The following is a 274445-nucleotide window of genomic DNA, read 5'->3' as shown; positions in this document are numbered from 1 at the left end:
CCATCAACTATGAATGACAACCAACGTAAAGTTTTGTTAGCAACCTTCCTTAATTATGGTTTTATGGTTATCACTATTGTATAATATTGTCAGGACATCTTTATTATGTTCTTCATATTGTGTCATTACTTGAAGAATTTCTCCTGGGTTACAGGTTTATTTCATGTGGAGAAGTGCCTGAAAAGAACAGCAACAATAGAGAAGACCACACAACTCCACATCTCTAGAGAAATAGAGAAAAACGTTACGATCTCGACACAATCTCCTACGTGAAGTGCTACAGTCAAAACCTAATGAGCATGTGAAAAGGTAGCACATCCCAGGTTTCTTATAGTCAAGATGGACATAATACCTACATTTCACTTCAAATCTGGGATGTTCTGCCTTTTCAATTATGTTTAACAAGCACATACACATCGTCATAGGTGAACATCTGCTTGATATGGATCGTCATCAAAAAGAGAAATTATAAATAACAGACCGACACATTTCTTTTATGTCTTGCATGAGCTGAACCTGACTCTGAAGTATATAATCGAACCATGAGAGAATGATGAGGAGAGCTTCAAACATATGTACAGTTGCAAGAAAAAGTATGTGAACCCTTTGGAACTACCTGGATTTCTGCATAAATTGGTCATAAAATGTGTTCTGATCTTCATCTAAGTCACAACAATAGACAAACACAGTCTGCTTAAACTAATACCACACAAACAATTATATGTTTTCATGTTTTTATTGAACACACCATGTAAACATTCACAGTGCAGGGTGGAAAAAGTATGTGAACCCTTGGATTTAATAACTGGTTGACCCTCCTTTGGCAGCAATAACCTCAACCAAACGTTTCTCAGTGCTTCTCAAAGTGTGGTCCGCGGACCACTGGTGGTCCGTGAGCGCCCCCTAGTGGTCCGTGAGTATATTGGTAAAATTTCACTTTTGAAAGAAATACATTTATTTAAGTTTTTCGCACTCTCGCGGGAATATCTCCGCAATGGAACGAGCTTAAGTTTCACTTTCGATTGCATGAAATAGCCCAGATAAGCACCTTCATCACACATTTTGCCACTTGTTTGTACCATTTTCAGGCGATTTGTAAAAAACGATGTGTTTTTGGATATTTGTGGAGTTAGGTGGTCCGCGAGTGTTTTTTTATTGGTTAGGTGGTCCTTGGTATGAAAAAGTTTGAGAAACACTGCTATAGTTGCATATCAGACCTGCACAACGGTCAGGAGGAATTTTGGACCATTCCTCTTTACAAAACTGTTTCAGTTCAGCAATATTCTTGGGATGTCTGGTGTGAATCGCTCTCTTGAGGTCATGCCACAGCATCTCAATTGGGTTGAGGTCAGGACTCTGACTGGGCCACTCCAGAAGGCGTATTTTCTTCTGTTGAAGCCATTCAACAGAGTTCAAGTCCCGGCAAGACCAAGTGCTACAGAGGTGTCCCTGAGCAAGGCACCGTTCCCTACACTGCTCCCCGGGCGCCGTTCAAAATGGCAGCACACTGCTCCTAACACTAGGTTGGGTCAAATGCAGAGAAACAATTTCCCCACGGGGATTAATAAAAGTCCATCATTCTGTTGTTGATTTACTTCTGTGCTTTGGGTCGTTGTCCTGTTGCATCACCCATCTTCTTAAGTTCTCCAGCAAAATGTCTTGATAAACTTGAGAATTCATTTTTCCGTTGATGATGGCAATCTTTCCAGGCCCTTGACATAACGTCAACATAGGCCGACCTGGGAGTGAGGATGTGTTGCCTGAGGCAGCAAAGCAGCCCCAAACCATGATGCTCCCTCCACCATACTTCACATTGGGATGAGGTTTTGATGTTGGTGTGCTGTGCCTTTTTTTCTCCACACATAGCATTGTGTGTTCCTTCCAAACAACTCAACTTTGGTTTCATCTGTCCAGAGAATATTTTGCCAGTAGTGCTGGAACATCCAGGTGCTCTTTTGCAAACTTCAAACGTGGACAGCAGTGGCTTCCTCCGACCAACTTATGCAGAAATCCAGGTAATTCCAAAGGGTTCACTACTTTTTCTTGCAACTGTAATTATTGTGCTGGATTTCACACCACATACAAAGACATATTGTTGCTGACAGTGTAAAGTGCTGTGTATGACGTGTGTGTGTGTGTGTGTGTGTGTGTGTGTGCGTGTGTGTGTGTGTGTGTGTGTGTGTGTGTGTGTGTGTGTGTGTGTGTGTGCGTGTGTGTGTGTGTGTGTGTGTGTGTGTGTGTGTGTGTGTGTGTGTGTGTGTGTGTGTGTGTGTGTGTTTGGGTGGTACAGTACATGCTATATGTTTGTGGCAGTGTTGGAGGGATTGATATTTGATTTGTCAGCACATGTGACTGATCATCCAGCATGTGCATGCTGAGGTGTTCCTGTTTGTATTACCTCATGCATGAATTCATAGTTGGGTAAAACCACCTAATCTATTAACTGAAATCTCTCTCCGCTCTCTCTCTCCCTCCATGCAAACACATGATATAGCTCCATACATTCATCACATGCATTTCACTGCGGAGCATCTTGTGACACATCCATGCTTCTTATTCTGGTGCAGCCACAGTGCTGTATGCCAGCCATGTGCTATGCAATAATTAACTCTTCTCTGAGCCGTTCCAGCCATTAAAGCTGTAAGGAGTGAGGCTGAGTAGAAAGGGCTATTTGTCCAAAAGGCCATGAGCAGACAGTCAGGCCTATTGATGAGATACTGGAGCTAATCAGGAATAGTGGCTGCAGTGCCCTCAATAGCAGCGTTGGTGTGTGTTATTTTGTTGGAGAAGGGAAACCAGCGACACAAAAGTCAGGCTACCCCTCGATGCCGCTGACATAGCTTTTATTTTCATCTTCATCATCAGTGCATCCAATAAAACTAGACCCCAGTGTCTAATCTTTGGCTCAGCTTTAAGAGATTACCTGCATCATAAAAGGGCTGGTATTTGTAATGGCCATGACAAAGACTTTGAATAATGTTGCTTTTGTGTTAAAGAGAATGTTAAGCTAAGAGGAGACCTTTACTTGTATTCCTGCTCCTGCCAGACAAACTCATGGGTGTGATTAACGATATGGTTTGCATATCTTAGCACAAATGTTTAGATCAAGTAGCTTGTTTAAAAGTCACTTCAAGATTTCAACAAAGATGGATGTCTGGTCTAATGAAAACACAAATTACAATTTGCATATATATTAAATCACTAGTTTCCCTTTAACAAGGAACAAGCTCATATACTACTTACAATCCACTTTCTGATCACATGCGTTAACAGTCTCAGCACACAAGATGGATAAATGTGCATTACTGAAAAGATAGGGTGGATAAAATAATAGAAACACCTCGAAGTATAACACAATACAGTTTAACAGCACCTTCAAATACATCCTCCAAAAAAAATCACAAGGTTGAATCAAGACCCTCAAACACTTCCAACTATGCCAAATAAAAACTAAACATTATATAGTATAGTAAGTGTTTGATCGTAAAAAGAACAGTTCAATTCCCCCCAAACTCATACCTGCGCAACCTGCCTCTCGCGCAAAGGCCCAGGGGCCAAAGTCTAAGGGTGTTGCTGGCCTCCAACAGCAAAATGTTACTAAGAAACTCACATGACAAAGACATGTAAAATGAGCACGGAGAAACACAAAACAACAACAAGATAAAAGTAAATGACCACAAGAGACACACAGCTACAGGAAAAGGAGGATACAACTATAAAGAGTGTGTGTCTTTCTCCTATGTTGGAGGGGTGGTGGAGACTTTTACGTGTCAGTGCTCAGGAGCCCATTGTCTTATAATTGGCCCCAGCCCAAAATGAAGTCGTTTGCTTGTGTCATATTTGTGAGGCGTCTGTTTGCTACAGTTTGCACGAGACTCTCCTCTGCAGTGTGTCTCTGTTGATCAATTGTTATCTGATGGTGTGACTGTGATGGCTTAAGGGAGAGGTCAGACCCACAGGCTTAAACAAAATATACTGTTTACCTGCGAGCTTAAAGTCATGTGGCAACGCTGTACATTTCAACATGTAATCAGTATCAAACAGCAAACACAGGACATGCACAAGTCCTGCTCTTCAACTGTAGGACTGCATCCAGCAGAACTATATATTTGACTGTACGCAACACATTTTGCCATACTAGCATAACAAATCAATGTTTTATAATGCTCCCCTTGTGAAAAGACTTTGCCAAAACTCTGAAAGGACTTGTCAAGACACACTGGGCCCAACACTTTTTTTTCTCTTCCCTTTCTCTCTGTCTTTTTCTGTCTGTGCCCACGTGTTATACGCTTTTGGTCCGCACTGCTGAATGGGCCCCAGTGTTTGCCCTCTCCTTATCGTGTGATCTTTGATCTGTTTGGACAGTGTGACCAACAGAGGCTGCAAGGAGAAGAACAGCACAATTCAATCGTTAAAGCGCTAAATGGGTGAAAAAAAGGAAAAAGCCTCGACATTTCACATGAATCAAGTGCATATTTATGTGGATTCAATACAATATGTTAAACACACACTGTTTGTAACATTCTTTCAGGGCTCTACTGAGTCTTCCCTCTATATTCACATAAAAAAATAAGTCAACTTCATAAATGCCAGCACCCAACTTATACAGTGAGATCTCAGGATGCACATTTTAGAAAGAAAACTAGGATGTCAACACTTTTTTTAACCTAAATCTCCTTTTCTGTGGAACATCATGGCACCACTTGTTTGCATTTAGATAGCGTGTCTAGTAAAAATAGCATAGTCAGCCTTTGCCCTCTTAACCCTTTGTTGTTTCTCCCTCCCTTATGTCCTGTTGACACACTTTACCAGTGCTGCCTCTTCTGTCCATCACCCCGACACGTATTGAACATCTAATTGTACTTATTGTAACAGTCCAAAGTGGAACATCCAGATCTATATCAGCCATGCTGAATCCTTAAAAAAAAGGATTGTATGGACAGATTTTTCGCACTTTGTTTTTATCTCTCTCTTAATCAGCATCACAACATATTTCAAAAAACATTACGGGTCTTCTCAGTTGACCCACAGTTTACTGGCTGTTACCAGACAGCGGATGAAGACATGCAGTTGTGTGTTTGCCCAGCAGAGGGCTGAAGCTGCACCTGCAGGAACATCAGCACTGACTCAATTAATACAGGACAGATGATCTCCGTATGATATATGCAAAACTTAATGCACGTCTTTTTGTGAGTCCCACTTTCATTTTGAACTAAATGTTCTTTCAAAGCTTTGATCTGAATATTCCATATTTAATAACATCTTAAGATTTATTTTGTGTTTTGACCACATCAATCTGAAAAAGTAAGATTTCTGTCATTTCATACTTCAGTTCTCAAGTCGAACTAAATAAGATTGAATTAAGCTCTTTCCGTGGCAACTAAGCAACAACAAAAAGCCTCTGCCACTCTCTCAACTGCCATGGCCACTGTTGCCACGGAGACCCATTCAGATGCCCGGTGGTGACCTCTGACCTGAGGGGAGGCTGGTGAATGTAGCTGAAAGGGGCGGCTGGGCTGGGGCATCTGGGGTATCATCTGGCGCTGAACAAAGCCCTTCGCCAGCTGGGGAGGAGGGCAGGGAGAGAGAGGGAGCCGAGGAAGGGGCACAGAGGAGAGGGGAGTGGGGAGAAAGAGAGAGCACCCTTTTCTTCTTGCCCTCTTCAGAGAGAGTGGCCATTGACACTGTGCATCTCATTACATTCGGTGCACCCCCCCACGCTCCCCTCCTCTCCTTCTCTCTGTGAGCACCGGGCCCAGGCAGCTGCCTGTCCTGCTCTGGCCATTCAAGCTCAAGTGCAGTCCGCTGCAGGACGAGAGAAAGGAGGCAGACAGAGGGAAGGCTGGGAGTGGGGGGGGGTACGGGGTGGTGGAAGAGGCCTTGGACATATGCCACCACCACTGGGACTGCAGAGGCTGCAGGGAGACGTTGCTTTTATTTCTTCAATGTTCCATTTTTCTTTCTTTTAAAATCTCAAGTTAAGAATAAAAGTGATACAGATGGAAAGGTGGTGTGCATAAATAATATCAACTCTGATCCACCTCTCAAAACACTGCATGTGTACTGTATGATGTCACGAAAATATGTTATGTTTTGGGGGCATTTTAAAAAAAAGATGTAAGTGAGCTCCAGAGTGATGTGATGTCACCAAGGCGCCAGACACAGCCCCATCCCTGTGTAGCTGGACAGCAGATAAAACATGCAAACAGCTGCTGGGTGGCAACACGCGTAATCACAGACCGCAAACAATGACACACGCACCCGCCAACCTCCCAGAGCCCCGCTGGAGTCCCTACGTCCCCGAAGGACATTGTGAATATACACAGGGCCCTCTGAGGGTCATGGTCATGCAGTGCGTCTGTGTGTGTGTGTGTGTGTGTGTGTGTGTGTGTGTGTGTGTGTGTGTGTGTGTGTGTGTGTGTGTGTGTGTGTGTGTGTGTGTGTGTGTGTGTGTGTGTGTGTGTGTGTGTGTGTGTGTGTGTGTGTGTGTGTGTGTGTGTTTGTGACGCTTAGAGAGCACAGCAGGACTGCTGTCAAAACACAACATTTGCCATGGGGTGCAAAAGGTGGGGGATCTGTAATATGGGTGGGGGGGAGACATAGGCTTAAACTGGTGGGTGCTATGTTAATCAAATGGTAACACTGCAGGTAGTGACTAAATCATTATCCAAGCTCACATAAATATATTATGTTTCAATGTGTGCACACACAAACTGACTTTAGGCATGTGATTGTTTAAGGGTTAAGTGCAGGGCTGACGGACGGAAAACAACATGTACCACATGTCTGGAGAAATCAGCTTCAACTCTCCTTCCTGTTTTTCACTCTTCACAAGCCAGTTTGGATTTCTAAATCCAAGGGTACAGCAACAGAGCCCCTTGTCCCCCACGTCTTCTCTCTCTCTTTCTCTGTCATCTCGGCTGATGAATGGGGCTTTGCGTGTGGATTTTAATTACTGCTCTGTCGAGGTGGGAATTGGCCATGCATTAAATTGGAATGAGACACATTTTTCCCCTCAGCAGGGGCAGGAGGAGAATGGAGGGTAAAGGAGAAACTGGTTACTGTATATTATTAATTGAACCATCCAATGGCACAACGTTTGCACATAACACTTTTGCGCAAGGCTGACAAAAAAGGGGAGCATGGAGAGAAATATTTGTAGATACAGAAACAGTAAGGATAGAAACATTGACTATGAGGTGCCTTTGGATTTCCATAATTTAGAAAAAGAACATAACTTGGACAGTTTATACTCAAGAGAGGAATTTGTTCTAAAATATCATTGCATTAAGGTGACATATTCAATTAGGCCTGGTGGCTTCTTAATTTTTGAATTGTGGGAAAGTATTTATCCAGTCTACTGTAAGTGGAGGAAGTGAAAATAGAGGCAGTGCACTGCAGGGCTCCGGCATGGTGGGCAAGGGCATATGCAGTTATGATGAAGGTCTATCTGTGTCAATTACCTCTGATTAAAAAAGACATTACATAGGTCAAATTCCATTTTGCAGTCTGCCGGGGCAGCTTAGCAGCATCAAAGAAATGTGAGCTTTGAATCCATTCACACACGCACACGCACACACACGCACGCACACACACACACACACACACACACACACACACACACACACACACACACACACACACACACACACACACACACACACACACACACACACACACACACACACACACACACACAGAGGAAGGCTCGTATTGCAGGCCTGGTGTTCAGTGGACCAAGGAAAGCACTATATTATTTCCAATATCAGGAAGTGAATAAAGAGCCAGTCTTTTCTTTACCACAAGCAGCACATAAGAAATGGCTGATAAAGTGTGAATAACTTTGGGAACATATATAGCAAGTTCAGCAATGCCAGATTTTAAAGCATTACAAACATATGAGGGATGAATGGCAAATGGTGTCTAGGTTAAACATATCCTAATAACTTATGCAAAGCCATGTGACGGATTCATTTTCATTAGTTCATGTGATACTTTAAGTCATGTCATATTTACCAACGTTACGGGTTTATGAGGATTGCTTGGACACGCCATTGAACAGCTAGTGTTGTGACGTTGTTAGCTGGTCTATCAGGATGCATTACAGTAAAAGAATAACAGTGCTTTTATTGTGGCATCTCGGGGGGAATCTATCATGCTCCTAAATAAAATAGCTCATTCTGTAGTCCATGTTTATTGATATTTCCCATTTATGTTCCACACTTCATAAGGAAATTATTCAAATAGTCCCCGGTGCATGGTGGATCATGGGATTGTGAGGACTGAGAAGTAGCTTAAGGTGTCCCCTTAACCCGGTCATAAAAGCGAGGGATACATTTTATCTTCCGCAATTGCAGCAGTGTTTGAAATGGAAAAATCAGTCAAGAAAAGTTTAATCTGGACCCAGACGCAGTAGTGCACTGTTGTGTCTTTTGTTACATATGTGAGATTGCCTGTGTTGTTCCTCTCTACTATAAAACCCCACACATGCATTAAATTAATTTCCCTCCGGCAAGTGATGTGCTCCGTTCCCCCTGCAGACTCGGTCATGTGTTTGCTGTATCAGTAGCGGTTTGCTTGTGACACAAATACCCTCATGTGAGATTAGATCAGATGTGATGATGGAGGAAAGGGATACATGTACACTTGTTTGCTGCTCCAACAAGCCACTCCATTAAGTTGTGGTAGATCAGTGCAGCTGCAAGACAATACACTAGATTTTGATTTGTATTCCTAATTGGATTTAGTAAACCGTCCAGTGCAACATAAATCATCAAATCAAGCAACTCCCACAGCATCTCCAAAATAACAGACATCCAAAGAAACTGCAGACAAGACATATTACATGTTACTTGTTAGACGCTTTTATCCAAAGCGACTTACATACATTCAGTACTGTGGACAATCCCCACAGGAGCAATTTGGGGTGAAGTGTCTTGCCCAGGGACACAACGACATGCTGACTGCAGTGGGGTTTGAACTTGCTACCCCATGATTCGAAGTCCAGCACACTATTCACTGAGCCACAGTCGCCACATATCATATTGATAAGTGCTGGTCTGCGGTGACTTTATATCAAAATGTACAAGAGGCTAGAGTTACAATTTAACATGATAAAATGTGCTCCGACAATCCCTCATACAGCACTAACCTTTTATTTAATTCGCTCTTCATGATGACACAGCCTCATCGGGGAAGAAGGACATTCCTTCTGCTTTGAGAGTCAGGTTAAAGAAATACAGTTCTATCATAAAAACTAACAGGAAGTAAAGCTGATAAAGATCTTTAAATATGACTGTATGTGTACAAACTGTATTACTCTTTTGAGTTATAGCAATTCAAGTACACAATGTCAAACCCAGTTTATTTAGGAGCTTTTCTATACTATCAACATTGTTTAGGTCATCTTGATGGAAGCTGACTTGAGACTTAATGTGACTCTTGTCAATCGGATATTGGTGGTGTGAAACTAAATACCATCACATTAAAGGGAAATATTTTTGAAATACTTATCTGGGCCCGAAGTAGCCACAAAAGGATAGAGCTGAGTGTAAAACCCAATCATCTCTCACATTTCCTGTCAGTTATTTACTGTCTCTGGATAAGAGCGTGACGTAAAGTGCGAAGTGCCTCCAAGTCAGAGGTCTCATCTTAAGTGCGTTGACATGAGCTCAGCTTTTTTTTTAAAGGATTCATAAAGTCCTCTTCTGTTGGAGATCAGCATGCAGCTCTGGAGCAAATGGAGATGTGATTTGATTGGAGGTCAACACATGGTCATCTGTAGTCAGCTGACAGGCCGAGATAGTCTCTGATAACAGGCCAGACGGGCAAAGGACAGGAAAAGCATGACTCGGTAAACAACACAAGACCTCAAGAGATATCTTTGTCTATTTGTTCTTGTTTGTTCCTTTTATAATTGCTTGCTTTTTCTGACACTCCTCAGATGTGTGTTAAGATCAGCTTTTTCAACCAAGCACTTCTCTGTCAGTGAAGCTAATGCTCCAGAGATTAATTATTGATTTCAAGGGATCTGTATAGCATTGCTTCCTTAAGAGACTTGAGTTTCTAATTCCTGACAACCGGGATGTTTTGATGAATTTTAAACGTGTTTTGGTCCTTATTAATGCTTTGTTACTTGTCTTGACACTATGATTTTCCATTTTTCTTTCGTCTGTCCAATCACAACAAATATTATTGTATGGATTGTTATTATTCTTATTAAATATATTTTATATAAATGAAAAGACAAACACTAGTCAGCGACCATAATGAATAAAATAAAACTCCATTAAACTTCAGTCACCAATCAGATTCAAATTAATGAAGGCAATTTTTCTAAAACATAGTGAATCTGTTGGATTTGTTCATTAACTTTTGGTTAACATTGCTTTAATAATCCATTAAAGTTTTGTTTGAATTACAGACATTTTCTACAGTTTATTTCATTGACAACAATTATACTTCCGCTTCTAATCACTGTCTTTCAACTTAAAAAATATAATTGCATACAATTACAGTTTGAAGACAAGTTTCTAGATTTAATTGAATCTAGTGAGAGTCATTTATTCTATCAACCTTCTTATCCTATCAACCCAGCTCTAATCCTGAGATTATTAAAGGAATCCACTGTCACTGAGTACTTTATTCTTTCCTCCATTTCCCCATACTGTCAACTCTATCCGCTTCCCTTTTCTTCCCCTCCTCCTCTGCTTTTCCCTCCCTTTTTCTTCCTTCCTCCTCTGTCCCTCCTGCTCTCCCTCTCCTCCTCTGCTTGTTAATGGAGTGTTGGCAGGGGTCCAGGGAAGCCTTGCTCTGTAGGTCTTCCCTCCTTGGCAGCGGTCCCAGTGTGTGTGTGTGTGTGTGTGTGTGTGTGTGTGTGTGTGTGTGTGTGTGTGTGTGTGTGTGTGTGTGTGTGTGTGTGTGTGTGTGTGTGTGTGTGTGTGTGTGTGTGTTGAAGCTCTCTCATAATCAGTGCCATTCAGCACCTCGCCGGAGTGTGTCCGTGTTTACATGAGAGGGGTCAGGGAGCAGGCAACAACTTTCTCTCTCTTTCACTTCCAACACACACACACACACACACACACACACACACACACACACACACACGCACACACACACACGATCGAGACAAGGTGTTTTTGTTTTGTTAGACTGCAACCTGAACCATCTCCTTAACTAAATCACACTCATTAAGGAAATTCCATATTATTTTCATGAAACCTTTTGGAGCCCCCCTGGGGAGACCAGTCTTTCACTTTGAAAACCTCTGATGTTATCCATCGTCAGAGTCTAGCTTTCTGCACAGAAAGGTGGCGATAAAGCTGAAAAAGTCTGACGAGGTAGGAAACAAAAGTAGGCACATGATCATTTAGGTTTCACAGAAAGCATCAGGGCAGCCAAACTGTAGAAATGATGACACCAACATCAATCAGAGTTTACTGGCTCAGTTGGTGAAATACGGGATCACTGTCAACATTTGGAGCAATAACTTAAAGTTTTTCTCCAAAAGAGATAACATTTGTTCTAGTAAAAAATGTTAACTCAGAATGTGTTTTTGCATGGCTAAAAGTAATTACAGTTTATAGAAAATTGTGCTGACTTGTAATATTGTTGTGTTGAGCGAATTGGTATTCATATTTTTGAAGACCTTGTTCGGTATATATCCCTTACTCCCATCTCAAACATGGCATAAGAAGAATCTGGAACTTAACGGCTGTCCCTGAATGTGTCGCCAACAAAAAAGTGGATATATTTGATGTTTTTTTAACTGTCCTTGTTTGTTTGAAGGCTGATGGACAAACAGTTATGACACTGCGTGCACATATATTGATTGCAGAAGCATGTTATTGACAGCTCTCAGCAGGGCAACCTGTACCACAGGTTTTAATGTACAGCTTAAAACCTGCTCACATTGACAGGTATTGTAAGAAAGTTATTTTCTTTGCAGCAAATATTCCCCTGACATGGAGGAATGTAGCCTGTTCTCTGTCACGATCAGTCTGTTGTCTCTCTGTAATCTGTTATTCTTTTTTCTTGTCTCTAATTGCTACCCTATGCACTTCCCCCGAGGGCCTGCGGGCCATTCCCTTTATTTGCATACTATTATAGGAGTGGATGTGTGAGCAGTTGAACTGTCTGTTTGAATCTCAAATAGCCCAGGGATACACTACTCATCACTGGATGGCAATTCTGCATCTTGGGAGAAATGATAAAACATCTTCAACTGTGACACTGACTACCTTTTGGGACTGTCCAAACACAATTGCAACTTTACAGCGTTCGGAAGGTATCATTCATGATTGTGGTAACTGACTTTGGTGTGTTTTTATTGACTGCTGCATGACCAGTGGCCCCTCATCTACTGGTTCCTCGCAATATATGTGTGTAAAATACAAAAGGTTTTACTGGTATTTGTATGTGTCTATAAGTGTTTGTGAGCAAACATATGCCGAAATGAGAAGGACATTTACATTGGGTGTGTGAGAGAGACACATAGGCAGAAAGAGTCAGACAGACACATATGGATTAAAAAAAAGAAAATAGAATTACATATTGAAACATACACCTGCACACAGCACCATTACTCTAATTTGACCAGCATGACTTTCTACCCTGGAGGTAAATGTGCAGGCGTAAAACAAGTTACACAATTGTTGTTGTAAATTATATTCAATAGACTGCTGTGAGGTTTTTATTAGTTGTAATGTAATTGAACATAATGTATTCATAACTAATCACATTTATTATGATTTAGTGTCAAACATGTGAGGGGACAGCTCCTGCTGTGACACCTGTGGCTTATTGGCCATGACTCATAGAGGCAACTCAAGTGTTTTCTCAAACTGCATGCCTTATTGTAACTTGTAACCAGAAACATAAAACGTTTTCTATAATCAACATAGGCTAAATGTGTTTTTCTCACTGGTTGCCTTTCTGCTCTACACGTCTTTAAATTATAAGAAATACAAATAATGAAAAAGATGCAAGAACAGTCATGCTCATATTAGCAACATTCAACAATGTTTAATATTTGTATATAATGTTTAATGTATGTTGAAAACAAAGGATGATGGGCGAAAGAAAGAAACCCTTCCTTTATGTGAGGGAAATTCAATTGTTGTTATAATTTTTTACCAATTACATACACACAGGCCGGAAATACACACATAAGTAAAGGCCCACTAAGCACAGATTCAACATGTGTACAGGGAAAACACTGTGCAGCTTCCCATGGTGTCAATATGTTTTACAATATTGGTATAGTGGATCAGAAGAATGCAAACAAATGTGCATACCACAAACTTGGTGAGATACAGAGTTGTGTGTGTGGGGAAAGGTTCCAACCATAAGTTGCCATGGCAGTGAACAGGGGAGTGACAATGTGATAGTAATCAAATAAGGACAAACACCACCGACCTGTGTGAGAAAGATAGTCAACTAGAAGACTGCACACAGCTGAAGAGAGGGCGGAGTGGGCGAGGAGTCAGCCTGCAGTTAGTGAAGGAGTGAGAGGAAGCTTGTAGCTTCATTTCAGAACTTACGTGAATGAAAAGTTAAAACTGGTGTAACAGAGCAGAAAAAAGAATGGATTTAAACTGATCCAAATGTTTAAGTTTGAAATCTTATAAACATTTTTAAGTTTGGCTTGAGTCTTTAGCACACCGTATGTAAGATGTGTTTCAAAGTGGAGTAGGTTTGAACCAAGTTGCATCATGCACTTCCGGTATATAGTCCTGATTTTCTTAAATGATGAACTTCAGTTGAATATAAAAACAGGAGGATCAAACATGTAGAGAATATCAAATTGTTGAACAAAGGAGCAAAAGTGCAATCATTTTGTGGTTGGCCATTATTCTGACTCATATGTTGTCCTTATAAGGCACTGGTGCCATTTAGCTCTCAGAGTGGTCCACACATCGGCAATCTGCTTAAACCAACTGGGTCACTTGCACCTAATGAGATCAAGGAAGGGAACCCAATGCTTTGAGCTTGAGATCCCACCAACCATACATAAATACAACACTATTTCCTGAGCTATTTCTTAGTGTCTTAAATCATACATTTGTTTTTACTTATGATACAATTTTCATTTAATTTCAAACCTTTATTTAACCAGATTGGTCCCATTGAGATCATAGATCTCTTTTTCAAGGGAGACCTGCAATGTGATAAAAGAACCCGTTTAGCTTAAACAAATACTGCTGCTTTGAATAAATGACTGCAAATAGACAATTGGGTTTTAGAAAAGGTCCAAAACACTTGTCCCTTCTTTTTTCCTACGCTGTTTTTCAAGAAACAGCAGTATTGAGCTTAGAGCTGGTTTAGTAATTCTTCAAGCAGATTAGGATGCCTACTGCATGCTTGCAGGGGATTGGGCACACAAGCACACAGGTCCAACAATACAGCGAGACAGATTACCTCTACAGTGGCACATGGCCGAACAGAGCTACAGGAAATACTTAATACTGCTCATTTCTCCCTCTTACATATAAGATAACACAGGCATTCATAAACACACATGATGCAACTATTTCCATATATGCTGCACATGCATGTTGTAAACACACTAAAGCATACATACAAGTACACACACCAACATGAACACACATGTACACATACCATGCACTCAAGCGTTTGAGCCTGATCATCTGGGGCTGATCTCTTCTGTTTGTACAGAGGTCATATTGCATTCTAAACAATACATAGTATTATCAACAAAAACAATGACATGAGCGCTCACATTGCAACTCAGAGATAATCTCCTCTGGTGTGTAATGTTTATTTAAAGAGGGAACATTTGGTTTGAATGGTGCATTCAGTAAGTTGTTTTATATTTGTGTGATGATTTAAAAAAAAAACTGCTTTACGTCTGTTTTATGATTTCCTGTAAGCAATCCTCAGGTGTGTTTACTCAGCTGTAGGTTGTAGAGAGGCGCACACAGAAAGGAGAAAGAGTAATATATAGTTTAGAGTGAGAGAAGTACAGCATATATTCAAACCAAATAGTCCCGTGGCTGCAATGCATGCTGGTCTCTACGCACCTGAGCATATGGCATGTATTATTTCTCAATATGACTTTCGAATACATGTTTAAATGTGTTTTCTTTACAATATATTCGAATGTTTTACATATTGAGTGAATACATATGTGTGTTCCTCTAAGACTCTGAGTCTTAGTTTATAGATAAAATGTACCGGTGGGGCTTACTTAAATATATAAACCTTGTAAAAACAAATACACCAGTCTGCAATAACTGCAATTATTACATCAGGACCTCCTTTAGTTAAACTGATGTTTCTTTACACAGACTGCTGTAGTATCTCTTCTCATAATAACATGCACACAAAAAAACATCATCACAAGGATGTGGTGTCAGAAAATCATACAAATAGAAGCAATAGGAGATTTTAATGTGATATTAGTTTATTTTTATAGCCATAGGTCCAAATGTCTTTCTTTACCCTCTAACCGGTTTAAATGATTTGTAAAGCTTCCTCCACAGTGATTTGAATCCTGGTGAGGAAAAACGTAATCTTTTATTTATCTTTACTGGCTGTAAAATAGTAAACTTCAAATGTATCGAGTCTTAAAATACACATACCATGTGTGAGGTTTTAGCTATAAAAAGTCAACTTCCTAGATGCAAGATTTCCATAAACTCTCACAAAAACCTGCAGCCGTAGCAACATCTCTGTCCATATTATGAGCACAAGTATTCATTTATACTGTGACAGAAAATGTCTCATGTGTTCCACCCCCATCTGCTCTGCTGAGGGAAAAGTAAACACAGAGCTGTTGGCTGTGATTCCCTCTATTATTCCCAAGACTGTTGTCTCCTAGCAGAGCTACAACACTTCAGTTTCCTTTCAAATAAATCAAATTGAAGTGTGCTGAATAACATCGCATTCTGTATATACTGCAACATTGCCTGTTAATGGACTTCAAATCGTTCATATACGCACACATTAAGGGTGCTGGTGCTGTGTTGGTGGAGGCTCTATCTGCATGTGCACACGGAGCAGGTCTGACCCGGTCTAAAGGCCCAGAGTCCCAGAGGGCCAGCAAGGGTCTCGGGGCCCCTATGGCTGGGAATAGGTAGGTGATCTATATTCATTGGCCAGCTTCGTAGAGGCCTGCTGTCACGGCCTCCCCACCCCCCCATGGCCGACCAGACCAGGGACCTGGCTTGTGAGTGTGTGTGTGTGTGTGTGTGTGTGTGTGTGTGTGTGTGTGGTGTGTGTGTGTGTGTGTGTGTGTGTGTGTGTGTGTGTGTGTGTGTGTGTGTGTGTGTGTGTGTGTGTGTGTGTGTGTGTGTGTGTGTGCCACTAATGAAGGCTGACAGAGATGAATGGAGCTGGACCACACGGCTTCCAGCAACGAGGGGTCCAGAGATCAGAGCGCGGAGGGATTTATCTGCATAAAAAGGAGAGAAAGAGAAGGAGAACATGTAGGTGAGGAGAGAAACATGCAGGGAGAGAGGAGAGACTGTAGGGGTGAGGAGAAAAAAGGAGGGAGGGAGGTGAGACTATACCATGAGAAACTAGATGGGGGAGGGTGCAGGTGTTGGACTAGATTGGAGGGAGGCCATCTGCATTGGAGGTGAGGATGGAAGGGATCATCATCATCAGACAAGAGAATGACGTCTGTGAAGCAAGAGAAAATAAAGTGAGAGGAAAGAAAAAGATGCACCTGGACCACGGAGCATGCAGTGATCGGACGGAAATAGAAAAGAGGAGGGAGGAACAACAGGGGAGAGGGCAAGCAGTAAGAACGATTTGAGAAATGGGGGCTGGTCCCATTAATGTTAATCAAACAGCCCTGACAGATCCTAATGAAGGTTTCATAAGAAAGGTTATTCATGATTTCTCCTTGGGCTCTCATTGTAACATTCCCAGAGCCGGACTGGCAAGAGCAAAAGTGTTCATCTTTACCTATACCAAATGAATGTGTCAGCAAATATGTTTTAAAAAAAACATTAAAAAAGAGAGCTTGGTGAAAAGTTAGGGTGATTATGACATGTGGTTGGGCCTTCTGCATTTCAAGTCTGAATTGAACATCTTTGCCAGATATGTGCCCTCTGAATGCATGTGTTTAATTTGCATTGTATTTTGATTGACTGATTGCCAAGGGATGTTTAGAGGCTGCACAATTACACAAGTCAATGTAATTATGCAAGCGGATGCAGATTCACTCTAGTGAATTGATGCAAAGAAATGCCTTTGGGAAGTTATTGAAATATTCTTTGTCTAAACTGATTCATGAACACACTAGATGTGGTTGGTACATGGACAAAGACTGCCTAACAGCTCAAGATGTTGTCAATAATTAGAAGTATTGCACTCTGAATACACCTCTGTGAGAAAGAATACCAATACAACTTTGAAAGGCTTTTTGAATGGCTACTAGTTATTTTGTGTCATTATGATTTCCTAAATAGACTGATACATTGCATATGGGTGGTCTTAGATTTTAGGGTCTGTGAATATTGAGCTTTGTAGAGTGATGGGACCTTGATACCACCATGGCTACAGCATGTATTTGAGGTGATTATCCAACGGGATGTAATGTGTAGCTGACAATGATGTAAGGAAGAGTACCTTTAAGTAAAGACCTGTACCGTTGTGTAGAGTATAATGAGTGTTAGGGAACGTTTTTTCCAGATATCCAGACCAGCTCTTAGTGTGCCACATACCTGTAACGGTCATGATAATGATGTTTTGCAGGCGATGTGCACACAGTACTCCGTTCCCTTTCTGCAGGGCGTCTGAGGTGGCAGCATTGATGTGTTTATGTACCATATGCACCATGCTGGTTCCCATTATGGACCCGGGGCTCTCTCACATCCCTCCTCCGCTCGCCACGATTAACAGCACTCTCCTGTCAGACTAATGAACATGCCAGAAAGCAGAGAAAGAGAAAAGAGCGGGTTGAGTACGAGAGAGGGGGTGGTTATGAGAGAGGCGGAATAAGAGAGAGATTGCAAGATACTAGGAAGGATATTAATAAGGGAATGAAGTGAAGGGGGACAGCAAAAAAGGGGGCGATCAGAGGGGATGTAATTTCACACAGTCAGCCATCAGATCTTATAGCGATCAGGGAGAACAAAGCCACACAATGAAAGGAGATGGCCTGCCCTGCATATAAGGGGGGCACAAATAAGCTAATAATGTAAACAAATATTGACTCTGAAATGTAAGTCTGTGTTGTGGGAGTGGAGATACTCTATAACTGTAGAGTGAATGAAATGATCCTTTTAGTCATCTCAACAATAGAGTGCAATTTGCCCTAATAACTGAATTGGGGCACAACAGTGGATTGATTCTCTATCATGTTTCATTTCTCTATTCTCCTTAGTACAGAGGATTCACTTTTTCTACAACTCTAATCACATGAGAGAGCAACTTCAAAGCATCAAAGATGGTTTTTCAGCATATGTTACAGTGTATTATGAAAAGAGCTTGGAACATATAAGATGAACCACATGCTGAAGTGTGTTTTATATGTATATTTGTATGTTGGAGGACCAACAGGCTTTATGTGTTCCCAATGAGTTTACCTGCTGAGAGTGGAGAGTTATGGTGTATGTTAAGCACAAGATGAAACATATCAATCTACTTTAGGCTACTTTCTCATTTTCTGCGTCAACACTTACTGTTTATAAATTCCCTCTAACAAATCTAGTGTACTTCCTATGTGCACAATGAAACTATTCATGGTCATAATAAAGAGCTGCAGAAATGTTACACTCTGCAGGTGAATGGAGGATGGGAGTGGGTTATTCCATCTTGTGAACAGCCTTGAAGCACACAGACTGAACGGTGAAGCTTTCAACGTCGCTGCAGGCAGCCTGAGTGAAACAATGATGACCCCACGATTATAAACTCTGATAGCGCTGCAGATGTTGTGCTTCTATATTCTGTGTCAAATGAAAGCGAACCAAGGTAAGATGATAATGATGACCCCCGTGAATGGCCAACCAGTAAATGCCTATTTATATTGCAAATTAATGCATGTACAATGTCACAATTGAGCACTTTGACAATTAATGTTCATGAATGATGATCAGAAATAATTCCATCAGCTTGTTAATAAATCATTTACTACCGCTACCATGTATCTGGGCTGTATTAGAGGGGGACATTCATAAAATCAGGAGGGAGGGGGGTGATGGAGGTTGCTGTGGCAACCCTAATGACACCCCCCCACCCCTATCAATGTGTGCTGGTCCTTTCCTGAAGATACTATGTAAGTGCTGCTACTGCTGCATAGGTTGGTAATGCAAACCATTAACCAGGTGTGTATGTGTGGTTGATGTTTCAAGAGACTTGTGTTCTCACAGTTAAGATTTATGATCACTGCCAAACACATAGAATTGTCCATTTTTTAATAGAGCATGTTCTCGTTGTCTGATTGCAGAGGGTGTACAACTATAAAGAGAAAACCATTAGCACACTATATTGGATAACCAATCTTTAAAAAGTCTTACAGAGTGTGTCTGAATGAAACCCAGTTAATGTCAGGTCAACTTCTCTAAACTGAAACGTTCTCATGAGCCGAGTAAATACATTTATTTTTGCTGAATTATCTGTGTTTACGCAGACGTGTCTCACTGTGTGTCTGCCCTGGTGTCAATCTGCAAACACTATGCTGTCGCTATGAGATCTCAGTTTATCTGCGGGCAGGAATACTATGACTAGTCTTTCTGCCATTTAAAAAGTTGATCATTTAGTGGGAATGCTGATAACAGCATTCCAACTGTATGTTATGCTACGCACGAAAAGTTTATTATTATTCCGCCGGTATTTTGCCGCGTTTCTCCTCCCGCATTGAACATCGCAGAAACTCCGTTCAAACATCAAAACGTTCACCTCGGTCGGGAATCGATGGCTATTACTTTTCTCATTCATAACTTTCATAATTCCAGAGATACATCCCATAATACATCACATTTTTAACATTGAAGTCAATGGAGAAAATCTTCAGACTTCAACAAATCTTCATGCGACTTCAACTGCTAACTGTTCATTCATACTTTCACTCAGAAACCTCATTCCAACTTTAAAATGTTACACATCTTTCTGACATTATTCCTGTAAAACAACTTTTAAATCTGATTCTTACTTTTAGAGATATTAAACATTGTTCAGACCTTGTTAAAGAAGTTTTCTTCAGATTTTAACATTAACTAGAGTGCGTGATGTCACAGAGGGTAGAACATCTTGAAATGTGCCTTCATATTTTTTTTTAAAACTGACATAATTCCCAAACCCTACATTCTTGAGACATACTTTTTCATGACAAACGTAGGAAAACATCTCGTAGCTTGAGAAATGACAAATAATTAAGCAAAAATAATTCAACAAAATTCCTCTTGAGGGCATGAAGTGACAAACACTTTCAACATGCCTCCATTAAACCCCATTGTAATTTCAGGCTGATATTTCCTCACGGTAGCAGCCGCACACCTTTAGTTAAACTGCCAAAAAGGCCACATTATTAACCTGAAAGTACACAAAGATTACACTTCAGATACTCAACTTCCTTGACATGCTTCACGTTTTGAAATTTCACAGATATCTGTTACGGTTCTTCCACAAAACGTTCACATGTAACAGGTTTATCTCTCATTCAGAACAATGGAAACCTTTGATCTCTGCACACCTTGTTAGCTCAAATATAAACACCTGTGTAATGGAACACGATGATGTCATTACTCCAACTGACATGCTCAGAGCAGCAGACTTTAGATAGCAGTGTGCTAACAGTCCAGCCGTGAAGACATCTACGGGACAGTTTTGAGATTTCTTCAAATGTCGTTGCCATGGCAACACAATGCTCGCCTTGAAACACGGTTTTCTCATAACTTCAGTGAAAATACTCCAAACAGCCCAAAACTTCACAGGTATGGTAACGATGCAGCCATCAACGCATCTAAGCGTAGTATGGGGTGTCATCAAATGCCGTTGCCATGGCGACAGACCACTCGCCATGAAACACGATGTCGCTGTAAATCCAATGGACACGGTCCAATCGTCCCCCTATCTTCACTTGTATATCACCGGTCCATGCCTCAACTGCTCTACGCCAAATCTGAGATCTCACCATATGCCGTTTCCATGGAAACGCATCCCTTGCCATAAAACATGATGTCGCTATAACTCCTATGAACATTTTCAAAAAGTGCTCAAACTTCACATATGTGCTAACAGTCCAGCCGTGAAGACATCTACGGGACAGTTTTGAGATTTCTTCAAATGCCATTGCCATGGCAACACAATGCTCGCCATGAAACACGGCTTTCTCATAACTTCAGTGAAACTGCTCCAAACGCCCCAAAACTTCACAGGTTTGGTAACGATGCAGCCATCAACGCATCTAAGCGTATTATGGGGTGTCATCAAATGCCGTTGCCATGGCGACAGATCATTCGCCATCAAGTTAGTTCAGAAGTTTGCAGTTCAAATATTCTGCTGCTTTTCCAAGCCTTTTTACTTTATTTTCTTCTCTCATCACACATTCAAGCCCCCAGTGTTCATGTATCATTTCAATCTAAATTCTTCACTTTCTTCTTACACAGTACATTTCAGCATAGCAGTTTAGCGTCAGACTTTCAGCATAAAGCATTCCCACTAGCAATTTCTTCAGGAATTGCATTCTCTAGTTTTATTTGCAATTCTTCACAGCCAATCATTGCAGTTATTTTCCATTGATAAAAAAAAAGACAATAGCTTTTTCCTGTGTGAGCAATAGGAAGGCGTAGGGATGCTACGCTCATATGCCTCTGATTGGGATGTGATGACTGAGGAGCTGTTAGTGTGAGGAGAGGCTTAGACCCATAGGCTGATTACTGATTACCACAGTTTTGCTGAATATGCTAAACCACATAGGCTCAAGGTGGGCTGTGTCACTATGGGAAGGGAAGGGTGGGTGATTTGGATTGGAGAGCAAAGAAGGGGACAGGGCCACTGAGACCCCACCAAGAGAGAGATCTGCTGAGGTGGGCCACGAAAAGCCATTACAGGCAAATAATCTCCCCCCGTTTGCTCCTGCAAAGGAAAACACGTGAGAATATTCTCCTTATAGAGGACACTTACAAGGAAATGACATCATTTGTATGTCACTGTAACATTTGGTGCAGTGGTTGGGAGTTTTAGCGCGTGCACAGTTGATGTTTAAAGTGTCAGATACAGAGCTTGATTCCTTTTGAACACTCGAAGAAAAAGGCCAAACAGGAAGCCTGGAGGAAGTAGCTGTCAGTATGTTTGGGGTTGTGAAGTCTAGTCTTGAGGGGAAGAGACTCAAAAAGGAAACACAAAAAGAAAATGTGCTTTAGTACGGAAAGCACAAAGAAAATGCTGAGTTTACCTTTAGTCCAATGGTTTACTCTGTCTGCGTGTGCGTGTGCGTGCGTGTGTGCGTGTGTGTGTGTGTGCGGTGTGTGTGTGTGTGAAGACCCTGAGTGAAGATTATTAAATCCATTTGTGTGTGTGTTCTTCTGTCCCCTTGAGGTAGTTCATGGTTTTATTGCCCGTCGACTTATTGCCACAGTGTAACCGTCCAATCGCCGGGAGTGAGACCATAATGAAGTGGCCTTTTATTGTTTTAACTGTCAAAGTCAAAAGGCCACTTCCGGGCTGCAGGACACAGCTTTTTATGCATAGGTGTGCGTGTGTTTGTGTGAGTGTTTGTGGATACCACTTTTTTATTTAGCAGAAGGCTTGCATGCAAACAATTGACTTAAAGGACCACACAGGTGTTTTTGCTAATAGGTCTAATCTACCTATATAACTATTATGATTACTTTTCATTTGTGAAGGGTTTTTACATGTTTTTATTATATATGTTCTAGTTAGCCATTGTTTTTCATACACATGAATTCTCAGACAAACAAAACTTGCTTTTATTTTGTAATAATTACAATGAACATCAAATGTGTTCATGTCAAAACTATTGAAAGCGAGTTCTTGGCACGACCTCTCATGTTCAGTTAACGATATATATTTACATTTCTTTATGGATTTTTGTCTATGCTGCACCATAATATAAGTTATTTTCATCGCATTGAAGTGGTGGCCAAAAAGACAAGAATAAAATTAAAATATCTACAGTACTTGTCTAGATACAATAGGGTAAGTGAGATTGGATATTTGGTTGGATAATTGATTTGTAACATTGACAATGGTAATGCAGATTTTAAGTTGATGAAACTAGAAGCTGCATAAGATGTTAGAAATACATACAACAGCATGGTTTAGCTGTTTGATGTAAAATAAATGGTATTTTTTGGAAATAGGCTAAAGTATGCAAAACAAATGTTATGATTTGAAGTGGAATCATTGAGCAAAACTGCATTATCAGATTACTGGAAATATGCTGTATGAAGATCAATGTATGGCAGGAAAAGTATCTGTTGTCCTGAATGAGAGCCATCAGGGGCCTTCAAATAGAAAAGACCGATGAAGACACGACATGAAGAAATGCCACGGTGGAGGCCAGCCTTGTGATCAACAGCCTTACTGCCACACCAAATCAATAACCATCAACACTGTAACTATGTCATGTTAATTACATACGTAACATGTTCAAAGCACAACACAATCACACAGAAGAAAATCTGAAATGTTTTCTGTAATCGATTTCACGGAGGCCTTCTTATGACTCGTTGTATTAATGCGTTTCTAGACATAGATCATCCACACTTCTGTTGTGCTCATCTAGAGAAAATTGATACAGCTGCGGAAGCACAAATGAACATTAAATAGATAAGCTGCTCATCTTTCTCTCATGTGAAATCTGGAATCCACTCCTATGTTGCAAGCCACAGCATATTTACCCTCCTTCCTGCTGCCTGCCACACACACACTCACACACACATATACACACACACGGTATGGCTGCCAGGCAGGGTGGAATTACCAGAGATGTGCTTCAACTTGCCCAACGACATTCCCCAGAAACCATGGCAACCTAGGTATAGTGGGAGTGGGAGTGTGAGTGTGTGTGTGTGTGTGTGTGTGTGTGTGTGTGTGTGTGTGTGTGTGTGTGTGTGTGTGTGTGTGTGTGTGTGTGTGTGTGTGTGTGTGTGTGTGTGTGTGTGTGTGTGTGTGGTGTGTTTATTTGCCTTCAAGGATTTCCAGTGCCCATCAGCCTCACACACTTTCACTAACTGCACCGACCCTCGCTGGACCAACTCCACGTCTTTCAGGAGCTGAATAGGGTCAAGCCTGCATGGCAACAATCTCTTCTTCCTTTGTGGCGCTCTGGGATGCTTAAAAGAAACCAGGAGGGCATAAAACTCATTCACTGCCTCACCCACCCACTCCCACTCTCACTCTCACTCTCACTCTCACACTCACACTCACACTCACACTCACACTCACACTCACACTCACACTCACACTCACACTCACACTCACACTCACACTCACACTCACACTCACACTCACACTCACACTCACACTCACACTCACACACACACACACACACACACACACACACACACACACACACACACACACACACACACACACACACACACACACACACACACACACACACACACACACACACACAGCTGCAGAATGTGGTGGTCTCGTGGGAATGGAGGGTAAGTGCAATGCAACCTCAAACTGACCCTTGGTTGATTGAAGGTGCATGCATTCGTGCACACACACATACACACATGTACACACACGCGCGCACACACTCAACTAAAGACAAATTCAAGCACAAGGCTTCAAAGGGGAATCCAGCATCGCCATTCAACTGGATCTGTCTTTAACCCTTTCCAATAGGTGGCTGGTTGACACCTGGGTTGTGTACAGTTGAACGTGGATTCCTGTGCAAGCCTGGCTATGGGTGAGGAGGACAGCTAAGGGTCAGTTTACACATCTCTCCGTCTCTCTTCCTCTCCTTCCCCTCAATTATTCATACACCATAACATCCTCTCATGCACCCAGCCAATCACCATAAGCCGAGAATGAGGAGAGGAGGCTTGGGGGAGGGCACGGAGAAACTTGGGAGTGAAGAAAGAGCTGATGAATCCTTGGGCTCGGCAAGAAGCTGCCACTCACTCATTCACTGTGGGCTCCATTATCTCCTGGAAGGTATCACACACGGAAGTATCTGATTCCACACACACACACACACACACACACACACACATACACACACACACACACACACACACACACACACACACACACGCACACACGTACACACGTACACTCATTACATATAGCAACTTCCCTCAGCCTATCCCTCTTTAGTGCACATATACGAGCATGCTTGAGGAAGCCATCACTGAACAATACTGCCACAATTGCTGTGCAAGCATTAACATAGTAATGGTGTGTTGAATACAGGGCGAGGAACAGCTCTTAGGTTATTAGACCCACTCCTCGTGCCTTAAATCAAAAGATTATCCTGTTCAACTGTGGCTGCAGGATCATCCTATGGGACATCTTAGGGCTCATTGATATTATTCATGTGATAGATGTAACTGTACGTAAAGCAGGCATACTGTGGCAACACATTTTTGTATGTGCAAAGGTTTTTAGCAGGAACAGATAAGGGTCCTTGTCTGGATTAAAAAATTAAGTGAGCGACAGTAAAATGCCGTCCAACTTCCCAAATGGCTTAAAGCACATTAGAAAATTAAAAAACAATTGGCTAGGAATTTTAGGTCAGGGTGGGTTAAATCAGCATTAGGCGGACCTTATTGAATTTCTGTGTGGGAGGAAGCAGAAAAGCTTCCACGAGGATCAATTTTAAAAGACAATGTACTGTACATGCAAATAAGGACGTAAGGAAGGAACATTCACAAACCTCAGTACACCTTTTCATTCTAAAAGTTGTATATTTTCTACCATGATCAGTATTTTATTATAAAATCATTGGAGAATGTATTTAAAAAGGGTTAGGTTTTTATACATTAAAGTAGGCTATACTTCATGTATATAACTGTTGGAGTGCCCCTTTAAAACAGACTTTAGTGTACAACCCTATTGGTCGATATACCATAAATCAAGAGCTTCATCATAGGCCAACAATATGATATTTAACAACATGGCAACATGTCGTTTTTGTCATTTGGTTCCAGTCACTAGTTGAATTTAATTTAATTGATTTCTTTAAAACAAGGGACAGTGTACATTAATCAGCATATTAAAAACATGTAAATGTACTCGAATTAGCCAAAATGCTATAGTTTTCACCGATCGTCCCTTCCCATGATGGTGATCCTAAAAGCAAGAATAAAAACACCACCACATTGTTATACAAAAAAAAAGTACATATTTACAATAGATGACATCACTGAATACAGGTAAGGAGCAAGTCATAATAATAAAGAAAACACGCACAATACGCACTCATACACACCTACACCCACACATCAGTGCTGACATTGTGCTTGAATGAGTAGTAGGATGAGGACTCTCTTATAGATTGTGGTATTGAATTCCATTGATGGGATGCATTGAATGAAAAGACAGCCTGGCTAAATGCACTTTTCCTAAATGGGATGGTGCAGATTCAATCAATCAATCAATGTTTATTTATATAGCCCATATCACAAATGTTACATTTGTCTCAGTGGTCTTCACAGTGTGTACAGAATATCAGTATGACAATACGACACCCTCTGTCCTTAGACCCTCACATCGTACAAGGAAAAACTTCCGGAGAAACCCACAGATTATTATCAGTCACAGAACAGCCTGATGTCCCTAATACATGGCCGTTTAGATTTCATGCCATTTTGTTGTGAGGAGCTGTGCAAACTGCCTAATCACTGTTCCTCCCTGGGGTGAGGCTGCCTCCCACAATGCACTGTAGTGGCTTCAGGGTAAAGGGTGTAGCTCTGTGCCGCAAGGGAGCTTTCCTCCTGCCAGTTAAAACATAGCCATTACCTTTATTCTATTACACTCTCCTTCTCTTCCCTGGTCTTCCTCTGTCTTTGAACACAAAGTGAAGACACAAAAGAGAGTGGAAGAGGGAAGGGCAAGAGCGAGCAACAGAGATAATTAACAAAGGTTTTTAAATGAATAGACTGAATTATGGGAAAAGAGAGCAAGACAGAGAAGTAACCAAAAAGGGAAAATAAGAAAAAAGACAAAAGAAAGAAAAAGAAAGTGAAGCAGCTCAAATTCTGTCCAATTACAGAAGGAGCTCAGGCGTAAAGTGAAACGGTCAGAGGAAGGAGGAGGTATTCCCTACTAAACTAATGTAACAGGACAGAGGAGAGGAGAGGAGGGTGTTGGACATAAACTGAGTTATTCAGAATTATAAAGAAATAATTATTCAAATGTATCCAACATGAGATCCAATGGGAGAACCGACGTGTCACGTGGCCTGTATTTGCACGCTGAATATAAGGCCAGAGACAAAAAATTAAGCTATAATGTCGTAAATACTAAAAAGAAGGCAGGTCAATTCATTAATAAGCTTCTTTTTATATATATAAAGAAAGTGTATTATGTGCTATTCTGTTCTGTGTAACTAAAAAGATAGGTAAAGAAAGTAAATAAATTAAAAGAAAGAGAAAAATATGCTGCTTTATTTACAAGCACAAGCTTAACACTTGTATGAACTATATGAACATATTGATGTTTTGATGGGCTATAGTGAAAACCGGAACACACACCATCTTGTAACAAACCAACAACTAAAAGCTGATTTTAAAGACCAAAAGTCATGATGTAATAACTCCAAATCAACATGCAAAGTGTATTATGTCTCCTTTTAATCAACAGTATGACTATTATCTTTCCATGTAAAGCCCCTATACAAGCTTCTCATCTGGGCCTGTAATGAGGATCAAAAAGGAAACAAAAGGAATTCTTCTGAAATTGAAACATGTGGCGCTTCACAGACTCACTCACTGATCTTCTAACAGCGACAGATATTCAAAGACTCTTTCATGCCAACACCGTTACTCCATTTAAATTATTCTCCTCTGAAATTACATGTTTTTTTATATATTGTTCACATACACTGCTTTGACTTGTACATTTGGTCAGGAAGGACTGATAATTGGAGAATAAGGAAAGCTTTTAAGCTGACGTGAAATAAAGTAATACATCCTAGTTCTTTTTATAAGAAAACCCTATTGTGAATGCACATATCTGCATTTGAATGATTTTTGTGGTAAAATTCAGCAGCATGTTATAAAAGCCAGTAATTGCATTCTCATGGTCTCCACACAAGCTTATCTGTGTGTGACTGTGTGTGTATTAATATGCACACTGATTAACACAACGTCAGCCAGTGAATGATAAATTAGGCAAGTTTTAATTCACTCAACAACAAAGGGAATTACAATAAAAAACAACCAACCACACACACAGACAAACACACACACACACACACACACACACACACACACACACACACACACACACACACACACACAGGAAAAGAGATAAACAAATTAGTACAAAGGGGAGGAGATTAGAGACCAAATGAGTTTACCCATACGCCATGACGCTGATTACTCCGAGACAAATACCTTTCCCCTCATGATATCCTGCCACTGTTTATGACCTGATTGTTCTACATGGCTCGTTATGGAGGACAAATGAATAAGAAACGGAATTACCTCACATTTAAAAGGACAGGACTTTGTGTTGTGGAGGAGCTGGATGTTTGCCATAAATGTGGCTTTAGTGGCTTTGAAGTCTTTTTTAAAATTAATTTATTAAATGCAAAAATGTCACAATATTCAAAATCTTCGTGTCATAACTTCAATGTAATGGTTGAGTCTAAATAATTTAATTTTTGCATTATATAAAACAGAGAAAAGCAACAAATTCTCACATTTTACAAGCAGGAGCCAGAGCATATTTGGCAGAATTGTTGTTTATTAATTTCCCCCTTGATTTAATAATTAATAGATTTTCAATGTTCATTTGGACCTTCGGAACAGCCAATGGCAAAACAAAAATCCCAACTCAGGTTATGTTAAGCTCTGCTGTTCTGTATTGCTTATATACAACTGATCCTCATCAGCAGAGAAAGATCCTTGTTATAAATGTATTTTCTGAGTACTTGTTTTAAATTGTTTTGTAAACTGCTAAACCAAGGGAAAATAAATAAATCGACAATAATTAAACATCTGTATGCTGCAACAGCTGGGCAAGTTTAACTGCTGAGAAAGCTTGTCAATGTGACAGCATCACTCCCTATTGAATGTAGTACACTTTTACATCAGTTTATTTAAGTATTCGAATTCTGATTGTTTAGATCTATAATCACTAAACTGTGGACCGTTCTTCTCCTCCACATTAGAGAGGCTCCTACACTGTCCGTTTTTACATCTCGTCTTAAAGCCCACCTCTTCTCCTTAGCATTTTGCATTTTGAGAGCGCTGTGTGAATCTGTATTTCTCTGTACAGCACTTTGGTCTGGAGGTTTTAAAGTGCTTTATAAATAATGTTGGATTAGATTGGATTGTGCCCTCAAGAATGCTGAAAAAAGCATTCACTGTGGCATAAACACTACTTTCTACATATGCATGTGTTAAAAATGCAATGATCACTCGGAAATAAAGACGTAAGTATTCATGAATCATAGACCTTTCAATATAGGTGTTGAGAGTAGTCGTTGTACATGTCCTTGGAAATGCATACCTTTTTAAAGCTTACAAAATAGTTTCCTAAAGGAAACCGATTGCTCTTAAAGAAAACCACAGCATCAGCTGACAAAATAAGGGACCTCACTCTGACCAACAAAAAACAAAAGCAGAGACCCCTCCACGAAGCAGGTCAGCCAGTCTCTAATTCTTATTTAGCCCTGAAAATGGGATAATGATGATAATGAGTATGATTACCAAAATGGACGTCTTGGAGCACAATAATCTAAACTGTCCATCACAAAGAGAAAAAAGGATCTGTGCATTTTCAGTGTGTGCCTGTGTGTTACAGCTTACAGTACTACTCTGTAAATGAACTGGCATTAGCATGCTCTGAAAGGAGCAGGGCCGGGGTTGAAGGGAGCAGGTGAAAATCTCACTTTGAATCATTTCCCCTCCCGGTCCTTGCCATTGTTCCTGTCCTCACACATGGCAGAGGCAGAAAGAAAGGATCCTATTATTCTGGCCCAAGCCTGTTCTCCTCGTTTATCGTTTAAAGAGGGGGAAGAGCGGGGAATATTCTGATGGAAAGCAGGGCCTCTGTGGCAGCCTAGCAGTTGTGTGCCAGCTGAAAAGACTTGGCGGGCTGGAGCTGCGGCGGTGCCCACCACCTGCTGAGCTCTTTCTCCTTCATCTCTCCCTTCTCGCTCGGCTCTCTTTCTCTGCCTTTCACCGCCAAGCGCCCGGTGACTCAGCAGTCCAGGCTCAATTCAGGCTGAGGCCTCATGAAATAAAGAAAAAAGAAGGGTACAAAAAGAGAGAAAAAAGATTAATTTCTTGAGTGGGAGAGAGTGAAAGGGGTGAAAGAAGCAGGCAGATACATAGGTACTGTATTTTGTTTGGCGTTGAAAGAGAGGCCTAAGCTGCACCTGGCTCTGGATTTAGAAGTGATTTTCATGGCTTTTGCAGAAAGACAAGGTTTCTGTAACTCTCTTGGAGAAAATAACAATTTCGGGACAGCAAGAATCACGACCTGCAACTTGTAGTTTGTATATCTCGTGCAAGCACTCATCTGAGGCTAGTTTGGCCTTGTCTTGTTACCATACCTGAGGCCTTGGAAATACTCCCCATGCTCCATAAACAGACCCACAGAATTTAAGATCAGGTATTGATGCTGAGAGCGTACTCAGCCCCCATCAATACTGATGGGTTATTGATGAAGGGGTGAGTGAATTCTTGCACTGCACCATCATGAGACCAGTACTGCCTGGGAAACACGTGTAGTGTGTGTGTGTGTGTGTGTGTGTGTGTGTGTGTGTGTGTGTGTGTGTGTGTGTGTGTGTGTGTGTGTGTGTGTGTGTGTGTGTGTGTGTGTGATGATATAATGAGATAGAGCTAAGACAAGGTGTTGTCATATATTTGTGTGCACACTCACACAGCAAAAATCAATGAAATTCCACACAAATGGAGATATATACATTGCCTGCAGCGTTGCACTTTTGTGCCAAGACACACGTCTTCCCAGTGGGATGGACAGGATCCACTGCACTCTCCCCCGGGGGAGAAGAGAGGGAGGAGGGCACGGTTAACTACATGGACAGAGGGAACGGCCCCACAGGCAGAGCCAGGGAGATGAAAAGATGCAACTATGAAGAAAAGACAAAGTGTTAGAATGGGACAGAGCTTTGCGTCAGCCGGGAAAGCAACGTCTCTCTCCTCTGCTCCACCAGGAGCAGCATCTCATAACGGCTGTATATACAATCTGTGGCTCCCAGGCATGAATTCAGCACATGTTAATAATTGATGTGCATCAAAAAATTGAAGATGTATGCACATTGATCAAAATGCATACATTCCACTTGTGGAGGATCCACTCTCTCTTGGTTTTTTCCTGCTTTGTAGGTTTCCTCATTCTTTACAGCAACAGCAACTTCGGACCAATAGAAAGACATTCAGACTCTGCATGAATAACTCTCACCGATATTCACCTTTTTTTCAAACTTCTGCCTAAAAATCAAACAGCAAACAGCATAAACACAGATTCCATTTAGTGGTTAAACTGCTCTTAAACCAAATGTATGTTTATAAAATCCTCTTATTTAGACAAGCCTTCCTTGAATGTACAGAACATAAAGATTTTCTCAAGAATCATAAAGCTACAATAGAGTAAGGAGAGAAACATTCTTTTTAGATCCATTTTTAAATAATAAAGGACACTACAGGGATAAAAGTTATAGTTTGGGAAATACATTATTCATTATGATGGAGAGCACGACATTAGAAGATTGATACCACCCTTTTCTGTGAGAGAGGTATCGATCTTCTCATATAACTATCAGCAAGAAGGCAAAAAAGCGTATTTCCAAAACTGTCAACCCGGGTCCTATCTCTCACACAGAGGTTAAAACAAAGCCAAGACAAGACTAGAGTTATTCTGCCTAATATCAGCATCTAGACAAGAGAGGTCGTCTGGCAGTGGAGATAAAGGTGGGTGTGGGTCCTAACAGACTCTGTCCATCTTCCTCGCCCACCATGGGCAGTCCAGGCATCTCTGCTCCACATTCCTCAGATAATAGAGGGCCATCCCAGACGAGCAGAGGCAAGCCTGGACCCACCTGGGCAGACCCTGGTAAATTCCTCTCATGCTCGCAGACCCACTTGGATAAGAAAAGCTGGAGAGACGTTGGGGCATTTCTAGGAATGTCTCTTTGCTCTCCACCAGATCAAATCGAAAGCAGTATTTGAACCAGCTGAGCTTCATGCTTGTTCTGGAGGAGCCAAAACAGCACTCGACATGGCAAACACTCCAGGTCTCTGCTGTGGGTAACGTCCACCCTGTGCCGACCCACCCACCTACCCCCCTCTGCTCTCACTATTGTGTTTTCTTGGCGCTGATGCTATGGAAGAGAGGGGCTCGGGTGGGGGAGGGCAGTGTAGGGCTACCGACACCAGGGCCATTGTTTCTAAGCGACCCCCATTCAGGGTCATTTAGCATGTGACACCTCTGGGGGCACAGTGCCTTGCTAATGGCACAGAAGAGCAATACATGTGCCAGCTCCCTACACTGTGACCTGAACCAACATGATGAGAAACAAAGTAGGAGAGATAAGGAGGAAGGAAGGTGGATGGCATGAGGAAGGCAAATCTACAGTCTCAATATTAACGACAAGAAAGCAACAGCATGATGGATGGATGGCAGTGAGAGAAACAGACATAAAGCATACCAGACGCTTCAAGGAGCTCATCTACATACCTGAGGAGGGTGTGTGTACCCCAGTATGTGTGATCTATGAGAGTGTGTGTTTACCGTAAGTGATGGGAAGGTCAGCAGCCCTCAGCCATGGGCATTCCTGCCTGGGCATCAAAAGGAATAGGAGAAAGAGACACTGGGGGAGGGTAGAGGTATTGATACAGTGTTTACCACAGCTGGGTCTGTCCCAACTACAGGAGAGGAGGCTTCAGAAGGAAGCCTAGTAGGGTGAAGGCCACTGTGTCCAGTTTTCTGATTTTTTATTTGATCCTTTACGGGAAATAAACTTTTTGACTTATGTCTAGTGTTAGATGTGAACACCAATACCATTTGTGTATTATCCACGAAGCTGTAGCTAGTTAAAAAGGAAGATTGAATGCAGGGTGACTGGAGGGTAACAGACGCAGCAACTTTGTGAAAAATCACGAAAGGTATTTTGTAGTATCTTGTCAGCAGCACATTTCCCCATTAGAATGTAGTTTTGTTAGAGACGTAAATCAAGTCAAAGGATTAAGCATTTTTGGCCAATAATTATATAGTTGGATCAAGGGGAAAAGGTACTTCTTTTTAAGGGGGCTCTCAATGAATCCAAACAGTAAAAATGGTTCTGCTGAGAGCTTGTAATACAGAGTTGAAGATGATTGTCAGTTGTGCAGCTATCATCTTTGGGATAAGAGAATCAGCAGAATAAATACCAGAGCATTTAATGACTGGTTTCTTGGTACAAAACATATGATCCAATAATATGCTAATGATATGTGACAGCTGAAGATGATCAGCTGATGTGAGAGGAATAGCCTAAAATAAGGCTCTGCATTATTTGGCCTATTTTAATGTATCTTGGCAACAAAATCTTTTAGGTGCCCCTCACTGAGTGATGGGAACTTTCTTGTGACCACTGAAAGTAAGTGTAGTACTTACTTTCACTTTTTTCTTAACATAGGTAACATGAAGCTGTCTGTGGCTCTTTCCTGCTGTAACGATGCAAATTTCCCCTCTTTGGGACTAGTAAAGGTATTCTGATTCTGATTCTGACTAGTACCCCCTGTGTTTGGCTTTTTTCCTATCTTTTCAGACTTTCCCTTTTGACACATTACATACTTTTGCATATGCAGCTCCACAGGGGAGTCATAATAACTAAGGCCTCGTCCACACGGAGACGATATCAGTTGAATCCGCTAACGTTCTCCATCGTATGTATAGACCAGGGGTTTTCAAAGTGTGGGAAGGTGAGCCTCCCCTCAGAGAAAATAAGAACAGCCACGCCGCGCCCCCCCTCCCAATTATTATTGCTATTATTATTATTATTATTATTGTTGTTGTTGCTATAATGCAGGGGTATTCAATTGCATTTCAAAGAGGTCCAGTAAGAGAAAATGTCATTAAATGCTCTGTTTTCGCTGTGTACCTTTTTTGAGCACGCCATTTTAAATGACTCCGATTGTTTCTTCTTGTCTCGTCTCTGTGTGTCAATCACTCAATCAATGTTTATTTATATTGCCCAATATCACAAATGTTACATTTGTCTCAGTGGTCTTCACAGTTTGTACAGAATATCAGTATGACAATACGACACCCTCTGTCCTTAGACCCTCACATCGTACAAGGAAAAACTTCCAGAGAAAACCCACAGTTTAAAGGGGAACATGGGAGAAACCTCAGGGAGAGCAACAGAGGAGGGATCCCTCTCCCAGGACGGACAGACGTACAATAGATGCCGTGTGTAAATCGAAAAGATAATAGCATACAGACCGAATGTTAGGAAATGCATGTGTCTATAATAAGAAGATGAATCCACGAGGATGTTAGCAATCTTGTGGGAGCCATCAGGGAAGTAGTATGGTGTGTGTTTGAATCTATCGTGCTGACTCACTGACTGCACCGATTTGATTGGCTGAGTCGCGTAACCTCTTTAAAACATTAAACAACAACCTTTTTATCTTTATGTTTTAAACATGTTTTTTTAACATTTTCAACATCATGGATAAATCCTTATATGCTCCCGGCAACACACTGAATGTCAACTTTGCCTCCTTATTACACTCACCCCTACTTTAGTGGGAACAATGAGTCTGCGTCTTTGATGCGCACAGGCGGATGATGCGGGATGCAATGTAGACAGGAATAAACGCAGATCATCCTCTGGCTGCAGCCTTGACCGGTACTTGCTTTTGATCAAAGTCAATGCGGAAAACCCGCACTCACACAGGTAGGCGGAGGTGAAGGGAATGAGCACTTTTACAGCCTTTTTGGCGAGGTGGGGGAACTCGGTCTCCACAGACAGCCAAAAGTGTGCAAGTGACACATATTTTCTGCCAGACGCTGTCTCCTCTCTCACTTCACTAAAAATCGATCCATGTTGCCACTCGCATAAAGTTAGCTGAAGTTAACTAGCTAGATTTCACTGTTTCTCTTTTTTTCCCTCTGGCGCCCCCCCGGGGAGGCACGCCTCCCACTTTGAAAACCGCTGGTATGGATGGTTCGTCCACACAAGGCCGACACGGAAACGCAGATTCGGAGCCCGAATCCGATACACGTTGATAACGGCTCCCAAAGTGGATAGGTCTGAGGACGAAACGCTTGCGGCTCCGTGTGTACACCCTATACAATCATTCCCTGAAACCGATGACACCATAGCCCCACCTCTCCTGCTTACCTCCGCGTCATTGCTGATGCGTTTCGCCAACAACAATGGCGGATCACAGGGTTGTGTTCGTGCCCAGACGCTACTGACCATTATACACATTTTTGTGCAAAATGTACAGCTCCTCTACTACAACCATCAGCAACAATAATAAAATATAATAATAATAATCGGTCTTATTTGCTGCTTTTGGTGTATTTTGTGGCGGAAGTAAAGCGCCACGGCACTTACAGGCCCGGCATATGTACTACAGCGTCTCCAGCGGTCTCGTGTGGACCATGGATGTATAATAAGAACTGGATACAGCGTGGGAGGCGGGGTCTCGTTCTTTCGTATGAGAGCTGCTCATTGGCGCATGAAGGCAAAATGGCCCAACCTTTGAGAGAGCGAAAAGTCACAGATTACCCGTCATGCCTGGCTGTCAGAGCAGAAGAAGAACCCGTATGTGCAGTCAGAGCATGCCGCGCTCCCACCCTCGGCTCAGTAGAATGAATGGAGAAAATAAATCTAGATTCGGCTTTTAGTGCATTTTACAACATTAAGGACTTAATGAGTCTAATAAGGGCTATAACATAGTTAATACTGGGTAGTTTATTTAGTTTAAAAAAAATGATCCGCTGATTTACTGACGTCTCTTTCCCCATGTTAGTCAATGGGAAAAAGTAATTCTGGGCCCAGTGACGTCACGGACTGATACGGAAATTGTGTTACCGCCGTTTGGACACTACGAATTTTGGGCACAGAGTCCAGTGCACTTCCTGGGGGCTTGGTGTGGACTGGCACGTTTCTTGAGCCGATTCCGTGTGGACGGAAGACTTTTTTGATATCGAATTCGGTTCGTTTTCGTCTCCGTGTGGATAGGGCCTAAGACAATACTATGGAGATACAAATAGGCTAGAGAGTCATCACCATTTAAGTGCTGGTGCATCAGTGGCAAAAAAGTATGATTATGCAATATAGGAAAGGAAATACCCAACACAGAGCATATCAAAGGAAAGCTAGTGTTCACAAGTTGGTCACCTTGTCAACTGCTTAAAATATTCTTGACAGGCGGTTTGCAAATACTAAAAGCTATAGATAAAAAAATAACCACAAAATTAAGTCAATATCTCTTTAAAACAGTGTTTCAGAAAACATATAATTACAGCATGATTGGTTTTCAAGTGTTATTTGTCCCCACCCTGTACATTGTCTATGGAGAAAACCGGATTTCACTTCACACAAATGAATTACTCGTACACAACACGTCACAGGCATGTTCACAGAATGTGCATCAACTAACCCCGAGGCACACTGCACAGGGTAGCAATACCTGAACTATGGCAAGAAATGTGACCTGTGAGTGGGGAGATAGAACCCATTATATATTATCTACAACAAGGATCCCTTACACAAAGGCAGAAGGAGACTTGTTCTCGAGACAGGAACACAAAAGACAGAAACTCAAACATTCTTGGTTTTCAATCAAGCTTTTAATGAAAAGATCATAAAATAACAGTTTATCTTTCCTCACTGCTGTACATTAAGACTGCAAGGTTGTGAGTGCTGAGGTCAGCTGTATTACACTTTTATGACACTTTGAGTTTGCGAGCCCCATCGCTATGCACGGCGGTGGCTCTGACCTGAATACGAGCTCTCTGAGGAGTGGAGATAAAGAGAGAGCCCTGCCTGGGTGCTGCCAAAAGCCACCAAAAAGGGTCACAGAACCTCACCTTTAAATACTGCTGTCTGCATGTTCGGTTGTGTATGAAGTTTAGACGGTGGCATTTGTGTGTGCATGAGTGGGGGTCTATGCGCATACATGCCAGGAAAAAGCACCTGGGTGTGTACACCTTTGCATGTGAAGTGTGTTTGCCAAGGGGGGAGGGCCTCTCGTCCTTTAATTATTCATCAGCAAAGACCCTACATGTCCCTTCCAGAGCCTCTCAGCCTACGGAACCTGATACATTATTGAGAGGATGATCCTGAAGAAAACAGATCAGAGAGGAAGCATGATACACCCACTTCATGGGGAGCTCCACTGATCAACTCTTCAAGTACCATTTTTTTAGCAGCTAATCATGTCTTCCATTAATGTAGTGCACACCAAAGTGACACTGTGCCATGGTAAATTAGAAAAAACAGATGTAAATTAAGGTTATGTATGAAAATAGGCTGCTACAAACTCTATTTCAAAAAGGATTTTTTTTTGGTTACAGTTGGACGGCAACAAAATAAAAATAGTATAAATCTTAGAATGTAATGGCAAGACAGCACATTTCTGTAAACACTGAAAGTTTTGAGGTAATTTGGTGTTTTTCAGTCACTACTGCGCATCGTCACTGGAGGTACAGTAAATACTGACGTGAAATGTCAGCAGGGGCTGAGAATAAAGTCGCCTAGGCAGTAACAGATTACAGAGGGTCAAAGGGCTAAAGCAGGAAGTCAGGTGTATCTGAGATAAAGCAAGGGACAATAAAGCTGAGAAATGCTTCAATGGCACCAGAGGCCATTTTAAAACTGGCTTTGGTTAAGTCTGCCGAGGTAAGTAGGAGCATCTCCATAATAACTGGACAGACCAGCCCCTCTACTACAAAATGCCTGGAGAGGATAGTCACAACCCTACAAGGTGTAACAACGATAATACCATGAAATTAAATGGAAATGTGAATGGGTAGAGCCGAGTACACTCTCTCTGCATTTCCTGCTTTGTATATTCATTTTAAAGCTTTGTAACACTGCATAATGATGAGATTTCAACAAACACACAGGAACAATGATGAGGTAAGAAGAGAAAGACAAAGAGTAAACCGTCAGTTAATGGGAACTGATATGAAAGCGCCTGGGTCTTCCCAGAAGCTTTGAAAAACATACAAAGTGCACTTAGTAAAGCTATCTCACCCAACGTTTCTAAAATCCTCCAATGTAGAACTAATAGACACTAAAAACAGATACATGTAAATAAGAAAGACGAAGTGGCTAGTCGTTTAAGACAAGAAATGTAACAATAGTCATGACAACACTGCGATTCAGCAGAGAGAGTTGTTATGTGCATGTTTGTGAATGTGTGTGTTTTTTTAAATGGCAGCAGCATGGCAACACCCAGGGAGAGCAGGCTAAAAAAGATAAAGTAGCCTCCGTTCTGCACAGGCAGGTCTGTGTCCTGCCTGTGTCCACAGACACACACACACAAGGGGTTACAATTCAACTCCCCTGGTGTGCAGTCATTCAGTGAGAACTCAAGAACACATGGGCAAAAAACACCCATAGTGAATCACATGAAATAAAAACCTTACAGACCGTCAGGTATAACTGAGAAAGAAACCATTTTCTTTGAGTTGGAAAAAAAATCAGTTCTCCCACAAAAAAAGTCAACTTCACATATTGTGGTCTTGTGTCTCACTTTTGATTCTCAGCTTGAAATCCTCAAAACAAAAAAAATAACAAAAAGGGGTCCTGCCTCCACCTCAGTCTCACACACTGAGCACATTCTTTGCAGAGGTGAGGACAGGACCAGAAATAAATACATTCATCACTGACAATAGACATTTGATAAAAAAAAAAGAACACTGTCAATAAGTGTGTGCACCAACTTTGTTTGAGGCCTGGCCAGCCAGAGGTTTGTGCTGCTTTTACTCACAGAACACAGGCAGCTAAGAAAAAAAACATCATAAAGCAGAAAAATGACAATAACATTCACAGTTAAGACTATCAGCTGAGCCTGTTTACATGCAGTGAACAAATCAAAGCTACATTCTCCAAATAGGTTTCGTGAACCGCCAGCATGAGAGATGTACCATGTTACTAAAACCACCCAAAACATTCTAGCATCACCCACCCACTACATCATGGGACCCTCACAGCAGAGGTAGTCCTCGAGTGCATTTGGGCAAACCGAGTCACAAAATATAGCTAAAGACCCTGTCTAACAATGCCTTTTGATTAATACGTCAAGGATGCACTGCCCACCCCCATCGCTGCGCTCCCATCAGAAGACAGGCCAGAGGGCAGGGGGAGCGGGGCGCAGGGTCACCCCAAAGCCAGCTGGCAGAGAAGGGGGAGCCCCTAAACCACTTGCCCCTCCCCATAATTGAATATGTAGCAGTTCACCCCATGTTTGACGCTATGCTTTTGCTTTGGCAGCAACCTCTGTGGAAAAGCATCTTTAAGAATAAAACAAAATACACAAAATCACCTCTCCGTCTGGCCGAGCCTCGATTGAGGTCTGTAAAACTGTAAAAGTTTATGTAAACAATGAGATAAATACATATGTTTCTTTTTAGAGCCACACATGGTTCCATAATCATTCAAATGTGCTTTGGTTTAAAAAATAGTTTGTGGATTTGGGTATGAGCTTTTCTTTTCTTCTTCTTCTGAGTTCTTTATACAACTTTGAAACTATTTCTGAACATACTGTGTTACTAACTAAAATGTAGACTTGTTTCAAGCTGCCTCGCCTTTGTCCAGGCTCTTTGTGTTAGTTGAAAAAGTACCCCGCCCGTTTGTCTTAAATACGAAACTAGTGTTTTGCTTTTCCCATGATTAAAATACAGAGAAATCGATACAATACTATGTCTTACAAATGTAGCTGAGAGTCTGCATTCGCAGATGCAGAACAATCCCTGAAGTATTTGAGTAGTAGTAGTACTAGTAGTAGTAGTAGTAATAGTAGTAGTATTGTCACAGTTTGGAGTTCGTAGTTTTTTTCTTCGTTATGTCAAGCAAGCAAGCATTCAAATGCAGCTGCAAAGTCTTTTGCAGAGATGGCTAGAGATCTTGATGTATAAAAACACCTTTTGCATGACAGACATTATGCTGTACTGCAGTAAGTGCTGACAAGTACAATAACGTTTGAAGGCAATGCATTGTGGACTCCCTCTTAAGCTAGAAGAGGTCACAAGCAACAGTGGATCAGGCGATAAATAACATGTTTGTGGTTGGGTCGGGGAGTGTGAAAAATTCATAGATGTACCATGCAATCACTGAACAGCAACTGCTTAAACAGCAAGACACCAACATCCAACATAACCAAGTAACAGCCCCGGGAGTCCAGGACGCAGGTACCTTTAAACGGTAGTGATGTTTGTGTAACTGTAGCTGCATCCCTATAACAAACATTTCACAGACCATAACATGAGGACGAAAGAGGAATACAAAAAATCAAGAAGACAGTTAAACCAACATAATAGAGGAATGCCTATACCAAAAACTTGTAGTGAAGGTTCATGCTCCACAGTGTAACTGTTAGAGTAGATACACTGGACAGATAACAGAGTGGCCATTCCCATCGCGTGGTTGCTTATGATGAGGTAAAGCTTTAGCGGTCTTAAATCATTTTAAATCATTCTGTGACATAATGAAATACAATCAGAAACAGAAGGATGCCGCAGGAGACCGATGAGTTGTTCAGCTGTCCAGTGCATCTCTGCTTCTCCCTTCTTATTACAAGTTTTCACAAGTCTGGCTCAAAAACTAACAAGCAACTTGAACTTCACATTAAAATTCTGATTATAATTCCTATCTTTTTTGTCTTTTTCTTTTTTTTTTGGTCTGAACAGAACACATACAATGTCATCAAGTCCTGTTTTTAAAGTCAGGGAATATAAAGTGATAAGGACTCTGGATACAAACGAAAAGAAAACATGTTCAGGGAACACGTTTTTAAACTTCACCATTTCGTTAGGTGGTAAAGTTTAATTATACCGGCCCACCAATCAGCACAAGCTTTCCTTGCAAACCACAATAAACTTCCTCAGTCTCAGAGTCATTGGCCAACATTCCATCAAAAGAGTGGATTTCTTTGTCTGGACTTAGAATATAATTCATAATTTGTTTTATACAGCAAAAAGGAAATCAAAAAGTGAAATAATTTAGTATGCTATAAATCTTAAGTACATCTTTTTAAAACTTTGGTTATGAACTTGTCTAGCAATGTTAGTTAGCTCTGTTCTCCTCAACATTCATAAGATCTTTGGAACACTATACATCTACACTAACTAACCACTAATTGCTCCAGGCAGGAAGCTACAGTACACTTTGAGGTGGGGCCACACTGACCAGGGCACCCGAAAAGCTATATTTGACAAGTAAATACAACAGCTAAAAACAATATTAATGTGTAAAACCTATGAGCATCAAAAACCTGTGTTGAGAGATGGGCAGGTTAAAGCATTAGGTGAAAAGTTACCATAATCTACACACTTTTTACAATTAATTACATAGGAACTTTCAACTAATCAACATAGAGTTCGTAAGAATAATCAGAGGTAGCGAGGTCACAAGCCTATATAAATAGACTTTTCTTTTTTCTGAGGGGAGGAAAGCTATACAGACAAAAATAAACGTACCCACTGAACATAACGTTCAGTCTAAAACCCCTTCTCCTTAGCCAGCCCCCCCCCCCCAGCCCAAATCCCTCCCCTCAACAAGAAACATCCCAAGACTTTCCAGTTTAAACATTCACTGACACATTACAAGCTCTTTAAGTAAATCAAGTACCTCAAGGGGTTTCAAACCAGGATTCTCTCCTGGGAGCACTAGCAGGCAAAACCAAAAACATTGAAAATCCTCTCTGTATTACTGTGAACAGCTGTATAGAGGACTTTGAGTTTTCATGGTCTGTGAAAATAAAAACATAATCCAATGTCATTCCACCTTTTTTGAGGTCTTTCAGTTAAAGCATGGAGATGGTCCCAAACCCAGTTATCCCTCCTCTTACATACAGATCCCCATCACCAAAATAACAAAGGATATAAAGCTGTCAGGGTAAAAATAATCTTTTGCTGAATTATTGCCAGTATTGTTTGCGCAGGTTTTTGGTCAAAATAGCACTGGAGTTCAGAGGGGACTTTTGAGTTCATCAGTATGAGGACCAATCTGAAAAACTCAATGCTCAGGTAGAAGAGAGAAAGGCTGCTGAGGGGTATGAGGCGAGGGGGCTTGACTTTATATCAGTACCCACATTCACATTTGACAGACCAGAAGTCTTTGGAGAGAGACAGGAGTAATTGTCCCTCTAGAACTCCTGAGCAGGTGAGTAGACGTTGCTTGGTATTAATGATGACATGATCCTTGCATCAACAGTTCCCACCGTCACCAAGAGCCCACTGTGGCTAACAGCTACATCTTTCACTTAGCCATGGCATCGTAAACTGGAATTAATATGAAGAACTGTGAGTGTTTGCAAGTGAATGTGGACATGTGCGTTTCTTTGCTGTTGAGATGGAAAAAAAGGTAGAGAACTTTTTTCTATTCCCAGAGTTCTTTGGCTTGATGCGTTTCTAAGAGGGTGAGGTGTGCATTCTCAGGTGACTGATGAGGTTGCGCTGCTGGGTGAACTTCCCCCCGCATAGCTGGCATTCATACGGCTTCTCCCCAGAGTGTACACGCATGTGCTCTGTCAGACGGTACTGGCGTGTGAAGCGCATGCCACACTCTTCACACGCAAACGGCTTGAGGCCAAGGTGGCTGCGCATGTGGCGTGTCATGGTGCCCCTCTGGGTGAACATTTTGCCACAGATGTTGCAGGGGAAAGGCCTGGTCAGCCAATGGCTCTTTTCATGTTGTCTCAGAGTTGCGGGGTCTTTGTAGCTCTTACTGCAGACTGTACACTTGAACGGACGCGCTTCAGAGCCAAAGCTAGAGGGACCCACGGGGGCAGAGAGGTCCTCTGCCTCCTCCTCGTCTTCCTCTTTCACAAAGGTCCCTGCCTCTTCTTTGATGTAGAGCTCATCCTCATTGTGAGTCTCCACGTGAGCATTGAGCTGCTCAGAGCTGGGGAAGCCCTTACCACAGGGAATGCACACATAGAGGTTGTCCCCAAACGCTGGCTCAAAACCTTCTTGCCGGTAAACGTAGTTGGCGCTGTGGTTTCCCCCTCCTGTTCCTCCTCCACCTCCTGCACTCTCTCCATCACTTTGCCCGCTTTCATCAGTGTGGTCTTGACCATTTTCCCCTCCTTCGTCCTCATCTTTACATTGGAAGGACTGGTCAGAGGAGCGTCCATCTTTAGCACCCACAATCACCCCGTTAACAAGGGGCCTTTCATGATCCTCAGACTTCAACCCTGATGCCTCTCTCTTAGGCCATTCGTTCTTGCGGGCACCTTGCCGAGTTTTCTTCTGGGGTGGAGGGCCATCTGGCTGGTTTTGGTTGTCCTCTGAGGCTTTGGAGGAGGAGTTGAGCTCCTCTGAGCCGGTGTCGACACCTGGTAGGGTGGTAGAGGAGTCATCCAGTGAGGCACTGTTGGTTGTGGATACTGAGGCAGATTGAGGGGACTCTTGGGATATGCTGTGTGGGCTGAGGGCATCAGTGGCTGTGCCAGCAAAGGGAGGGCTCTTCTTGGAAAGATCTAGTCCAAGGTCTGGTTCCCCAGCACTTCCTCCACTGCTGAGATTTCCATTACTGCTGCCATTCCCCCCATTGCCATTCCTCCCAGAGCTGCCAACAAACATTTCGTCATCTGAGAGCTTGTCCCGAAGGCCTTCATCTGGCTGTGGCTGGTCGACGTCAGATGGGGTCGGAGGATAGTGGTTTTTGGGGCCAGCTGGCGTAGAAGTGGAAAGGCGCTGGTTGTTGAGGCGTGAGCGGCTTTGGGGACCTGGAGTGGAGGGTTTACTTGGCAGGGATTTCCCACCACTGCGCTTAAGCTTCTTTCTGCACAGAGCAGCGAGGTCATGGAGCTGGAGGTAGCTGGCTGCGGTTAAGAGGGCAGTGTAGTTCTGTTCATTGCTCTGCTCTGAGGAGGACATGAGCTTCCCAGTGTAGATGAAGTCCAGAACTTGTCTGAATACAGAAGGGTTAACCATCTCTGTGTCGAGGTTAATGAGGTTATCGTGGAGGACCAAAGACTTGAAGTAGATGCTGCTGGCCGCCAGGATGTTCTTGTGGGCGCGGAAGAGTGCATTCTCCACCACGATGATAACATCACACAGGAAGCCCTTGGCTCTCTGCTGGTTGAGTTGCAGCAGCAGTTGTTTGGCATGATTTGGCAGTTCCATTTCCACCTTCCTGCTTTCCTTGGCTCTCTCTTTCTCTTTCTCTCTCTCTCTCTCTCTCGCTCTCTCTCTCTCTCTTCCTACACGAGCACCACCTGAAGCTGAAAGAAAAAGAAAGAAAAAGGCGGTTAGTTTTACATTATATACATTAAGAATTAGACTGATAAATTATTCTTCAATACAGTTTTAAGAGTGACATGCTCAAGTTCAGAAAAAGCTTGTTTTACCAAGCAATGAGTTGTACGAGATATCAAACAGGGCTTGCATTGTAGAAAATGTTGTGCGTTTGTGCAAGCTTAGTTAAATGTTTTGTTTATTGCAGTGCAGTAAGAAAAAACCATGACAGTGACAGTGGTTGGACGTCTGATATTTATAACTATTAATCTTCATGTGTTATGACTCCAACTGTGAGTATAGCAATCCAAGCTATTAGCTCTCACATAATTAGTCAACTGTTAGCATGGCGTGCCACAAAATGAAACGACTGCTTAGAAACTGGAACCCTTCCCTTCCTCCCAACTTCCCTTTTAAACAAATTGAAACTCTACATGGATCAAGTTCTGATACACCTTGCTACTGTTCTGGCACAAAGGCCAAAGGGGCGTAGAAGAAGAAAGGGCAGAGTGACTACTTTCCTAAGGTGCCTCCCCTCAGCTTCTCATCCCTATCACCGCAGAGTAACTCTAGTTTTGGTGGGATGCCCTCTTTGGAAACCTGCTTCACTCTAGCCTCCATTAGCTCATGGCAATGTCAGCCCTGCCCCATTGTCTAGAGCTGGGGGTCGGTGCCACAGCAGGGCCGGGGGGAGGGATTAGGTGACACCTGAGCAGGTAAAACTACACAGGAGCTAGGGCAGAGACTGGGGGGGGGGGGGGGGGGGGGGGGAGGGTGTGGCTCAAAGAAGAGGACAGCAACACCTGATCCTCCCGAGAGGCCCTCATATGGAAATAGGACAGATGAATCTCAATTACTGTTAAAACCATATATTAATGACCTATTCTGTACCAAACGTCTCTACTTCTAGACACTGAAGAACACATTTGGTTGAAGAGATGTACTGCAATAACAGAGCTACAGCCAGAGCTCAGGAGTGATGTAACTGTAGCAGGGAGTGTCCTTTACTTGTGTTCATGATGTTCCTAAAACCCTGGGCATGCTGGGAGTATGGACACACATCTTTAATGCCCCCGATCGGAGCAGGTTATATCATATTATAGGAGATTACACTGTAATGCAGGGAAATGCTTAACTCAAGCCATAAATACATTTGAAAATGTGCCATTTAAACCAAGTGCCAACCTAGATATTTTCTGAAAATCATGTTTCCTAATGTGCAGCAGAAAAGAAGGGAGGGGTTTCTAAAGTAAGCTAGAGAGACTGGAGCGCAAAGCTTAAATGCAAATACACACCACTAAACTCGTCTTTTCTCAAAACCCCTGCTGGAATAACTCATCTGAATGTCCATCCATCCATCCATCCATCTTCTCCCGCTTATCCGTGGTCGGGTCGCGAGAGGGTCATCTGAATGTATCAGGCTAAAGTTCGTACACTAAACCGAGGGCAGGTAGTACAGCCTTTTTTCCAGTTTCAAATAGGTCTGGTGTATACCATCAAGAATAACTGCACAAAGGTAGAAGGCATGCCATCAGCACAACTACTGTGCTCTTTACCATTCAATTGAGCGTAAATACATTAACCAAGCACGTTTTTAGCTATTCTTTCTCAAAGAATGTGACGTTTCCAGCACAATATTGATGCATCTTGACATTCTGAAACAAAATATTGAATATACTATTAAGGCCCTACAGAAAAGCTCTGCACCAATCATTGTCCACAACCTGATGAGGGAATCATTGCAAACCGCTTTCAAAGGAGGTTGTAAGACAGGACGAGAAAAATCTATAAAGGGAACACTGAAAATCATATAAGAACAACAAGGTGAAGATTGTTAAATGGAGATGGCTGGCTGGTGTATCAGAGCGACTGTTTGAACAGTCATGCTAGCTGATACAATCAGCTGGAGTGATCATTATTCTCAGGTCCAGGCCTGGGCTTGTCTCCTCCGCTTTGACACTTCTACTCATGGTCTTCTTCTTCTTCTTCTTCTTCCCCTCCCCCGTCTTTCCCCTGCTCCTGTCTCTCTCTCTCTCTCTATCTCTCTCTCTCTCTCTCTCTCTCTATTACCTCCCACCCTCACCAGCCTCTCACCGGGCATGCAGACAAATCCCAGGAACAGTTCGCTGTCCCCAACATGAATTATAATGAGCCATTCTGCAACACATCACCAAGATATGCATTAAATTGCAGAATGTGCTAGAGGGGTGTGTGGCGCTCTGCCCTGCAGGCGGAAATGGAGAAGAGGGCTGCTAGAAAGAAGGGCCTCTGCTATGATGCCAGCCAGGAAGCCATATATCAGTCAAGTCTCTCTCCCTACATACACACACCTCTGCAGGCTTTATGGGGGGGTTTCAGGAGGCTTTTCCAGCAGGCCAACATAAAAAGGGGGCTGGGCTCAGAGAAGAGAAGCAAGCTCAGGAGAAAAAGCCCTCCCCCACCCCCTCCTCTTCTCATCCCTCGTTCTCTCTCCTCCTCCTCCTCCTCCCCCCCCCCCCATCACCCACAGCTACCCTCTCCCCCTGGCCCCTCCAGTGCTGTGCTGTGCCGGCTGGATTCCAGGGAGCTGCTAATGGATTACGGCTGATCTATATGCAGCTAGGGTGGGACACGTGTAGGCCCAGCTCCCCTTCAATGGTGCTGCCCAGGAAGGCAGGCTTAATACCACAGGAGACGGATAGGCCTGCACTATGATGGCAGCTCCATCTGTGAGTGCATGGCCCTTCTTGCAGTCTGTAGAAACATTTTCAAGACCAGGTATAGGCTGGTACAGCATTGCCGCCTCACAGTTATCATGTAAGGTCAGTAGCTGGCTTGTGTCCCTGTATTTCGAAGCCCCTTCCTAAAGGCTGGCAAGGAGGTTTAGAGATAGCAAGTTGGCTGCTAGAAGGAATGCTGTTAAAAAACATTACCTGCCATCACCAAATATGGCCCCACATACCAATCAAAACAGCTCTGGGCTTGTACTACAGACCAGGGTATAGACATTGCCCTTCGTGCACAGGATCAGTTTACCTTCTCTGCAGTATTAAAGGTCCCATGTAATGGCCATTTCTACTGATCATAATTCCATTGTTGAGGTATACTAGAATAGATTTATATTTTCCAAAATCGCATTGGTTTCTCATACAGCATTTTTTCTCATTTAATAGTTTATTTGGCAGGGACAATGCACAGTAATGAACACTTAAAACATTAAAATGTATCAAGCGTAACAGTGCCAGATTTAGTTTTGAGCTCATCTCTGTATAGTATGTGTATTCACTCTCTGTCCTAAACGGCTTGTTGGAGCTCCTGCCCCCACCCCCGCCCTATGAGCCCAGTGGCCGTCTGCAAGACAGCGAGACACAGCTGAACCCAGCCCGAACACACACACACACACACCGACTCACAGCCTCGCCGCGTCCCGCCGTCTCAGGGAGGAGAAATCGGCGGAGCTGCAGCTGAGAAAAGATTGAGTGTGTGTGTGAGGAAGTCCGCGGATTGGTCAATTTGGACCAATCCACGGACTTAACGTAACGGCTCCGCGGATGTAACGTAACGGCCCCACGGATTTGTCCATTTGGACCAATGGGTCCATTTGGGTATGGGCACATCAGTGTGCCCAGGAAGAAAAAGAGAAATCTCCAACGAGGCGTTCTGGGGCAGCATAGACAGGTATTTTCTGTGTTAGAGTTTTACTCGCTACAGGGTGTACTTTGAGGTTTACATGCATAAAAACCTTCATAAACACACAAGGAGACGGGTAATAACCGGAAAAGCATGACATGGGACCTTTAAGCTGTTCAAAAAATGACTGTGGCTTAATGATAGAGGGGAGACACCTACATTCTAAAACACAGCACCCTACTGATTAGCCTCCACATTGACTTGTGTCAGTAGTGTGCTGATGAGGAGAAGAACAGACAGAGTTGTATACACAGACTTGACAGGTGTGATCAGGATAACATATCCGTGTGTAGATCCAGGAGGGACAACTCATACTACAACTAATTTTAAGTACCATTTTTTTTAAATTATCTTTTCTTTTTAATTACTGATTTTAAATTCCATTTTCTTAATGTCTTTCGTTTTTTGTAAAGCACTTTGAATGGCCTTGTGTTGAAAGGTGCTATATAAATAAACTTGCCTTGCCATGTGCTTTACTCCATTTAATTCTCCACTATGGACAGTATCCAGGGATATTTTAAAAATGCAATTGCTATTGACAGTACCCGGGCTTTGTGCAGGAGGTCCCTTTAAGTGCTGATTACAATTATCCCCAACCTCTCAGTGGTCTGCACGATTTTGGGAAAAAAAATCGAATTGCGATTTTTCTGACAAATATTGCAATTTGCGATATTTGTTTTTAAACGACCCAACGGAATTTTATTGTGAAATGCGGCCATATCTCCGGCTAGGAAGGTCGCATCAACATGCTCCCGTCTCTAGCACCCCCGCAGCCCGAGCTACAAGTGAAATAACTAAACTTACATGAAACTTCCGTTGGGTTGCTTTAAAGTCAAGCTTCAGTTTAAGATTCACCCTGTAATAGATGTAAAACATGTGATGGAGCATTACTGAGCTGACTCAGATGGTTTGTTTCACCAAACCATCTAGGAAAGCTTCATTGGAAGCCATTTGGAAAGGGCAGGCACTTTCAAAAATAATTGGCAGGTGATTGGATCAATCCGTATTATCACCTTATATCATGGGCCACTTCTGATTGGTTAACAATGGCTGGTACATGTGGAGCACAGCACTTATGATTGGTGTGGATGACTGACACACAAGAAGTAAAAAAAAAATGTTAAAAAAATCGTAGGCTTTGCGATTTGATAATCGCATCATTTCAAATCGCGATTTCAATTTCAAATCGATTAATCGTTCAGCCCTAGTCTGCAGTGTTGCAGATTCAGCTCAGCTCGTTTAGAACCCTTTACGAAATGGTACTAAAAAAAAAGCAGCATGTATAAGGTACAATCTGCAACTTGTCCTTATTTTAAACCAAAGAGGTGCAAATTGAGTTGAGTAGAGGTGTGTTGCATTATGCACTGGAAACATGGCTACAGTGCCCCACGCCGTGAGTTAAGGTGAGTCTGCTCTAAATTAAACTGGTTACACCAGTGATCTGGATGATCTGGTTTTACTTAATTTGCTGGTGGCTGTTATTGCATATTTTTTCCAAGGAGTTTATAGATTAAACAGCAAGCTAGTAAACCTTTCTGAGTTGGTGTTCATGCAGTGGGCTGTGGCACTAATCTCCTGAACAGAGGGTAGAGAGCCAGGAGAGAGGGCAGAGGTGAGGCAAAGTCCTGTGGCGCAATATCAAACACACCCTACTACTAGGAAAGGTAATTTGCTAAACAACCAATAGAAAAGAAGATCTAGGCTTTTAAAAACATATTTAACCCAGGCTTTACTGCAGGGTTATGGTTCACAGCCATTCCTCTCAACAATACATAATAACTTTGTATAACTGTGTACAGGGTCACATAGATCAGAGGGTGGGCCGAGGAGACCAATGTGCAGGTAAAGAGTGTTTGAAACAGACAGAAAGGCAGCCAATCCTGTACATGAGCGCAAGGCCTCCCTGAGTGTGCACACACACAGAGCCTGTTAACACATGCACACGGCACACACACACACACACACACACCCAGAGAGTATGCTGGTGGGCAGGGGGAATGGGGGAGGGGTTAGGGGGATGGTACAAAGCCAGTTTGAAATACAAACACAGAGCAACCACCTCTGAGCCATTCCAACATGGCTGACGCTGCTACATGGGTAAGGCTGATCCACGCAAGACTCGTGGGTACTGGGTTTCAGGTCTGCTGGAGAGAAGGGATGGCTCACCACATAATGATAATATTAAACTTACAGCTGTGCTTTTAGCTACCTGCTCTACATGTTCCTTTACACCTGTGCAATATATGCTGCACCGGAAGAAATGCAATAAACCCATCTCTAACGATTGAGTAATATTTCAGTTTGCAGAAACATTTCAGGTCGACATTTAATATGTTTAAATGCACACAGAAAATATGAGCACAAATCAGGAAATGAATATGTTTCTTTATAGTAACCTGGAAACCGTAAAACCTGCAGTTAAATGCATGTTATCAGTTAGTAATATCTCCCTTGATGATTTTTATTTAACATCATGATGTATAAGTATATTATTAGTGAAAGGGAATTGTTTTCCTTTTTTCAAAGCTTTTGGTTGGGGCGGGGCTGTGCAATGCATCCTGTGTGGATGCTTAACCAATATTATGATGTGGTATTGTGGCTTACTTATTTAAGTTTCTATTGGCTACATGCAGCACTTCTAAGAGTAATGATGTTTCTTTCATCCTGCCACACCGCTGTCACAGCAGTACCTCCACTCTCTGATGTCTTTGTCATGCACACATAGGTAAACAAAAACACTTTAGAAACCCTTTGTAATTTATACGTGTCGAATACATAAAGTTAATTCCAAAAATAAACTATTTCCAATTTTGGGGCAAAGTCAAACTAAACTGGCCGTATAGTCTTGTTTATCTATTTATCTGCAGCAATGTGGTGCCATGAAAAGCAGAATATTCAGGGTGATGCTCGGACCAGAGAAAACAGAGGGTGAAATAAAAAGTGAAATCACCAGCTGTGGCCTTTCCTTGGAATAAAACCTGCTTTTTATTGTGTCTCCATGGCATGTGGTTGAATAGAACTGTTGCAGAGCATCTGCTGGAATTTTGAACACTGATCCATTTCTGGTTATAATCTCTTCAAAAAAGCTGCAGGGGAGACGTCCTGCTATACAAATGCTGAGAAACATGAAGATAAGAAGTTAATGCTAATTTCTACTGTCTTAGAGAAGTGGCTTTCTATACATTTTTTGGATACAAATGCTAGTGAACAGGTGAATGAGCCTAGTAGGCTTAGCTTAAGGGGGGGGGGGCACATGAATTACAGTATCTATTCCGCAGTCTGGGTAGAAACCTTCCAATTAAGACTCCTTGTCTGTCAGGCAGTTCAGCCATGTTACAGACAAATAAGTCCTGCCCAGGGTGCATTGGAAAGAAAGGAGCCCCATCCACTTCTTCACAGGAGGGGGCCAAAGGTTGCTGTGAACCTCATATGTACTAGGGTTGTGCTGCAGAAGAAGAGCATATTCTCTCTCTATGCCACACACATGCATACACAAACATGTGAACCATCTTACATGAATACAAGTCAACCTGTAATCAAACTCATGACTGAATTCATGCACTTTTGTAAAATGAAAATGCCTAGTAGTAAATGACAACTTTTCCTGCAGCAGGGCATTAACACCATCGAAGAAGAAAGACTTGTCTTAAGATTTCCCTCAAAGGATAAAGCAGTCGACTAAGTCTCAAAATGTTTTTCCTACACCACAACAGGTCATTTATTTATGTATTCTGTGGTGTGCATTTCATCCATAGCTAGACAAATAAGCTACAGCCAAATCTAGAGGGCATAACAATATACTTTATCAAGTGTGCAAAAATAGCATGTAGTTGTACAACCTCATACATTTATTGTTTTTGTCAGGTTTGGATGCAGTTGCCTAACCGTGCACAATCTCCATATGGAAAACCCCCATTTAAAAACAACCAAACGTTATTCATCAGCATGTGACAATTTAATGTCATAATTAAATGAATATAATAAAAGTAGGAGCAGGGCAGAATGCTAGATTAAAGGCTGGCTCCAGGTATGGGAGTATTTGCAGGCAGGGGTCAGGGGTCATGTGAATGAAGCTGAAAATACAAAGCTAAAAGATAAAAGTTCTGTACACTAAAGCACAATGTTTTACTAAAATGTATATTCTCTGGAACTGTTTTGTTTGATTTATGGTGGCTTAGGAGATTTCCCTTTATGGTTCTCAGTACTTCTGCAAAAATGTGTGTGATGAGTGTTTCAATATTTTATTGGAAATATGGGTTATTATGGAGGACATTGATATAAGTAATACATTTGAATGATATCTTAAGCAAAACTGTGCCGTGTATATAGATATTCATTTCTTAGAACTGTCAAGAACCAGAAAGCAACAACATGACAGGAGCAGGTTAGAGTCACTGGACTATACCAAATTCTTTCAAATGCCTTAACTAAACTTTTTAGCTTTAGCTTCCAGTAATTTTATCTAACAACATGTATTAATACAATTTCATATCCAAATAATAACAAGACGACAATGTATATTATTTATCAACAAAAGGATAATTTTGTTCGACTGACATTCAGATTCAGATAATAACCGATAGAATTGTCTGACTAAGTGGGCGTTTTTCAAAAACAGTAAAGGGGTAATGCCCTCTCTCTCTCTACGGGTTTATGTATCTATGTTCAGTGTCCTCAATGCTGCATCAAAGTGCCCTCTAGAGTAATTAAATAAAGACCGAAATAAATACTGAGACTTTCAATGAGCCTACCAGCAAATACTCCCGATCGATGGGCACCCACACATTCTGTATCCAACTGCGTACCCTCGCCACAAGTGAAGTAATCATCAGCTCCACTAACAAGTGAACATACTGTATGATTGGTATGATGAAGTGGCCTCTGTCTTGAGATAATCAACTTTGTTGATGAGATAACCTCCCCTGTAAAAAGCAGCAGACCCACATGACCTGGAGCCTAATGCTTTGACTAAGGACAGAGGGCATGTTGGGTAAGGAGAGATCCTGTATGGTCCAAGGTTTTACAGAGCTGCCACCTCCCCCCCCCCCCCCCTCCTCCCCCTCCTCCTCCAGCCTTTAAACACTGCATAACCTTCTGGCTATCAGCACTACATTCCACAGACTGTTTCTTCTTCTTTAAGAACAACAACAACCCTGCCCCGAGGTGCTTCAGTCACTGCATCAACCAAACTGCCCTCAAACAAGCAGCACAGCGCAGAACAGAACAGGCGGATCAGTTTGGATACAACAGCCTAGCACAATCTATAAGTCCTCTGCAATCATGTCAGCAGAACATATAGCCTAAGTAGCCTTACTGCGCTGTGCTGCCCACACACGCCACTGTAAGCCACATTCAAAATGTACACAGGATACCGTGTGTTGTCAGTGAAGAGACATGTAGGGTGAGGCAAGACCAATGGGCTGATCATGAGGATCATGAGGCACACATACACAGGCCTCAAATTACACCCCCCCATGCCCCCCTTTGTAGTCCATAGTAATCAATGAAACTAGTCACACTGATCAGTTGACTTGGTCATTTTAATGCCACTAAATAAACGTGTTTGACAGTTATTACTAGACCATGCATGTAGCAACATGTAATGTATATTGGACAACAGATACAAAATGCTTCCAGCAGGCTTGGTGGAAAGCAGGCAACAGAGTAATTCTCAAACTTTTTAGTCACAATATCCTTCTCATTTCAGTGTTTTAGTTAAGCTATCAGCTTGCTACTTATCTGCCACAGAGCATAAATACAACTTGTTTTAGTGTAACATAATTGTCCACTCTTTAAAAATGCAACACAGTATAATCACTCACACACATTGTTCCTTTCTGAAATGAAGAACGGGTGTTTATGTTCATAAGAGAGACTGTGTTTAAAGTAGTATCAAATTAATTCAGCACTGAGCACTGTCAGTCTTCAAAGCTGATAGCTGTTACAGATGCAAGATTGTCATTATCAAACAAACAATACTGCACAGCCAAGAGCCCTATTCAAACTTCACAAGACTCAACAAATTGGACTATGTGCATTTGGTGTAATATGTATTTTGATGCTGCTCAGAATCTTTTCAACTGTATTGTTGAAACACACACTTGAGCTAACTGCTAAACAACTTTTAAGATTAACAAGCAGAGCAACTGCTCACTTCAACTGTACTTGTGGGAGGGTGTAACCAGCCAAAATACAGTCCTATGATCGTCACATTTTAAATTAGAGCACCTTGTAACCCTGAGGATAACAGGTTGTAAAAATACAAAGATTTATCTTAATATTGCTCTTAAATTGTGACAAAACTTTCCCAAGTCAAGAGTCTAAAAATGCCTCAGCTTTTATAGAAACCAGTGAAATGTTCTGTTTTGAAAAATGCTTCGATAATGCTTACTCAAAACATAAGTATATGACAGAAACTTCCCTGGATGTATCTAATCCAAAGAATATTACAGTTCACTTTGTTTGATTAAGCTACAAACAATACTAAATGCACCTTTATAATAATACAATAATACACTTAAATAAGTTGTTGTTTTTCAGTTTTTGTCATGCATGACGCATGACAAAAACTGAAAAACAACAACTTATTTAAGTGGGGTCTCTTGCTTCAGCTAGGGCAAGACGTATTACTCAAGGAACATAAGTGACATATGTACAGCAATACAAGAATACATTTGAGACAATCATCGGTCTTATCAGAAGTACATAGTGTAATTGTTCTTAGTTGAAACTATGCAAAGCAAAAGAGACCTGAGGTGGAAGTGTTCTAGCAGAATTTCAATTTGGCAATAGAAAAACGGCAGCCAGTCAAAGGAACCGACATTACTGACATTCCTGTACCTCATTATCTTCATGCCCCTTGGTACTTTAACAACACTAATCACCTGAGAAGCCAAGCTGCCTTTGCACCTGAGCAAATACATAGTTTAATAAACTATTGAACGATTTGTTGTTGTCTTGAGTTCAATATTAATTATCAAGTATTCAACATACAGGAGTTTTCTGTTTTATCAGAATACTAATGAACACGGGAATCAATATCATGCAGCACTGTTTCTATAAGGCAGTTTTGGGTCACAATGTAATGTTACACCCACACTGTAGCAGATCACAAAGATGGTCGATGTATAGCAGCATCCCACCTATAGGCTATAAGACAATTCAATGCATCGATACCATTTAACCGAAAACGTTTCAAATCAGAAAACTACCGAGTCTAATTGTACTTTCGACAATCATGTTATATCATTTGTTAATTGACTACCTAAAACTAAGCCTATCTACATAACAATGCAAGCTACACTATAGGTATCGGCTGTAACATATGATTGTAATGAATATTGCGCAACATTTAGTGCGTAAAATCCTCAAAGTTATCCATGTTACTTTACACAATAAGTGCAAGTTACTGCAATTAAAAAAAACTCGATGTTATGATTACACGAGACATATCGTTTGAAATTAGAGCTACAGCTAATTTGTCTGCATTTCGGTAAACAATTCATTTAACATTTTGATTAGAAAACCAGAGAAAACGAGATAAAGTGGGGTTTGTGAGGCGCTGCAGCGAGCCGTTTGTGGACCCTTTCTGTCGCTAATGTGCTTTGCCATCCTGGTGAATATTTGGTCCTCACTTGTCCCGTGGGGCATCTCTTTTATGCCCACGACGTCAAAATAAACGCCACAACATTTGCAAAGCATGTTAGCGGTTTCCAGATGAATCTGCGATAAACTAAAACAAATAGTGTTAGATTTGTCGGCGTGCCAAGGAGGCTGGTAGAGCCATAATAGGCACCACCGGAGACCCTTTTTGTTGGCACGCCGTGGAAAAAACACCACCGTAACGCCGAAAACCCGTGCGATCCTTGGAGCAGCTGGGAGAAGGCGATCCGATCAAAACAAGCACGAAATCAACCCCGTTGCGCATTTACTTCCCACATTAAAGATAAATAATGTCTTTTAAATACCTTATTACATCGGTAGGATCGTTCTCAAGCGTTCTTTACCATCCTCTTGCTCATCTCACAGCCTTCGGGACGCCATGTTGCAAGCTTATGACGTTAGGCTTCCTCACCCCTGACCCACATTTGAATAGAAACCAGCCCAGAGTGCAGCAGAGGAAACATCCCACTGTGGGAGGGTTTGGCCACTTTCTCAGCCCAGGACCCCTGGCAACTTTACCTGCAAGATGGCAGGGAGATGAAGACTGAGGGAGGGATATATTATATGTAGGCCTTCTTCTCCCAGCAGCACGACTCAGCCATACTGCTGACTGCAGCTCTACGCTGCAAAAAATGTCTGACCATTTATATTGTGCAATGTATAGGTCTGCTTCTCTGATTAAAAAAATTATAATTAAACAACCCAATCGTTTTATGGGAGGGTCTTAGCGAAACCTGCAGGTTTCGAGTGCAGTTTCAACAAAATAGTATAAAGGTGTCAGTAGGCCATGACTTGAAATACAGCGGCAACGATGATCAGATCATTATATGGTAAGCAATATGTTTTCTTGTCTGATTGTAACCGGTTAATATACCAAGCTGAAGCTGGTTCCATGGATACGGATTATGTGTAGGCTACTAATGTATTTTTTGCAGTGTGCATTATGTTTCTATACAAACTCACGAGTCTTCAATATTAAACAATGCAGTTTCAATATGCACTTTATTAATTCCTATATTGCAATCATAGAAAACTCAAAGAACCCTGTTCACTTTGAACTTAGAATTATCAGGTGCATTTAAGATAACAAATGCAACTGGAAACTTTAGATTTGAGTTCAGAGCTCGAGATGATTAATGGTCAGATGATTTATGGGTATCAGCAGAAAATAGAGAGAGATGGTTCTGGTTCAAACATTGGCCACCAGATGTGCGGAAGTGTGACGATCTCTTGGCTCCTCCTCTTAGCCCAGAGGACCCCAACCTGCCCTCAGCCAATAGAAACCCGGATACATGATAGGTTTCACCTACATACAGTTACTGGACATTTATCAATGAGATTACTTTGATGATGCCATCTGACTGCCAACAATAATTAATATTCTTGCCCATCGCGTGCACGCTACTGAAGAGGCATAGATTGATCCATATAGTGTGGCACTTTAATCTGCCATGCTTAAAGTTTATGGTTCACATTCCATGGATATCGGAGTTATGGCGCTGTGCCAAAGTGCTCTTCTGACCCGCTGTGGTGGCCACGGAAAGTGCATCCTCTGCGGGGAGCCCTTCACTGAGGTGTGTGATAAAGGTGCTCAGATGGCCTGCATGTGGTTTTGCATAAGCCTGGCCTATAATTGAGTGTCATTCACAAATAATTGCACTGGATGTAAGGCAAACATGTGAAACAAATTCAATAAGATATACCATAAATCAAATATCTAGCCTATGGCAACTTCTATATGAATTCAGTGAACACATGCGACCAATATCTTTACTGTTATTTCACCGTGTGCTACCTTTCAATGACAAACAATCAACATTCACTGCAGCAAAAAATAGCGTATTAATTCAAGGTGACAGCTTGAATTCTTCTTATCAGAAGAATCATTTATAAAGGCGTGGACACACGTTATCTGCATTTTTCAGATGTTATTGTTTCAAAGAAGGAAATTAATGAGTATAAAAAATAGGACAGTAAAGCCTACAAAGTAAACGTTTAAATATTTACAACGTTTAATTTTTAAATATCGTAACTTATGACACACCATTCAAACAGGCAATAGGTAATCTGTTTATTTGCAACTCCTTCGTGTCTTTGTGCAACGTGTTCTGGGACGTTCAAACTATAACTTTGAAACAACGATATCAAAATACGTTCAATTCGATTTGAGGACAACAAAGGAAATTATAAACTTTACACATTGTGCCTTCATGATGAAACAATTTAAACATCTTCCAAGAAACACAAAGCCTGAAAATGTCCTTTAACTATACGTTTGACAGCTTGCATTCATAATAAAAACCCATGAGTAGTCTTTAATAGGCCTACGTTTGGTTGGCATGGATTTAAAACCACGTGAAGTTTGACATCAATCATATTCTGAAACAAACTGCAGGGACTGTTTGTGTCATAAAGCCAAGTGAGGACAACAAGAGAAATACATTCAAGCAAGATTCAACAAAAATGAACATGGGGAAACATGCAAAAAACTAAAATATGCAACAAGTCATAGTTGTGACCATCCATAATGAGCTAGCATGTCAACAAGGCGTAACAAATATGATAAATATTGACTAAATATAAATCACAGCAGCCGATTTAATTCATTCTGGGCTCAAGTGTGTCCCAATAAAATGTTAAGGATTTAACTATCATGTATTGCAACTTTTGCGTACACATTCAGACTCGTCAAACATCACCCTCTTCTTACTCCTGCAGTAGTGTCTCCACACTCTGGTGAGAAGCGTGGCTCTGAGCGCAGAGCAGCCTCTGATGTACAGGATGGGGGTCAGCACAGCGTTAACTCTGGGCAAAATGCGCAGAGGGTCAGTGCCTTCATTTCTAAAGCTATAACAGGTGGAACCAAAGAAGTTACAGACAATAATGTGACTGAATATAGGAAGCCACGTCCCTAAGAAAAACACTGCCACCACCAGTATGAGATACACGGAGGAGCGCTTGCTGTCCCTCTCCTCAGAGGGCGGCTCCCTCCCTAGCTGGAACCTAGCTATAATGAACAGCCTAACATTCAGCCCTATCATTATAATCACCGTGAATATGTTTCCTACAAACGTACCCATGCTCGTGATCCTTTTGGCCACCCCAACTGTGACCAAGTTGTGCGCAGCCACGATGAGGAAAGCGTAGACCCAGTAGGCGAAGATGACCAGCAGGGTCCGGTTTCGGGTCATGAGCTGGGAGTATTTAAAAGGTGATACAACCGCGTGGTACCTGTCGGCCTGCGCGGCCAGGATTGCCATGTAAGACAGCCCAAGGAATGTGGGTACAATGTAAAAAGTTCTCGTAGGTGAGTCGTAGCTATCTCTCACGTCAAGAACACCGGCATAATAATAGGACACACCGGAGCAGATGTCACTGAGGCAGGTGCTCAGCATGTACATGAAGCGGTTCTCGCTGCGCAGAGCCTTGTTCAGCAGGATGGAGAGGGACACAGACACGTTGAGGACAATGATAGATGTAGCCAGAGAAATGCTGAAAAGAAACATCAACACATTGCCAAAGCTTGTGAGGGGCAGTACAGGAGACAACCAATGGCTGCTGTTAGTCATCGGAGCAGAGAGAACATGTGCATGTAGGGTTCTTAGTACAGCAGAGACACATGTGTGTCTGCAGCTGAGGGGCTTCTCATTTGTTCTTATTTATATAGAGAGAGGAGGCCCTGGGTGACTTGAATTTCCATGGACAACAAGTAAACAAGCCCTATATAGTAAAAAAAAACAGAGGTTAACAAGTTGTCGACATATTTAGAAGCTATTCAAATTTGACTAAAGAGTCCTTCAGCTACTTTTTTCGTGCATTGGTTACAAGTTCCAATATGAACCGTTTACAGTCCTGACTTCAGTGATTATAACAAATAAAAGAGCAGCATCCCTCTGCTCTGGGTCTGAGTTCAGGAGCATCAAGAGAGGCCTTTAAGCATGTGCAATAAACAAATCAATGTAACCTTATTTTTACCTTTAATAGTCTATTAGTGCATCTAAATTACCCTCTGATCAGGTATAACCCTTTTTTGATTGAGATTGATCAAAAACGTAAGCCTCAGCTGCTTTTATATAGATAATTGGACACTGTGTCTTTATGAAAGGTGCATGCAAAAACCTGAAAACCAATACAAACTAAGCATGTGTGTGTTTTTCCTATTCTCTTGGAACCTTTCCATCTTAAAATATATTTTTGGTATATTCACAGGGGAGACGGGAGACAGTAAAATATTAACAATGATACTAGTGACAATTGAAAGTTAACCCAAATTAAAAGCCATATTAAAAAGATAGGTTTTTAATTTGCTTTTAAACATTTCAAGGGAGTTTGCTGTTCTAAGATTCACGGGGGGAACACGCACTCAGGTTTCTGCCGTTCTGATTTTGGACCAACAATTAACATTTCTGTTTTCTGCTCATTCTGTTTTAAAAAGTTACTTCTCATCCACATGTTAACATAATTGAGACAGGTTAAAAGTGCATTAAAAGAACTTGGGTTTTCTGGCGAAATGGAGACATACAGTTGCGTATCATCAGCATAACAGTGATATTTGACATCATTCTGATTAATAATGTTGCCTATAGGGAGCATGTACAGAGAGAACAGGATAGGTCCAGGATGCTTCCTTGAGGAACACCATACTGAATGTGGACTGTATCTGACACACAGTCTCCCAACTTTATAAACATTTTTCTGTAATTTTTAGACGATCGAAACCAGCCAAGTACTGTCCCAGAGAGACCCACCCACTTCTCCAGACGACTTATTAAAATGTTGTGATCAATCAAAAAACTGCACTCAGGTCTAACAAAAAGAGAACAGCTACATCGTTGGAGTCAGTGATATCATTAGGTTGTTAACTACTTTCATTAGAGCTGTTTCAGTGCTGTGGTTAGTTCTAAAGCCGGACTGAAATGTATCTAATATATTATGGTTATAGATGAGTGGCAATGGTCGGATCAGAGTAAAAGTCCCTTAAGACACTGGGAGCCAGGTCAGCAAATACTGATGGAACCTGTACATTGTTAAGGTCCTCTTCCAAGAATTGGTGGGACAGAGGCTATGGCAAATGTCATTACTGCTATAAGGGTGAGCATTACTTATATTCTATCAAGTACATTGTCTATATCTAAACGCCAAAGTGATTGAAAGCAAACTTAAAGTCAGTGGTGGAATGTAATGAAGTACATTTACCGATGTTTGCTTAGACCTAAAAAAACATGTAAAGATTGTGAGGGTGAAAATAAAGTCAGATCCATCCAGACTTCAATGACAAGGCTGTGTCCGATGTAATTTTGCAGGAAGTACATTTTTATCTTTAAAATGTCATAACAACATTATGACAAGCTTATTTTTTCTAAAGGCGTGTTTTTATCATCTCTTGCTTAAATAGCTCAAACAAAAGTACCAGGGGCTCGACCTTCGGTGGAGAGTCCTGCCAGATGGTATGATTTTCCAGAAAAAAGAGAAAAATAAAACTAATGAAGAAGAGAAGTGGCTATTGTGAAATGATCTGCAGGTCCGAACAGGACATTACATTTACTCCTGAGCTTCTGTATGGACACCTTAGCTGTGAACTTTAAAAAATACTCTGGCTAGAGTGATTAACAAAGCCTGTAACCTTAACAAGTCAACTTGGCAATCTGTTCTCCTTTTAGAAAAAATACAAAGCCTGAGGTATTTTTTAAATGGCACACATTACTGTTTGAAATGCTTCTTTTTGAAAAGTGCTTTCTGATGCATTTGGCAAATACGAGTTATTTTAAAGGTCCCCTATTATACTCTTTTTCAACATCCTATTACAAGTCTCAGACATATACAAAACATGTCTCTGAAGTGTTTTGCTCAAAATACTACACAGGTCATTGTAGCATGCCGTAAACCCCTCTGTTTCAGCCGTTTCAAAAGTGCTGATTCTGTGTCTTTAGCTTTAAATGCAAACGAGCTGTTGCTGGCCCACCTTTTATAAAATGTAACTTTTTTGATAAGGGTCCCCCCTTATATAAAAACATACACACACACACACACACCAATTTGTCGCATTTCCCGCTCTTATGTGCCCATCCCCCCCACGTGAACCACACGAGGCAGACTAAACAATGTGTCATGTATAATTGTCAACCCGGTATCACGGCAAGACGTGAACACATGTGACGGTTTACCATGCTGGGAGACGTGAACATGTCACGGTTTCGTCCCCTTCAAACGTGACAGCTACACGGTATTGTTAACCCATGTTAACCAGTGGAGAAATAACCGGAAATACCAAGCAAATGCTACCCCGACGTAATGATTTATTTTTTAATAGTCACACTCGATTACAGCGATTTTCTTGTTGCCCCAGCTGGTCGACACCTCTTTTAGCATAAACAAAGGCTACATTAATGTATTAAATCGATGTTAATCCATGCGTGTGGATGTGGAATTAACGGACGTGACGTTGTGCGATTGAGTTGCCAAGCAACAGCTTCGGTTCATGTTAATTTACAAACTATTCAACTACAACCGTAGTTATATTTAAAAACATGTTAGAAGGCCTCACGAAATACTTTAATGCACATTAAAATGTAAATGTGAAGGAATGTGTGTATAACAAAATACATCGGTCATTAAACGAAACCGGAAACAGACGTAGGCAAGATCCTCAGCTCGATGATTGGATGGTTATCCGCAATGCATGCTGGGATTTGGTGTTTATGTGATGTGAAATCTGAAAACGTTTTTTAAAAATACAATAATACTTTATTCCGAGTGTGCTTGCTTTACTCTTTGAAAGTCATCACATAACGGCATTGTAATACACGGTTCGGCTGCATTAAATATTACATATCTGCCGTAGTTCTCTATTTATAGAGCCCTGCTGAGAAGACTTCTGGACAAACAGGAGAACTGCCGCCAAAACTGAATACGTGACGTTGATCATAAATATATAAGCAATTATACAACATCTTACATTTCTTTTCACACAATGCGTCTCCTTGCAGTATCAACACTAATTCGGCTGACTTTTATATTTGATCCAATTGGTAGATAGATGAGAGTAACACCTACGTCACTTCCGGGCAAAAATTATGGCCCCGCCCACTTTTTGGGGAAAACAACGCTGTCATTTGAATGGCGGTCAATACAAATTCTGAAGTTTTTGCCAATCCGATCACATTTTTTTGAAAACCGTGGATTTTTGGATCTTCAAAGAGCTCGATTACGATGGCCAGTCAGGCAAACAATTACATTCGATCATTGGAAATCGACAATCCGTCTCGATATATGGTTAAATGAAAATCAGTAGGCGAGCCTGTAATTAGAGGCGGAACATAATAGTTTTAACATGCCAAAAAGCTGCTGTGTCGTTTATTGCACCTCAAACATAACAAATAATCAAGAGTTCAGTGTTTCTGAACTTCCTCTAAGAACAAAGGACAGTAGCAGAAGAGCTCTGTGGCTTCAGGCTCGATCGCCATTCAAATGACAGCGTTGTTTCCACCAAAAGTGGGCGGGGCCGTAAAGTGACGTAGATGTTACTCTCATCTATGAAAATCGATAGCCTACTGCTATATTTAACCATATATCGAGCCCGATCGTCGATTTATAATGGCTTAATGCAATTGTTTGCCTGTCTGGCCATTGGAATCGGGCTCTTTGAAGATCCAAAAGTCTCCGGTTTTCTTACATTTCTGATCGGATTGGCAAAAACTTCAGAATTTGTATTGACCGCCGTTCAACTGACAGCGTTGTTTTCCCCCAAAAGTGGGCGGAGCCGTTATTTTTGCCCGGAAGTGACGCATTTATTACTCTCATCTGGCTGTATTTAAACCATAACCGTGCAGAGCTGATAGAAAGGGACACCTGGTGGTCAAAGCACGTTATTGAATTTTATTATTTTATTATTAGATATTAATAGGATCTCTATAAAGTATATTCATTACTCGTTATTCTCTACTAATAGTTCATTAAAGACTGTATATAATGACTAGTTTGAACATCCCTTTCAAGATTTTATAAGCTAAGGTTTATTGACATATCATATTATACACAACTACTGTGTAGTTATGCAATGAATGAAAAACTTGGGTCGCAGGTTCCTCAACAGTGCATTACAAGACATCTATCAATATGTGTTTATAGTCCACCATTAAACTGTCATTCTGCACATTTCTTATACTATCTACATACATCTTATAAGAGTATAATATATTATGTATAATATCAGTTTAATAATAAACAAATAATAAACAAATAAGTGCTTAAACATAGTTAACATTGCAGGAAAGCAATATATTAGACGTTAAGTACTTTGTCAGGCTTAATATTTATCTGTAGATACAAATGTCACTGTGTGTGCTGTGTGCTCTGCATGTGTGACCATTAAAGAATCAGAATCAGAATACCTTTATTAGTTCCACAGAGGGGAAATGTGCAGCGTTACAGCAGGAAAGAGCCACAGACAGCTTAGTGTTGCATATCTTACATGCGTTAAAAAAGTACTAAGTTAGAATAAAATAAACAATATGCTAAAAAAGTACTAAGTTATAATATATTAAACAATATGCTAAAAAAAAAGATAAAAAGTTACATAATTTTCAAAAATACAGATCAAAAACAAAACGGCATATATATTGATTTAGTGGCCAGGTATAAATTACACAGTTATTAATGGCATATATATATTGCACATATTGCACAAGTTGGTTTGTATTTAGCAGCAAGGGGTGTTATAGTCTGTGTTGTGGTGTGTGTAGGAGGGTCTACAAGGGGCAGTGCTGGTTGTAAAGTCTGACCGCTGCAGGAAGGAAGGACCTGCGGTTTCAAGAGGGTTTCATCCCTCCATATTCTTCTTAAAGCTTTTTTCTTATTCAAAATAAGACCTTAACCTAAAGTACTCTTTAATGTTTAAATTAAGCCTTATTAGTTTGTCTGTTTTGCACATCCTCCTATTAATATCTAATAATAAAATAATACAATTCAATAACGTGCTTTGACCACCAGGTGTCCCTTTCTATCAGCTCTGCACGGTTATGGTGTAAATACAGCCTATCTACCAATTGGATCAAATATAAAAGTCAGCCGAATTAGTGTTGATACTGCAAGGAGACGTATTGTGTGAAAATAAATGTAAGATGTTGTTTAATAGCTTATATATTTATGATCCGCGTCACGTTTTCAGTGCCTCATGTTTGTCTAGAAGTCTTCTCATCAGGGCTCTATAAATAGAGAATTACGGCAGATATGTAATATTTAATGCAGCCGAACCGTGTATTACAATGCCGTTATGTGATGACTTTCAAAGAGAAAAGCAAGCACACTCGGAATAAAGTATTATTGTATTTTTAAAAAACGTTTTCAGATTTCACATCACATAAACACCAAATCCCAGCATGCATTGCGGATAACCATCCAATCATCGAGCTGAGGATCTTGCCTACGTCTGTTTCCGGTTTCGTTTAATGACCGATGTATTTTGTTATACACACATTCCTTCACATTTACATTTTAATGTGCATTAAAGTATTTCGTGAGGCCTTCTAACATGTTTTTAAATATAACTACGGTTGTAGTTGAATAGTTTGTAAATTAACATGAACCGAAGCTGTTGCTTGGCAACTCAATTGCACAACGTCACGTCCGTTAATTCCACATCCACACCAAGCGGCGTAGGCTGCTTCTCAGGTCGATTAAATTAAATCCTTGCTTCCCTCACTTGCGTCGTTTCCCTGCGTTTAGTCCCTCCCACCAGGGAAGCATGGAGGGACGCAAGGAAACCACGCGAAGCAGGGAAATGAGTTTTAAGAGCAATGGGACGTCCTTTCCTCCGGAGCGTCACGTGAAGCGACGTCCGTTTGTGATGACGCTGCACAGCGGATCGTCTGACAGCAGCTCTGTCCCCGTTATTTCCACACAACCCCCGTCTCTGTTAGTACACATTTACTGACACAAACATTTGTATCATCTGTTTTAGACCCCAATAAATAAAATAAAATAAGAACTAATTCTCAAAAAAGATAAACGCCATTCTTAAAATGTATAAACGAACAATAGTTTGATTAATATTGATTAGAGTGCACAATAGAAATAAAATAATTGAGAGAAGAAAAAGAGATATGTTATCTATCAAAACTCAGTTAGATTAACATTCATTGGATTGCACACTCTGTTTGTTTGTTTGGATATGTAGCAAATTAACATTTCAATAGCACTTAATGACTGACTGAATGGAAATGACAATAAATGAAAATGTAAAACGAAAAATGAAAAAAGCGATCATGAAAATGTTTCCAAAAAATGAATTAAATTATTTTTGACCACTTTGTTGTTCAGATATATCACATATTTGTAACTAAATGATACATGAATTGAAACAAAACACGGTATAAACTGAGGAGTGACTCCGTGAGGTTCATGTGTTTTCTTCACTCATGTCCAGAAGCATCAGATCAGTGCATGCACTGCCTCGTCCAATCAGTGAGCGATACACAGTAAGGGGGCGGGGTGAGTATCTGAGGATTTCATCGGAGGATGGTCTGGTGGTTCCTCGGTTATCACTCCTCCATGATCGCTCCTCGCTCCTCGCTCCTCGCTCCTCGCTCCTCGCTCCTCGATCCTCGATCCTCGGTCCTCCGGCAGAAATAAGAGCCATGGGACGGTACTCAAGATGGCGCAGGCAAATCAACTTCCGATGAGACCGAGGACCGAGGAGCGAGGAAATGAAAATAATCGACCTGAGAAGCAGCCAAACTGTGGGGTAGAGCCGGGAAGCCAATACGGAAGTGCCACACACTGCAGTTCATATATTGGCCGATAGGCGATGGCTGCAGAAAGGAGCAATTTCCATAGACCCCATGTTAAAATGCCCAACTTTACAGCAGAAAAAAACATGTTTCTACCCCTGGCTCCATACATTTTATTATCGATATAGTTAGATTCCACCTTCATGATTATGGATCTGTGAGTGAATTGTTTTCTAACGCGACCCTTTTATTTATATTAGGTCTTAAAGTTTGTGCATAAATTAGGGCGTGGTCACATTGAGTGACGGCTCTGTCAAGTGCCTGCCGCTGTTAGCTTCTTGTCTCTCTGCTAGCTGCTCCGTGAAGCTAGCTACAGGGAGTCAGGGACTCTGCCTGCTCAGCTCATCCAGGAAACACAACTTGTAGCCGGCGGTGGTTGTTTGTTCTTCATGCTTATATATCGGACTATTGTGACTCGCTCTGCGGTTAAAACAGACGGTGCATGAATGCGGTTTTGCGGTAAGTGAAATTCTAGTGCTTTATTTATGTGTTAATGATTTTAATCAGCTACGTAATGAATGGTGAGGCTTGGGTTAGCATGTAAGCTAGTGGTAGCTACATCGGTGCTAACGATTGTAATCGTAGCCTCCAAGTTAAAATCATAGACTGTATATATAAAGGTTACAACGAAATAGACAAGTGTTAAGTGGGATAATACTGTTGAACAAACGGCTTCTGTTTGAGGTTGATAAAATAAGGTTACATCCTTGTAACTTAGAGATATTTTATTATGTAGGTAGAACTGTATGCATCTAAGGTTAATTTAAATTGGCTATGCTCAAGTATGTAGACAAGCTAATGTCGAAGTAGTGTATGTGAAATCAACCTCACAATAAGATGTGTGTATATTACAATTATTAATGTCATATTTCAAGATGATTACTTAGATATTACAATATGGTTGGTTGAGCTGGAGTTCATTATTGAGCTTACACGTTAACATCACAGTCATCTGAAGAACGAACCCAAACCTTGTTGTTTTTATTAATTGCATTACCAAATGGGTATCAAATAAACAGTAAGCATTGGTAACACAACTTCCAAAGTTACAGTAAAATAAAAAGGCCCCTGACTCGGACAATACACAATCCAACATGTTCAACAGAAGAGAATCAGTTATATTGTTTGTACACATGGTACTTTACATATATATATATATATATATATATATATATATATATATATATATATGTTTGTTTAAGGTGTCCAGGTGATGTAGACAGGCTGGACCAGAGAGTGAGAGACATAACTGGACTCCTCACAGCAGTGAACTTCAGCTCAGGTACAAAGACTCTTTTTTCATACTGTACAAAGAATCAAGAAAGATATTGGTTTAAATGAATGAAGTATTGACTTGAATACACTGATATACATTCCATTAAACAATACTAAATACTAGATCACCTACACATCAGTTAAGTTGAGGGTTTTTTCCATGCAAAAAGTTACATTTAGATGATAACAAGCAATATGACTTTGTCAGCTTTCTAATTTAATGTATTGAAGGCAAAGCTATTTAACACATAGTGAGAACTGCTACTATTTATCTCTCAATATTGTCTGTAAAAAACGTGGTAAAAGTTATTCTTTCAGTGAGACAACAGAGCAAGCTTCTACAGTTGCACTACGTTTTGATAACAGTTAAATATTATTTTGATAATAACATATATTTCAATGTTGATGAACTTCATACTGTTCATTCATAATCTGATTGTCTTTGTAGCTCATTGTTGAAATAAAAAAAAAACATTACAATTACAAAATAATTACATCTACAGCCCCTAAACACACAAACACACCGCTTTCATAAATAACACACTTGTTCTGCAATAATATGTTTTATGTTTCCTGTCATTTTTGTTAGGAAAGGACATGCCTGAAAGACAGGACATGTTCTCCTTCTCTGAGGGTCAAGAAGAACATCCAAGAGGAACATTAAAAGCTGATGTTATGAGATTTTAAGACCAGTACAGGACATTCACTAAGAAACTACTTTTATTGTAAACACAGTCAGCTGATCGAATGCAGCTATTTCCACATCTACACTCCATCAGCTGATTATTTCTATTTGCCTCACTTTATGAGCTTCACAACATGTACCTTGTTTTGCAACGTCACAAATAAATGGGGCCAATCTTCAGTCAGATGTGAATGTGTAATCTAACATTTTCAGTAAGAATAATGGACAAAAGGAGTGCAAATACAAATACAATTTATTGAAATGTGAACCAAAAGTTAATCAAATGTTTTAAATAAAAAGCACATATGGACAGAAGGTGTAAACCTATTAAATGTATTAAACACATTTAGTCAAATAAAGTGACCGACTAGGCCTGTGCAGTTGGTATCAGCTTTGCCCAGCATGGGCTCCTTCATCAGCCCTGGTCCTCCTCGCAGAGGAAAGACCCTCAGTCCTCTCCAAACCAACAGACAGGACGTCCATCACACAGAGGTTTCTCCCTGAAGTCTCTCCGGCTCTCTGGACACCATGCTGTCTCAATCCGTCCACACTGAATATGAGATTGGGAAAATGAAAATAATAAATGCTTTAGACAATAAGAAACATAAAGTTGACTGTTGAGTTGCTCAGTTTTTTTAGATTGTCAATACTATTACTATATAACTAATATCTCAGGTTAAGAGGCACATTCAAATAAAGATTGGTCTTTAAATACATTTTGTCTTTTGAATTGTTTGTCTAAAGTCAAGGATCTAGAACTGGTACTTAGTTTTAATGATAGTCTGGTTATTATGCTGTTTGGAGGAGGCCTCACAGGCAAGAGTGCTAACTAGCTACCATCACATGTACCTTAGCTTGACTTAAATGTATTAAACGTATAGTTAAGTGATATCAAAATATAAATAACTAATGTCATGCAAACATATTAATATGTGCTTGATTCCAGTGTTGAATTTAGCACAATTGCATACAAACGTTAAGGGGTTTTAAGATTCTGAAGTATTATGCTAAAAGCTCAATAGCTTAGATTATTATTTATAGTTTTGCTGAATAGTTTAATGTCCGCTTTTAGAAACGTAAAATGCGACGGCAGCGTGCAGATGGGGAGCATGTTAGCTTAGCTTGGTAGCTTCAGCTAGCTCTGGAACTTCCAGCTCGGTGGCAGCAGGTCCCGCCTCGGCTCCGCCTCTTTGCCCTTATTTGGAGCAGGCTGGAGAAGGCGGGAGTTGAACTCTGGCGTCACTGTCGAGCCGTTAGTGGCCGACTCCGCCTACTAAGGGCTTCACGGCAACTCTGCAGAATCCTATGGGTGACGTCACGGACTCTACATCCATTTATATATACAGTCAGTGCTTGAATTGGAATGAAAAAGGTGCCAGTACTCTAAAATCAGCAACTTTTTCAAGTCAATTTTATATATACAGCCCACAAACAAGAATTTGGCTACTATAATGCTGGTGGGTTTGTCTCTTTACTACTGTATATTTTAGAAAGGTTCACTGTACTTAACATTTTTTATGATAGGCAGCGGATATGGCTAAAGCTCAGTAAGGTCAATATTAACTGAAAATATAGCAATCAAAGTCTAGATCTTCTGCTGAAGACACATGAAGCAGAGACCTTTCAGGTGAGAGCCCCTCTGGTGGTGTTCAACATTAATGACAAGGAAACAAAGCTCTGGTCAGAAGCATTTTTTATAAAAAGCTTTAACAAAATTAAGTATTTCTGTACATTTTGAATGCAATCTAACTTTCCAACTCAGAAAACGAAAAACGAAAAAGTGCCAAAAGTCTTCTCACATGGCTGAGCTGCTTTGCAATATACTTCACCACTGAAGAATACAAATATGTATAAAGTAAACTATGATGCAATCTAACTTTCCAACTCAGAAAAATGATAAAGAGCATGAACAAAGAACATGTAAAAACAAATGCAAAATTTGCACAATCTAAAATGAGAAACTGTAACTGCAAGTAACAAAGTCTGAGCCATGGTAAAGAGTTACATTGAACACCAAGCTGATCAGATAACTCCCTGGTTGGTCTGAAGTCCTTCTATCTCCAGGATCTGTACAAATCGGCACATTATGCCAAAAGTCTTCTCACTGGGTGAGCTGCTTTGCAATATACTTCACATTGTTAGAAAAGGCTCCAGAAGGCCTTGGGGACATCAGTATCAGGGGCTGGAGCTGGACAGGCTCTTTCATCAGCACTTCTCCTTCCCTTTGCCAGCCAGGACCTCACATACTGTTCCGGATTGAACTGTCCTAGTGATGGTCCATTACATTTAATGAAAACCAGGCTGGACAGTCGGCTGACAGAGAGAGCATTCCTTTTTGCAGTAAGGATATCGTTCATGCAGCTGAATGCCCGCTCACACTCACTAGTGGAGACAGCGATGGTTCGGACTGCTTTCAGTAGAGGCTCCATGGCAGCAGGTGTACGGGATGCCCTGGTTTCCTTGTATTCGCGAAAGCCCTGAACAGTCTCTCTTCTGTCCACTTTCAGCACTTCGCACAAACGTAGCACCTCTACGTCCCCATACTGTACGTCTAACTCCTCTTCAGGCCAACTTCCAGGATGGATAACTTTCATGTCCTGGATTAGCTGATTGTCCCGGGCCTCCCGGCCATGTAATGGGATTTCTCTTGTGCTGACATGAGAGGAGGTTGTGGAAGTCATTCTGTGTCTCAGATTCTCTACCATACTGCGGAAAAACTGACCTGCATGAATCTGTACAAGCCTGCCATTCTCACGCAGGGCAACACCCTTGAAGGACTTCTCAGCTAGAGCTGTATGAACTGTAGTCATGTGTGGGCCAGGCATGGTGACCATGGATTCAAAAACTCGTATTTCTCGAGTTAAGAGCCTATCTGCTGTAGGCAGTGTCATCTCTCTTTTTTGGAGTTGCCGAGAGAGGTCGCTGAGCTCTGTGAGCGCATCGTACATCAGTCCCAGATTGCTGACAAACGTTGCAGATGTGAGCACATCATCCAGGCCCTTGTACTTTGCTCTATCTCTGGAATCCCTGCTCGTGTCGTTTGCAGCATTTGTGAAGTGATCATGAAGCACTCGGTAGTTTTCCCAGACTGCTCTGACGCTCCTTTCACTTGAAGCCACCCAGCGGATGGACAAAACACGCCCTATCACCAGGAGACGCTGTCCGACTGCTTGCGCACACTGCGCTAACTGCCTCTGATTTTTGGGGGAGGCATGGAACAAGGAATAGAGTTTGTCAAAAAAGATCTGGAAATGATTGAGCCCTGAGACCTCCTTGACCACATCCCCAACTGCCAGCTCTAGACGATGATTGGAGCAGTGCCACACAAACAGGCTTGGGAATGTACTACACAACTGGGTAGCAACGCCTGTTCTCTTCCCTAGCATGACTGAAGCCCCATCACATGCAAAAGAAACGAAACACTGACCTAAAAAGTCCTCGTTAAAATCTCTTCCAAGACACTCCATTAACGCCTTTGTGATGTCATCAGCCGTTGTTCCATCCAACTCGATCAGCTCCCAAAAAAACGTTTCGGGCTCAGCATCAGCTAATGCTGAGCGTAGACACACAACAAGCACCGTTTTACCACTAATAGTGGTAGATTCATCGACCAAAACACAGAGTTTTCTTTGGTTTTCTGTAATGTCTTTTGCCATTTTTTTCTTCAGCTCATGAGCTATGTGGTCGATGATTTCGCCACAGGTTTTATTGGAGTGCAAAACCCTGCCCACGTTCAGCCCATTCAGTTTCTGTACATTCAAATCAATTGGCATGTCTGTGAATGGCCGGCTATGTTTGCCAATTTTATATGCCGTTCGAAAAACTCTGATAGTGGTGTCTAATTCAGATTTATGCATAGACTGCACTTGATGTTGAATAGTTTCACGTGAAGCAGATGTAAGGATGTCAGCAGCTTTTACATGGGCTTGTGATTCTTTATGTTCTTTGATTTTTTTTCTCAGGCTAGCTTGTTGTTTGCCCTTGTCAACACCGAAATGAGACACTGCACACTCACCCCATTCAGTTGACGGTTTCAGTCCTTGTCCAGTGTGTATTCCCAAAGATTTGACATCTCTGCATATCCGACATCCTAGCTTCTTATCTTTAAGAAGGAGCCATGCATTGGTCTTGCAAAAATATTGCACCTGGTCCCAGGGTCGGCTCCAGAACAAATCGAATGGGGGGGCAATCATTTACCAAGGGGGGGCACACACTGCCGTCAACAACCAACACACAAACACCAACGCAACTTCAATTTAAAAAAACATGCTGTAAAGTCTATTGTCTTTCACACACATTGCAGGAGTGTAGTGCTATTGTATAGAGCACCTATGACCTGTGCAGACATGCACGGTTGTGGCACGACCACCAAAACAGAAACATATAAGGACAGAGGGTGTCGTTTTCTCATACTGATATTCTGCACAAACTGTGCTGTTGTATTTGTTGTAAAGTGTCTTTACTGTAGGGTATTTTTTATTATATGTACAGCACTTTGGCTCGACCAAAAATCGTTGAAAAATGTGCTATATAAATAAAACTTGATTTGATTTGATATGGACATAGGCCACCATATAAAAAGTATGCAAATGTATTTAGTATCCTATCCATGTGAACATGTTTTAGGTGGGAGTGGACCTAACCTCTAGGAGGGTCTGGGGGCATGCTCCCCCGGGAAGATTATTTTTAAAATATTGAAGTTAAATGCATCAATCTGGTGCACTTTGAGAGCAAAATGAAGAGATCTATGGATAGCCTACACCTCTCAGCATCCATATGAAACACAACTGTACACAGATTTACTTTTTCTTTATGGATATTTTACTAATCATTCCCCTTTAAAACTGTATTCTTGTGTTACTGTCCAATAGTATTTCATACCCGTTTTTCATGTATTCTCTCTTTAACAACTATAATGATCATATAAAGGTATTCCTCGAAAATACTTACATAAATGGTGACCAAACCGTTTGAGACCCACTGAGATAATTTACACTAAAGTGAACTATCTAAACACTGAGAGAGTCCTTACCTCACTGAGCTGACGTTATAAGATCCTCTCAGTCTGACAGGAGAGGACTCTCCTCCACCTTGGTGTAGAAACAGCACTTTATATCCGTTAGCATAGCTAGCTAACCAGATGCTAACAACATTCCACGTTACCACTCGCGCACTCACAAAATGCGCTCGAGTGCCACACAGAGCCGAGCTTGAATGAAACACTGTATAATCAGTACAACAGATGAACAGATCGCCACTGGGCTTTCATCTAAACACACAGCCACGTAATGATAACAAAAAAAAAGGTCGGGGGTCATTGGTCAAGCAACACACCAATCAGAGAGCAGCAGTGAGCACACCTCAGGCTGTGTTTTATATTTGTATTCTTTATTTCTGATGTATTTCACACAAAAAACCTTTAGTAGAAACGTTTTCACTTATATGATTAAAAAAAGAAAAAAACGGCAAAGTGGCAAGGCTTGCCAACCCTGCGTTGGGGGGGCACAGTGACTCATTTGGGGGGGCATGGCCCGCGAATGACCCCCCATGACGCCGACCCTGCCTGGTCCGTTGTCCAGCAGTCAGGTGCATCGCTTTGCCCGGTGTTGGTGGTGGCAGTTGCGCCAGCAGCAGCTAACGTTAGAGGCTCTGGAGGAGGCGGCGGAGCTAGTGCTAATGCTAATGCACTAGAACTTGGAGCAGGAGGATCAACCAAAGAAAGCTCCCCATCAGACACAATTTCCAACACAGGCACAGCATTCTCTGTATTTGAAGTTTCTTCCGGCGACAACCGCTGTCTTTTTGCACTTTTATTAATCCATGCTAACATTTTAGAAATGCTAATTTGTGACGTGACTTGCTTTCCTTCTCTCGGGGGCGTGCCTGCTCTGTTCTATCACTCTACATAGCCACCCACTGGGTGGGAGTTGCACTGCATAAACACAACACACGTGCATCTAGATATGTACATTGTAAAGCATTAAAACATGGTTTTACTAACAGTTTTCAGTATGTTGTTACTTCGGCATTATTATTATTATTATTATTATTTTGAAACGTGTATTACTATTAAATCACGGTCAAATAGGTTAATTTTGACATAGTCGTTTCCACCACAGTATTTACATGGAGAAGATAAGCCCCGCCCCCTCTCCAACACGTTCTGTTTGAATGACAGGAGTAAACAGCTGACAGCCGCTGTGAAACTCCAGCGGTTAGAGCGATGAGAATGTCCGTTCGGCACCTCATGACGCATCTACTGAGTACCGGGCGGCTGTATATATATATATGGATGTATAATAAGAACGGCGGGAGAGTGTTGAGTACTGGCACGGTGCATGAGTACCGGAGTACCGCCAGCATGCCGGTACTGAGCAAGAAGTGCCGGTACTGCGTACCGGTGAGTACCGGCCCAATTCCAGCACATCCATAATGGATATATAATAAGAACGGCGGGAGAGTGTTGAGTACTGGCACGGTGCATGAGTACCGGAGTACCGCCAGCATGCCGGTACTGAGCAAGAAGTGCCGGTACTCCATGGGTCAGAACCAGAAGTGCCGGTACTGCGTACCGGTGAGTACCGGCCCAATTCCAGCACTGTATACAGTCTATGATCCACACGCATGGATTAACATCGATTTAATACATTAATGTAGCCTTTGTTTATGCTAAAAGAGGTGTCGACCAGCTGGGGCAACAAGAAAATCGCTGTAATCGAGTGTGACTATTAAAAAATAAATCATTACGTCGGGGTAGCATTTGCTTGGTATTTCCGGTTATTTCTCCACTGGTTAACATGGGTTAACAATACCGTGTAGCTGTCACGTTTGAAGGGGACGAAACCGTGACATGTTCACGTCTCCCAGCATGGTAAACCGACACATGTTCACGTTTTGCCGTGATACCGGGTTGATAATTGTATGTTTGCCTTGCTCTCATTTGACTCCATGAGCAGGCAACGGATTATGCTGTTATCTGTCAGAGAGGTTCTTGACCACAACTTTGAGCCAGATGAAGAGGGAACCCGAAATAGAGGAAGATGCCTCAGAAATGGAAGACAATATCGATCCAGATTTTGATCCAGACTCTTTTGAGATGGCGAGGAAGAGGCCACTGAGGAACACCCTACCCGAAACGTGAACCACACCTGGCTGCCAGACACACATACACACATTCACAAACACACAGACGACTATTCTTGTTGATGTTCTGATGGTCTTTGAATTTGCTCTCTGTTTTGAATGCTTTTTTTTTTACAATAAATGTTAATTACATCACAAAAATACAAAACAATACATGATCAGTGTATTCTTTGTTTACTGCAGTTTTTCATGTATAGTAGTAGTCTGATACATTATTTACAATTTGAAAGGCTGTTAAATACAATTTGGTGATGATTCATGTTTTCTTTTGTTAATGTGAGAGCATTTAGAACAGGACCGGTCACATTTGACCTGGAACACCAAAGTAAGGGGGGGCAAACAAACACAACAGGAGGGTTGAAGGGCAGATTATTAATTTACATTGGGTTCGGTAGTTGACTGGATAGTATGGCTTTTTTCAATGTGTAAATAAAACACTTCCCATTTAGTAGTCACTGTTGTTGGAAAGCTGCGAACAGTATGTCACAGATCAAAATAGCTTCATGCAAGCAGAGATTTTTGAATGGGTTCACTCAACTGTGAGTTTCAGTGACTATTATGACACTGGTTTGTGTTTTTATATTTATAGTGTATTGTGCTTAAAGAAAAAACGTCAGTGGATGAAGCATTTAAACTAAAGTATTTCTACATAATTGTGTAAACTGTGAGGGTCTATTTATGAGGAAGAGGATGTACTGCCAAGAGCAGAGAAAAGTCTATTAGAATCATAGTGGAGACATGGTGCATAGCTCTCTCTAGTGGCTGAAATATGAATTGATTTAGTCGAATATGGTAGGATGAAAGCTCTCATAATGTAACCCAGCAATAGGAGATGAAATTATTATACAATCAAATGGTCGTCACATAAGATGTTTGATCAATACTTTATGAGGACATTTCTGCTAAACATTTTGCAATGTGAACCTGGGCTAAAATAGTGTTTGTAATGGTTTGTGTTGTTGTAATGTTATGTGTGTTGGTTTTGTTTTTATGATTTAAAACTTCATGTCCATGCAGACTCATTTGGAGGAAGACCCTGCCATGGTCCTTTGACAATAACTGGAAATAGGGTTACAGATGGTAAATCAGGAATTTGTGAGAACAGAATGATTTTGAATTGCAACTGTGTCACAACAATGAGGCCTAAAAGGATTTAGACCATCTTGTCTTATTTCCAGCCCCAGTCCCTGGATAAAAGTTATGAACGATACAAGAGACACAAAAGGTATGAGAACAATACAATACAATAAACATAGCAGACTTTCCATGACCCTGAGGACAACATAATTTGACCTATAATGCTGCAATAAGAAACATTTGGAATACATCGGAAGATGCCCTTATATCTGACTCTTTATTGGTCTGATGTGATAAGTTCCATCAGCTTTACAATATACAGTGTTGTGGACTGTTACATTTGGGAGCTGCTCACGTGTCTGGTATGGCTGGTTTAAGTAGGCCTACAGCAAGTTTTGGTTATTGTTGAAGACCAATCTTAATTAAGTAACCATCTGAAGATATACTCTGAAGAGGTAGTATTTGGGGAAAAAGTTATTAAGATATGACATAAATCAAATATCTATGTTTAACTTGAATTCAGTGAACACATACGACCAATGTCTTCACAGTTAACATTCACTGCAGCAACAAATTGCATATTAATTCAAGGTTACAGGACCAACAGCATCAGAAAGACGTTGAAAGCTTATCAGAACAAGTATTTATAAAGGCATAGACACACTTTATTTGCATTTTTCAGATTTTATTGTTTCAAAGAAGGAAATGAATTAGTTTATATCGAAACATGAAGATGTCCCGACACAACAGGGAAGCCATAAAGCCTACAAAGTAAACCTTTATTTATTGACAACCTTTACTTTTTTAATATCGTAATGTATACTATAACATTCAAACAGGCAATAGATAATCTGTTTATTTGCAACTGACTAGATTATGTGTAGAACATGTACTCGGAAGTTCAGACTATAACTTTAACAACGATATCAAAAATACGTTCAATGCGATTTGAGGACAACAAAGGAAATGATATAGCTTTACAAAATGTGACTTCATGATGAAACATTTTCAACATCTTCCAAGAAACACAAAGCCTGAAAATGTCCTTAAACTAGGTTTGACAGCTTGTGTTCATAATAAAAACCCATGAGTAGTCTTTAATACGTTTGGTTGGCATGGATTTAAAACCACGTTACGTTTGACATCAATCATATTTCTGAAACAAACCTCAGGGACTGTTTGTGTCATAAAGCCAAGTGAGGACAACAAGAGAAATACATTCAAGCAAGATTCAACTAAAATGAACATGCGGGGAAACATACAAAATATTCTGTAGTTTGAGATTAGGGCCTAAAGTGGCAATACATAGCGAGCTATAATATGCGTGTCAACAACAAGGCACAAAAAGCATGATAAATATTGATTTAAGTAATATAAATCCGTTTTTCTGCAGCCGATTTAATTCATTCTGGGCACAAGTGTGTCCCAATAAAATGTTAAGGATTTAACTATCATATATTGTAACTTTTGCGTACACATTCAGACTCGTCAAACATCACCCTCTTCTTCCTCCTCCTGCAGTGTCTCCACACTCTGGTGAGAAGCGTGGCTCTGAGCGCAGAGCAGCCTCTGATGTACAGGATGGGGGTCAGAACAGCGTTAACTCGGGGCAAAATGCGCAGAGGGTCAGTGCCTTCATTTATGAAGCTATAACAGGTGGAACCAATGAAGTTACAGACAATAATGTGACTGAATATAGGAAGCCACGTCCCTAAGAAAAACACTGCCACCACCAGTATGAGATACACGGAGGAGCGCTTGCTGTCCCTCTCCTCAGAGGGCGGCTCCCTCCCTAGCTGGAACCTAGCTATAATGAACAGCCTAACATTCAGCCCTATCATTATAATCACCGTGAATATGTTTCCTACAAACGTACCCATGCTCGTGACCCTCTTGGCCATCCCGACTGTGACCAAGTTGTACACAGCCACGATGAGGAAAGCGTAGACCCAGTAGGCGAAGATGACCAGCAGGGTCCGGTTTCGGGTCATGAGCTGGGAGTATTTAAAAGGTGATACAACCGCGTGGTACCTGTCGGCCTGCGCGGCCAGGATTGCCATGTAAGACAGCCCAAGGAATGTGGGTACAATGTAAAAAGTTCTCGTAGGTGAGTTGAAGCTATCTCTCACGTCAAGAACACCGGCATAATAATAGGACACACCGGAGCAGATGTCACTGAGACAGGTGCTCAGCATGTACATGAAGCGGTTCTCGCTGCGCAGAGCCTTGTTCAGCAGGATGGAGAGGGACACAGACACGTTGAGGACAATGATAGATGTAGCCAGAGAAATGCTGAAAAGAAACATCAACACATTGCCAAAGCTTGTGAGGGGCAGTACAGGAGACAACCAATGGCTGCTGTTAGTCATCGGAGCAGAGAGAACATGTGCATGGGTTCTTAGTAGCCTACAGCAGAGACACATGTGTGTCTGCAGCTGAGGGGCTTCTCATTTTTGCTCTTATTTATATAGGAAGGAGGCCCTGGGTGACCTTAATTTGAACTTTGATTAATGCTGAACTTTAATTTCCATGGACAACAAGTTAACAAGCCCTATTTGTAAAACCCCAGTGGTTAAGAACTTAAGAACTTTATTGTGCATAGTTTTCAAGTTCCATGAACCGTTTACAGTCCTGACTTCAGTGATTGTAAAACATCCCTTTGCTCTGGGTCTGAGGTCAGGAGCATCAATAGAATCCTTTAAGCATGTGCAATAAACAAAACAATTTAAGTTTATTTTGATTCCTTATCTAACAGTTGCCTAAACCCTCTCTAAGCAGATTATGAATTCACATTGGGTTTGGTAGTTGACTGGATAGTTTAGCTTTTTTAAATGAATAAAACATGCACTTTCTCATTTAGTAGGCCTATCACAGTTACACATATTCATGCAAACAGACCTACTTTTGTATAGTAAACTTAACTGTGCGTTTCAGTGACTTTTATTACACTGGTTTTCTTATATGTTTTGGTTATAATTGATTGTGCTTGAAGAGAACACTTCAGTGAATGAAGCAGTGAACCTAAAGTATTTCTACATCTTGTTGTAAACGGTGAGGGCCAATGTAAGTAAACAAGGACAATACTTTACTACACTGCATATATTGAGTATGAGCTTAGTTGGAATCAAAACGTTAAGAAAAGCCTATACAGAATGAGATGACTGACTACTGCCAAGAGCATAGAAAAGTCTTTTAGAATCATAGTGGAGACATGGTGCATAGCTCTCTCTAGTGGCTGAAATATGAATTGACTTAGTCGAATATGATGAAAGCTCTAACAGCTCGTGCTGTATGATTCAATGACTAAAAAGTGGACAGACTTTAATGCAACCCAACAATAGGAGATGAAATGATGATTATACAATCGAATGGTCATCACAGACGATGTTTGATCAATACTCTATAAGAATTTTTTTTTTAAACATTTTGCAATGTGAACCCGGACTAAAAGTGTCTGTTATGGTTTGTGTTCATGTTTTTGTAATGTTATGCGTTGGTTATGTTTTTATGATTTAACACTTCATGTCCATGTAGACTCATTTGGAGGAAGACCCTGCCATGACCCTTTGAACAACTGGAAATTGGGTTACAAATAGTAAATCAGGCATTTTTGGGAACAGAATGACTTTGAATTGCAACTGTCTCGTAAAAATGAGGCCTCAAAGGATTTACACTATCCTGCAGTGTCAAGAGAAAATTTGAGTTTCTCAAAACACAAATTAATTTATGTTTAAATAATAAAGGGCCAGTTTTCTTGTCTTATTTACAGCTGCAAAGCACATAATGAAATACTTCAAATCGAGGTAAACGTTAAATACTTTAAAACCAGGACACTTTTAGCAATTAAATGCCTTTTTTTTAAAACAACAATACAATAAACAAAACACAATATTCCTTTCATGACCCAGGACAACATCATCTGATCTTTGACCTTTAATGCCGCAATAATAAAAATTGGAATACATCGGAAGACGACCTTATATCTAAGTCTTTATTGACCTGATGTGACTAGTTCCATCATAAAGAGCTTTACAGTTATATAGACTGTTCCATTTGTGAGCTGCTCTCACGCATGGCAAGTACAGCACGTTTTGTTTCTTGGAGACCAAGCTTGATTCAGAAACCATCTAAAAAAATAATCGGAAGAGGTAGAATTTGGGAGAGTTAATCAAACAAAAATGATAAAAGTAGATCCTTGAACACGAAGACTTTAGAAACCAAATGAAGCAAAACAAGAGACTGCTGATCATTTTGTGTTTACCATAAACAAACCCTCCTGAGGCTCCTCTGATCAGGCCTCATTTGTTCTTTCCGTCTGACATGTGTCTGAAGTGTTAACATGTCACATCTGCCCTTTAGAGAGTGTAATGTTTGTTATATTAAAATCAATCATCTATAAATACAAAGGAAAACTGGTCTTCTGGCGAGGTGCCAGGATGCCCCTTAACGCCACCATCCCTCTGTCGGTGAATTTCGACACTCCGGAGGACTTCCTCATCTTCATCTTCCATATTCTGTTCGCCACAAGCGCCGTGCTGGTGGCCGGCTCGGTGGTGTTCGGGATATCCTCCACCCGGTCTCTGCGGCGCCAGAACCGCTTCATATTCATGCTGAACACGAGCATCAGTGACACTCTGACCGGCTTCTCGGTTTACTACCTCGGCCTCTTCGACGTCCAGGAGGGCTATCCCTCGAGGAACGGAACGTACTACATTTTGCCCTCATTTCTCGGTGTCAATGTGTTAACCTTCCTCTTTGCTCAGTTTGACCGCTATTTCGCTGTGTGCCATCCTTTCTTTTACAACCGTTTCATAACGAGGTCTTTTGTGTTTGGAATTTGTGCGTTTTGTTGGATTTACACATACTCCATCCTCACCGTGCAGAACATGGTGCCTATATCAGAGGCGGCCAAAATAAACGCGTTTGGTGTAATGACTCTTCAGATTATAGTTCTCATTAAAGTGTTGATGACTATTAAATTGTACATCATAGCCAGACACCAGTTGGCGAGAGAGGTGCCCAGTGCGGAGAGAGACAGCAAAAGGGAGTCGCTACGCATCATTGTGTTTGTGGTTATTTGCTTCTTGGCTCTGTGGTGTCCATCCTTTGTCAATATAATTGTTAGACAGTTGACCAGGAAAGGTATGAGGTTTAGAAATGAAGCCACTAACCTGTTTGCTATCCTGGCCCGGCTGAACGCACTGGTGACCCCGGCTGTGTACATCTGGGGGAGCCCGGCGCTGCGAGAGGCCGTGTGGATGGAGGTGTGGCGGAGGTTGTGTCCCTGCCGGAGGGTCAGGTGAGAGTCGGTCTGACATGACTGTTAGATTTCAAATGTCAGTATTTATGTGTAATGCGTGTGTTACGCAACGGTTTTAATCATATGAGTTTGTTTTGTTTTTCCAATGTTGTGTGTGAATAACAAATATTGTGTGAGAAAATAACAGAAACTCTCTCTTTCTCTCCTCTGTTTTTCAGAATTGGCTTTAACGTTAATGACAAACAAATGATGTGGCACCATAAGTAGATTGGATAAATTCAAACCCCGCGACTGAAGTGGACATGACACGTGCACATAATCACTTTTGAATGAATGTGAGTTCTCAATCATCACGTTTTGAAAATGACTGAAAATAAATCCACTTGAGAGATCTTTATATAAACATGAATGTTGGAGTAACTTATAGCACCTGTTTTGGGGGATAGGTGGAGAATGCAGAGATCCCTCGCATTTCTCGAGGACAACCAATTACAGTTTGGGGCTTAAACCGCAAATTCTTCATTTGGAAACAATTTTTTTCAACATGAAACTCACCTGTTAAAAAAAAAACGCTTTCAACTGAGTAAAATTAAAGTTATATTTAGAAAACACGTGTTGTACAATCTGACTAATTTCTTACGCTTATTTCAAAATCTGTGGAATCTGTGTCTTTATTTTCTGGAAAACTCGTGTTTGTGCAGATGCTCACGCTGCAGGTTATGGGAGATTGTTGTTATCTCTACTTTTCATTTAAACTATTTCGTTGTTGTTTTGACCATGCATCTTTCCTATTCAAGAGTATAATGTTTCCTTTTTTTTAAAGAAACATTATACTCGCTTAATTACATATAATTCTAATGATATATGTCATTACAGACCATGTCAAAATTTAAGGTGAATTAATCTCGAGCAGTTTAGATGTTTAATAGGCCTACTATGATGCTCATTGATACCGATTGATACCCAGATATGTTATAAGTTTGGTACAAAGGCATTTTAAGCAGCACAATTGCAGTGAAGTTTATTAAAACATGTACATGGAATTTCAAGCACATTAAACTGTTTAACAGACTCAGTCTTCCCTTAAGGGAAGTTAGTAGCTTCCCTGTCTTTTGTAATATGTGTATTTGTAATGTCTACAGGTGTAACGATGTTTGCCCAGTGTGCTGATATGGAGCTGTGTGGGTTACTCGCTGTAGATTTGCTTGACTCCTAATGTTTGAACTGCAGTGACGGATAGGCAATACATTGTAAAAATGTTGTCGGTTTATTCTCATGTTCCGTACAGTTTTGGTATTTCTCATGATTGCATAGCTGCAATTGGGCCAACATATTAAATCACAATCTGTGATTAAAAGGGGTTAAGTTGCACTCTAACCTGGTACATTCAGTAATTGGACTTATCACATTTAAATCATGAAAATAAGTTTCAGATTCTTGCATAAGTACAAAAACTTGGTGTTTTTTGCTGACTTGCAAAATTATATTACTGTGGTGATAGAATAACATCAATGTAAAGCTTACTGGGTGATTATAAAACACCATTAACTGTGACAGAGGACATCTCCACAACTGCTGCCAGCCGCAGGTTCAGGACCCCGGTCAGCTCCCTTTTGTTGTTTTAAATCCTTCATTTTGAATGTTTTCAGGCGATTACATCGTGTATTAAGAGGTATAAGCCTTTCCTTTCATTACGGGAGGCCTCGTGGAAAACTGTGTTGAGCAGTCTGCTGCTGCTCCCAAATAGTGCAGGGAAAACATATACTTGATTTGGATTTTGGAGTGTTTCAACTTCATTTGCTCCATTTCAACAGATTGCATAACCATTTACATTACAATGTTTATGAAAAGTCAAATATTGATTGCTAATACTGCTATCGGAGTTGAAACAGCAAAAAGATTTTAAAAACAGTGAAAAGCTATGCCTTTCAACTGCAGACATCTTAGTTTTCAGGCTCCTTGTTTTGTGTGGGGTTTTTTGTTCAATCCTGTGTAACTAAAACATTTTTCTTTACTTCTACTTATCAGCATCATCAAAGACGTTTCGGCGGAATTATTGCCTTGAATATTTTTTTTTATGAAACGATTATATATAACATGTCTGTCAAGTATAGCAACATGTTGATACAGATTCGGTTAAAGGCACAACTTTTATTACAAAAAATATATAATACAATAATCTGTTTGCTGAACTAGCATGTTTTTAAGTTTGGCTTGTTTGCGGTTGGATAGATGTTTCACAGAAAGGCGTTGCCTTTACACATATATTAATCGAGGCATATTGACTCTAACCACAATCTGGAAAACATGGTGTTACATACAAATATTTCTAGTAGACATAGGTTTTGTAAAAATTGACAAGTCGCAAAAAATAATATAATTAATACCACTCTTTTGTTCCTGCTAGTATCGAGTCAGAAAGTCTCCACTATTTTAAAGGGACATTGAGAGGATGCTTTGAAAGGTTTGTTTGAGAAAAACGAAGCATGAATCCATTTATTTGTATTTCCGGGATCTTGGTGATTTTGAAAGATATACATGTCCAGTTTAGTGACACACTTGATGCTTTGATGTGATTTTGGAGATTGAATTCTTGATTTGTAAAATAAACAATTCCTCACAAAAAATTGTCTGAGTTTACACAAGCAGTTGAGGACCTCAAGGTAAATTAAAATAAATCGTAATCAATGAAGACTATTGCAAAACAATGCCTCCATTTCAATTCAATTTTCAACCTTGGGATCCTTTTAAATGCACCAATAAACAAAATGTTAACATACCCCTGTCTTGAGAACAGCTTACCAAGGCAGATCAATGCGATTGTTTCTTTAATAAGTGTCAAATGGGATCTAGAGAACTCTACAATTAATGTAGCAACCTCTGATTGTATAGTTGCAGTTGAATTGTTGTGGAGAAGCAACACAATATTGCAGATACACATGCTGGCTCCAAAATTATTATTTTTTTCATTTAAATGTTGTATATCTAAAGAAATTAAACTAAACAAAGAATCTGCCTTGCTTTTTATGTCATTCAGTAATATTATGGCAAGCATGTTAGGCTTCTAAAGTTGCTAAACTATAAGGGTTGCTGCAGTTTTTACCTCTTGATGCTTGTGGCAAATGGGTTTTTAAGCTAGATCAATTCATATAACAGTCCGACCTCATTTTAGGCCACAACCAAAAGTATTACCACTCAAAGTAAACATTGATTGCAGATTGTTCATGTGTACCTCACAAAGTGGCCACTAAGTGTTTGGGTATTTTTATTTAAAGAAAATTGACATGACATGACATGAGAAGGCGTATGACCGAGTTCCCAGGGAGTTACTGTGGGAGGTGCTGCGGGAGTATGGGGTGAGGGGGTCTCTACTCAGGGCCATCCAATCTCTGTACTCCCAAAGCGAGAGCTGTGTCCGGGTCCTCGGCAGTAAGTCGGACCCATTTCCGGTGAGGGTTGGCCTCCGCCAGGGCTGCGCTTTGTCACCAATCCTGTTTGTAATATACATGGATCCAGTGCTGGAATTGGGCCGGTACTCACCGGTACGCAGTACCGGCACTTCTGGTTCTGACCCATGGAGTACCGGCACTTCTTGCTCAGTACCGGCATGCTGGCGGTACTCCGGTACTCATGCACCGTGCCAGTACTCAACACTCTCCCGCCGTTCTTATTATACATCCATATATATATATACAGCCGCCCGGTACTCAGTAGATGCGTCATGAGGTGCCGAACGGACATTCTCATCGCTCTAACCGCTGGAGTTTCACAGCGGCTGTCAGCTGTTTACTCCTGTCATTCAAACAGAACGTGCTGGAGAGGGGGCGGGGCTTATCTTCTCCATGTAAATACTGTGGTGGAAACGACTATGTCAAAATTAACCTATTTGACCGTGATTTAATAGTAATACACGTTTCAAAATAATAATAATAATAATGCCGAAGTAACAACATACTGAAAACTGTTAGTAAAACCATGTTTTAATGCTTTACAATTTACATACCTAGATGCACGTGTGTTGTGTTTATGCAGTGCAACTCCCACCCAGTGGGTGGCTATGTAGAGTGATAGAACAGAGCAGGCACGCCCCCGAGAGAAGGAAAGCAAGTCACGTCACAAATTAGCATTTCTAAAATGTTAGCGTGGATTAATAAAAGTGCAAAAAGACAGCGGTTGTCGCCGGAAGAAACTTCAAATACAGAGAATGCTGTGCCTGTGTTGGAAATTGTGTCTGATGGGGAGCTTTCTTTGGTTGATCCTCCTGCTCCAAGTTCTAGTGCATTAGCATTAGCACTAGCTCCGCCGCCTCCTCCAGAGCCTCTAACGTTAGCTGCTGCTGGCTCAACTGCCACCACCAACACCGGGCAAAGCGATGCACCTGACTGCTGGACAACGGACCAGGTGCAATATTTTTGCAAGACCTGGCTCCTTCTTAAAGATAAGAAGCTAGGATGTCGGATATGCAGAGATGTCAAATCTTTGGGAATACACACTGGACAAGGACTGAAACTGTCAACTGAATGGGGTGAGTGTGCAGTGTCTCATTTCGGTGTTGACAAGGGCAAACAACAAGCTAGCCTGAGAAAAAAAAATCAAAGAACATAAAGAATCACAAGCCCATGTAAAAGCTGCTGACATCCTTACATCTGCTTCACCTGAAACTATTCAACATCAAGTGCAGTCTATGCATAAATCTGAATTAGACACCACTATCAGAGTTTTTCGAACGGCATATAAAATTGGCAAACATAGCCGGCCATTCACAGACATGCCAATTGATTTGAATGTACAGAAACTGAATGGGCTGAACGTGGGCAGGGTTTTGCACTCCAATAAAACCTGTGGCGAAATCATCGACCACATAGCTCATGAGCTGAAGAAAAAAATGGCAAAAGACATTACAGAAAACCAAAGAAAACTCTGTGTTTTGGTCGATGAATCTACCACTATTAGTGGTAAAACGGTGCTTGTTGTGTGTCTACGCTCAGCATTAGCTGATGCTGAGCCCGAAACGTTTTTTTGGGAGCTGATCGAGTTGGATGGAACAACGGCTGATGACATCACAAAGGCGTTAATGGAGTGTCTTGGAAGAGATTTTAACGAGGACTTTTTAGGTCAGTGTTTCGTTTCTTTTGCATGTGATGGGGCTTCAATCATGCTAGGGAAGAGAACAGGCGTTGCTACCCAGTTGTGTAGTAAATTCCCAAGCCTGTTTGTGTTGCACTGCTCCAATCATCGTCTAGAGCTGGCAGTTGGGGATGTGGTCAAGGAGGTCTCAGGGCTCAATCATTTCCAGATCTTTTTTGACAAACTCTATTCCTTGTTCCATGCCTCCCCCAAAAATCAGAGGCAGTTAGCGCAGTGTGCGCAAGCAGTCGGACAGCGTCTCCTGGTGATAGGGCGTGTTTTGTCCATCCGCTGGGTGGCTTCAAGTGAAAGGAGCGTCAGAGCAGTCTGGGAAAACTACCGAGTGCTTCATGATCACTTCACAAATGCTGCAAACGACACGAGCAGGGATTCCAGAGACAGAGCAAAGTACAAGGGCCTGGATGATGTGCTCACATCTGCAACGTTTGTCAGCAATCTGGGACTGATGTACGATGCGCTCACAGAGCTCAGCGACCTCTCTCGGCAACTCCAAAAAAGAGAGATAACACTGCCTACAGCAGATAGGCTCTTAACTCGAGAAATACGAGTTTTTGAATCCATGGTCACCATGCCTGGCCCACACATGACTACAGTTCATACAGCTCTAGCTGAGAAGTCCTTCAAGGGTGTTGCCCTGCGTGAGAATGGCAGGCTTGTACAGATTCATGCAGGTCAGTTTTTCCGCAGTATGGTAGAGAATCTGAGACACAGAATGACTTCCACAACCTCCTCTCATGTCAGCACAAGAGAAATCCCATTACATGGCCGGGAGGCCCGGGACAATCAGCTAATCCAGGACATGAAAGTTATCCATCCTGGAAGTTGGCCTGAAGAGGAGTTAGACGTACAGTATGGGGACGTAGAGGTGCTACGTTTGTGCGAAGTGCTGAAAGTGGACAGAAGAGAGACTGTTCAGGGCTTTCGCGAATACAAGGAAACCAGGGCATCCCGTACACCTGCTGCCATGGAGCCTCTACTGAAAGCAGTCCGAACCATCGCTGTCTCCACTAGTGAGTGTGAGCGGGCATTCAGCTGCATGAACGATATCCTTACTGCAAAAAGGAATGCTCTCTCTGTCAGCCGACTGTCCAGCCTGGTTTTCATTAAATGTAATGGACCATCACTAGGACAGTTCAATCCGGAACAGTATGTGAGGTCCTGGCTGGCAAAGGGAAGGAGAAGTGCTGATGAAAGAGCCTGTCCAGCTCCAGCCCCTGATACTGATGTCCCCAAGGCCTTCTGGAGCCTTTTCTAACAATGTGAAGTATATTGCAAAGCAGCTCACCCAGTGAGAAGACTTTTGGCATAATGTGCCGATTTGTACAGATCCTGGAGATAGAAGGACTTCAGACCAACCAGGGAGTTATCTGATCAGCTTGGTGTTCAATGTAACTCTTTACCATGGCTCAGACTTTGTTACTTGCAGTTACAGTTTCTCATTTTAGATTGTGCAAATGTTGCATTTGTTTTTACATGTTCTTTGTTCATGCTCTTTATCATTTTTCTGAGTTGGAAAGTTAGATTGCATCATAGTTTACTTTATACATATTTGTATTCTTCAGTGGTGAAGTATATTGCAAAGCAGCTCAGCCATGTGAGAAGACTTTTGGCACTTTTTCGTTTTTCGTTTTCTGAGTTGGAAAGTTAGATTGCATTCAAAATGTACAGAAATACTTAATTTTGTTAAAGCTTTTTATAAAAAATGCTTCTGACCAGAGCTTTGTTTCCTTGTCATTAATGTTGAACACCACCAGAGGGGCTCTCACCTGAAAGGTCTCTGCTTCATGTGTCTTCAGCAGAAGATCTAGACTTTGATTGCTATATTTTCAGTTAATATTGACCTTACTGAGCTTTAGCCATATCCGCTGCCTATCATAAAAAATGTTAAGTACAGTGAACCTTTCTAAAATATACAGTAGTAAAGAGACAAACCCACCAGCATTATAGTAGCCAAATTCTTGTTTGTGGGCTGTATATATAAAATTGACTTGAAAAAGTTGCTGATTTTAGAGTACTGGCACCCTTTTCATTCCAATTCAAGCACTGCATGGATCGGATTTCGAGGCGTAGTCATGGGGGAGGGGGTCTGCAGTTCGGTGGACTAAGGATTGCACCACTGCTTTTTGCAGATGATGTGGTTCTAATGGCTTCATCGGTCTGCGACCTTCAGCACTCACTGGATCGGTTCGCAACCGAGTGTGAAGCGGCTGGGATGAGGATCAGCACCTCCAAATCTGAGGCCATGGTTCTCAGCAGGAAACCGATGGACTGTCCACTTCAAGTAGGGAATGAGTCCTTACCCCAAGTGAAGGAGTTCAAGTATCTCGGGGTCTTGTTCTCGAGTGAGGGAACAATGGAGCGTGAGATGGGCCGGAGAATCGGAGCAGCGGGAGCGGTACTGCAGTCGCTTTACCGCACCGTTGTGACGAAAAGGGAGCTGAGCCAGAAGGCAAAGCTCTCTGTCTACCGGGCCATTTTCGTTCCTACCCTCACCTATGGTCATGAAGGATGGGTCATGACCGAAAGAACGAGATCGCGGATACAAGCGGCCGAGATGGGTTTTCTCCGCAGGGTGGCTGGTGTCTCCCTTAGGGATAAGGTGAGAAGTTCGGTCATCAGGGAGGGACTCGGAGTTGAGCCGCTCCTCCTTCGCGTCGAAAGGAGCCAGTTGAGGTGGTTCGGGCACCTAGTTAGGATGCCACCTGGGCGCCTCCCTAGGGAGGTGTTCCAGGCACGTCCAGCTGGGAAGAGACCAAGGGGTAGACCTAGGACCAGGTGGAGGGATTATATCTCTTCGCTGGCCTGGGAGCGCCTTGGGATCCCCCAGTCAGAGCTGGTTGATGTCTCCAGGGAAAAGAAAGTTTGGGGCTCTCTGCTGGAACTGCTACCCCCGCGACCCGACCACGGATAAGCGGAAGAAGATGGATGGATGGATGGACATGACATATAACATGCAGCAGTGGGGGCACCAAGATGTCTGTTCATAAATATTTGGATGGTTGAATCGAATAATTACAAAGTACCATGTGTGTATATTTTTACATAATTATGGAGTGAGCATCCTCTGTATCAATACTGTTACATATACAATGCATTGTGTAAAAAATATCCCTTAAACCTACTCAAATGTTTAAATAAAACACATTAAAGGTTCAGCCCTAAACAATAGTATGAAAAGGGAGATTAGGTAATGTCCCGTGGGGAAATTGTTCGGCCGACGCCTTAATAATCAGCTTTAAAAGGATGTTTAAAATGAAAGAGCATGTTTGGAACAATGCTCCCCTCCAACACCACAGACGCTGAAGGAGTAGGTATACCTCTCTCAGTGAACTTTGACAGCCCTGTGGATTATGCCATTTTTATTTTTCAATTTATCTTTGCAACAACTGCTGTTCTGGTACCAGGACATTTAGTCATCACCATATTGTCCACCAAAGCTCTCCACCTCCAGAACAGGTTCATTTTCATGCTGAACACCAGTATTTGTGACACGCTGGTGGGGTGTTCAGTGTATTATCTCGGTCTGTTTGATGTGCAGGAAGGATTTCCTTCGAGAAATGGCAGTTATAATATGTTACCTTCTCTTCTTGGGGTAAACTTAATGACGTTTTTATTTGCACAGTTTGACCGCTATTTTGCTGTTTGCCACCCATATTTGTACACGCGCTTCATAACCCGACGGGTGGTAATCTCTGTAAATGCCTGCTGTTGGATTCATGTTTATTTTCAGACCATCATTTTACTGTTCTTGCCACTTTCCAGAGCGATACAGATGTATGTTTTCGGAATTGTCAGCTTACAAATCATAGTGCTCACCAAAGTGATCATGACTATCAAACTGTATGTTGTTGCCAGGTACCAGCTGGCAAGAGACCCCCCCAGCGCAGAGAGAGAAAACAACAAGGAATCATTAAGAATCATCATCTTTGTTGTCATTATCTTTTTACTGTTGTGGGGTCCCTCTTTTGTTAATATAGTCCTCAGACTGCTGTTAGGAGGGGGGCTGATATTTAGGAACGAGGCCACCAATGTCTTTGCAATTATGGCTCGTCTGAACGCTGTGTGCACTCCAGCCGTGTACCTGTGGGGCAGCCCGGCTCTCAGGCAGGCCACGGTGAAGCATGTGTGGGGCAGAGTGTGTCCGAGATGCAGGAAACGGTAAAAGGAAACACGCGGCCTATAACTGCAATAGGCCTACATATTCTATTCCATTCCCTCCACAGCAGACCTGCAAAGAGCAGAGTTGAGCTCCTCCTGTGATTCACTGACTGCACACATGTGTTAACCGAGGATTCCGTCAGCAAGGATTCGGAGATAAGGGACTGTATAACTGACTTGAGGGGACGGGAACAATTTGAATTTTATTTTAACAATAATTGTATTCGCCATGAGTATGTTGTGATAGGTTGTTCTGATTTTGAAATGCACTTTGCTCGTCTGATAGAATTTGCATGCTTTATTTAGGCCGCTCTTCTGTTTACTTTTACAGTTGAATAAGTCATTACATTTTTTCTGAATAATTGATAAGTTCTGCTCAGGGCTATATGACTTTTTGTTTAAATTCTTAACAAAAATGCTATTTCGCCGTACATTATCTGTTTTGGCTGTTAATGGGCAGGTCATGGTCTTTAGAGTTTTGTTAATAGGCTACTAGGCCTATATGGTTTAAAACCAATGGAATGTGATATTAAGTTTCGGTTTGGTTAATTATTATTATTATATATTTCAATGAACTAGTTATTTGAAATAAATGTTTTATATGTCCCGATAGAAATGGTGTTTTCCAACAAACGTGGATTTAAAGAAGAAATAAACATTTGTGCAGAGAAGATGTTGGGCAGCTTGCAGCAAGAACATCATTACTTTTCTGCCAGATTTCACTTTTTCATATGTCAAACAGCTACCACAAAAAAAGCCACAATTCAAAAACAATTACATAATTTAAAACATTTAAAAAACTCAACTGTCTCTCTTAATGCTTCCGACTCTTTTCGATTTACGAATAAATACTGAATGTTTTTCTTACGTCTTAAATTAAGCACTGTTTATTAATCTACACTATACTGAAACAGAGAGCCCATAACGATCCGTGTACTTTTTGTCAGTTTGATTTTTCGTTTAAACCAAAAGCCAAAAAACGGAAATACCAGCCTTTTTCCGTTTTTTCGTTTTTGATTTAAAACGAAAAAACGGAAAACCAAAGCCGTTTTTCCGTTGTTGTTGTTGTCTGAATAAAAAGACGGATAACGAGAAAACCTGACCAAAAAAAGTCTGTACGTTTTGTTAGTTTGATTTAACGTTTGAACCAAAAAACGAAAATACCAGCCTTTTTTCGTTTTAAATCAAAAACGAAAAAACGGGAAACCAAAGCCGTTTTCCTGTTTATGTTGTCTGAATCAAAAAACGGATAACAAGAAGACCTAATAAAACAAACGGTCTGATTTTGGTTTTTGATAACAACTTCATTCAATGTTCCGTATTGTATTGAAGAATGAAGTAAAGCAGTCCGGTGGACCGGAAGTTAAAGAACATATTTCAAAATAAAAGACACGAGGATATGCTGTAAAAGTTAAATCCTGGAACCCAGAAGTCTGACGAGGATAAGTTTATCTCTGCATTCACATGCAGATATGCGTTTATAGAGATCAATACAAGTATGCAAGCACTGTGCATAGCTTTATTTAGCTGACTTCCGGTTTGTACTGTGTCGGTAAATCCAGTGTCCAGCTTGCCGTTATGTGATAACCATAGACTGGTGACAGCGTCATGTTTGTTGCATACCTGCAAGATAAAATAAGAACTATCGCCCTACTTTCACCTGCACCCAGCAGCAAGCGGGAGAACGATTTATCATACAGTCGACCCCTAAAACAGTTCACACAGTAAATGGAACAGTTGTTAATTTGTCCAACTAGTCTACATTATGAATTTGATGTTTGATATTTAACCAGATAAAAGCTGGTACGGTGGCCCTGAAGTGCAAGACACCAGAGCATTTCACAGAACGCCACAGAATTTCAGAAAACGCCGCAGCATTTCACAAAACGCCATAGCATTTCACAAAACGCCGCAGCATTTCACAAAACGCCGCAGCATTTCACAAAACACAACAGCATTTCACAAAACACTACAGCATTTCACAAAACGCTGCAGCATTTCACAAAACACAACAGCATTTCACAAAACGCCACAGCATTTCACAAAACGCCGCAGCATTTCACAAAACGCCGCAGCATTTCAAAAAACGCCACAGCATTTCACAAAACACTACAGCATTTCACAAAACGCCGCAGCATTTCACAAAACACAACAGCATTTCACAAAACACTACAGCATTTCACAAAACGCTGCAGCATTTCACAAAACACAACAGCATTTCACAAAACGCCACAGCATTTCACAAAACGCCGCAGCATTTCACAAAACGCCGCAGCATTTCAAAAAACGCCACAGCATTTCACAAAAACGCCACAGCATTTCAGAAAACACCACAGCATTTCACATTGGACGGAAAGGGTATTCCTTAGGGAGAACACTTCTTGTTTGTGATTGGACAGAGCCAGCCATAGAAGCACTGCTGTGATTGGTTGTTTTTGCTGCCAGTCAAGAAATGACGCTGCATGATTGGCCCAACACATCAGCCGTTAGCTGTTAGCACACACTCAGAGCTCCTCATATCTGTTCAGAAACTGGACAAAAGTTAAACATATACAAAACACAGACTGTCTATGTCATTTCGAATACAGTCGCTGCTTTATGTATGTATGACGTTGTTGTGAGTGTGGACGGAGCAGCTACAGGTTAGTTTAGCCTGATCGATCCGATTCCGATAGGATTTACATGGAGATACTGCCCACCCCCAGAATTAAACACAGAATTAATGCTTTATTAATTCATGGTTTTTAAGGGGCTTATCTCCATGTAAATACTATGGTAGACCACCCAATATTCGCATCGCTCTAATCGCTCGAGTTTCACCGCGGCTGTCAGCTGTGTTTGCTCCTGTCATTCAAACAAGAGGCGCTGGAGAAGTAAATTCTATGGGAGATACCAGCTACAACAAAATGAACATATTTGACCGTGATTTAATTATAATACACGTTTCAAAGTGATGCCGAAGTAACTACATACTGATAACGGTTAGTAAAAACCATGAATTAACGCTTTGACAAGTCTGCAGATAAGACGGCAGGCGAAAAGCTTTTAAAATGCGTGTTTTCTGAATGGAATCGGATCCATCAGGCTAAACTAACCTGTTGCTGCTCCGTCCACACTCACAACAACGTCATACAGACATAAATAAAGCAGCGACTGTATTCGCCATGACATAGACAGTCTGTGGTTTGTACATGTTTAACTTGTGTCCAGTTTCTGAACAGATATGAGGAGCTGTGAGCTCTGAGTGTGTGCTAACGGCTGATGTGTTGGGACATATTTCACTGTCGGGTGTTGACCAATCACGAAGCGTCATTTCTTGACTGGCAGCAAAAACAACCAATCACAGCAGTGCTTCTCTGGCTGGCTCTGTCCAATCACAAACAAGAAGTGTTCTCCCTAAAGGAATACCATTTCCGTCCAATGTGAAATGCTGTGGTGTTTTCTGAAATGCTGTGGTGTTTTCTGAAATGCTGTTGTGTTTTCTGAAATACTATGGCGTTTTGTGAAATGCTGTTGTGTTTTCTGAAATGCTGTTGTGTTTTGTGAAATGCTGTGGCGTTTTCTGAAATACTGTGGCGTTTTCTGAAATGCTGTAGTGTTTTGTGAAATGCTGTGGTGTTTTCTGAAATGCTGTGGTGTTTTCTGAAATGCTGTAGTGTTTTCTGAAATGCTGTGGTGTCTTGCACTTCAGGGCCACCGTAGCATTGAGATAGAATCTCATTTGCAATGCTGACCTGGCCAAGAAGGCAGCAACGTTACACATAACACAAACATATAAAATACAGAGAACATAACTAAGAAAACAAAAGACAAAAAAGCAGTCACTACATTGTGCACATTAGGACAGTAAGAAGCTGACAGCTGAGTTAGAACAGAAAGATATGCAGGCCATAATCACTCGACGCTCAAAAGAGTGTGTAAGGGTTACATGAACTGAATTGAAACACTGTCCATTAGTTGATTAATAAACAAGACATTCAAGTCAAAGTTTTAGGCATTTTCATTTGTAGCACGCTGTAAATATGGACTATGAATGAACACATGCAATGTGGAAACACACAAATAGGTTTATTCTCAATACTCATAACAGTATCAGACACAATGACTTTACTGAGAGTGAAGATGACATGAACATAGTTACTGTATGGTAGTGAAGACAAAATACAGTATATTGCATTTACCTCTTCCTCTAACTCTCTCTCCAAAAGTGGCCTCCATTGTTGTGCACAACAAAGTGTTCAAGCTCAGGTTTCTAAGTGATCTAATTGGTTACATGGCTTTTAACATGTGCATTCTGGGTGCAGGGGCTTGATAATTGAGTGTGGTATTTCAGTGGCAGTGTTTTGCAAACAACACACAGGCTGTCGGTTTTGAGTAACGTGTCAAATGTAAATAAGAGTGTGCAAATATTTGGTCAATCCAGTGTCCAGCTTGTCGCTGTGTGACAACGTCATGTTTGTTGTGATATACCTACAAGATTTACCTGTGACAAATGTCAGCGATGTAAACAGAAATGTCGACCTACTCTCACCTGCACCCAGCAGCAAGCGGGAGAAATGTTTGAAGTTGTACTTGTGAAGTTACGTCTACAATTAGGAGGGTGAGTAATTAAGCTTTTATTTCTGTAACGTTAAACTTATTGTTTTTCTTCAACAAGTTTGACTACATTGAAAGACAGAGGAGGGACAGTATGTGCATTCTTAATGAACATACTTTGTATTTTAGTGTCAGGGTGTTATGCTACAGGTCCATGAGGACAGGCCCCACAGTGAGGTCAGGATGAAGTGTTACTGTCTTAGTTACCGTCTGGCTCAACATGTTCCTGGGGATTTGGCTCATTTCAGACAGGTTAGACACATCCAATAGTAAAACATTAACTTTAATATAACTAGCACAAGGTAGCTACTAGTCCCAGAAATGGACTGACTGGTCTGTGTGTGCTGCACAGAGGTCACAGTTGTGTTTTGTTCCTGTTCTGTTGTTAAAGAGTCATTTTTCTTCGTTCATAGTATAAAAGTAAATCAATTCATATCAGTATGTATAAGAAGTTGTAAGTATAGAAGACATTTAGGAAAAAATATATGACTTATTTACTCCTTAAAATAGCACAATGTTATTAAACCAAAATGTTACCCTAAAATAAATAATACAATGCAAACTGAATACGTATTTATTTTGTTTCTCTTCTTACAGGTGGGGCTGAAAGACTCGACCCCCATTGAGCTGGAGCATCATGGCTGCAGGTGTGACGTGTGTTACTCTCCTGCTCCAGTCACATGACTCCCAGTGGGTCCCCAGTACTCAGCTGTACAGAGCAGAGCAGCAGTGGTACAAACCAAGAACTATGGCAAGTCTGAGAATAATGTCATTGTAATTCAAATACTAAAACTACACACAGGATAGTTCTGGTCTTTTGAAGTGGGGTAGTGTGTGGTATATATCCATAATCAGTGTACTACCTACAGTAGTCGTGTGGAGAAACATATGGAGCCCCGGCACAGCAGAGCCATGTACTGCTGAGGACGTGGGCAAAAGCAACATTTCTTTTCTCCACCAAAAAAGCTATATCAGTTTAAGTGTACATTATTTAATGCTAAAAATAGCAATTTTTTTTCAGGTGGGCCTTCATTTTTGGGTGGATAAAATAGGTTTTGCTGCTGTGTTTTTAGAAAAATGTGATTATTTGTGGCCTATTACAGCTTTGTGCAATTACCAAGACACAAACTGGTACTTTTGGCACAATTATTAAACTCAAGTTATCTTTCATCTATTGAACCAACCCAGTCTCACTGCATTTCGTGTTCACCAACACGATTTTTAATCTATTGATTCGTGTTCACCAACACGATTTGCCCCTTTTTTTCGTGTTGCACAGCACGATTTTAAAAGCAATGTATTTCTACTGCCTGCAGCACGTCTTTTTCTCCGGTCGGGTCGAGGAAGACCGGAAGCTGTGTGGTTCATAAAAACATGTTCTTACTCAATATCAAGCCACAGTTATTGCTTTTATTTGAAATCGTATAATTTCTGACTTTTGTTGCCGTCTGTGAGGAAAATAAATGGGACTCAGAGCCTCAGGATACTGAAATCTGTATTTTTTAAATCTTTTTTTCCTTCTAATTTGTTATTCTTTTCAAAATAACACACTGTTATTTACTCACCAATAACACACAATTATCCCTGCTTTTATTTATTGGTTTAATTCCATAATCTCGGGCTTTTTTGGCGTCCGTCAGGAACTGAATTTCAAAATAAAAATAACCGGAAACAGACGAACCTCAGCTATGGTTTTAAGCTCGCTTATTGGATGTTTTAGCCGCAATGCATGCTGGGATTTGGTGTTTATATAATATGAAATCCGGAAAACATTTTAAAAGAATAAAATAATACTTAATTCCGAGCGCTCTTGCTTTTCTCTTTGAAAGTCATCACATAACGGCATTGTAATACACGGTTCGGCTGCATTACATATTACAGATCTGCCGTAGTTCTTTATTTATAGAGCCCTGATGAGAAGACCTTTGGAAAAACTGAGAAAATGCCGCCGAAACTGAATACTTGACGTGGATCATAAATATATTCAACAATTAAACAACATCTTCAATTTCTCTTCACACAATACGTCTCCTTGCAGTATCAACACTAATTCGGCTGACTTTTACATTTGATCTAATTCACAGATAGGTTATATTTACACCATAACGGTGCACAGCTGATATAAAAGGACTGTAGTTTTTAAAGATATTACTGATTTTCTTTGAATGTAAGAATGTAAATACTGAGTCTGAAATAGTATAGCAATATGCTGTAAAATTATGTGAAAGCATGCATAAAACTACACATTTTCAGATGTTGTACGGAAACAAAAGTATCCTACACTAATAATAGAAAGTTATTATGGCTGTGTGTACCTTGTGTGCACCGCCTAGTGGTTAAAGCACGTTATTGAATTATTGTGTTTTATTTGTTTAAAAAAATATTAAGAGTACATACTTTCATAGGGGGAAAGTATAAATATAGAATATAAAAAATCAAGAAGATACTATAAGTGATCTCTACAATAAAACAGTTTAGTGCAGAATGTACAAAGATATTAATAGGAGGAGGTACAAAACAGAAAAACGAATTAACCTTTATTTAAACATTAAATAACAGATTAAGGTCTTCTTTTAAATAAGAAAAAAACTTTGGGGGTATCTATCTACAGATAAATATTAAGCCTGACAAAGTACTTAACGTCTAATATATTGCTTTCCTGCAATGTTAACTATGTTGAAGCACTTATTTTAACTGATATTATACATATGAATTATACTCTTATGTATGTAGATAGAATAAGAAATGTGCAGAATATGACAGTTTAATGGTGGAGGTACACACATATTGATAGATGTCTTGTAATGCACTGTTGAGGAACCTGTGACCCAAGGTTTTCATTCATTGCATAACTACACCGTAGTTGTGTATATAATATGTCAATACACCTTTGAAAATCTTGAAAGGGATGTGCAAAATAGCCATAATATACAGTCTTTAATTAACTATTAGTAGAGAATAACGAGTAATGAATATACTTTATTACTCGTTTCCATTCATGTCAATTGCAGATACATGTTTAGTCTTCTCAAGCACCAACTATCAAATATCTCTCCTGATTGTTGGCACTTGACAATCACCTCACCTGAATTTTACTCAGGTGTAACTAAAGTCTGATTTAAGGGTTGTTTATATTTCACATAATTAATCAGAATCAGCAAAGTAACTCAAATAAATGCAGTGGAGTAAAAATACCAGGTTAACCTCTGAATTGTAGTGGAGTAGAATTACAAAGTAACAATGAGCTGTCATGTGGGTATTAATGCTGCGCATTATGGACACAAGCGATTTTCACCCATTTATTAATTATATGTTTTATTTTTTGATAACACCAATGTGTTTAATACTGGCAACTTCTAATTGTGGGAAAAACGAAAACGTTCAGTAGAGACGTCCCATAGAACATTTTGTGAAACACAATAGCCAGCATGTGTAGTTCTGGGGGGCCGTTCGATTCCAGTTTTGGATAGTCTGGCGTGGTTTCGTTCCATTTCACACAACTGTTTGACGCTCTGCGTAACCTTACGGGGACTGTAGTCCTAAACGATAGCTGGGGATTATGTAGTGTCTTCGGCCATCCTAAACTCAGAAATGTTGACAATCGCAATGATGCTCGAAATGTCCCTTATAGGCCTACGTCTGTTTCCGGTTATATTTATTTTGAAATTCAGTTCCTGACGGACGCCAAAAAAGCCCGAGATTATGGAATTAAACCAATAAATAAAAGCAAGGATAATTGTGTGTTATTGGTGAGTAAATAACAGTGTGTTATTTTGAAAAGAATATCGAATTAGAAGGAAAAAAGCATTTAGAAATACAGATTTCCGTATTCTGAGGCTCTGAGCCCCATTGATTTTCCTCACAGACGGCAACAAAAGTCCGAAATTATACGATTTCAAATAAAAGCAATAACTGTGGCTTGATATTGAGTAAGAACATGTTTTTATGAACCACACAGCTTCCGGTCTTCCTCGACCCGACCGGAGAAAAAAGGCTTGTTTGAGACGCGTTGCGGCTCGCCTCGAAAGTAGACGAGAGTAGCCGATCGCAGCCGGGGGAGGTCTCAAAAAGCTCGCCTGAAGTCGGACAGCTACGAGTCGGCTTCTTCTTCTTCATCTTCTTCTTCGCCTTCTTCTTCTTCTTCTCTCGGTTATTTGGCGGATTGCAAACAACTTTAAGGTGCATACCGTCACCTCCGGAGTCGGCTTGACTCGGTTTGCATTTATAAAGAATGCACACATGTGTTTAATCGTTAATGTCAGATATGTACTAAGTAAATACATTTGTTCCTGCTCAAGAATACATTCAACTTTATTGTTATTGCACATATTACAGGTGTACTGAGACAACGAGATGCAGTTTAGCTTCTAACCAGGAGTGCGACAAGCAGTAAAGTGAAAAGTAATGTACACAATAGACAGAATAAAATATAGAATGAATTGAATGATGAATAAACAGTAAGGGGTATGAATACACTAGATATCAGCCTGTGAGCAGTATGAACAGTGTGTATGAATATGCTAAGATATATAAAGTATGAAAACGGTAAGCAGTGCAAGTATAGTATAAAACATATGGATATTCATTTCATGATGATAAACATTGTGGAACAATGATGAAAAATGGGAATGGATGTGGCGACGTAAAACAGACACAAAACAACAACAAACTTTTGCCGAGCCAATTGGAGAGTTTCATCAGCAGCACGTGGTAAAAACCACCAATGAGCGCTCAGCTCGAGATACCAGCGAGTCGTTTCCCATCAAGCATTTCGCTTCCGCAGCCCGTGGAGAGGAACTGCGTCGCCTCGCCGCGCCTCGCTCTCAAGGCTGCGGGCGTCTTTGTCCCGCGAGATTTCAACGTCTCATGTAGGCGGGCCTCCAGAGCAAGTCGGACAAAATGACTAACCATCATGCAACGCACTAGCAAGACGTTGATCGCAACTGCGCAGGTCTGCGCAGGTCTCGCTTGTCTCAAACAAGCCTAATGACGTGCTGCAGGCAGTAGAAAAATAATACATTGCTTTTAAAATCGTGCTGTGCAACACGAACAAAAAGGGGCAAATCGTGTTGGTGAACACGAATCAATAGATTACAAATCGTGTTGGTGAACACGAAATGCCGTGAGACTGGGTTGATTGAACAGATATGGGTTAGCCCTACTAACCCTGCACCCAGAATGCACAAAAAAAAAATGATATCACTTAGAAACCTGAGCTTGAACACTTTGTTGTGCACAACAATGGAGGCCAATATTGGAGAGAGAGTTAGAGGAAGAGGTAAATGCAATATACTGTATGTTGTCTTCAGTACCATACAGTAACTATGTTCATGTCATCTTCACTCTCAGTAAAGTCATTGTGTCTGATACTGTTATGAGTATTGAGAATAAACCTATTTGTGTGTTTCCACATTGCATGTGTTCATTCATAGTCCATATTTACAGCGTGCTACAAATGAAAATGCCTAAAACTTTGACTTGAATGTCTTGTTTATTAATCAACTAATGGACAGTGTTTCAATTCAGTTCATGTAAGCCTTACACACACATTCCTCTTTTGAGCGTCTAGTGATTATGGCCTGCATGTCTTTCTGTTCTAACTCAGCTGTCAGCTTCTTAGCAGTTTAGACACACATCAAATTCATAATGTAGAGACTAGTTGGACAAAATAATGCTTAACAACTGTTCCATTACTGTGTGAACTGTATGATATATTGTTCTCCCACTTGCTGCTGGGTGCAGGTGAAAGTAGGGCGACAGTTCTGTTCACATCGCTGATATTTGTCACAGGTAAATCTTGCAGTTATGCAACAAACATGACGTTGTCACACAGCGACAAGCTGGACACTGGATTTGCCAACACAGTACAAACCGGAAGTCAAGGAATACAATTATGCACAGAGCTTGCATACTTGTATTAATCTCTATAAACGCATATCTGCATGTGAATGCAGAAATAAACGTATCCTCGTCAGCATGGGTGCCGGAAGCAGGGGGGCCAAGGGTCGTCAGACTTATGGTTATGGGTCTTTTACAGCATTGCCATTATAGCCTCGTGTCTTTTATTTTGAAATATGTTCTTTAACTTCCGGTCAAGCGGACTGCTTTTCTTCATTCTTCAATACAAAACGGAACATTGAATGAAGTTGTTATCAAAAACCAAAATCAGACCGTTTTTATCTTGTTATCCGTTTTTGATTCAGACAACATAAACAGGAAAACGGCGTTGGTTTCACGTTTTTTCGTTTTTGATTTAAAACGAAAAAAGGCTGGTATTTTCATTTTTCTCATTTTTTGGTTCAAACGAAAAATCAAACTAACAAAACGTACACTTACCTTTTTTTAAATTAGGTTTTATCGGTCTTTTTATTCAGACAACAACAACGTAAAAACGGCTTTGGTTTCCCGTTTTTTCGTTTTAAATAAAAAACGAAAAAACGGAAAAAGGCTGGTATTTCCGTTTTTTGGCTTTTGTTTAAAACGAAAAATCAAACTGACAAAAAGTACACGGACCCATAACCATGTACCTTAATCAGAAGGGTTGAATGCATTATGTGCCTCGTGCTGTGACCGATGCCAGGCCGATTGACACGAGCTCATTGTGGATCTAATAACATATATAAGCGTCAAAGTGAATTTAAATCAAAGTTTGGGAGAAAGGAAGTTAGAGAACTTATGAATACCTTACTGTTAGTATTATACTGTGTTGTCTTTATTAAAAAATAACTTCAAATCTGAATTGTATTCTCTAGCGTGTTTTTTTCCTTCTGGTTTCGTGTTTAAACTTATTTTTATTGTAATAGCCTATGTTTGTATTTTCAGATGCACACGTATGTTAATATCGTGAAGCACTTTGGTGAAAAGGCTGTTTAAAGGATTATATAAATTAAATAAGGATGAAAGATGAAGACGTATCAATTACATCACAACATGTCGATTAAAAGCATATAGCATAGCTGCATGTGAAAAAGCTTCAAAGTTAAAATACATTCTCTGATTGGTATTTTTTTTATAAAGAAGACATTACAGTGTCACAAGAGAGTTGCTGACTTCGCGTTGTAACTCTTGCATAAAAAGGCTAGCCTTCAGAAACATTTGCGCATAAAGATGGTCCCCGCCAACATCACAGACTCTATCTCAGGAGGAGTTCCTCTATCGGTGGACTTCAAAAGTCCTCAGGACTATGTCATCTTTATTTTTCAGATCGTATTTGCAACGGTAACTGTTCTGGTAGCCGGATCTGTAGTCATCACCATATTGGCCACCTCGGCGCTCCGCCTCCAGAACAGGTTTATTTTCATGCTGAACACCAGTATTTGTGACACGCTTGTTGGGGTCTCCGTGTATTATCTCGGTCTGTTTGATGTTCAGGAGTTATACCCGCCTAGGAATGGAACTTGTAATATTTTACCCTCACTTCTAGGGGTCAATATTCTGACGTTTTTGTTCGCACAGTTTGACCGCTATTTTGCTGTGTGCCACCCATTCATCTATGGTCGCTTTGTTACAAGACAGTTTGTGATAGGCATTAACATCTACTGCTGGGTTTACAATTCGGCTCACTTGTTGGCCAGGAATTTGCTGCCATCTTCCAAAGCAATGCAGATGTACGTAATCAGCATAGTACTCTTTCAGCTGATCTTGGTCACCAAAGTGGCCATGACTATCAAACTGTATGTGGTTGCCAGAGTCCAGCTCGCCAGAGACCCTCCCAGCGCGGAAAAAGAGAGCAAGAAGGAATCATTACGAATCATCATCTTTGTTGTCATAACCTTCTTGGTGTTGTGGTGCCCCTCTTTTGTTAATATAATCATCAGATTTATAGGAGTAGGGGGGCTGACGTTTAGGAACGAGGCCACTAACCTGTTCGCCATCATGGCTCGTTTCAACGCAGTGTGCACTCCGTCCGTGTACATCTGGGGTAGCCCGGCACTGAGGGAAGCCATGGTGACGAACGTGTGGGGCAGAGTGTGCCCGAGATGCAAAAGGAGGTAACACTGGGGGCAAATGCATAGGCCTACATGTTCAACAAATGTATACATGTGATATTTTTATCTGTTGCTCTTCTAACTGCCTTTAACTCCTTTTTCAGAGTCGGCTCCATTCACGGGAAGGGAGATACCAAAAACACATGGGAGTAACAGGAGCCCGAGGATTCCCCTATTCTAATCAACTGTGACACTTTCTCCATCTCTCTCCCTCTCATTGATTTTGAACCACACAGCCATGCAAAGTTTAAATGCAAAACAGTTTTCTGAAATGTTTCTATCATTGTGCCTTATAGGTAATCTCAATGTTTCATCTGAATTAGCTGTTGATTCATTGACAGCGATTTGACGGACAAACTGTTACGTTACTCCTATTAAATAATAGAATAGTGTCGCGGAGTGAGATGTGAAGTGTTGTACCTTGTCTATCTGCAGTGTCGTTGTCCATGCTGGGTGGTGCTGATCAGCATTTTTTTTTTAAAGGTGTGGGCGCACACGTCTTTCAATATAATCTTTGTAGTGGCTTGTTTGGCACGTATATTGTGCATTATGGTTTGGCTGGTTGTAGTGTTGGCTCTGATCACATTAACTAAACATGCGTTGAGTAGTTATTAACAGTGTGCGGAGGCAGGTTGATAAACGGGATTAACCCGTGTTGGGAATATTTGGATACGGTCTTTTTCTCTACTGAAGTTGAGGTGGTCATAGATCTATGTTTACCATTTAATAAGAAAGTGAAAGATTAATATGCCACTATTTAAAATGTTAAACCAAATCAAATGTACATCTTTAATAATTGATATCTTCTAGATGTATTTAAATTCATAATTTGCTGTATGCCCCTTTTTAACAAAACATAAATGATCAACAAGACTTAAAGATATAATACAATTTTAAATGATAGATCATGTATACAGCTTAAACGCTAGGTGAAAGACACATGTACATACCCTAATACACTTCTCTGATATGAGTTCAAACTGAAAATACCTAATCAAAAAAAGCAAAAATAAATACAATATTTTTCTCGTATTTTTTTTAATATACAACTGAAAAATAAAACCTAAATGAAAACATTTATCCTCTAAAAAATGCTACCTTTAAAAAAGGCAAATTAAAGCACACTACAGCAAAACTAAATAAGACATTTAAATGTGTCTGAACACAAGCAGGAAGACTGGAGGTGCAATAAGAGCAATGATATTTACTGATAATAAAGAACATAGTTGCAAATCTAATACATTGTAAATCCAGTGGGTTTAATGTTAAAATTCTTTAATCTGTAAACTATTGGCACAAAACTACTGTAAATTGGTTTAATAACTTAATACAATTATATTTGAGGTTTAAGTACCGTATACAATGTACTCAATTTACACAAGCTATTTTAATACTGATAAGGGCTATGAAAGAGTATACAGTGAAATATAATACAGCAGCATGTAAATGTTATTGATTGATAAGGAAGAGCGATTCTTTTCCATCCTAAAACATGACACAAGACGGGAAGAGGTGGCCTGGAGCTCTGCAGCGAGACGCTATTTAAGATGGAAAATGTAGTCCAAGTAAGACAAAGTGACGAATACTGTGCTTCGTTGGGCGTTAAAAACACTGGCCTAAAGATGAATCTCTTCGGGGACAAACATATCTTTACATTTATTTTTAAAAATTGCAAAAATTCATACTGATCAGTCATCATTTTCACAAAAGTTAATTTGTCCTACCTCACGTTTTCTATCTTTACTTTGTATATACCAAAAACAATATAGTGTAAAACCTTTGAATACAAATAGCTCCTTTCTGCATCAGGAGTAATACAAACGTCAGTCGAGGTACAAAGGTAAGCTTTTAGTAGTCAGAGTGCTTCAGGGATGTAAGGACAGAAAATGTGTTTGTTTTATAAAGTTGTATAGATTTTTACTTCAGAAAGACAATACATGATATGAGGCAGCAAAAGATACATTTTGTATAACACAGTTTAAGTTCATGCAAATAAGCAGGAATTTATTTGAAATGTTTGCAGTAAGATGACATTCCTGGTTTTGCATCGTGTAGTAAAGTTCCACATGCCGTGAGGCCTGCTTGTTGTTGACTTTGGCTGTGTGTTTGAGTGTGAGATGTATAAATACGGTCATTTAAACAGGTTCACCTAGTGTGTGTGGTTTTGTTTAACAACCATCAAATTATTTCCCTGTGCAACTGCGAGTTGATTCACAACTGATAGGATACGCACCAAATGTTTATTGGGTGGGGGAGGGCATGAAGTTGTGCGTCATGTTCTACCACAGTGTCCATGGGGGCTGCTTGAGTGGAAACGAAGCCAGAGAGGAAACATTGACAGGAATGGAAATGACAGCCCACGGCATTGCATGTCTCTGAAGAGATCGTCTGATCATCATTCTGAAATAAATGTGAAAGATGAAACATGTTTGATGTCCGGAAATGTGCATTAATGATAACAGATTGCTTTATTAATAAACTCAAATTAGAGCAAAATAAGAGTAAATAAATGTTTGTGTGTCTGCATCTTTCTTAGATGGACAGGTTGTAGGATATGTACATCCAGAATAACTCTAATAATACCTGGCAAAGATCTCGGTTTGATCTACACATAAAATAGCTTGGAGCTTTAAGTACAATTCTTAAGTCTGATTCCTAAATGTGTCTCACCCATCACGCCCCAGCAGGAATAGAGCAGGTATGCTGGGTTTAGCCGTGCTTCCATCAGTGATCATGTCCAGGTACTGACTGTCATTGTCCACCGCATTATCAGCAATCAGAACTGCTTTGCCTCCTGCTTCCTCCACATGTCGGGCCTTTTGCACAAAGGAGCAACCTCTGGAGAGCACATAAGAACAGACAAAGAAATGTGAGCAACTATTTGAAAATGTTCCCGCCAACACATCCTGTAAAATGATGTTTGGTGACATATTTATTCAAAACTTCATAGTCCCATCAGGGCAGCTGGTTGCCCATAGCAATTAGACACTGCCCTAACATTACATTACATTACATTGCATTTAGTTGACGCTTTTATCTAAAGCGACTTACAATAAGTACATTCGACCAGGAAGACACAACCTTGAAGAAAACAGAATCATATAAGTACATCAGGTTTCATAGAGCCAAACATTTCAAGTGCTACTCAACTGGCTTTAGGTAAGCCAGTCCTTTATTAGTATATAAGTGCTTCGTTAATAGTTCTATCGCTCGAAGTGGAGTCGAAAGAGATGAGTTTTCAGTTTGCGCCGGAAGGTGTGTAAGCTATCTGCCGTCCTGATGTCAATGGGGAGCTCATTCCACCATCTTGGAGCCAGGACAGCAAACCCACGTGTTTTTGCTGATGGGAACTTGGGTCCCCCTCGCAGCGAGGGTGCAGCGAGTCGTTTGGCTGATGCAGAGCGTAGTGCACGCGCTGGGGTGTACGGTTTAACCATGTCCTGGATGTACGAAGGGCCAGATCCATTCGCAGCATGGTAAGCAAGTACCAGTGTCTTGAAGTGGATTCTAGCAGTTACCGGAAGCCAGTGAAGGGAGCGGAGGAGCGGAGTGGAAAATTTAGGAAGGTTGAAGACCAGACGAGCTGCTGCATTCTGGATGAGCTGCAGAGGTCGGATGGCACATGCAGGTAGACCAGCCAGGAGGGAGTTGCAGTAGTCCAGGCGTGAGATGACGAGAGCCTGGACCAGAACCTGAGTCGCTTTCTGTGTCAGCTGGGGACGTATCTTCCTGATGTTGTAAAGCGTGTATCTGCAGCAACGGGTTGTAGCAGCGATGTTTGCAGTGAAGGACAGGTTGTTATCTAGGGTCAACACTTACAAATAGATGTGTCTGCTAATTATCTTAACACACAAATCATGTTTCTGTGGTCCCCAAGCAGCATCCAATTCGTAAATAACTCAGTGTGGAAATGGGGATATGCAGTAAGGTCTAAAAGATCTAGCAACCCTTAAATGTCATGGTTTTTCAGTTAATATTGTTTGTTTGAGACACAGCCGTTTCCCCATATGCAACTTTTTCAAAAACATGTATGTAAAAACCTAGGTCCAACACACATTTAAAATGTCATGAGCAACCAAACAGGTTCATATCAAAAGTATTTGAATCCATAATCAAGTAACAGTCTTTTTATTTGCCAGTTATTTGAACACGTTGAATTTGCTTAACATGAATCTGGCTCTGAACCCCTCTGCTGACATTATAAGGAACTAGTCATTAATATAATTATTATCTGTGTTTCTACAAATTAAACATTGTTTAAGTGTGTTATGTCTGCTTAAAGAATACAAATGTTATTGCACAACCATATAAATATATTTTTGTGCATGTTAGGAATGCAGACTGGTGGCTGACGAGGCCAGACAAAGACACTTATGCGCCTGCACTACGGGGACAAAGATGTAGAAGCCCGAAGGTTATATTCTGCTGTATGAGCCAGACGAGCACTATTGAAATTAATATTATATGCAGGGGTGCACATAACTTTTTTGCCCTGGTTCTCAAAGGAGCACCTGGAGATGTTGCTTGGTACTCATCCTTAAAATGAAATAAATAAACCGGTCTTTATTTGTCAGACACACGGCACAGAACACATAGAGGTGAACACGGAACACACATGCAGAGGCGAACACAGAACACACATGCAGAGGTGAACACAGAACACACATGCAGAGGTGAACACAGAACACACATGCAGAGGTGAACACAAGACAACATTAGCACGACCAGTAATCCTACAAGCTGTCATCACTTCCCTTCTGACTGTTCTCCTCACTGTCTTCCTCTCTGTCAGACATGGTAGCTGATGATGTAGGCCTACTTCTTTCTCTCTGGTTGAGTCTGCGATTAGCTGCTTGCATCCACAAGTCAACAGCTGGTTTTGGGTCGAAAGTCCAGTTTTAAAGGATATTTGTAGTTACCGTCCTATAGTATACATTGGAATGATTTCAAACCTGTTTATCCCAATAATTATAAAGGAGTGCCTTGGAAATATGTGTTTACATAAATTGTGACCAAACCGTTTGAACTTAGACTAAAGTTAACTATCTAAACACTCAGAGTACTTACCTCACTGAGCTGTAGTTATCAGCCTCTCAGTCTGACTGGAGAGGACTCTCCCTCCACATTATTGTAGAAACATCTTCTTCTTATCTCCGCAGCTAGCACCAGATTCTAATAACAACAGCGCCGGTACCGGCCCACCCTCCCTCGCTCACTCGCACTTTGGCTGTGAGCTGCGGGCGCCAGATAAGCCAACATCCCCCATTTTCATCACTTACAGCGCCCATGGTACAGGGTAAATGAAACGTGTAACCGGGGTGAAAAGGGTGTTACATTTACTTAATTATGAATGTTGTTACATCAAGGCTGAAAATTAGGATGAGCGCCAACGGTCAAAAATGTTTTTTTCCCTCCCAGAGCTGCCAGTGCAGCGCCTCCCCAGATCTGGCGCCCTAGGCGAAAATCAACGCCAGTGTGACGGGCCGGCCCTGAGTTCATATGCAACTCGCAAATATCTTTCTCTCTCTCTTCTCTCTCCTCTCTTCTCTCTTTTCCCTTCTCTCTCCCTCCCTCAATGTTGGTACGCAAATGCGCCTTTTTTCAAATGACCTGGTGCTCTTTTTTTGGCCGAGGTGCGCATGCGCACCAGTTATGTACAGCCCTGATTATACGTCAAATGTGTGAAATAAGTATAATGGCTTGAAAAAAAGCATGTCTTCTTAATGCAAAACTGTCCTCACAAGGCTGTGATAGGACAGTCAAGAACAACACCACATCTAAACTTATAACAACTGCTTGGCCATCCACTCAACCCCTTTTCATTTCAGGCCATGTCTTGAATTCTTTCCCACAAGTCAACCACTTTGACCCTGCAAGTTTTACCTGCTTATTGCTCAGGGGTAATGATGAAATGATGCCCTTTTGTTTTTCTCTGTACAAGCGTCTTGAGTATTTAGAAAAGTGCCTTATAGATTAATTGTATTATAATTATGATTAAAAGGATTGATGCAAACTTACAATTCCAGTTTACCACATATCCCAAGTGTTCCAGACTCAATGGCTTATACAAGTGAAGCTATTGTTGCTGATGAATGTGCACGTACCCTCTCTCCACCAGGACTACTTGTCCCTGTATGATTTCTCCGTCCTCCAGCTCTGAACAGCCGTCTGCTGGGTCTGCTGGCACCAGGAAAATCTTATCATATGAATATGTCTAGGGACAAAATGAGAGAAAAGGAATGTGATGGTAAGTGATTGGTGAACACATGCGTCTGAGGCTTGACAACCCTTTGACCAACATGTGAAATTATATACAAACAACAACTCACAAAATCTCCTCCAAAGTCTTTAGCAGGTGCTGCACTGAAGATGTACCCTATCTCCTCTGGACTGATGACCCGGAAATAAAGCAGTTCATTGATCCCAAGACCTAGGGTACAAAAAAGGAAATGTAACAGGACCAACATTAAACAACACGCAGTGACATTATTTTTAGGTTGGATATTCAACATGCAAATCCATTGGTGTTTTTTTTAATATGGCCAAGTTTTTGGTTTTGTGAAGAGGTGTGAAGTAACTAAGTACATGTATTCAAGTACCATTTTGAGATACTTGTACTTTACTTGAGTATTTTATGCTACGTTGTACTAACTTAAAAAGGACTCCATTTAAACCTGGAGTAAATTCACAATCTACCCTGCGGTATACGAAGTCATTCAAACTATCTGCACCTTTATCAGCTTTGATAAACACTTGAATGTTTCAATAATTATAATCAAATGATATAATATATATTATTCTGAAACGGTCCAATTTGCATAATAATTACTACTTACTTTTGGATTTTTACTAGAGTACAATTTTGAATGCAGGCCTAATACTTGTAACAGAGTAGTCCTACACTCTGGTACTTCTACTTAAGTACAATATCTGAGTACTTCTCCCAGCTCTGGTTTTGGTCCTAAATTGAAAACCTGTGGTTAAGAGCAAGTGCTAAGATCATACTGTATGGCTAAGATGTGAGCTAACCGTCCTATGAGAAAGAAGACGCCACCATAGAGTCAATGTCTGTCCAATATCTATTATACACTGCCATAACTGCATCACCAGTAACATTACGAGGTAAGAGTTGCAGAAGCAGGCACATATAAGATGATAATTCACTGAGAAAATACAGAAGTACAGACGAAAGCCTTACAAAACTTCTGAAACCCTCGAGCTAACATGACAGTTACACCGAGACGTTAGCTAAATTAGCGGTTTACTAGCATTACATGCTCCCCCCGCCCCTTACTTACCTGAAATGCTATTGAACTGTATGAAAACACTCCAGAGGTATAAAAGGAAAGCCGTCGTCCAAACAACCTTTGCCATGTTCAAGGCATTTGTAGAGATAGTTAACGTTAAATAAAACAGACGTGTAGCAGCTTTATAATTGAGATCGGTGTTTGTCCATACTGTATGCTAGCTGTCGTTCTGTGAATGAACAACAGACCAGCAGGTTAAAGGAACCACTTCCGCGCTTTTTTAATGCGCATGCGTACATCGCAAAGGCGGATCAACCTGCTAGGTGGTCGCGGGGCAAAACCAAACTGTTTGGCCCCTTTAGCTGACCCCCCACCCCTCCTCCTAAATTGTTTTATTTACAACTCTCTGTGCACTGTGTATCCAACATATTTATATTCTAGAGCAGAATATTTACTTTACTTCCAGCCAAGGACACCTTACAAGATAGATAACATAATGTGAACCCGCTCATGGAAAAACATTATATATTTTTACAATATAGATTATTTAGATTAGATTAGATTGACTTTATTGATCCCAATTTGGGAAATGTTTTCGTCACATCAGCATGTTATCAAAGCATTGCAAATAATGGGAAATGAAAAAGAGAAGAAAATAAACCATAATAAAATAGTAACTTCTCAAAAGTAAAAGAGAACTAAAAAGTAAAATTAATTCATATTGACAGTGAAAGACTCAAATCTCGGCCAATTACAGAACACAATTTTAATTGAAAAGTATGTTTTTTTATTTGTATAACATAGATAAACTTTCAAGCACTTGTTGTGTCATATTCCAATAGACAAAAATGTAATAATCATATTACCATTTACCCAGATTTGCTTTTCAAAAGATTTTGGAAATCTCAGAATTGGTAAGAATGGTTTGCGTTTTTATTCACTTGTTAGGTTTTCATACAAATGGAATGCAAGATTGAAAAAACATATGATACTAATTGTTCCCCAGTGAAGGTATAGATGTATTGCACGGCTAGATGTGTTTGCATTATCCCTAAAAACATGTATACAAATATACATCCACATTTACGTTATTTCCAAACAAAGGTGTTTGTACACCAGCATGGTCCCAGTTGCAATGGATGTTATTTATTAAGCATTGTATTTTAAAGTCTTCTTAACACTTTTTCCCCCTTTTTTTCTTCCTTTTCTGTTCTTGCAGTTTTCCAAGTACTCAGATGGCAACTCTGGGCAGCATGTCTTTGCTTTGTTTTTGCATTTGCAGGGTTTATTTTTCCCTGTAATCACCTGTAATGAGTTAATAACAGATTAGGTTCTGATTACAGGAGAATAAAAAGCAACAAATCTTACATTAATCAAATGTGTCTGCAAGTTCTGGCTATATATATTAAAAATGCTCCCATTAAAATGTTTTAAGAGTTGCTCTTTGGGCATTTGTAATGATCTGCATTACTTTCCCACTGGAGCATGTTATTTGTCTGCATAACGTTGTCATTTACTGCTAAAGCTTCAAGCCAATTATGCTCTGCAGGTATGTCTATGTTTGCTCACCGGGAAATATGTTTTTGACCTTTATTGAGCTGTCAGCAAGTATATTTATTTTACTTTTTAGCTTTGGGACAACAACATTTTATGTTGGGCTCTCGGCATGTGCTCCGATTTAAGTAAATAAAATCTGGCAAAATGTTCCTCCTGACAATGTTGAACTACAGGATGAATCATTAAAATCAGAAATTTGAAACCATAATCTTTGCTAGGTTTCAAATAAGTTGTCATGTATATCAAATCTAGCTAGCAGATGCAGCTTTGATACACCTTTGCGTACTTTTGCTGTTTTCTAGTGCTTGTTAGTGCCTATAGGGTCTGTTTTGTTTGCACAAACAAATCCCTGTTGAATGATAATATAGCTATGGGAAAACATTACAAATATCCCTTACAACCACAGAATTCTTCTTGAACCTATTTAACATTTCAATTTCTAATTTAAAAAAACATATTAATTGCTCAAATATATAGCTTGTTTTTTTACCAACTAAGAAACAGTTGAATACTACAAATATGGTATAGTTTAAAAAAAGTGTAACTTCTTTACCACTAAACTAATTTGTGTTTTCAAATCAGGCACTAGTGATGATGATAACATAAGAAATCCATTATAATTGTTACCAGAGTATTGTACTGTAGATATAATATAAAAGTGATTAGTAACTATGATTAGGAGCATACACTAGACATATTCACTGATGGATATTTCTGATACTTTGTCCAGACGAAAGTAGTCCACATGTGTGTACATAAAGTACACACATGTGGACTGGTACTGCACTTTTTGCATTTGTACACATGACATGAGCATGCAACACATAAATGAAGAAGTAACATACATGAGGAAGGAAGCACAAAGCTCTTTTAATAGCACAGTCGCAAACCACCAAGATACACAGAAACGCCAACACACTTATACAGAAATACACAGGGCCAAGGAACAAACTTTGAGAAAGACTGTATAGAGTGCAACTGGACTGACTCCTCAAGTTATGATTCATGTTGAATGATGTCATATGTAAATTACTTTTGATTGTCATTTCAACAAGGATCTTAAAATGGACAAAACTGTTGAGACCAACTTTATGTGGTCTCAAGATGTGGTCCCACGAAACCATTCAGTCATGTTTTGCTTGCAAATAATATGTCATACTGCTTTAATTCTGTGTGTTTATAAATACATATATATAGTTGTAAAATATTTAGAATAAATATTAATATACAAATTATTAGTTTGAGTACAGTCATAAATAAAAATAAATAATAACAGTGTTTAGTGATCTTCTGTCTTAAAACGTAGGGACGTATTACTGCGCTTCTGGTGAGTGCTGTGTTATCTTTTAGCTATCAGTGTGTGTAATTGCCCCAAAGGGAGACAGCCAGAAACACATAGTGAAAAACAGTAGGTTAGAGGACACAAGGACATTGTGGACGTGTAAGAAACAAAGAGAGAGCAGGAGCAGAAAGTGTTGTGTTGGAATAATGTCAACAGGTTACATTGTTCCAGGCAGTCCACTGGCTCCAGGCTGAGAGCACCACTGCGTCTCTGGAGCGAACCCTCAGCTTGCTGATCCTCTTCGGTATCAGAACAGAAGAAGAACGTCCAGTCTAAAGTCAGACAGGTCGCACAATGAGAAAAAACAAAAACAACAGAGAGAATAATGACAGACATGAAAAGATCACCAGATGTATGTGTACCTTGCCATCATCTTTTAAAACGTATTCAATTTGGTGCTCCAGGCTGAAGTAGCTGTGCGGAGTGGACCAGCTGGACGGTGCATCGATGGTGACGTTCAGGTCCTCCTTCCCCTCCTGACACCTCACAATGTTGGGACTGTCAGGTTCAACTAGACAAAATGACATACACAAATTAGAGAAACAAGGAAAACATGGGTCAACACGTATCAGTAAGGAATCATTAAAGTATGTATATAAATGTATACATATTTTGCTGAAATAATAACATTCATTTAAAAAAGGAAAAACTGTTAACAGTTTGATCGAAGGCTTACATTTGTCTTTTTTGTCTTTTGAACTTTAATTCTTATGTTTTAATTTCAAGTCACAGCTGTTTTTTGCTGTTTATGATAGTGGTACATTTATTTGGAAAGAAGTTCATTTATCACTTATTGCCTTTTATTATGACTTTTATAGTTTTTGATAATAATGATAAAGGTTTGTACATCAATGTTTGATTGAAACCAAACTCTTTTAACGTTTGGTTTTCATCCTTTGAGACCAATTTACTATTACTTTGAATGATCTCATCTCAAAATGTGTCAACAACTTTGTCAGGAATTGTATTCGGTATATTTGTTATCAAATCTTTCGTAGAATGCCTTATATGTATCTTAGTTTCTCTCAGCTTACTGATGTCTCTGAGATAAAATCTCTTGGTCTTTCTGAGGACGGAGAGTTCAACGATGGCCTCCACGGTGACCTCCAGCTGGGTGCTTTCCTCAGTGTAGGGTGAGAGCAAGTGGTTCAGCTCAAACTGGAATCTCCCATCCTTCTGATCACTGCTGACCCAATCACACGTCTTCCCACCTTCACTGCTACAGGGCAAACACAGAGTGAAATATCTACCTGAGAGAAGTAATTCTGTTTGTTGGTCTGTCTTTATAAACTTCATGCAAAATGTTCGGCCTCTTTTACTGTAACTTTTTTAATTTCCTTTACCATTCACGGCCCAGTCCAAGGCGCACTGCAGTTTGTCCAAGGCGCACTGCGGTTTGTCGTTTGTCGATCCAGACACAGCTGAAGTTACAGTCATAAGACTTTGCCCGACAAGAGAGATAATCTATAAAGAGACCCAACGTGAGTAACCACAAGTGTAAAGGAACATTTTTGGACTTTGTCACTTCCAAAAATGAAGAGAAAATATTACTAAATGTAAGACCTTGTGTTTGGAAGTGCATCATAGTAGGTTTCAGTATTTTTAACTTCCAGTCTCAGTCTTTGACCACCTAGTCTGACATGACGACAGCTTCAAGATTCGGCTATTTTGTAATTAAGTGTGCACTATGAGTTCCTCTATTTGAGAGACTCTTGCCATTTAAAGTACATGAACAATAAAAAAGAATGGAAAATGAAACCAGAGCATCTTACCAAGCTCCTCAGACTCCAGCAGCAGATAGGTTGATGATAACATTTCTTCTCCTCTCCAGCAGCTGTATTTTCCCAACATGGGTATATCTACCGCTGACACGGAGAGATTCAGACCGTTCTGCTGGATATTCTCCTCGATGTCAACATCCTCCAGCTGAAATGTCCATGTGACATCTCCTTCGACATTGGTACGGCAGGTCAGCGTGACTGGATTTGCATCATTCTTTTTTGCCACCACAACTACACGCATAGATGCAGACACACAGTTACACACACAGACAAACACAAAAACACCTTTGTTAGCATGTCAAGATCAACAGATTTGGAACCTCTCCAGATATTTCATAAATGAAAATAAATTAGACTCACAGTGTTCCGGAAAGCGTTTGAGGTCTTGTGCTCCGGTGAGGCTGAGGAACAAAAGTCCACTCATCCACAGAAACAGAGACTTCTGAAGAATTGGGTGACAGCAAAAGGAGTATGTTGTTGAAAATGATCCATTACTTGCATTACAAGAAACATTTGATTTTCCTTTAATATTATTATTTCCCATTTCATCTTCAATTCAGAAACACAAAATGATATGTTCATGTGACATTTCAATTGGCTAAATTAAATTGGTTGTATATCTGTTATAATAATGCAAATTAAATAGCAAAGTGGGATATTTACTATCAATTCCATCATTTGCCATATATAATCATAACAATATTAACTGACCAGATAATAACAATAATTCAAAAGCAGATATATCTGTAGTACCAACAGGTTTTTCTTACCATTTTGATGAAGTTACACTGAAGTGTCGCTGTTAAAAAATCAAGAGATGAATCCTGATGATTGTATGATCCAACTAATCACTGGGCATCATTTTTATATCATATTGTTGTTGTCGTCATCCTCCCCAGCATCGTATCATCTTGGAGGGGAGAGAGAGAAACTAAGCGCTATAGTAAACCGATAAGAGCATTTCCTCTATACTGTTTTGCATGTCAAATTTAAACTGCGAGTATCGAATGAGGAGGGGATGGAGATAAGAAGTGTGGGTGGTTAGAGGGGTGGGGGGTTGCCCTCACAATTTAAGCTGAAATACTGTGACATAACACTGCATGTGAAATATACTGTGTACACACACACACACACACACACACACACACACACACACACACACACACACACACACACACACACACACACACACACACACACACACACACACACACACACACACACACACACACACACACACACACACACACACACACACACACACACACACACACACACACACACACACACACACACACACACACACTAATGCAGTCTCTCTTCTCTAGTTATCTTCCATTTCTGGGTGTTGGGAAATTTAGTTTGTCATTTTTCCAAATATTGATGTCATTTTATGTCGAATGCAAAATAAAATGACAACTTTTTTAATTTATTTTTTAAACAAGCTCTTTAAAACTGTCAACTTGGCTTTGGGAGGACATTAATAATTCCATAATTACAAACATAATTATTTTCATCCCAACAAGATGATCCCATAAAACATGTCCTTAACTTAATTCTGGAGTAATATGCCAGATATAACCGAGCATTACCTGAGCAAAAAAAAAAACTTCTTTCAAAGGCCCCCCCACCCCCATCACATACATGTAAGCACGTACGACACAGAGAGAGGGACAGATAAAAGGACATTCCCTGTTATTAGTCATATGGGGCAAACCAATTGTGTTGGGCTAAATGTCAACTATTTCACACTCGAAAAAACACTTTTGGTCCTGTGTGCGTTCTCACTGATCTGCCGGTCATCTGATACAGTCATGTGTTAAACAGTTTGTGAATTACTTTTATAGTAAAACCATTTTTGCAACTCACGTTTGCTGGAGGTCTGTGTTACTATTTGGTATTATGATTCTTCATTGTCCATACAGTTTGTAACTAGGTAATATACTGTGTTTTATAGTATTAAGCACCTACAGCTTGACAGACTGTGACCCCATTATGATCTAAAATTCTGCGAAACCTGTTTGGTCATCTGAACAGAAAAAGATGGTTTCAGTTCCTTAAAACATCAATGGAATTTTGATGAATTTGCTCAAGCGCAGAATTTAGTGTACTCAAATAACCCGCTTGTCTGTGTTCACAGTTCATATGCTGTCTTTGATCAATTATCATTTTTATTAACAATATATAAATATATATATGATATTGAAATCACTAAAAAGATCCAGCTGTGTGAAATGTTAACATTAAAAAAAAAGATCACAAAGGCCTGAAAATGAAGACAGCAAATGTTGAATGAAAACTAGTCATGTAGATGTGTAGCATATATACTGTCATTTTAATTAGTTTTAAACGTTATGTTTCAGTGTAGCTGCAAGTTATTTATTTCACATAGTTTCAAGTCTTGAAATATATTTTTGAGTCACCAAACTTGTTTTCCTCTGAATCAGAAGAGTAAGAAAAAGTCCCGAACAATTAAATGTGTTACTTTCCAAGACTCCCTACTTTCATCTTTTAGTGTACACCATGTGTCCTTCAGTCCAGACAGGGGAAAAAACCATCAAGGGTGCTCAAAACACTTCAATAGGTGTCATTATCCACCCTACATAACACATGTCATACAAACAGTATATATAGATACGAGTATATCAGTGTGACTTATTTTGTGCCCATGATTCTGGATATCTATTGGAACATTTAAGGTATGAGAACCATGTAGTTTAATTTAGCAGTTTGAACAAATATTTAGCATAAAACACATTTCGCCAGCTGATATTCGGTGGCACCAATAACTGACTGTACCTCATGTGTAAGAGTTGGTGTGAGTGCTAATAAAAAAACCTCTCATATGTAGGAACACTGAAACCTTTTAAAAACATCAACCTAGTATGTTGCTGTTTCAACCAGTTGTATTCATATACAAATTAGTTTAAAAAAGCTATGCAGTACCTTTAAGGAAACATTTACCTTTGACACTAAATAAGAACATTACTTTGTTTACCGGTTGGTACAGATGCAATGTGAATAGAAGCTAGGGACCTTTACTTCTGAATATTAAAGGGATTTGTAAGAACATTATAATCATTTACATGTGAGCATTCAGAATGGGGCCTTGTGAAGAGGAAAGGCTGGAACACACTTCAGCAGGAACTTAAGCTGACCACTTTGATACCCATCACGGATTTTAAACTCATTTTAAAAAAGCTGGAGAAATCATCTGTGGGTGTTTGCACCTGCTATATCTGACTGTATATGGATTTTAATGACTACTTTTTTACAATGTTGTATTTTAGCGTTGCCTCTGTGTTTAGTGTCCTGTCTGTCTGTAACTTTGTGTGGTAGTGTTACCACTGACAGGTCTCTCTTGAAAATGAGACCTTGTGTCTCAATGAGATCTACTTTTAAATCCAGGCTGAAGACTTTTCTTTTTGTAGCTGCTTTTAATTGAACTATTCATATCTTAGACTGCACTGTAACTTTTATCCATGTATTTTTTATTTTAATGTTTATTTTATTAGCTTTTGTTTTTAATGACTTTTAATGTCTCTTTCGTTTTTTGTAAAGCACTTTGAATTGCCTTGTGTTGAAAAGTGCTATATAAATAAACTTGCCTTGCCTTTACACCTGTATAAATAAAGGCTAAAAAAAAAAGGCTACACAGCAACTACTGTTCTTTGCCGAATAGTGTTTGAGGCATCTGCTTTAATTACAGTCCGTCTACACTGCATGTTTGTACTGTTTTTAGCCGTCAGTATCATGCAATAGAAACATTTCCAAATACTAATGCTGCTGTCAGAAGGGACTCCTAATGGGCTTGCATTTCATGATAAAAAGCTAAACTGAAAGTCCCTGTCAAGCTTCTATTGTTTTCCCCCTACAATGTAATGCTTTGTGATTCAATGCTAAGTTATTACTATATGGTTATACTTCCAGACAACATGTTATGCTTTCTCTGCACAGTAAATAATGACTAATAATCCAATGTTATAAGTAATGGTTTCCATTATCTAGTCCCCTGAGGAAATGTGAAAACTAGGACCATGAGTTTAAATAAAAACAGCAAAGTGATAACACCTTTCTGTTTAAATGTCCTTTTTATTACATGATTCCACCAATACATGTTTGATGTGTGGGCATCACCATGCCGGAAAGGCAGCACGTGAAAGAGAAAGGTTTGCACATTCCACTGAATTAAATTATTTAATATGTACTGCAAAACAAGACAAAAACAAAAGTAACAGATGCCACAAAGTGAGTTTTACTTGTTTAAGCCCAATTGTCATGGTTACATTAAAAAAGCTACTTTTGTTTGTAGCCACAGAGCAGTTACAGATCAATAATTACAAAATGTCGCTTTGTCAAAGTACGGTGAGTCCCAAGGGGCATAGAAATGTGTGCTGGTGTTTTTTAGTTTGCCTCGTCCTTTGAAGCCTCGTCAAAGTTTTCAACAAGATCTAAAAACAGAAACAGAGGGAGAAGAGGACAGTGAGCCGTAGAGGTAAGAACATGTCTCAAGGATCATAAGATTTAATATACAAATGAAACTAAATTACTAAATGTTACCATATGTATCAGCGCCATACATTCCATTTGTGATCGTCTGTTTTTTCATTTCACACCAAGATACATTTAGACGCAGTTTGAAAGATATAAAAAAACACATACTTGACGTGACAAGACAAACGTCTAAGCCTGTTCTTGACTGTAAGTGTTTCGCCTACTTTAATGCTATAGAACTTGAATAAAACAAAAATAATAAAAAAATGGTTTAAAAACATGATGTGTAAATGTGCTTACCTGGAACTTCATCATCCTCATCCTCTTCAGCAGCAACCATGGGGGCCATATCCTCTCCAGCTATGAGGGGGGTGAAGTACAGCACATCATTGAAAGAGAGTTCTGGTACATGCACACAGATCAGGAAAGAGTGTGAAGGGTACCTGGTCTGGGCAGGTTCTCAGCTAATCTCCTGAGGCTGGTGAGGCTGTCGGCTCCCAGCTGGTTCAGGATTCCTGGGAGCATCTCTGTGAGCTGCTTGTTCTCAGCGTGCCCTGTGATGGTGAAGGTGTTGGCCGCCAGTGAGGCCTGCACCTTTGGGTTGTTGAAGTGGATCACTGTCCCCTGGTTTGTGAACATGTTCACCTACAGAGGAACAAACAAGCAACAGAGAGTGTATGGTCAGTGGCAAAGAGCACGATGAACAGATGAAATCATCTTAACATGTACTTTCCTTGTTATTTGTTCTCATTGCTTCAGGATGAAATCAAATCAGTTAAAAGGTGGAGTCAGTACTTCTGGAGAACGATCTTTGATGTTTGAACACCCACACAAATACCCCCTTCAGATTTAACATGCCTCTCTCCCCACTGCCTTGCTATGTACTTGGTTCAAATCCTCTTTGTTTGTTTCCAATTGACAGAGCCAGAGGCTGTGCATGCAACCCAGATTTGTATTTGTACATGCACACGGAGCAACTGAACAGCTAACCGAGATATGTGCTGAATTTGAGAAAAAGTGTATTGTATTAGACCTGCTGACTGCTTCTTTAAAAGATCATTCCTTTGGTAACAATCACATTTTTTTTTTTTAAATGTGGCATTCTATATGCTATTTGTAATACTTAAATTGTATTACTTAAGAGTACCCTGTCCTAAGAGCATCATCGTCATGAAGAGGACACGTTTACTTACTTATTGTTAAGCATTTCAGAACTAATTTGCTGTACCTCTTCAATGCCAGAGATGTTGTTGACTCCCAGTTTCTTGAGGGAGAACTGCAGCTTCTTGTCATCTGCTGTTGCTGTTCTGTGCACCACCTTCTTCTTTCTGCGCGCTGACCCCTAGAGAGCACAACAATGAGCATGAATATAATATACCAATAGTCCAATGTCAAAAAACATTTTCTTCAAGTCAATTGCCAGAATGCATTCCAACTCACCTTGCCGCCTATGCGGACCTGCGCCTGCAGTTTGGCGAGCTTCTCCTGGTTCATTATAAACTCCTTCATCTGAAACAAGGAACACAATTGTATATATTTCAAATGTAATATGTGTTCACAAATAGAAAACACTTTCACCAAACACAGAGCTGGGAGACAAGAAAGCACCAATAGTAGCAGGAATATATAATATCAGTTCTCTTTAATTAAAACATGTTATAGCGCGAGTAAAACCATTAAAAAAAGGTTGTCAGAATTATTGAGATCATCATGGAAATCAGTCGATGGATCACTCAAGAAATCATCATTCAACATTTACAATGTTCAAATTCTATTTTATAACAAGCAGTCTTTAGGCAAGACCACACAGACATGTGAAACATGGGATACCTACACTTATCATCATTACTTATTGTGTTTTCTATTGAGTCATTCCCATCATCACACATAGTAAAAATTGGATTTTTATATGAGAATCCATAATAAAGAAATATGCAAAAAGTAGGCACCTAATGTATGACCTCAACAGTTCAATAGATACATTAGGTTTGCAATAACAATTAAGTGCCAAACCTAAAACTCCCCCAAATCCCCCCGTAGTCAGCTGCCAGAAGCCCAAAAATAGCTGCACACTTTTTAGTCTCGACTCAAGTTCTGCATGAATTAGACAGAGGTGGGCAGCTGAAGTGTGTGGCTAAGTTAGGTCTGCAACGTTCTGCTGGCTAGCTTTATAAGCATAATGAAAGTATGTGATGTTGGGTCATGCTTGGTTTTTCAGCCACTTAGTCAGGGCAACTTGTTTTTCAACCCGGGCTCTCAGAAAGCATGACAACTGAACTGTAGGTTTGTTAGCTCGCCAAGCTAAACAGCTAGCTCGGGCCTTTTTAAACTGACACTAACGCCCACGTATAATGAACATTTGTCCGCCACAGCGCATAGAGTGAGACAAGGGACTGTTCCTCTACAATGCCTAATATATATGGGGCTCAGACAGCTTATACAATACATCAGTGAGGTAAACTAACCTGGGAGTGTGTAAACACGCGGGTCACACAGTCGATAGAAGCTCGGAGAAAGGAGTGAGGACCGGAAGTGGCGTTCTGAGGTGCATAACTTAGCGGATGTGCCCAACATTTTTTTTCAACTAATAAATTAATGTGACTTAAAACATTAAAGTGTATTTTTTTCTAAATAATAATATGTATCTGGTCACATTTGAGGTAGCAAAGAACATGTCCAATTATTTACCTATTTCTGAAATGTACATAAAGAAGTGCGCTCTTGAAACTTCTGATAAGATAAGGGTTATTATTACATTAGGATATATACAAAAATATACTTTAATACTACTGTTTAATTCAGTTTGTTTAATACTAGGTTGATATGGTGCCATTTAAAATAGGGGAAAAAAAGAATAACGTTTTCCTTCCAATGAACAATAAAGATATGCCATTGATAACGGAAGTCGTCACGTTGTAATCATGGCGTCGTCCAGCGCACGAGAGGCAACGTGATAGCTCCTTAAAATGATCAACTTTTGGTTTACTTGGAAAACCAACATCAGTATCATCTAATTTCTACACATCATAGTTAAAAGGTAAGTTTGCACTCTTACACCTTTTCGTTCAATTCTGAGAATCATCAGAAAGCAGTTTAGTAGAAAATGCTAGGCGGCTAAAGCGCATTGTGCTAGCCCTGCTGTGGTGAACACGTTGGCTCTGATCTCTTTTCTAGCAAGCTGCTTGTTGTAGCGTGTAGTTTAAAATAATAATTAAAGGCTATATTTATCTCTAAATGCGCAGCGAAGACATCGGCTGTCTCGAAACAGTGACACTGTTGGATTACAATTAACTATTTTGTGCATAATTTGTTGGGTTGTGATACTGTTGGGTTAAACACTTAAGTGTGTGGCCTTTATGTCAATGTTGCTGCATTTAGTAACCCGTTTGCTGGTTGTATTATTGTGAGTTCATTTTTGTTTCGCTTCTAAGTATTTTCAATCCAGTTTATCCACGTTTATTTTCAATTACAACAAGCTTTCACATTGTAAGAAAAAACACCTTATTTCATCATGACTGACAGCATCATAATCTGCTTGTTTGATCCAGCTCCTTGTTAGAGCTCTATCGGGTTTACAGATGTAAATTAACGACAACAAACCATTTAAAGTACATTTATCTTGGTTGGAGAATTGTTGGACTGCATTGAATGCATTTGTATTTGACCAACCAGGTCAGAGGGGTGTTTAAGTGTCATATATCTTGCAATGTGTTCATGGTTTTGTTTTTCCTACCAGAGTATTTGGTGATCAGCAGAAAAATGGCTTCATTTAAACCTACCAAAATCCAAGTCTATCCTAAACTTGGAGAGAAAGTCACACAGGACACACTCTACTGGAAAAACTACAAGGTAAGTCTCTAGTGTATATTGTTTTGATATTACAGAGACAACCTTATCATTTTTTCTAGATCTCAGCAATGCATCTTTCTTTATTCTCTTGCAGGCTCCGCTCCACATAAAAGAATTTGGAGCAATCACAAATATAGACTTCTCCCCCGTGGCCCCACACAACTTTGCTGTGACAGCATTCACAAGGGTATGTTGTCTTCTTTTTCTGAATTTTGTTAATCTTTAAGGGATGTCCACCTATCTTTTTATACATGTATACAAATAATTGATTAGATTTTGCCATTTCTTTTCAATTACCACCACAGCCAACAATATAAGGCGGCAGTAGGAGATGGTGTCTACTAGTTATTGTCTATTGAATCAATTGTTGAATGATGATCTCTTGAGTGATCCATCGTCTGAATTTCCTGATGATCTCAAGTATTCTGACAACTAATAAACTGTTTTAAACTTGTTTTTTTGCATTTTAGTCAAGTGTTCACTCAATTGTTGTTACGGTCAATCCTCTGAATAAGCAATGTATATGCATTTTCTCATTATAACTCTGGTTATTTTTTTAGATCCACATTTACGGGCCATTCTCCCAGGAGCCTGTGAAGTCATTTACACGTTTTAAGGACACTGCATACTGTGGCAGGTTCAGGTCAGACGGTCAGCTGCTCGTGGCGGGATGTGAGGACTCTGTGGTCCGACTGTTCGATGTCAGCGGCAAGGTGGCTCTCAGAATGTTCAAAGGGCACACAAAGTAGGTATCCCATGTGTAACATGTCCGGGTGGTCTTGCCTAAAGACTGCTTGTTAGAAAATTGAATTTGAACATTGTAAATGTTGAATGATGATTTCTTGAGTGATCCATCGACTGATTTCCATGATGATCTCAATAATTCTGACAACCTTTTTAAAACGGTTTTACTGACCCTATAGCATGTTGTAATTAAAGAGAACTGATGTATATGCTTTGTCTTATTTTATTCCTGCTCAGGGCTGTACATGTTACAGATTTTATCTCAGACCGTTACCAGATCCTCACAGGGTCAGACGACTACACGTGTCGACTTTGGGACCTCCCAAATGCCACTGAGCTCAACACCTACCAAGAACACACAGATTACATTCGCTGTGGCGTTGCCAGCAAACTCAACAGAGATCTCTTCATCACTGGTGAGATAGAGGGGTGACACATTTGTTTATAAAACAATGTTTGCATGCCAGATAATCTTTCTTTTTGTAGCCAGGAGATTTTTCAATATAACCACTATTGAACAACATCTTTCATCGTGGCTTTTAGATTACACTGATTTACGGATGTACAGCCAAAATCAACCAACATTTCGCCATTTGATTTTCCTCTTTTATTTTAATCAAACATTTTATTTTTCTAAACAAAACTTAAATATGAAAAAGAAGAACATATGGGATAATATAAAGCAAGCTGTGAATCAAGTCCTGCTCAGCCTGCCATGGTTGATTTTGAAATAATGACCAGCTCACTGTACATTATCCCGCTTTTCACATGGCTACTTGGGAAAACAATCATTTAACTCTACATTGTTATAGAAACAAAATATTATTAAAATGAGAAATGTTACTTTTGCTAAGAAATAGTATGTTTTATTATACTCATTAGCAATAGTTGGTGGTGAGGGCTAGCTATAATATGTATTCATGTTGTCAAACTTTAAGAAATATGATCTATCCTTGTCCTTATGTCAAATGGAATTGGGTACGTTTTGCCATTCAAACGGTTCCATTAAATGACTTTAGATTTTCCTTTTCAATTACCAGCACAGCCAACAATGCAAGGCAGCAGTAGGTGATGGTGTCTACGGAAGTTCTTGCCTATTGCATCAATTGTTGAATGATGATCTCTTGAGTGATCCATCGACTGAATTTCCTGATGATCTCAAGTATTCTGACAACCCATAAATAATTTTACACTTGTTTTTCGCCACAGCTGATATTGCATTTACCATCATTAGCATACCTCAAATAATTAATTTGCATAGTCAGTGGAACCTGCAAATAAAAAAACGTATCAAGCTACAACTTTTGAGGCAGACTGCCCTGCAGATGGAAGAATTAAAGAGTTTTCATGTGACTAACAATTTATGTTTTGATCCTAGGATCTTATGACCACACACTAAAACTGTTTGATGCCAGAGTGGATAAGAGTGTGATGACCATGGACCACGGCCAACCAGTGGAGAGTCTGCTTCTCTATCCTTCTGAGGGACTCCTCGTCTCTGCAGGTAGTCATCCATTAATACTTTTCTTGCTCCATCAGTGCATCAGCAAAATGTGCAAACTTGTTGGATTCAAGCAAACTATATTACCAGTGTTTAATTATTTGAACGGTCCTCCACCTTGTTAAGGTTGACAATGGTTGCTGATAAAGACATAACATATGTAGTAGTAAGCCAGGCAGCATTAAGGTCTCCCTAAATGACTCTGGATTTTTCTTTTCAATTACCACCACAGCCAACAATATAAGGCAGCAGTAGGAGATGGTGTCTACTAGTTCTTGTCTATTGAATCAAATGTTGAATGATGATCTCTTGAGTGATCCATCGTCTGAATTTCCTGATGATCTCAAGTATTCTGACAACTAATAAACTGTTTTAAACTTATTTTTTTGCATTTAGTCAAGTGTTCACTCTTTTTAAAGCAATTGTTGTTACAGTAAATCCTCTTGTTGGGTTCAAGCAAACTATATTACTAGTGTTTAATTATTTGAACGGTCCTCCACCTTGTTAAGGTTGACAATGGTTGCTGAAAAAGACATAACATATGTAGTAGTAAGCCAGGCAGCATTAAGGTCAATTTCATGCTTGCTTGTGACTTGAATCGGGACAAAAACGACCTGAAATAGTTTTCCTACACGTGCCGCCTCCCTGAACTTGACCAACTCTTGCACACATGCTTCATTATATTTACTAATGTACAGGACATTTTAAAATGTATTTTTTCTACTCTCTTTAGGTGGCCGCTATGTGAAAGTATGGGATCTGCTGAAGGGAGGCCAGCCTCTGGTGTCCTTGAAGAACCATCACAAAACTGTCACGTCTTTGTGTCTCAGCAGCAGCGGCCAGCGACTGCTGTCAGCTTCTCTGGACAGGTATGGGCAAACCTCACTGTAAAATGGCGTACAAAGAAAGCATATTCTAATCTGTCATCCAATTATTTCAAAAGTAATTTTTATATAAGCCTGATCTAATGCAGAGCATTTGTTTGTCTTTCAGGCATGTAAAGGTGTACAACACAACCAACTACAAAGTGGTCCACAACTTTGACTACGCTGCCTCCATCCTCAGTCTGGCTCTGGCTGTAAGAAATTATATTAAATCCTTCATCATGTTCTATTATACGTTTTTATTTTATTTATGATAATTACACAATGGTTGATGAGTAGCCACATAAGAACATCCTTATGGAGTGCGTGTGGCCTATACACATGCAAATAAACAACATCAGAGATCAAAATTCCTTTTTATCTGAGGTGCCCCATCAGAGCAAGCCATGATTTGACCAACGAACTGAGACTGCAAGGTGATAGACTTCGTGTCTGCAGCAGCCAACACAAACATCTGTCCTTGCCAGGGATTTAAACCCATGAAACAGTACATCCTATCTTCAGTGGTGGCTTTAGGGCATTGGGGTTCCAGAACACAATGTCCAACCTAGCAGTGATCTGACAGCTTTGTTTTTTTCACTTTGGGTTTGCAGTGCTTTTAGATTTTCATTTTCAATTACCACTGCAATCACTGATTTGCTTGAGACTGGCACTCCTGAAAAGAAATTCTTCCCAGCTATAGCCAACAATATTATCCAATGGAACAGGAGGTGACTGTGTCTTCTGAAGTTCCTGTGTAGTGAAATGTTGAATGATGATCCCTTGAGTGATCCATCGTCTGAATTTCATGATGATCTCAAGAATTCTGACAGCCTTTAAGCTATTTTACAGACTTATTAATGGCTTCTTGTGTTTAATTGTATTTCTTCCCTGGATCTCTAGTAAAACTATGAATGTGTCTTTTTTTCCTCAGCCGGATGATGAATCAATTGTAGTGGGTATGACCAATAGTATCCTGAGTGTCAAACACAGGAAAAGCCTTGAAGATTCGAAGGAAATCTCTGGCCAACAGAGGCGGCGGCCATTGTATCGTGTTTTTGTGAAGGGGAAGAACCCTGTCCCTAAACAGGTATGTTTATATTTGGTTTACGTACAGCGGCTGAAGTCAACAATACATGATGTGATCTATTGATTGATGATTACACATGTGTGAACTGAATCATAACATGCCATGGCTAATGGCTATGTTTCTGCTCACTGAGTTATAATATAAGGCTTTTCTTTCTCACCATTGTTAATTATTTTTGTTTTTCTATCTTTTTTCCAGGATGATTATCTCGTCAGCAAGCCGGTGAAACAGCATCTGGCCAAATACGACAAGCAGCTCAAGAAATTTAATGTCACAAAGGCTTTGGATACAGCTCTGGAGGTATGCATTTATAAAAAGGCTAAATACTATGTTTTATTATACTGATTAGCAATAGTTGGTGGTGAGGGCTAGCTATGATATTTATTCATGTTGTCAAACTTTAAGAAATATGATCTATCCTTGTCCTTATGTCAAATGGAATTGGGTACGTTTTGCCATTCAAACGGTTCCATTAAATGACTTTAGATTTTCCTTTTCAATTACCAGCACAGCCAACAATGCAAGGCAGCAGTAGGTGATGGTGTCTACGGAAGTTCTTGCCTATTGCATCAATTGTTGAATGATGATCTCTTGAGTGATCCATCGACTGAATTTCCTGATGATCTCAAGTATTCTGACAACCCATAAACAATTTTACACTTGTTTTTCGCCACAGCTGATATTGCATTTAGCATTAGCATACCTCAAATAATTAATTTGCATAGTCAGTGGAACCTGCAAATAAAAAAACGTATGGATTTATAAAATGGCAACAAGGCAACATCCTTTTCTTGTAAAGTTGCCTTTTTTTCAATTTGCAATACAAATCAGTCAGCTACTTTACTTTTGAGTGTTATGAATTCATCTCACTATCCTCGATATTGGAAGCTGAAACCCAACCCTCCTGCACAAGCAAGCATTGTCATAATGATTAATTGCATTTATAGACATGGACCAGACACCGAAAGCCAGAGATCACAGTGGCTGTTATGAAGGAGCTGGATCGAAGGGGGACGTTGAAGAACGCTCTGGCAGGAAGGGATGAACAAGCCCTCGCTCGGTTGCTAAACTTTCTCATTGGGTAAGACAAAGATAAAACTTCATTACTCAAGTAGACTTCAACAATGTTTAACTTATTGAGCCTATGTGTTATCAGATGCATTGAATTAGTTTATTGTACATCAAACCGTATACAAACATTTTGCAACCTGATAACTTTCTTCTGTTTGTTCTCCAGGAACGTGGTTGACCCCAGGTTTGCTCCTGTCCTGGTCATAGCGGCAGAGATGATCCTGGACATCTATCGGTCGGTTATCGGACAGTCTCCAGTCGTGGACCGACAGCTGCTGCGTCTGCAGGAGCTGCTGGAGAAAGAGATCGACTTCCAGCAGGACCTCCTGGAGGTGATGGGCATGTTGGACACGATGTTCGCCTCCTCCTTTCCCAGGATGGAGGTTCCGTGCCCTGGCATCAGCAGGGCTAATGGCCTGGCCGGGGGAGACGGGATTACCTCGAGACCACAGATTCAGGCTACCTGAGACTAGGAGGGCTGGGGGGGTTGCTTAAGACTGGGTTAGAGTGCCTTCACAACTCTAAAAACTTCTTTTTGAAACATCTGACAAACATTTCCAGACATGACAGACCACATGTCAGCAAACTGGTCTTGATAGGTTTTTAAAAGACTGACAAACCAATGAGCTCCCTGGCGTTTTAACTCGGTGTGACTGAAAACGCAGCAGGCAACAAAGAGAACATACATTTACTGCTTGAAGTATCTTTCCATATGTGAATGGGAAGGGACTTCATTTTTTTTGTTTGAAAGTCTGGAAATAACACTTTCAAATGTAAATCTGTCTGGATGCGTGCTTGTGTGTTTTGAATGATTGAACTGTTAATGTCTGCTTTCTGTTTTCATAATATTTGACAGTGGCAAATGTTTTATAAGCAGATGTGAATAAATCTTTGTAATATTGGAACTGACTTTTCATAATTGTGTTCAAATGGTAAGAAAACTCGACTCAAGTCTGATAATGGTACCGATTTTAACGTGTACCCTTTTCTCTGCACACGTCACTCTTTTATGGCCTTCCACCAGAGGTCACTGTAAGCTCAAAGAAACTGTTAACTTTCACATATTAAGAGGAGGCATTTGCACCAGGCGAAGACACGGAGCACCAACACTGGCAGAGAGGAGGATAATCGCTCAGTGGAGGCTGTAGCTCACACTGAAACAGCCGTAGCGCCGACTGAACGCCATTTCTCAACTTGAAGCTTAACGGCGCCACTTGAATTAGCAGTGAGCAACAGGAAGATGTGTCCGGGTTAGCTGCCCTGTTTTTGCTGAAATTAAGCCCATTGTCAGGTTTCTTGCGGAGTTTGAGCTGTGAAGGTACGTCAATAATATGAACATTTTCTTCCAGCTGTTGAATTGTTTTCCAACGTGAGTCCTACTTATATTATTGACAGTTTGCTAACATGTAAACGCTGGTCGAATATAGCGCTGTAAAACGAGCCTTACATTTATTCTGCAGCTAAATAGGTCAACATTATACCACTAGTCAAACAATAACATAAAACACATTTCTTAAAGTAGACAATCAAGTTTGTGCTATTTAATAATAAATCATCGATATAGTCCCATCATTATCCCAACTGTCATGTGATGAGCAGTTTTTATTTTGTAAAGCTAGCACACTGAAGTCATACTCGGTTTTTTTTGTCATGCTTTGACCATTAAAAATATAGCGTTTTAATGCAACATGTCTGAAAAAAGAAACATTTTCTGGTAAAATGGTTGAAATAAGTATTTGCTGTTGAGTCCAGTTTAAGAAGCGGCCACTGATAAAGAACAGATCTGAATCCTGCAGCAGTGAAACTCAATCGATGTCCTACTTTAGCTGGCGAGCGCACATGCACGAGTAGTCTGGCTACACACTGCCTGCAAATCATTTGGCGCATTTTTGGTGTTGTGGTACTTTACACACAGGTAGAAAGCATCGTCATTAAAATCATTATTCACATAGTTGAGATCAAAAGATGATGCTGTCCCATCGGAGGACCTCTGCCCTGACTCCGCTTGGCCCAGATGAGGTTTGATAATCTCTTCGGGATCAGAGGAGCAGGCAGAATAACCAAAGTAATGAGTCACGTGGCTTCACTGAGTGTTGGATTTCCTTTTTGTCTCTCAAATGTCTGTCCATGTTTGTCTGCAGTTGCTGTGCAGATGGAGCTGAGCAGGAGGAAAGTGCCTCTGTATGTGAGTATGTGCTCCAGTTTGCAGTCAAGTATGAGTTCTCCAATTCATCTCAAGAGTTAGTCATCCCTCGGGAAATCTCTGCAAATTGAGTTGGGAATGCATTGAGAGATCCGAAGCCTGGTTTACAAAAAAAGAGTATGATTTCAAGATCTAAGATATTTTGTTCTTATGACCAAACCATTTTTTAAATTAAAATGCATTGAATATATCTGACGAAATACAACTTTTCTGTTTTTGCATCACTACAGTATGTTTAAGTTCACTAAAGTCACTGTATGTACGAGTCTTTTAAAATAAGATTAGGGTCAATGAAATGCCACGATGACAGCAGACAAATGTTTTAGACTTTGAACAGACGGGCACCGTATGGTCTGAATGCAAGGTCTCTGGGTTTTTCTGTTGATTTATTTAAGCACTGACTCATAGTTTCTTAGGAAAGTTAGGCAACAATAGCAGTCTGGCATTTGTGTGTATGACTAGCAAATCAGTAACTATGTGCTTCATTCACAGTGATGTTTTTATTTTATTTAGAGTATGAAAGGTATTTGCTATCCGTTTGATTTGTTGTGTATCTGGTTAAACCTTTAAATGGATCTATTTTCTTTAAGTTAAAACTGAAGCCAAACAGGGCAACACTGCATTCAAGTATTTTGTTATTTATATAAGCTTGGGAACTTAAGTATGCAAACATTAATAAGAGCTTATGCTTCTCTAAAGATCAGAGGGTGAAGACATTGATCACACTGTGTTCAGTCAATTTAATCCTTTCTAGTTTGACATGTTTTCAAGGCTGTTTTCCTTCTACCAAAGATCTTGTCCATTTAGTGTAATGAAACCGAAATTCCTTTGATACTGTGCTTGTTTTAGAATCCCACACATACATAATTGAATGACATGACTTGGACTCAACTCACACATTTGATGAGTTTAGACTTGACTTGATGAAATCAAAAAGCCACTTAAAACACAAATGACTTGTGACTTAACTTGGGCTTGGGCCTTATGACTTAAACACTCGATACCTCTCTCCAAGCCCAAAATAAGAAAGCATGTTATTTAAAAATAAATAATAATATGAATCCCCTTAATTTTCTCAGCTAACAATATTGCTATTCATTCCTAGAAAGCCGACACGGAGTGCACCAGATCCACTTGGTTTGAAAAACTGGATAGCATCCAGTCATGTTGTAGGAGAGAACCCTTAAGAATTAACGTACCGTTGCTGATTTGATATGACTTGTTTAGGACCTGAAACACAAAGTTTAGGACATAGGACTTGATGACCTGTCGTTCTTGAATTTGGCCTTGATTGCAAAGACTTGAAACGTACTTGTTACTTGGAAAAAATGACTTGATCCCGTCTCTGGTAGCTACTAAAACAGGAAAGTTGAACAATGTTTTACAGGTCTACAGACATACTTTTCACTCTTTGAGGCTTGGAGCAGGATACTCACATTCCTGCATACCTTCATTTGCTTACTGAATTTAATGGAAATAAGATGGAGGTAATGGGTCGATAAAAAATCATTGATTTGTGGTCAATCACACGGAGGTGAGGAATCTCAACGTGAGTTCGGGAAAAGATCTGTAGACATTATATAAAATGTGTGTTAAACCTGATGTTCTCTATTTTAAAGACTAGGGATCAAGACGTGCATAAATGAACCTGAAGGTAGGATTAGGTGAGAGGGATAGCCAGGATTACTCACGGTGCCGCTATCATAGACAGCAAGAGGAGTAAAGAAAAAAGCCTCTCAGTTATATGGCGTGAGAAAGTAGGTCAGCTGTTGAGGTGATTCAAGGCTAATAGATATACTCTCATGAGAAAAAGAGCCAGACTTCTTAAAAAAATCTCCTCACTCTCACATCATTCAACACTAACCTGAGACATTCATTGCAATTCAAGTCAAGCCTTATAATAAAAAAAAAAAATTGGTGTGGCTTCTTTCCTTCAACCTGTCAGCTGTACTTCTTCCTATGTCAGTGGTTTGATATGTTTCCCAGAGTAACCCACACAGTGTGTCTTGTGGTTGCATTGCTGTCTGGTCTATTGAGGACATTGTAGCTGGACAAATTGATATCCTGCAGGTCGTAGGAGATGGTGGAAAGTGGCAGCTCTCCAAAGGAGGCCAGTGGCCCTGGAAGATGTCTCTTTTTTTCTTCTGCGGGTCTGAAACTAACATTATGTTTTTCTTAATCTATCCACAGTAAAAGGTTCAACCAAAAAGACCCAGAATAATTTAAAGTTGCAATATTCAAAAGAACCAGCACCTTACCGTGGTAGAGAGGTTTGTGTGCCCTGATGAACCTGGGGGCTGTGTTGTCTGGAACCTTGTGTTCCTGGTAGGGTCTCCCATGGCAAATTGGTCTCAGGCAAGGGGCCAGACTAAGATTGGTTCAAAAGACCTCATGAAAGACGACACAAGAAGTGAGGATACCCGGCCCGGAGGAAGCCCGGGGTCCCCTTCTGGAGCCAGGCCCAGAAGGAGGACTCGTCGGCGAGCGTCTGGTGGCCGGGCTTGCCACGGAGCCCAGCCGGGCCCAGCCCGAAAAGGCAACGTGGGCAACACCTCCGCTTCTCCGTCCCGCGGGCCCACCACCTACGGGAAACATCGATGGGGTCGGGTGCGCTGCCAGAAGGGTGGCAGTGAAAGCGGAGGGTCTCGACGGACCAGACCCGGGCGACAGAAGCTGTCTTTGGGGACGTGGAACGTCACCTCTCTGGGGGGGAAGGAGCCGGAGCTTGTGCGGGAGGTGGAGCGTTACCAGTTGGATCTGGTTGGGCTCACCTCTACGCACAGCGTCGGCTCTGAAACCTTACTTCTGGATAGGGGTTGGACTCTATTCTTTTCCGGAGTTGCTCAAGGTGTGAGGCGCCGGGCGGGTGTGGGGATACTCACAAGTCCCAGGTTAGGTGCTTCGTTGTTGGAGTTTACCCCAGTGGACGAGAGGGTCGCCTCCCTACGCCTGCGGGTTATGGGGGGGAAAACTCTGACTGTTGTGTGTGCTTATGCACCCAACAGCAGTTCAGAGTATACGGCCTTCTTGGAGACCCTGGAAAGAGTCCTGTATGGGGCTCCTGAAGGGGACTCTTTAATCTTGCTGGGAGACTTCAATGCACATGTGGGCAATGATGGAGACACTTGGAGGGGCGTGATTGGGAGGAACGGCCCCCCTGATCTGAACCGGAGTGGTGGTTTGTTACTGGACTTCTGTGCTAGTCATGGATTGGCCATAACAAACACCATGTTCGAACATAAGGATGCTCATAAGTGTACGTGGTACCAGAGCACCCTAGGCAGAAGGTCCATGATCGATTTCGTTATCGTATCATCGGACCTGAGGCCGTATGTTTTGGACACTCGGGTAAAGAGAGGGGCGGAGTTGTCAACTGATCACCATCTGGTGGTGAGTTGGGTCGAGTGGCGGGGGAAGCCTCTGGATAGACCTGGTAAGCCCAAACGTGTAGTTCGGGTGAACTGGGAACGTCTGGAGGAGGCCCAAGTTCAGGAGGCCTTCAACTCACACCTCCGGCGGAGCTTTTAGGGCATTCCTGTGGAGGTTGGGGACATTGAACTAGAGTGGTCGGTGTTCAAAGCCTCTATTGCCGAAGCCGCGGCGGGGAGCTGTGGTCTCAAGGTCCTAGGTGCCTCAAGGGGCGGTAACCCTCGAACCTCCTGGTGGACTCAGGGAAGCCGTCCGACTGAAGAAGGAGGCCTTCAGAGATTTGTTATCCCGGGGGACTCCCGAGGCAGTTGCAAGGTACCGACAGGCCCGAAGGGCAGCAGCCTCATCCGTGGCCGAGGCAAAGCAGCGGGTGTGGGAGAAGTTCGGAGAAGACATGGAGAAGGACTTTCGGGTGGCACCAAAGTTGTTCTGGAAAACTGTCCGACACCTCAGGAGGGGGAAGCAGGGAACCATCCAAGCTGTGTACAGTAAGGATGGGACGTTGTTGACCTCAACTGATGGAGTGTTGGGGCGTTGGAAGGAACACTTTGAGGAACTCCTGAACCCGACAACTCCGCCCTCTATGTTAGAGGCAGAGCTGGAGTATGACGGGGGATCAACACCAATCTCCCGGGGGGAGGTCACTGAGGTCGTCAAACAACTCCACAGTGGCAAAGCCCCGGGGGTGGATGAGATCCGCCCGGAAATGCTAAAGGCTCTGGGTGTTGAGGGACTGTCATGGTTGACACGTCTCATCAACGTTGCGTGGAAGTCGGAAACAGTACCGAAGGAGTGGCAGACCGGGGTGGTAGTTCCCCTTTTTAAAAAGGGGGATCAGAGGGTGTGTGCCAATTACAGAGGCATCACACTACTCAGCCTCCCCGGGAAAGTTTACTCTAAGGTACTCGAAAGGAGGGTCAGGCCGATTGTCGAACCTCAGATTGAGGAGGAACAATGCGGATTCCGTCCTGGTCGTGGAACGACAGATCAGCTTTTTACTCTCGCAAGGATCCTGGAGGGGGCCTGGGAGTACGCTTATCCGGTCTACATGTGTTTTGTAGACTTGGAGAAGGCATATGACCGAATTCCCAGGGAGTTACTGTGGGAGGTGCTGCGGGAGTATGGGGTGAGGGGGTCTCTACTCAGGGCCATCCAATCTCTGTACTCCCAAAGCGAGAGCTGTGTCCGGGTCCTCGGCAGTAAGTCGGACCCATTTCCGGTGAGGGTTGGCCTCCGCCAGGGCTGCGCTTTGTCACTAATCCTGTTTGTAATATACATGGATCGGATTTCGAGGCGTAGTCATGGGGGAGGGGGTCTGCAGTTCGGTGGACTAAGGATTGCACCACTGCTTTTTGCAGATGATGTGGTTCTAATGGCTTCATCGGTCTGCGACCTTCAGCACTCACTGGATCGGTTCGCAACCGAGTGTGAAGCGGCTGGGATGAGGATCAGCACCTCCAAATCTGAGGCCATGGTTCTCAGCAGGAAACCGATGGACTGTCCACTTCAAGTAGGGAATGAGTCCTTACCCCAAGTGAAGGAGTTCAAGTATCTCGGGGTCTTGTTCTCGAGTGAGGGAACAATGGAGCGTGAGATGGGCCGGAGAATCGGAGCAGCGGGAGCGGTACTGCAGTCGCTTTACCGCACCGTTGTGACGAAAAGGGAGCTGAGCCAGTAGGCAAAGCTCTCTGTCTACCGGGCCATTTTCGTTCCTACCCTCACCTATGGTCATGAAGGATGGGTCATGACCGAAAGAACGAGATCGCGGATACAAGCGGCCGAGATGGGTTTTCTCCGCAGGGTGTCTGGTGTCTCCCTTAGGGATAAGGTGAGAAGGACTCGGAGTTGAGCCGCTCCTCCTTCGCGTCGAAAGGAGCCAGTTGAGGTGGTTCGGGCACCTAGTTAGGATGCCACCTGGGCGCCTCCCTAGGGAGGTGTTCCAGGCACGTCCAGCTGGGAAGAGACCAAGGGGTAGACCTAGGACCAGGTGGAGGGATTATATCTCTTCGCTGGCCTGGGAGCGCCTTGGGATCCCCCAGTCAGAGCTGGTTTGATGTCGCCAGGGAAAAGAAAGTTTGGGGCTCTCTGCTGGAACTGCTACACCCGCGACCCGACCACGGATAAGCGGGAGAAGATGGATGGATGGATGGAATATTCAAAATGTTTATATCAATAATTGGTTGAATTACATTGTGTAGTGAGAAAGGAGCTGTTCATTGTGACAAACTCACACATAATTAAAACCTTACACTCAAGTTCTCATCAGCCTAACAAAATGTTTCAGCCTCTCTAATTATTTTGGTTTTATTTCCTGCAACTGTACTGTTTGTGTCAGTCTCACTGCACTGAGTACATTGTTTTACACAGAAAAAAGTCTTGTAACCCCATGGTACATTGCTTGCCCAGCAACATACAGCAGACTGGCAACATAAGCCACTTGTTGGTGAGCGTTGGTGAGGTACAAATATATTTTCCTCTGGAGATGGTAGAGACCAAAATGTAGATTTGTTATCACATTTAGAGTTGCATTCCTTAGATCAGGGGTTCCCAACCTTTTTTCCCAAGAGTCCCCCTAAATGACTCCTGTTGGAAGTTGCGCCCCCCCCCCACACACACACACACACACACACACACACACACACACACACACACACACACACACACACACACACACACACACACACACACACACAGAGGGGGGGGGGGCGCAACAGCTGTAATTAAAGTTTAAAAGTCTCAAAAATGCTACAACTACTGTCACAAACTGGATGAATGTGAAGTATTTTGTTAAGAGGATGAAAGCGTAATGAAGGAGCACTATCGGAGTGACTTTGATGGTTATTGGACTGAGGATTAATTCATTTGGATTCCCGCTGTATGAAGAAATTAAAGGACACCGCAAGGGGAAACAATTCACAAAGGGATTAAACTGTTTAAAACACATGCTCAAAGTAAGCCGGATTTTGCCGATGTGTTTATGTGGATTCAAAAGTCGTAAATAATCTACAAAATGGAGGAGACCGATCTGATCGGAGCAACTGTGACAAATAATCCAACTGAAACCGGCACGGACAATGACTATGTTTTAAAAATGCGCTTATCCAGAAAGGCCTGGTTTGGACACTTTACACGCAGAAGAAACATTTCTATTAAAGAAAGAATTATACATTTCTGTCTTTGTATGCCTTTAATAGCTACTAACTTGAATTTTTATTAAAATTAATTAATCAATTATTTTTTGACAATCATGTATTGTGTTACAATTATATGTAAAAATAAAATTAATTTGAGGCCTGGTGCCCTGCGACCTTTGGCCCCAGGTTGGGAACCACTGCCTCTGTGTCTGCTGAATCTAAATAGCCTTCTGTTAAATTTTACAAGATGAGAATTTGTCTTATTTACAACTTGTCTTCCTTTTGAATACTTTAATTGTTCTTGCCGTATTTCAAATATTGTTATTAAGCGGTGGGAGGTTTTGCATTAGTAGTCAACCATTAATTTAACATGCTAGTCATTTTACATCCACTCCACAGATAGTAATACAACTAGCCTGATAGCAAGCACATTTAGCCAGCTGGCTGAGGTAATGAAACAAAAAAAGCCAGGTGAGACAATTTGACCTAAAAAATCTGCCCCTGTCATTTGGATGAATTGGCTGACGTTATCTACTCAAGATCATTCATTTTAGTTACACACTTTTGAGGCTGTTGGGGAGCTATAGGCACTTAACAATGGTAGAAATAAAAATTATTCTATAAGCCGTTTTAGGCAACCAAGAAAGTTGTGGAAGGATTCGGTTTTGAAGTTATGTTACAATATGTATCGGCAATACAAAGTGATGTATTCACAGAGTCCAGTGAGGCTGGCACATTACACGTTGGTCAAAGGCCAGTAATCATCCTACAAATCAGTGTAAATATTCTGCCCTATTTCACTTTTCTCTGCCTCAGGTCAGAAGTCTAAAGTGTTCTGGCCTTTTAGGATCAGGGCAGGTCTTTGCAGTAGACTTCAAGACATTCCTGGTTTTATTGAGGGGTAATGCTCTATGGTCCTCAATTGGCATGCTGTGAGGGGATTTAGTGTACTTCACAGAAATGAGCCTGCATCTTTAGGAATAGAAATATATCTTGCTCTCAAGCATCTTTCGTCTTCATTTTCTCTTTCAAACTCTCTGAATTGTCTTTGTCTTAGGGCCAGGCGAAAGTATTTGCACTGCTGGATGGTTTTGACTCGCTTCCCGAGGATGCAGAGGTCTACGTTGTCTTGGAAGGATCCACACTGGTCCATGTCACCAGGGCTCTTAGTGATGTCATGCTCTGCTTTATAGTTCCTGGTATGTTACGGTGTATGCCTGTAGATCATACTATATTGATGTGTGTGTATATTAGGTCAATATGTTTTTCCTCCAAAAGGGAGAATTTATTTAGTTAACCCTCCACTGCACAATCTGACAACTCCAGGTTTTTCTTATTGTCTGTGAAACTCATGAACAGTATATCACTATATTGATCTTCCCACACACACACACACACACACACACACACACACACACACACACACACACACACATGGAAACACACTTGCACAATCACAGTCTGTGACTTGAGGTCTGGAAAGGCACAGAATCTTATCAGCTTCCTCTCAGGGGGGAAACAGCGCCATAAACAATACGTCAACATTACTGAGCCTCTGTGTAGGTTGACACAGACAACAGGCAGTCCTGCAGGCTTGAGCACTCTACTATAACGGCACTATCAAAAGCAAGTCGTCTTCTCCATAAAAGAAAAGCCCTTTCAGCATACAAAATGAAAATCTGATAACATTTTGAACCACAATAATGCACTGAGGCTCTGGGATGAAACATAAAAGGTATATTTTAAGGACCTTACCAGTGGATTTGTGTTTTTAGAGGGTGACCTACAAACTCAGACTGTATATAAATACTCTTTTTATTTAAAATAAATACAAATCTGCTCTGAATAAAATCTGTGTTTTGACGGGTCGTGTCTTTTTAGGTCATAACCTGGCTGAGGTGGTGTCTGTGCAGGCCTACCTGTGTTCTGAAACCACACCCCTCACCTGGGTGGGCGGGGCTTCTCTGGAGTATGTCCAAGATGATGCTCAGGTTAGATATCATTTACACTTTGTGCTTACCCAAGGTTAAAATAACCTGCTTGGGAATGGATTATTGTTGTCATATTCTTTATGACAACTTTTCTCAACTTTTATCCGTTTTATTGTGTTGCACTGTTGGAGGAGCCTGTGACCTAAGATAACTACACTGTAGCTAAGTACAAATGACAATACAAGCCTTGAATCCTTGAACAATGACAATAAGCTTATATTAAAAAAACTTGTTTTCTAAAACGGTGAAAAATTCTATTTTCTGTAATTAATGTTAAGTGAAAACATGATTTGCTTTGAAAAAACTAAAACATTTCACCTTTGTTGTGTAGCATTGGTTTTCACATGACTGTTTCAAGGATTGATCTTATTCTTTGTTCTTCTCAGGACCTGGCAGAGCACCTGGTAGTCCACGGACATTGCCTTAGCTCCAGGGATCACAAGGATCTGAGCAGCCTCTTCAATCTGGGCCAACAGAGCTCTCGCTGGGCTATGGATCGTCGCGTTGCCCTGGCCATGGCAAATCTGGATATCCCCCAAAACTGGAATGTACTAGGGAGCCACAGCGGAGATGGTGAGAGCAGGATTTACTCATCTTGCTTAATGGGATTTCCTGCACAGATACGTTTATCTAAAGCACATAGTATTTGTTTTTTATTACACAACAATGTATACACAGGAAACATTAGGTAGATAAGCTTAAAGCATACAGCTTTGAGGAAGACGGATAAGGTTGTAATGTTTAACTGTCAGAAATTGGTTTAAGGAAAGATGTTGTTTTTTATAAAGAGGGATCTCTCAGCATCACACTGCACACTCAAAGCCAGCTATATCTTAGGAAGGTGAACTCTTCAACTCCCCCTCCCCTTTTCTCTGCCATCCTACCCATTTGCAATGCTTACTGTGTAATCGGAAGTGAACATGGTCACATGTGTGCTTCTGTTGGACTCATCAAAGCCAATTAGGCAGCATATAATGTGGTTAATAGAGCCTTTCCTTCTGGAAGTAGCCCTAGGCAGAGACTAATAAATCTGTATGTGTGTGTGTTTGCGTGCGTGTGTGTGCCGACCACCATGTTGACTGTCACCATCTGTCTCTATGATCTAAGTGTTTGTGTAGGGCCACCTACATAAATAATAAACTAGATTTAGCATTAACAAAGTTAGGGCAGTCTGTTTCTTTGCAGCGTCTCCCTCTAAATGTCTTCAGTTCATTTCATAACACTGCTCACATCATCATTCTACTGCCGATGCTGTACTGATTTATCAATCCCAGCTAACCATTGGTGCTTTGTTCATAGAGCTTTCTACATTTTAAAGGAATGGAGAAATCCAATTCTTTATCAACAGTTAGATATTTGATTGGATCTTGGAATCATTTGATTTTCTCTGGGCAGCTCTGAAAAATGTGCAATTGAATACCTTTGATACAGCCTGCAAAGATGTGTGGAATCTGTCTTTAAAGGTCAAGAAGGCTGGCAGATGTTTTTTCTATACACAATATTCTTGGACAGAGTTTTTTTCTAGAATTAAAGCGTAGACTTATAAAGGTAATCTTGCTTTATGTTAGTCAGTTATGAGCTGTTGTTTCACTTAAAGTGACTTCACTTTGACTAGAATAGTAGAATAGCGTATTCCTGGCTCCAGTTTGGCCACATTGGCTGCACACTGCACAGTATGTGGGGGAAATTGCTTTTTTCATCAATATGATTCCTAATGCTTTCTGTAGTCCACTATTATTCAAAGGCAAAATGATATATCATCTCAAATAAAACCGCATTACCCCTTTTCAGTTAAATACCAACTGGGATGAATAATTGTTTTTTGATAATACTGTCTAGGTGTTGATCGTGTTTCATGTTTTAGGCTATCTTTTGCTGTTTAGCTAAGCAACATCCCATTAGAAATCCCTCAGTGTAGACTCTATGGCATGTTTCTCTCGTCAGTGTATTTTTTCTATTTCTATTTATTTAGTTATATTTTCTTCTTGCTCTGGCTGTGATGCTAAATAAATTCAGACAGCATCTTCCTGGCCGCTTTGTATCTCTGTAAGTTGCCTTGAAAACTAAGTGGAGAAAAAGGTGATTGTCGGCCTATTGTTATTCAAGTTATGAAATTCTGCAGTTGCCTCAATAACTGAGATGTTTTGTCTGAATTTCTAGAAAATCAATGACAAATGCTGCTGCAATGTTATGGGACGAGGTCAACAAAGTCTTGTTGACATATGTCTACCAAAGACTGCATCAGCATTAAGGAACAGTGGTTATAGTAAACATGCACCTTACTTAATGACACCCCACTAGATATTTGATTAACAGTCAAATCAAAGAAGTACATTTTAAGATTCACTAAGTTGATATACCAAGGAGGTTTTAAGCTAAGTGTCCTTTATTTTGTCTGAATTGGGTTTAACAATTTTCCTTTGATCAAGCCTACTAGCTGCTTGACTGAAGCTGTGTTGATGCATGTCTGTCACCTGGAGACAGATCTGGTTGAACTGCATTGAGTAACAGACACAGAAATAAGTAACTGCCCCTACTTTGTTAAGAAAAACTTTTATTTAAGTGTGTCAGTGGGGCAGAGATACCCAGGGCTATGCAAGAGGACAAATCAATCATTGGCATTTAGGTTAATTATCACGAGTTATCAAGAGGCACTTCTTGACATGATAGGTTACTCTTTATCTCACGTTTCACCCTTCGTTCCTGTCTTACTGTTAACATCCTACCTACCTTTATCAGTTATATATTTTATTGAATTAGATGTCTTCCTTCATCTCCAGAGCACAGTTTCAGGGAGTCTCCCCTCCACATGGCCGTGCGATGGGGTCTGTATCGGCTTGCGGAGCTGCTGCTTTGTCAGCCGGGGGGTCTGATGGCTGTCAGTCTGCCAAACGAAGAGGGAGTGACACCGCTGCAGCTGGCACAGACAGCCGGCAACACCGAGCTCCTGGAGCTGCTCACACAGTAAGATTATACGGCAGGGATACTGGCAAATGAATCACTGTTAAGCTGTAACATTAGGCGTTGAGTGCAGTGCGTTCACACACAGTAAGGGAAAGCTCTCATTCAAACCAGGAAAAGACAACACTTATTGCAAATCTAGCTGGATATCTAGTCTCACTAGTTTATTATGCTCCGCTTTCCCCTTCTACTCAAGTAGGACTCAGATGAGGGTGTTGCACTTTTCCTTGTTCATGTGATGTTTTGGTGTTGTTGTTTTTGTTTTCCCTTAACTGTCAAGTGGGAATTAAGTGTTTTTTGTACGTTTTTGTGTTTCTCTTATTTTCCTACGATACTGCAATGATTGGCTGTGAATACGAAAATATGAAGGACAGACCATCTATTTATATTTTTTAGAAAGGGGCAGGTTTTATAAGATTATTTTCTTCTCCCTGCTCCTATTCGGGTATGGTGTGTTTACAGAGACATGTTTTGTAAATAATTGTTATACATTGAGTTTGTGCATACCATGAACGGAACAAATACAAATGAAATGAAATATGACACGATAGATATTTTGCCAATGACTACACACAGTGCTAAACACCTGTATGTGTACATGGCCGAAAATCACCATCATCTGAAATGCTGACAGTGCTTTAGAGTTTTTTTCATAAATTAAATTATACACATAACAAAAATAATTAACTTTCTATTGAGATTTTTCATGGTGTAACAATATTCTCTTTGAACATCAACCCTAATGTTTTTAATGGTTGTGATTAAACCGGCCCACCTGTTGTGCTACAGCCCCCCCAACCCTCTGGCCACGCCTCCAGCAGGTCTGTCCCAGGTGTGGGCCGACCGGTCCCGCCTGCTCAGGTTCTGTCATGATATGGGGAACCTGACTCTGACCGTCCGACAGAACCTGAGGTGGAGCTCAGAGGACAGTCGACACGCTGACATCCTGCTTCTCAGAGACCGGCTCAGAGATGAGGACTTTCTCAGAGAGGTGAATTGTCAACGTTAACTGGTGCTGGGGTCAAGGTTTGAACCCCCCTCATCGCCCCAACCAAGGCAACCCAAACAAAATGAAGCAATTCAGCTGTAATTTATAGAGAGATGGGATTTCTTTAGTGGAGGAAATTGCGCTTTTGAGGTTTTGGTGATACACAATTATAAACTGCAAATAATGTACCTGAAAGTACCATCAAAATAAAGCTAGTTAGAAATGATGTAATTTCACATACAAAGTAAGAATAGAGTCACCACCTCCCAGCCCTATGCTTCAGTTTGACCTCATCCTCTGACTTAAACATCACCTTTCCTCCTTAGATCAAAGCTCTCAGGAGGGAACGTGTGGAGACCCTCTCGGGGAAGGAGGAGCTGGTGGATGATCCTGCCGAGACCGGTAACTTTATTTTAACCTTCTTAATCTTTGTGGGATTTAAGAGGCCCGGTTAACCCTCAATCTGAACTCTTATGTTGCAATGGTCTGCCAATCTTTGTTCAAGTGGTCTATGAGGCTTCATACTGTGGCTTGACTCGGGCTTTATTAGCTGACATTGACTGCCCTCCTGTGGGGTTTTTCAGGTATTGCTGTTGCAAAGATACATCAAGATAACGTGTCTTATGTGAACCTGATTAACAGTAGAGTAAAATAAACTTAAATTAGTTAATTGACAGGAAATACATGTCAGTCATTTATAATTATAATGATTCATTCATCAAAACAAAATCTGCTGATTATAGCTTCTCAATGCTGTGTTTTCAATTTTCCTAAGCGTGTGTAGTATTATCATTTGCCTATTAAATATATTTTGACATCTTAACTGTTGTTTGGACAAAACAAACTGTTGGCTATTTTATTTATTTATCTACCATTTCTTTTTTTAACATTAACATCTCTCTGAAAAAAGCCGAGTAACCATATGTCTATATCTATATATCTCGATCGATCTATCGCTCTCTCTCTGTCTCTTGTCTCTCGCTCATCTCCGCTGTTCTATCGTCCCTCGATCTCTCTCTATAGCCTATTGTATCTCGTGTCTCTCGTATCTCACTCTCTCTCTCTCTCTCTCTCTCTCTCTCTTCTTCTCTGTCCCTCCTCTCTCTCTCTCTCTCTCTCTCTCTCTCTCTCTCTCTCTCTCTCTCTCTCACTTTAGAGCCAGCTGGCATCACTGTATCAGACTTAAGTGAATGTGTTTCACGGTATCCCACTGAGGCACAGAAAGAAGCTTGTTTTTTAGTCTCCTATATTTGACATCTTCTCCTTTCTCACTCTTTGCTGCTTGATTCTTCTTTTGTCTCTGAGTTCCTCTCCCAACCTATATATCCTTTATGGTGTTGCTGCCACTTCCCTTTCCTGCATTTACATACTTTTATATTAATGTGACCCGGGGCTCCATATCAAACCACCCATACACTAATTTCTGTGCGTCACTTTTTGGTTTCTGGTAAGCAATCATACAGTGTCCTTTGATCTGAGATGCACATGGTAGTAAAATGAGAAGAAAGTAGATCAAGGCCACAGTAAGGTCTCCCCAGGTTATGAAAAAACCCACTTTGCATGGTACATACATTGTTAAAAAGTGACACACATCTGTGCCCACTCGAGCCTCTTTTGAAGTGTAATGGCTGCTGTATGTCTGAGTACGTTTCTCTTCTTTCAGCACTGTATTCTGAAATGAAAAGAGCTGCTGTAGAAGAAAATGTGAGTATTGGTTCATAATATTTCACACACATAGGTATGGACTAAATATATAATAAAACAAATATGTAATGTTAGCTCATACTGTAATTGTCTAAGTTTAAACAGCTTTATTTGATGAGACAATACAATATGTTACATGTCCTTCAAAAACACTCCAGAGTACGTGTGTGCCTATTTTGCCACAACAGGTGTCCATAAAAAAAAGTCCCGGATATCTAATTGTTCTAATTTTAAAACTCTTTAATCTCCATGAACATCTGCATCAGCCGGTGGCACCGACCATCCCTAAATGCTCCACATTGTTTCACTCTTATTGTCAAGGTGTTGAAGCTGGCACCCTGCACATGCCCCTGAATAGCCGACTTTGTGAGCGGTCAAGTGTGTAATTCATGTTTTGAGAGGTGTGGCGTGTGCACATGATTCTCGTTATTGAATAGGTTTTATGTGATACAGATGGTTACCTAGATGTTGCTCTGTCACACAACTAGGCATTCACCAAACACTTGTGTTTGTGTACTTTAGTTCTACTTTAGTCCTTGGAAATGTGTGTGCTGTTTGCTGAACGCTTCTGTCTGTCCAGGACTACGAGGAGCTGCTGATGTTTTGCCTGCATGAAGAGGACGAGGTGGACGACCCATCACACTTTGAATCTGGTAAAGATTTTATTTTTAACATCTTTTTAAGCTTCCCCTCAGAGCAAGGTTACTTTCTCAGAAGCCTGTTTTTAGATTTGGTTTTAATTTTAGAGCTTGCGTTGCCTCAGCTGTAGATCCTGTTTTGAGCAGACTGAAACTGATCACTGTTGGTTTAGGTGGTGTTACTGTATGTTCATAGGAAATGATCTAATTCGCTTCTAATCCATAAGCGAGTCCATCTGCAGGAAACATTTCTTTTCCTGAACAGAACTTGGAACTTAAAACATGACCACCGCTGTCCACCATCCCCACAGACTGTACGATCACATTTCAGCCCCCTGACTCCTTCTGGCCCCTCCTCTCTGGAGATTTTAGAGTCGTGTCACTCTGTGTTTACAGTGATGGTGGCACTAAGAAGGAATCTAGATAATCCGACATGAAGATACAATGCAGAGTCACCCTCTTCCCACCAGCAGTGACATGGGGACAGGGATGAATGCTAAATGTGGGGCTTTAGGTTGACCACTCTGATCTGCCTCTGCACGGGAAGGGAATGATTTTAATGAGTGGGAACATCCAGCGGGTTAATAATTGGCTTGTATTGCTGCAGAGCGGACTGATGCCTCAGTGTAAGAATGTTGTGGTTATAAGCTGAGGCTTCAGGCTTTATAACACTTGGCACTGGACATCTGCAATCTGAACTTCCTGTGGCTAGCGTTGTTTTCCATGTTATATGGTTTAGCCATTTTGTTCTGTGTGTATTTGTGAATGTGTGTGTTTGTTGGCTAGTTTAGGATTTTCATATTTTCTGGCGTGTGTAGAGTTACTGCTCGTGACCTCGATTGGTCCCTTCAAAGGGTTTTGTGGTTCAGACCAATAAGGCTGGCCCATAAATCCTGTTTTCTCCTCAGTTTCCTCTTACTGCCATATTTAAAAAAACTTCAGGCTCAGAGTGATTCAGGTTTTATACATGTAACTCTTCCAGGATTACATTGCTCATTTGACGCTTGAGGAAATACAATTCTTCATTAGACATTTCTAAGCTGTCGGGCATAACGAGTGACCAGCAGGTTTGCGATTCCAGACTGTTTTTATCATTGAGCTTATGCGTCATCAAATAGACAGACACAGCTTATATGGCCAGAGCTTCGGCAGGGGATGAGGAATTTTGAGCGTAGCTGTCATTTTCCCCGTCTTCTTGATGTCAGCTCTTTCCTCTCTCCATTTCAAATGACTGTACCTTCACTCACATGAGCAAAATAAAATGCAGTTTTGCCACAGCAGGTTGTTAAAGGTTTAAAATATAGGCGTAATTGTTAAAAACGTTTGATAGTAGAAAAGTTTCTCTCACTTGTCTTCCATGCTTCCAGCTCCCTCCGCTTCTCCCCCCATCTGCCCTCCTAATGCCCCCAAAATCCAAACACCCCACCCAAAACACACACTTGCCCTTAAATACCTTCATACACACACAAACACAAACAGACAGACTTGTGCACCCATGCCCCGGGTCCCTTCCTCCCAGGTCAGCATTTGCATGTGAGTTTAGTGAACAAACAGCAAACGCCACTCCATCCCGAGGAGCTCTGCTCTACACAGCGGAAGAGAGAGGAAGGAGGTCGATATGTGTGTGTGTTGTCAGTGTGCATTTGAGAGGGAGAAGGCAGTGGGGAAGAGTGCTCTGAAGGGGGCAAGGGCTATAGGGAAGTGAAAACAAATCTGAATGGGGGTTGCCAAGGCGGTGCTGAATGCAGTTTTCCAGCTTCTTGAGATCCCCAGGGAGAGCAGAGTAGAGGAGTGTGAGAATGGTGTGTGTGTGTGTATTAGTTGGAAAGAGAGAGCGCAAGAGAAAGGGATTTATGATATGGATAGTTTGGAAGGGTGACAACAGACGATGAGAGACATGCCAGCAACACTAACAAGAGTCTGTGACCCCGGCTGAGGGGTCTAATTGGAGAACGTAAAAAAGGATTAAACCTCACACAGACCCCACAAAGGCAGCATTAATGTTCACCAGTACAGTGCCAACACCCCTCCTCACACACACACACACACACACACACACACACACACACACACACACACACACACACACACACACACACACACACACACACACACACACACACACACACACACACACACACACACACACACACACACACACACACACACACACACACACACACACACACACCAGCACATACAGAAACTACTTTATAGTCGCAGTGTACCTCTGTTTCTGTCCTCTGCATATCTTCGTCCTACCAAACCCATTCTCATCCCCCTTTCTCGTTTGTTTTTTTATCACATTCCTTCATTGATGTGCATTTATAAACCCATGTTTGGCGTCTCCCAAAGTGCCATTGTCTGATTTGTCTCTTAAACCCGCTTCATTATCCCTTTCTGTCACATTTACCACCTCTAGCTAAACATACTTGTATCCCTGCTGCTGCCAATGGAGCACTGTACTCCTGCAAGAGGGGGAAAAGGAGGAGGAGGGGGGGGAAACCCAAAGAAAAAACAGCAGCGGCTCTCACTCCTGTCTCCATGGTGAGGCTGCTGACCTGGCAGACCGCCCCCTCCACACACTCCGAACCCCTTTCCCCCTCATTCTAGCTTTGACATGCTATAATATAGAAACAGAGAATGGAGTGATCGAGAAGGAATCTGTTCAGATGTGGCATCTGGCATATTCGGGGTGCACGTCTTGTACCTTGGAGTGTGGCGTCTCTCCGAGGCAATCATGAACTCACAGGCTTAATGATTCCTCCCGGGTCTGAGACTCACCTCCCCTAAGCTGTCTGCCCTCGTGTTTGTCTTCGCTGTAGGTTCTGAAGTCACTCTGTTTGACTTTGTCTCTCTCTGTTTCTCTCCCTCCTTCAGTCACTCTTTCCGGCAGTCAATACACTCCTCCCCCCTGCTCCTGTCAGCATGTGTTGATCTCTCTCCCTCTCCCCTGTACTCTGTTTGGTAGATGAGTGACTGGGGGGGCCAGAGGAAGACTTAGAGACTCAAATGTTGTTACAGATTTGAAGAGAGCAGTCAGGAAGATGGGACAAAGTTGTAGATAGTGAGAAAACTGTAGAAAGGATCAGAGGGAGAAGACAGAGTTGTGTCCCTGCTCTGTCAGACAGTTAGTGCAAAGTTGTCGAGGGGGAAGGGGTGGACCTTAGGGGGAGGGGTGACTGGGGGAGACAGAGGGGAACATGCTGGCTCACTGCTGAAGTGTCAGAGTGTCTACAGCGGGGCTCTGGAAAAAGGAGAGTGAACGCTGCAGCTAGTTCGCTGTCTCTGGGAAATGGATGTAAACTGAGGCACTGCTCATTTATTTATTAACACCTTGAGCCGTTTGGATAAAGATTACCTTGAAGATAGCAAATCATGGATTCTGACTCGGACTCTCCTTTCAACTACTCCTGGCCCTCTTTTCCTAAGATGAGGATGCGCAAGAAGACAGGCAAAAAAGGTAAGACTGAGAGGTACTGTAATCTACGGATGTGGAAATAACGAATTGATTTACAGATGTTTTTTCATCCTGTCACAGTGACTGTTTGCTCTTGGTTGTATGAGCCATTCATGTTGACACTTTCACCTTTGATTCAAAATGAGTCACAGTCCCTGCTATATAACTTGTCACAGTGTTTGACAGACATTAGATGCATGTGCGTTGATGTCATGAATAAAGCAGCTCACTTGAGCTCACACAGACTCTGCAGTTTTCCTCATTTCAGTTGCAACTCTTTTCTTAAAGCCACATCTGGTTAGATTGGCAAATGGAAGACTTTACCACAGGCTTTTCTCTGTGGAACAATACAGTTAAAATTAGACTGTTCCCATTACACATTATGTATTCACAGGGCCTCCTGTGCAGCAGCGAGACAATCGGAGTGAGATAACTGCATGTTTGCCGGTGATGTAACCTGATATCTGACAGTATGTTGGGGAATGTCAGATGTCCACTCGAAGCTGATTGAGTGGTTAGGGGCTTTCGACATCCTCACTCCACACTGTTGTGTGCGTATGGGAGCCCCCGCTGAGGAGTCGAGGCTTCATGTGACTACTGGGGTCTATGAAGTGCAAAAAGAAGGCCCAATGCTTAATTATGTAACTTCATATACCTCACTATACTCAGGCACCTGCAGTTGACGATCATTATCAGTTTGTGTTCATATGTCACTGAAGTGTCATTGGCGCTGATGTGAAATCACAGTTTATTGTCAATTCTTGAGAAACCAAAATCAAGTTAATCCTGGTACCTAAAGTTAGAAAACACATTTGTTGGGACAGCTGAAGTGTTTGCCAGAATAGTTAAACAGTTCATTGCTTGTATGCAAGTGACTAGAGTTTGTGTTTGTTAGAGGGAAGAGTGAGAGTGAAATCAAGTTACTCCCATGTATGTGTCATCATGGCTCGACTCCAGTGGTCTTTTTCCTCATCTTTCACAATAAAACTCTGCCAGATTATCTATGTTATTGCTTCTTAATTGTGATTGACTTCTGCACATTTTATAAACACTGCCTGTCTGTCTGTGCAATGCGGCTGAAGAGTAGAAAAGTGGCAATATAAAAAAACCTTTTTATAAACTGACCATATATTTTCATGTGGATTTCAAAAGTTTAAAATCTGAAATAAACAGCTCTGGTGTAAAGAGGCACCTGCGAAGTGAAGTGTGTGTTCAGGTGTTCGGAGCCACAAGTTTATTTCTCCACTCTTAAGGACTGATCGCTGTTCACTCTGAGTTTACCTCTTCCTGGATCTCTTGGGCCCAGTGACGCACTGAAATGTAAACAACTTGGGGAACACACAATGTGATGCTTGGACTGGGATGTTTGACTGCAGGTGTCATAACTCACAGTGGGTTTGTGGATATTGGTGGACAATTATTTTAATGATTTAAATGGCCCTCCATCAAATAATTAGCTCTCCCCTCTTATAAGGTATTACAGCTTTTTGTTTTGTTCTTTTAGGCTCTGCTTGTTATTTTACTCTGCTCCTAAGTTCTCCAAAGTGACAGTTGTTTAGCGTGGTGCTTATAAAGCGACTAACTTCATAAAAGACAAATGACCCCATTATACTCGTAATAAACAAGCCTAGGTGTTTACGCAATTAACATTTATGATTCTCTGTTAGTCTTGAACATTTTTGTTTTGCACACCAGCAGCCTCCAAAGTGGGTAAACCTTGAGAAAGAGCCCTTGTGACAGCCCAGCCTCCCCCCTCTCCATCCTGCCTTCCTCGATCTCTCTCTCCCAGGGGTGTGCATGGGTTGAAGGGTCACTTTCTGTGTTTAACTGCCCTGGTCTGGAAACCTGGCACTGACTGCTGTCTTTGTCTGGGACTCAGTAAAGCTCCAGCTCTCTCTCTTTCTCTTTGCTGCTGCTCCGGGCGCTGCTACTGTATAGGGTTGGCTCTCACTCGGGGACATGCTCTGAATATCACATCACTCCAAATATACCTTCTGTGAGCAAAATCCTATAGACTAAAGCCCCCATGCCCTGCTCCGCATTCCTTAAAACTCTTCTGAAATGGTAACATGCGTACAGCGACCTCCGTCCCAGCCATAAAGACAGCTTCTCTTGCAGAAAGATTGATTTTGTGCAGCTTTAACTTGTTAGAAATATGATCTCCGTGGTCGTCTGTTACTCCCCCAGTGAACCTATGTTAAACACAGTTCGCAGCGCCTGACAGTAATGTTCACTGAGGCTGTGTTTATGGGTCAGAGGTGTGTGAATGATCGGGCCTGTGGCAGCCAGCTGTGGCTTTGGACCTGGCCCAGAACCTTTCTGTTAAGCATGTCCGTCAAGTTCCTTAAGTGGGTTTATATGAAACTGTATCTGCTTTCAAACAGTGGTTTGACCCACATCCAGAATCTGACCTAGTCTCTTGATTTAATGTTGCAGTAAAACTAATCCTACAATACACAGTAGACGGTGTAACGTGACTTTGTGTCTGTGTTCGGGTTCAAATACAGTCAAATGTTTCCATGCGAAACTAAGAGGATCCAGAAGTAACAGAATAACAGGATGTTTTGTTCATGTTTTCCAATGTTTTCAGGCTGTTGTAAGTAACTTACATTACACTAATGATGCTGTTCTGGAGAGTCTTCATAACTCTTCGATTGATGTGGAGTGTGTTCTGTATCCTGCAGGGGTTCATGTTAAGTCTATATCTTCTCCATATCGTTTGTTGTGGATGGAACCGGACTCATCTGGTGTCCTCATCAATGTCTGCTTGAGTCCCTGTTGAGTCTCAGATTTATTGGACTCCCTGCCTACAGGAAGCACAGCCAATTGTTGGTCTGATTTACTTTTTTGCTCCCACTGCGGTGCCGGCAGCTTGGAAACTATGGATAAACTATGGATTCTTTTTTTAACGAGAGATGTTGAGTCTGGGTTTAATATCTGCTTGATGAGTTTAGGTGGAAACAGCGGTGCCAAAGACATGTTTTATCACCGCTGGCATTGTTTCAGGCATGGCTTGGCCAGGGTAAGAAGAGACTGTCATTAGGAACTTAATAATATAACTGAGCTAATGAGGATGCCTCCTCGGATTATTGTGAGGAGTGCTGCACGATTTCTACCAGTTGCTTATGTAATGAGAAGTTCATTTTTTCCAGTGGATGCTTTGCACATTGTTAACTCTCATTTATAATGCTGTTAAACCCTTAAAACACTGAAATGTATTGCAATCCATATCTTAGTATTTTTTTTAAGTCAATGATCAAAACTACAAAAGAATTACACAAAGTTAAAATAAACTAGATACAATCCCTTCAGTAATTCAAATGATTAGGTTAACAGTACTGATACATTAATAAACTGTTATAAATGGTACAATAAGCGTGTGCAAGTTAGTGCCTTGAATTTTGTGATGTAGGTTTCTTAGTCCTCTTCATTAGGGCCAGGTGTGCTTATAAATACATTATCATTATTGCAGATGGAGCCTCCCAATTGTCAGGGATACAGATGTTTAAATTCTCCTTTTAACTAACTGTTAAAACTAACTAACTTTATCTTAGCATTTAAACAACTCTTAGTCGATGTTGGCGTTACATTTTTCTTTCAGAGTTCATGTTTGATCTTTAAACAGCAGTTGATACAGCGTCACACCTGAAGCTCCGAATAGTTGCTGTTATGGAGCTGCTGTTCTAAAACCTTAATTTTCAGTAGTTTATTGCTGGTTTAAATCTTATATTCAATTCCACATTTAGTTTTATTTAGGACAGAGTTAATGTTTTTTAATTAAAAAAAACAAATGCCTATATAAAGAGGTACAGTACTGCACCATCAGTGTCTGATTTATTAAAACAACAACCTTGTAACTGAGAAACACTTAAATGCTACATTTCAAATGTTTACAATCCATCACTAAATTCATGGCAAACCAATTTTAACATCATGCAATAACGCTAAGACGACATTAGTTGCATTGAACTGATCTTTTTAATAAGTTGTACTTACAATGTAGTGAGAAACATGGGCTTGAGCTTCACTGAGGAGCTTTGTCATTCTGACAGGGAGGCAACTACAGTTATTACACTTTGCGTTTTGAGATATGTGTAACTCTGTTCATATAAAACCCACACTGCTCAAACTTCGTAACTTTTCCTAAAATTGGTATATTTGTATATTTATTTATTTTGGGGCTATGGGAATGAAGAGAAACAAAAATATGAGCATTTTATGAGCATGGGATTTTGACCATGATTTGATAAGCAGGCATTAACTAGAACTAGCTAGATCTGATAGATTTGGACATAAACACGAGTGAAGTCACGCGAGAGAGATCAGATCAGCTGCTGCTGACGGAGAACACGCAGCTCTGCATGATCACAGCTCCGCCGCTGTGACAGATTGTTGAGCCGAGCAAAATACACTAAGAGTTAGACCTAACACACTTAGCTAGTTTATCTACTCTGGGACTAGCTAAACTAGTTATATATATATAATATATTTATTCTTTACTGTCGGGTCACTTATTACAGGTTCAGCGAGCTGCATGAGACTGACGGGCTGTCAGGAGAAGGAGAGGAAAAGAGAGCACCCCGTTTATTTTTCCCATTTTATTATCCAGAATGACTGTATACCTTTGAATAAAGTAGTTCATCTACTATTAGTAGTTTGTTTAAATGCATTAATTATGTTTTGTTTTTTTCATTATCATAAAATGAATCTCATGTACCCCCTGCAGTTCTCCAACGTACCCCTAGGGGTCCGCGTACCCCCATTTGAGAACCACTGCTTTATACTATATACTGTATAGTGCCAATCATATGTATGGACTTTACATTTAGTTTAACATTTAATTGATATATGAGTTTAATTTATGTATTAACCATCTCTGCAAATTGATTCACTGTAAGAATTATTGTTTGTGAATAATTTCATTGTCCAATTAGGCTAAAACAATAGTTAGCTGTGTTGAATGAAAGCCATCAAAGGTTTGTTGTAATGAGTTCTGTGGCAAGTGACCTACAGCCTACCTGTAGGTTGTTTTGGAACCTGAAACACTTTCCAAGAAGTTGTGTTGTGGAGGAGCTGTGTTTGGTCCAGAGCAGCGTCCCAGAGGGGGCCGTGTGTGTTTTGAGAGCAGGACTGTTTCCCCCTGCTTAAAAAGCACAAGCAGGCTGCTGCTCACAGTGCCTCTACTGTGTTGAAAGGGTTCCTCTCAATGCTACTGTGTGCTCACCGGGAGTTATTTCCACTCTCTGGCTATCGAAGGCAGGGTGGGGAGGAAACATGCCAACAGATGACCGCTCACAACTCCATGCACACCCATTCACGTGTGTGTGCAAAGAGAGAAGCACACTCTTAAGGGACAATGTCATGCAACTGCCCAGGATGTCTATTTACTTCCTGTGTTTGTGAGAAAGTTCCTTGGTGTTGCTATGGAAACCAAATATAATATTGAAAAATCCCCTCTCTCTCTCTGTAGAGAAAAGCCAGTCCATAGGGGAGAGCCCAGCCCGCTCCCCCACTATGGCTGCTGCCGCCAGACTGTCAGCGATGATACATGGCAAAGACAGGGTGTACGCTAACGCCATGCTGGTGGACCAGGTGAGTGGCCTGTTTCTTTCTAAGTAGTGTTTATACAGAGATGTACATCAGTTATATAGTTTATGACGTTATGTCATGAACTGGTTTATGATGTCAAATGTTGCATTACAGGAGCTACAGATCAGCCTTCACTTACTCACTTTTCTGTTTTAGGTGGATGAAGCTGACATTAAATACCGCTCTCCCGGGGAGGAGGAAGGGAGCCCTGCGCCACATCTTGGCAGCCCGTGCTGGGACCCCTTCTCCATGACCCTCCCTGACTCAGGGAACTGTTCCCAAAACCGGCACTCGTCCTCACCCCATAATGAGGAGAGGGGAATTCAAGGCCCTGGCCTGGAGAATCACAGGGAGCCATCCCCTCGCATGTCTCCCCCATGTCCCTTTGCTTCCTCCCCGTCTTTTCCTTCCTCCCCCCTGGCTTCCGCCTTCCGTATGTTCGAGGGAGCGCAGAGGCGTCAGACGCAGCCCGGTCTGCCAGTTTCTCCTGCTTTGAACCGCAGAGGATGCAGCTTGACCGAGACGAGCCGGGGCCTGAGGTAGGACGCTACTTAAAGTGTGAGCTATTATATTTAATTGCATAATTTTAAAATGTGACTGCCCTTTCAACTGGATGAGTTACGTTGAAATTCGAGAACAAACAAGCTTTATAAGGGGATTCCTTGATATATGGAACAATAAAATCATGTTGTTATTTTCCTGTAACTAACCCATTCTTACAAAGTATCTATCATCATTTCAGCAAAATACTTTCATGAGCTTTTTAGCAGTAATTGTAGTCTGTGAAGGTGCGGAAAGTGACAGGAAGCCAGGACACAATTGAGCTGTTTGTGTGTTGAAGTTGCTAAACATTCCATCCAGTTTCCTCTGGAGTGCTGCAGGATCTTCTCTGTGAGCACTGACACTGGAAAGCAGTTCAAAACCTGATTAAAGATTGTACTATGATCAAGATCATCTGCGCCTATCTGTGCAACACTGTGACATCATCATAGATCTGAACAAAGTGTTATATCTTAAACTGTACCATAGGAAGCCTTTTGCCTAATCCTGTTGAAAGATGTAGCAAAGATCTTTCACTGAATGTTGTGTGTGTGTGTGTGTGTGTGTGTGTGTGTGTGTGTGTGTGTGTGTGTGTTTGTGTGTGTGTGTGTGTGTTAAAACAGTCCCAGTTTGGAGTGTGACAGTGGAGAAGAAGACATACTGGGATATTCCTACCCCTGCTCGTCTGTAAAGAAGCAGTCCATCCTGCGTTCCAGCTCAGGAGAGGAGAGGGACTCTTTCGACACATCACCAGACTTTAACCGCACGCTCTCTGACAGCACAGACACGTCCGCTAAGGTACACCATCACTAAACATGTAGTATTACACATCCAACAACAGTGTTTCTCTCCATGCATGGGAAATCACGGGTGGGCAGAGACAGGCCAACTGCAAAACTAACCCTCCTACTAAAACACTGCCTTTATGACTTAATTACCATCTAAACCAGGGGTGGGGAACCTCCGGCCTCCGGGCCGTATATGGCCCGCGAGACAATTTGGTACGGCCCTCGAGTCATCACGTGGTATATGTCTCGACTGACAGGGGCAGTTCTGATGGAGAGAATCAGAACGTGGCTCCGGCACTTCAGAAATTGCAGTACCCATAAGGAGCCGTACACATGCCGCAGTTTCTGCGTGTCTGTGTCTTTAGTTGAAAGCCCAGTGGCGATCTGTTCATCTGTCACACTGATCATACAGTCAATAACTTTGTTGTTATTAGCATCTGGTTAGCTAGCTATGCTAACGAATATAAGAAGCTTTTTCTACAACCAGTGAGGTAAAGGCACATCTTGATCATTATAGTTGTAAAAAAAATAAGAGAATAAAGTAAACAGGTACAAAATACTATATGACAGTAAAAAAGTTGTTATTAATAAACAAGAATACAGTTTGAAAGGAGAGTGATTTGTAAAATATTCATAGATCTCCTAGTGTTGCTCTCAAAGTGCACCAGATTGATGCTTTTAACTTCAACATTTAAAAAAAAATCTTCCATAGGGAGCATGCCCCCGGACCCCCCTAGAGGAGGTTAGGTTCCCCCCCCCACTTAAATCATGTCCACATGGATAGGAAACTAAATACATTTGCACACATTTTGTGTCCATATCTTTCTGTTTTGGTGGTCACGCCACACCGTGCACGTGCATGCATGCGCGAGTCATGGAGAGATATCTGGGTTAAGAGGTTGCTTTTTCTTTGTACAGAATGAAATGAATGGGCTGTGATTTTTAAGCAGAGGTCAATAATTTGTACGGCCCTCTGAGGATATTGTAAAAATTGAAATGGCCCTTGAGAGGAAAAAGGTTCCCCACCCCTGCTCTAAACAATACACTTTAAAGTTTTTGTTTATTCTTACTGATAGACTACTTCTATAAACACAATCAATTGCTCAAGAGGCATGATACAGTTTGACTTTCTTTCATTTAATTATCATTATTATTATTAAACCATTTTTAGCAGCAGGTTTTATTCTCTTCAATATAAAAAGCACACTAAAACACTAAAAACGAAGTTAATGCAATGTATCAGACACGACCTGCCCTACAATCATCAGTAGATCATCTCTGTCTGTCAACAGCTCAATAATGTGAACAAAAAGGTCAGACAAATTGAGTTGATCTGTTCACAGAAATGAACCTGCAAACGTTTGCTTACTCATCTATCTGATCCTCTTCCTCGCCCAGAACCCAGAGAAAGCCGAAGTTCGCCTGCGCTCCTACTCCTACTCCTCCCCCAAAGCGAAGCCGTCACGGCCTCTGCTAAACCGAGACGCAACCATCACTGACCTGGCAGAAGGTGAGTGACCTTTGACCCCTCTGCCCTGTAACCTCTCTGTTCCCTGGAGCCAGCTGAACGGACACATGTGCCACATGTCTAACCGGGAGGGGGGGACCAGACAGGTGTCATAAATCAACTGAACCTCTATAAAGTACATGTGTGTTTAATGTCAGCTCCAGTACTCGTGTGCAGCATTAAGGCCATGCTTTGTCCTGTGTAGATGGTGCATTCAGCAGCAGTGGTCGTTCTCTACTTCAAGCTTTATCTCTCTCTAAATCCTTCTCTCGTCTCAACCAAGTTAGTAAGTACAAGGGCCGCTTCAAACGGCCCACGCTGCTGGGTGGCTGCTGAAAACATTACAGTGTGTCTTTCTGCTCTTTCTGGTTAACCGTGGGATTAACTTGTGATCATCAAAAGCTACAGGATTAAAAGGCATATCTTGTATATTTAAACTTCTCATGACCCAGTGTAATTAAAAGTGTATTTATGCAAGATTGAGCAAAATGATTGAATTACACTGGTTTGTTTGGTGGAACCAAATACTTTTCTAAGTTTTGATTTCACACAATTTTCAAAACAATGATGTTTCTCATTGTGGCCCAAATTGTGCAGCCCCTTATCTGTGGTGAGATGTAGTTTCTATTGGCAGGTTCAGCAGTCACACTGTTCAATCCACAAACCACTCTCAGAGAAAACATTCAATTATTAATATTTTCAATATTTTTCGCTAAAAGATCAACACTTTTAATATCCTGGGGCTTTGGAAAGATAATTCTCCATGTAACTCTTATTAATCATTCTAAGGATTTGTTTTCTACTCAATGAATCAACAACTTTATTAATCCCGCAACAGGCAATTGGTTATGAAGTGAGTGATCCGCTCTGCTTCCACGTTGGTACATATTGTGTTTCTATCTTTGTTTGGATTTTCCATCTTTGGTGTATTCTGGGTTTGGACTAAGAATAACCTCTTTGGTCTTTCTCTGTAGGCGTTTGCTGGATCCAGACTGTTTCAGGGATTCTTGTATTTGCTTCTAACATAATTCTAATTGGATGATGTTTTATAACACCCTGGGCTAATTCACTTAACACCTACACTGCTGTCTTCTTATTCAGAGGCATTTTTGGATACTCATTTGCCTGTCCTTGTTTCTCTACCTTACAGAGCAGAGAGCATTCACCCTGACTGAGACTACCAGAGAACAGAGGTAAAACCACAGTGTGTTATTTCAGGAGTTAAGGGGCAAGCCACCCATTACTTTGTTCTTCCTCCCTCTTTAGTGTCGACCAGCAGTTAGAGATTGGCCAAAATGTGCCTACACATGTTTATGTGTGCGTTTTGATGTGTATGTGTATCTCCGGTATTAAACCTGTGGTCGGGGTCTGAGTGCGCAGGATGTGACATACTTCCTGTTTCAAGGCAGAGGCCAGAATACACTCTGATTGCAACCTCAAAATAACCCTGAGTAAACAGCAAAACTCGCCCGCACTCCAGGCCTCAGAAACATTTCCAAAACACCTCAGCGATCCTGAATGTGCAGTATGTTCACATTGTAGTATGTGTTTGGGATTTAACAGGAATACTACATTTGCTTTACAATCCTACCATTTGACCCATTTGCTTATTTTGTTTTCATTTCATAAAAAACACAATCCATATTCATTTTTGTTTCATCTCACTGCCTCATAAATGTATCATGCGCTAATACATTTTGTTTGATAATTGCCATGCTTTGCTAACAGAGGAAACATTTTAGAAGATCACATTAGGCAATTTGATTATCATATTACATCACAGCATTATTGTATTAGAAAAGATCATATTAATACAACAATATCCACAACACCAGCCTTATCAGACACTAACTATGTATTTCCTTCATAAAATGACAATACATTCAATGTTAACAAAATGTGGATGTTTCCACTGGATAAAACATTCTGATGTTTACTAAATCCGTATGTTTCACAAACATCCATACGACTCTCACGTGTAGTCATTTGACTTTCCATACAGCTTTATTTGACCCAGAAATGCTTTGTAGGCTCATCATAGAAGCCACGCATATGTTAACATTGTGAGTCTCCTGACGAGCCGAGCACATCGACCCGCTCTGAGGTGTGTTATATCCATGCAGGATTTTGGGTTTCCGTAAGCGGGCCCAGTCAGCCGAGGAGGAGAGCAGCGCTTCGCTCCAACACCTCACCCTCACAGAGTTCCTCAAAGAGTACGTTGTCACCAGAACGCCCTCACAGCCATGCATGTGTGGCTTAACTCATCCTAACCCCGCCGTTAAACTATTCCCCGACGCAACCTATTAACCACATGGATTCTTTGATATCTGATCTGATATGTGAATCCTCAGAAGTACATGACATTAACTTCTTGTATGTCATGTTTCACTTTATGTTTGCTGTGACATTGCATGTTTCTCTTCTTTACGTTGTGTCACCTTTCAGACAAAATGTGTAATGTTACTAGTACACTAGTAATGTTTAAATAGTTGACACATTATTAATTGCATCTTGTCAAGGTCATACTATAAATAGCATCCACTAGAGTCCATAGAGATTTGCAAGCATGCCAAGCATGTTGTTAAGAGTAATAGTATGTCGACCCGTGGTCCTGGAACACTGTCTGGACAGTCTTTTGTTCCAGCATGACACCAATGTACCAGATTATTTACCTCTACCTAGTATATTAAAGCTACAAAAAGAACGAGTTGTTTTATAAAGAGTGTGCATGTTGGGCATGAATGCCGCAGTCTTTTATAGGCAACATGATGGTAGAGGTTGTGATGCATGCTCACTGAAATGTTCACACTGACACAGGATCGAAGATGAGGAGTGGGATAAATACATAATCCCATCAAAGGTCGAGTCAGAGAAGTACAAAGTCAGCCGGACCTTCAGCTTCCTCAAGAGCAGGATGTCCAGCACTCGGAACAAAACCAAGGTGAGGCGACACAGTGGAAGATGGGATTCCTGCTGGCTAAGATTAAAAATGCCATCAGTTAAACTTTCCTTGAAAAAGTAGTAAAAGTAGGAAGGCCTCCCAGAGTACTGCAGTAAAAGGTTTAACACCTCTCAGACAGGCCAGGTCAGAATTCCTCTGCTGGGGAGCCGTTGTCTGTGTGCGGTGCCTTTATTTGGCCATGGAGAAAATTCCCTCTCCTCAGGTCTTAGCAACGGGACACAGTGAAAATATCCTCTTACATAATGCGTATACCCCCCCTCCAGCCAGCATTAGGAGCCAAAACACATTCCATAGTACGCTTTCAATCTTATTAACACGTGTGTGTGTATCCAAGAATATTTTTCCATGTATGTACGAAGACATGTGATGCACACAAAAAGTCAACAAACAAACATACACTTTCAGACTTCCTGGTCAAGTTGATAAGAAAATAAACAGAGCACTATCACACACATGCACAGAGGAATTCCCCTAATGCCCCTCTAAGGATAGAGCACCACCAAAGCAGACGTCCCCATGGACTTTAATAAACTAAACATAAATGCTCACTCGGGGGCCTCTTTATCTCAGCTAACTCCACGTTAACAGGTGCTTTTCAGCCAGAAGATGACCGCTCTATGTCTCCTTGTGCCTGCTGCTCAAGTCTTGTTATTTCTACTCTGGTTGTTTGCATGGTATTGTTGGATTATCTGCAGTTAATGTCAGCTGTATGATGTTTAAAGTATTTCTGACTTTTGTTTTAGGTGAAGGGGAAAGAGGTGAAGGAGGGAAAGGAGAAGCCAGGAGCGGCTAACGGACACCAGTTTGTTCCTGTGTCTCCCTCCGGTCCCGCTCTCTGTGTGGCCTGTGAAAAGTCTGTTTCTGGGAAGGAGCTGCTGCAGTGCTCCAGTAAGTATTGTACTGTCAGTACTGTTGTTGTTTTACGTCCTGTGGTGGCTGAACTGTTTAGAGTTTGAGTAAATCTCTTCGCGCATGCTGCCTTGATGTTCTGTTTAGCAGAAGTAAGTCTTCTTCCTCTCACAACGTAAGCATTGATCATGAGGAGCATCCCGATTTGACAGCCATCTGGACTCTGAGTCCAGAGATGTGGTAATTTTGTTTATTATCAGTTAACTGATGAAATTAACTGGGATTTCATTTGTGTTTGCCTGCAGGCTGTTTCCTGAATGTCCATAAAAGCTGTCGAGAGTCTGTTGCCGCCTGCGGAAAGGTAACCACTAACAAAACACATTTCATTTCATCTCAAAACCCAAAAGCAAAAATAATGAATTATTAAAAATAGTTGAATTGAAAACACATCCTCTTCAACAACAGTTTTGTAATTTTAAGGTTTTCTTTTTTTGTATTAGTCTTTTTTTTTATACGTCTAATTATTTCATTGTAGTGTACAATAATCGATGCCATTTCATTTACATCGCAGTATCACAGTACACTCATCACTCAATTTTAAGGTATTTGCAAGAATGACAAGAGTTGTAAGTAAGCTTATTTGTAGATGTTGCGTGATTTTAATTCCCAATTTATCAAATCAAAATCTGGAAGTGCAAAACTAAGTGCAGTACCCATTTTAAATATTTAAAATCGGGTTGTGTTTACATATGGCTACTAGCTTGCAGACTGAATCAAATGATATCACATACTGTATCCGTCCAAATTGTTATGGCCAATTTTACAAATCTGAAACTGTGTACCGGCCATGTCCAATAATCTGAGACGCGTGCTGTGTGGCAGCAACCTCCGAGGGTCAATTCAAGCTTTTGTTGCAGGTCATTCCCTCTGTCTCCCTGTGTTTCCTGTCACACTCTGCTGTATGTCTTTAAAGGCAAAATACCAAGAAAAATAAATATATACTGAAGTAGAGGCAGACTTAGAGGAAGGAAAAATACATTCCAACACCTAGTGACAAAGGAACTCCTGGAATGTGTCTCAAACTGAAGATGTAAAACAACACTATGTCGGGTTTAATGGTTTTGTTTGGGTATGAATTGACTGCATTTGTTGTGTTGCAACTACAACAACTTAATATTCCAAGCACACTATGATTTACAACTTTCGATATGATCATGTGTTTCCTCAGAAGCCACAGGAGAGGAATGCAATGCTGATGAAAAGCAAGACCATGTCTCTCCCAAACAGTGAGTCAGAAATGACAGCATGCCCCCCCCCCCCCCCCCCCCCCCCCCCCCCTTCCATAGCGTCCTCCTTTGGTCTTTGATTCAGTTTGTACCTGTCCTCCCTTGTTTCTTCTGTAGTAGATTAAGAAAGCCATTGCCCCCACTCTCCCCTCTTCCCTGCTGTTCTTTCCCTGGTTAGAAGACAACAAGTTAAATTGTAATCTAGCTCAGTGGGGGATCTGGCTTTTGAGTGTTTCTCTTGCATTGACAGGATTATGTTATTCCTGAAAGTAGAACGCTGTGTTTTACCTGTCTGAATGTTTGATGTCTGACCAAAGTGTCAAGGACAAAGACAAACAGCTTCCATTCCATTACAACAATATTGTCTCAGCTGTAGCCCGTATGCCAAGTTCAACATTGAAAGATGAGGACCTCTCCACAGCTTTATAATGTTGTAACTGTTATATTCAGTGATACATCCATGATGAAATTAAGTATTGTCTTTTTTGTATGGTATTTGTGTAATGGGAAACATCTGAGGTGTGATTGATTCCTCTTCCTGCTTTTTTTCCTGGTCTCTCTTTCAGACTCTGTGAAAGAAAACTCTCAAGCTTTCTCCTCTTCCTCTACACTTCCCACCACAACCAGAGAGAGGAGAGAAACAGTCGCCCCTCTCTCCAAAAGCCTCTCCATCTCTATAGACACCAGGTAGGATTGTTAACACTATACATTAAAATATCCAACATCCATATTAATGTGGATCTAATCCACCAAAATGAATTCATTAAATATACATTTCAGTGGGCTGAAATGTATATTTAATGCATATAATGCGTATAAAAAATGTATAATAATAATAAACTTCATTTTTATAGCAACTTTCATGCTTGACGCAGCCCAAAGTGCCTTACAGAGTGACAGAAAATGACAATAAAAAGTGAGGGAAATAATTAAAAATAAGGTATAAACAAACAGTTATATCACTGAACCATCAAACAATAAAACATGAACAGTTATACTACTCAAAAATGACAATTCCCCAAATTATAAGCCAAATTAAAAACATAGGTCTTTAATTTACTTAAAAAAATTCCAATTGAGGAATTGCTGTTCTCCACCTCAATTGGAATTTAGGGAAACACTGAATACTTCCACAGCTTTCCACAACATATCAGCGAGGTTCGTCTTCAGTCCCCAAATGCTGAAGAACTCATTGGTGAAATACAGTAGTAAATCAAACTAAGCTTGCAATCATGCCCCCCATTGGAAACCTTATGAAACGTATGTTGCTCTGTACAGGCGGCTGAGTGATGCAGCAGGGGCTGACGCTGAGTGCAGTGTGACAGCTTGCATCAACAACTCGTTGTCTGATGAAGGAACACCTGTCACTGCGAATCCCCCGCCAACCGAACCGCCAATCACCACACAGGGTGAGAAGGACAAGCCTGCATCATTACTTGTCACACATAACATCGAGAATAACTCTGTGGATTGTGATGTTTTTTAAATGACATTGCTCCTGATTTGTGTCCCTGCAGATGTTGATGCTCCTCCTCTAATGAGCGACCTGTCAGCTGAGCTGCTGGGGCTGGATGTGGAGTCCTGGAGTCTGGCCGTCAGTAAGGAGTTCTGCAGGCCGCTCGACAGGCGCACCACTAAGCGACAGGATGTTATTTATGGTGTGACATTTCTTCCTAATAAAGAATTTCATATACGCGTTATCATCTGTGCATGTATTTTTAAAGATGGTATTTTTTACTGTTAGTCAAACCTAACAGGGTGGAGCTCTAGAATCTCAACAGAGAGGACTTCATTGGAATTGATATAACATTGCATTAATACATAAGTACAAATGATGTACACTGTGGTTTAAGTTGGAAGCCCACAAAACGTTAGATTCATATTTATATATGTTTTTCCAGGATAATTGTTTGGAAATGATTTACTCAAGCAATTATAAGGCCATTCTCACATCTTGTTGTTTCACTTGAATTCAGCAAATCATTAGTTTACATAAGTTATTCCATCATCACTCCGATACAGAGCTGATGCAGACCGAGCTGCACCACATCCAGACGCTGACGGTCATGTCCGAGGTGTTCAGGAGAGGCATGCTGGAGGAGCTGCAGCTGGACCTGGACTGCGTGGCCCGGATCTTTCCCTGCCTGGACCCCCTGCTGCTTTTTCACAAAAACCTCTTCGGAGCCTTGCAGGAACGCAGACAAGCTGCAACGCAACCTGAGAACCCCCGGAATTACCTCATCCATCACATTGGAGATATTCTGCTTCAGCAGGTTGGTCAAGATGGATTCATGTACTTTAACACAGTTTCTAAAGTTAACCTCTAATGAACTCTTTCTCAGTTCTCAGAGGAAAACGCTGAGAAGATGAAGCAGGTGTACGGAGAGTTCTGCAGCCATCACACCGATGCCGTCAATGTTTTCAAAGAGCTGCAGCAGCAAAACAAAAAACTGCAAAACTTTGTCAAAGTAAGCTCCTGCGTTCTGCAAAAAAGGAGAGTAAAACAAAACATTGGATTGCGAATGTACTAATTTGGTGTTAACCTCTCTGCTCACAGCAACAGAGCAATAACACTCTGGTCCGGCGGAGAGAGGTGCCAGAATTTATCCTGCTGGTCACTCAGCGCATCACCAAGTACCCTGTCCTGCTGGAGAGGATATTACATTACACTCAGGGTACGTCAGCTCTACTTTGTCCTTCACAAAACCAACACATGTGCAACTCTTACATTGTTTTGCTCTTGCAGAGGAAAGTGTCTCAAAATCCAAGTATTTGCTGTAACAATGCATATTTCAGGCCAGTCCAGAAGTAGTTTTGCTTGACAATGACATGAGTGTCATACTGCAAAAAGGGAGGATATTTTACAAATCAGATTGCCCTCTTTTTTTTAGTGCTAGCTGATGTTTCTGTTTTTAAAAGCCTGTTTGAGAGATATTTTCTTTCCATGACTAAATGAATGGATGAAACACTCAATCCTATCTGTATATCGGTTGTGTCTTCCTGGTCGAATGTACTTATTGTAAGTCGCTTTGGACAAAAGTGTCAGCTAAATGCAATGTAATGTAATATTTGATATGTAATCAGAGAGCTAACCTCTACTGAACATTTCTCTATATATACACATCTATGAATAAAGAGGAAATAAGATGTACTTTATTAATCCCATTTCTTTTGTTCCAGCAGCATAAAACAAAACAAGGCATTGCATAATAACAATTCTAAAATAGAAACATCTCAAAATAGAAAAATAAATAGAAATAAACCAGCATTAGAGAGTAAGAAGAAATACACAGCTGACCGTGAAGCTAAACAAATCTATAAACTGTCTGACAAATAAAAAGTCTATTGAAGGACCAATTCTCTGTCAACACAATATAAGCTGGCTTTGCTTTGTGAGAACTATATAAGAAGCCACAATGTATATTTTAACAAATTATTTCACCTTCTGCCTCTTTGAGCAACTGTATTTTGTACAGGGTCAAATATTATTTTAATGTGACCCTTCCATGAACTCTTTCTCAGAGGGAGGTCAGGAGCACTCTGACCTGTCGAGAGCCCTGGCTCAGATCCGCGACATCATCGCTGCGGTGGACCTCACTGTGAATAAGTATGAAAGGTGTCAGGAGATGCAGGAAGTGCTGGCCCGGCTGGAGAACAAGAGCTTCGCCAAGCTAAAGAACGACAAGGTGTTTCGCAAACAGGATCTGCATAGCAAACACAGGGAGCTGCATTATAAAGGGCTGGTCTTCTGGAAGACTGCCACCGGGCGTCTGAAAGGTGTGTGTGAGATCATCTGTGCCACAAAACCTTCTTAGTTTAACAGACAACCATCCTTCATTTATTTCTACTTCTCTGTTTTCAGATACTTTGGCTCTGCTGCTCACAGACGTTCTGGTTTTCCTTCAAGAGAAAGATCAACGTTTGGTATTTGCTGCCGTGGTAAGCCTTGACTTGTAGAACTCTTTGAAATGAAAAACATGATCCTGCTGCCTATACAGTTCTGTTCCTCCATTTACCGTCTTCATGGTTTTATCTGCTCCTCCAGGACCAGAAGCCTCCTGTAATCCCTTTGCAGAAGCTCATTGTTAGAGAAGTAGCCAATGAGGAGAGAGGAATGTTCCTCATCTCCGCCTCCTCAGTGGGACCAGAGATGTATGAAGTTCACACCACCACTAGAGACGAGAGGAATGCATGGATGAGACACATACGAAAAGCTGTAGAGAGGTGTGTGTGCGTACGTCAAGTTTACAGTGTGTCTTTGTTCAGGTATGCGAATTTTTGAAATTCTACTTAGAATCTCTGTGTGTGTGTGTGTGTGTGTGTGTGTGTGTGTGTGTGTGTGTGTGTGTGTGTGTGTGTGTGTGTGTGTGTGTGTGTGTGTGTGTGTGTGTGTGTGTGTGTGTGTGTGTGTGTGTGTGTGTGTGTGTGTTACTCATTATCTAACCTACTGGTTTATCTTGCAGTTGTCCTGAGGAAGAGGAGGAGGAAGAGCACAGTGCTGAGACAGAGGAGGCCCGGCGGGTGGCAGAAGTGAGAGTTCAAAAGATCACAAAGTTCCAAGGTGAAACTAAAGATGCACATTCCATCTGTAACCTGTCTTTAAATATGAAACATGACACTGTTCTATAATCAAGTCCTAATCTCGGTGTTTGTTTTGTTTAGAAACCCTGTTGAGTCAGGACCAGCAGATCTGCAGCAGCCTGGAGGAGAAGTTGCAGCTTTATGCCGAGCTGACAGAGTTAACCCTGTGTTCACCAGAGCCTGTACTGCAGCGCCATCTTCTGGTTCAACCTGACGCTAACACTGAGCCGCAGGCCTCCTCACTGCTCACAGCTGCACTCAGAGAAGGTGAGAAGGCTGCTTTGGTGGTGCTCAATGAAGAGATCTGTCTAATGGTGCTGCTTAACGTGATTGCACCATTCACATAATGTATTTACGGTTAGGATACATCTATTATGGTGAGCAGACTAAGTCAAGTCCATATGAGGAAAACCTGCGTCAAACACTCAACACATCTAACATTGTTGAGTTTTTCTCCCCGCGTATTTCAGCCTAATTTGAGCTTTAATCCACTGAGTTAGAGAAAACTCCTGTGTTTACATGAATTTATTTTAATCAAATGAGATGCAGAATTTCAAAGTATGTCAGACAGTACCAGAGGTTGCGTTAACCGAATATTTTCCGTCTATGACGGATTATTTTTAACAATGACGGACAAATCTGAAAGCAGTCAGAACAAACTCAGAACAGCGCCAAAGCTTCCCCGCAGCGAGGCTCCGGTCACGGTGTTATGCATGCCCGCCAAAAAGGAAGTGATATAGTTTCCAAACCTAACTTTGCCGTAGGCTACAAATCATTGAAATGTCTGTGAGATTTTGCTTTACGCTGTGGCGCGCTCCCGCGAGGTGCAGTGGGCATACATAACACGGCATAACACCGGCGCTAACAATTCACGAATGTGCGTTCCCCCCTCCCCCCGTTGACAGTTCACGAGCGTGTTCCCCCCCAGCAGAGTTGTGTACAGACCGACGGGTACTAATTGATTTTGACGGACATTTTACGATCCTGGCCGTCAAAATGACGGGCAGCGAAAAAGTCTAGCGCAACCTCTGGTCAGTAGCCTACTGCCTTTTAACAAACAGATAATTCACTTTTCTTGAATAAGAATTGTCTAATAGACCTCTTAACTGAAAAATAATGATTCTGCATCATTATAACATTTTAGAAAACAACATAAAAGTGCTGAAAATTAATAAAAGTTTACTATAACACTATTGTACACTGCAGGTTTATTTTATTGTCATTGTTGGTTAGCATTTGTTCACATTGAATAATCACACGCTTTTCTTCTGCTGCAGCGGAGAACCTGATCACTATGCTGCAGGCTCGTGACGGCCTTTCAGTAAAAAGTCAGAGCTCTCCGCTCCGAGGACCAGAGTGCTTCAGCTACAACAGCCATGGCAGCAGCATCCAGGAGTCTCCCTCTGAGCGTGGGTCTCACACTCACACCGTCATTCTGAAAGTCTTTTGAGACCACACACTTCTGACATTTTCATGGATTTGTTATTGGATCATTTCTGCAGTTAATTTCGACTACTTCTTGTTCCATTGCTACAGCGGATTATCTGAGCACCCTCAGTTTGAGCTCCACCTCTCTGGGATCAGACAGTGAGATGACGGGTCTGGACAACGCGGTGTGGAGCTCTGCTGTCGAGCTGAAAAAAGGGACACTCTCAAAGGTTCCAATACCAAATAATAACCATGATAATACAATATATATGCATTATTGTGGCCCGCTAATAACACCGTTTTCTGTAGGTGTCAGAGAGCGTTCATGGTCTGACTCAGCTTCTCTACAGTCTGCAGGTGAGAAGACACACAGTTGTCAGTAACTGTAGCCGAATGCAAAAGTAAATATTTGGCTTTTAAAGGACAGGATTATGAACTGGAGTGTGATCAGGTGTCTCCTCTTTGTGTTGGCAGGCTGCTGTTACCCTGCAGGACAGCTGCTGTGAAGTCCAGAAACTCCTTCTCCAGGAAGGAGAAAGACCTCAGCCCCGAACCCTCTCATCCCTCCAAAACAGTCTGGTATGAGTCACATTATATCCAGGTTAAAATACACATCTTTACTACATGCACACTAGTGTATCAGTGTTTTTAAGAAGACCAGAATTGAGTTGCCTCTTTAACCTGCTGCTGATCTTTTCCAGGAGCAGGAGAAGCAGAGAAGCCTCGATAAAAAGAAAGAGGATGTGGAAAAGAAGGGTTTAGAGAGGAAGAAAGAAGAGGTGGATGAGGTAAAGAAACTCCATGTGAAGCTGAAACAGGAGCAGCAACGCTGGGACAAAGAGTGTCTGGTTCGAGAGAAACAACAAGTAAGCAATTAGCTTATGTTCTGAACTAGTACTAATCATTTGCAACACATATACTTGAATTTCTTTCATGAAATAAAACATGTTGGTCCATCATAAATATTGCCAAGCCATGATAATCCCAATACATGTACACGAGTGAGCCAATTTGTACTTTTCTTCCATCGAGCTGTCATTGGTTTTGTGTTTAGCTAGGTGCATTACTGAGAACAATACAGACAAATAAGATCCTAGTAAGCTTCTAAAATGTTATAAGTGGACCCTTTAACCGTGCATAGCTAATAGTAGTAATGGTACTGTATGAACTGAGAAAAACACATAACAGAACTCTGCACTGTTGTGAATGTGTTCCCAGTGTGAGCAGGAGAGTGTGCTGGAGCAGCGGGAGCAGCAGTGCCTCCTGGAGGCCGAGCGGCTGCGCTGCGAGCGAGAGGAGCTGGAGGCTCAGCTGCAGGAGTACCAGCAGAACCTGGACCGCCTGAGGGAGGGCCAGAGGAGCGTGGAGCGGGAGAAGGAGCAGATCGAAGCCCAGCAGAGGCAGCTGCAGAGGTGGAGACACACCCGCCAGAGCAGCCTGCCTGTCAGCATACCGCTGGACGTATACAAGGTAAGAAAGGAACCTGGCCAATATGACAAAATAAAAATAAACTTCTTGCTTCTGTATGTGGCTCTTACTTTTAAAAGCTAATGAACCTCCATGATTCTTGCTATTTTGAGTTTGCATCTTCATTGCACTTGAAAGTTGCTTTGGATAAAAGGTAAATGATATGTAATGTAATGAAGTTGGGGGGGTGGAAGAGGAGGATAAGTTAAATGGAAAGGAACATTGTTTATGTAGATCCGAGCATTAATACCGCAAAAAAACAAAACACTGTTAAGCAAAACATGCCACCTCAGAACGTCCATAACATTCATCTGTTTGCAACTTATATATATCAATATTCCAATTACTTGTATATAGACTATTCTGCACTATTTCTATTATATTCTATCTTATTTGATTTACTTGCACTATTGTATCTGTTTTATTGTGTTGCACTGTTGGAGGAGCATGTGACCTACGATTTGAATTGTCTACACTGCAGCTATGTACGAATGAGAATAAAAGCCTTGAAACTTGAATCTCATATTTTGTGTTGTTTTAAAGTCCCAGATGCCCAGCCACAGCCGCTCAGGCAGCCTGGATGGAAACAACTCGGTGTTCCAGAACGAGGCGGTTTTACTGGCCTCCCTCCAGCAGAACCGCCTCCACCAGCCCCCCAACAACAACCAGCGCCTGCTCTCTGCGCCCAGGAGGAGCCAGGACATCCCTCTGCGCAGCTCCAGCTACACCGCCAACCTGGGCCTCAGTGCCAGCCTCTACAACAGCCTCAACACCCTGCTGAGCCAGGCCCACAGCAAACAGCCCGCGGAGGGTCTCACATACCCCAACTACAGCAACCCACACGCGGTCCCCCGGCCCCTGAATGTCCACCCCTTCAGCAGCAGGATCACTGCACAGCCACAAATGACCAACAACAGTGAGTGTTTTCATATTCCTGCAGGTATATAGTGGACGGCAAAACAAAGACGTGCAGCTGTCTGTCGCCGCCCCCCAGCAACATGTGTCCATCATAATGCTGTATGTTAATCTCATCTCAGTTCCATAACCTCCCTCCAAAGCACGATCTTAAGCTTTTCTTTCTTCTTTCAGCAGACTTCAGCCAGTCGTTTGACAGACCATCCCCGGGTCCCTGGAGGTCAGAGGTCACAGGTCACAGACTTTATGAGGACGGCTACTCCTCGTCTCCCTCTCTTACCCCCCTCCTTCCCCCACAGGCCTACCTCTCTCTTGAAGGACAGAACGGGGAGGAGGGAGTCGAGGAGAACATTGTTTATCTCTGAGAAAGAGCAATGCCAAGCTGCCTGAGCTAACTGGACCGAAGATAATATATCTGTTGCTTATATGTGTTTGTGTATACGTGTGCATTTGTTTTCAAAACCTGAATAATCAAACAAGGGAATAGTTTCGGGGAGGGAGTTTACACAGATACAGTATTTGTGCCTTGATCAGTGTATGGGGTGGATATTCATTATTCTCTTCCTGTGTCATGAAACCATTGTGCCTTTCTGCAAACAAATTCTCCAGCTCTGATACTTGCACCCCACGTTTTGACTTCCACTATGATTCCTTTTAGTATCCGTTGAACTTCGTTGATGGAAGAGGTACATTTAGTGCCAACACTGGGACTTAAAGTACCAGGATATCAGGACACAAGTATTGATGTTGTTTTCACATGAGCACTTAAAAAAAGGAAATATTTGAAAAGCCAAACGAGCCCTTCCCCAAACTATAACAGAGTGCTATTATTTCTCAATATTTATAAGGGATTGTGAGCATCTTAAAGACATAAAAGTAAACTGACATTATTGTATAAATAGTAAATATATGTATATTTTTATTGAAAAGCTACCTATGCACACTTTGATTGAAGAATCATTTAAATTCTTCTTTTTTTTTCTCACTTAAGTGCCAAAAATCTTGCTATCTAATACTGAAAGTGATGTCTGTAAAAAATGGCTGTATGTTTTCTGTTCACCACCTTTTCTGATAATTTATTGTGGTATTGCTTCATGCACCGTCAACGTTAATAATATTTTGGTTAGGATACGTGTTCTCTTGTAATCGCTGTAATCAGAATTGTGTTGTGCCATATGGATATGCTATAAAACTGTATCAAACATCTTTGTGTGTGTGTGTGTGTGCAATTTGCCTTGCCTAATACACTACAGGGCAACATTAGTGTAGCACACCTCTCATTGGTTCATTATTGCTTCATATTAAAAACGTGGTTGTATTGGAGGCTGGCTGCTGTTGACCATTGACTTGTGGGACTTCCAGTCAGTGTGTGTGCTGAACGGCAAGCATGGCACACTGTTTTTTCTTTAAACATTTCTGTATTGAAAGGTGTTTAAGTTTTATAACATGTTTTATTGACCTGCTTGGATTGTATTTCATATTTTCTGAGGCTCATAGTGGCTGCTGCTTCAACTCTGGTGAGTTTGATGTAAATCTCATCTCCCACATTGAAACTCCTCAAAATGTGATGTACTTTACATTTATTGTGTGTCAGTTGGTCAGCCGCCAAGCCCGAGAATCACTCATCTGCAGGCTCTGGGTGACCAGCAGAGCCTCTTGGTGAACTGGATGGTGAACAACAGCAGCTTAGTGGGAGATATTTATGAGATCCATATCGGCCGCACCGAGAACCACACTGTTATTTATAATGTGAGTACTAGTAGTCTGGGTTTTGTGTTATTAAAAAGCTCTATAGTTGCTTGGGACTATGATACTTATATAACAGCATTTAGTGTGGGAATTTTTATAAATAATCAAATGCTCCTGTGAAATCCATGTACAATTCTTCCCTATTTTTACTATTCTAGAAAAATCTGAGTATTTTTTCTGTGGATCCAGTGGAATATGCATGGACATGGACCTCAGGCGTGCCTCTGGGTTGTGTCGATCACTCAGTCAGGATACGACGATTCTATAATCAGTCTGTCCCGAGTCCCTGGAGTAACTGGAAAACAAACAATAGTAAGATGATGCTACTCTTGTGCTTTTGTCAGTTGTCAGTGTAAATGAGTTAAACAAAGTTTATACATTTATATAAATCTGGTTTCTTATGTGCACTTTTTCACTGATAAAATCATCACATCGTATAAGTGAGTGTTCACTCGGTAAGAATGTGTCTTTTTTTACTTCCCTTTTCACCAATCTTTATATCAGTGTTTCTCAACTGCAAATATCTGTCGCAATGCACAGTGGCAACATTATGTTCACCCTCAGTGGCCCCAGAACATACCAGGGGTCAAAGATACAGCACCCCCGCTCATCTCTCTGTTCTGTGACCTGTAGGAACCCAGGCGAAGGATAAGACAAGGATCTTCCCCAACTATCGGGTGCTGAGAGAGAACTCCAGCGCCATGTTCTGCTGTGTTCCCCCTAGAGGAGTCCATATTACCAGCATGTCCTTCAGCCACAGCAAATACCCTCTTATGAGCATTGGAGCGGGGGTCAAGGCAATCACTGTACACAACCTGAAGATCCCAACAGTGCGCTTCAAATACCTTTTAATCTCATGCAATGACACAACAGGCAGGCAGAGTGATGTCTGGAACTTTATCAGTTGTAAGTCTGAAATGTTTTGATGTACTTTCTTCAAATATTTTTGTAATGTTTTGTCCAGATCACTTTTACATCAGTATGTGTCTCTTCATACACTGTAGTTCCTCCCCAGAAGCCCAGTAACATCAGCTGTGTGACCTCAGACATGACAAGTGTCTCTTGCACCTGGGATTCAGGCAGAAAACGAGACGAGAACGACCGCAACACGCAAACACGCACTCTTCACATAGAGTGAGTGTATCACAAATGTATTACTTTTTGCATTTTCTTCTTATCACTGCCATCTGACAAACCTGCATGTTGGAGTTCAGCTTGAGCAACACCTTTCTATTTTACTCATAAAATGGCTCCTACTGCATACAGATGAAAAAGCAACCCTAAATATCAAAGAGCTTCAAAGCCTCTTGTTGGATCCATTGTGCAGACAGGCTGAAAGGACACTCTAAACAAGATAATAGAGGCAGGAAAGGCTGTTTGTTCTCAAACAATTCCTACAAAGAGTTCTGAAGGATGTCTTATTAGTCTCTTCTCATGCTCTTGTTTGTTGTTGAAAACACAGCAACTCAGACCAGCCTCCCATCAACTGTGAACAGTCGTCTTGTACTTTCCCCGCCATCCCTAACTTGAAGGAATACAACATCCGTGTGGTGGTGAAGGACCTGCTGGGAGAGGAGACGGAGAGCTACAGCTTCAACATCTCTGACAGAGGTCAGAGGCCACACAGGCATCTAAACACAATACACACACACATTATGTTGTTGCTATTATCACTTGAAGATTAACCTCATCACACATGTTAATTCATGTGTGTTTTTTGTTGCCGTTAGTGTCACCTGTGGTGGAGTTGGAGAGAGTGAGCCTCGGGGCGACACACATCATCGTGTTCTGGATCGTACATGAGAACTTGACCCGACTGAACCTCCTCTGTCAGGTCACTGCAGACCCAGGAAGTGCCACCAAAGTGTGTTTAATGCTTAATCGTTTATATTGCAGGTATTCAATTGTCTTTTTGCATTTTTTGTATCATTCTTTCTGTGTGTTTGTGACAGCTGAGGTGCAATAGTGTGAGTGGTCGATGCAAAGTCACACTGGAATATCTGTTACCTAACACCCCCTACTCTACCAGAGTGCGCTGCTCTGTGGACGGCCGGCTCTGGGGGGAATGGACCAAGCCCAGATCCTTCAAAACCTGTGAGTACTAAACATGTGTATAAGCAGGGTAGTGTGATGGTGTATACAAGGGTGTGGTTATGTCAAAGTGTTATTCAGTTAAGACAATGGTCAGCTGAGCAAATGATACAAGTCCGGCACATCAACAAGTGGGTTTAAGGCCGGGCAATAAACCCTTAGTTGTACAGTTTTAGCACTTACAATGACTGAACAAGTACTGGTTTGGAACGTATTATAATAATAAAATATGCGGAAATAATTAAAAAAATACCCTTCCTAGTCACAGGTGATGTGTTTAAATGCTTTGTTTTGCCTGTCCGAAAGCAAAAGATATTCAGTTGAACATAATTTAAAAAAAGAGAAAAGCAGGAAATCTCCATATTTAAGAGATATTTTCAACCATTTTTGCATGCCAAATACTAACCATTCATTATTAAAATAGTTGGCATTTATTTTAATGCCGTAAACAAATAATCTTCATGTCTTCTCCTCAGATCCGTTGGTGACCTTGGATGTATGGAGGAGAATGAAGCAGCTGTCCGACCCAAACAGTCGTCAAGTTACTCTTCTGTGGACTCATGTGAGACTCTATGCTTGTCTAATATTCTCCAAACTTCTATTTTGGCATAACAGCACAGAATGTCTGGTTAAATCATAGAAAATAAATGTCACCACATGATGCATTTTTTAACTTTCACACCCACTTTTGTTCTCAGGATGTTCCTGACTCAGCAGCCACGATCAAAGGTTTCATGGTGCAGTGGTCGCAGGGAAGTCTAAACTGGACTGAGCGGAAGGACAGTGGACAAACCCAGGCGCAGGTCTCCATTAATCTGGGACAGTATGACTTCACGGTCCGGGCTCTTCTCCACAGCGGCTCGGCCATCCCAGCTCACATCATCATCCCCCAGAAGGACATCGATGGTGAGCAGCGAGGACTCGGCTGACATTCTCTTGGTTCATTGTTTGAGTTTTCAACTTAACATTGTATGTAAATGTTTTTTTCTTAATCTTTTATCCTACCAACTTGAATCCCCACATGTATTGGGGTACTTGATTTTTGTTTTTAGATTAGATCAAATGTTTTCTAATTCTGATTAATGTAATAAATAATAATGTTTTTAGTATAATTAAGTTAACACTTTACTATTTTTGGACTCCCCAGTAGTCCTTTTATGTTAAATATGTCTGTAGGATGAAACCTATATTCCTTTTTGAATTGACCGTCTCTTAAACTCTTCTTGCTTTAACACCACAGTCTGCCACAGTCTAAAAATGCATGTCTCTCTCCAGAAATCCTCCCGGTAAAGAGGCGTTTGAGCAGCAGCCCTGCTGGTTTTAATCTGACCTGGGATGAGCTTGATACAGTCACCTGTGGCTACACTGTGGAGTGGTGCATTCTGGGAAACGCTGTGCCTTGTAATGTGCAATGGCTGAATGTGAAACAAGGCAACAAAACATTGTTCCTACCTGCCAGTAAGTCTCTGTGTTGGTATTTTCCTGCACATGCATCCTTCACGTGTTTTTCAAATGTTGCTATTGACGGTCACTTCTTTATTTTGCAGGCTATTTCAAAGCAGGTTGTAAGTATACATTTAATATATATGCATGCACAGAACATGGACACAGACTACTGGAAGTACAGATGGGATACTCACAAGAGCTTAGTGAGTGTTATTACTGATTCATAAGTTGTTCTGGAAATCTGTCTCGATTTGTGTTTATGTTGCTCTGAGGGTTTCTTTAGGAGGTTAATCAGGTGTTCTGTCATCTAGTACAAAAGTCTGAGGTCTGCTTTTAGAGCTGAGGTCTCAACAGACAAGTTTTGAGTGCATGCTTTCAAAATAAATAATTTAATAAAGCATGACAGCTACATTTAACACGGATGTCCTTATCAGAAGATCTTCTCCAGATCATCTAAACACAAGACATCATGTTTCCTGTTTCTTTTCATCTCGTAAATTAAAAAAGATATCAAATTGAAACTTTTGCAGCAGATTCTGACATCTTCACAACAATGCAGGTGTAACATGAAATGTCCTTCTAGATTCATGTATCATTTAGGAAGGTTAGTTATTGCTTAAAGTCAGCTGTTTTAATTCTAATTAACTTTATCTGTCTTCCTTCCTCAAAAAACGACTTTCCTCAGAATCTGTACAGTCCCCGATTCTGGTTGAACCTGTTCAGAGTACTTCCTCATCTGTGACTCTGGAATGGAGTTACAATGAGGACGATCCGGCTCACACGGCATTCATCACTGGTTACCTGGTAACAGGACAAGAGGCAGGGACTGATACACCGCCAGGTCATGTTGCAAGTAAGTGTGGAGGAAAGCTTCAACTGTTGATAATTATTCATCTTGATCTGTTTCTGTGCTCAAAAAGAAAGCCTGTAAATGACTGATACATGAAACAAGGCATTTATGATCTTGTGTACATCTAGATGTGTTCAACGTGTCTGTGGTAGACCCTCGGAGGAAGTCTGTGACCATAGAGGGTCTTCAGCAAGACCACAACTACCTTTTCTCTGTGAGCGCTCTCACTAAGGGGGGGCCTGGACAATCCACCAGTATTACCATCAGGACCAACACCAACTGTGAGCTCCATAACGTCCGGTGCAATCCTGGATATACAACCATTTATTGATTTAACTATTGTCCTTTCTCATTCAATCTTAAAAAGTTCTCAGATTCCATTACAAAGACTTGAATAAATGACTTCAACTGCTCATCCTTTCTCTCTCTTTGAAGACTCTACTCACCTGGCCAAGATACTGACTCCCATGTTGTTACTGTTGGGCTGCATCATTGCACTGTGGCCTCAAAGAAAAATGTGAGTAGTTTGATCTTTTAACCTTCACCTAAATGTTAATTTATAAATGGTAATGCTGAATCTCTCCCTCTCTCTTCAATCTTCTAATGTTCTGTTTCTCTTCCAGTCTGAAGAGCGGGCTGAGAGAGATGTTTGCTTACCCGGCTGGTATGAACATAAAAACTCCTGAGTTAGACAGTTTCCTGCACGAGGTAAAAACACACCACTGAAATAGTCAAATCATGAGTATACAGAACTATTATTTATTCCCATGCATTGTTCATTTCATCAATACAGTTCCCAAATGGTCTATGAACAATTCCTGATTTTATAATTGCTGACATTAACACATTTGAGTTGTAACACACACTCTAGTTTTGGATTAGGGCGAGTTTCTCATGTTTGGACTGTCTTCGACCACTTTATGGGCGTAGTTCTCTGACAATGGCAATTCAAATGTTACCCAGGGCAATTCAAGGTGTGAAAAAACTTCTGATTAACAGAAGCCATTTTAAACTTGGAGTCTGAATAGAAGTGAACACAGAAAGTTCCTTAGAAATTCTTTTTGGAGCAAAATGCACAACAAAGCCACTACTTTACAGGCCGTAGTTAACCCATGTGTTTTCAGAATCAGAATCTGAAATAGAAACAGGTTTAATACCAGGTAGGTTAACACATACGAGGAATTTGACTTGGTGTTGAAAGATAATTAAAAACACAGATAGAAAACTATTTGAAGAAAACCATAATAAACTATATAGTCAAATATAGCAGTATTTACATTGAACATGATTGAAATTGGAGAAATAGAATTGGAATAAAATATGTGCAGTAATGAAAAACGAAATAATTATAAACATTGTGTACATTAAAGGGGACCTATCATGCAAAATGCACTTTTTAATGTATTTTATACATAAATGTGTCCCCGGTGTGTCAGGGAAACTCACAAAGTGTCAGAAAACAAAATCCCTCTCTCTTTTCCTCCATACCCAAATCTCTAAAAATGGGGGTACAACGGAGCTGATCCAGATTTGCGTCCGATATGATGTAATATCGGAAATGTCGACCTGCAGCACTATCAGAGACGTTTCTATCAGAAACAATGCCCCACAGTTTTGGTCGTAATATTATAAACGGCTGTGGCTCAGTGGATAGAGTGCTGGACCTCGAATCAGGGGGGTAGCAAGTTCGAGTCCCACTGCAGTCAGCATGTCGTTGTGTCTCTGGGCAAGACACTTCACCCCAAATTGCTCCTGTGGGGATTGTCCACGGTACTGAATGTATGTAAGTCGCTTTGGATAAAAGCGTCTAAGAAATAACATGTAATGTAATATGGTCTTTGTTTACATTAGCAAGCATCGCTAACACTCAGAGCTAACCTGTAGCTACTGGATGTGTAAAAAAGCAGGAAATAAAAAAACGAACTCACCTTGTAGAAAACCCGCAAGAGAAAAGCATTTGAGCTCCATGCTGTTTCAGAAGTAATCCTTGTTGTTGTTTGGAACATGATCACGGCAGCATTTAGCTGAATCTCGTAGAATTCTGAGCAGGCACAAGCTGCTCCTCTTTTCTTTTCTTTGTTTCAAGCTAAGGACCCCGAATCAGCAGTTCTCTAACAGGGCTGAAATAGAGGGGTATGAGGGATGTCTAAAATGCATGATCTGTTTGGTATTTTGAGCAAAACACATCATAGACATGTCTTTTATATATTTGTATATATCTGAGACCTAAAAAAATATAGATATATAAAAAATATATATATATCTAAAATATAGATATATAAAAAATATATACAGATAATTGTATATATATGCCTAAAAAAAGCATGATAGGTAACCTTTAATGTAATGCACACATTTTGCCTTGCATCATTAAGATCCCCTCTGTTTGCACAGACTGGGGAGAGGCTGCAGGCTCTGAAGGTGGAGGAGTGCTGCACCTGTGACATAGAGATCCTGAACAGTAGACCTCTTCTGAAGGAAACATCTGCACTGAGAGACCCTGCACCCCTGAACCCACCCCCCTCTCCTGCTCCCCAGAACCCACCGCCCTCTCCTGCTCCCCTGAACCCACCGCCCTCTCCTGCTCCCCAGAACCCACCGCCCTCTCCTGCTCCCCTGAACCCACCGCCCTCTCCTGCTCCCCTGAACCCACCGCCCTCTCTTGCTCCCCAGAACCCACCGCCCTCTCCTGCTCCCCTGAACCCACCGCCCTCTCCTGCTCCCCTGAACCCCACCGCCCTCTCCTGCTCCCCAGAACCCACCGCCCTCTCCTGCTCCCCTGAACCGACACCGCCCTCTCCTGCTCCCCTGAACCCACCGCCCTCTCCTGCTCCCCAGAACCCACCGCCCTCTCCTGCTCCCCTGAACCCACCGCCCTCTCCTACTCCCCTAAACCCACCGCCCTCTCCTGCTCCCCAGAACCCACCGCCCTCTCCTGCTCCCCTGAACCCACCGCCCTCTCCTGCTCCCCAGAACCCACCGCCCTCTCCTGCTCCCCTGAACCCACCGCCACCTCCTGCTCCCCTGAACCCACCGCCCTCTGCTCCCCTGAACCCACCGCCACCTCCTGCTCCCCTGAACCCACCGCCACCTCCTGCTCCCCTGAACCCACCGCCCTCTCCTGCTCCCCAGTCCTCTGCTCCAATCACATCTCTCTCCAGTGTCCTGCTTGAAACAGGCTACTGTACACAGTCAGTCACAGTGCTCAGAGACAGACCAGACGTCCAACAGATGACATACATCAACAACAACAACACTTTTTATCACACCGTGGAGGAAGATTCATCTGAGGCACAACAACTCATGTTCTCTGAAATCAAATCAAGCTTTGAGCCTTCTGACAGTGTGCATGATTCGTGTAGTGTTATCTATGGTTATATTTCCAATAACACTTTATAAGTATGAAGTCAAAGACCAGGCCCAAAATGTCTGTCATATTTTTTCGAGGGTGTAATACTATAACACGTTTATGTAAATATGAGGCTTTCTAATGACAATATTAATGCATATGTGCTTGTAAAGATGTATCTTGTCTTATATAGAGCAGGAAACTCAGGAGGTTATATTTCAACAACTTGTGTTTTCTGCTGAAACTAAATTTAGATGTCAAAGTAATACAGCAGCTAGAGATGTAATCTATATAGGATGCACTGATAAGGCAGCCAAACATGTGCATCTTTCTTTAATTTGTATGGTATTATCAAAATATATTTTTGAATATCCAACACTGCAAGGGCAATGTTTTTTCATCTGCAATTTTAAAAACAGGTTTAGATCATCATCTATGAATGACCTTTTAAATATATGTTATGTATGATCGCCAGAGCTGATATAAATGTCAAAGTTGTGGCTAATATTTAGGTTTAGGTATAAATACTATAAGGTGTATTAGAGTAAATGAAATCCCAAATGATGCACCATAATTATAATTGGCTCATGCCGCTCCCATCCACCTGTGCAGCTAAATCTTAATTATTTGCCAATCTGTCCTAATGTTTTAAAAAGATTTATGCATTTGATATGATATGATCATTTTCTTTTTATTTGTTAGTTACGGTATCTCTGCTTTGACTTTCACCAAATCACATTCCCATTCAATTACTTCATTTAGCTCCGCTCTGTAGTTTCCTTTATAAGTAGCATGACTGGTTCTGAACACCAGTGCCAGTCCTCTGCTCGGAGGCAGGCAGGCACAAAGCACGTTAAGCTCGGTGGCTGCTGTATGAGCTGATTTGAAAAACGTTTCAAAAGGCTGAGTTTTCTGCAAAAATCTATTGCAACATTTGTTTCTCATACCAAAGCTTAAGGTCAATAAAAAATATGCCATGAAACAATGGAAGAAAAATGATATTCATTGAAGCTTCATTACATTTTTGACTTAGTCACATATAAGCATTTACAGATATTCACATTGATGTAAAAAAGTCACAGTTTATTAGAGAGACTCAAAAGTCATACAGTAGTTACAACATCCTGATTTTAGTGTGGATTTCAAAGAAGACAATAGAGGATAATATAAAACAAAAATCATAGTCAGTTTTCTAATTCCAAAGTGAATGCTGTCTAAATACCCAGGGAGAGCTGCTTGGCTGATAGTCCTAATATATAACACTCTGGCAGCATTAGTAGTGTACCTAAGAAATCTTAAAGAAATTAGAACAGATAAAAATAGAACCCATAAAAGAGGACATATTTAAATGCAACTGTACAAAGCATGCAGAAAAATCCACATAAACTAAATTGACCACAACCTCTCTATCAGACACAGCTTGTTGGTCCCTCAGTAGTGCAGAGTCACAGACAAATCAGCACGATCTGACCTGCCAAACAAGTGTTAGACATCAACATGGAGCTCTGAGTCAACAGGAGCCCCCAGCAGACCGCTGAGGGAACACAGTTTTTTGTGATTTGACCTTTCATCCATAAGAAGGATCTTCTTCAGCGACATGTTGTCACTCTGGTGCTTTTCTCTGGGCTGTGTTTGCTCTAAGATTTTAGTCCGCACCATTAAGATCCAAACTGGCAGCCAGTCTTCACACAGACGTCCTCTGTTTTACTCTCACCCTCACCTTGCAGTGCTTTCTGAAAGATAATAACAAACAAGTGGTTGTTAGATCGCCTACAAACATATCCCGGATGTTGTCAAGCACCTGCGGCCGACAAACTGCACCTCAGACAGCATTCCCTCTCGCCTTCACAGAGATGTTTTCGAATCAGTTGAAGCAAGTATTTTATTACTAATGAACACCTCTCTTAGCTCAGGATGTGTCCCAGCTGCCTTTAAACATGCCGTGGTGCAGCCATTACTTAAAAAGAAAAATCTCGACCCCTCCATTCTCGCAAATTTTAGGCCCATCTCCCAGCTACCTTTTGTATCTAAAGTCCTGGAGCGAGTAGTCTATGTCAAGCTGCAGTCGTTCTTAACCACGCATGGCATTCACGAAAAGTTTCAGTCTGGCTTCAAACCTATGCACAGCACTGAAACAGCCCTTTTAAGGGTTTTAATGATCTGCTCCTAGCCGCCGACTCAGGTAGCCCAGCTGTCCTGGTGCCGTTAGACCTGACAGCTGCCTTCGACACTGGACCATAGCATCCTGTTGTCGCGGCTTGAACAGTCCGCAGGCATCACAGGCTCAGCCCTTGCATGGTTCAGGTACTACCTGACAGACCGTAGCTTCTCAGTGCAGCTAGGTGCCTTCTCCTCTGCTAAAGCCCCTCTTACCTGTGGGGTTCCCCAAGGCTCTATCCTGGGCCCCATCCTCTTTCTACTGTACATACTGCCCCTACTGTAGGTTCAATTCTCACTAAACACAACATTCCCTTCCACTGCTATGCCAACAATGTACAGATATATCTGCCTCTCAATTCAAATGTCAATAACTGATGGACTGCTTGACAGAGATCAAATCCTGGCTGAGCAAAAATATCCTTAACCTCAACAAGAGCAAGACAGAGGTCATCTTTTTTGGACCCCAACCTCCAGCCTAGCCTCTCTGGTTGATATTCAGGGCTCTCTCAATAAAAACATCCTCCCGTCTCTTATGAACCTTGGAGTGACCTTCAATAGTGCTTTTAAATTCGATAAGCAGGTCAGCTCCATAGTCAAAACATGCATTTAAAAAAAAATAAAGAATATTGGCTAAGACCAAGTTGTTTTTATCTTTTAAAGACCTAGAAAGGGTTATTAACGCCTTTGTTACCTCGAGACTGGATTACTGCAACGCTCTGTATGTGGGTATGGACCAGGCGTCAATTAAACGCCTGCAGCTAGTCCAGAATGCAGCTGCGCGTCTACTTACTGGACACAAAAAGCGTGACCACATCACCCCAATTCTGGCCTCATTACACTGGCTTCCAATTTGGTTCTGAATTGATTTTAAACTCCTTTTATTTGTTTTTAAAGCCCTAAATGGGCTGGCTCCGGCCTATATAGCTGAACTCCTCCAGCGCCACACCCCAGCCAGAGCTTTAAGGTCTGCTGACCAGCTGTTGCTGGTAGTGCCCAAGACCAGGCTCAAAACCCGAGGTCACTGAGCCTTCGCAGCAGCTGGCCCTAGGCTCTGCCCCTCCATGTGAGGTCGGCCCAGACCCTAGGGGTTTTTAAATCCTCACTAAAGACACACTTCTTCTCTCTGGCCTTCTAGTCAAAGCTGAATATGACTCCTGACATTTCCCTGTGTTTTGTTTTTATATTTCTGTTGTAAATTATTGTCTTTTCTTGTTATTGGTCTTTCTTTGATGAGCTGGGATACAAAGTCCAGACATGTGACGCTAACAGGCAGGTGACCAAATGACAGTTTCAAGAACGCTGTGTCAACAAAATGTAATTGTTACCTTTGTGGTGGCGACACCATGCACTTCCAGAGGACAGCGTAGAGAGCAAGTAGAAAGGCAATGAACACTGTGGCTGCAATGGCACCTAAAGCCACAAAAACAGACTTGTTATTACACAACAATAATCATGCCAATACATGAGGACACATGCACAATATGCAGGGTTGCACGGTTCATTGTATCTTCTGCAGAAATAATTTGTTTACCTACTTTTCATCCTGGTGATATAAGTGAACCGGTTCCCTCACAGAAAACATATGCTACATTTCATGCTTTTAATTGACCTATCAATCTCCCCTGCACTGTCATACATCAAATAAACAACTGGGGTATCTTTTTGGTGCTTTGGGGATTTCTCCTCTTCTGTAAATGTCATCTTTCAGAGCTCTGCAGCCTGCCTTCATAATATTACTGGGGGCCTGAGGAATTTCACTGCCCTTTACCAATATCTGGTTTAGTGACCTGACGCTAATGGAAGCGTTATACACTTATGAATATGTCTGATGAAAACACTGCTCTCAAAAGGGAGTATAGATAAAAATATATTGGTGTTGGCAAACAAAAATAACCCCCAGCAATTTGATCATACATAAAAGATCTGGCAAATAAAATGTTTTGGAATTGTGTAAAGCTTGCTTTGCTGCTGGTGGTTCAGCTCAGTTCTCCTCTGTTTGTGGGCTGACCCCTGAGGGAAATACACTTTGTTTGCTGTTGACCTAAGTCAGGTGTTTCTCTCCGAAACAGGTCGTGCAGGGTCTGTAAAGACATCAGATGTTGTCACCTGGGATGATTCCACTGCTGCTAGTTAAAGAGTCCTCTGTGTGTGAAGGACGAGTAGCAGCTGCAGTTGAACCTTTTAAGGGGGAAAAACATATTGACAAATAACTGTCAACAGCGCTAATATAAAACGCTGTGAGAGATACATTTGCCTACATAATTTATAATTAGTAGTACTACTTTACAACTCAGTGACTCTATTGATGGGGAAAATAATGTAATATGTTTAATTATAGGCATTCTTGGTGTTTATAAAATATAATGTTCATGTAACAACCATTTTCTAAATGAACAGTTAAGTCTGTGAACATAGAGCAACAAATACAGTATGTTTCCTTTGTCATATTAAATATTTTAGCCACTTTGAAACTGGGCCATTTGCCATGCATGGCTCTAAATAAAAAATAGTATCGATTGCCAGTCATCTAAAGCTGACAAGTTGCTAGATAGAATTTACATGAGGAGGAATTCACCTTTTGTCTGCCACTTCAATCTGATTTAGGTAATGTGGACAAACATGTAGTTAATCTTTTTATAAGAATAAAAAACATGACAACTTGTGACTTTGACAAAACCAACATAAAAAGATAGGAAGAAATACAACTCTAAAAATCTCACCATTTCTGTGTTGAGCATTCTGTAAAAGTGTCAGATCTGAGTCAACCATCTGCAAACGCCCAAAACATACATGTTTGAACAAAAAGGGAAGTGGAGCACAGGGCACTGAGAGGACACACTGATCGGATACTTGATTGTGCATTTTAAAAAGACAGGCATTAACCACAGTAACAATAGTTTAAAACACACAGAAAAAAATAAAGGTGGAAGTAAAGTGCTGAATCAGCTGAGGTGGACACCGTGCTGCAGGAAGTCCAACAAAGAGGGAAATCAGAGCGCTTAGGGCAACGACAGGCAGCAAAGATAAGAAAACGTGCCAGATAAGAAACACACATATTTCCAAAAGAATCATGTAGACACTTGTTCCTGCAGCTGGACGGTCAAACAGTCTAGGTTTAGTGTAATAATGCTCACTGAAGACTAGTAAACAAGTGAAACCGTTATGGGTCAGGTTGTAACCGTCGTAAAGAAACACTGTATCCCGAGAGAGAGGCTCGTTCCCGGATCAACAGGTTTGTTTTGGTTCGTTGTTGCTCTTCCGTAGGAACCAAATAAACGTCTGATTTTCTCTTTTAGCTTCTTACCATCGAGCTGTTCCCGCCGCTGGTTACAGTCCTGCTGCTGTTTTTCACATCCGTCCACATTTTTGAGGCTGTGTGCGGTCAGACTTCATCCGTCCATCATGTTTTCCTCTCACCTGAGAAGGACGCGCGAGGAGCGAGGTGCGCCTCTGGTGCTGCATTCATGTACTTCCTTTCAACTCGTACTTTATATCTGGTACAGAAAAGAACCTCGGACCGTGTTGTGCAAGGCTGTTCTGTTCGACTGAAGTAAGAGTTGTAAAAATTGTCTGAAGTTAACGATCGAATTATTTGTGTTTTTAATATCAATCAGGCGTTTCCTCTACGTTTGGGGTGGAAAGTAGTTTGTGCATTTACTAAAGTATTTGCTTTCCTTCAGTGCCCCTTTATACTTCTAATTATCTAAAATCAGTAACATTTTGTATTTGTACTTTATTACATTTATGTTACAGCTTGAGTTTGACACAACACTCATTAATAACTTTTAAAATATTTGTAGCTTTTCAAATGTAAAGTTTTTCTCCTTTTGATTTATAATTTAGAGCAAGTCTGCAATGAGTAGCCTACTTTTACTCCTAATAAGAAGTACCATTCTTAATGCAGTATTTGTACTTGTGATGGAGTAATTTTACAAGGATCTGAATACCTCATCCACCATTGCTCTATGCGGTATCTTGAGAGCAAAACGGATTTTTGAGAATTCATCTAATTTGTTACAATATGAAAAATGGTAGGCCAGGTAACATTTAGCCTTAATTCGGTTCCTTAATGGATTCTGTTCATATTAAAGTTTGATATTTCCTACAACACGTCGTGAAGGGTGCATCAGCTTCTGACCTTCCTGTGGAAAGGTGCAGGTTTCAGTTTGCCGAGTTAAGACATGGATGTTGAAAAAGATACTACTGTTGACACTCAAAGAACAAGTTTACCTTTACATTGTGTTATAGGATTTCCTGCAACACCTCAATGCCAGCTTCCAGTAGGATGCTATCATGTGTGTTTATAGCCAAGATGGCATGTTCTGTAAACAATCAGAGTTCCAAAAACTAAAAGTGAATACAGACAGAAAATAACCGTTTATTAACTGAAGTCTTGGTTTTAATTGTGCAGACCACATCAGAATCAAAGCATTTAATGTGGACTGTTACATACATGTTTTCAAATTTAGCACATTAATTGAGGACATTTTGGAGAAAAAAAGCAATTAATCAAATCGTAGGAACATCCCTCGACACACTTCACATGAGAGTTAGTGATAAGGACAAAGCATATGCAAAGGTTAATTCACCTTCCTTTATGAGAAATTATTTAAATGTATCCTTTCCACTTTAAGAGAAATATACCATCAGTCTGCAGAGATATTGCACAAACGTTTACACTGTAAAAGCAGAAAGAGCAATTCAGGTCACACACAAATACACACCAGTCCTCACACACAGGCACTCAACACCAATACAGCCTGCATATGTTGTATATCAACAAACCACACACACACACAGCTGAAAGAGAGCAGTGAAACATCTAAAAATACACAACCCAAGGCATCTATCTCTAAGCTGATCAGCAGTTCCTGAAGAGACATTTCTGCATACAAAGTAAGCAGTGCTGTCAGTAAAAATAAGAAAATTAGGAAGTCAATTGTGGAGTGTGTTAAAATATGAGTTGGATGTGAAATCCTCCAATTTGTCTGACCATTTTTCAGACATTCAACAATAAGAAGCCAGAGAGTGCAGCAGCAGTCGAGGGCTCTCAGAATCACAAGTGATGGTAAATAGATCCAGGGTTTGAGAGGAACAGACGGCCCCCCCTGCAGAGCTCTGAGTGTGCTCTTGAACTCTAAAGTGTTGCGTTTGGCGGTTAACAGTGAAAAGCATGGCTACAGTATGTTAAGTAGAACAGCTTGTTGTGCCGTCCTTTTCATGAGAACACATCATTTCTACAACAGCACACAGGGTTGCATGTTAGCCGCAATAAGGCTGCATTTATGAAGAAACATCCCTCTACACTTAGCATCTTTCCTCCCTTCCTATCAGCTTTAAGATGCACCATCATTCATTACGCACTCACCCAAAGTGGGAATGTTTAAAGTTTCATTTAACACTATGAGACAGAGAAATCATGTAACTTAATCCAGTATAATACATTTTCAAAATTCTGTGAGATTCTGATGTCACACATCCAAGCAGCCACCCGTTGTCCTAGCTCACATTAGAGTTGTTTTACCTCATACTGAGGCTCATTGGAGGAATACAAGTAAATAAACAGGGCCACCTAGTGGGCAACAAAGGTTATGCCTGCAAGAAAAAACGGTTTAACCGTGACGCATCTTTAGAAATCACTACATAAGACTTTGTGATTGTCAGAGTTGTCTTGAAGCAGAAGCACAATTGTGGTTAAGAATTTTAATAATTGAATTCAAACTATGAGGATTCGTTTCAATCTGATAACATTAAATGGTTTGAGGACGTTTATACAATACATCACCGATACACAACGTCACACTATTATGTCTGCAGCTGGTATTGGAACACCACAAGATGTTTACCCTTTGAGGGGTAAAAAAAATAATCAAATGTTACTTCTTCCCCAGACCAAACCCCAACACTTCAGCCCCCATCAGTCTCAGTCTGGAGAGGTCACATTTCCACCTTTTCATGCTGTTATCCTAACCTCCTGACCCGGATGAAAGTGTCCTTTCTGTCCTTTGTGTTGAGAGCTGGTGGCTGGTGGGTGATGGGAGTTGTAGGAAAATCAGAAAGGCAGAGAGAGGCGTGTCCTCGAGGACGAGGCATCACATGATTTCACAGCAGGAGTTCTGTTTCCGTGCCTGCAGGGTTAACATGCAAACAGTCAGGCATCTAAACAGTTAATGACCGTGTCAGTCCAGATAATAACGCCAGCACTTACAGTCTTGTAGAAGGCTTTGGACTGGTTTCCAAGGTGCTCCGACTTTGCCACAAGATCATCCAATTTCTCTCCTCTCTCCAAAAGACTTTCCATGGTGTTGTGCTACAGATACAGAAAGGTTTGTTAATCACAGAGTGCAACCGGAATGCTACGTTATGGCTCTGGCATGTAGAGGTTGCCCAGGACCTGTAGCTTGCTTGTTTTAGTTTTTTAGTATTATGTGCTTTCCATATCCTACATGTGTATTCTGTTATGAAGAGAACAAACTAAAATCTTCTGATGTTTCTATATAAAAAGGAATATCTATCATCCTCTTAGTTTAAGTATGCGGCCCGTGCTTCGGGAGGATTTTACCAAAATGATCTTTGTCTCATCCAGCTCTGCCTGCACTTTGGTCATTGCATCTGCTTCTTTGGGGTTCTGGGGGAAATAAACAACAACAAGCGGTCAGTATCATTAAACAGCACTGATTCATTCATATCTTTCGTCTTTAACTCGAACCACATTTCAGTTAACAGTGTAAGATGACAAAAGACACGTTAAGGAAATGCAATATATTTCTTCATACTCCTAGGCAATAACAGTTTCCTTTGACATATTTCCTAATAAACAGATGACACACCGACCTGGTATTTAGAAAGGTGAATATCCAAGGCTTTGTAGTTTATGGTGTCAGGATTACCAGAGGGCCATTCTATACTGTCCACTTGCCTGGAGAACTCTTCTAATACCTGGAAAAAAGCCAAACAACAATATGAAAACTGAAGCTGACGGCAAAGTGCAAGAAGTGTCTCTTAACATGTTTCTATACCCACCTTGTCTAGCAATGTGAAACAGACTCTCTGAGGGTATTCAGTATCTGCGATGACCACAGCACTCAGGTTGTCATTTCTTACATACACATGGCACAGGTACTCTGCAAATAGGAGAAACCATGGTTAGTATGATGAAAACAGAAGTGTGATAAAAGCGGTTCCTGGTTTTAGGGTACGGTTTAACCCAGAACAAGTTGGCTGGCTTTGTTAAGAAAAGCAGAAGTAAAAGTGATATATTTTAAATAAATGTTACTCATTGTAATATATGGAAATCATTTTGATAATAGGGGGTGTTAATGGGTACAGCAACCAGACCGGTCTCTTCAAGAATAGCTAACATCGACAGAGCCCGACTTATTTATTGTTTACCTGACTGACCTTCCATTTAAACTGTTTATACATATGCATGTTTGATATGTTAAGACACACAGGAAACATTTGGAGGGAGAGAGGTACCCAAGGTTCCTGGTCAGAGTCAGGGACTTCACATGTTGTACGATGCACATCTTTACCACTCCCCCACCAGGATGCTGATTCAATTGTAAATATTAACTTTTGCTTCACTCACAACAAAGTTCTTACTGTTATATAAACTGGGTGGCACCAAACAGAGAAAGAACAGGATAAGTGCTGAACAACACTAAAGCAAGATATGATACAACTTTAGAATTGAACCTGAGCTGAAGCTGCTAATGTTTACCTTGCTCTTTGACAGAGGCACGACTTCCTTGTGATGTCCGTTCAACAATCAAGGCACTGGTGAAGGTCATGAACTCCTGAACACTAAACAAGCCAAAACAATAAGGTCACCAATGGAAAAGTCCCCACGTATGATTAGGCAACAAATTAGACTATACAATGTATTTTTTTTTAAACCCAAACAAAACTGACGTGTAAAAGACCACAGTGTTACTATTACAATTCTCTCTCCATCTCCACACAGAACAAAAGAGTCCAATACAAATAGGTCAGATGATATATACAGGGGACCGACCTGGAGCGCTGAAAGAAGCTGAAGGAGGAGAGGTCGTAGGCCGATTTGAGGAGGTTGGCTTTGGTCCCTCCTTTGTGGTGGATGCTGATGCTGTAGAGCTTCATGCTGCCGCCGTGAGAGTCCTGGTCAGTCAGTCACAGCAGATACGATCACCCTGATGATCTCATTTGGAAGACGAGACAAAGTCACATGAGAGCATAATCCCTCATCCAGTTTAGCCAGCTAGCCTATCTGCTAACAATATGAGAGCTAAAGAAACTTGAGAGGTAGCCTACAGTTGACAAGAGCTAGCTTAGAAGTGAAAGTAGCCGCCTTATTATTAGCTACCCAACACTCGCTTAAGTACATCTGTTTCTCAAGGAAACGACACATGTGATAAGTGACAGTAAGTGGTACACTATTACCACAGGCTAGGTGCCATGTAAATGAAGTTTAAAAACGTGCAAAGCTAACTTATACTTCTGAAATCAAGTTTAGCATGCTGCTAGCTACAAGTTCTATCAGGTCTCCGTTAGGCCTTAACGAACTTACCAGACAAATCAGCAGCAAACCGTTGGGTTACCGTCCAAACAACCGAATAATATGTTTATTCCACATAAACTGAAACTTGACATATAAAGCAGCTGTAATGTGGCTTTATCACACTGTTGTTGACACTAACCTAGTACTTTTCAATATGACCAATCACCACGTCACGATCCTGAAACGGTGCGAGGTTATAATTCCTCCGGTGGAGCACTTCATAGTCTGATAGGAAAGGTTCCTAGGAGAAGGTATGACATTTTTGAATAATATTGAAGTTTTTCAACAAATACACAATAAAATAATTATGTGTTTCAAGAAGAAGAAGAAGAAGAAGAAGAAGAAGAAGAAGAAGAAGAAGAAGAAGAAGAAGAAGAAGAAGAAGAAGAAGAAGAAGAAGAAGAAGAAGAAGAAGAAGAAGAAGAAGAAGAAGAAGAAGAAGAAGAAGAAGAAGAAGAAGAAGAAGAAGAAGAAGAAGAAGAAGCCCTCATGTCAGTTGAGCAATGCAATGAATGTTGATTATGAAATAATAATGATTAAATTCATTCATAAAAATAAGAAGGATACTCTTTTTTTCTATTGGACAATTTGAGATCTTTGTCGATAATGAAGATACTGGGTCAAAATATTTAATTCTGGTTTTCATTTTTTTTGAGTCCTTCCTTTGTCATTTTACCTAACAAATTACTTTGTTAGACTAGTTTTTTTAAACATATCATTAATTTCTATTCATAATAACATTTTAATAGGAATCGTGGAGCCAAATCATTTTATTGTTGTTTTTTACCAAAAGTAGCCTATTTTATTTAAGTGTGTTGTTGTCGCTAAAGTAGCCTATTCAAGTGAGATTTTCTCGAATGGACAGTTAAAAAATAGCCTATATTCTGTTTTGTTCTATTGTAAAGAGCTTGGTTACCCTCTGGGTCTAACTTTTTGTCTACCAAAAACATGGCACTCTCAATTGATGTTTTCTCTGGTAATCTTGCTCCATTAAACAATTTGCTCCTCGCTACTTAACTCAGTGGTAAGTGTTTTCCATGGCAGAGGTGTGCCTGTAATTCATTTCCAAGGTAACACAATAAAATCGTTTGGCATGGAAACCGCTAAGCCTTTATTTGTTGACATGATTGCTGCTCCAGAGGAAGAAATGCCTTTTTCCTTCCTCGAGTAAATGTTGGCTGCGTTAAAATATTCAGGTCATTAACAAGGCCAGCTAATTGGAGGCTTGCTCAATATTTGTGATGCTTTAAACGTGGTGTACAACCCTCGAAGGAAGACTTGGATGCAATGTTTTATTTAATTGTTCTTGTTTAACTGAGTGTTGGAGCTGATGGCACGCCAGTGCGTCGATGCGGCTGTTAACCGGGCCAGATAACTACAAGGAAGAAGATACAATCCACAGGTTAAAATAAATGCATGGGTTTTTGTAGGAATTAAGGTGAATACTTAAAAATGTAGGCTTGAATTTACTGCAGATATGTAATCGTGTTTTGGATTGCTGATAAAACATTATGTAGGTGAGACGTGAAGGATTACATTTTCTCTGCACCTCATGCACGAACGCCGAGTTCAAATACAATTAGAGCTGAAAACTGGGAATCTCCAAAACGATTGGGGAAAATAAGGACATTTCTACAGCAGGGCACAGATGGTCTGCGGGACATTAAGGATTTAATCCTCGTTGTGATACGATGGATAAGGTAAATAACATATATATCTACCCATCTAACTATCTATCTATCTATCTATCTATCTGTCTGTCTGTCTGTCTGTCTGTCTGTCTGTCTGTCTGTCTGTCTGTCTGTCTGTCTATCTATCTATCTATCTATCTATCTATCTATCTATCTGTCTGTCTGTCTGTCTGTCTGTCTGTCTGTCTGTCTGTCTGTCTGTCTGTCTGTCTGTCTGTCTGTCTGTCTGTCTGTCTGTCTGTCTGTCTATCTATCTATCTATCTATCTATCTATCTATCTATCTATCTATCTATCTATCTATCTATCTATCTATCTATCTATCTATCTATCTATCTATCTATCTATCTATCTATCTATCTATCTATCTATCTGTCTATCTGTCTATCTATCTATCTTACAGTAATATAACAGTAAGTGTCATGAGCTTTACAACTTGTGGTCCATGATGTAAAAAAAGTTGTCTTTAACTTCAAGCTACTAAAGTATACATTTACAGAGAAATAAGATAAAAAAGTTATCTGTTTCATTCTGAAAAGACAGTTAGTTGTAATCTAATGTAGATTCCATTACTAGAAGTAATACATTATTTTAAAATAAATGTATGTGTCAGTGACATCTCTCCTACTGACAGGGCACTAGGGGAGAGGGTCACTGTCACAGCCAGGGGTCAGAGCTAAAAACAGTAACAACGTTTTGGTTAGGTAAACTACTGGAGCTGATAAGCACACATGGCCTTCACTTTGTTAGTTTTAGAGGTCATTCATCCCTTGCTGTTACTAATTTTAGATATGTTACTCATTTTACAAATGTTTGCATAACTCTTAAGTTTATTTAAGCAACCTTGCAACATTGGATATTGCTCAAAGTAAAAATAATGATAAATTCAAATCACAGGGTTCATCTTTAAATGTACGTGATTATCCTTGTTGGTCACAGGTTATATCTTGCACATTCTTCACACTGAGGAATTATAGTGATTAGTTTGAGATTATGTTTTCTTTTCATTTGTTTAACCTAATGAACGAGGAAACATCTGTGACTTAAAGGTCTAATTTTCAAGAGTTGGCCTGGCATTAATAGCAGGATTAAGCTACCATTTCAGACAAGCAACATAACGCAGAGTACTCAAAACATTTTTTTTTTTGCATAATTATAAACATTTGTAAAACTTTAAAAATGTCATGATGACAAAGTATTCATAATTAATGAAGTTCGTAATAAAATAAGATACCTTATTAATCCCAATTTGTTATTACTAAAGTACACTGTATTTGTGTATGTTATTATGTCTAAGGGCAGTAAGGGCATGCCTTGAACAAGTCTGAGTGTGATTTGTCAGTTATGATGGAGCTTCATATAAAAACAAGTCATAGATGAAATATAAGAATATATATGTTAAATAACCTCTTCCAAATGCCTGCATTAAAACTGAACAATCTATAAAACTTGATTCTTACTTTGAAGAAAGTAGGTCATGTAGACTTTTGGCTTTTTTGGGGGGTGGTATACTCTGTTTGTACAGAATGTGTGTGTGTGTGTGTGTGTGTGTGTGTGTGTGTGTGTGTGTGTGTGTGTGTGTGTGTGTGTGTGTGTGTGTGTGTGTGTGTGTGTGTGTGTGTGTGTGTGTGTGTGTGTGTGTGTGTGTGTGTGTGTGTGTGTGTGTCGTGTTGATTCCAGGTGGCCAGATGGTATGATTTTGGGTAGGGGTTGGTATTTGGTGTTGCCAACACTTCACCAGAGCATAAAATCAGCTGAGGTTCTCATTCAGTGCAACTCACACTTCACTGACTCTGCACACACACAAGGTGGACACACACTCACCGCACACCTAGAAACACTTGCAGAGACTCATTTAGTTAAAGCTGGGAAGATGCCGTGTGTCAGCTCTAACCCCAACCAGATGGTGAAGATGCCTTGTAGCTACAGCTCTGTGGTTGATAAAATCCTCTTGGTAAGATTCACTTTTCTGATCGACGAGACTTTGTAAAGCTTTAAATCATTTGTAACGTTAGTATTGTTAGAGATTTTTACTTTTATCCCATGTGACTGTTATGTGAATTAACAATAATCTTTACACACAGACTGCACCATGTTGTTTCAGAAGCAACTCTGGGTGAGAAGCTTGATTGTATTAGTTGTTCAGATGCTACTTTGTCCTGTATTTACTGAAAACATGGTTGTATGTGGCAATTCTGAAGCAGAAATTGGAGTCCTCAGCAATTCCTTCCTTTGTGTTGTATTGTAAAGTAGTGTTTTTCTCTCTTTTCATCTCATTTGTTTGTGCTCTGATTCCTTCTCTGCTGTTGCCGCTTATGATTTTCCTTTCTTGTTTTGAAACCTCTTGTAGTTTTGAAAAAGCTGTTTCTCAGTTTGGATTAGAAGCGTGTTTCCAGTGCATATATGTATATATATACCAATAATGTCGAATGGCCTTTTAGAAAAATCTTCTCTGCTCTTGTTGCAGGTAGAGGAGATCCTGTCAGACTTCAGTTTGAAGAAGGAAGAGCTAAAAGAAGTCATGAAGAGGATGCAGCGCGAGATGGACCGAGGATTGCGTTTAGAGACGCACGAAGAGGCTAGTGTCAAAATGCTTCCAACATATGTTTGCTCCACCCCTGAAGGATCAGGTAGAAACTCATTCTTTCACCATTAGAGGATCGCATAGTTGTTTTTTGTTATCTCATGATTATCACCTGTGCAGGTAAAGCCATTATGTGCACGTTCAGATGTAGTGTGTGTTTTAGCAGAAGTGGGAAATTTCCTGGCTCTCGACCTGGGGGGGACCAACTTTCGCGTGATGCTTGTGAAGGTGGGTGAAGATGAAGAGAGGATCTGGAAGGTGGAGACCAAGAACCAGATGTACTCCATTCCTGAAGATGCCATGACGGGCACTGCTGAAATGGTTAGCATGGCAATTATTTTCCAGTGTTATCCATGTTCATGTTTCCGTGTTTGACAATTGTGTATGTTCAAAATTAAAGATTGCCAAAAAGAAATGTATTAAGGTCGTTTTTTTGTAAATACAGAATGATATTAGAATGATCATTTTTCCACATCTCATATCCTCTCTTTCTGCAGCTTTTTGACTACATAGCAGAGTGTATGTCAGACTTTTTGGACAGACATCATTTAAAGCACAAGAAGCTTCCTCTGGGTTTCACCTTCTCCTTTCCAGTAAGGCATGAGGACATTGACAAGGTAGGATGTTATACATTGGACATACTTTTAAACAATCCCAAGATCGGTCAACAGTGCTAGACCTATACAAGTTATGTATCTTATATTTCCTTAATTTATATTTATATGTTTTCTTTCCACAGGGTATCCTGCTTAACTGGACGAAAGGCTTCAAGGCTTCTGGAGCAGAAGGGAACAACATTGTTGGTTTACTCAGAGATGCTATCAAGAGACGAGGGGTGAGTTCCTGCTTATTAGAAGTGTCTTTTTCTTAATAAACAAGACCATTTTGTGACATCCGTATACAGCTGGATGACTCTAAATATGATGTCGTCATTTAGGACTTTGAGATGGATGTGGTTGCCATGGTGAATGACACAGTAGCCACCATGATTTCCTGCTACTATGAGGATCGCAGCTGCGAAGTTGGGATGATTGTTGGTAAATAGTAACACGTGATATTGATATGCACTCATGAACATGTATCCATGCACAGACATGTAGACTCAAGCATATTTAAAGTGTGTTTTTTTGCTTTTCTTGACACCAGGCACTGGTTGTAACGCATGTTACATGGAGGAGATGAGGACTGTGGAGCTGGTGGAAGGGGAGGAGGGCCGGATGTGTGTGAACACAGAGTGGGGGGCGTTCGGAAACAACGGGGAGCTGGAGGAGTTCAGACTGGAATACGACAGAGTGGTGGACGAGAATTCCATTAACCCCGGACGGCAGCTGTGAGTGCATTCAGTTCAAAGATTCAGTCACATACATTAAACCTCGTCATTCGTTTGACCCAACTCCACATGTTTACCAACTTCATCTACCTTATTAACTCAAGTGTTTGTGCTCATAGTGATATGTCATTAAAGGTTCTCAGATTGAGAGATTGACGTTGTATTTTAAAGTCTGACAAACACTTCCTCCCTCATTGTCTTATTGTTTTTCGAAATCAATCATCCTTCTGCGGCAATACTCACCTGACTCTCACTTGAGCGCTCTGTGTGGTTGCTAAGCTACCAGTTGTTTTTCCTGAGGATGACTGTAAATGGCCAGAGCCCTCATACGTCAGTGGTCAGTCAGTGTGCGGGGGTGTCAGATTAATGACCCCTCTCCTCTGCTTGCCATAGTGCCTGTAAGCCTAATGGCTGTTTACCTTTTGCACTGGCAGTCCCTTAACACAGACAACTGCTGAGCCCAGCCTCATTGAGCCTTTTTAGCACTAACGTTGTCATCTTCATCCGTTCCCCTTTTTTTAAATTACGTTTTGTGACGTGCACTTGCTTCCTGTTCCTTCCCCAATTTCAACATCCTCTCCTTGAGTTCCCAGCCTTCCTATCAATATTTATTTATAGTTACCTGTCTCTTCTCTTGTTTTTCGCCTCTGGTAGATATGAGAAGCTGATCAGTGGGAAGTATATGGGAGAGCTGGTCAGGCTTGTTCTGATGAAGCTGGTGAATGAAGACCTGCTGTTTAACGGTGAGGCCTCAGAGCAGCTGAAGACACGTGGGAGCTTTGAGACGTGCTTTGTCTCACAGATGGAGAGGTGAGCATCAATAAATACTGCCATGGCTGCTGTTGTCCTCCCAATAAGACAACTTAAAAACATAGATGAATGTTTCCTATTAGACATTTGACAAAAGAGGACTTAAAATGAAGATGATTACAGACAAACATTCATATCATAATCAGAGAGGGAAAGAAACACATGAATATAATAACAAATAATAATAATGTAAAGCCTGTTGTGTTATGTATCCTAATGACATAATCTCACATGACAGTGTTGATGGGAAATAGTAGGAAGCAATAAAAAAAGCTACAATTCAGTAGTGAGCTACTACAATATTTGTAGACAACTAATTAGACATTTAAATGAATGCAAAATATAATTGTTTTTTTTTTTTTATACTATAAATACACACATTTGTGATATCAGCATTTATGTATTGTCAACTTTTGCCTTGTTTTCAGTGACACTGGGGACAGAAAGCAAATTTACAACATCCTGTCCTCGCTGGGTGTTCTGCCGTCAGAGCTGGACTGTGACATTGTGCGTCTGGTGTGTGAGAGCGTCTCCACTCGCTCTTCACATATGTGCGGCGCCGGGCTTGCAGCTGTGATCAACCGGATGAGGGAGCGACGCAGCCAAGAAGCCCTGAAGATCACAGTGGGGGTTGATGGATCCGTCTACAAGCTGCACCCATGGTGAGGAATCCATGTTTGAGACTTTCTAATATCCCAATTTTTAATATACCGGAAAATACTTGGTGATTGATTAGATGTACCCAAAATGCAGTGCTTGTGGACTTATATTTAACTACCCAAATCTTTATTGGAGTAAATAAATATTGATTGGATGACTAAAGAATAGAGAGAATGTGGAAAAGAAGTTGGAGATTTGACAGTTTTTCCTTTATCTCAGGTTCCGTGTAAGATTCCACCAAATTGTCAGGGACCTCACGCCTCACTGTGACATCACCTTCATCCAGTCGGAGGAGGGGAGCGGTCGTGGAGCCGCCCTTATCTCAGCAGTGGCCTGTAAGATGGCTGCCTGCATGCTGACCCAGTGAACTGAACTGTGATCTGAGAACATTGATGACAAGTCATTCACAGATGGCAGCTCCGGCCTTTTTCAGGCTCTGAGGGATGTGTGCCGGTCAAGACACCCACAGCTGGACGATGTACAGACAAGAAAGCAAGCTGTATTTTATTATAGTATTTGGTAGCATTAGACCAGATTGTAGTAAACATGTAATGTTTCTGAATTTGTGTATCACTGCCTATTGATAATATTTGGGTATGAACTGGTCCATTTCAACAATGGTTAATGTTTGATTGGGGATATGGTATAACACCCATGCGAACCTGTTCCTTACATTACTTGTACATGACATGTATAACCCAGGGACACCATTTGTAAATGCTGCTACGATCTATGACTAAACCAAATATATTGCTTTGTTATGTAGTGATTTCTGTTTGTGAGAAATGAAATATTCCTTTGTCATATTTAAATTATACAGATCTATATGCATATTTAGCTAGTGCGTTGTAGTTTCCAAATGTGCATGATGAAATGCTTTCGATTTGAATAAGCCCAACTTTAAATAAAAATGCTTTAATAAACTCAACTATTATATTTAAATGTATGTAAATATCAGTTTAATTACCAAATACTATATATAATACCACAGCTGAAATGGAAAAGCAGATGTGTTTTATGTATCTAGATCTTGTAACTTATTATCACTTCTATTTCTACTGGAATAGCAAGTGCTGTCTAAAGTTAGTTAAGACACATCTTCAGTAGTATCCCTACTTATTTCACTTGGTGATACACCCGCTGTTTAAACAGTTTTCAAAATCAGAGAAGAATTAAATAATAGTAGAATAGTTCATATACTGCCCCCTGTTTCTGCGATGGAGACCTCTCAGTTTACCATGCGTTGGAATAATAGGAAATCATTATATGCTTAGGAAATCTGCTGTGTATCATCACAATGTTGTGTAAAAAACAACACATAAAACATACATTAAAGTTAATACACGGCTTGCTTTGACCTCAGAGGAGTAACTTCATTGGTTGAGTGACGTCAGAGGTCACTTACGCCCCTCCATGCACTTCATATCTCTATTTTCAAGCTCAGAGGAATCCTGCAGCTTCACCTCTTATCAGGTACCTTCAGAAGCACACGGACAGCAGTGATGGCCATGTAAGGGACTGTGCTGCCCACCACAGGCTATTATAGGACAGTAAAAGATAAGATGGGCGCTACATAAAACCCACCCCAGCATCACACTCTGCTGGGAGCATTCGATCATTCAGACATGGTAAGTCAGTGAGCATTTTCAGTCTTGCAATACTTGCAGTCTGTGATCAGTTGTTATTCTGTATTATAAATGTTTGTATACTTTTATGAGTACACTGAATGTGTTTGTGTGCATCTTTTCAGGCAAGTAAGAAGGCCTCCAATAAGAGACAGAGGGGAGCACAGAAGTCCTGCTCCAATGTCTTCTCCATGTTTGAGCAGTCCCAGATTCAGGAGTTCAAAGAGGTAAAAAAAACGATGTAGGAACCTGTGATTTTTTATTTTCAAACCTATGCATGAGAAGGGAAATAGAGAAAGGGTATCTAAGGGAGTATCTAAGCTACTGGACATCAGTGAACTTAATCCATATAAGAATGATTGAAGTGGCCAAATTGTCAGAAAATATATGACAATGGCAAGCGAAGTAAATGTATCAATATTGGTAAAAAGCATCAGGGTACTGTACGCAACATTTACCATGGCTATTTTTATACAACAGCTCTCTTTACAAGAATACCCTATACAACTCCAAAGAAAACATATATATTTGTCATTATATTTAATACAAATTGTAAAATGAACTGTTGCATTGGAGTTGAATTTGAAACAGTAAAGGTTTATATGCAATTCAACATATATTCGTTATCTGAAGGTCTCAAACATGTACATATTTTGTATTCAATTTCAATATTTCTCATTATTTATCCTGTAGGCTTTTGGGTGCATTGACCAAGACAGAGATGGTGTTATCAAAAAACAGGACCTAAAGGAGACCTATGGACAGCTGGGTATTTTCTTTATCTTTAACTCTTTATCTGGTCAAAAAAAAGTATCTACTGATGCAACCTGCTGTTCTTAATGCATTTGATATATTTAAATGTATTTACTGTACGTGCTCATATTCTCTGTGGGCTCCTGTGTGTCAGGGAAGCTTAATGTTGATGATGAAGAGCTGGAGGGGATGTTGAATGAGGGGAAGGGTCCCATCAACTTCACCGTGTTCCTGTCTCTTTTTGGAGAGAAACTCAACGGTAAAAGCTTCTACAGAAGTTCAAAGTAATCTCTTAATTTACTTTGATGAAGATGCTTGACGAAGCGTTGTTGTCCTCCAGGCACCGATCCTGAAGACACCATACTGGGAGCCTTCAAGCTTTTTGACCCGAATGGGACGGGCTTTGTTAATAAGGATGAGTAAGATACATATTAAATAGCTTTCCCATTGTTTATATTTTACATATCATCAGTAACATTTAATTATCTCATTTATCGCAGGTTTAAACGATTACTGATGAACCAGGCGGATAAATTCACAGCAGAGGAGGTTTGTGTTCTCTTTTGTCTTTATAGTGATACATGGACTATGCTGTAAGATAATATTTTTCACCTGGTAAATTGTCATTGATGAACCTCTAGGTAGATCAGGCCTTTGCTCTCGCTCCTATTGACCCAACAGGCAACATCGACTACAAGTCCCTCTGCTACATCATCACACACGGAGACGAGAAGGAAGAATCTTAAGAAAGTCATACAGGTTACCTTAACATGCTGATAACACGTAAAGGTTATCAATCAGAAACTTCAATGGTTGATGGATTAATGTTGGGACATCTGATTCATTTAACCTCTGTTTAATTTAACTGTTAAATGCTACAGTTCTGTTGGTTATGCCATTTGTTTCTCATTTCTTTGTTAAGAATAAAGTGTTCCTAAAATCTTTCTTGATGATTACAACTGTTCGTTTTGTAAGGGAAAGTGAAGTAACACAAGCGGCTTACCATTGCTGTTATCATGAAATAAAAAAGCGAAACATCACACTCAAATGTCATATTCTATATTATAAAAAAAATTACTTGAGATTAATAATCTAAGGGTTTAATACTTCATTTCAGTGAGTTCAATATGTCTGCTTACAAAATAGGCTTTTATTAGTAATCTGAGTTCCTCGGTATAAAAAAATAGTTATACAAAGAAAGAAAATGAAACCTTTTCAAGACCAAGGAGATCTATGTATACTCAAGCATGCTCACCATGACAAAGGCTGTTTTTCTTGATTGGTAAAAGATCAAGTAATTAAGTAAAGTATAGAATAAAGTCAAGTAAGGTTAAAAGTAAAGAAGGGAAAATAAAGTATGGTAAAGTAAAGTAATTTGAATTGAAGTCAAATAAAGTGGGTAGAATAAAGTAAAGTAATTTGAATTAAAGTCAAGTAAAAGTGGGTAGAATAAAGTAAAGTAATTTGAAGTAAAGTAGGTAGAATAAAGTAAAGTAATTTGAATTAAAGTCAAGTAAAAGTGGGTAGAATAAAAGTAAAGTAATTTGAAGTAAAGTAGGTAGAATAAAGTAAGGTAAAGTCGAGACAAGTAAAGTACATAGAATAAGTGAAGTGGATAGAAGAAGAAGAAGAAGAAGAAGAAGAAGAAGAAGAAGAAGAAGAAGAAGAAGAAGAAGAAGAAGAAGAAGAAGAAGAAGAAGAAGAAGAACTTTATTAATCCCTTACAGGGAAATGTATTTCCCCACTCTGTTGTGTTTGCACACATTACACACACAGGGGAGGATATGCACAAACACAGAGGATATACATGCACACACACAACCACATGCAGATAGGAGAGGTGGCAGAGCAGAGGCTGCCAGGTACCCGGCGCCAAGGGAGCAGTTTCGAGGTTAGGTGCCTTGCTCAAGGGCACCTCGGCAGAATAAAAGTAAGGTAATTCGAAGTAAAGTGGGTAGTATAAAGTAAGGTAAAGTCGAGACAAGTAAAGTAGGTAGAATAAATGTTAGGTAATTTGAAGTAAAGTCAAGTAAAATGGGTAGAATAAAAGTAAAGTAATTTGAAGTAAAGTGGGTAAAATAAAGTAAGGTAAAGTCGAGACAAGTAAAGTAGGTAGAATAAATGTTAAGTAATTTGAAGTAAAGTAAAGTAAAGTAAGGTAAAGTAATCTGAAGCAAAATACGGTAAAGTATTCATTCAGAGGTCTCACTGCTGTTCCCTTCTTTGAATACACTGTTGCCATGGATACAACAACAAACACCTCCATAAACTCCACCACCACATTTTCCTGCTCACACAGCAAACAGACGGTCAACAACAAGAGGAATAGGAGTGTGTGAAATCCTGCAAGGCAACATTTACTTTCAGCACACTTGCAACATCAGGGCTGCTTTCAAATGATTGTGGGTTTATTTTGGGATTTCCTAAATCTGTAGTTTTTACTGGCAGAGATGCCCATTGCCTCTGGAGCTGCAGGCAGGGTGCATGTGGGGGTAGGTGCTGGCACGACATGGACAGAAGATGGACAGAAGAGGACAAATAAACCTTCCACCAGGGACTGCAACTCCTATCTGCAACGGTGGGTGGAATACTGCACATGTACTGAGAAGGTGTACCTTTGAAATGTAGTAAGGATAAGTGACACTATTGCTGTGATCCTTAGTACACACTGTATGTGCTCTTTACATTTAAAGCAATTTATAGGGATATCAACGCAGGAAATATAACACAATAAGAATGTTAACAGAAGCTGAGTTGTATCATGTTTCGTTTGCTGATAAAAACAAAAACACTTGCACTTTTCAATGCTTTAATTGAAGGTATGTTGTCGAATCATTCTTTAGTTTTCAATGCCAGAGAAATATCAGCATTTTGCAAAGAATGCTGACATTTGTAACCTGCGATTTGGTTAGTGCATCTGCAGCTGCTATTAAATCAGCCAGCTGACACCAAGGCAGACTAATGTTATCAGGTTATACTTACATATTGACACATAAGTCATGGAAAATAACATAACTGACCAGCTGTCTAAATGTAAAATCATTGCCTACAATAAACACAAGATGGTGTAAGAACAGATTGTGAAAGCGGGGGTTGTTCTGATTGTAGAAACCATTTTAATAATTGAGATAAAACCAGAAGAGATTTGCCACGTAGCATCTTTATTGGCTTTTTATTGCTAAGAGATAAAAGCATCTTACTTTAAAAACTGCTGGTCTGAATCAACAGACACCTGGTCGTCATTTGAACTGCACAGAGGAAGACAGATGTGAGGCACTAATCAGACTCATAAATATTTCACAGTACCATTTGTTTCTCTTGGCTGTTTGTCTAAAGAAAGAGTCAGGAAGTCAAATGTAAAAAAAGGCACTGTTCTCCAAAACACACTAATGTAAATAAATTAGTATCAGCTTAGTTTCTTGGCAATCGCATGTAAACTTATTGTCATCCTTGATCATTCCAGATATTACCAACTCAAAGAGAGAAAGAAAATCAAAAGACACGCGTTTCATGTGAGTATTGTTATCAAGTAGAGTTTGGGGGGCAGTGAGACACAATTAACTGTGACTAACTGATGATTAACTCATATTTGTTTTTACACAGGAAAACCCTGAGCCCAGTGATAATGAAAATGATGCTGAGGAAACTGATAGTGAGAAAAATAATGGTGAGAACGCTGACAAGATAAAACAATAGAAATATCAGAAAAGTTACTGTGAGTAAACTTTTTTTCAAACACTTTTTTTCAGGAGCCAAAGAAGAGAACTCCCAGAAAAATAGCAGCAGAGAGGAGGAGACCACTTCAGGAACATTACCCAGTGAAGAGAGATCCAAAAAGTCTCCGCTGTGTGTTCTCCTTTAAAGCCATCCCATCTCATGTGGACTTTTAATGAACTATCCTTCACCCTCATGCATGTATTATTTATGTGCCAAACCCATGTGTCTCGTGTCCCTACTTTGCCTTTACTGCACTGTGAAAAAAGGGTGAGGGGTCAAAGGGTACCAAAACCACAGAATACGTTTTCTTTTTGCACAACTATAACATATCAGTGTATCAGCGTTGAATTGAATGAACAATATCTATGGTAAAAGTGTCTATCAGTGTTAATTATGTTACAGTAAGACCTAAATACATAAAAGCATTATCTCTTGTATTTAGCTCTCCACATCTGCTGTATTCAATAGTATGACATGTCATGCTATACAACAGTAAAACCACACAGTTCCTACAGGTTATTTTGTGATTTTATAAATCACACAAACTTGTAAACTAAAAGTTATCTTTAAAAAAAAAAAATGGAACAGCTCATGAATAAGTCTACTGATGGAGACATCCATGAACCCAGTTGTTCTCACCATCGTCTTGTTTATAATCACCCATTTCATTCAGAGCATTTCCTCAGCATTCAATCACAAGAGAAGCTAATGTTTTTTCAGCAGCAGTAAAAAATAAAGAGCTTCTCACTTTATCAGAGCCACAGTCTGTGCCTCATAAAAGCTCCATATTGCACTTTGTGAATCACTGAGTGAGGTACCTGTCCTGCTGTAATTGGCAGGATCAGGCCGAGCTCATGGGGACATGCGAGAGGAGAGAGATGCCCGTTTCCAGCGTATATTCTCCACATGGCAGGGATTATTACAGCGTACTGGGGGGGGGGGGGGGGGGGTCAGTCACTGTGGCTGCTGCTGTCGTCCCCCACCACCATGCTGCTGTACTGCTTCTGCTGCTCCTCTTTGAACCACACCTTGGGCTGCGATCTCTTCAGACCTCCATCCCTGCAGACAGAGGCAGACAGGTGGGATCAAGACAAGCTGAGAGTGGTGCTTATCATTTAAACACATCTGCTCCATGTCAACGAATATCATGGTTAATCTAAATAATTTATATTTTCTTTTACATATATATATATATTTGGCAATCTTTTGCAAAAATGTTACACATTTATTTTGAAACCATTTAAAAAAAGCTATTAGCTTAATTTATAACTTAAAAAAGGGACAGTTCACTCAAATCGAATCAAACTATTTATATATATTAAATATAAACATCTGACCTTTAGTGCTATCGATCTAGATTGTTAGGAGTTCCTTAGTACTGGGGATATCATCTGTGGAGATGTCTGCCTCATCTTCAACATAATGGCACTTGTGAAGTTCAGTGCCAAATAAATACATTTGCACAAGTCAACAGTAAAGTCTCTTTCCAGAGATCATGACCCTGTTATCTACAGTCCTTGCTTTTAGTAGTAGAGTAGTTTTATCTATGAACTTTTTTCCTTATCACTGAATTACATGCAGAAGCGTCATGAAGGTGGTACATTTGGCAGCTGTAGTTTGGTAGAGAGAATAATAGTTCCTACATACTGCTCAGAATAAAGTATGCTGATTATATTCATCTAAGTGGGTCTTGATTTTTTCAAATGTATTAGTCAACACCACAAACAGAGTGCTATCTACATTAACAAAAATAGTGAGAAGGTATGCATCTCTACTGTTTAAATCTTTAACACCTCATATCAAAATAATCTAGATTGACAAAAAGCACTACAGGTCAGAGGTTAAAAACATATTTTTATATTTTCATTCAAGATTTGTTCTTGCTGTAGATGTGTGTTTAAGCACTATTTGCATTCACAGATAAAGTCCTGACATAGACTTCATTTACAGAAAAACAGATGTTAAATACTCTAGAATGAAGAAATAACAATCAACTGAAGAAGTAAAAAAGGTTCAAATTTAAAAGAAGTAAAAAGGTTAAAATCTTACCACTGTAAATCTACGAGTCCTCCCCGTCGAGCAATGGCCGACTTCACTCTGTTGGCAAACTGCACAGCGTCTTCCCCCTCCTGCCATGTTGAAATTAAAACAAATTCAATATACTGCACTGTGTGTGTGTGTGTGTGTGTGTGTGTGTGTGTGTGTGTGTGTGTGTGTGTGTGTGTGTGTGTGTGTGTGTGTGTGTGTGTGTACATGTGGAGTGACACATATAGGCTGTACACATGGCTCTTTGCATGCATGTGCTCACGTGCTTGGGGACATACACACCTGTTGATGCATTACGGGCAGGTACCAGACATTACAGACGAGGGCCCAGCTGGTCATCATCCTCAGCAGATAGTTGACCATGCTATGCTTGGAACTGTTCCAGAAAGCATCTCCAACATTTGGGTCGTACTACGAAAAGTAAAAACATAAAATAAAGAAGTGCAATGCATAACTTTAAAGCATGTGAGCCAGTAGGCCACACATATCTGGATGAGTAATGGGGCTTTATTGAGAGACAGGATTAAAGTACCTTGATAGCCACTGGATATATAGTCGCTCCAATTTCAAAGCTTCCCTTCTTAAACATCATGACAGATGTGTTGTTTACACAGGTTCCTGTGGAAGCCAGACATTGGGAGATAAAAGGGGACAGAGTTGTGTGAAGCTTTGTCCAAACCCACATGAAATAGCTCATCATTAGTCACCACTGAGTGGCCAGACTGGTATAAAATATCAAGAGCTATCGAATCTTATCTTTGATGATACAAGGACAACCATAAAACCGCTGTGGATAGAGTAACTCCATCATTCCACATGGTCAAACTTACCCTCTGGAAATATCAATATGGGGAGCTTTTCCTTGTCATTCACATGGTCTGTCAACCTGGAAACAACACAAAGAGGTAATGGAAACCATCTCCTGACTAGAAATATATCTGCATATTATGTGTGTAGCAGTGGTAGTATGAGATCCTGGATTCCAAACTGAATGAGTCACTCTTGAGTAGCAACTTTCCAAAACCTGTTGTTGCTTGGAAGAGATACAGGAACTCTAGATAATTTCACTGCCAGGAAAATGCCAAAGCAGCCACGGAGAGAAAATACAGGCGGAAAGACATGCAGTGACAAGCCAGAGAAAAAATGCTGGAGTGAAGGAGTAAGTTCACCTTTTGGTCACTAGGTGGCGATCCTTCATCTCTGCCCTCTCAAACCAGACATGAGGACACGACCTCACCATGGCTCTCTGGAGGACTCCTATCAAACCTCCATGCACCTGACCCACCTGATGGACACATTAGGACAGTTATGGCAGCATGTCTTGATGTAGAATGACAGATTACCTACCAATATAGAAATCTCAACATGAAAGATCTTTTTTTTTACCATAGCATAACACCCATCGTTGCAGAGAATCACTATGTCAATAGGAGAGGTGTGATTGGCCACACAGATTCCTCCTTTTTGTGGTTTGTTTTCCCTGTTGTTGGGAGGTGAAGACATGAGGTCAGAGTCAAATTATATTCCTGATTGTTAGAAAGGTTAAGATGGAGGCTTGTTTACCTGTTGTGATAGCGGATTGTGGCAGAAAGTCCTCGAGCACAGATCCTGTAGCACATCACATGCACCCATTCACTGAGCCAGAACTTCATCCTGGAAACACAGACGTACACAGGGAAGCACAAAGGAAGGAGGAACCATATCCAGTCGAAAAAAATATCTAAATATGGAATACAATGATTGTTTGTAGTCACCTCCAATTTGGAAGTAATCCAACTGCAGATGTTCCTATGACCAACCAGGAGAGGCCGATGAAAGCCAGAGTTATCCTGGAGAAAGTGGAGCACGTTGATTCATCAAATGTTCAGCATGTCAAATAAAAACCCATACATATAATATTAAAACTAAAATATTTGTCAGTATTTGCATGAGTACAATAACCATTGTCTGATAGCAGGTTGTTGTGGTTTGAAAGTATCAACAATGTCTGGAAAAAATTGGTGAAACTTTGAACTAAAAAAAAGATACAAATATGTCATTTTTATGATTTTGCCAGTTTGACTTCACTGAAATTTGAAAACACTACATTTGTGTCTGAGAACTTCATTTTGCAGCAAGGGGACTGGACTTAGCATCTGTGTACCTAAGTGGGGCGAGGATGCAGTATCTCACAAAGATGCCGATGCCATAGACCAGCGTCAGCTTCAGACTGATGTACTGGAAATCGTTGTTGGTGCGAGTCAGTAAGTTCCACGACACCAGCTCCTCTGAAGTGAACCGCTGTGTCACCTATATTTGGAGTTGAGTGAAATAAAAAAAGAAATCTGACTACAGCAACAAGGCAAGATATTTAGAAAAAAAATGGTGGTATTGCAAATAAAGTTACCTCATCCTCTACAATGCTCTCAATTCCTTTTCGTGCGAAATAGAAACAGTCACTAAGTGCAAAGTCACCGCCCACCAGTGGTTTGGGGCGACTGCTTCTGAGTTCCTCCAACTCTTTCTCCATAGAGCCATCCTCCCTCTGGATGAGACCTAACAACACACACAAACAACAACACACACACACACACACACACACACACACACACACCACACACACACACACACACACACACACACACACACACACCACACACACACACACACACACACACCACACACACACACACACACACACACACACACACACACACACACACACACCACACACACACACACACACACACACACACACACACACACACACACACACACACACACACACAACACACACACACACACACACACACACACACACACACACCACACACACACACACACACACACCACACCACACACACACACACACACCACACACACACACACACACACACACACACACACACACACACACACACACACACACACACACACACACACACACACACACACACACACACACACACACACACACACACACACACACACACACACACACAATCATCTAATAGAACACTTCAGCAGCATGAAAGATAAGGCATATCTTTACAGATTGTGTTGATCGAGCCAGAAGATTAAATGGTTTCAGTCAATGATATACAAAATAAAATCGAATGTAAATGGACATATTGAATCAGAGCACGAAACCATTCTGAGATGTTCACTTCAGAGAGAAAAGAGAAAAGATGAAGATAAATATCAGCATGCTTTATCTAATAACTACAACATATGTCATTTGGCAGAACGCAGCAGAGGAATCTGCCAATTTCCACATTGAATAAACTGCACTGATACAGTAAGAGCCATTTTCTCATACTGATATTCTGAACAATCTGTGCTGTTGTTTTTGCTGTAAAGTGTCTCTACTGTAGGCTATTTTATTATATGTACAGCACTTTGGCTCGACCAAAAATCGTTTATAAATGTGCTATATACATAAAACTTGATTTGATTTTGATTTGATTTGATTCGTCATTAATGCAGGACTCTGCAAGAAAGTTCACCTTAAATGTCTAACAGTCTACCTTAAACCTACACCTACTGAAATACAAATTATATTACGAGAGAGCTGTTCAAAGAGCAGGGATCTGACACTATCCACCAACAGCTCACAGAACAGTAAGGAAGTGGCCTCTACCTAATCCATTTAGCTGATAGTACTGCAGGCAAAGTCCAAAACCCGGAGAAACAAACTTTGTTTCCAATATTTCAGAATGATGTCTGTCTTATCGCTGCTTATGAAGCACTTTAAAGTTCTTATATGTATATTCCACATTTAAATGCAATGCTGACATACTTTGGACTTTGCAGTGGCCACATTTTGCTGACATTACTTTTACGTCTTTATGTGTTACAGCGAGGGACCCTCCTGTGCCGCTCATTGAATGACAATGAGTTAAGTCTTGTGAGATAGGTGTAAGTTTGTGATTTTTGATGCCAGACATAGTCCTATAGATAAAAATAAAATAACTTAAATCTGCCATTAAAAGGTTACAGCACAGGGCTATCATCACTAAAACAATGCATCCGTATTCAAAATCACTCTTAGCTGCAAAGACGAATCATTACTCTTTTAAACTAGGCAGTATCATTGCAACATGCATGATCAGACTTGTAGCAAAGTATCTTACGAAATCCAGCACTGAAACGCAATACTATAGTCACTGTAGTCCAATCTTTCACAATAAAGGATTTGACAATGATCTTCTTTGGAAGTGTCCTTACCACAAGTAATTTTGATCATGCAGTTTTCTACTCACCATTAGATGCAGATGGTTTGAGTGTTCGTTCATCTGTGACTTTCTGTATGTTCAGAGTGGCCCACTGTAGAGGACACACAGACAGGAGACATTTATGGTATCTGCATAGCCTAAGGCATGTACATCTGTGAGAAACACAAAAACAACAGTACCTCTAAGGTTTTCACCAGGATGTTCATGTAGGCCTCAGAGATGCCCAGTGAGAAGCCAAACATGGCAGGGACCATGATGAGGCCGATGAGGAGGCACAGCCAAGTCTTTAGTGCCCAAAGGGCAAATACCCAGAAGTCCTCCATGTCCACCTGATTCCCTGAGGAACAAGAACAGCCTGTGGCTCAGAAGGCAGTCCTGTATGTGGAGAAAAGGGTGTTTATTTTAGTCATATAAGTTCACCATAGTCACCCAAATAAGATAGATATATCATTTATACAATCACTTGTCACACTAAGAAGGTCAACAAGAATCACAATGACATGCCCACAAAACTAATATCACTCATCATACACTCATAGTTAATTTAATCAGGAGTAAACACACGCGCGCAAACGCACGCACACACACACACACACACACACACTCTGACGATCACTGACGATCACTATCACATGTAATGTAATCCTGCGAAGGTAAACAAATCCATAAATAACCAAACTATGACAGGACCCCTCTATTATTAAACTACAAGACTCTATAAGACCGAGTTGTTCATGTTTTCAAAAGCCTTTACAAAACTTACATCGGCTCATTTTACCTGTCAGAGTTCAGTCCATGCCCTTCCTTCCCGAGGAGTAACTCAAAGGACTGAGCAGCAGGAGTAAACACGCCCATTTATGACTAGAACAAAGTTCACAGAGCAGCGCCTCCTGTGGACAACTGGAGAAGTGCAGACACGTGGCTCATTGTTCATGAGTGTGGGAAAATACAGTTCAAATTTTATTTTCAAATTGTTTCTATAGAGTTTGTGCTTGGCTGAGTTGTTTTTTTTGTAATCATAGTTAGTATTTTGCTGTATTAAGGCCATTTGTACAAAAGAGATTTTGATAAAGATAAAGTGTAAATACAAGAACACAAAATGTCATAATAAAATACAAGAAAATAAAACCAAATCTAAGCTAGTTGGTTCATTCCTGAATCGCAGAATTAATACTAATTCCATTAGTGAGGTCAACTTTGTTTCGGTGAAAGCATGTTTATGTTGCAGGTTACGCATTAACTTTAATGGATAAGGATATAGGGATTTTCAGTTTCTTTTGTCATTTGAGAGCATATTTTAAAAACTCAGCTTGCTAGTATTACTGTATGTAGTGCTACAAACTTGTCTGACAGCACAACACAGAAAAAACCTTGATGAGGAATGTAGCCACACGCTCTCCCTGTATAAAAGCTTTTCTCTCCCACCTAAGACTAACATAAGGTCCTGATTATTTTCCAGGTTCAGATATTTCACAGTCTGTTGCACATTACTGTAACAGGAGACTTCAGGGGGTCAGTTAGAGTAATGTCTGTGAGAATGATAACAAGGCACTTGGCAAATGCATTTGTATGAAGAAAGCGGTCTGTCTGTCTATCGCAGTAACATAAAGGGATATAAGCCAAAATATATGCAATGCAATAATGCGATTCATGTCTGAAATTGTTTTCCTTGTTTCACTTTTAGCAAAAAAAATTGCAATTACCAGTAATTAATTTAGTGTTATTTCTGTTGATCAATTCTGATAATTGCCAGGCTTGTAATTTCACACCAGATACAGACATTCCAGATGTGTGTTAAAACAGGAGCCAACAACACACTATTTGTCCTCTAATGTTAGGGTGTGCTGCTCCAGTGAGGCTGTGCTTGTTAGTTCTAACATGTGTTATCTTAAAACTTCAACATACACAACAGTTTGTACAATACAGCTTCTGTTGCATGGCGGTTTTATTGGGTCCACATAAGAGGAACACCCCAATGTGGCCCATTAGTGTTGCTGGTGGTGGACTGAGATCAATAGTCATTATCTGTGGGGAACAGTGGTTTACTCAGTTATTTTAAGGGGAGGTCTTCATTCTCATCAATTATCTCCTCTCTACTCCAAAAACATTCCTGAGGGATTGTTTGGAATTGTTATTAACAACTATATCTTCAATGCCCTTTAAACTCCACAGTTTAATGAGTCCCCTGCATTATCTGCCTTTGTGTCTCCCATGCACCACAAAAATGAGGGAATGAATGCGTCATGTCTCAGTAACCACTTAATCACAGATGATTTTGCTCGAGGGATAAATGTTAGACACCTGAAGCAGCAGTATTTTCTGAAAGGGGTTTCAACTTTCAGAGGATACGCCCCAGAAAAAGCCTTTCACCCTGAGCTACATTATGCTGTGATCTTCAGGAGCTTTAATGTTCCCTGGAAATAATAAATAATAATTCATTGGGCTATTCTACAGTGCACAACTAACATCAGACATGTTTGTCCACTTTTACAGTGGAACTCAATGGAAGCTGGAAGTAAAGCCATGCATATATTTAAGTGTGAAGGTCTTCTTCGCATCGAGCTTTCTTGAATCCATTACAATCCTGCACACTGGAAACAATTCCTGGTTGATACAAACTGATGCATGTCAATATAGACATCATTGTTTAAAAGCTACAGAAGCAACAATATTTGTCCTTAATTCTAAATAAAACATAAGAATGCATGTGGTTTGTTCTTCACGGAATTAAGAGACCTCACACCAAATAATCTAATATTTAGTATAGTATGCAAAAATGCAGATGAAATATCTTTTTTTTTAGGGTTTTGCTATATTTCCCCAACCTTCCATGCCCCAGACTCTAAATCACTAAAAGTTATGGAAGTTTAGTTAGTATACAATTAAATTACTGTGCATCTACTAAAGAAACAATGTCAATATTAAGCATTTATTTTAATTTCTGTTTGTAAGTGTTGGTTTCTGAATGACAAGTATTTATTATCATGGCTGATATAAGATATGTAATTCAAAACAAATTACATATCTATATATATCTTAAAAATTATATAAATTATATATCTTATATATATCAGCCAACAGTATAGATATGTAATTTTGACTGAGGAATGAAGACTGAGGAATGTTACGTGGGATATTTAGACATTTTATGAGGCTAATTTGAAAACTTCGGACAAAACTGTTTCACTTTTTACCGCTGATATTTCTTGAAAATGTGACTAACACTAATGTAGGCAAAACTATACTTCTCCTTCTTGGCACCCACAAGTCCGACGTAATTTGCTCCAGATTTATTTTATAAGTGGCAGTAAATTGCCTCGCGTTAATGATGCGCCGCTGGTGCAGGATTTGGTGCAAGTCTCGACACATGACAGAGCATGCTGCTTCATCCAGATCAATGGAGCTTCCTCCTCCTCGCTCCCCCTCGCTCCTGCAAAGGAAAGTAGACACTGGCCCCGAGAAAACTCCTCCCCTCCTCTCCTCCCGCAGAGCTGGAGCTTTCTCCCTCTTCAAACCTCGATCCGGCTCCCAGTCTTGCTCGGTGCTTGTCTGCCTTCGCGAGGGGAGATTTCTGAACGTGTCCATGTCATGACACAGGACAGCGCAGGATCGAAGTGGTCGCCTCTCAAGCCACTGGAACCACAGTGCACAGGACTCTTTTGCAGTGGTTTGAGTTTGGTTACATGAAATATGCGATGTTTGCAAGAGTGCCCGGTTCTTTTTCTGCTACACTTTGTTTTCATTCTGGCAGCCAGCCACATAGAGCTCTCCGACTCTGGCGGACTCTTCTCCCTGTTTGCAGAACAAGGTCAGTGTGATGCAGTTGTTATTGAACCTGCACTTATGTGCATGTATAATGCATTCATCATGACTGTAGAAATATGCATGGTTTAGTGCACATGAATAACAGTAAGCATTACAGGTACAAATTAATGCATCACAACTGATTTCTATTGTGTTACATTTTATTCTGCAGGTCAGTTGTCAGAGTCAGATCTATCCACTGTTCACCCAGTGAAAACCACAGCTGATGGAGAGTTCCTCTCCCACTCTCTGGCTCACCACTTCAAAGGTGGGCGAGTCAGGCGTGACCTGCGACCCCTTGGTTTGGAGGGACAGGTTTACTACAAGGTCAACTACAAGGGTCGCGCTTTAATGTTTAATTTGACTGCTAACAATCACCTGGTTTCAAGTGGCTACATCCTGGAGAGGAGGAACGGCAGTGCTAACAGCACTGAGCATCGTGGCGCTGACAGGAACTCCTGCTACCTCCTCGGCACAGTGGAAGCCCCCGATGTGTGGGGAACTGCTGCCATCAGCACATGTAAAGGATTGGTAAGGAACCACACTGTCTGACATGCATATCAAGGGAAACAGATTTTTAAACCTCCATCTCATTCATCAATTTGAGTCCTATGATCCACTTTAAGAGTCCTTCACCCTCCACTGACAAAATCTAGTTTCTTTTGACAGGCAGGTTCTTTAATACACAGGAGAAAGGGGGCATCACTCTGGGGAAGCTGGTATGTGGTTTAGGCACTCATATTCTGTTGAGCAAACCCTTCCATCTGACAGTGCCCTGTGTGTTAGTTTGCCCTTCAAAGACTTCCTGACAGTATTTGCAGAACGACTGTGCTGCAGACCCACTGACGGCTACTGCTTCTCGGCCAACCATAAGACCCTTTCTGTCTTCTTTGTCCTCTGATGTTTCCCTCTGTACTTTCACCCTCACTAATTCATTGATTAATTTCACTCTGCAGCCCCCCTTGGACGTGCAGTGTTACTTTGTTCTCTGTTGAGATAGAGCTTCAGTAATAGATTTTGGCAATTTCTTTACAGACTGGAACAATACGGTCTGACAGATGGAGAGACCAGAAATAGGGCCATATGTTTTGTTCAGAGAATCTGTGCTTTATAACTTTGACTGAAATGTTTTTAATCAAAAAAGAAGTTCAACTACAAAGAAGAGAAAACAGCTGGTCAGCAGATAGACAAAGGAGCAGCTGAGCATATGAAACGTTTTGATTATTAGAAGACACGACCAATTCTGGAGAAATGTATGGTGCACAGACTATGAGTATTTTAGACCTTTAATGTCCAAATAAGAGTTGAAATACACTCTTCCCCATATAGCACCCCAAATTGGATGAGGTTGTGAAAAGGGAAGAACTTCCTCCTCAGAAAAAATGGGATGTGTCAGTTTTAGTCATGAAGAAGGCTTTGGTGTTCGTGTTTGATTTTGTCACAGCAGGAATGCCTCTCCTGCAGGGTCTTGCCTCCTCCTCTGTTATGTTTGTGTGGGTTGCACTGCTTCTTCCTGCCAAATCCTGTAAATGCATATCATTAGAAAAGTGTGTTATGTCACTCTAAATTCCAATTATCGACAACCTACCGCATTGAGAGGATTTATATCCGCAATCCTAAATGCTCCAGTGTGTCCCTTCTCTCCAACCTACATGGGAAACCACCATGATGTATTACACTGATTTTCTGCTCTGTAGAAGAAGGTTTACTGCAGCTTAAACCACAGAGAGAGACCACTAAACATGAGGCTCGGCCATGCAGATGTGGGAGGGAAACCCTGCCAGCTGCTGTGGAGGTCATTCCCCCCTCAGGAGACAGATAGAGATGGACTACTTCAAAAAATAGATTCATGATAATATTTTGTTTATGTTGCACTAGCCTGGAGTTACTTAAGGCTTTAAACAAACATAAGGAACAAAAATGAAATTACTTGTTTTGTAATTGTCTTATATGTTCAATCAACTTTTATAAAGGACAAAAAACATCAGCAAATCTACAATTTAAATAAGCAGAGCCCAGCAATTTCTTGACAATTTGCTTGAAAAATGATTGAAATGAGAATGATATTTGCATTGATATACTAATAGACAAATCTACTTATTGTTTAATCTCAAAAACATGGATAATTAGTTAAAGATGGCTTCAATAGTGCACTGCTAAGTACCTCTTGCGTTGATCAACACGATTAAAGTCTCATATTTAAATTGCCCTTGCCTTTGTTGGTGAAGCAAATGACTTAGTGATATGTTTGCAGACTTGTCAGGAAGCAGCTGTGTACATGCGTTTAGTAGCAGGCTGGTTGTCCTGACTCCTGATCTGTCACCTGGCTGTGTTTGGTGGACTAAACAAAAATAATTGCGACCGGTACAGAGCAGGTGAAGGATTATGACTTTTGAAAGCCTCAATATGGGCTTTACAACTTCAATCACAGCACTTAAACTACCACTGCTGGTTGAGAAACATTGCCTCAACAAATAGAGCTGTGCTGCAGTGTGCCGTATATACTTTACAGGTGATTATGACCTGACGAAGTTCACCTTTACTATTCTCTGTACATGTCAAACTATGAAGTTGAGTCATTTGATGGGGGCCGCTGTTACTTTTTTGTTCCCGAGGGAAAACTTTCAATTCAGGAAAGGACAAAGATTTCTCAGCGTAGTCTTTGGTAATCCCTGAGGCACAGCACAAAGATCATGCAAGTTCAGACCTGTTGAAGTGGTATTTTCCCTACTTAAATGCATATTTCGTACTATGCAGATGAAAAAGGATAACGTCTTTGACCTCTGAGGAGGTAAGAAATTAGCCCACGGGCACAATTGTCTTGTGAAGTAAAACAAATTAAACTGTAGGCAGTGAAACCAGTAATTAACAAGAATGAGTTGTGGTGGAATAGATGCAAGTTTAGAAAATAGTTGTGATTAATCATATTGCAGTAATGAGTATCATCTACCCCCCCCCCCCCCCCCCCCACCTCTCCCTGGGTCCCACTAATCCCTGCTGAGGCCACAGGCTGTGTAACAGCAGAGACTTTATTCCAGACCCAGTTGGCCAGCACTACAAAACCCACAGAAGCAGGAAACGGAAGTAAAGCAGTTCCACATGGCCATCTATTTGGAACACAGACCTGTGTTATGGTAACCTCCCCTGGCTCTGGCACCTCACACCCAACACGCTTCCTCTAGGTGAGAGGAGAGGGATTCATGGAGAGGAGGGGGAGAAGGGCAAGAGGTGGTGAAAGTGAATGGCAGTCCAATGCAGAATGAGTTGTCAGAGCATTACCATTCAATCCAATCCAATCCTCTATTTTTAAATGGAAAACAAAGTCCTAGTTGGTATCCTTTGAAGTTGTCTTTGATTGTTGAACACAGGCATCACACAGGATCTGTACATGGTCATCTAAGGATCGCAAGTAACACCATAACCAAGAGAGTGCACAAGCAGAGCCTTGTAGGCTGCGTTGCACAGCAGGACTGCATTTGGTATGCAGATCATACAGATCACGCAGAGCATTGGTCTGAATGTTTAGATGGGCCTCTCCGTAGCATTCCTTCCTGGTTGCTCTGCACACCACCACCTGCTTCTCGCAGCTCGATTAGAAGTTTAACACTCAGGAAAACATATAGGAGACGGCAGGGAGGCACGATAACAGAGAGCAACAAGCATCCACCCTTATATGGATGCAGCCTGTCCTCCTACAAAAAACGACCATATAGGTCGATTGTTCAGCAGCTAAATACGACCCAGGGTCACGTTTTCAAGTGTAGCACCTCTAGTGGCCGTGTAAGAAACAACATGCTCCTGTCGATTGCAAACGCTCCGGAGGGTCGTTTATTCACAAATTACCCTCTGGAAAATCCTAAATTGTGGAATAGCTTGGCCATTAAAATGCTTTTTTATTAGATTTCTAGCGAGAAGTGTATATTGTACTTTTATAATCTACGTCCAGTGGATGTGTAGGATCTACAGTTTGATAGATATACGAAGATAATTTGAGGTCTCGCCAGGAGAACGTGTACTGTATATGTAAAGTTAGCATGGGTGAAAACAGTATTTCCGGTCTCGAAGTTTTCATAATAAAACCGGAAGTATTCCCCACACTGTCAAATGATTACACAGTGATATCTCCATTACTCATCCACTAAAAAACATCAGTTTATCCTTGTTAATTACACAATATTGATTGGTTTAAATTGTGTACAATGCTTTTGTGTTTTTAACCTTCGATTCGGAAAAACAAATAGTTTTTTCGGAGTTTAGACACTCCAGAGTTTCCGAAGGCACTACACTACCCAGAATCCCCAGCTATCGTTTGGGACTACAACATCCGCCTTGCTTTACAAACCCCGTGATTAGCCCTCAAGCTCTGTGATTGGATGTTGGAGTGGCAGTGCGACAAGGTTACGCCGAATGTCAAACAGCTCTTTGAAATGGAATGGAACCACGCCAGACTATCCAAAACTGGACTTGGACGGGTCCAGCCCAGCCCTCCCCCCCAGAATTACACATGCTGGCTATTGTGTGTTTCGCAATATGTTCTATGGCACGTCTCTACTGGGAATTGTAGTTTTATAAGACGTTTTCGTATTTCCCACAATTAGAAGTTGCCAGTATTAAACTGTATACATCCCTGGAGGTTTAGGGGATACGAAACACATTGGTGTTATCAAATTTAAAACATATCATTAATACATGGGTGAAAATAGCTTGTGCCCATAATGGGCAGCATTAATATACCCACATGACAGCTAAGGTCAGAAGAGCTTTATTTAACAGCTGGTCTTATGTCTGTGACCCCTCCTGTTGTTAATTGATAAGCCTGAAACATGCACTTGTCAAGGTTCAGATGCACATTTAGCAAATATGGCAGTAGCCATCGATCATCTTAAGATAAGATACTTTATTGATCCCAAGTTGGGAAATGTTTTTGTTACAGCAGCATGTACTACTTTGTTATACTCCACTACAATTCAGAGGTCAACCTGGTATTTTTACTCTACTACATTTATTTTTGTTACTTTGCAGATTCTGATTAATGATGTGAAATATAAACAACCCTTAAATCAGACTTTCGTTACACCTGAGTAAAATTCAGCCTTATCAGTTTGTCTGTTTTGCACATCCTCCTGTTAATATCTTTGGACGTCCTGCACTAAACTGTTTTATTGTAGAGATCACAGTATCTTCTTGATATTTTCTATTCTATATTTCTATCATTGACCCCTATTTTGTATGTAGGCTACTCTTAATATTGAAATGTTTTCATAAAAATTAAACTTATTCAACAACTAAATTCAATAACGTGCTTTAACCACTAGGAGGTACGGTTAAGACCAGTGGTCTAGTTAATAACACATAATAATATCAAACATAATATGACTATTCACTTTATTGTGAAATTAAAACAGAACGGTAAAGGAAAATACAGTTTCAGTCTCTCAATGTGAAGCTTATGCATTGTACCATAAACTTTTATAGACCTGTAACAGTCAACTGCATGAGGAGTTGGAAAGGTAGTTCAGAAAATCAGTAATATCTTTAAAAACTACAAAAAAATCCCTTTCTATCAGCTGTGCACCGTTATGGTGTAAATACAGACTATCTACTTATTGGATCAAATATAAAAGTCAGCCGAATTAGTGTTGATACTGCAAGGAGACGTATTGTGCGAAAAGAAATGGAAGATGTTGTTTAATTGTTGATATTTTATGGTCCACGTCACGTATTCAGTTTTGGCGGCATCTCTTCCAGTTTGTCAAAAGGTCTTCTGATCAGGGCTCTATAAATACATATCTACGGCAGATATGTAATATTTAATGCAGCCGAACCGTGTATTACAATGCCGTTATGTGATGACTTTCAAAGAGAAAAGCAAGAACACTCGGAATAAAGTATTATTTTATTTTTTTTAATGTTTTCCGATTTCATATCACATAAACACCATATCCCGACGTGCATTGCGGCGTGATTTTAGCCTATCAAAACCTCTGAAAAAAGAAATGTGTCTCTCAGAATCGAAAGAGAAAACCCTATGGGAAAAACACAAAAGCATTGTACACAATTTAAACCAATTAATGTCGTATAATTAACTAGGATAAACTGATGTTTTTTAGTGGATGAGTACTGCAGATATCACTGTTAAATCATTTGATCATTGGTTTTATTATGAAAACGTCGAGACCGGAAATACTGTTTTCAACCCGTAACTTTACGCTTGCCGCATATACACGTTCTCCTGATGAAACCTCAAATCATCTTCGTAATATCTATCAAACTATAGATCCTACATAACGACTGGACGTGGATTCTAAAAGTACAATATATACTTCTCGCTAGAAATCTAATCATAAAGCGTTTTAATGGCCAAACTATCCTACAATTTAGGATTTTACAGAGAGGGTTATTTGTGAATAAACGACCATCTGTAACGTTTGCATTCAACGGGAGCACTAGAGGCCGACAACTTTAAAACGTAATTATAGGTCGTATTAAGCGCTTGAACAAACGACATATTTGGTCGTAATAAGGGCTTAAACAATCGACCCATTTGGTCGTATGAGTTGGAGGACTTGTTGCATGGATGACAAGTTCTTCTACTATTCGTTTTGGCTTGTAGAAAGGAAATGCAAACAATTAATCTTAATCTGGTAGAACGTTTATCCTGGCAAAATGGATTGTATGCATGAGATACAGAGCTACAGAGAAATCTGCTGATTTTCTTCTGCACAAGTCCGTTGGGAAGCTTTCCCAGCTGACCGTATCAGCTTGCATGCTTTGTGGATGAGTCTAGCACAACTCAGGGACCCCTGGCTGCAGGCCACACTTTGAGTCAGTGGAAAACTCTGTCTTCATAATTTGTTTAATCAGGGTTCTTTAAAATAAAGCAAGCTCAGACATAAACGATGGACTTTTTATATTGTGTGCACGTTCCTCTTGTGGTTATTCATTGAACAAACAAGCCAGAGATAGCTTGGTTTCATCCTACAAAGTTTGTCTTATTTGACAAGGTTCAGTGTAACAGGTGGAGTAATATAGTCTTTCCAAAGGGAATGCCCTTCTAGATTTGTACTTTCTGAACTCTGTGAATAAAGCAATTGGATACTCCAGTCAGAGCTCTGCAGACTTCTGAATACTTGTAGTTTAAAAAACGTGTCCCAAGAAACACACATTAAAGTTGTCAGGAGGACCCAGAAAGCTGAACAGTGAGTAACTGCAGCCGGCAGCAGGGTAGACCCCTGAGACCACAACTGGCCAAACTATAAGCACTGCATGAACTTACTTTTCACATCTGCCTTTGGTTTCTATAAAAACACTGAGAAAAGATCCAAGAATAAGATGCAGAATCGTGTTCTAAGAATTATTTGTGTTGGTATGTTTGAATCAATATGTGTGCATGTTAAGTCATTTGCTTTTTTAAATTATCTTGGAGAAAATGTGTCTTCTGTCTTTTGCAAGTTGGTTTAGGGAGAGAAGGGAGGGTTCATCCGGGAACAGTCTGGGCTTGTTTGGAAACACACACACACACACACACACACACACACACACACACACACACACACACACACACACACACACACACACACACACACACACACACACACACACACACACACACACACACAACTTAATGATGGGAACTTGCAAACATTTATTTTAAGATAAAACATTCATATATGTGTGTTTACAAGAAAGAACACATTCGACAGAAGCCTTTTGTGTGTGTTATCGTCTACATCTTGTGTCTCTGTACACCAGCAGAACTCACCGATCAGCTAATGAATAGTCTGCACCAGTAAGAACATGCATGGCATACTTAGGGTAACGTCTTTTGTATAACTGCAGCAGACAGAGAATGTGCCTCGGGGAAGGAGAAAGAATAACATATTCAGATCTGTTGACTAATGATGGATTTCACCCTGATGGAAACTACTGAGGAATGGCTTTTCCACCAGGCTTTACAAGAGAAAGCTGAAGCTCTATCTCTGACTTTTAAATGTGGGAGTTTTTTTAAATGCTACAATTTTTGATTTGTTGTTGATTTGCATGCTAGCTAGGCTGTAACTTTTGTGTTTTCACAGTCTGAAAAAACATGACATTAAAAAGAGACTTAAAGCTGCATTATGCAAGATTTTGGGATCAGATTCATGATTTTTATTTAGCCAAAGTGATCGAAAAGTAATCTTGCTCTGCCTAGGTCTACACATTTCTACTGATTGCAACTTCATCTTTGTCATTTTTATTTTCCACAGAGAGGCTTCTTCTCCCTGCCAGAGGGACACTTCTTTATTGAACCAGTCCAGAACTCTGCTGAAGATCCTGTAGGGACGCCAGAGCCTCATGTTGTCTATCCAAGAGTTACAACAGAGAGCCAGAGAACAAAACGCAGTCTTGAGCCAAACGAGACACCCAGCCTCTGTGGAGTTCAAGGTGTGTGTGTGGAACTGCAGATGTTTGTGTTATTGTACAAAAAGTAGCTTTTTTAAAATCTTTCTGCGCCTGTGTCAAGCAAGGATAATCCTCAAGTGACCTGCCTTTTTCCCTGTTTTCCACAATTTAGATGCTCTCAGTGACTTTGTCCAAGTGGAGAGGGAGAGGGAGGAGTGGGAGAGGGAGCAGCAGAGCGAGGATCCTCGGCCCCGCTCGCAGCGCTCCGTCAGCAGAGAGCGGTGGGTGGAGACCATGGTGGTGGCGGACGCCAAGCTGATAGAATACCATGGCAGCGATAATGTGGAGTCCTACATCTTCACCATTATGAACATGGTGAGGGGTTAGAATCAGCATTTACTCTTTACATGTGCTTTCACCCATTCTCAGTTTTTGCACAGCTGTTACGTTTGAAATACTTTTAGTGCTGAATGAATTCTATGTTGACAGGTGGCAGGGATCTTTCATGATGCCAGTATTGGGAATGCTATCTACGTCATCTTGGTTCGCCTCATTCTACTCCAGGGAGAAGAGGTAACACTTTCCAAGAAATGCTAATATATATATTTTTTTCTTCCACAATGCATATATTAAAGTTGGAACAAGAAAGTTCATGCCTATCAATAAAGCATTCCTCAGCTGGGTAGTTATAAGGTGAGGTAAAGTTTGAGACTCCATTTGGCTGTAGTTCAAGCTTCTGAGTATCCAGCTAAAGAAACAAGCTACATTGAACATTAAGTAGGCCTACTCACCTTAAATTACATCAGACTTCCACGTGTCTCTTCGAGTGGGAAAAACTTGATCCTGACTGATCACGAAAACAGTCAAAATCCAGTTTGGCTCAATAAAATACCACACAAAAAACCTTATTTGCAGAACTGAATTGGCTTCCATTGACAACATTGATAAATCAAAATATCTGTTATCACCTGGTAAATGAAATTGAATGTAAATTGACGTGTGGTCCTGCTGGTACTATGCTCATACTAAAGTAGATGAATACTTTAATCTAAACATAGTCTAAATTCACTGTAAAATAAGGAAAATCAATGTTTTTCATTATAGTCAAAAATACTCTCATAATCTTCTTAAATGACATGAAAAAAAATCAAAATGATGCCAAATAAGAGCAGAATTTTGGCTTCTAACTCTGCGATTTGTTACAGAAAGAGTTGAAGATCGTTCACCATGCAGACACCACTTTGGCCAGTTTTTGTGCCTGGCAGAAAAACCTCAACCCCCAGAGTGACACCCACCCTGCTCATCACGACGTGGCTGTGTTGGTCACTAGGCAAGTGACACACACATAAGCATTTTTAGGTCAGCTTTACAAATAGATAAGAGAAAGTGGATACATTGTATATTTTGATGTGGGGTTCATGTTGGCATGTACATAATTTGCCTTTGTCTGTCCCCCCCCCCCCCCCAGGAAAGACATCTGTGCTGGGATGAACCAGCCCTGTGAGACGCTGGGTCTGTCCCACCTGTCTGGGATCTGTCAACCGCACCGCAGCTGCAACATCAATGAGGATTCAGGACTACCTGTCGCCTTCACCGTCGCTCATGAAATGGGCCACAGGTGATTTTTAATTGCTGTGTGATGCAATATAAGTATAATGGGCAGAGATGGCAAAAGTACATACATCCTTTACTCGAGTAGAAGTACAGATACTCATGTATAAAAATACTCTGGTAAAAGAAGAAGTACTGACTGAACTTCTTTACTCAAGTAAAAGTAAAGAAGTATGGGCTTCTAAATGTATTTAGGTAAAAAGTACCCATAGCTACCATCTGTTTTATAGAGTAACTGACCTCACTTTATATTAATAGAACAATAATGTCATTGTTAGCTAATGAATGTTTCGATGCTGAAAATCGGCAAATTGACACATTTTTAATTGGTCCCTCTTCTTTAGAGAAGACCAGGAAGTGAAGGATACACGAATCGTGTTAAAATCATGCAAGGCACGCAATGACAAGTATAAAGTATAAAGTACAGGTATTTGTGTTAAAAATGTAAGAAGTAAAAGTAAAAAGTTGTCAGAAAAATAAGTAGTGGAGTAAAGTACTGATACCAGAAAAATGTACTTAAGTACAGTAACGGAGTATTTGTACTCCACTACTTCCCACCTCTGATAATGGGCGATGTGACAAAGACAGAATCTCGTTCGTATGATGGTTACCATAGGGATACACAGTTGCGTTATCAAATATCCTAGCTTTATTACATTTGCTTATAAGTGAATGGGCTGGATAGTATCTGGTAACCAGACCTTGGTTAAAAAAAGATTACTTGAGAATGATGCGAGGTGCATTTCCATGAAAGTAAATGTAAATGTTTTACATGTTTATGTTTTTATGTTTTATGTCTTGTCCTTCTATGTTTATTTGTAAAGCGACCTTGGGGTTATGAAAGGCGCTATATACATTCAAGTTATTATTATTATTAAAGAACATTTTATTTTGTTTGCCTCTTAAGATAACTGCAGCCACCTCCCCAATGTTGAATCACATCAAGATAATGAACATTAGTTTTGTACAACTCTTCTGTTTTCTTAATAACTTCACTGCTTTGTACTCCCAGCAGTGGCGAACCGTGGCTATCACAACTGGACCTTCTGTAGACACACACATCCCCCGCCGCCGCCCCCCCCCCCCCCCCCCCCCCCCCCCTCCGTGGCATTATAATGTCCGTCTTTTCACTGAAATGTCGTCTTGAAAAGGGGTACTCACAACAATTCCCCAACAACTTCATCTTCACCTGTTGCACTTGTCATTTCAACGTTAAAAACAATAAAACGGCATGAATTGCTTCGTCGCATTCGTTCTAGATCCTCTGTCTCGAGCCAGTTAACTAGCGGGCCTTCTAGAGTACCTGTACCTGTAACTGTATATCTGTAGACTTGGTATGTCTTAAATGTCCGGTTAGGATGTATTAGAACGAAATCTAAAATGAAAATTGTAAATAAGCCATCTGTATGTCAAATATGTCTTATATGTCTTAAATGACATGATGAATTGGAAATGGGGGACCCTGATGTAAACAAGACGAAAGTCTTTCTCTGGTCTGCATCCCCTTAACAATTGTATGTTTTGAGCTGTACTGTACTGTACCCAATATACAAGCTGTTAATAAACTTTTCAATCAATCAATCAATCAAACCCTGGAACCGAGGGAAAGTCTGAAAGAATACGCCCATTGGCTACAAATCAATATATGATTGGTTGATCAAACTGTCAGTCCAAACGTACGCTCTCATTCAGTGCAACGGCCAGGGCATTCTATCAAGGATGTAGAATACCTTGGTTGAAGGACAATATCTGATTGGTTGCTTTCTTTTCTAACACAAAACCACTGAAATGCGTAGTGCATGGTCCGAGAAGGACAAACAAATCAACGTAACACTGTAATATTACAGATCAACAACACAGATACGATTCTCATTTATTAATTTTATATACATTTTATTTATATAATTACATCGATTTTTTGTTTGTTTTATCTGAGTGTTCCAGGGTATTCTCTGAATACCTTGAAGGCCCTGACGGTTCGCCACTGACTCCCAGGTAATGATGTAGGACATGTACAAACAAAAGGGATGTAAGACTTTGGAGTGGATTTCAAATCAGAGGATTGACGCTGTAGACATTTTATTAAGATAAAGATTTTTCAGAGGTTCAATCAGTATTTGCAGGTCCAAGAGCTGAAGGCAATCCTGGTGAAACATGTTTTATTTTGTTAGGAATCGGATAATAACATAATTGGTCTTGCTGGTTGTGTTTGAACACAGCTTTGGAATCCATCATGACGGTCAGGGGAATGACTGCGAGCTGGAGGGGAGGCACCCGTTCATCATGTCCAGACAGCTGATGTACGACAGCTCGCCTCTCACCTGGTCCTCCTGCTCCAAAGACTACATCACACGCTTCCTCGAGTAAGGCTGCATTCATACTTTATTCTGAAGCCATGGATCATAACATGATTCTCTTACTGTTCACGCTGTTTTTTCCAAGTGGTCTAGAAATTGTGTGCATTTCCAGGGTTGTGAAATCATTGTTTGAATTACAGTCATTCCAAACAAGCAGTGACTCTTAATATTAAAGTGAAAATGCTGGTGCAGATTTGAAAGGAGGTGGTGAAAATTATTGAAAAAAACCTGCAATGGTAGAACAAAAATGCAGTTATAAAGACATTCATGTGTAGCAAACCATGACAATCTCAATTTCTAGGGGGCAACAAAGATCTTACATGCCAATATGCTGTACAAGCACAATTCATTTACAGCCAGAAAATCCAACAATAATGAAAGAAAAGCAAGAGGAGCCTCAGGGAACATACGAGGGCGGTCACACTTGCACAAACAAGGCAAGGCAAGGCAAGGCAAGGCAAGGCAAGGCAAGGCAAGGCAAGGCAAGGCAAGGCAAGGCAAGGCAAGGCAAGGCAAGGCAAGGCAAGGCAAGGCAAGGCAAGGCAAGGCAAGGCAAGGCAAGGCAAGGCAAGGCAAGGCAAGGCAAGGCAAGGCAAGGCAAGGCAAGGCAAGGCAAGGCAAGGCAAGGCAAGGCAAGGCAAGGCAAGGCAAGGCAAGGCAAGGCAAGGCAAGGCAAGGCAAGGCAAGGCAAGGCAAGGCAAGTTTATGTATATAGCACCTTTCAGCACCAGGCAATTCAAGGTGCTTTACTAAAATGAAAGACATTCAGACAAAGGCATTTAAAAACAGTAAAAGATAATAAAAGAAACATTAAAAGAAAAACAAAAAATGAAAGACATTAAGAAAATGGCATTTAAAATCAGTTATTAAAAAGAAAAGCTAATAAAATAAACATTAAAAGATAAAAGTTACAGTGCAGTCTAAGATATGAATAGTTCAATTCTTTCGGTTCTTGATTTTTAATTTATTCACAGAACCTCCCTTTGGAAATCCGAACATTTCCGTCCCGATTGTTAATTTAGACTGATTGTTTTCACCATGTTATGCTCGCATGACATCCACAATCGGACCCTCAGGAGGGTGTACTAGCCCCCTACTCTGCTTTGCGTTCCATAACAAAGTCTTTAAGTGTTACCTGAACACCCCGTGTTACCAAAACACTATTTTTCACCCGTCGGTGATGTGATACTTGTTCCTCAGTACAAATCACCCAAAAACTGATCGTAAACCCTGGCTACGACGGATATCCCAAATATCCTACTTTCGAGCAGTCCCTCTCATAAATGTCATGGAGTTTAATTACGTTTAAATTTAAAACATTAAAAGAAAAAATACATGGATAAAAGTTACAGTGCAGTCTAAGATATGAATAGTTCAATTAAAAGCAGCGACAAAAAGAAAAGTCTTCAGCCTGGATTTAAAAGTAGTCAGAGTTGCAGCGGACCTGCAGGTTTCTGGGAGTTTGTTCCAGATATTTGGAGCATAATAACTGAACGCTGCTTTACCATGTTTAGTTCTGACTCTGGGGACAGAAAGCTGACCAGTCCCTGAAGACCTGAGAGATCTGGATGGTTCATAATTTAGCAGGAGGTCAGAAATGTAATTTGGGCCTAAACCATTCAGTGCTTTATAAACCAGCAGCAGTATTTTGAAATCTATTCTTTGACACACAGGAAGCCAGTGTAAAGACTTCAGAACAGGAGTGATGTGATCCACTTTCTTAGTGTTAGTGAGGACTCGAGCAGCGGCGTTCTGAATCAGCTGCAGCTACCTAATAGATTTTTTAGTGAGACCTGTGAAGACACCATTGCAGTAGTCGAGTCTACTGAAGATAAAAGCATGGACAAGTTTTTCCAAATCCTGCTGTGACATTAGTCTTTTAATCCTAGATATATTCTTTAGGTGATAGTAGGCTGATTTAGTAACTGTTTTAATGTGACTGTTGAAACTCAGGTCAGAGTCCATGACTACACCTAGATTTCTGGCTTTATCTGTTGTTTTGAACATTGCAGACTGAAGCTCAGCGCTCACTTTTATACGTTCTGACTTTGCTCCAAAAACCATTACCTCAGTTTTATCTTTGTTTAATTGGAGAAAGTTCTGACACATCCAGTCATTGATTTGTTCAATGCACTTACTCAGTGTTTGAATGAGCATAGTCTCCTGGTGAAATTGTTACGTAGATTTGTGTGTCATCTGCATAGCTATGGTAACTTATTTTGTTGTTTTTCATTATCTGAGCCAGTGGTAGCATGTAGATGTTAAAGAGAAGAGGCCCCAAGATGGAGCTTGAGGAACCCCACATATCATATTTGTCAACTCAGATGTGTATTTACCTATAGAAACAAAGTTGTTTCTGTCCTTTAGGTAGGATTCAAACCAATTTAGAACTGTTTCCGAAAGTCCCACCCAGTTTTCCAGTCGGTCTAGTAATATGCTGTGGTCAACAGTGTCAAACGCAGCACTGAGATAACTATAAGAGTTTGCCTTGACTCTGATTATTTTCTCTTTAAAACTGAGTCAACTGTGAATTTAAGAATTCCTTTCTGACAACAAAAATTGGACCTGGAGCAAATTCAAAAGAGTTTGTTGAATTTTAGTATTTTCCCATCACCCTATTTGATAGGATTCTGTGCTATAGGACAGGGGTTCCCAAACGTTGCCATGCCAAGGACCCCCATATAGCATTATCCTCTGGCAGGGACCCCCGTTGCAATTTTTTTTAATGATGTGTACATTATGATGGCAAATGTAAGAAATTAAACATACAGCTTCTTAATAAATATTCTTAATATATTTGACATACTATTCAACAGTAATATTAATAGTTAACATGTACAGTATGTTTTGTTTGTTTTGCCATTTATTCATTACATTCAGTGTGTCTTCAGTTATAAACAGTCCTTGTCATTTCACTATGTGTCTCTTTGTGTATATCTGTTCCCTCACTAGTGGGAGGGGTGGGCTTGGTGGCTCCTACACAGTTTATCAATCCTAGGTTTTAGGTTTGTCAGTGCCAGACGAATGTCATTGTCCACTTGCAAACAAGCTCTGTGCTTTGTTTTCAATACCTTCAATGTAGAAAAGCCAGACTTGCAGACGTATGTGGTGGCAAATGGAAGCAGGGATTTGAGAGCTCTCTCAGCCAGTGCAGGATAGTCTTTTTTGACATAAAGCCAGTACTGTGGGAGTGAAACAGCTTGAAATTTCACCTTCAACTCCCATTCATTCGCCATGTCTATGAGTCTCTCTTGGGACATAAGATCCATACTCTCACCTACTCCTGGGGGAAATGGGTTTCTTATCCAGTTTTGATTTGAGTTGTCTTCCAGGTCAGGGAAATATTCTTTGAAATATCCCTGCAGGTGCGCAAGGTGCGACTGGATCAGTGGTGAAATGGTGCCTGGATCAGCACCGGATGACAGAAGCGCTTGGTGAAGCTGTGGGAACATTTCTGTCACTCCCTCCTTGAGTTTGGTCGACCACAGGGCGATTTTCTTTGTAAAAGCCTGTACTTTGTCCTGCACATGTAATATGTACGTCTCGCGCCCCTGCATGCTCTTATTCAGGACATTTAGATGCTGGAATGTCCGACATGTATGCAAGTTTCCGGAGCCATGAGGCATCTGAAAAACGGCCAGCCAGTTGATGATTTTCAGAAGAGAGGAATTCACCGATCTCCCTTCGCAGTTCAAAAACACGATTTCAAACCGGAGAGACGTGATGTAAGAATTACATATTTATTGTTTACACGTCATATGAATGAAATGATTGCCATGATAGTACAACAGGAGAATGTAATGGTGTTTGGCGATTAGGCCCCCGGTTTGCAGGATAATCATTCAGGAGGGAAAGCACCGCTCCGATGAAATCCCCGGGGTCTAGACACTGGTGGTGGTGATGAGTAGGTGAGACCAGTCTGAAGGAGGAAGGTTTAGCTTTGTCCTGAAGGAGACGGGAGGCGAGAGGGGTGGAGGCGGGTTGCGTGTGATCATCTGCAATGACAACTGACAGGGAGGAAGAGCAGGTATTTAAGGCATTTAGCATGTGCAGCGATTGGCTGCTGAGGCGTGACGCCCTCATATTTAATGAGGGGGGAAGGGAGCCATAGAGTGACGTGTGAGTGACTCGAGTTAGGTCTTCCTTATTGAACTTGCGCTAAAGCTTTCATTTCAAACCGGAGAGACGTGATGTAAGAATTACATATTTATTGTTTACACGTCATATGAATGAAATGATTGCCATGATAGTACAACAGGAGAATGTAATGGTGTTTGGCGATTAGGCCCCCGGTTTGCAGGATAATCATTCAGGAGGGAAAGCACCGCTCCGATGAAATCCCCAAAACCAGTGAAGTATGAATACTGAGATGAACTGAGTTGCTTACCTTGTGGGGTGACTGGTGATCTGGGGAGGAGAGATAATAGATTAACACGTATATGAGCGACACTGTGCCGGAATCACTGCCGGAGCTTACTGGTCATGCTGAGACTCTGACTGCCGAAATCAGTGCCGGTCTTATCTGAAAACGACCTGCGGGTCGCATGCCTGGCCAGCAGGGCTTGACTACGCCGAGGAGCGAGCGGTTTCGTTTTGTAACGGTGGCCCAACGTCCACGACACCGAAGAGTACGGTAGCCTTCCGCTACGACACCGAAGTGTACGGTGGCCTACCGCCACGCCTGACTTCGCAGGCTATGGCTATATATATATATATATATATATATATATATATATATATATATATATATATATATATATATATATATATATCTCTTTATTCTTTTTCCTTTGTTTTGTAACTGACACCGAAGTGTACGGTGGCCTTCCGCCACGCCTGACTTCGCAGGTTATATATATATATATATATATATATATCTTTTCTTTACTCTTTCCTTTGTTTTGTAACTGACACCGAAGTGTACGGTAGCCTTCCGCTACGACACCGAAGTGTACGGTGGCCTTCCGCCACGCCTGACTTCGCAGGCTATATATATATATATATATATATATATATATATTTTTTTTTTTCTTTATTTATTTTTCCTTTGTTTTGTAACTGACACCGAAGTGTACGGTGGCCTTCCGCCACGCCTGACTTCGCAGGTTATATATATATATATATATATATATATATATCTTTTCTTTACTCTTTCCTTTGTTTTGTAACTGACACCGAAGTGTACGGTGGCCTTCCGCCACGCCTGACTTCGCAGGCTATGGCTATATATATATATATATATATATATATATATATATATATATATATATATATATATATATATATATATATATATATATATATATATATATATATATCTTTATTCTTTTTCCTTTGTTTTGTAACTGACACCGAAGTGTACGGTGGCCTTCCGCCACGCCTGACTTCGCAGGTTATATATATATATATATATATATATATATATCTTTTCTTTACTCTTTCCTTTGTTTTGTAACTGACACCGAAGTGTACGGTAGCCTTCCGCTACGACACCGAAGTGTACGGTGTAGAGATGTTAAGATTCACCGATTCGCATCGGTGCACCGGCATAAACGTTCAAGATGCGAGTGCACCGGTTGAAAGAGTGCACATCGGCTACAGTTTGGGTTGAACCGGGTTGAACTCGCGATGCATCGATTGCGTAGCGTCTTTGCATCGGTAAAAAACCGATTAATTCATATAAAATCCCCTCATCTTGTCAACGCTCAGCAGAGACGATCTTTGATATTTGCTTCGCCACTACGGAGGCCGAGAGTCTCAGTTATCAACACACACGGAAGTTGAGGAGAAAGAGAAACACAGCGCACCGAAAAATACCTACAAATCAAACGTTTGGCAACACTTCGGATTGTTCAAGAAAGACGGTGTCATAGTCCTTTATGCTATATAGTTGACCGCAGGTCATGGAGAGTAATAAGGTATCTGTAGACCTTTGTATGAGGTATCTTTATTACTTAACAGGTCTACAGCCATGATACATAGATCCGTCCTAGATGCGGGCTTGCATACACACAGTATCACTCCGCAGCCGCACCCCATCAGTAACGTCCTGATGGTATATGTGCGCGGCACTATATACTACAGACGGTCAACTTGAAAAATCGCTCGCAAATTGTTAACGATGCCGAGCCGCTTTAAAGTACACAAGTAGTACGAGGAACTTAGCGACGCACATAAAGAGGCGACATGGGGTCTGCGGCTGAAAAGAGAAACCTGAAAGTTAGACATATGAGTTAAATCACTCAGTGAGGTGTTCTGTCAGAGAGAGTGGTGTTTAGTGTACAGCAGCCTGTGACGGCCAATAACAGTTTACATGTCTTCCTCACTGTAAGCAGTTATGAAAGAGTTATTTGTATTATTTATTGTTCATATAGAAACCACTGCTTTCTGCTCACTGGTGAGTTAGCCTATGAATGAGTGTTAAGCACATCAGGCTGGCAGCTGTATGGGCATTGCACTATGGTAGCTGTTATTTGCACATTGTTAATCATGAGCAATGCATCCTTACATTGTTTAACTGTGAGGTGTTATACAATTGTACTGTACTCTGGAGAGCTTTTAAAGGTAAAAAAATAAACGGCATGATGGGATGTGCAGTACCAAATATGTAAAGCACTTTTTTGTTAATGTATGATTTGCTGCATATAAGGAATAAAACAAAAATCCTCTGTCGTACCATATTGAAGTATCATTATTTTTGCATCGTGTTGAATCGTATCGAATCGCATAATGTTGAATCAAATCGTATCGAACTGTATCGCAACAGGGGTGAATCGTATCGTATCGCATCGCCTGGTCTTTCAAATGTATCGTTAATGTATCGTATCGTGGCAACGAATCGAGATGCGCATCGCATCGGCCTCAGTGATGGAGATGCACATCCCTAGTACGGTGGCCTTCCGCCACGCCTGACTTCGCAGGTTATATATATATATATATATATATATATATATATATCTTTTTTCTTTACTCTTTGTTTTGTAACTGACACCGAAGTGTACGGTAGCCTTCCGCTACGACACCGAAGTGTACGGTGGCCTTCCGCCACGACACCGAAGTGTACGGTGGCCTTCCGCCACGCCTGACTTCGCAGGCTATATATATATTTTTCTTTACTCTTCATTTATTTTCCTTTGTTTTGTAACTGGCACCGAAGTGTACGGTGGCCTTCCGCCACGCCTGACTTCGCAGGCTATATATATATATATATATCTTTACTCTTTCTTTATTTCCTTTGTTTTGTAACTGACACCGGAGTGTACGGTGGCCCGAGTCCACGCGGACTGCAGGAAATACATTTTACACTGATGCGTTTGAGCAAGGCCTGGGAATGAAATACCTGTGTGCCGGAGATGAAGCCCGTTACCTGTAGTTGCGGCGTGAGACGAGACATTATTCCCTGTGGGCGGGGCCCGCGGAATTAGGACAGGAATGCAGTTTTGAATATCGGGAACCTTAGTGAGACATGTATACTTGTGAATGTGTTTGAGCCACCACCAGTTATATGTATAACTACCATAGTTAGGGTCTGAGAGATCTTTGGGAAGCCCGTACGGCACTGATGTCCGGACGAATGAAGGTTGTGAAGGCGGAGGAGGGCCACCGTCCTAGTTGTTGTAGGGATGAGGTAGAGAGACCTTGATTAGCAGCAGAGGTGGCTGCACCTATCCTGAAGGAATGCCCGGGTATGATATGGGTGATAGGCTGGATTTAGTGAGAACTTGCTTGGGTAGAAATTGACGGGGCCATGACCCTGCGAACCACTCTCCCTGGAAGAAACCCCCCAAAACCCATGGATGGGCGGCATCCGTGAAGACCTCATTGAGTCAGAGGAACGCACGAGGCCATCGTAAAATAAAGTAATTCCGTTCCAGTGGGCGAGCAGGAGGGACCAGAACCGAAGGTCTGAACGGCAGCCTTCGTCTAAGAAAACGCAGTCATGGAGGTTGTCGACCGCTGATGCTGCGTCCAGGAGGCGGGAGATGAACGAGCGCCCCTGGGGGATGACGTGCATGGCGAAGTTGAGGTGTCCGAGAAGGGAGAGCAACTGTTGTTTTGTGATAACTTGTTGCTCGCAGTATGACTTGGTGATGTCCTGGATGCGCTGCGATTTGTCGGAGGGGAGAGACGCCTTCATGTCTATGGAGTCGAGGATGATGCCTAAGAACTCTAAGCGTGTGACGGGACCTAACGTTTTCTCTTTGGAGAGAGGGACACCTCACTCCTGAAGCAGTGTTTAAGCTTGGCCAGTGAGATCCCTGAGCTGTCCTGTGGCGGGTTTATGGGGAGGAAGTCGTCCGGTAGGTGAAGGACGGAGGGGATTCTGACGATGTTCAGCAGGATCCAATAGAGCGCTTCCGAGAAGGAATTGAAGATGCAGGGGCTGCTTCTGCACCCGAAGGTCGTGCGAACGCGAAGATAGAGTTTGGACTCCCACTTAATACCGAACAAGTTCCACTGAGACGGATGAATGGGGATGATTTGAAGGCATCGGTAATGTCCGCTTTGGAGAGCCGAGCTCCGTGCCCTGTGAACTTGATCATCTTTATTGCATTATCCACTGAGGCATGGTGAAGGGAGAACTGATCTGGAGGGATGATGCTATTGGCGCTGCAGAATGGGCCGGAGCAGGGAGCGGACAGATCGAAAATCAGCCTTTTATTTACGTGTGGCTATTCCGATGGGATTTGAACGGAACACTGAGAAGGGGGAGGAGCTAAAAGGACCGATTATATATCCTTTGAGAAGTTCTTTGTCGATGAGCTGGGAAACTATGTTGGGTTCTTTAGCGGCTGACTGTAAGTTTCTTGCTACGAAAGTCACTGTGGGAGATGGGAGGACCCCTACCCTGAAGCCTTGGGAGAGCCCTGACGGGAGATAGTCAACAAACACGGAATCTGTAGATAGCGCAGCTGCTGGCTGAGGGATGTTAATGGGAGTGGAGGGGTGATATTCCAGAATGTTTTTTTTTTTTTTTTTTTATAATGTGTTGATGTTTCTGGCGCAGAGCCACTGTGACGGCCCGTCCACACGGTGGCGTGCGTTACAGCTTCCAAATGCTTCTGCCCATTCACTTTGAATGGGGTGACGTCACTTTTAGTAGAACTGTATTTTGGGAAGCGATGTGGAGCGTTTGCTGGCGTTGCTCGCTTCAAAAAGTTGAGCAATGTTCAACTTTTGGCGCCTCGGCAGAAGCGTCAGCCAATGAAATCCCGTTTATGCAAATCTGCCGGTACAGCGCTAGCCAATCAGACCGCGTGTATGTTGGGAGAGACTACGCAGGTAATTCCTCATATTCCAAAAATGTGAGGGAAAATTCATTATGGCGGTAGTGAATCACCCGGTGCTGTATGATCAGTCTCTGTTCGTCTACCGGGATACAAACCAGAGGAGCGAGGCATGGAGGGAGGAGGCAGAGACAGTGGGTGAAACTGGTAGGTTTTCGCCTGTTGGGGATTTATTTTTATTTTTTTCCAGTTTACTTAGTTTTAACATTGCTATTGCTTTGTGTGTCGGGGGCAAGAGATTCATGTGATTGGTTGTTGCTGCTGTGCGTAGGCAGACATTTACTTTAGGGTGGGCCTGTAAAATATAGGGTGGGCCAGATTTTTCTTCTGCGCATCGGAAACTAACCACGATCCCGCCGGTACCGGTGGCAGATTACTTTTAGAATACTTCCTTTCCTCTTCTTTTTCTTCCTCCCTCCTCTTCTTTTTATCTTTTATTTTCTCCTTTTCATCTTCTTTTTATCTTTTCCTCTTCTTTCTCTTTAGAATACTTTCTTTTCCATAACAGATGGGTATGTTTTGGTGAACGGGAGACACGTATTTTACTGTTTTAATGGCTTATGAAGAGCACGAACACAACATTTTAGTGTCATTCTTGACAGCTCTCTCATCTGCACCGTACGTAAAAAGAAAAACTCACCCAGACTGCATTCTTTGTACTGTCTTAAAACCTTTCCTTGGAAAAGTGTATGCATTGTAAGGTGTCCTTGGGTGCTTTGAAAGGCGCCCCTAAATAGAATACATTATCGTTATTATTTATTATCTGAAACGATGTAATCACTTTTAAAACTTTTCCCAGTTACTTGCCCCATGCATTCGGCAGCAGCAGGCCATTCAGTTAGATTTGATCCCGTTATGAATGTCATCATTTCGGCAATAAATAAATGCTACATAAACGTTATCTTCCACGTTTTATCTAAACATCTCCGTTTCTACCTTCCAATATGTTTTGAAAGAGAACTCTCTCTCTCTCTCATCTGCGTGCGGGGCGGGGCCTCACGGACACGCTGCATCTCTCGCTCGCAGATACGCTGCAGCGCTGTGCACACGGTTCTGCCGGTAATGAATATTACATTGTGAGGAAACTTTCCACCAATAATTCCAATAAGTATTCACTTCAGGTTTACGAAAGTAACTGCACTCAGTTTACTCGTTTTTTCAAATGTAACGCCAGCTGAATGTACTGATTTTTTTTTTTTTTCTTTCTTTTTCTTCCGATTACGTAACACCGTTACATGTATTCCGTTACGACCCAACCCTGTGTAAGGGTCGAGTGCAAACGTTTTCGTTAAAACTAGTACCTGAGTGCAACGGAAGTTGAAGCTCCTGTGGCGGAGTCTTCCAGCGCCTGGAGGCGAGCATCGATAGCTATCATGGAGCTAGCCAGGGATTACAGGGAGCCGGCCGCGCTACTCTCCATAGGGGTGTGTGACGCTCCCGGACTGGCGAGCCTGAGAAGGGGTGGCTTTTTTGGAGGGGGACGGGATCCTGGAGGGCTCGACTTCCTGCCCTTTTTTTACCTCCGCGGCTTCGGCCTCGTCCTGCTCTCTGGGAAGCTGGCTGGAGCTGCTGCCCCGGACTGGGGAGCTACGCTGGAGACCTGGTCCGAGAGCTATCGCCGCTGAGAGAGAGTGAGGCCTGGGGCTGTGGGAAAGCCCTGCTGCAGGAGCCGGGCGATGAGGAAGTCTTCCTCTGTTGATAAGCCGCTGTGGGGAGCCGAACCGGGATCGGAGACTTCCAGAGAAGGTTCGTGTTCCGAATTGTCCGAGTTGGACATCTTGAGCTAGTTGTTTCTTACGGTTTTTCTCACGAGAAGCAGTATTGTATTGCAACTACCATTGCGTGTGATCATCTGCAATGACAACTGACAGGGAGGAAGAGCAGGTATTTAAGGCATTTAGCATGTGCAGCGATTGGCTGCTGAGGCGTGACGCCCTCATATTTAATGAGGGGGGAAGGGAGCCATAGAGTGACGTGTGAGTGACTCGAGTTAGGTCTTCCTTATTGAACTTGCGCTAAAGCTTTCATTCAGCACCGCCCCACGGTAAAGCCAGCCCACGTTGAAATGGAGCAGTAACCCCTCAAACTTTGCGCTCATCTCGTTACACAAGATAGCGAACAGTCGGTGTTTTAAGGGCCGAGCTTTTATGAAATTCACTACTTGTATAACTTCCTGTAGTATCTGATGTAGTTCATCATCCATTCGTTTAGCAACAAGTGCCTCCCGATGGAGCATGCAGTGCGTTGCCACTACATTTGGGGCCTTCTGCTTTATCAAAGCTGTCACTCCGCTTTTTTTGCCTGTCATAGCCGCTGCCCCATCTGAGCACACACCCACACAACGAGACCAGTCAAGTCCGTTTGAGATGATGTACTCATCTAAAACTTGGAAAATGTCTCTTCCTGTGGTCCTACCTTCCAGTGCTTTGCAAAATAATATTTCCTCAACAAAGTTGTCTTCTGAAATAAATCTGATGTATGCAAGCAATTCTGCGACATTTGCTACATCCATGCTCTCATCCAGCTGCAGAGCGAAATATTCGCTAGCTCTCACTTGCTCCAAAAGCTGAGCAGATACATCTTGAGCCATGTCACCAATCCGTCGGCTCACAGAATTATCTGAGAGTGGTACTGCGTTGATTTTGCTGGCAGCATCCTCACCTAGCATTTCCCGAACAATATCGATGGTAGCTGGTAGAATTAAATCCTCTCCTATTGTGTGCGGTTTCTTTGCACGGGCGATGTGGTATGATGCTAAAAATGATGCCTTCAAGGCCCGCTCAGGGACGCCGGCTTGCTGCTTAAAAGTAGCCGATTGCATCACTAGGTGCTCTTCTTTTCTTTAAAAAAAGTCTATTGATTTATTAGCTTCAGCTGGGTGCTTTTGTTTGAGATGTCGATCAAGTTTAGATGGCTTTAGACCAGTGCTTCTCAAAGTGTGGTCCTCGGACCACTGGTGGTCCGTGAGCGCGCGCCCCCTAGTGGTCCGCGAGTATATTGGTAACATTTCACATTTGAAATTAATTAATCAATTTAAGTTTTCCGCACACTCGCGGGAATATCTCCGCAATGGAGCAAGGTTCAGTTTCACTTTCAATTGCATGATATAGCCCAGCACAACACCTTCATCACACATGTTGCCACTTGTTTGTACCATTTTCAGGAGATTTGTAATCTGTTCTAGAAAAACGATGTGTTTTTTGATATTTGTGGAGTTAGGTGGTCTGCAAGTGTTTATTTATTGGTTAAGTGGTCCTTGGTATGAAAAAGTTTGAGAAACACTGCTTTAGATACTCGTTGGCGAGGATCTCGAGGCAGAGAACACATTTAGGTACATCACGGCCGTTCTTACTTGCCGCGGTAAAACCAAACTTTATGTATGATGGCTCATACCTCCGAGTTTTAGACGGCCAGGTATTCCGTGGCTGTGAATCTTTTGCAGCCGGGACATCTTCATTCTGATCGTCAGATGGTGTTTTTCTTTTAAGATATTTGTCCATTTGATCCTTTAGCAGGAGGTAGCTAGCTAGTGTTCACACAGCAACTCAGTTACACTCTTGGTAGCGACAGCTCGATTCTGATTGGCTTGAAGGGCGGTCGTGTTGTTTAATTTGTTTTTAATATATTAAACAATTGGGCATCAAAGGACACATAGATTGATAGATATGCAATTGTTAATAACATCTAAAAAAACATATATTAATTATTTTTTTCCCTGGTGCCCCCTGGCGGCCCCCTGGGGGGCCGCGGCCCCCACTTTGAAAAACCCTGCTATAGGACACTGTAAATTGCAGTACAAAAGCAAATATATGTTTGTTCACTTGCATGTTGACACAAGTTTTTATAATTGTTTTAAATATTACTAAAGTTAAAACGCATACTAGTACCCACAAGTATGAACTTCTCTCGAACAAACTCTCCATGCTCCTCTTAAGTCCCTTACACCTGGGCAGAGCTCATATGTGAATGGGAGCAGGGAAATCTGTACCACTTGTTTCCCACCTCCAGGCAAAGTGACATGGGTGGAAGTGCCGGTACAGCAGTGTTGTGGACAAATAATTAACATTACAGGGAAAAATAAAAAGGGTTAACTAGGCCTGACCAAAGAAGCTTGAACCAATCACAATATTTCAGAGATGAAGTACTTATTCACAGATTAGCATTTACACCAATGCTGAGGCCATTCAAAGCGCTCCTCACAAGCCATGTTCCTTAAATATTAAGCACTTGTACATCCAGCCCTACCCCATCTTCTTCTTCTGTTGAGTTTGTATGGTAGTCAATGTGTGAATTGTGAAAATCGCTAGTGTTTCCTAAAAGGTTATCCCAGTAAGTTACTGAGAACTATTTGTGAAAGAGTCATTATTCAGTTGACCTTTCAAGCATTCTCTGTCAGGCATCTCTCTCAGCACCATACCTTGTTCCCCTTTCTCTTTTTCAAAGGTCACACATTCTTTACCTTTTTTTGTGTTTGTCTTAGTCGTGGCTGGGGTTTCTGTCTGGATGACCGTCCTTCTAAGAGAGACCTAACCACCCCGCTGGCTCGCCTCGGTGTCCGCTACACCACACACCACCAGTGCCAACTCCAGTACGGCCCGAACGCAACCTTCTGCCATGAGGTCGATGTGAGTGTCTACCGTGAATCCAAGACTTAAAATGTTAGGAATCCATTAGAATATAATCCTTTTCTCATTGTTTACGGATTACATCTTTCTTTCAGAACATTTGCCAGATTCTTTGGTGTTCAGTGAACGGATCCTGTCGCTCCAAACTGGACTCGCCTATAGATGGCACCCGCTGTGGACCGGAGAAGGTGGGAGGTGCCATTTGGCTTTGTCTTGTTAGAGTGTGAATTTCATTAGCCTGGGGAATGAAGATGGTTGGGATACAAGGCTTGTACTGACACAAAGTACTTAAAGTGTCATTTTACAGGTCTTATTTGTGTGATTTTCTCCTACAGTGGTGTATCTCAGGAGAGTGTGTGATTGTGGGTAAACTCCCAGAGAAGGTGAATGGAGGCTGGGGACAGTGGACGAAATGGTCTCACTGCTCCAGGACCTGCGGGACTGGAGTTCAGTCAGCAGAGAGGGAGTGTAACAACCCCAAGTAAGAGCTGATTTTAAATCTGCCATTGAAGTATTTCAGGGCACTACTTTTTTTTGTACATATACCTGCCATAAACCTGTTTATCTTCCAATGGCAAGTCTAACACAATTCATGTTTTTTTTCTTTCAAATGGTTGATTGAAATTATGCTACCGAACAAAAAAGAAGCCAATAAATAGAATGAAAAATAGTTGGACCAAGGGATTTCATTAGCCTCCTCTACTAGCAGAAAACTCGATTGTTCCAACTCTATATTTTTATTAATTAGTGTATTCTTATCTTTTTTTCCCTTTTTAAAACAAAATCCCTGATAGCTCCTCTACACTTGCATAAAACCTCACAAGAATCATACACAACAGACGGTCTTGCATCTTAATTAAAACCACACCATCTACAAATGTTTCTGTCATGTCAATTTATGTAATAATTCTTCTCCAGTCTCATCTGTCATGTCTCACTTCACTAAATTCAAAAAGAAAACAAAGTCTTTCTCTTGTTTTTTCTCCAGACCAGAGTTTGGTGGCAAGTACTGCACCGGGGAAAGGAAACGTTATCGGACCTGTAACACAAAGCTGTGTCAGAATAATGAACCAAGCTTTCGAGAGATGCTGTGCAGCGAGTTTGACACTGTGCCTTACCACAATGAGCTCTACCAGTGGGTCCCTGTGTCCAACCCAAGTGAGTGATCAAAGCCTCAAATATAAAGATAAGTTTAGATACTACAGAAAGACAGACACACACCCTTTAATTAGCCCTTTTTTCCTACCACATCAATCTGAAGCTGCGATTATGTATGTCACCCAACAGATGGCAGCATTTACACTAAAAAGCAATCGCAGCACACAATGCAGTTGGTTGAAGTTGTATGTGGTTTTCAGTTAACTGCAGTTAATGTCCTTGCTGAAGTCTACTTTATATCAATTCCCAAACTGAAATAACTAGTTATATATAATGTTATTTTATAAGGCTTATTAGGTTTTTTGTTCAATAGAAAAAAGAGCTCCAACATTTCTTGACATCATGATGAAACTTTTGTAAGTATCCCTTGTTACTGATAATCAGGCATGACAATAGTAGACACTCAATAGAATAAAGCTACTTTATTCTCTCCTTTTCCCCACCCTTCAACCATCTTCAGTAAACCCATGTGAGCTGCACTGTCGACCAGTCGTTGAGTATTTTACGGAGAAGATGCTGGACACTGTGACAGATGGGACTCCGTGCTTCATGAACAACAAGTCCAGAAACATCTGTGTCAACGGAGTGTGCAAGGTATTGTGGCTGGGTAAGAGACAGGGGGGGGTGGGGGTGATAGTGGAGCAGGATAGGAGTTTTAGTTTAACATCAGTATAAGTGAGTGAGAAGCTTTTCTGTGCAAACTCGCAACTTATGTGACCCTGTTATGTGTCTCTATATTTGTGTGTGTGTGTGTGTGTGTGTGTGTGTGTGTGTGTGTGTGTGTGTGTGTGTGTGTGTGTGTGTGTGTGTGTGTGTGTGTGTGTGTGTGTGTGTGTGTGTGTGTGTGTGTGTGTGTGTGTGTGAAGGCGGTAGGCTGTGACTATGGCATTGACTCAAACGCTGTGGAGGATCGCTGCGGGGTCTGTTTGGGTGACGGCACAAGCTGTGAGACGGTCTACAAGTCGTTTGATGAAGAAGAAGGCTTTGGTAAGTTTGACACAATGAATTTTTGAGCAAATTGAATGATCCAGACCTAAGATTTGATCCAATTATAAAACTGTAATGCAAAACAGACAACCTTCTAATGAGGAGGAGCTTTGATATACCCACTAGACGAGTGTGAAATAGCAGAATTTTAATTTATGTCTACAGGCAGAAAGTCATTTCAGGACAGTTCATTAGCATTACTCCAATGTTTTGTGATGCTGTTGTCATGGCAGCCTTCTGGTCCACAAGGTGCAGCTGTTTGTCCTGCTGGTGTTTGTGTGTGTGTGCGAGTGTGTGTCTATCTTCAGGCCCATGCTTTTATTCAGCTAAATCTTATCTATATCTGACATATCTTTGGCTAATTTAAAAAAAAGTATAACTCACATGCAGAGTCAACACACGGCAACATTTATCGAGAAAGAGGCTCTAAAACAATACAAAAACGTTCTTCCTTCTTTGCCTCTCTTTCTCTCTGCCTGTGTGTTTGCCCCGCACAGCATCCTTTCTAGATAACCAGCCCAGATGTGTAAAACTTCAAAAGGCTTAGACCAGGGGAAAACCTCCCCCTCCTTTGCACAAACACAGAAACACACACACCTTCCCACAAACATCATTAAACTCCAGAGACCTACTCATAGCTGCTTTCGTCCTCCCCCATCCAGCCCCCCATCCACACACAATAAAAAACAGAGACAAGGCAGTGCCCCCCACGCCGAATACGCACACTCACACACACACACACACACATGCCAACCACCCCCACAGACCGAGCCCACCCTCTATTAAAGATCAGAGAGAAACTGTCTGGTAGTCTGGATGTGAGTGTGGCAGCAGCCATGGTGGGCCATCCATTACCTCGCGGTGACTCTGACTCCCCTCTCCACTCTCCCAGGGTACATGGACGTGGGTGTGATACCTGAGGGGGCACGGGACATCCTGGTAAAGGAAGTGGAGGAAGCAGGTAACTTCCTGGTTCTGAAGACCGAGACCTCTGAGGAGTATTTTCTCAATGGCAACTTTATCATCCAGTGGAATGGGGAGTACCAGGCCGGCGGGACGACATTCTACTACGAACGCAGCGGGAACATGGAGAACCTCACGGCGCCTGGACCCACCTCACATCCCGTCATGCTGCAGGTAGGGTCAATCTGCGAAGGGTCATTGTTTTTTGTAGTTTTTAAAAATGTTTGTATTTGAGAGATATATAGCATTAATCAGAAATCCACAATGTAACTCAGTGTCTTTTGAGGGTGGTTTCAACCAATCAGGGATAGAGAAAGGGACTTTAGGATAGCCAACCATAGCCAACCATTCAGAGCATGCACATGGTGCATGTTTTCCAATTGAGCCTAAACATATCTGCGTGAAGGATTAGATCACAATAAATACAGACAGTATATAAACAATTGTTCTCTCAAATACTCAAAGACACCAGATACTAAAATGAAATTGAAGGGGAATTGAACATTTGTTTGTATGTCCAATATTTCATGTTGAAATCATACTCTACATTAAAATTCATGTGGCTGTCCAGTTGCTGTTCCAGGAGAAAAACCCAGGTATAAAGTATGAGTACATCATCAAGAAGACAAAAGGGACAGGAAATGAGGTCATCGAACCCATCTACAGGTGGAGGCACGGGGCATGGACTGACTGCAGCACCACCTGTGGCTTAGGTTGGTGTTGCATTAGACAAGAGGGATCGTCATTCTAAACATTTTTGATGGTAAATAATTTCAGTGACATTTAAGTAACGGCCTGGTCATTCCGCTTTCTGTATTCCTGGCTGCTTTAGGTCAGCAGCACCAGCCTGTGCGGTGCTTTGAGATGGACGTGGGTGTAGTGGATGAGTCTCTGTGTGACCCGGCCAGCCGTCTGGAAGACAGAATCCGAAAATGCAAGATTATGGATTGTCCTGCAAGGTCCTCACTCTCAAATACTGTTTAACTGTTTTTCAGTCACTGTCAGTATATTTGATTTGGAAACGTATTGGTTATGGAACCTCAATACTGTTTTTGTTAACAACTGAAATGTGTTCTCAGAACATATTTAAAAATGCCAGGTAACGACAGTCGTTACTTGGCCTGGACAGATTTATAGTCTTGTTTACTGAAACAGTTTGTGATTTGTGTGCATTGGGCTAGTTTTATCTTGCATGGTTCATTGTGTTTTGAGAGCATATAAAATGTTGTAAGTTGTTGTATGAAAAAAAATGTAGTTGTGTATAAAAACATATGTTTTCCTTAAAGCAATGTATTCCAAAACGCATGGTTTTGGTTCAATGGTATCAAACATTTAGAAATTATAAGCAGCCCTCTTCATTGTCAGAAGATGACACAATCATCTGCTTGCCATCTGCTCCCCATTTATTTTTAAAAGGCCATCAAATCTCTTCTTTCTGGTTTATTCAACCTCATTTTCTGTCCATCCCCTCTTTCTCAGGTGGTGGGTGGGTGGCTGGCAGCAGTGTACTTCCACCTGTGGATCTGATGGGGTACGGAAGCGAACGGTGCTCTGTGTTCGGACAGTCTCAGGGGAGGAAAGGGTGCTCCACCCTGCCGAGTGCAAGCATCTCTTAAAACCCAAACCTGTGGTGCCGTGCAACAGAGATGTACCCTGTGGTCTGAACTGGGTTGTCAGCAACTGGGAAGAGGTAGGATCATTTTTTTAACTGATGATTTATTTTTTATATTACTGCCTTTTCTGAGTTAATGTATAATTTGTGTTGTTCCTTCTCTGCAGTGCCCAGTCACATGTGGAGGCAGTGTTCGATCACGTTCAGTCGTATGTGCACCAAAGAAGACCTGCGACCTCTCAACTAAACCTCGGACCAGATCACTGTGCGCCCTACAGAGCTGCCCTAACTCAGGTCTTCGTAGACGCCCCGGTCCTCCTCCTAAATATCGCCAATTGTACCCTCCTAAGAGCAGCCCCACCAACCACTCCACGCCCACACCTACCTGGACTCCCCCGAGCACCATGGCCACATCTGCACCCACAGCTGCTGTCACTGTGAGGAAGAAAACAACCACCAAAGAAACTACAACAGCTTTCATCCTTACCACTGCTTCCCCTCTAACCCCTCAAACCACAATCCCTGAAATCATAGACACAGATGATTATGAGCCCAATGTTCACGTGAGAAAAAATGAGGATAAGAGAGGGAAAGTCTTCCCATCTAAAGTCAATTCTGCTGAAAAGGACATAAAAACTAAAGGCATTGTAAAGGTAAAAGTTCAGGAGGAGGGAGAGGAGGGCAGTACACCAAATTTGGGGATGTATACTCCAGGATATGATTATGCTGTTGATGATAGGACAACAAAGGAGGAGGGTATTATTGACCTGGATGTTTCCACATCTACACCCCTGAGAAATCCTCTTAAATCAACAACACCAACACTACATATCCTTATTACACCCACTTTACAAACAAATCCGCCTACCGTGCACACAACCAAAGCACCCACCACCTACCCCGCCCCACACACCAGTACTGAATCATGGGCAAAGACCACTCAACACTATCCCTTCTCAGATCAACACACAACCTCTCGTATTAACCCACACAGCCCTTGGACACGCAGGGTTCCCCTCACCACTCCCAGATATCACACAGTACCATCAAAATCTGGTTTCAACACAACACAAGCGTATTCCACAACTAGAAGAAAACCTTTCACCACTGCAGCAACCCCCAAGTCTACAGTGAAGATCATTAAACAAAAGAAGCCTGCAGTGACACCAAGGAAAACCAGTTCTACCACTCGTCCTAAAAATCCTTCTTCCTCGTCTAAAGGAAGTCGCACCAAGAACAAAAACCAGCGACCAGAAGATCCCACAAGCAGCTCCGTCAGTGACAAAAGCAAGCAGATGGCTAGAGAGCCAGTCAGCATGGATATGTTCTGGGTCGTAGGAAACTGGAGCGAGGTGGGTACAGATGTTTTATGCCCATATTATCTTTCATTATTAAGAATCAGACAAGAAAATGTACTTGTTTTCCAAAGAAATTACATTAATGCTGGCCATATTATAAGATACATCTTAATTTTTTGAGATGCTCCTTCCATAAATATGACTCTTATGAAGTGAAAAGCTTTGAAAAACCTGAAGTTTACCACATGCTGTGGCATATGATGCAGACAGATGTAAACATTGTTGTATGTGTGACGTTTTTTGATTGTCAATCGACTGTAGTCATCACTCTTTTTTTTCTGAATGTTCGGCCTTGGTAAACATTCACTTGCAAAGCTAGGAGAGACTGGAAAAAACAGTGTCACGCACACAACTGAATTAAAGTCTGTTCTGTAAGCTCTATCTACCTTCTCTGGAGGTCAACCAATGCTGGGTGATGAAAAGGGTCACTAATGTGATTTAGTCCAAAAATGTCACCACAGAAATCCAGTTGATACTGCTGCTAATGCAAGTGCTCTCCTCAGTGGACAATAGGCTGCGTGATGTTGTGTTACCTCATTCAGCAATCAATAGTGACTTACCATGTATTTCATTTAATATCTTCAAGTTTGTCGGTCAAGTAAAAGTAATTTTCAAAGGCTTCTTCGTGGTAGGAAATCAAATGATGTATGATTTAGAACATGGTTATGGGATGATCTTTTATCAGGAAGAAACAGGCTCAAAATGCACAGAAAGAGATTTTTTAAATTTCTGGTTGTTTTTTTATTAAGATTTGCTAAATATTTTCTTTTCAATATTATTGCCTCACATGTCTCTTTTAAAATGTGTCCATCAAAGTATACACATAAACCCAAGGCAAGTTCTAATAAGAACACGTTCCTCAGTGTTCAACAACATGTGGGATTGGAGCAATATGGAGGACAGTAACATGCAGCTCCCAGAATGATGAGGACTGTGCCAGCAAGAAGAGACCTGAGCCCGCGCGCACGTGTCACCTGCAGCCCTGTGCCACCTGGCAAAGTGGCAGCTGGAGCAAGGTGAGTAACGTTAGATTTCCTCCAGTCACCGAATCCGAGAACTTTACTCAATACTTAATCATCCGTTACTTTTCCAAATGATGAAATGGGTTTGTTGAGTTCTCAAGTGCCAGGTCTTTCTAAGGCATTCAATTTCACCATGATGTTCTCCAGTGTCCTGAAAACTGTGCATTGGTGGGAAGGAGGTACCGTGAAGTCCAGTGTATGGATTCTCAGAGTAAACGTCCCCTCAGACCTTTCCACTGTCAAGCTGTGTCCAGCAGACCCCTCAGCACCCTGACCTGCCCCCACAAGCCCTGTATGACCTGGAGCACATCACCCTGGGGACCGGTAGGACCATTTTACACATCCAATCTCTTTATGTTACAATTAGGCAATCTTTTTTTCACTAGCTTTAAAAAACAAAAAAAGGAATATCCATGTTTATCTATTTTTCAATAATAATCAAAGAGTTTTGATTTTATTTTCCAATATTTGAAAGTATACAGACTTAAGGTAGAGGCAGATATCTTCATAATTTGAGAGAACTAAACCATTCATGTTTTTTCTAGAAACCATTTTCACTAAAGGTCATAACTAATGTTCACATGATGTAGCCCCTACTAAATGAATAATATTATTAACTTAGTTTAAAGTGTATAACAAAACAAGTCAAATTCAATCAAATATTACATTGAGGATTTAGGCTATTCTAGCGGCGTTGTCAAAGCCAAATGTGTGAGTATTGTCACATTTATGTCCCAAAATATATGGATTTTACAATTACGCAATTACAATTACCTTCCTTATATCCCTGTGTTTTCCTCAGTGCTCTGGCAGCTGTGATGAAGGTGTCCATGAGCGGCTGGTGTACTGTCCCGAGCCTCATCGCTGCAGCACCACACTGAGGCCAAACAGCACACAGCCCTGCAGTCTTAAGCCCTGCACCGACTGGAGGGCCGAGGACTGGGAGGAGGTCAGGCTCACATCATCAAGATTTACCCAGAGCAATGAGGGCATTTCAAAATGTTTGGCAGTTTAATATTCCTAGAAGTGGACCTGATGACCATGATTATCGTTTTGTGTGTGTCTTTGCAGTGCTCTGTGAGCTGTGGTGGGGGTCAGCAGCAGCGTGAAGTCAACTGTTTGAGTGAGCAGGATATGGCCGTCATGCCCAACAGCCTCTGTGAGAAGATATCCAAACCAGAAACACTCAGGAAGTGCAATATGCAGGAATGCAAGACCAACACAGGTTTGTACGCAACGATTAGTCTGTCTGGTAGCCTAGCAGGGTCACTGTGGGCACACTTATTTGTAGCTAACCTCACCCTAAATCACCTTAAATAAAATAAATATGACCTGTCCTGCGATGTTTCATGGCACATATTTTCTCTGTTTTTAATATGTGCTATATAAATAAAGTGGATTGGATTTGACGTCTGTCTCATGTTCCTTCTTGCAGGTGCCGTTTGCAGGAAAAACACCATGACCTCTCGCTTCTGTGACAAGCTGAAGCTGCTGGGTCGCTGCTCCCTCAGGTCCATCCAAAGACAGTGTTGTGTCACCTGTCGGCCTTAGTCAGGGTTACACACCCACATATGTATCAAAATCAACACATCCGGACTACAGTCACACTTACTGTACTGTCTTGCTACACTGACATATAACCATTCCATCAACAGTCTGACACGTCCAAACCAAATAGCTAATAACCCCAACGAGCACACGTTAATCGGCACAAATAAAACCTGGATCAGCTCACATCTTATATAGTCATAAGTACATAAAGACATGTATATAGTGAGCAAGAGAACAAGCCAAAAACACTGATGATGAATGAACCTATAGGGACAAATCTCAGAGCTTAATGTTAATAGATTCATGTTGAGGTGAGCAGAAATGCTTATTGGGATTAAAATATTTCTGCTGTCAATATTTCTTTTGTTAAACATTTTTTATGAATTAACTGCCACATTTAGATTTGGACAGATGTTTAAGGACAGTGTTCAAAATATACCATAACTTAAAAAGTATTTACTGGTTCAAAGTACAATAATTCAGTAGAAACAGACTGGAAAAAAAACATGAAAGTAAATCAAATTAATAATTTAGTAGAAAATCACAATTCAAGTTCAAGCGTTACCCCTACACAACTGTGATACATGTGCCTTTGTAATCAAGGAGCATGACTCACAACTCTACACTAAAGTTACCAGTTATATTTTTATTTGAATGGTAACAGGTAAAAAGAGAATGTAAATAACGTTTTTTTTTAGACTTCTATTGTTAATAGCAATAATTAACTGTGTTTTTTCTTTTATATTTTACTTTTTTCTGCTTGAATTGTGGTTTCATCCTCAGAGTTGGCACTGTGTGTTTACATTTTCCTGGGTACAAGTTCCTGTTTTAGTCATTTGTTGTTACGATTGTCAATGATAATTCAAACCTGTGTTGCTCCTCCTCCTAGTGTGAGATTGACCAATGAGAAAGAGGTGTTGCAGGTCATCCCTCTCAGGTCCCTTCTTTGTTTGTATGATGTTGTACAGGCATTACCATTGCCATTGTCACCTTGACTAATTTTTACCTATGTTTTCTATAATAAATGTGACAATAAAATGTGTTAATAAAATAACATGAATTGTTTTGGGTTTTTCCCCTGATTTTCTACATTTAAAGCAATTTATGTAAACATTCAATTTTAGCCTGTAACTTTTGACTGCAAATATTGTGTCACCTGGCCAAATAGCTGACAGCATAGTAGTATCATGACATATAAAGGAAGGAATCAGATTGGTTTCTTAACAACTTCGCAAGCAGCAATAACATGCAATATGCCTGTTTTGGATGTGCTCTGCATTAGTGTATTACTGTTTGATATGATGCAGTCAAGCTACTCTGGGTGATTTAAATCCAACCGATTATTTATATATATTATTAATAATCCTATTCAAATCTGTAACACGGAACTTCCTGGAGAAAGAAGAAGTTGATGATTACGTAGTACGCATGAGGCACAAGCATTGCTGGAATACCATAGTATAAATAACCCTTCTTTGCATCAGCGTCTTCTGCTTTCTGACCTTTCATGTCAGCAAGGTCATTCTCGCCTGAGTAACACCAGAATCGGCAGCAGCGGGCTCTGTTTCAGGGATCGGGTTCAACTGGCACAGATTTCCCAGGATCCTCTGTGCCAGATAACTTGACACGAACGGACACTGCCCCACTGCATGCGTCCTTCTGCTATCATTCGAGCCAGAGACCAAGAGTTAGTCAGCTGTAATGGAAGGAGTAACACAATACTAGGTCAATGTAGCTCATGTCCTAAAAACCAGCAGTGTGTGTGCGTGGGGGAGGCTGTGTGTGTTTGTATGTGTGTGTAATGTGTGTTATCATGACGAAGCAAACACCATCAAGTTGTATTACATAACATCTCTCATACTGTCATCATTGTGTGTTGCTTTATTTGTAGAATTGCACAATTCAGAAAGAAGCTATTTAGATTTTAAACTCATAAGGAAATGCATGGGTAATATAAAATATCAGATTAAGATTTAACGGTGTATTTACTCTTCATAGAAAATGTATTTCAATGCTTATTTATGATTTGAAAGGTCCCACAAGGGCTTTAGACATCTTATTAAATGACCTAACTGAATCATTTAGGATTAACAGAAGACATAGATCTGAGCGATCCAACACAAAGTCAATTAGCAAGCCTTGCTTATGAAAGAATAAAAATGCTATCTTTATTTATATCGATATATCTAAAAAACAAAACAAAACATGCTTTAATTGCAGATGTCAGTGTACCAAACAGTGACTTATCTGGCACAGGTCAATTCCAGCTGAAAAAAACAACAACAACATAAGTGGTTAGTGTTTAGTTGTTCTCTGAAAATGGCAATAATTGTCATAAAATTACTTTTAACAGCTTAAGCAACACAATGTGTTTTTCTGCCAAACAATTGTGGTTTTGGATTCGATGTTTGAGTATTTACTTCATTGTTTGTAGTTTTTCCAGACTTTCTCTGCACAACGCAGTAGCAAACTGATGTTGGCTCCACAGGTTTACTGCATATTATAGTAATGGTTAAAGTATGCCTGATTGGCAGGTAAGTGGTAAATACAAAATGTCACTGTTAAGTGGGCACAAATGTGTTAGATATTCATCATTAGGGATGGGCAGTTTGCATACAATGTCCCACTATGTTATTTTGTATTATTATATCAATATGTATTAAAAAAGGGATACAAATTCACAGACTATTAGAATATTAGAAATTCACTATTTCCATAAACTTTGCAACAATGCTAATATAACGCACTAAAATATATTTTAAAAGCTTATTGGTAACTTTGTCAAAAAAATTACGGAAGGTTGACAAATATTTATTTATCTTAGTACTAGGAGAGTGCATATTGTCTTATTGCCTGTCATTCTACTCATTATAATAAAAAGTTTGGCTGTAAAATGTGAACATGTGTTGCCCGAGAAGACATAGGACAGTTGGAGAGCCTCAGTTGATCCAGTGACTGAGCTGTAAGTAAATTCCTCTGCCCTGCTGAAACTGACACTCAGCAGAGGAGGATGATGTTGGTGCCTGTTCAGGAGGGGGAAGATAACATGACGAACATCAAATGATCACAGTAAAGCAGGAAAAGCAACCTCATCTTGTAGGTTACCAGACACTCCCCAACACATCAGCCAGGAACACATTAAATATTTACATTTGATGACCAACAGAAGAAAAGAAAAAAAAGGCCTCGAGCGTGAGCCAAGCATCTGTTTGCATGTTGTGTCTTTGCAACATGAGGTAACACATTTTTCTGTGATCAATTAAAAGCTTTAAAGTATTAAACATTAAATGAGAATGTTACTTTAATCTGCCAGTTTAGCCCAAATCCCAGTGTAAACGCAGAGAGGGGCTGGAGGAAGCAGGCAGTGGAAAGTAATCTGTGCACCGACTGGCTGTTGGTTTGGAGGAAGAAGTCCGGTCTGGTGGCTCTCATCTGGACTCCATCAGGCTGCATGTCCCCGGGTGGTGAGACTGGCATCCCTGTACCGGGCCTGTTCCTTTATTAAAGCCTCGGCCTCCTCTGACCAAGCACACACACAGAGCGAGCCCCCGGGAACGCAGACAGACACACACATGGTTCCCATAGGTCAGTTAGGTTGTTTGTGAGATGTGCGTTTGACTCCCTCGTGGCCACATATGGATTTGAGTTTAGGTACATCGGAGCGAGGGGCTTTGCTGTGTAAAACATCTGCTTAATGATAGTGTACCAAAAGGGAGGGGCAATTATACTCACAAGGAGGCCAAGCTAAATCAGAGACACATGACATGAATAAAACACATTTCTACAGTATGACTGGCTAATGCCACATAGTATGTAACAGAAAAACAGATTGCATGGTACTCAGGGCTCGATCCACCTGCCACAGGATCCGCATTAAGCAAACTCAAGAGGCCAAAATGTAGCTTCAGAAAGAAACCCAAACTATGTATGTTACACTTCTATCTCACGTCTAAAACTGATTCAACCCAATAACATTGTTGCTCTAACCTTTTGAGGTCAAGCACGTTGTTATCAAGAAAAGAACATCATTAGACACAGGAAGTGATGCATTTAAAGCCGGCGGGCGACAACATTTCAAACAGAACCAACTGCGTAGTTTGCATGAGCAACAAGGCCATCATGGCTTTTACAGGAAGATAAAGTAACGAGAGCCAAAGAGGGCAAGATTGTACCAACATAAACCACAGTTGGTAGGTTCTGTGATAGAAATAATGTCTGATTTAATAATAAAAAAAGAGAAGAACAAAGTGATACACTAGCAACTGTCTGCTTGTTTGATTTACCTTAAAAGTTAGCGCTGAGCTTCAGTCTGCAATGTTCAAAACAACAGATAAAGCCAGAAATCTAGGTGTAGTCATGGACTCTGACCTGAGTTTCAACAGTCACATTAAAACAGTTACTAAATCAGCCTACTATCACCTAAAGAATATATCTAGGATTAAAAGACTAATGTCACAGCAGGATTTGGAAAAACTTGTCCATGCTTTTGTCTTCAGTAGACTCGACTACTGCAATGGTGTCTTCACAGGTCTCACTAAAAAATCTATTAGAAAGCTGCAGCTGATTCAGAACGCCGCTGCTCGAGTCCTCACTAACACTAAGAAAGTGGATCACATCACTCCTGTTCTGAAGTCTTTACACTGGCTTCCTGTGTGTCAAAGAATAGATTTCAAAATACTGCTGCTGGTTTATAAAGCTTTGAATGGTTTAGGCCCAAAATACATTTCTGACCTCCTGCTAAATTATGAACCATCCAGATCTCTCAGGTCTTCAGGGACTGGTCAGCTTTCTGTCCCCAGAGTCAGAACTAAACATGGTAAAGCAGCATTCAGTTATTATGCTCCAAATATCTGGAACAAACTCCCAGAAACCTGCAGGTCCGCTGCAACTCTGACTACTTTTAAATCCAGGCTGAAGACTTTTCTTTTTGTCGCTGCTTTTAATTGAACTATTCACATCTTAAACTGCACTGTAACTTTTATCACTGTAACTTTTATCCATGTATTTTTTCTTTTAATGTTTATTTTATTAGCTTTTCTTTTTAATGACTGATTTGAAATGCCATTTTCTTAATGTCTTTCATTTTTTGTAAAGCACTTTGAATGGCCTTGTGTTGAAAGGTGCTATATAAATAAACTTGCCTTGCCTTGATCCTAACTTGTTCCTGTTTGAACTCAAATACAAATGTAAATGTATTCACATAATTATTGAGTTAAAGGAATACAACTAAAACAACACTTGATGCTTTCATTACTTTATAAAAATAAATGCAGACGAATAAGAGTTTGCTTTTGACAAGCTAACTTACATGAAACGCTAAAAGTACAAAAGACAATCTTTCCATGTGTTTCCCCTCGATTCCTTTTTCTTTTTGGCATTTCGTACTGTGTGAAATCAAATCTCTGCTGACGCGTATACATTTCCGGTATTCAAGTTTTCATTGCCTTTATTGTAATTATGTTCTGTTTTTGAGAATAGCGTAATAACCCAGCTAGAGCCACAGCCTGGGAGGGATCAGAAGCACATTTGTCTGTTCTATTGCCCATTGTTTTGAACTTTGAAATGCAATTCAGGGATAGATCTATAAAGATACACTAAATGCAAAAGCTGTAGAGCAGGAAAGAGATGAGACCATCTCCAGACCCCGCAAATCTCACTTATATTGCATTTAGGAGATAAAACACAGGCACGGTTACATTTACAAAGAATTTGCTCCTTGGCCTCTAAAGAAATCCTGCAAATCATTTCAGGCCCACATCCCTCTAAGGCACCTACAGAGGACATTACTGTCTTAGTGGAAAGAACAGTAAGAGCTGACTCTTCAGTCTCTGATCCCTTATCTGAGAATCTGACCATGCCTCCAATGTGAAATCATTTAGTGGGAATGCTGACACAGCATTCCCACTATCTGTTATGCTACGCACTAAATTCTTTATTATTTCGCCGGGTTATTTTGCACCTCTTCTTCTCCCACATTCCACATCACGGAAACTCCGTTCAAACATCAAAACTTTCAGCTCGGTCGGGAATCGATGGCTATTACTTTTCTCATTCATAACTTTCATAATTTCAGAGATACATCCCATAATTCATCACATTTTTAACATGGAAGTCAATGGAGAAACTCTTCAGACTTGAACAATCTTCATGCAACTTCAACTGCTAACTGCTCCTTCATACTTTCACTCAGAAACCTCATTCCAACTTTAAAAAGTAACACTGCTTTTCTGATTCGTACTTTTAGAGATATTAAACATTGTTCAGACATTGGTAAAGAGGCCTTCTTCAGATTTTAGAGTGCATGATGTCACAGCTAGAGTGGAGGACAGATTTAATGTTGCCTTCATATTTTCTTTTAAACCTGCCATAATTCCCAAACCCTACATTCCTGAGACATAATTTTTCATGAGGAAACGTAGGAAAACATCTCGTTGCTTGAAAAATAAAAATAAATTAAGCAAAAATAATTAAACAAAATGCCTCTTGAGGACATGAAGTGACAAAAACTTTCAACATGTCTCCATTAAGCCCCATTGTAAGTTCAGCCTCATCTTTCCCCACCACAGTAGCCGCACACCTTTTAGTTAATCTGCCAAAAAGGCCACATTATTAACCCGAAAGTACACAAAAAGTACACTTCAGATGCTCAAGTTCCTTGACATGCTTCACGCTTTGACAATTCACCGATGTTACGGTTCTTCAACAAAACGCTCATATGTAAGAGGTTTATCTCTCATTCAGAACAATGAAAATGCTCTCCTCTCACTGATTACTGCATATCACCATGGAAACCTTTGATCTCTGGACACGTCATTAGCTAAAATATTAACACCTGTGTCATGGAACACGATGATGTCATAACTCCAACTGACATGCTCAGAGCACCAGACTTCAGGTAACAGCTCTATGTTAATTAGGGGGGTCATCATATGCCGTTTCCATCCCTCGCCATAAAAGACGATGTCGCTATAACTCTTATGAAAATGTTCAAAAAGTGCTCAAACTTCACATGTGTGCTAACAGTCCAGCCGTGAAGACATCTACGGGACAGTTTTGAGAGATTTCTTCAAATGCTGTTGCCATGGCAACACAATGCTCACCATGAAACACGGTTTTCTCATAACTTCAGTGAAAATGCTCCAAACGGCCCAAAACTTCACAGGTTTGGTAACGATGCAGCCATCAACGCATCTAAGCGTATTATGGGATGTCATCAAATGCCGTTGGCGACAGATCATTCGCCATTAAGTTAGTTCAAACGTTTGCAGTTCAAATATTCTGCTGCTTTTCCAAGCCTTTTTACTTTATTTTCTTCTCTTATCACACATTCAAGCCCCCAGTGTTCATGTATAATTTCAATCTAAATTATTCACTTTCTTCTTACACATTACATTTCAGCATAGCAGTTTAGCGTCAGCTTTTCAGCATAAAGCATTCCCACTAGCAATTTCTTCAGGAATTGCATTCTCTAGTTTCTAATGAAATCCTGATGCATTAAACTGAGAGCAACACACTGGTCTGAGCTGTCACTGAGCTATTTTACAGTATCTTACCTATCATACTTCTAATAGAAAGAATAGAGCGTCGGTCCATGATTGTCCAGTGAACCGTAGTAGAACGCAGAATGATAAATCACAGACAAGCTATTTCATTTAGTACTTTTCCCCAAAATATTTTCCAACAAACATATTTGCATATTTCCAGGCCACACAATTTGTATATAATAAAATGTTTCTTTCAAGATATTGTCACTTACATTTCTTACAGTCTTACAGTCAAAGTAATTAAACCTCGCCGAGGTTTTTAAAGAAGATAATAGAATACAATGAATGCACAAGATTAACCGATCTAAAATGAGTATTTGGTATTTGTGTCTATTTGTGCTCATTTTAAATTCAAACATTTAAATGAGCTATCTTGAGAAAACAAAGGAGAAAAAGCTCTTTACGGAGAGATAATAGAGTTGTGTTTAGTTTGTTTTCTAGTTTATTCTGATTATTTTCTCTTTTTTTCTATTCCACATGCTTTGTAAATGCAAGACAGGACATGTATGTAATAACATGTTGGATAGCCTAATTTTTGCATGACACAAATAAAAAAAACAATTAATAATTAGATAGTTTTCATACAAATGACAAACTTTGATTTAATGATAAATAACATATTTTACTTTAACTACAACATGATAAACAACATTTGTGTTTGAGGAGCTCGGGACCTAAGATTTTCATTGCCATAAGTACACTGTAGCTGTGCACATAATAATAAAACCTTTGAATCTTGAATCTTGAAAATAATATAAACCTTCAATAGAGATACATATACTTAAATCAACATTTAGATCAAATCATTCATTGTAATAACACCATTTAGGTAAAGTAGAAGCCATTTTAAGCAATGAAAATAAATCTAGAACAACTTAATCTACTAATAATCAATAAGAATGATGGCTGCTCCTCCCAGCTCTGTTTCCTCTGCACTGATTCAGGTTATCACATTGGGAAGGACACCACAAAGGAAGCCATGATAAGATAGCTTTGTTTGTATCCCAGATAAAGCCATGCCAAGACCAGACTGCTGTTCTGGCCATAGATCGTTGACAGACATTAAAGCAGGCACTACAAACTGGGACTTAGGGCAAGGAAAGCGAGGAAGAGGACAGACCCGGACATTAAAAACACAAAGATCAGGGAGGACAGATAAGACTGCCAGCACAAGTTTAGTTTATCACAGCAGATGGTTAGAAATGTCACCACATGGCCCTTGATCATTGTTAACATCTTAATAAGACTTTAATTGTCTCTCTGGTGTTGCAACACTCTTTGCATAATGTGAAGTGTTTATTCTAACCCTGCTACTTTTGTGTCGATTGAAAAAGAAATAATGTAATTGAATCAAAAAGATACATTTATATCTAACTTTGCCTTGTCAGTGTGCTTCGTGAGAACAGTGACCGTCCCTAATATTTTGCACATTCACTCCACATATTGTGCATTGTTGTCTAGTCCGCTATGATATTGTCCATCCTGTGCCTGCCTTGCCTTGAGGAGCAAATGATGCATGGTTCGTTTAAGAGAGTCTCATTGGCCGAGGAACACTCAGACACCTGAGTCCCAAAGGAAGGCGGAGGTCTGCTGAGTGAAACTAGAGAGCTTCATTGCATTACAGATAACACACTACGATAAAGTGCCTTGAGGGAAAGAGAGAGGAGAGAAGATGGCCGTGATAAGACCAGCTTCCAGAAGGAACCGGCCATAGTAACTTAATATGATTGATTGATAATATGATGATTTTGATCTGAAGAGATAGAGCAGGATGACCACTTGTTAGGATTATCACATCTTAATGAGTAATAAGTGGGTCTACATTTTGTATTCATTCACACTCAATCTTACACAAGATAACAACAAAAAAACACGAGTCCTACCATACAGAAAACAGAACAACCCTTTGATTATTCAATAAAGCCATCACCAGTACAATCTTTAGCCTTAGGGACAGATCCAATACTACCAGACGGCTTCTTCCTGCCCTGCTGCATCTACTCAAATAAACCCTGCTATCACCTCTCACACACTCTCATAAGTTAGATCAACTTGTATGTAGGCGTAGGCACACACACACACACACACACACACACACACACACACACACACACACACACACACACACACACACACACACCACACACACACACACACACACACACACACACACACACACACACACACACACACACACACACACACACACACACACCACACACACACACACACACCGCTCCCATATGTGCGAGGGGAAGTTGAGTAAAGGAGGGAGGGATCAATAACTAACAGAGTTACACAGCTACACACAACACAACACAGTCATTTTCTGTGATCAGCCTCCAGGTGAGGAGATCATACCAGGAATCCTTGTATCAAGAAACCCAACGAAGTGGAGGCAAATCACTCTGACTCAACCCTTAGAGCGAGAGGAAGACCTCCCCAGACCGTTACCTCCATGCTTCATGAAGGTGGAGTCATTTGGGGGTAAATAGATGAAGAGAGAACACAGATGGATTATCTCACATGCGCCCGGATTGACCAGCGTTCCTCTTTAAGTCTTGATTCCTGCTTTTTCTCCTCAGACTGAAATCTGAAAATCCTTTTCTGCACACGTGGAGTGAAGCAGCTATTGGACAGGTAGATTGCCTTTTTCTTTCATTGTACTGGAATTAAGGATTTTTTTTCACATGGCAATCTTTCTGACTGGATATCAGTGAAATTTATATCTTTTTATTTTCTGTTTTTTTTTATTTAGAAAGTGCCTGGAAATAAAAGGGTCACACGAGCAGCCGAGTATAGTCAACATTTACAAACAATTTAGAGCGATTAGAAAACGTAGGGGAAGTGGAAAAACAGGTTCAGTACTGGAATAAACTCAAAAAGTAATCGGTGTGTTGTTTTTGTCGTAATCTTTGTTCATTCAGACTGTTTTATTTTCCAAAACAGACTTTCTGATCTTCAGCCTAAAACTTTATCGGTGGAGAAGAGGACTCACATTGACTTGTTGAACACTATCAAAAATAATTGAGAGGGAAAGAATCTTATCCAGGTGCTAAATAATTGGGACTCTGCAGGGGGACCACCTCGCCGCGTCTGGACTGTGGAGGGCTCCCCTCCCTGCCCTCCCAGCCTTTTCTCGCCCCCAGCAGCATGTCCCAGGCTCTGAGGCTGCCTGTAGTCCTCCACACAGCACACTACCATGATCAGATGGGCTGCTGGAGGGAGTAAGGCTGCCTCTGCCTCGTCCTGCTCCAGGGCTGGGTTAGGGGCTCACGCTGGGACCAGACTGAGATCCCCATCCACACTGCTTTCCTCCCTGTCTTTGCCTCTCCTGGTTGCCCTGGTGTTTTTTTCCTTCTCCCTACCGGGGGCAGCTTGCCACCAGCCCCGCAGAGACAGACTAAGGCTCGCCAACCCTCGAACTCTCAGGGTCCCACTGAACATTTCTGAGACTGAGGTTGTGTCTAGGCCCAGGGCCACTGGGGGCCCCCTGGGTCGGACTGGGGGGCCACAAGGCAGGCATGTGCGCAGCTACAATCATCTCACAGGGGACATGCGGAGGAGGAAGCTGTTCTCTTTCCAGAAGTTTTTCCTGAGGATCGATAGGGACGGAAAGGTCAATGGAACCAAGAGCAAGGATGACCCCTTCAGTAAGTAATTCCTGTTGATATAAATGTGCAAAAGTAGACAGAAAGGAAGGAAGCAGACACCAACGATGATCTGAGTCTATGTGGTGGTGGCTGCAAAAGTTAAATGTGAGAAGAAACCAGGCTCATTTGAGCACACACACATCAGTTTTTACAGCCAAACTGCCTGTGTTAGATTAAGGCTTTTAATCTATGCAGCCAAAACTTTTGACCTTTTAAGGCATTTGTTTATCGCGCACAACAAAGAGCACCTGTGGGACATTTATTGCAATAAGAAACCCTCTTAAATGTTTAGTTATTTCTCATTTGAGAAATCAGGTGGTTGTTCTTTATAAGAAATGCATAAACTGGATATATTACTCTGCGTAAAACATCAAATTTATATAAAAGCATGTTTCTTGGATGATATTCTGAGACTGCCAGCCTGCCCATTGGTTGGTCGTTTGGATGAAGCATTAGAGTCGTATTTTGTTTTAAACCAGACATCCCACTGGTATGTCTCCTGTCCAAACGTTCAGCACAAAGATGGTAGCTCTCAGATGGCTTAAAAAGGAGCAGGGGCTGATAAGGCAGCCATTATCAGGCTGTCTTCACAGCCCTGGTTAAACAGCACTGATAACAACCACAGAAGAACAGGGATAGGGGTGCGAGGGGGAAGGATATGGTTGTCAGTCTCATCGATGCTTTCAGACTTTTTCTGCCTGTCTGTGTCTGTGTCTCTCTCACTCTCCCACTCAGTTTGCTCGCCTGCCAGCCATCGTCCGGCAAATTACATACCCTCCATGACAGATCAGACATTTGTTTAAAGCAGTTTGACATGCTGCACTCAGAGAAACAAGTCTTTAGAGTGATTACACGTTGTATGTTTCGGGATATCAGTCAGTTAAATAGCTTTCTCATTAGTCTTCCAGTGTTCCCACCGAGCTAAGTGTGTGTGCCTATCAGCCAGCAGGCGCTTACATGCTTCAGTGGGTGTGTGATCATATAGCAGCGGAGGATGACACATGTGCTCCCTTATTACTGACACACACACTCACACATACAGTATACATCTCTCACATGCTCTTTTTTCCCTCCCTCCCTCTCCCACTCTGTCTCCCAACCCAGAGTGTATATGGAAGCTTTTAATGTTCCTCTTGGGAGAGCTAAACCACATATTCAATCAAAGTGACTTAGGGGAAATGGCATGGGGAGGCATAATGTCAGGGGAGATGTTTGTTTTGACAAGGTCATGAAAGAGGCAACTTTATTTACTGACCATATCGCAATGCCTTTACTGCATTTTTGTTAGTGGTAGTAGTAGAAGTTGTAAAACTGAAAGGAAGTCTGACTCAGTTATCATAACAGTGGTGTGTGAAATCATCCCAAACTTTATGCATGTTTGGAAGAGGATTTACCACTCTGTCTTCTTTTTTATTGGCCAGCACCTTCTCATTTTTAGGAGTGTGTTGCCATTTCCAAAAGTCAGTTTGAGGTAGTTCAGAGTGAGCATTGAAGGGAGGTGAAAGAGAGCACAGGGGAATCTCTAGAGGTACAAGTTCATGAATGACATGGCTGAACATCATTGTGGCCACATCAAAGCCGCGCGTCTTCAGTATCAATGGTGGTGCCATCAAAAAGCTGTGTCCTGGGGGGGTCTGAGGACACTGTGTGTGGATTATGTGCCCTCATATCAGGTTCACACGGTAAAGGATACTACACAACAGCAGCTTCAGTCTTTGCTCTGGCCCCTGGGGCTAGACATGATCCCAGGGCTGACGTCCTTTGTAGACCCTCGATGGTCCCTTGAAGTGACAAAATATCAAGTTTTTTGCAATGAGTGGAGGATGGCTTACCTTTTGCTGAGCCAGAAGTTGCAAGACAAATCCCACTACATTGATTTTTTGCAATAGATTAATTTATAGATTTACCATGCTTTTCTTAGAGGTGTATGAGATGTGGAGGCTTTGGTTTTGGGTGCCGTCTGTGGCCCTGCGAGGACCCGGCTCACTGTCTGTTAAAGAGCCAGTATCCAGCCTCCCACAGATTTATGGGGATGCCAGCGCAAAACTGTCCCACATGGCTTTCAAACCCGCTGAGCGCCTGTGCTGAGGTTACAGAGAGGCAGAGAGAAAGGGAGGGAGATTATGTTAAAGTCAGCTAAGTAGGTATCTGCATGGCCTAAGTATGTGATTAAAATATGAGTGATTCACAGCTGAGTTCTCCTGAATGTACGACGACTAGCGGCTCTGAGTCAAATATTGCTTAATAAGACTAAAGGCAAAAGTTTGGCGGTAAAACATTTTGGTAATTATCCGAGGTTGTGACAGTGTGAGAGGGTGAGCCTGTCAGGGTTTGAGGGTTTGTGTGTGCGTGTGTATATTTCTGTCCCGCCATCATTTGTGATTCTGTGCTTTAGGGGCCACGTGTGCAAGATGCTTCTGGATATGGTTCAAAACGTGTGTGTGTGTGTGTGTGTGTTATATGTGAATGTGTGCTTAAGTGTTTGTGCATTCATGTCCTTTAATCAAAGCAGTTGCCTTTTGCGTGGGGAAATAACAGATGGTGCTCTTATTGAGGTTTTAGAAGATAAATGTATAGCTTTTCTCAGAGGTGGGGAAAAGGATGCATATCCCTTCTGTGCAGATACATTCTGTGTGGTCTGTATCAAGTGTTATTACTGTGTATCCTGATTTACGCCTTGTTCCACTTCATTTATCCTCATGGGAATGGCAGAAATCCTTTTTTTTAATTTAAAAATAACAGCAAAGCAGGGGTGAGGAGGAATAACAATTCAAGATGCAAAGCACATGATTTCTGGCATCCGACTGCGGAAAAACCACCTTTAATTCTCACTGGCATTGTGTGCCTCCATTCCAAGACCAACGCAACATTTACTGTTGTAACTCCAAACAGAACTCTCAAATAAGCCACACAGAAAAGCAACCAGCATGCAAAAGAAAAACTGCTGTCTCCCCAAATAAACAGCTGAACCTGCACGGCTGGCTGACTTACGGCTACATTTTTCACGTGTGGTTTGTAAAATGTACCACGTAAAAAGCATTGTTGTCACATTTGAGGCTTAATGTAGTAATGTGGAGTAGGCTGTTTTGGTGGTGGTGTTTCCCCATACTTGCAGCCATTAACTCATTACTCTCTGTGGGCCAAGCTCAGCACCAAGCAGAGAACAGTGAATGGAGATTGTGCAGTTTCACAGCCAGGTTAGATTTGCAAGTGCACATTCACCTGCTACAATATCATCTCTGTGTATGTGTGTGTCAGTACGTAGATACGTGTGCGTGCCTGTGTGTGTATGCAACCTGTCTCCCCTCTGCCTCCGGTGGCGGACTTTGATCAGTGATCATTACAGACTTACTAATCCTCACTCCACCCCCAGTCTCACTGTCATGGCTCCTCTGTCCTCCTCTGTTCTCCTTCCTTTCATCCCTCCCATGTTTACAGAGCAGCCAGAGACTGCCATAGATTGTCTTACATCCTCACTCCGTACCCGACACCCGATCCCATACAGAAACCAGCTCCTCTCAGATCTTCAATGGCCGTTGTGATACAGTCCCCACCACCGCCTTGCCGCTTCAGACCTCACTGCCCCGAGGTGCCACTGTTTGAACTAGAAACTGATACAGTCAAGACCTCATAGACAGGAGGGAAGCTGCTCTATTTAACAAAAAAGAGATTGATCTTTGGGGGCACACCTGCATCCTCCACTGTCCCCTCATGTACCAGGCTGGCCCCCAACCACCGGAGAGTGGGCCTGACAGTGGGGCGGGCTACCACACAAACAGTCATCAGACAGAGGAGGGGTTGCTGATCTGATCAAAGGTTGTCGTTGACTGGAGTTCACACCCCACGCTGTGTGTGTGTGTATGTGCACACATGTGTGCTTATCTGGATAAAATAACGACAGCTCACAGGAAGTGGGGAAAGGAAGTCAGGGAGGGAGGCATGAAATCAAACATGCCATGGGAACAGGGGAGGTTAATGTGCGCACAGACACACACACACACACACACACACACACACACACACACACACACACACACACACACACACACACACACAATAAGACGAGACAAGTAGGTTCTGTGGTCAAAGGACACGCTAGGAAGTTATACCTCTCTGACCTCTGATACTTAGACCACACAAATAACCACAGCTGTCAGGGGCAAAAGCATGCCCTTGTTAACTGGGGTATAAATTAGCCCCTCTAACAGCCTATGAGAACCCTGAATTGCTTGCACAGGGACTTGGAAACCTAAAAACCAAACAGAACATAAACAACCTGAGAATCTCTGCGGTATCCACCTATTCATTTTCAAACTAAATGGCTTGCGCAGCTGGAATCTGTTACACAGGTGTAGGTTGTAAAGTGCCTTTATAATATCAACATAACGATAAATCTTGCTTAAGGACTTACGCAGAATTCCCACACTGTGTGTTCCTAAATGTCCTGGAATGAGCGTGCAATATTTTGTTATCCGTTCGTTACTCTCACCCTCTCCGAGTTCTGTAAAACGTTATGGATTTATTTATACAATTCTGTCTCATCTACGAGTCGAAAACACGTTTTCTTTTCTTTGTTTTTTTTTGTCTACGTGAATTTTTTTTTAAGTGTTTTGATCTCAGCAGTTGAGTTACATGCACAAATGACATCAAGCTCCTATGCTCACTGTGAATGTTTACATACATTGATGTAACTGTCTTTTTTGCTGAACCCTAGGCATTCTGGAAATCACATCGGTGGACGTGGGAGTGGTGGCCATCAAAGGGCTGAACAGCAACTACTATCTGGCTATCAGCAGGAAGGGAGAGCTGTACGGAGCGGTTAGTATCCGGGTCAGGGGTCAATCTGAATGCTCCAGAGAAAGAGAGATAGTCTGTCCTTATCAAAGGAGGTCTTATCTTTACTTCTCTAACTGCTGGGTCAACTCTAAAAACAACCAGGCCAGTGCGCACACGTTAACCTCTAACTATGCAATTTTAGAAGAGCACACTAACTTCTACTCTAGCTCACAAAGCAAAACATGCAATATGGATTAAGGAGGAGTAGTAAATAAACACGGTACCATGAGCAACCACAATGGATTTGCACAAGAAAATTATGTGTGTTTTGCCTTAACCTCACATGCCTGGGTTAAAACATTGAAACGTGATACCTACTGTTTTTACAGAGAGAGTTCGGTGTCGACTGCACCCTGAAGGAGCGCATTGAGGAGAACGGCTACAACACGTACGCATCAGCTGAGTGGAGGAACAAGAAGCGGCAGATGTTTGTGGGTCTGAATGTCCACGGGAAGCCGCTGAGAGGGAAGAAAACCCGCAGGAAGAACACGGCCACCCACTTCCTTCCAATTATGGTGTGAACTGGAGGGATCAACAGGGGGAGGAGGATAAGCAGCACTGGACAGAGAGGTTTTCAATAATAAAAAAGCTGTAAAATAAAGACATTCACTGAGAAATCTCATATTGGAAACAAGGCACTAACACTGTTACACAAAAAAATATGGTATCTGCTCCTGACTTTTACTGAGATCACGTACTTTATTTAGTGGGAAAGGATGATATTTGTGTTTTCTGTGGCACCGGATGCAATATTTATCCTTCTTTTCTGTGCCAAACTGTTGCAACTGGAGTATGTATGTAATGCAGACAACACAGGGGATACTGTCCCAGCTAATACTGCGGTAGATGCAGAAGATGTTATTTATAATCCACATTTTACAGCGAGAACCCAGATAATCCGCAAGATAAAAGGAGAGATGAGACTAGACAAGATGAGGGAAATGATTGGTCAGTTCATCACCACAGCATGAATAATAGAGGATGCAACACATTTAAAGCAAATGTTTGATACTTAACCACTGTGTTTTGACTGTAATGTAATGATTTATTTATTTTTGTGAAATATTTAACTGGAGGGGAATACTTACAAGGCAAGCATTCCTTTGCATTCTTTACTTTTTATAGGAACTCTTTTATGTGAAATTAAAATAAAAAATTCTCCTCTGCAATGTAGTTGTCTGACTTCCTCAATACAAGGAAATTGATTTTACTGAAGTGGAACAGCAAGAAGTGAGAAACCCTGCTGAACTTTCAGGTCACAGTTAGTCTATTCTTATCTGAGGGCCAAAAGGCAACTGTAATGCCTCGCCAGATTTTCCATGTGGCAACCATTGCACTAATGATTATTTCCAAAGCAAATAGGAAACATATAGACCAACAACAACAAAATGGGAGGGAGGTTCCTTCTGTGGTATTGCCTGTAGATGCTGACATAATATCCTAATATTACAGATCTGCCACAAAAAATCTAAAATATCAAACGAGCTCTGTCATGTTGGACAGCATCACTTCTGCCAATATGTTTACGGCAGGGCCTTGCAAGTGTGTGGAGGCAGAAAGAGAGATATGACCTGTGTCTGACCACCCATTTCCCTTAGTAATCATCTACAAACACACTAATCAATGACAGCTGCCTTGATGCCAGATCAAAAGACCACAGGGAGAACATTAACACCACAGGCTTCCGGGCCTCATGTTCTCTTATCCCGCCTCTCTGAACATCCATCTCAGCAACGGCACGAGAAGACGAAGAGAGTAGATTTAGACAGGAAGGTGAGAGACCGGTGGCAAGATACATTTATCCAAGTTGGCCTGTGAGTGGGGCTCCAAAGCAACAAAGGCAATGTGAATCATATTAATAGTACAGGAAACAGTTTATGCTATAGTATATTGTCCTTTCATTGCCGTTTAAGGAATCACCGCGACAAATTATTAATGCCAAGGAATGCTGCAATGGAATCCACCATGACAGTCAGGGCCAATGGCAACATATGGAATAGTATTTCATGACAATCTCTGCACCATACACAGTCAAATGCATGGTGTTGTTGTTGCTGAGGCCAAGGGTATATATTTTTGGTTTCATTTACTTATATTTCTGCACTAAATTTACAAGAAAGACCTCACAATGGGACGGTTGATTTGGTCTCTGTAGCACTGCATTTCCCTATATTTTTCTTTAAATGCAAACTAATGATGCAGACAATAAATCGTTATGTAATCTACATAATGTGAACTGATGAAGCCGCAAACTCCACTCTCTTGCATTTAAAACCTGTAATGGTGGCTATGCACATGATTCCCGCTCAACAACAATCCTACAGTCATATATCACATTGTGCGTTCTAGAGATTTGTGAATGTTTGAACTCCCTCCAAGACATTGGCATTGGGGGATAAACAACAATAATAGCAAATAAGGGGCAGTAATCGTTTTATCGAAGTGGGTTTCCATATTCTGGCACGGGAATTCTCTGTGGCATAATGTGATCCAGCTTTGGGAAACAAGTGGAAAATGGCTGGAGGCTCAAACAACTAATGAATACTTACACTGAGAGCTCTGGTGCAACACATGTTTGTAGTGGGCAGCTACTGAGAGAGCTCAGGGAGGGAGGCTCTCTGGAGGGGCTGCACAGGTCCAGAATCGCCTCTGTGGTGCATAAATGTGGGTCAGATATATCAGTTAGTTCCACAAAATTGTACAACAGTGCTTTTGTAGATATAATAAATCAATACTACGTCATTTGACATATTCAACCACTCATACAGGTCCATCATCCAGATAACCTAAATCACAAAAATGGGGCAGTGGAAAAAACGCAGACACTCGAGGCATACAGGACTTTATAGGTCACATAGGGTTTTAGAAGCAAAACCATCCAAGTAACTGTAACTAAAGTCAATACTAGTTCATTTTAACCAAGACATTTTCCACATTTAGTCAAATTGTTTGTGTGTTATTTAGTCGAATTTCGACTTGTGACATTAGTCCTTCAAAAATTCAGGCCACAGTAGCATATTTTGAATGATGGTCAGGCACCAAGTCGGTTCAAAATAATGCATGTATTCCTATTTAGTTCAACTTAAAGAAGCACTATGATTTGTATATAAATGTGTATGTTTAATTGTGTGCAGCTTTCTTGTTTAGCTGTAGTCATAACTTTGTGTAGGCACAATGACAGCTTAAAATTGGAGTCAAATACCTTATTTTTTAAATGTTTTATTCTCATATTTATTTTAATGTGTGAAATAAATAATGGTTGACTGTTTACATGTTATGGAGTTAAAAATCGGAATTATTTTTACCATCAGTGATCACGTCTTCCTTAAAGGCCCTGTCACACTGTCCCGAAATTGACTCCCGATGGACACACGAATATGGAATTGTGAATTTCGCACGATGATGGCCCCGAACCACACACGAAGGCAACATTTACATTACATTTAAGACATACAACTGCAATGAAAGTACCAAAAACAATTGTGTTACAGTACTATGATACTGTAGTGATATCTTCAGACTTTGTTCTTTACTTTATCCGTCGTTATATGTAGAAAATATTACATTTTCTCCATAATGTTGTTTCCATAACAACAACAACTTCCTGTCAACTGTCCTTCAAAATAATATATTATATCCTTTTTAGTTTCACAGAACACAAATTGGGTTATTTACATAATATATTTACATGATTTTGTTGTGCAATAAAACAACCCGATGGACACACGATAAAGGAAATGTTCAAATTCGGCTGTGATCGTAGCAACATCGGGCCATTCGTGAGGGCATCTTAAACCATCGTATGAACGCCGGTGGAGTTTCTCAGGCTCCGGCAGCAACTTCGTGAGCGGTGGCAAAATCTTTGGCATGCCAAAAAATTGACGAAGGGCCTTGCGAAGGTTCATTTTCGTGTTGAATTCGTGTGTCAATTGTGCCCTTCGTAAGGCCATCGTGAGGGCATCGTGTTATCATCGGTGCCATCGGGCATTCGCCCCGATCAGAGTGAGGGTGAATGCACCGATGATAACACGAAGATGACACGATTTGACAAGATGTCCTCACGAGTGCCTTACGAAGTTGCCGCTCACTAAGTTGCTGCCGGAGCCTGAGAAACTCCACCGGCGGTCATACGATGGCTTAAGATGCCCTCACGAATGGCCCGATGTTGCTACGATCACAGCCGAATTTGAACATTTCCTTTATCGTGTGTCCATCGGGTGTCAATTTCGGGACAGTGTGACAGGGCCTTAAAGGTGGGGTAGGTAAGTTTGAGAAACCGGCTCGAGATACACTTGTTGTTATATTCCATGGAATGCTCTTAACATCCCGATAGCAATGAATATCTTAAGTGCTTTGACAAAAAATCCATAGAAAAATGTCATCAGTGGAAGCCGTAGTACTGTAAAAAGCACGACCAATCATCTGAGCCGGCCCGGCTAAAATAACTGGATGGCCTACCTGCCAGTCAGCCTTCCATCTGTGCACAAACTTATCTCGTGCCCTCATTGGTCATGTGCGCGTTCGTGTGTGTTGGAGGAGGGGCTCTTTAAGGAAGTGGCAGATTTTTTTCGGTTGTGTATTTTCAAATTCTAGTGCACTCGAGCTGGATACAGTGTGGGAGGCGGGGCCTCATTAATTCCTATGAGAGTTGCTCAATGGCGCATGATGACAAAATGGCCCAACTTTTGAGAGAGCGAAACGTCACAGATTACCCGGCATGCCTGAGAAGTACCCGTATGTGTGCACTCATAGAGCATGCACAACTTTGACCACGCCGCCCAAAAGGCTCGTTCACATTAAGCACGTGAATTTGCGTACACGTAACAGCACCACGCGTTCATGACAGCATGGTACTGGATTTATATTAACGAGGCGGCAGTTAGCAGCTAGCGGCTAGCTAGTAAATTATGCGAAGTATTACGCTGACATCAGGATCTAGTGATATCCAAGCAACAGAGCTTCATTTAGCATGATACTTGTGTGGGTTGTACATGAAACCACTTGGTAAAATGTATATGTTGAAGCCTGTTATGATCAATTGAGAGTTAAAACTTTATCTAAAAAGTAAAGCTGATGATGGATTACTGTGGTGGAGTTAAAATAACAATAGTGTGGTGACACCATGTGGGACCATAATTCACCTTGCTTATTGTGTTGCCACACGGACCCTTTAGCTAACACCTGTAGCTTTAGCTGCCATTCCTGCTAGCTCATCAGGCAGAGCAGTGCATGTGTTAACCTCTCTGATATTAATGGATAATAAAGATTGGAACTCCATTCTTAATACACCGCCTCCGACTCTCTTTTCACGGCACTACACTGGTGACCCTGACTTTTCCGAGAAAGTTTCCGGAAAATTAACGAACATGGCTGAGCGCGATGTTTTCATAAAGCTGCCGGAATTCTGGGAGCACGCCGAGGAGGCATGGTTCGCACACGTGGAGGCACATTTCGCCTGCCGACAGGTCCGTGACAGGGACCTGAAATACTACCATGTGGTAGCAGCGCTGGGGAGCTCCACGTCGTCCAGGTTGGTGGGATTTATCACAGACCCCCCACACCATGGCAAATATGAGGCGATTAAGGCCCTTCTCCTTAAGACATTTAGCTTATCTGCTAAGGAGAGGGCTCGCCAGTTACTTGACATTCAAGGCCTAGGAGACAGCAAGCCTTCCCAGCTAATGGAGAAAATGCTAAATCTGCTAGGGGGGGAAGATCCCCGGATTTTATTCACAGAGATTTTCCTGCGTCACTTGCCTCCCCAGGTCCAGACGGCGCTGGCCAACACGCCTGTCACGGAGCCCCGTGCCTTGGCTGAGGAAGCGGATCGTTTTTTCCTGGCTACACAACAGCCCGGTGCAGAGACGTTAGCCGCGACACTCAGCGGCCCATCTGCAGTCAAGAAAGCGTGGCGGAGGCAGGACACGGCTGTATCGAGCCGGCGTGGAGACACCGGAGAGTGCTTTTACCACGCACGTTTCGGGACAATGGCGAAGAAATGCATCGCCCCGTGCAGCTACAAACCCCCGGGAAACGGAGGGGCCGGCGCTCAGTAGTGGCCATGAGCGTCGGCGGCACGTGCAGGCTCCTCTTCGTCAGCGACAGCGTTTCGGGGAGCCTGTTTCTGTGTGACACGGGCACTCAACGGAGCGTAGTTCCAGCGTCGAGTGAAGACGTCACCCGAGGTGGGCACGGACCGCGATTGACGACGGCTAACGGTGGTCCCATTCGCACGTACGGCGTGAGGCCTACGTGTGTGTGCATCGGAGGACAGCGTTTCAGCTGGGATTTTGTGACAGCGGACATTTATTTTCCCCTCCTCGGAGCGGATTTTTTGTGTGCTCATGGACTCTTAGTGGACGTTAAGAATAGGCGTTTGGTTGATGCCTTAACGTTTTCTTCCCTCGTGTGCACACTTGGCAGCGCAGCATATGACGGGCTGTCGGGCTCGCTGTCGGGGGCAGACCATGGGGCAGACACGTTTCTCAGACTGTTGGCCGAGTTTCCAGACCTGTCGCTGCCCACCTTCTCTGCGCTTACCACTAAGCATGGCGTGGAGCACCACGTCACTACCGAGGGGCCTCCTGTCTACGCCAGGGCCCGGCGGTTGAACCCTTCTAAGCTGGCTGTAGCGAGGGCGGAGTTCGCAACCATGGAGCGCCTGGGCATTGTCCGCCGCTCCGACAGTCCTTGGGCTTCCCCCCTGCACGTCGTCCCCAAACCGAACGGCGGGTTCCGCCCGTGCGGGGATTACCGCCAACTCAACGACGCCACTACGCCTGACCGCTATCCGGTGCCGCACATTCAGGACTTTTCGGCGCATCTGGCCGGTACGGGGGTGTTTTCCAAGGTGGACCTGGTGCGTGGATACCACCAGGTGCCCATGCACCCTCTGGACATTCCCAAGACAGCAGTGATAACGCCTTTTGGACTTTTTGAGTTGCAGATTGCCTCTCCAGAGTCGTCATCGGAGCCGTCCAGTTGGGCCTGGACTATACTCGCATGGCGGCGGACCAGGTCACAGACCCTGGCGTCCAGGCTCTGAAGGTGGAGGGCGCGGGGCTGCGCTTGGAGGACGTGGTGTTCGGCGACGCGGGCGTTACCCTCCTGTGTGACGTCTCCACAGGCCTGTCGCGGACAGTCGTTCCCGCCAGCTGGAGGCGCTCTGTGTTAGAGGCAGTGCACGGACTGTCACATCCCGGCGTTAAGCCTTCGGTGCGCTTGGTGGCCGCGAAGTTCGTCTGGCATGGGCTGAAAAAGGACATGAGGACTTGGGCTGGTGAGTGTGTGGCTTGTCAGCGCGCTAAGGTGCACCGCCACACGAAGGCCCCTTTGGAGCGTTTCCTGGTGCCTGAGAGGAGGTTTGACCACGTCAACATCGACCTGATTGGTCCATTGCCCTCCTCTCAGGGCTTTTCCTACCTCCTCACCATGGTGGACAGGACGACCCGTTGGCCGGAGGCGGTCCCGCTCGTTTCGACGTCGGCCGCAGACGTTGCCCGGGCCTTCATTGCAACGTGGGTGTGTCGTTTTGGCACCCCGTCTGACATTTCCTCAGACAGGGGCTCTCAGTTCACGTCCGAACTCTGGAACGCCGTGGCAGGCGGTTTGGGGGTTAAGCTGCACAGGACTACCGCTTACCACCCTCAGGCTAACGGCCTCTGCGAGCGCTTCCATCGCTCCATGAAGGCGGCCCTCAAAGCCGGCCTTAAGGACGGGAATTGGGTCGACAAGTTGCCCTGGGTGATGCTGGGCCTGAGGACTGCGCCTAAAGAAGACCTGCAGTGCTCTACGGCTGAGATGGTCTACGGGCAGCCGTTGAGAGTTCCAGGGGATTTCCTCCATAACGCATCGGCTCCCTGGTCGGCGTCGGCCCAGCGGGCTTTCCTGCAGAACGCCGCTGAGGCCTTTGCTCCGATCCCTACTACTCCGCACGGTACTCAGGTGTCCCAGGTTCCCGCAGAGCTCCGCTCGGCGGAGCACGTGTTCATCCGGCACGATGTGCACAGAGGCCCACTGCAGCCCCCTTATGATGGGCCTTTCCGGGTCTTGGAGCACAGGGACAAGCACCTGGTGGTCGGCCTGGGTGGCAAGGCCGAGCACGTCTCGGTGGACCGGGT

General features: G+C 41.3%; 17 protein-coding genes across 32 annotated transcripts; 10 read left to right on the top strand and 7 right to left on the bottom strand.

Annotated features, from left to right (window-relative positions):
- Nucleotides 1-36917: 36917 nt before the first annotated feature.
- hic2 (hypermethylated in cancer 2) lies at nt 36918-56413 on the bottom strand. The gene is made up of 2 exons (XM_034237230.1): nt 56193-56413; nt 36918-44543 (listed from the first exon to the last, which is right to left on the bottom strand). The coding sequence occupies exon 2, from the start codon at nt 44443-44445 to the stop codon at nt 42727-42729; it is 1719 nt and encodes a 572-aa protein (XP_034093121.1). The 5' UTR covers nt 44446-44543; nt 56193-56413; the 3' UTR covers nt 36918-42726.
- Nucleotides 56414-81290: 24877 nt separating this feature from the next.
- On the top strand, nt 81291-82157 carry LOC117559929 (G-protein coupled receptor 15-like). The gene has a single exon (XM_034236659.1). The coding sequence runs from the start codon at nt 81291-81293 to the stop codon at nt 82155-82157; it is 867 nt and encodes a 288-aa protein (XP_034092550.1).
- A 7783-nt stretch (nt 82158-89940) lies between these two features.
- LOC117561140 (mu-type opioid receptor-like) lies at nt 89941-92178 on the top strand. The gene has a single exon (XM_034238431.1). It carries the CDS (start codon nt 90525-90527, stop codon nt 91422-91424), a length of 900 nt encoding a protein of 299 aa, XP_034094322.1. The 5' UTR covers nt 89941-90524; the 3' UTR covers nt 91425-92178.
- Nucleotides 92179-103123: 10945 nt separating this feature from the next.
- Nucleotides 103124-104369, top strand: LOC117559921 (kappa-type opioid receptor-like). Its single transcript, XM_034236646.1, has 2 exons — nt 103124-104007; nt 104109-104369. The coding sequence occupies exons 1-2, from the start codon at nt 103124-103126 to the stop codon at nt 104155-104157; spliced, it is 933 nt and encodes a 310-aa protein (XP_034092537.1). The 3' UTR covers nt 104158-104369.
- A 1269-nt stretch (nt 104370-105638) lies between these two features.
- Nucleotides 105639-111511, bottom strand: LOC117559692 (protease-associated domain-containing protein 1-like). The gene is made up of 5 exons (XM_034236370.1): nt 111303-111511; nt 110334-110434; nt 110109-110218; nt 106675-106842; nt 105639-106404 (listed from the first exon to the last, which is right to left on the bottom strand). Exons 1-5 carry the CDS (start codon nt 111376-111378, stop codon nt 106284-106286), a joined length of 576 nt encoding a protein of 191 aa, XP_034092261.1. The 5' UTR covers nt 111379-111511; the 3' UTR covers nt 105639-106283.
- Nucleotides 111512-112021: 510 nt separating this feature from the next.
- si:dkey-88e18.2 (interleukin-12 subunit beta) lies at nt 112022-116826 on the bottom strand. Its single transcript, XM_034237209.1, has 8 exons — nt 116702-116826; nt 116292-116373; nt 115923-116162; nt 115494-115614; nt 115185-115369; nt 114513-114661; nt 114312-114422; nt 112022-112556 (listed from the first exon to the last, which is right to left on the bottom strand). The coding sequence occupies exons 1-8, from the start codon at nt 116702-116704 to the stop codon at nt 112401-112403; spliced, it is 1047 nt and encodes a 348-aa protein (XP_034093100.1). The 5' UTR covers nt 116705-116826; the 3' UTR covers nt 112022-112400.
- A 3177-nt stretch (nt 116827-120003) lies between these two features.
- On the bottom strand, nt 120004-122980 carry LOC117560357 (transcription factor BTF3-like). The gene is made up of 6 exons (XM_034237221.1): nt 122891-122980; nt 121866-121934; nt 121654-121767; nt 120869-121070; nt 120726-120785; nt 120004-120382 (listed from the first exon to the last, which is right to left on the bottom strand). The coding sequence occupies exons 2-6, from the start codon at nt 121932-121934 to the stop codon at nt 120336-120338; spliced, it is 492 nt and encodes a 163-aa protein (XP_034093112.1). The 5' UTR covers nt 122891-122980; the 3' UTR covers nt 120004-120335.
- A 352-nt stretch (nt 122981-123332) lies between these two features.
- utp15 (UTP15 small subunit processome component) lies at nt 123333-130445 on the top strand. Its single transcript, XM_034237204.1, has 12 exons — nt 123333-123462; nt 124162-124274; nt 124369-124461; nt 124835-125019; nt 125256-125434; nt 126397-126522; nt 127253-127388; nt 127513-127597; nt 128317-128472; nt 128671-128772; nt 129420-129553; nt 129710-130445. Exons 2-12 carry the CDS (start codon nt 124185-124187, stop codon nt 130008-130010), a joined length of 1587 nt encoding a protein of 528 aa, XP_034093095.1. The 5' UTR covers nt 123333-123462; nt 124162-124184; the 3' UTR covers nt 130011-130445.
- A 139-nt stretch (nt 130446-130584) lies between these two features.
- LOC117560301 (rho guanine nucleotide exchange factor 28-like) lies at nt 130585-173169 on the top strand. 8 transcript variants are annotated; one of them, XM_034237167.1, is made up of 40 exons: nt 130585-130861; nt 131685-131728; nt 139367-139508; nt 140191-140300; nt 140687-140873; nt 143081-143264; nt 144051-144252; nt 144576-144651; nt 145913-145953; nt 146534-146606; nt 155522-155643; nt 155797-156179; nt 156804-156978; nt 158367-158478; nt 158681-158761; nt 159626-159668; nt 160599-160688; nt 161293-161416; nt 162181-162325; nt 162592-162647; nt 163515-163572; nt 164139-164259; nt 164851-164981; nt 165090-165230; nt 165595-165845; nt 165915-166040; nt 166130-166247; nt 167095-167349; nt 167435-167511; nt 167618-167796; nt 168036-168133; nt 168235-168420; nt 169431-169562; nt 169690-169811; nt 169891-169938; nt 170056-170160; nt 170289-170447; nt 170800-171051; nt 171592-171964; nt 172138-173169. In XM_034237167.1, the coding sequence occupies exons 2-40, from the start codon at nt 131696-131698 to the stop codon at nt 172326-172328; spliced, it is 5502 nt and encodes a 1833-aa protein (XP_034093058.1). In that variant the 5' UTR covers nt 130585-130861; nt 131685-131695; the 3' UTR covers nt 172329-173169. The 8 variants fall into 8 exon arrangements, with proteins under 8 accessions (XP_034093058.1, XP_034093052.1, XP_034093050.1 ...); XM_034237161.1 differs by having other exon boundaries at nt 170283-170447; nt 172141-173169; XM_034237159.1 differs by having other exon boundaries at nt 170283-170447.
- Nucleotides 173170-173350: 181 nt separating this feature from the next.
- Nucleotides 173351-181498, top strand: osmr (oncostatin M receptor). The gene is made up of 17 exons (XM_034236636.1): nt 173351-173480; nt 173558-173712; nt 173871-174024; nt 174346-174618; nt 174717-174846; nt 175175-175323; nt 175443-175576; nt 175665-175806; nt 176280-176365; nt 176502-176709; nt 177079-177261; nt 177351-177452; nt 177935-178102; nt 178228-178380; nt 178535-178616; nt 178723-178807; nt 180494-181498. The coding sequence occupies exons 1-17, from the start codon at nt 173351-173353 to the stop codon at nt 181496-181498; spliced, it is 3339 nt and encodes a 1112-aa protein (XP_034092527.1).
- Nucleotides 181499-182435: 937 nt separating this feature from the next.
- sb:cb288 lies at nt 182436-187059 on the bottom strand. 2 transcript variants are annotated; one of them, XM_034236462.1, is made up of 5 exons: nt 186913-187059; nt 186329-186377; nt 185715-185786; nt 184934-185018; nt 182436-183181 (listed from the first exon to the last, which is right to left on the bottom strand). In XM_034236462.1, the coding sequence occupies exons 1-5, from the start codon at nt 186970-186972 to the stop codon at nt 183133-183135; spliced, it is 315 nt and encodes a 104-aa protein (XP_034092353.1). In that variant the 5' UTR covers nt 186973-187059; the 3' UTR covers nt 182436-183132. The 2 variants fall into 2 exon arrangements, with proteins under 2 accessions (XP_034092353.1, XP_034092364.1); XM_034236473.1 differs by lacking the exon at nt 185715-185786.
- Nucleotides 187060-187966: 907 nt separating this feature from the next.
- Nucleotides 187967-192465, bottom strand: ykt6 (YKT6 v-SNARE homolog (S. cerevisiae)). 4 transcript variants are annotated; one of them, XM_034237123.1, is made up of 8 exons: nt 192287-192465; nt 191626-191787; nt 191332-191414; nt 190632-190732; nt 190443-190547; nt 190171-190236; nt 189817-189918; nt 187967-189736 (listed from the first exon to the last, which is right to left on the bottom strand). In XM_034237123.1, exons 2-8 carry the CDS (start codon nt 191727-191729, stop codon nt 189701-189703), a joined length of 597 nt encoding a protein of 198 aa, XP_034093014.1. In that variant the 5' UTR covers nt 191730-191787; nt 192287-192465; the 3' UTR covers nt 187967-189700. The 4 variants fall into 4 exon arrangements, with proteins under 4 accessions (XP_034093014.1, XP_034093022.1, XP_034093006.1 ...); XM_034237131.1 differs by having other exon boundaries at nt 191626-191779; nt 192287-192462; XM_034237115.1 differs by having other exon boundaries at nt 191626-191779; nt 192157-192452.
- Nucleotides 192466-195569: 3104 nt separating this feature from the next.
- gck (glucokinase (hexokinase 4)) lies at nt 195570-200148 on the top strand. Of its 2 annotated transcripts, none has more exons than XM_034237088.1 (10): nt 195570-195790; nt 196304-196466; nt 196587-196741; nt 196918-197037; nt 197160-197255; nt 197358-197457; nt 197567-197750; nt 198405-198560; nt 198989-199222; nt 199440-200148. In XM_034237088.1, exons 1-10 carry the CDS (start codon nt 195710-195712, stop codon nt 199585-199587), a joined length of 1437 nt encoding a protein of 478 aa, XP_034092979.1. In that variant the 5' UTR covers nt 195570-195709; the 3' UTR covers nt 199588-200148. The 2 variants fall into 2 exon arrangements, with proteins under 2 accessions (XP_034092979.1, XP_034092971.1); XM_034237080.1 differs by having other exon boundaries at nt 196572-196741.
- Nucleotides 200149-200835: 687 nt separating this feature from the next.
- On the top strand, nt 200836-202543 carry myl7 (myosin, light chain 7, regulatory). The gene is made up of 7 exons (XM_034237142.1): nt 200836-200848; nt 200971-201072; nt 201539-201614; nt 201753-201857; nt 201939-202017; nt 202099-202147; nt 202240-202543. The coding sequence occupies exons 1-7, from the start codon at nt 200846-200848 to the stop codon at nt 202342-202344; spliced, it is 519 nt and encodes a 172-aa protein (XP_034093033.1). The 5' UTR covers nt 200836-200845; the 3' UTR covers nt 202345-202543.
- Nucleotides 202544-204694: 2151 nt separating this feature from the next.
- agpat9l (1-acylglycerol-3-phosphate O-acyltransferase 9, like) lies at nt 204695-212475 on the bottom strand. Of its 2 annotated transcripts, none has more exons than XM_034237097.1 (14): nt 212354-212475; nt 211755-211950; nt 211603-211666; nt 209748-209896; nt 209505-209650; nt 209116-209190; nt 208925-209014; nt 208748-208841; nt 208531-208646; nt 208192-208247; nt 207894-207979; nt 207644-207772; nt 207365-207444; nt 204695-206374 (listed from the first exon to the last, which is right to left on the bottom strand). In XM_034237097.1, the coding sequence occupies exons 2-14, from the start codon at nt 211896-211898 to the stop codon at nt 206266-206268; spliced, it is 1338 nt and encodes a 445-aa protein (XP_034092988.1). In that variant the 5' UTR covers nt 211899-211950; nt 212354-212475; the 3' UTR covers nt 204695-206265. The 2 variants fall into 2 exon arrangements, with proteins under 2 accessions (XP_034092988.1, XP_034092995.1); XM_034237104.1 differs by having other exon boundaries at nt 212339-212443.
- Nucleotides 212476-215079: 2604 nt separating this feature from the next.
- Nucleotides 215080-251357, top strand: adamts12 (ADAM metallopeptidase with thrombospondin type 1 motif, 12). The gene is made up of 24 exons (XM_034238335.1): nt 215080-215383; nt 215552-215910; nt 223626-223803; nt 223934-224136; nt 224251-224334; nt 224967-225091; nt 225230-225379; nt 227592-227735; nt 241497-241641; nt 241737-241829; nt 241977-242122; nt 242630-242799; nt 243260-243393; nt 243666-243786; nt 244679-244923; nt 245321-245462; nt 245582-245708; nt 246229-246439; nt 246529-247713; nt 248583-248735; nt 248889-249065; nt 249544-249690; nt 249813-249966; nt 250177-251357. Exons 1-24 carry the CDS (start codon nt 215266-215268, stop codon nt 250290-250292), a joined length of 4827 nt encoding a protein of 1608 aa, XP_034094226.1. The 5' UTR covers nt 215080-215265; the 3' UTR covers nt 250293-251357.
- An 8811-nt stretch (nt 251358-260168) lies between these two features.
- fgf10b (fibroblast growth factor 10b) lies at nt 260169-267481 on the top strand. Of its 3 annotated transcripts, XM_034236586.1 has the most exons (5): nt 260169-260323; nt 260396-260476; nt 260786-261489; nt 266204-266307; nt 266655-267481. In XM_034236586.1, the coding sequence occupies exons 3-5, from the start codon at nt 261039-261041 to the stop codon at nt 266844-266846; spliced, it is 747 nt and encodes a 248-aa protein (XP_034092477.1). In that variant the 5' UTR covers nt 260169-260323; nt 260396-260476; nt 260786-261038; the 3' UTR covers nt 266847-267481. The 3 variants fall into 3 exon arrangements, with proteins under 3 accessions (XP_034092477.1, XP_034092458.1, XP_034092469.1); XM_034236567.1 differs by having other exon boundaries at nt 260169-260476; XM_034236578.1 differs by lacking the exon at nt 260169-260323 and having other exon boundaries at nt 260450-260476; nt 260595-261489.
- The last annotated feature ends 6964 nt before the right edge of the window (nt 267482-274445 follow it).

The sequence above is a fragment of the Gymnodraco acuticeps genome, unplaced genomic scaffold (assembly GCF_902827175.1).
Source record: "Gymnodraco acuticeps unplaced genomic scaffold, fGymAcu1.1, whole genome shotgun sequence".
Classification (NCBI taxonomy): Eukaryota; Metazoa; Chordata; class Actinopteri; order Perciformes; family Bathydraconidae; genus Gymnodraco; species Gymnodraco acuticeps.
Note: the sequence above shows the minus strand (reverse complement) of the source record. Positions and strands in the feature narration are given on the sequence as shown.

Excerpts from the sequence above, each read along its gene's own strand:
- hic2 (XM_034237230.1), bottom strand. The coding sequence starts at position 44,445 with ATGGAACTGCCAAATCATGCCAAACAACTGCTGCTGCAACTCAACCAG.
- LOC117559929 (XM_034236659.1), top strand. The coding sequence starts at position 81,291 with ATGCCCCTTAACGCCACCATCCCTCTGTCGGTGAATTTCGACACTCCG.
- LOC117561140 (XM_034238431.1), top strand. The coding sequence starts at position 90,525 with ATGTTTGGAACAATGCTCCCCTCCAACACCACAGACGCTGAAGGAGTA.
- LOC117559921 (XM_034236646.1), top strand. The coding sequence starts at position 103,124 with ATGGTCCCCGCCAACATCACAGACTCTATCTCAGGAGGAGTTCCTCTA. Across the intron at positions 104,008-104,108 it reads TGCCCGAGATGCAAAAGGAG|AGTCGGCTCCATTCACGGGA; the intron begins GTAACACTGGGG and ends CTCCTTTTTCAG.
- LOC117559692 (XM_034236370.1), bottom strand. The coding sequence starts at position 111,378 with ATGGCAAAGGTTGTTTGGACGACGGCTTTCCTTTTATACCTCTGGAGT. Across the intron at positions 110,435-111,302 it reads ACAGTTCAATAGCATTTCAG|GTCTTGGGATCAATGAACTG; the intron begins GTAAGTAAGGGG and ends TTTGTACCCTAG. Across the intron at positions 110,219-110,333 it reads AAGACTTTGGAGGAGATTTT|ACATATTCATATGATAAGAT; the intron begins GTGAGTTGTTGT and ends TTTTGTCCCTAG.
- si:dkey-88e18.2 (XM_034237209.1), bottom strand. Across the intron at positions 114,662-115,184 it reads ATTTTATCTCAGAGACATCA|TTGAACCTGACAGTCCCAAC; the intron begins GTAAGCTGAGAG and ends CATTTTGTCTAG. Across the intron at positions 112,557-114,311 it reads AGTGGACTGCCTGGAACAAT|GTGATTACAGGGAAAAATAA; the intron begins GTAACCTGTTGA and ends AACTCATTACAG.
- LOC117560357 (XM_034237221.1), bottom strand. The coding sequence starts at position 121,934 with ATGAAGGAGTTTATAATGAACCAGGAGAAGCTCGCCAAACTGCAGGCG. Across the intron at positions 121,071-121,653 it reads ACATCTCTGGCATTGAAGAG|GTGAACATGTTCACAAACCA; the intron begins GTACAGCAAATT and ends GTTCCTCTGTAG. Across the intron at positions 120,786-120,868 it reads TGAGAACCTGCCCAGACCAG|CTGGAGAGGATATGGCCCCC; the intron begins GTACCCTTCACA and ends CCCCCCTCATAG.
- utp15 (XM_034237204.1), top strand. The coding sequence starts at position 124,185 with ATGGCTTCATTTAAACCTACCAAAATCCAAGTCTATCCTAAACTTGGA. Across the intron at positions 124,462-124,834 it reads CTGTGACAGCATTCACAAGG|ATCCACATTTACGGGCCATT; the intron begins GTATGTTGTCTT and ends TTATTTTTTTAG. Across the intron at positions 128,773-129,419 it reads CTTTGGATACAGCTCTGGAG|ACATGGACCAGACACCGAAA; the intron begins GTATGCATTTAT and ends TTGCATTTATAG.
- LOC117560301 (XM_034237159.1), top strand. The coding sequence starts at position 131,696 with ATGGAGCTGAGCAGGAGGAAAGTGCCTCTGTAT. Across the intron at positions 144,652-145,912 it reads GGATGATCCTGCCGAGACCG|CACTGTATTCTGAAATGAAA; the intron begins GTAACTTTATTT and ends CTCTTCTTTCAG. Across the intron at positions 167,512-167,617 it reads GTTTGGTATTTGCTGCCGTG|GACCAGAAGCCTCCTGTAAT; the intron begins GTAAGCCTTGAC and ends CTGCTCCTCCAG.
- osmr (XM_034236636.1), top strand. The coding sequence starts at position 173,351 with ATGGCACACTGTTTTTTCTTTAAACATTTCTGTATTGAAAGGTGTTTA. Across the intron at positions 177,453-177,934 it reads GGGATACTCACAAGAGCTTA|AATCTGTACAGTCCCCGATT; the intron begins GTGAGTGTTATT and ends GACTTTCCTCAG. Across the intron at positions 178,381-178,534 it reads CATCAGGACCAACACCAACT|ACTCTACTCACCTGGCCAAG; the intron begins GTGAGCTCCATA and ends CTCTCTTTGAAG.
- sb:cb288 (XM_034236462.1), bottom strand. The coding sequence starts at position 186,972 with ATGTGGACGGATGTGAAAAACAGCAGCAGGACTGTAACCAGCGGCGGG. Across the intron at positions 186,378-186,912 it reads GCGGCGGGAACAGCTCGATG|ATGGTTGACTCAGATCTGAC; the intron begins GTAAGAAGCTAA and ends GGGCGTTTGCAG. Across the intron at positions 185,019-185,714 it reads CAGCAGTGGAATCATCCCAG|GTGCCATTGCAGCCACAGTG; the intron begins GTGACAACATCT and ends TTGTGGCTTTAG.
- ykt6 (XM_034237123.1), bottom strand. The coding sequence starts at position 191,729 with ATGAAGCTCTACAGCATCAGCATCCACCACAAAGGAGGGACCAAAGCC. Across the intron at positions 191,415-191,625 it reads AGCTTCTTTCAGCGCTCCAG|TGTTCAGGAGTTCATGACCT; the intron begins GTCGGTCCCCTG and ends TGGCTTGTTTAG. Across the intron at positions 190,548-190,631 it reads GTTTCACATTGCTAGACAAG|GTATTAGAAGAGTTCTCCAG; the intron begins GTGGGTATAGAA and ends GCTTTTTTCCAG.
- gck (XM_034237080.1), top strand. The coding sequence starts at position 195,710 with ATGCCGTGTGTCAGCTCTAACCCCAACCAGATGGTGAAGATGCCTTGT. Across the intron at positions 196,742-196,917 it reads TGACGGGCACTGCTGAAATG|CTTTTTGACTACATAGCAGA; the intron begins GTTAGCATGGCA and ends CTCTTTCTGCAG. Across the intron at positions 197,751-198,404 it reads ATTAACCCCGGACGGCAGCT|ATATGAGAAGCTGATCAGTG; the intron begins GTGAGTGCATTC and ends CGCCTCTGGTAG.
- myl7 (XM_034237142.1), top strand. Across the intron at positions 201,073-201,538 it reads AGATTCAGGAGTTCAAAGAG|GCTTTTGGGTGCATTGACCA; the intron begins GTAAAAAAAACG and ends TTTATCCTGTAG. Across the intron at positions 202,018-202,098 it reads GGCTTTGTTAATAAGGATGA|GTTTAAACGATTACTGATGA; the intron begins GTAAGATACATA and ends CATTTATCGCAG.
- agpat9l (XM_034237097.1), bottom strand. The coding sequence starts at position 211,898 with ATGGAGGACTTCTGGGTATTTGCCCTTTGGGCACTAAAGACTTGGCTG. Across the intron at positions 208,647-208,747 it reads ACGATGGGTGTTATGCTATG|GTGGGTCAGGTGCATGGAGG; the intron begins GTAAAAAAAAAG and ends TGTGTCCATCAG. Across the intron at positions 206,375-207,364 it reads GGACTCGTAGATTTACAGTG|GGATGGAGGTCTGAAGAGAT; the intron begins GTAAGATTTTAA and ends CTCTGTCTGCAG.
- adamts12 (XM_034238335.1), top strand. The coding sequence starts at position 215,266 with ATGCGATGTTTGCAAGAGTGCCCGGTTCTTTTTCTGCTACACTTTGTT. Across the intron at positions 215,384-215,551 it reads CTCCCTGTTTGCAGAACAAG|GTCAGTTGTCAGAGTCAGAT; the intron begins GTCAGTGTGATG and ends TTTATTCTGCAG. Across the intron at positions 249,691-249,812 it reads GGGCCGAGGACTGGGAGGAG|TGCTCTGTGAGCTGTGGTGG; the intron begins GTCAGGCTCACA and ends GTGTCTTTGCAG.
- fgf10b (XM_034236586.1), top strand. The coding sequence starts at position 261,039 with ATGATCAGATGGGCTGCTGGAGGGAGTAAGGCTGCCTCTGCCTCGTCC. Across the intron at positions 261,490-266,203 it reads GAGCAAGGATGACCCCTTCA|GCATTCTGGAAATCACATCG; the intron begins GTAAGTAATTCC and ends GCTGAACCCTAG. Across the intron at positions 266,308-266,654 it reads AGGGAGAGCTGTACGGAGCG|AGAGAGTTCGGTGTCGACTG; the intron begins GTTAGTATCCGG and ends CTGTTTTTACAG.